The sequence below is a fragment of the Sturnus vulgaris genome, chromosome 4, assembly GCF_052056855.1.
Source record: "Sturnus vulgaris isolate bStuVul1 chromosome 4, bStuVul1.hap1, whole genome shotgun sequence".
Classification (NCBI taxonomy): Eukaryota; Metazoa; Chordata; class Aves; order Passeriformes; family Sturnidae; genus Sturnus; species Sturnus vulgaris.
The window spans coordinates 60,559,746-60,812,751 of record NC_142246.1 but is presented as its reverse complement, the minus strand read 5'-3'; the positions used below and the strand labels follow the sequence as shown (position 1 = coordinate 60,812,751).

General features: G+C 41.0%; 3 protein-coding genes and 1 long non-coding RNA gene across 10 annotated transcripts; 1 reads left to right on the top strand and 3 right to left on the bottom strand.

Moving 5' to 3' along the window:
• The first annotated feature begins 30,487 nt into the window (after positions 1-30,487).
• On the top strand, positions 30,488-129,606 carry ZNF827 (zinc finger protein 827). 5 transcript variants are annotated; one of them, XR_015803347.1, is made up of 15 exons: positions 30,488-30,719; positions 53,928-54,938; positions 58,776-58,948; positions 68,653-69,136; positions 80,617-80,850; positions 91,861-92,109; positions 92,835-92,892; positions 97,381-97,484; positions 115,878-116,015; positions 117,526-117,697; positions 119,152-119,318; positions 122,271-122,462; positions 122,555-122,732; positions 124,019-124,163; positions 125,093-125,662. XR_015803347.1 is itself a non-coding variant. In XM_088164080.1 (14 exons), exons 1-13 carry the CDS (start codon positions 30,677-30,679, stop codon positions 122,734-122,736), a joined length of 3,207 nt encoding a protein of 1,068 aa, XP_088020206.1. In that variant the 5' UTR covers positions 30,488-30,676; the 3' UTR covers positions 122,737-122,741; positions 125,519-125,659. The 5 variants fall into 5 exon arrangements, 3 of the variants coding, with proteins under 3 accessions (XP_088020206.1, XP_088020207.1, XP_088020205.1); XR_015803348.1 differs by having other exon boundaries at positions 125,519-125,656; XM_088164080.1 differs by lacking the exon at positions 124,019-124,163 and having other exon boundaries at positions 122,555-122,741; positions 125,519-125,659.
• On the bottom strand, positions 110,679-115,882 carry LOC148224037 (uncharacterized). Its single transcript, XR_015803349.1, has 3 exons — positions 115,197-115,882; positions 114,893-115,074; positions 110,679-112,194 (listed from the first exon to the last, which is right to left on the bottom strand). It is a non-coding gene; the product is annotated as an uncharacterized LOC148224037 (long non-coding RNA).
• Positions 129,607-148,540: 18,934 nt separating the features above from the next.
• Positions 148,541-155,023, bottom strand: MMAA (metabolism of cobalamin associated A). Of its 2 annotated transcripts, none has more exons than XM_088164078.1 (7): positions 154,566-155,023; positions 153,514-153,987; positions 152,365-152,487; positions 151,122-151,292; positions 150,731-150,816; positions 150,222-150,371; positions 148,541-148,924 (listed from the first exon to the last, which is right to left on the bottom strand). In XM_088164078.1, the coding sequence occupies exons 2-7, from the start codon at positions 153,932-153,934 to the stop codon at positions 148,637-148,639; spliced, it is 1,239 nt and encodes a 412-aa protein (XP_088020204.1). In that variant the 5' UTR covers positions 153,935-153,987; positions 154,566-155,023; the 3' UTR covers positions 148,541-148,636. The 2 variants fall into 2 exon arrangements, with proteins under 2 accessions (XP_088020204.1, XP_088020203.1); XM_088164077.1 differs by having other exon boundaries at positions 154,087-154,566.
• Positions 155,024-171,326: 16,303 nt separating this feature from the next.
• SMAD1 (SMAD family member 1) lies at positions 171,327-214,831 on the bottom strand. Of its 2 annotated transcripts, none has more exons than XM_014880581.2 (7): positions 214,628-214,831; positions 193,755-194,378; positions 182,056-182,313; positions 179,395-179,511; positions 176,340-176,561; positions 174,115-174,371; positions 171,327-172,726 (listed from the first exon to the last, which is right to left on the bottom strand). In XM_014880581.2, exons 2-7 carry the CDS (start codon positions 194,152-194,154, stop codon positions 172,583-172,585), a joined length of 1,398 nt encoding a protein of 465 aa, XP_014736067.1. In that variant the 5' UTR covers positions 194,155-194,378; positions 214,628-214,831; the 3' UTR covers positions 171,327-172,582. The 2 variants fall into 2 exon arrangements, with proteins under 2 accessions (XP_014736067.1, XP_088020202.1); XM_088164076.1 differs by lacking the exon at positions 214,628-214,831 and adding an exon at positions 202,296-202,401.
• Between the last annotated feature and the right edge of the window lie 38,175 nt (positions 214,832-253,006).

The window sequence follows — 253,006 nt, the reverse complement described above, 5'->3', positions numbered from 1 at the left end:
GGACAGAGTGAGGATTTTGAAGAAGCTGAACTTTTGAAGACATTGAAACTCAGCAGCCTGGGACCACCCCTGCTGTAAATGGCAGCATTTGGGAACCAGCAAGCTCATCTAGACACAAAATCAATCTTTAGTTAAAATCCATGGTCTTTCTGCAGGTTTTTAAGGCCAATACAATAATGTGGTCCAAGAACTGGCTCTGAGGGTGCAATGCTTTAATACAGAGGTCCAGTTAAAGTACCCTGGAAGCCTGGCACTGCCTCAAGGAATGGTTAATCCATCTTCCCTCTCTGCCTCTGCTGTTCCTGCACATTTGAACTGTCATATCCTTTCTCCATTATGTAATAGCCTAGAGGTCACACATGTTCCTCTGCTTTGAATAATACATCTCTATGAAGCCTCAGTATCTCTGTTTGAAAATTTATTTCTTTCATTTTAATATTTTATCCATTTTGTCCTAAATGGATGACCTTAACTGGTTGCAGTTCATTTCATTTCTTCTCTGCTTAAATATTTTAAAGGTTCCAAAGTACAAACATCATTCATGTGGTGTGTAACAAAAATGCTCAGCTTGAGCTTTGGATTACTTAATTGTAATTGTCAAGCTATTATTAAAATTGATTTTTTTTTTCTTTTTTTCAATGTGTTCCCCCCTCTCCTTCTCCCATTTCTAAGGTTGTTTGTCACATCCTTTATGTTGGTATTTAACTATACTTCAGGGTTTAATAGAAGAGCTATGCAATGCATTCGGACTGGTATTTGTGGACAACAGACAGGCAAGAGTCAAAATCACCCTGCAACTGGGACAGGCATTGCATTCACAAAATACCTCAGTAACATAATTGATCCAGTACCATATACAGTGTTTGGTGTTAGGTACAAGTTGAGCTTTTTGCCCTATGTTTGGAGAAAAAAGATCCAGAATTATATTTTACAAGCTGGCCATCTTGATGCTGCAACCAATCTGGATTTCATTAAGCTGGAAAGGGGTTTTATTTGAATTGTAAATCATCATAACACACACATATGCACCAGGAAATAAAAGGAGTTAACAAATACCTGGCAGTCCTGGCTCTGAAATGAGTTGTGCTGTTAGAGAGGTGTCATTCTGGGCACATGAGGTTCTTTGTAAGAGTAGCAGTCCTAGCCTTTCTCAAGCCTTTTTAGGTAATTAAATTCAATCTTCATAAATTTTAGTATCATTTGGCTTCCTGTCCTGAGCAGGTTGATGTCACTACAGGCAGCTTCACACTGACTGTTGCTGAGTGCCTGGTTTCACTGACCCTTCTGATGTAAAATGCTTTGGGTTATTTAGATGTGAAAGGCTGTAAAAGCTAGTAAGCACAATTTGATTTAATGATTGTTATTCCACACTTATACAATGAGAAAGCAAAACTAAGATATCTTCACACTGGGGCATTTTGATTAAAAATAGGAATAACAACAATGAAGGAATCTGACTCATGTCCTTGAATGATTTCAAAATAACCATAGCTGTTCTGCATTTGCAAAATATAAAAATCAGTATACAGTCCATTTTTTATATTTAAGACATATGATTATGTGGGACAGGTCTATATTTATGCTGATTATTATCTTTCTCATTTTCTTCTATCTTGCTTTTGTCCAGTACTAGACTTGCCCAGCTGTAGCTGTTGGTAAGATATGGACTCATGTTTCATTTCTGACATCTCTGTGTCATATTATAGTGACATCACCTGCCTTCTGGTTTGGCTATGCAGTAGTCCCCACCAGGAGGACACATTAAATCCTTTGCCTTCCCACTAAAGTCCCTAACTGCCATATTGAGGACAGTATGAAAGAAATGGAGCCACCTCTCTTGCACTGGCTCTAGGGTTTTGGTTTACCTGCTGTCATGTCACCACAACAGATGCCACACAGGTCACTGAAAGCAGGAATCTCTGTGCCTCCATGTGAACAAACAGGGACATCTTGTTTCTAAGTGTGATTCCTGGGCTGTGCACAGAGTGGAAACGAGTGGAAATGAGTGAATGTATAAGCAGATTGCCTCTTGTTTGCTCCTGGGATGGAGATCTGGATCCTTGGATATTAGCCAAAAAGTCCTGTCAGGTATTTTCGTGGTAATCCTGTTTTCCTCCAAACAATAGAGTAGACGTTCTATAACCAGAGCAAATGCTTTGAATAGTTCTTTAAAGGAGACTTGAAACACTTCTTGCATATTTTTCTGCCCTGTACAAACAGCTCTCCTGGTTTCTGAGGGAGCTGCTGAAGGTAACCAGCGTTGCTTCTGTAACTACAGGAATTTCCTAATTCAAGTGGTGTGGCAGGTGAGGTTATCTTGCCTCAACAGGAAGTGTGTTAGTATAATCCTTCAGAAAGTTTTTGCAAACACATCCTCCTCATCCCTAATTATATAATTAAAAAGTATAAGCATTGAAAATCCTTCTAAATACATATTTAAATCCTAAAGGATCTCCTTAGACTGGAGTATTACATGAGATAGAGAGCTTAGCAAGGAGTTGTACTAAGGCCTGATCCATTACAACAATTATGAACATGTTCACTTTATTAACTAAATATCAGTAATTGTGCTGTGAGCGGTGCACCTCATAATTTAATTTCAGCAGCCTTAACGTACTTGTAAACAGTGTTTCTGTGTAAGTCAGACAAAACATGAGGGAAAGGAAGAATGGGGTGTGCAAGGAGAAGACCAGGAGCTGAGGCACAGAGGCAAAAGATACAAAGAGAGTTCAGTCTAATTCCAGTATCTGCTGTTCAGTAGTAGCCAAGCACAGATCCCCAAAATACCGTAAGGAAACCGTGGCATTTCTCCAGAAGCAGATTTCCCTTGGAGATCTGTCACTTTGACCAAAGTGAGCACATGCTGCTGCTCTTTACCTCAACAGGCTGAACATCCTCATGAATAGCAGTATTTTTGTGTGACTACAGCTGCTCTTTTAACTCTCTGCATAAAGACTTGCATTTGGGGAACTAAAGGTTATGAATTCAAATCCCAGTTTCCACTTCCAGATGCATGTATACATTTGGCTGGAAACAATGCTGGCTGCCTGGATGTATACAGCCACGGATCATTGCAGCAGCACAAGTCAATTAGCCTTGGTGACTCTCCAGTGTCCTGTGAAATAATTTTATGGATATTTCAGGGGATGTTGTCAGAAGGACGGCGCTGAGAACTACAGGACACAAGGGGCAAGGCCAGCAAAATAACCACCTTTGGCACAGGTTTCCAAACACCTCTGTGTTTACAGACACCTGAACCTTTCTGCATTTCCTGGGTCTCTCTTGGGAAATACAAAGGATCACAATTAACCTTTCCTTATTACCAAGCACAGGAAGCAATAGGGGAGCCTCTCAGGTGACACATCTCATTTGAGCCTTCCACTGGTGTCTGCAATCATGGACGTGCTGTGGAAGTCAAGGCAGGGAGAGCTGAGCCTCCTAATTACAATGTATATTTACAGGCCCCATTTTTATTTCAAAGGCAATAATACACAGTAGTCTTCATTTGACCTGCAATGAAGGAGTCAGACTGGTATGAGATAAATCTCCAGTCATTCTTCAATACTTCCATTTCACTGGAGGCTACTCTGTGAAACAACCAAAGACAGCAAGTAGTTACTTTATATTAGCAACTAAATATTTTGGGTGTTTGGTTTGGGGGTTTTTGGGGTTTTTGGTTTTTGGTTTTTTTTTTACACTTTTCTAGTTTCATTGCCCCAAAAACTCTAATGAATCTCTCTTAAGAAATGCTGAATTTTTGTAACTTTATTTTTTTCCCTAGATTTAAATTAAAGACACCTCCTGTCTGGCTTTTTGTATCGGGTCGTTAGGGTTTTTTTTACCTTGCCCCTTTTGGAAGAGAAAAGGTATACATGATGAACACCTTTTATTTTGTTTTTAATATGACTTGAAATTTAAAAAAATCCCAGGTTATTAATGTTTAGCTCTAAAATTTGTGATTTTAATTTCTCTCTAATGAAAGCATGAGTTTTTTTAACCTCATGGTTCTGTTTTCTTGGTTTTTCAGCTTTTTCTCCCCAGAAAGTAGAACAAGAAGTATCAAATGGCAGATTTTCTGAATAGAAGTAAGTACAAGTAAAAGAAAGTATCACTTTTTTTTCTTTCAATTGTCCTTCCTGCTCAATTTTGAAGTATAGAAGTAAGTTTTTATTTTACAAAAAATTTAAGGGAAATAATAGTAATTTTTCTTCCTCTCCATCCACTGTAATCTCCTTTCCCTCTCAATGTTTTTCACTGAGGACTCAATCTCTGACATCACACTTTGTTAGGAGCTGAAATTAATGTAGAAATTAAGTGTCAGCCATGTGGGAGACCTAATGGGAGACAATAGCTGATAGTAAAATTAGAAGAAAACAAAATCCTTGATGGAGAGAGCTAAAGATAAAATCGTTTTGTTACTATTAGACAAATCATGGAAAGAAATTGAGAAAAAATATAGGATAGGATAGGATAGGATAGGATAGGATAGGATAGGATAGGATAGGATAGGATAGGATAGGATAGGATAGGATAGGATAGGATAGGATAGGATAGGATAGGATAGGATAAAATTAAATGAAAACAAACAGTAAACCACACCACAGTCCAACCATGAATTAAAAACAAGACATTATCCTTAAAAGCTTAGTATTGTACAAGTTTTGATAATGAATTATATTCAAAGACAAGAAAGGTAATTTTTCTATTTGACAGTGCCATGCAAGCCTCATTTGCAAGGATGTGCTCAGCTGTGGGGCCCAGGTTTGAAAATTACCTCAGTATGTTGGGAACAGTTTAGTTGACAGCAACAAAAATTCCAAAAAGTTGAAAAATTGGGCCTTTGAGGAGAGACTAAGAAATTTTGTCATGGTTCAGCTAGAAAAAGCAAAGCTGAAGTGACACACAATAATTTTAAAAATAACCAAAAAGGTATGTTATAAGGAAAAGAGGACTCAGACTTGCCAATGAAAAAGAAAAGGGCAGTCCAAGCGGTAGATTTAGGTAAAATGTACCTGGCTCCATCTGAGGGTTGTGCCAGGGAAAACCAAGTGGAATGCTGGATGCTGTGGGGAGGGTTTGTGGTGGCAAACAGTCACCTTCTGTCTTTCAACTCAAGCAGGCAAAGGAGAGCACCAGGAGTTCAGCTTGCAGAGCAGGAGGAGAACAGCACTCCTGCTGTGGAATTTTTGTGCTGGTACCCCAAAGTTGTCCCTAGCCAACAAAATCTAATTTCCTTCTTATGAATCCATGGGAGAGCAAGGCAGTTTTCAGCAGACCTGGCAGGTACAGCTTGACTCTGGCCCCACTTTATTTCTGTAGGAGAGGTTGTCAGGGACTGCAGAAATGGCTGTCCTGGTATGGTTGAGCTGAGACTTGGAATCTCTCTGGGAAGAAGGATTTAGACATAATGAAATCAACTGTGTTCCTTGCAGAAGAATGAAAGCAACCTACCAACAATCCTCAGTCTCAGTATTGATTCTGTTCTTATATTTGCAATGCTTTGAAGCTGCTATGGTCTGTTGGTTCATTAAGTTACATTTACAAGTTGTCCCTAAACACTGGCTTTTACATAGTCTGCATTTTAACACTCTTTAAGTGCATATTGATATGTTCTGTCCTCTGTGCAAACCACAGTCAAAGAAATCCCTTTTCTGGAATGGCTAATGAGGTACCAAAGTGGTAAAATAAACAGAAGGAGGAATTACACAGACTCAGGAAGCTCGACCAAAGAAATGTCACCTTCACAGAACCAGCAATGAAAAATGACCTTTCACTTTATTACAGTGTGCCAAATTTTGTTGGGTTTAGACAAGAACCTACAATTACTGAATATTTAAAAGTGCACATTCTTACTCACAGAGAAGTCAAATAGAGTTGGGGGGACTTACGTCACAGAAGTTCCTGTGATGAAAGATGGGTTTGACACACTGACAAATACCATGACTGAGATTACAGCTGAATTATGCAATTAGGTTTTATTAACTATACATATTATTAAGGACTTTTCATAACAGAGGAAAGGATGTCAGGTCCTAGTGATTGTACTGACCTCTTATGCCACTGGGAAAGATGCAGAAAGGCTTTCAAAAGAGCAATATAGTCCCTATTTAATCTTTAAATAAGAAAGAAAGGTCAAGGAGCCATTGCTGCTACTTTATTTCTCTCAAGTCTTCACCAAGGAGACATCCCATTTTAATGTGCCTTGCCTTAGATTTATACATGTTAGTAAAAAATGCATCACTGAAACATTACATACTTCTGAATGCATTGAATTCATAGAAGAGCTTACAAATTATAGCATGCGCATGTGTATGAATCCTCGAAATTATGTAACTAACCTCTGGAGGTTTCTCACTTTAATTCATTTCTGACACAAAAATAAAAAGAAAAAAGAAAACTCTCCAACAGATTACTTAACATCTCTGTAAAAATGTCATATCCACACAGATATTCACTTACCATGCCAAAGAAAGAGAAAAAAAGAGTGGTAATTTATATTCATAATGTAGTTTAACTTTAAAATTATATTAATAATTAAAGATAAGTAAATGAAGGTGACAACCAACTCAAGACAGGTAGGGAAAAAAGCCCCAAACAAAATTGCAAGCACCAGTGTAATTACAGGGAATTCTTTAAGTCTGCTGGTTATGCTCCAGTTTTGATAGGAAGCCTAATTGTTCCTTGAACTTTTACTTCCCTTCCTAATTGGGAGTGAGACTTTCAGAGTAGGTGCAGCCCAGTTCTTTCAATGGCACATGCAAGAGCAGTCCCTCACCCCCAGACTGGCCTGGCTCCTTTTGGCAGGTACAGCAGGACAATCACTCCATCTGCTCCACACAGAGCTGTGTGAACAGCATGTCCCATCAGGGAATGGAATGGAGCCTTCAGGACTGGGAAGTGCCAGTGTCAGTGCTGCAGTGCACCCTTATCTCAGTCCTTTGGGAATGTCTGCCTTATGGTAATCTTCCATTTTGTGATTGTTGGTTTTTGTAGTGGGATGCAGCAGTTTGTCTGCCTCCTTTCAGAGTCTGCCCCAACCTTCCCTCATATTTCACATCCAGGCATATTTCTCCCAATCCATTCCCCATCTTTCTTCAGATGTAGTTTTTGCTCTGTGTTTTAACTGGATGGCTTTCTCTCCTCTGCTGCATGGATCCCTAGAAGTCACTGATTCATCCAGGACCCTTTTTCACTCCTAGTGTCCAGCAAGCTGAAAGTGACCATTATAAAGAATGTCTTTTTGAGCTGTCAGAGGTGTTAGGGCTGCACTGTGATTATGTATTCAATAGTATGAGTTGTCTCGTCTAAGGTTGGAATTTTCTGAGGTTTTATATATTTCAGTTCTAACAGTTCTCCCTTGCAAATAATCAAAACCAAGAAATCTAAAAGAAACTAAAGGCTGTTAAAAGTTCTGTTAGATGCATAGGTCAAAATTGTGCCACAATTCAAAAAGAAAACAAGGCAGTCCAAAAATCCCCTGCATGGCGGAATGAGAAAATAATGTAGTCCATTAAAAGAAAAAAAGGATTTTAAGAAATTGAATGTTTGCTCAAATGAGAATAGGAAAAGCCATAAAAGTGGCAGGCCAATTTCAAATGAGAAATTAAGAAAGTTAAAAATAATGTGAGAGGAGCCTTGCGAAGAATGCTGTAGCTGAGAGTAGAGAAAACTGTAAATACACCAGAAGCAGGAAGCCAGTTGATGATTAGTGGGACCAAACAATGATCAAGGTGTAGAAGGGGCTGCAGCAGATTAAGGAACCTCAGTGTGAACCCTTTCAGTTGTTTTTTACAGCAGAAGCTGTCTCATTCCCAATTCTGATGCATTCTTTGTAGCAGGCAAGTCAGAAAAATAGATCAATTTGAAGTAAATACATGGGATGTGTTTATCCAAATAGACAAGTCAGAGGTCAGTAAGTCATCAGGACAAGACAACATCCACCCAGGAGTCCTGGAGGAACTCAAATATGGAACTGCTGGCCGTGATGTGGAATACAAGAACAAAGAGCCACTGTATTGGAGGGTGGGTTTAAAGCCATCTGCTAAATTGCCAACTTCCATCTACCAGAAGGCTCTGGATGGACCCTGAGAGCTACAGGAAGGTGAGCCTTAGCCTCATTCCTAGCATAATGGTGGAGTACCATCTCTAGTAGTAGTAGTAATAATAGTGTTAATAAATAAGATTAGTGAGCATATGGATAAATTTGACTTGTTGAGAAAGGATCAGGTTGGCCTCTGTAAGGGGAAATACAGCTTCACTAAGCTGAATTTCTTTGATGGTGACAGTAAAAACATGGACAAAGAGGACTGATTGGACATACTTGGGTTTTCCCAATGCCTTTGCCAAGGTTCCAAAGGATAGGATAGGATAGGATAGGATAGGATAGGATAGGATAGGATAGAATAGAATAGAATAGAATAGAATAGAATAGAATAGAATAGAATAGAATAGAATAGAATAGAATAGAATAGAATATTTCTCATTGGAAAGGAACCTACATCATCTAAGTCCAGCTGTCTAAGGTTTTTCCAGAAAGTAAAGTTAGACTTGAAGAAAAGTTCTTGTATGGACTGAAAACTGGGCAGAGGAAAGAGTATGGATTAATGGGTGTTTTTCAGGATGGAAAAGAATTGGCAGTAAGGAATTGGTCCTGAGACCAATTTCATTCAGTATTTCATCAAAGAGCTAGAGAAGAGAATGAACAGTGGAATTTTTGGGTTTGAAGGTGGTATTAACGGATTTTGGATCACAAGTTTTATTGTAGGTAAGTGTGATCTTATGAAAAATAATCTAATCCCTACCTACATGATGTAGAACTCAGAACTGAAGTGCTGAACTCTTAAATTCAGGAAGAGATCTTGGAGTGATTGCTCTCAATTCTCTGAAATCATGAGTCCCTGGTGCTACGGCAGCAAAAAAACCTCAAAAACCCAACCCAAGCAAAAAACAAACACAAGGAAAATACTGAGTACAAATGAGAGGTAACGTTCTGTCACCATACAAAGCTGTGGTGCACCCTCTATTTGGTGCTGCCAGTTCTGTTTTCCACCTCCCAAGAAGGAGGCAGTAGAAGCAAAGAAGATACAGGTAGGTCCAGTCAAAAATCTTGTGATGATGTAGCAACAGCCTTGTGAGGAGATAAAAAAGCTGATATCCTTCGTTTTGCAGAGAAGGTAGGGGGAGATGTGATAAAGGTTTACAAAATCACAGATGTAATGGATTAGCTAAATCTTCCTAGTATCAGAAAGCTCAGAAAGGAATTAGTCAGCTTCGTGGATGTGCATGAAGGGATGCTGGGATGATTATGCAGGAATGTAACCTCTAAAATCTCTACAGCAACAGTGGACACTGGAGCAGTAGAAGAGGAATACATTGCCAATAGTTGCCAAAGTCACATGCCCTCCTGGAACAGCTTTTCCTTTTGTTGTTATCCCTCTGCCTTCTCTATTGTGGGCCAGGCATTGGCCACCACCATCCCACCCCCACAAACTTCCCAGGGGGAAAGATCTAAGTTCAAAAATAAAAAAGGAAAAACCCTACTGTTTGAGGTGCAATAACAGCTGCAGGTGCAATATCTTTAAAAAAAGGGGAAGGGGTACAAGAGTCAGAATATAAATAATATATAGAGAGAGAAGTGGAGGGAAACAGGAAAAAAGAGCACCCAGGTGTGCCTATTACTCTCTGTGGACCTCCAGGGATGGAAAAATGAAAACAGTTGCCAGAACACCCCCTCCTCCTCATTTTTTTCCCTGCTGTCAGAGACACAATACCAGACTGAATGGATCCATTGGTCTTACCCCAGAGAATGTTTCTTATGTTTGAATGGTCTTTTATTGGAGGCAGTCTTGGCCATCCTGGAATTCAAGGAAAGTGTTGCGACAGGTTGTAGAGACTTACTGCATAATTTGCTTCTCTGTTAAAAACAAAACAAAACAACAAAACTTTAAAGTATGGTATCAGTTCCCAACTGAAATAGAAAACTATAGGATAGAAGTCAAGTAAGACATAGAAGAAACTGTTAAGGGAAATATTTAGTATGGATATAAGATGTAAAACTGTATCTCACATAAATCAGTGGGTTTTAATTCTTTTTGACTTCCAGTATAGGTGTGTGGCAAATTTAACCTACTTAGAATAAATTTGCTTCTTTGAATTTCCCTTTATATTTCCCTTAGTTCTCTCTGAGTTTTGCAGACCACAGGTTGATAAGTATTATAGAAAATATACCATCTTGAAAATTAACTATTTCTAGATTCCTTCTGCAAAGTGAGAGCACATCTGCATGGACATTGACCAGATTATAATACAAACGGTGACACTGTAGTGACATTTCTTTTGCAGAGTTGAGTATTGTGCAATATTGTAGCTGACTTTGGGGCTTAGGTTTTTTGGCAGATGCTCATCTGTTTAGAAAAGCAAAGGGAAGGCTCCAAATCTTACATATCATCTCCCCCCCCATAGTGCATCTATTCAACTCAGACTTGCAAGACACTAGGTTTCATTTGTGAAAGTGGGTCACGAACCCAAACAAAAAATACAAAATAATAACTCCACCTATTTCCCTGTGTGTGATACCAATCAAATTGTGAAACAGATCTTCAGCTACAATAAATCAATAGGTCCATTAGGACAATTTCATCTACAGGGAGTGAGAATTTGATGCTGTACTTGGTATGTGAGAAAAAAATGCACTTGAAAAAATAAATAAAAATTTAAAGGAAAAAACAATCCTGTATCTTTTGCTATGCAACAATTATGCAAATATTTTTAATAGAATAATAGAATACTGCTGGAGAGCATTTGGCAAAGAGAGGAATTAGATAATAATTTGACTGCAAAACTAAATTATATAAAGACATGCCACACATTAATTATTTTACATCACCCACTTTCCCCAGACTAGAGTACATAGGTCTGACTGTGAAAGTACTAACAGAGTCCCAGCAGTCCTATTAAGAGACAAAGAAAGAGAGATCTGGTTAGGCTATTTTTTCATCTTAATACCACTGCCTTATCGCTTTATAATTTTGAAAATAAAACCCTTTAAGCAAAACAATACCACACTGCTAGAATAAAGATTTCCAAAACTTCATGATCCTGATTCCCATCTGCTTCATAGCCTCTGTAGTAATTTTGACCTGCAAAAGTTTATTATATTAATCTGGTAGATTGTTATCCCTTCTTTGTATAAACATTAGCTTATGATAAGATGAGATAAGATGGTAAAAGTGGATCCAGGGGCCTATTTGTTTCTATTGTACATTGGAAAGTGTGTGTGTGCCTGTAACTTTTGAATACTGAAATGGACATTGTAAACTGGGGGAGAATTCTGCCCTTTTTTCTTCTATCCTTGCCACTCCAACTCCTCTCTGAGTTCTTCTGTTTACTTTCTTTCCATGGCTTTTATTTTTATTCTCTATTCTTATTTTTCTCTTCCTATTTCTTTCTCCATAGCCATCCTACTCTTATCATTTAATACTGCAGTACAGAGTTATTTTGAAACTGGACAATATACTCAGTCTTACATCTCAATTTGATTTAGGACCCAACTGTGATCAACACTGAACCTGAACACTCCCTTGCCTTTCACGGGCTGAGGAATACAGCCCAACTCTGCACAACCAAAGGTATTGCAATATGGACCTTTGTGTTTAAGCAATTTTTTTTTTTAAGATGAATTCATAATTTGAATTGTAGTTTGTGTGAGAAATTTTATGGGCTGAAAATGGGCAGAACACAAAGGATAACTGCTTCAGAGGACTGATTGCTCACAGTCCTCACCTCTGTTTCATACATCAGCACACACCTTTTGTAATCAAATATGTGAGATTCCTTTGAAGTATATCCCTGAACTGGTAAGATAACCCGGGGCTTCTAAAATCCAGAAAGGTGGGAAGGCTTGAGGCAGGCTGATACAGAGGCTGGGACAAAACTGACCAGCCTGTGCCTCAAGCTGCATGTGGCTCTCTAAGTATTTAAATATAACTCCTGTGCTGGCTGGCATGGGGGCTGTGGCATAATCACTGCCTCCAGAAGCAGTGACTCAGCAAGAGCTTCCAAGGCCAATTTTAGGGATTTCCTTGGCCTGTGCCTGTTTATCTAGCAGAGCCCCATTCCTCAGGCAAACTCTGCAAGGCCATTTTATCACCAGCTGCCCTGAACCATTCCCATAGCCTCATTGCTCCAGAACAGGATAGGTGTCTTGAGGCCTTTAACACAGGGAGGATTCTGATGAGATGTTTGAAGAGCTGAGGAGATCAGACATTATGGGAAAGAACTGTGAAATAGTCTGATAGGTTATGTTTTTAAATTACATCTTTTCCTCATCCACAGTAAATTTTTTCCAAGCCATATGATCCTCAAATTACCAATACAAATGGGAATACAATTAATAGCAGTGCCATATCTTTATAGGGAGCATCACATTTTTTTTGTGCCAGGAAGGCATGCCTTTTATTCTATTAAACTGAACAAAAGTCTTCTCCTGGGCCTCGTCTCCTCTGCATGGTGCCATCCTTTCAGGAATACATCATCATCAGAGTGCTTTGTCCCAGTGATGTATTACACTAATACATCTGTTGCTTTAATGATATATTAGTGTAATACCTTATCAGAGTGATGCATACCAATGATCTATTGCTCAAAAGGTGGTGCCATTCAGGAATGAAAGAATTCATGGACACAGTCAGTGTAATTACACAGATAAAAGCTGACATAGATTATGCTGGAAGCTGCTTTCATGGAACCAAGAGCACCAGTACTATGCCAGCCTGTTTGGTGCCATTTTCTAGTGCCGTTGCACAGGATTTGTAATGCTGAGGTTGTTACATCTATTTTAAACCTTTTAAATATACTAAGAGCAACTACCATTAACCTTGGGTCACTGTGAAGCAGAATGTATCCAGTTACATTCTTTTTACTGTATGGTAGTACAGTACTTACTTACCCGTAACCACATGAAACCAAGTAACATTAACCTCCAAATAGCCTGAAGAACACACCATATCTCATTATAATAATCTGGGCTTCATCCTTTGCCTGACTTTAATTATTGTCCATTCTCAAATATTTTTGATTACATGACAGTTGAACTACTTCAGCCTGTCATTAACTGTAGGCCTCTTTAATCTCAACCTTCATTTTCTTTTCCGTTACTTTTATTTTCATTACTTTATCCACTGAAAAACAGGTGAAGTCAGTCTCATTGACATTGTTTTGTGTAGCATTTTAATTAAACATTTCAAAGCATCATCCAGAGATTGTGGGGAAAAAAAAGCCAAGTTCTGTTTTCTATTTTTTAAACTTTTGCTGTAAAGAAGTGGAGAAAATGGTGGGTTGATAATATAAAAAACCCTCAAAACTCAGATCTTTTTCCCCTCTGCCTTAACTCCCTCGCTAATTGGGTCCAAGCTTCCTCACTAATTGGGTTTCCAAAGAGAAAGACAATCAGAACCACGTTTTGCTTGTGGTAATTTAACTGAGGTATAAAGTATTGATTAGCTTATTTACATTTCCTCTAAATATGCTTTACACCAAAGTGTGAAGAATGTTGCAGAGGAGAAAATAAAGGCATCCAACTTGTTTCAGTTCATCAGAACAGGGAAAGGTGTATGTGTAACACGAGAATTTTTGCCAAATACTCCAGCACAAAACAATCAGTAACACAAATGAGGGGGAAAAGGACAGGCAAAGTATTTATAGAATGTAAATACAGGGATTTTTCTTTCCTCTTCACTTTCTTTTCTGTTATCTTCAGCTTCACTGCTAGTTACAAGTATCATTTTAATTCGCAGGGAGGGTTGCTAAAGCAACTTTCAGGAACGTGTTTAATCCTGTGGCAAAGTGAATTCACAGAAGCTGTAATAGGGATACAGTGTGGTGGATGCAGGATATCCTATTTGTTACATTCCTAATCCTCCAAGGTCACTGAGCTGATGTGTGACCTTCCAGTTTAGAAACTGCTGACCCAGATCTTTCTCCTGCCCCACGGGAGGATGATATAATCTCGGAGCTCATGGGTGGGGCTGTGCTACCTGATCTCTGGCAGAGGTGGAAGCAGCCTGCTAGGATGGCAATGCAGAAAGTATGGCTGCAGTGAAAGGAAGTTCCTTCAGCAAGAATCGCTGACAGATTTATTCAGATCAGAAAACCTGCAGGTTGCTCAGTTGCATCTTGGCAGGGTGGAGGGGGAAAGACATCCTCTTTACCTGGCCTGAGAAACCATAAACCCCAGTAGGACTGACCTCCAAGACCAGGCTATTCAATATTTTACCTGAAAATATAATTGCTCAAGTCCCTGTAGGAGGATGTTTGGAAACTTCCCTGCACTTCTCAGAGGAAACTGGTTACTTCAATGAATCTTTAGTAGGATTTATCAGTCCTGAAAAATCTGCAGTTCCTGCAGTGCTGGCCTCCTGATCATGGTGGGTCTAGTGTGCTTCTTGTGGAAGTCGGAGCTGTGACAAAAGCCTTCCAAAGGGTGATTAGCAAACACAGTAGCAGCTAATTCTGATAAACTGCGGGTGAGCAAATAGACCTTTGTGTAACTTGCCTTGTGTGCTGAGCAATTGGAAGGGACAGATTTGGGATGGGGAGAGAGAGACTTAGCAGGTGGGCATCTGACACTGTTGCTCTGCCCGTGTACATCCTAAACAAGCTTCAGCTCATGAGACATCATGTTTTCATGATCAAAACAGTCACTAAGGTAGGGGGTGTATTAGTCTTTTCTTAAGAGATGGGCATCTGCATGGAGAGAGAGAATAGAGTGAAATGCTTAACAGTGTACAACAGCCCAGGGGACTGCAAGCAAAGTGTGTGGTCTCAGCCAGCATGGCTCTAATGGCCATTCAGTCATAGGCAGTCCTTATTTTCTGCTTTGGAGGGGCAGTTTGTAGGGTCTTTGGGAACCCATCTGAATGGTGAGTGACTCCAAGTTTTTGTTTTCCTGAGTTAATTTTAGTAACATCTGTTTTCCAGTCTTGTTCACGGTGTGCTACACAAATGTTTTTGCTAGTGTGGTGCAGAAAAGGAGGAATGATGGACAAGGTGGGTGGCTATTGCTTAGATTTGTTCTCTCTTTACTGCAACTGAATGTCAAACCACACCATGTTACTGGGCTGTGTCAGATTATATGTGGACACAGCATTCCTGTTAGTTAAATACCATCCATTTTAGCCAAATGGCATTCCTTTTAGTTAAATAAATAATAATTTAGTTTTAAAAGATGGAGTTTGCCCTTAAGCTAGGTTTAGGAACCTAAACATTTGTTGTTTTGAGCTGAACCAGTCTTTCAGTTCCCTTTGCAGTCCATGGAGAAAGCAAGGCTTCCCCAGAGAAATTCATCCTAACTTCCACAGGATGGAGAACAATTGCTTAACTCTCTCTTTTGACAGCAGGTAACCTAGAAATCTAGGTTCAATTAAATGACTCTCTCTCTCTATCATACTTATGATTAGCAGAATTTGCATTTGTTGTCTGCTGCTTAGAACTCCCCAAGCCTGGTATCTTCCACTAATTCCAAAGAGTTTTGGAACAAAACCCGACACTGCTGCATGTCTGACACTCTGGTAACAGCAAAGTGACTCGATTAAGTGGAATTGGTTTGGGAGGGGCGAACTGTGAAGTGGCACTCAAGTTTTGGCAGGTTACCTGTGTTCCTCTGGCACAATCCCCAGCAGAAGCTTAGTGTACCACCCTAAGTTTTATGTTCTTAAAGTAGAAAAAAACCCAACCTTAAAACAACAAGATTTGAAATCTGAACTGGAAAATGGTAATGCAGAAAGTGAAATCAACAGAGCAGAAAGAGGAGGAGGGGATGCCAGGGCATCAGAAATGGGCCAGCAGGCATTTCATCTGGATCAGCTGAGTTTGCCTGGCAGCGTCTTAACACCTGGACTGCAAAATGCAGTGGCAAAGGTGAAGGTTTATGATAAATTCTGCTGACTGTTACGGGAAAATGGATTTCTGGCAAAGGGGTGGAAAGTGCAGTTGGGGGCAGTAAAGTGGCTCAAACCTTGGAACAATTTGCTTTCATGCAAGAGACCTGGAATCATCAGCCTCTATGAGCAAGACCCTGACTATGAGAAGAGCAGTGAAGATTTGGTCATTGATTGAATCGGGACCAGGATTTCACTAATTCATGACTAATTGGTAATCACAGTAAGTAATTACTAATTATGGCAAATGTGAAACAGTTGTGTTGGTGCCTGGAGCCGAACTGTTTACATCAGGGTTGGGGTTTTTTTTTGTGTTTCAGCATGGCTTATACATATCCCTGTGTTACACACAAAAAGTAGGATTTGGCTGAAAAAAACGGCTGCATGGAAGGACCATTCAAGTCAATGAAGAGTGAGTTCTGTCCTCTTCAGGCTCTGAGACACTGCTTGCTGGCCTAAGTGTACTAAATAACTGAATAAAATATTTATTGACCTGTACTCAGGTATGGTAAAAAAAGCTGATTAAAAAAAAAAAACAAAAAAACAGTAGAAAAGGATTTTTCCATGAAACGCTGGCATTATGTTGGCAGTAAATACAAGCATTCTCATCTCATGTTGATGTGATAGCCATTTCTGTTTATAGATATCTCTTGAGGAGATTCTTTCTTTCAGAATAGATGTGTTCTGTCCCCAGTTACAGTGGTTTCTAAAGAGCTGTGATAGAGAAAGATGTATGAGCCTAGAAAACAAACTGACAGAGCTGGTGGCTTTATCAGGACAGTTGAAAAGAAACTTAAATTTTACATGTATGCCTATTAAGAAGTCTGGGAAAAATCTTGTTTTCATTCAAAAAAAATACTGTAGAACAGAAAGGTACTTGGTGGGACAGACTGCCAGGGAGGTAGCTGAAGGCTAAGAGCAAAATCTGGTTATTTTCACTCCTTAACACTTGTTCTATACCTTTACAGCCTGTTTCCATCAACACTCATGAAAGGTTATTACTATTTCTCTTCTACAAAAATAAACTGAGCTGTTGAATGTGGTGGAGAGGAAGATGCAAGGAGTTGCCTCATACTTCTGCTTGCCCAAACTGTGTTCAGAGGCTAGTGTTCAACAGATTAAATAAAAAAAAAAAAGCCAAAACTCAAACTTACCCAGCCTCCTTCCCCCATACTAAACCTTACCTACACCTGTGACTGCTATTAAGAGTAAAAAGCCTCAGCTGCTGTTTGGCTCTGGAAACATCTGCACTTAACTTACATTGTTAAAAGTTCTCTGAATTCCTCCTGAGACTGAACCACATAACACACAGTTTGGACAGTGAAAGTTGCTACTCCTTTCTTCCAGATCAAAGAAGCAGAGGAGAAGGGAAGAAGTGAAAAGAAAGGTTGATGGCACACAGACCTTTGTACTGGAGACCACCACTTAGAGAGCCCCAGGATACAGGTAAGCTAAGCTCAATTTCTTTCTTGAAGGAAAATGTGCAGGTATTACCTGATGTTTGGCTATGTCAGAGGGGGAAATTTGTTGAGGAAAAAGCATAAACAACTAGTAAAAGTAATATTCCTTTTCTGCTAGCCCTAGGCAGCTTCTCAGCTGTGTTTGGGTCACAAATATGGTTCTGTGGCACCTGCAGTTTTCAGCTATGTGGGGGTCTCAATAGCCTAACACAATTCTGGATTCTGCCCTAGAGGTGAGACTACAGAAAGACCCATTTTTTTAAACCAATTTCTTCTGTGTTTGTGCCTTGTGTGAAGCTTTCTCTCACATCTAAATATGAGTGCATCAGCAATGCTACTGCTATGACCAACTTAAAATCAAATGTAGAAGTAGAAAGTGCAGACCTGAGGTCAGTGGTAAAAGTACCAGTTTTCTAGATGCTCAGTATGTGGTCATCAAAAATACAATGAAAGTGGTAGAACTAAGACAAGCAAGTAGCAACAACTGAAAACTCAGCTTCTAAATCTAGAATGAATTGACAGTGACTCCTTTATTTCTAGTATATGTTCTCCAATTCAGAGCTCTGAAAACCCACTGGTTTGATTGTACAGACTATCACAGGCTATTGAGTTACAATGGCATAATGAGGCAGCTAACTGCGTGTTTTTCTCCTCTCTGGCACATTTGAAGTGAAAGAAAAGTATTTTAGTGTAACTCATTGTATTTGCCATTACAACAGTTGAAGAGGGTGTGCAAGAACAGTTCGGAAAGCTCAGCCACAATTAAGCTACAACCACATACTAGGTAGGGTCATCTTTATCCTGATTTTTGTCCATAGCTCTTTTTGTGTCTGCTGTGTGTTTCTTTTCACACGTCTGTGGAATGTGTGTATTTTTGCAGCAGTTGTTCTCTGTTCTTTCTTGGTGGAGAAGAACATTCACAAATATTTTGTGAAGAAGGTCTGGGATTGAAATTGCAGTATCAGAAAACTTGTTTTGGCAGCTGAATGGTTAACAGCACCAGCATTTACACATTTGACTAGTTTGAGATTAATGGGTGAAATTCATATCTCCTCCAGAGTCTCATTTATACCTTCTGCATTAATAGTGAGCAGTTCCACAGCTAAACCCCCATGAAAATGGCCCAAGTGAAAGCTGCTGCTCAAGTAGCAGATCTTGTGGGATATTGAACTGGGGAAATGTCAAGGGACAGACAGCAGCTTTGGCTCACCAACCATCTAGTAGAGTATGTAAAGAGACTTTAAAAGTACAGGTGGCTGTGCTGTTCCACTATGTAATTTTCTTTAAAATATTGCTATCCATATTGTAGTTTTAATTAAGCAAAAGGGAAAAGTTGGCTACTAAACATAATATATTTGGGCCAGTGCTCAAGCACAAATTGAGTCATGCAAATACACAGCCAACCAACCTGGTTAGTTCTAAAGTGGCATTGATGAAATCTTCTGGTTTGTTGATGAGATTTTGAGTGTTTCCCTCCCCCAATTCTTTTGTTAGTTTTATTCAAAAGAGGGGAATTCTATATATTAGCTAAAGCCTTGCCTGAAATTTTGCTTAAATCATCTAAGTTTTAGGGATTCAGCATATTGAACTTTGAGGAGTAGAAACAGTAGTGCATGTTTCCAGGGGACTTAGTTGGTTTGGGTTTTTTAATGGTACTTCTAAACACAAAGGAAACAAAGTATTTCCTTGAAGCTGAGCATGGTTTCATCCAAACCATGCTAAGAGCCACTCGGTAAGAATCGGCGATAAGGACAGAAGCGAGGAAAGCTTAAGTTAGGGCTGGAATTGCCCCAGTAGGCGCCAATGTCGCAGCAGAGGGGGCAAACACAGCTTTAAATTCGCTGCCTGTTGTGTGTGACAGCGAGGTGGTTTCGGCCCCTTCCTCCGTCCCCGTCCCGATGCAGGGCGATCCGGGGATGCGCTCCGGGAGCAGCTGGAGCGCGGCTGCCCCCGGCGCTCTCTGCAGCCCGCGGGGAGACACGGGCGCTCGCCGCCGCCCTGCTCGGAACGGCAAAGACTGGAGCTCCCCCCAGACCTCGGGAAAATGATCCGCGGAGCCAGCGAGTGCCTCGGGAGAGCGGCACTGCTCTGGGTGCCCTGTCTCTGCTTGCCGTTTCCTTCTGCTCGGGCTCATCACAGAGATGTAGGGGGGCTCAGCCGTTCTTGGGCCGATGGAATGGCAAGCTTGTCCTTGCTTAGAGAGATGCACAAGTGGCTGAATTCATGCGGGATCTTTTTATTCGTGCACCCATAAATAAGTCACTCTTATCTTCAGTATTGTTAACCTTATCACTAGGAAACAAGCATTGGCCTGTAACATAACCTTTCTGCATTGGTGACTTTGCCATCCTCTGTGTACTTTCATAATGTTTTCCCTCAGCAGACTTTCTCATCTTAGGGAACAGGATTTTGGGTAGAGGTCCTGTCTTAAAGTGCTGGTGAGCAAGGCCTAAAAAGTTGCCTGGCTTTGAGATATGAGCTATGAAAGAAGTACCTTCCTTCCAAGAGCCTGCTGGCATAGGTGCCTCAGCACTTATGGGGTCTGGGCAGGTACAGACCTCCAAAGACCCTTGAAGTTTCTTTACTATTTTTTTTTTCTTTCCCAACCCTATGGCAAAATCATGTGTTCCCACTTTATCTCTAAGAGGGCTTTACTGTGCCAGTAAAACCCTGAGGCTCGGTTGTACAGGAAGCAACTAAAAAGAATATGACACTCAGTAGTATGGGAAGCCTTGCTGGAGAGAGTGTCACTGAGGTAATAGGAGACTTTAACAGGGCCTGGAGAGGAGCAATTTGCCAGAGAAGGTCTGTTTGAAAAGTACAGTCAACCCATTTTGAAAGACACTGGTCAAAAAAAGTCTTTATGCTACAGGAAGTTGCTGAAGGCATGGCAGTTTGGAGGTGGTAAAGATTTTGGTAAGGATAATTGACTTTTAGTAACAAATTAAGCTAGAAGGTTTGAATTAGATAGGATAGTCAATCAGAGGAAGAGTATAAAGCTTAGATGTTCATGTAGGTTAGAAGAATATTCTGGAGTGGGATGAAGGGGAGAGATGTGCCTCAGTTGTAAAGATAAAATGGGAGAAACAGGGAAATGTAAAGAACTGGATGAGGCAACAGTTCAGACGTAACTTAAGGAAGACAGAGGGACTCTAAGCTTAAAATTCTGTATAAATTAGATATTCTCTTTTATTACATGATGGTGTGACAGTTTCCGCCAGCCAAAACATTTGAGCTGTCAAGCTGGAAGTCTTCAGACTTTCCTTGCAACCTAAAACATCTTCATCTTTTTAGCTTTGTTTGGGTGATGTTTTAGTTTTGGGATTTTTTGTTTCCTATTTTGGAACCTGGTGTATCTAGCTCCTGTTAACTTGTTGGACTTAATTACTTTATGCTAACTCAGAGGCACTAAGTGCATAAAGCAGGACCTTTGGTAAAAACCCATGTGTTGTGAAGGTCTCCAATAATGTCAGCAATGGAGGATGGCAGTCTTCACATTTTTCTATTCTCCAGTGAAAAGTGTTAGGAGTTCTCAACATTTTTAATAAGTTGGTTAAGTGTTATGGAAGAGAGAGAAGTAGGTGTGGTGTCAGACTTGACCCAGCTTCCTTGATTAGCATACCCAGCTGGACAGCAGAAGTAATTATGTCTGACATGGTATTGCAGCTATGGGGACTGAAGGTTTGTATGAATCACAGAAGCCTGACAAACTGAATAGGAGAGCTTCTCTACTCCACTGTGCTGACTTTTTCTTTTTTTACACCAGAAGACCAGAAAGATGTTCCACACTGTTTCTGCCTTGTCTTGGCTCCATTGTGGTATCCTCTCCAATGCTGTTTTCTCTTGGAAAGCTGCTCTTGAGTATCTTCTTGGCCCACTTCCCAATTGCTTTGCTACTCAGATGAATTTAAAACCCCCGATTTTGCTTTTTTTCCCCATGTGAATGAAAGCATCACACTGTCTCCCTTCTGAGTGGAAATGACACAGCTCTTGTAGGGTTCATAAGGCAACCAAAATATTTTGTTTCTGATGGACGCTGTTCTTGGCACCTTGAGAGAGAGGCCACCTAACTTAATGGTTATTGAGATCAAGAAGGCTTACTCATTTTCTTATAAGCTGCCATTCAATATATTAGAATGAATAAAACCTCTGAACTTTAATAAATATTTCCAAGAAAACCCAACAGTAACATCTTGAATCTTGCACAAGTCTATGGCCTTGCTGGACACCTTCTTTAAAAGTCAGTCACCTTAACTTTATCCTTTTATCCTCTGCTTGATGAACTTTACAAGACTTAAGTGGGAGATCCATACCTTCTCTGGCTAGGCAGGGAATACTTACTGTTCAGGCTCCTACCTGCTTCCATTGATTCTAGCTTGTGCAAAATCCTCCATGTAGGAAATATGGAAAAAGTACTCCTCCCTTTAAGAAGACTTTATCTTCTCTCTTCCCCTATTTCTTTTTTAATACAAGAAATGTGGACATTTTTTCGGGGGGGAACACGTACAAAGAGAGAGACTAGAAAGTATTTGAGTAAATCTATTTATTCTTCCATTTTCAGACCCTTGATTCTTCATTCATACAGTTGCTTTTTGAGGAGGGAAGAACAGAAAAGGGTAACCCACTGCACCACAACTCCTTCAATTGTTTGTTGCTCGAGTTGGGGGAAAAGAAGTGTGTGAGAGTGTGTTCTCTGGGACCGTGACTCCATCTGCAGGCAGGAGCATGCCACTCTACCGAGAGCCACCACGACCTCCGTGCAGCGTCGAGCCCCTCGGGTCTTGAGTGACACTGCTGAAATCTCCCGGTGTTTCTCAGTGCATAGCAGTTTCTCTGTCACTCCCAAAACCTAAATGAGAATAAGAGTAGTAAGAAGTCAAATTATGTGGGTAGCTCATGAATTTTACTTCCATGATCTGGGTACCTTTAGTGCAAGCAGCCAACATATATATAGGGATTATATGAGTAAATTTGTGTGCTTACTGGTGAAAGGAGAGAATAGCACTAAGGAAGTATGGCTGCAGGTTACAAGAAAAGCAATTAAATCCTGTGGCCATAGCACCTACATGTCAGGGGTGTGTTGATGGTAATGGTTTGCTGGGAACAGCAGCCTTAAAATTCTACATCTAGCTTTGCTGGTGAACTACCCCAGGCAGAGTGCATGTCCCCAACTGAAAGGTGGAGGTAATGATGCTTTGCAAATATCTAAGAAAAAAGGCAACCAACTTCCAGTGCTTGCATTTTAGAGGGATTAAAAATACAGTCATTCTTCTACCTGCCCTGCAGTTATAAGGTCATTTAGTATAATCTTCAAGATACTGAGGGAAGAAGAGTGAGGAAGTAAAACACCAATCATGAGTTTGGATAATTAATCTTTTCCATTAAGTAGCTCATAAACCAGTAGCAATTCTAAGAAAAAGTATTTGGACATTAAAGAGTTCTGGATATCATAAAGGTCTTTTTAGTGAAGAGTCCTAGTAGCTAAAAAAGCCTGGTGGAATATTTGTGTTCTGTAAACTACTCTTATAAAACCAGACACAAATACCATGTTTAGGAAACAGTAAATGCTCATATTACAACACTTTCACTTAGATTGGGAGAGTCCTCTTAAGATCTAGTCCAGCCTCAATGCTCAAACAGGTAAGCTAAGTTGTTCAGGTAACCTCTCTGGTCTACCTGTACCAGTATTTGACTCTTCTAAAGGTAAAAAAAAACAACTCATGTTCTCGTGTTCAGATTGGTGTTGTGTTGTTTGGTTTTGGGGTGTTGCTCTGGTTTTGGTTCTGTTTTTCATTCAGTGCCCCTTGCCTCTTATCCTGGCAATGGACACTGCTGAGAAGTGTCTAACTTCTTCAACCTCCTTCCCATCCATCAGGCATTTGTACAAATGGATGAGATCCTTCTGAGCCTTCCCTTCTCCAGGCTAGATAGTCTCAGTTTTTCAGCCTCTCCTCATACAGTAGCTGCTCCAGTCCCTTAATCATCTTTGTGGCCTTGCACTGGACTCACTCCAGTAAGTCCAGATCTTTCTTGTGCCAGGAAGCCCTGAATGAGATGCAGTATTCCAGAAGCAGCCTCACCAGCACTGAGTAGAGATGCAGGATCACTTCCTTCAGCCTGCTGGCAACTCTCTTGCTCCTGGTGGCCTTCTTGGCTACAAGGGTGCATTGCTGGCTCGTGGTCACCTTCTTGTTACCAGGATCCCAAGGTTCTTCTTGGAAAAGCTGCTTTCCAGCTGGTAGATGCCTAGGATATGCTGGTGCCCAGGGCTATTCCTTTGCATTTCCTCTTTTGAACTTCAGGACATTCCTCTGCCCACTTCTGTTGAGGTAGTACTTGTGAAAGGTGACACAACCATCTGGTATTATAAGCCAGTCCTTCAAGTTTTAAATCATTTGCAAACTTGTTGAGGATGCAATCCGCAGCTTTTTTTTTGTATGGAAATGAAAGCTGCTTCCCTCCAGGTATTAATACTTCTCCTGTTTTCCTACTCATGAAGTTTAGTGCTTTTCTGTGCGATTTTTCACTATTATTAGTCTATTTCTTTTGGACGAGTAATTTGCATCTTAATATAAACTACAGACTTGAAAGAGCATGGGTGGCCTTAGAGCTGCTGAAAATACTAGGACTAGAAAGAGTATTTCCCTCAGTGTTAGAGGGGGGTTGATGAAGCTAGTCTTTATTTCTAACATCTCAAAAGGCAGATAACCTTTTCCTGTGTGTTGTACAGCCCTATGGGGAAATGCCAGTGCAAGGAGAGATTTCCTACAGGCTGCATGCCTTCATGCTCAGCAGGCTGACTTGCAGCCCAAACCCTTCTGCCTGCCAGTAGGTGAGGGCTGATCACTGAGAACATGCAGCATGGTCCAGCATAGCTGAATTCCCTATGAAATTCATCACACCAGGCAGATGAACTCTGCTAGAAGCTTGATCTCTGCACGGCCCTTCCCACCCTTATCCTAATGGATTTCTTTCCTTTGGGAATGTAAAGTCTCATCACCACCATATTTTCTTTTTTTATTTTCTTTTTTTTCATATTTTTTAAATTTTCTTTTTTCCCAAATGCCCTATCTCACCCTTCTTTAAGTATTCCAAAGAGAGCATAGTTGGCATCAGTACCACTGCCATGGCCCTCTGTTCCTGCCTTCCTCCTGCTGTGTCTCTGATAAGGTGCTGTGTCACTTTAGAGGGAGATGAGTTTGGTGAATGCATAGTCCTAGTTGGTAGCTGAGCTCCTTGGGGTCTTGTCAGCTCTCATGTTCCAGTGCAGTCTTGGTATTACTCTAGTGTTTTAACAATAGAAAACTAGCTAGTTAATTGAGAAACCAGAATTGATTTCCCTGAGGAATTTGCCACCTTGCTGGTGCAGCAGAGACTCTGCCTTTCAATGTAAATGTAACAAGGTGTTTAAAAACTTGAACACACTTCCATTTAACAAACAGCTGTGGCTTAAAATGCTGTTGCCTTGCTACTTAACGAAGCTCTAAGACTTCTCACTGAAGTAAACAGGAGGACAAATACATTCTGTTCTGCCAGTTTGGGGGGTGGTTTTTCCAGGAGGAGGTAATGCCTTAAACCATGGCAGGTGTTTAATAATAAGGCTGTGCCTAAATCTTCAGTTAACCAGCAACTAGCAAAGTATGAAGCAGAAGCAAAATCAGAAGCAAAAAAAGGAGTTCTCTGGGTCTCACTCTCATTTACCTTAGATGATTCTTAGGGTGGGGTAAAATAATTGATTTCAATGCACTTAAATGTAGAATATAAAATTATGCAAAAAGGTCAGGATTGGAGCACTTAATTTTTCTTTATTTCCGCATTTGTAACTGCAGTAGCCTTGAGCTAAGTGTTTCAGTCCTCAGTTGACTAAACAAATTCTTTTCATCAGTTCAGAAATTGCTTAGTGTTTTATGTTGTAAAATATTAATTTATTTTTTCTATATTTAATCTGTACTGGGTAAGAGGTTGCTCACTCACACTTGGGGGAGAAGTTCTGTGTTTCAGGTATCTGTAGGCCTAACTCCATTAATACTATGGTCAGGTGAGCTGGTGGTTGTTTTTTGTCTGGGTGTTTGGTTGGTTTGGGGGTTTTTGGTTTTTGCAAAATGGGCTTACAGTAAAGAGATATGAAGGGTGATATGTATTATATATACTTATATGTAATATCATGATGTTATATATATTATGTAATTATGAAATTGAAAAGCCAACTGCAGTTATGGTAAAATAAGAATAATGAAACTCTTTGGTAACTCTGAAAAAGCATCCTATAGTATTTAACTAGCAACAAAATTATGTGGACACTAATATGTGGTCCTTCGTCAGACCCTATAGATAGACAATGTATTTCTGGCCTGTGAAATCTAGGAATTTATATCAGCATGGGTTAAAGGCCACCAGGCTTAAAGTGTTGAATTTTTTTTTTTTAATTAGAATTAGAAGCTATATCATCTTTCCAAGTTAGTGTGCTATTCTAACAGCTGAAAACTATAAACACCATGGTTTTTCTGATGAAGTATTAATGTGTTAAATTTGCACCTCAACTAGAAGCATCTTGTGCTAAAGTTTAATAAAGTGATGATGGCTAGTTAGTTTGCCAGGATTCAGACAAAATTCTGAGAAAACTGGTTGTGTTTTAGCAAAGAGGCATAGGTCATATTGCACTCTTCCTCCTTGATGCCTCTCCATTTGGAGGCTTTCAGATTGTAGTGGTATTCTTGGTCTTCAAGAACATTTGTGACTCAATATGCTCTCTGCAAGAGTTCTTGCCTAGAAGTGGCTGCGAGCCTTTCATTTTAAGAGAGAAGAGGTTAAAAACTTTGCAGAAGGAGAATTTGGTCATGTTCTAAAAAATCTGAAACCTGTGTTTCATTTAGGATCTGCTGGTTATGCAAGTGCATCTCCCTCTTGGTAATTGTTTGTTACCTGTCCTAGGATGATACTCATCAGACAGCAATGGCTTCTGATCATTGCTCATTGGCCTTTGTGGGGTTGGTTGCTGGCCTTGCCAGTCACTAACTTGTCATTATTAATTATTCTTACAAACTCGTTACTAAATGTTATTTGTTTGCAGAGCAATTGCAAACATAGATGATGGTATCCATGAGCACGGATGGATCCTATGGGCTTGTTCCTCCCTTTGTGTTTGCCTTTCAAATGCGTAGGAGCAAAGAGAAGTTTGTAATCAAATGCTGTTTGAAGGACTGTTTCGTAGTTACTGCTGAGCATGGAAATATTGGCATAAATTAAAGCCAGAGGAGCTTATGCTCTTAAGGGTAATGGCCAACACATTTGAGAGATATGGTAATTTCAATTATAACTAGTGGGCCTCATTGTACATATTGAAGATACAGAGGCTATAGAAGGTATTTGCCTATGTTCAACAGGAAATTAATCCAAAGACAAGAGTAACTTTAAAAAAGCCTGTGGAGCCTGAATAACTCTCCACTGCATGCTCAGGGACACACAACTGACTTGGCCTTCCTTTTGGTTGGTTATACTTAAAGCAGAGGTGGCCATAGCTTAGTTTGAGAGGGCCCAGGAACTGGTTAAAATGGTCTCATTTTTCCACTCAGTGCACTTCTTTAAAAAAATCTGACCCTGGGAGCAGAACTCTTTAAAGTTTCAAAGAATAAAGCAAGGATGCTAGCTAATTTTTAAGTTTCTGTTTAGTAACCTTTTCAAGCATTTGGTACATTGCATAAAGACAGTTTCGATGCTAGATACACTGCAAAGGTTTTAGGAATGTTACATCATTTATTACTGTTTAAAACCTTATTTACTCAATTTGTTTCATTTTTCTCATGTGTAAGCGAAGAAAATATTTACTTTGTTCAAAAGTGGTTTCTGGAGCTGAACTTAATTCATATGTGTAACTAGATTTGGTGTTTGGAAGGTGCCATACAATCATTACTTATTAATAGCAGGACCTGCAGAAGCAATGCATTATTTATCTTATGTTATCTGTGGAAGACTTGCAACTATTTTCTTGTGTTTGGACTAAAAATGTTCAAATGTGTTGTCAGCTGACTTAATTTTTTCTGTGCTATACCACCAAATACATAATGGGAGATTATTTTTAAAATGGCATTATGCCCTTAGTCACCTTCCTTAAACCAATGTGTAAAATAGTGGGAAGTGAGGACTGATGTGCCTCTGGTTTCAGTGGGAGGGCTGCATACTATCTATTGACTAGGACAAGATGTGGAGTAATGCGCTTAGCCAGGATAGAGATGAAAAAACCAAGTTGTTCCCAGAGAGAGTATCTCCAGGTGTGGGGCTAGAAACTCTTCAAAGCTAGAATATATAAAGTTTTTCCCTGATAATTCATTCAAGCATTGGGATTTCTTTCACTGCAGAACAAGCTTAAGGCTTGGCCCACTAAACTCCTAGGAAAACTGTTAGGATGGCTATGGAAGCCAAGGTCACCCTCAGAGAGATTTAATGCTGCTCTGCTGTGTGCCAGTCCCCATGGCCCTTTCAAAGAGCTGTGTTCCCGTGGTGCCTTTTTGCTGCAGCCACCTCAACTCCCCTAAAGGGGGTTTCAAATGATGGAGGGGAAAAAAACCTGCACAGCACACTGTAAATTAATGCTGACAATGTCAACATTAATTTATGCCAGAAACGCATGAGGGATAGAGGGTGGAAAGAGTGATAGCGAAGAACACACAGTATTTCCTGTGTCCTGCTCTCCTAGAGCACCTGGGGAAGGGCTGCCACAGCAGTGGTGGATCACAGCACAGAGCCAGTACTCTTTCCCTCTCTGAAATGCTTACTTTGTGGCCTCCTGCACAGACAGGATCACTGGGTCACTGCTCACAAAGATGGCTCAGTTCAACACAGTTGCCATTAGAATGTATTGAAAAAAATAAGTACGTGGCTCTAGCATTGCAACTCCTACAGTGAACAAAGTTCTGTTGCTAGTCCCAGGCATGTCGAAATTGAGGTTTGTCAGCAACAGTGAAGAAGGCCTCTGATATTTTTGGATCACTACTAACACGGTAAGAATCTCCAAAACCAGTATAAACTGGAGAACTAAGGGAAAAGACAGGACCTAAACATACTGAGGGAATTCTGTCTCTGGTACTCTTGCTCATGAGTAAGTGTAAGGCATTCATCAAAGTGTTTAGACTCATCCCTACCCCCAGAAATCTCCAGTACTGACAGTTACACACTTTGGTTTTACCTCTGGATTAAAAATTAATCTCTCAGAAAATTAAGTATTTTAGCTGTATTGTGAAATGACAAACCAGCTGAAGCCAGGAGGAATTTGTTTTGTCTCAGTAGATGTGTACCCTGTACATGTGGTTTCAAAATTCAGATTTGCACAGGCATGGTAGTGAACCTGAGATTGTCATATGTGTAATCTTTTAAATACTATTTGGATTTTTTTTTCCTTCTGAAAGGCTCATTGTGGCTATAAAATGGGTATAAGATTATGAGAAACTATTCTAAGTTGAGGTGGTCAAGAGTTTCAATTTGCTGTTTAAAAATATTTAGGTTGTAGATTTGGTGTTTTGTGTTTTCCTAGGCAGCTGTTTATTTTTTAAAAATTGAAGTTAGGATGAAAAATAGTGTGATAAAATGATGAGTCAGGTTGTCAAAAGCCAAAAAATTCTAACAGGTATATATGCTAGAATAATGCGTATTTTTATTTTTGCAACATCTGACTCATGATTATGTATTCTGCTAAGTTCAAAGTTTTCTTACACAAAGAGAGAGCTATATGAAACAACTATTCTTCAAATAATTTTACTTCAATTGTAGTAACAGGTTTTGGAGTTTAAATCATTAACAACCTCTGTGTGAACTTTTATCCAAATGACTGCAAGTCACAAAGAGAGCACTTCTCTTTCACGGAGTACCTTTTGTGCTTTAGTGAGACCCAATCCCTCTTCTATTTTTTTTTCCCCACCTTCATGTCTGTCTTTGAAGAAAGATGTGTGATTTGTGAAGTAATGAGAGTATGTATCAGTTAATGAAAGCTGCTATCCTGGCTTCATAATGCACACTGGAATTGCTTCAGGATAAAGCTGCCTATACCTGCATTACAGCAGGAAAAAAAAAAAGTAAATTTCAGAAGTCCAGATTGCTGTGTGCACTGTAGAGGTATCATGTAGCAGTTAAATCAACCATTAGGGGTGACCTAATCTTGATTTCCTCCCCCCTCCACACACACACTCTCAAGGAGTTGTGATTACCATTCTGCTTGTATTCTTTCCACTTTTTAAAACCTGTACTAGAAATTGTCAGAATACCAACTTGCCCACCTTTCTTTCTGGCTTATTTTGGGTGCTTGTTTTGGCCTGGAGGGAGTTGTGTATAAAGCAGCGTCTCCCTCCCACACTGAATTCGGCCCCTGTGCTTTGTGAAGGGTTAGCTGAGCCCATCCAAGTGAATCTATGGGGTTAGCTGTGTACACCACCACAATTTTGCTTTTCTAACACAGGAAGACAAAACGCCTTGATTAAAAAAAAATAGATTAAAAGGTTGATATTATTATTTTCACTCCCACCACAAACGAAAAGATTACAGTGCGAATGGTCGAGACCCACAAATTCACACACGCACCTTTTTTTTTAAATTTTTAAATTTTTTTTTTAATTTTTTTTTTTTTTTTTTTTTTAAAGAGCGGATTAGCAGCGGGTGCAGGACCGGGGCAGCGCATCCTCCGCCGCCGCGCAGCGCCGCGCCCGGAGCCCGCGGGGAGCGAGGGCACCGTCCCCTGTGCTCCAGCGGGGCGCGCGTGTGTCTGTGCGTGTGTCTGTGCGTGTGCCCGCCCGCCGGGGCTGTGCGGGGGTGTGTGCGGTGTCCCTGCCCGCCCGCGGGCGCGCCGGGAGCGCCGCCGCCGCCGCTGCCCTTTGATCCCGGCGTTAGTGTTAGTTAGGGGCCGGGAGGAGCGCGGGGCGCAGCCCTCGGCACCGCCGCGCCAGCCCTCGCCCCGGCACGGCGCCCGGCGCCCGCCCGCCCGCCGGGAACACATCCCCGGCCGCTGAGGGATACTGCGACCGGGGACAAGCCAGGTGCACGACCGGGTTGCGGGGGGGTGGGGGGGTGGGGGGTGGGGGGGAGAGGAAAAGAAAGAGAGAGGGGGAGAGGGAGCCCTTCGCGGTGGCTCCGAGAAAACCGGCTTCAAGCCCCCTTTCCCCCGGCGAAGAGGGGAAAACCCGCCCCGGTTAGCAGCTCCCCCGGGGGCCCCGGCTTTGTGCCTGTCCGTGCCCCCCCCTCCCAGTCTTATTTGATCTCCCGTTAAACCAAGGAGGAGAATGTGAAAAAAGGGGGAAAATGCCCAGGAGGAAGCAGGAGCAGCCCAAGCGCCTCTCTTCACGTAAGTGCCCCCTCTTTTTGCCATTTTCTCCTTCCTCCTCTCCCCGTCTCCTTCCCCTCTGCAGCCGCCTCCGTCGTTTCGTGCATTAGTTTAGGGTTACAGAGGTGAAACTGACAAAGACACAGCCTGGGTTATTCCTCTTTTAGGTCTGAGCTAAGGCAGCCATGTTGGTGATGAACAGCCTTGTGCCCTTTTAATTTTTCCTCTCTCTCCTTTCCCCCCTTCTTTCTTCGCGTCTCTCGCCCTTTCCTCCCTCTCCCTCCCCTCGCCCGTGATTGTGCATTTGTGCTAAGGGGGGGGTGGAAGGGGGGGGCGGTGTGGGTTTCTCTTTGGGGCCAGAGGGAGGGGGGTCTGTTTTATTGGGGTGGGGAGGGGGGCTAAGCACGGGAGGGGAGGGCGGCGAGAGGGGAAGCGGCTGCTGGCGTCTTGTGCGGAACCAGCCGAGAGGTCTGTCCCCGGCTAAAGGTTGCGGCGGGGCTGGGCGGCCCGGGAGCCGGGGGTAGGCGGGCAGCGGCAGCGGAGGGGGCCGGCGGGGCACCCCACACCGACCCCAGGGCCACCCCGGAGGGGGCCGGGGCCGCCGCCGGCGGCGTGGGAGGGGGCGGCGGGGAGGCAGACCGTGGCAGGCGAGGTCCCTGCAGAGCAGGGAGAGGAGGCGGCGGCGGGCTCCGGGCTCCTCCTGGCCGCAGTGAAATGAAGGGTCAGGCGAGCCAGGCGAGACTCAGGCTTCGGCGGCGCTGCCCTAGACGAGAGCAGCAGAGCACAGGGCTAAAGTGCATCCGATCCTCCGCCCGCGGGCACCCACTGCGCTCGCACACTCACGCACACACACACACACACACATCCCCTGACACGGCTCACCCTGCCCTGCTCCTGATCGCTCCCTCCCCCCTCCCTGCCTGTTTTCTTCCCTCTTTGCAAAACAGTTAACTTTTCTCCCGCTCCCTCTCCCCCCTCTCCTTGTATTCAGCGCTCGGCAGCTATTGAGAGGGAGGCGGAGAGGAGGGGAAGGGACCTAAAAATACCCTGCCCCTGCATGGCCCCAGGGCTGGTTTAAGGAGAGCGTGGGGTGGATGGAGGGGTCATTTGTCTGTCCCCGACACATCTGCTCGGAGCGTGCCTGCAGCCTCTCCGCGCCGAGCTCGGGGCAGGGCGAGAGCTCAGCCGCCGGAGCCGGGCTCGGTCACCGGGAGTTCACCGGGGCGGCTCCTGCCCCTGCCCGCGGGGCGCCGCTGCGGGCGGAGCGCGGCCCGGCCCCCGCTCCGCTCTGCGGGCGGAGGGGCTGGGGCAGCGCTCCCCGCGCCCTTCTCGCACCGGCACACGGCCCGGGATGGGGGATGTGGGCACTGGGGGCGAGGGGGGAGCACTTGCAGCTCCGCAAAGATTTGTCTCCCCTTTTCTTTTCCTGTCGACTCGAGGCAAGGGCTCGAGTTGTGGTGGGCTTCGGTTCGGGGGGGGCTGATGTTTGAGGTTGGTTTTGGGGTTTTTCCCCATCCCCTTCCCTTCTTCTTGCCGTTTGCCCCCGCATAGCCCTTTGGCGGTCCGCCCGCCGGGGGAGCCGAGCCGGCAGCTCCGGTTCCTCCCGCAGAGCGTGGCCGGGCTCGGCTCGGGGGGGCGGCGGGATCGCGGCGCCCGCCTCTGCAGCGCCCCGGCGGGCGGGCGGGGGCAGGGGCCAAGCCCGGGCGCGCAGGGGCGTTTCGGGGGGCGGCCGTGGGGGGGCCCGGCTCGGCAGGAGCCCCGCGGGGCTCCCGGGGCGGGCGGAGGCGGCGGGGCCGCGCCGAGCTGGCGGCTGACCTTGCCCTCGCCCCCGCCCCGGCGCGCTGCCCTCCGCCCGCCCCTGGGGCTGACATCAAACCTGGGCTCCATCTTAGCTCGGCCGGGCGCTGCCGAGCGCGGCGGCGGGGGCTCGGCTCTGCGCGGCTCCGCCGGGCCCGGCCCTGCGCTGCCCCCGCCTCCGGGTTGCGGCTGAGGCCGCCCGCGGCCCCGACCTCCTGACCGCCGCACCGGGGGAAGTCACGGCTTTTTCTGGGCCGAGGAACAATTGCCTTCATTGTGCAGATAGGGTTCGGCGTGTGTTAGTTATTATTTTGATTTTTTTTTTAATTTTTTTTTTTTTAATAGGCGGCCTAATTTGTACTTCTTGGAGATTAATTTTTTAGTTCAGTTCATAGGAGGAGGGTTTTTTTTTACTGGTGTGTGAAAGGCGCACCAGCCATATGTCCCACACGAATGTTACCTTTCAGTGGGATTTCTTTATTTTAATTTCTTTTGCAACTGGATTGCACTGGATCAAAAGCTTTTACGTGACAATAGTAATACTGCTTTGGATTACTCATATTAGAATTCTAGATTAAGAAAATACCTTGGAATTCGGTGTCCAGATGATGTAAATAGTGATTTGGTTTGGGTGGGTTTTTTGTTGTCTTTTTTTTTAAGCAACGTGTTGCTTTAATGGGTACTCAGTGTAAAATACGTTTTTATTCTCCGATTCTCGCTGGTTTTAGCTATACATCTCTTAGCGGGACAGAGGGTGTGTTTCATTTTGAGGTATGAATGGTGGCAGAAGAAGGTAAAGTTCCCCACGCGCATCCTAAAAGAAGCTGTCAGCTGCAGTGCTCAACCTTGACTCTACCCCAGGGTTCTCTGTTCTCAGGGTTTCTAGGCCTTAATTAATTCATCATAAGTGGTTAGCTACCTGTCAGAGCACCTGGGGCTTGCTGTCACTGCTGACTAGCACCCTGATTTTATACTTCTGCCCACTGACTCCACTGGACGGCCCTCACCTACATTTGCAGATAGTTTCACTTGGGAAGGCTGCACTGCCAAAAAGCATGCAATGGTGAAGTTCTCTGTACAAGGCTTTGCTGGAGGGGTACCAGGCTGCCGTGAGAGTTCAGTTCCTAGGGAGCTGCTTGATACTGATGCCTCAATGTTTGTGGAAAGAGAAGGATTAATATTATTAGACGCAATAATAGCGTGTTTGGGTGGCATCTGCTTAGAATGGCAGAGTTAAGGTTGAGCTTTCAGTCACTGGAGTTGTTTACAGCATAATTTAGTTTGGACTTTGGAGGTCGTCTGGCCTGCTACCCTGCTCAAAGCAGGATGAGCTTCAGCGTTCAGTCAGATGGATGGGCCCTTTGAGACTCCAGTATTTACATATATTGTAAAGTGGAGTTTTTGTGTCCAAATAAGTCAGGTGTGGGGAACTGTTTAGTCACAGATGCTAGCAGAATGTCTTTAATCACATTCTCTGAAACACAAAAGAAGGTGCATCCGTCATAATACAGGATACAAATGAATGAGGAAAGGATTTTAGAAGTTCTTGGACAGATAATGGATCGTCCATACCCAAGCGAAATACTGCAGCAGTGTGAACTTGTTTTACAATGGCAGAATTAAGTCTACAACTTAAAATTTTGCCCAGCACATGTGTGTCTTGTGGTTACATTTGGATGTGGCTAACTTGGACAAGTCGATTCATTTTCACTGGAATGTTTTAAGGAATTTTGCTCATTCTTGTGTGTGTGTTAGGAGTTTTTTTTTCCCTTTCAGCTGTTTTAGCAGTTAGATATTTTTCATTTACTCAGCATAGGACTCTTTAAAAATATATGTATAAACACAGCCCTGTTTTTCTTCTCCTTGTTGCCTCGCTTTCTATTCTACCTCAGGCTATTTTCTTTACTGAGGATTCCTGAAAGTCTGTTACCTCTGAACTGCTCGATGTGACTCGGAAGAGCTCAGCCTGAAAAGTAAAAGTTTTGGGAAGTCTTCAGGCACTCGAGTAAATGTTTAAGATCTAGAGCACTACATTGCTTTAAGTGCAGCAATCGATACTCCTTGGGGTTTGGTTCTGTCTCAGAGGCTTGTCAGCAATGCACTTTGCAAATGAATGCCACAATTCCATTTATTCAAAGCTTGCATTTATTACAGTGAAGGCAGAATTAAATGCTACATTGAGAAGTTTGAACTGCTGCTAGTTTCTGAGGAATGTTTTCAATGCAGGACAAACTGTAGTGGCAGTTTCTGTTGGATTTGTTTTGTTAAAGGAGATATGGAATTGATACAATATTAGTTTCCATATCAAAAGGTGGATATCTGACTATGAGCGGGTGTAACTCTTCTTCCTTTCATGGTCAGGTACAGTGTTGGATGTTCCAGATACTATGTTGAAGTGTTCAGTTATTTCTATACAGTAAAAAAACACTTGAACTCTGTGAAGCTTTTTATTATATTGTGTCTTTATTGCTCGATTTTATCATCAGAGGAAAAAAATGCTGTCAAACAAGTAAATTAACAGTGATTTAGAGCTTCCTTCATTTTTTATTTCTGCAGCTCGCTTCATCTGATACTTTCTGATAGCAAGAGAGGATGCATTGGATGGGTTTTTCAAAGGTCTTCCCAATGTCAGGAATGCTTTTGCTGTTATTTGGTATATAAGAGTTGCCTCCAAGAGAAAACACTTGCCAGGAACGGGAATCTTTCTCTTTCAGATGAGTTTATTGCTTTACTAGCACACATGGCATGAGTAAGGGGAAGGTTTTATTTATTCTTCTAACATGTTTTACTCGTTCTTCTAACATGTTTAATATTTTTTAACTCTTACCACTGTGGTGATCTTGATATAGTGCATAGTCCACAAGAGGATCCACATAGGAAAAATTACTATTCTTGGTATGATAATGTTAATCATTTCAATGCTCTCATTATGGTTGTTCTGGTGGTGCTATAATGCACCTCTGAAACATCAGCCTTTTGGTGGATTGAGTAACAACCCCAGTACTCCATCTGAAAACACTTCTCATTTTGTCTCTCTTGTATTAGTGAAGTCCTCACAAACTTCTAAAAAATACCTTCTCCCTATATGGGGACCCTTTCTGACATGTAGAGTCTGTCTTTTTAAATTTGTGTGCTGATTTTTAAATTTTTTTTGTTATGCAAACTAAGTCACTTTTACAAGATCATTCAGTGATAAATGTATAAAGCACATCAGTGATAGGCTATGTCTTAGTGTTGTCTGATGGTACAAAATATGGATAAATCACACTGGAGTATAGATTGGGCTACCAAAGAGTCAGTGTTGTGCTCATTAGGATCTTATGAGTGAGATTTTATAGGGTTAAGGGTGACAAAGATTTAGAACAAAACTGCAAACTTTATAGTTGGCCAAATAGGAAAACCTGCAGGGAGAGCAGTGGACTGGGAAATGTGAGAGAATGTGGACAGAACCCATTTTTACTTTTAAAATTGGTGAAGAATGAGTATGACTTAATCTTTATAGCAGAGAGTGATTGTTGTCTTTTTCATATGTAAGAAGGCAGGAGTAGGAGGAATTAGGTTTAGAAAAAAAAAAGGAAGAAGAGGAGCCAGGAGGAGCTGGCTGTTCAAAGTGAAGTATTAGTAATTTCCTATAATTTAATCAGACCAGATCCCAGAGCAAGATAATGAGAGCATGACCTACAAAAGAGGACTTTTTGGAAGTTAAAAGGGTTTCTAACATGAAGCTTCACAAGGCATGTGATTTGTCATGAAGCACTGTATAGAGGACTTTTTTTTTCCCTTCTATGTTGCAAAGAAATAATAATATAGACATGAGTTCAGATGGTTAGGGAGAGCTGATAGGGATTGTGTCTGGAATCCTTTTATTATTGTAACTTATCAAGCATGACTCTGGAGTTAAGAGTATATCTTCTAAATAACAATTTGAGTCTTTTTCCTAGTTTTTTGTTGCCTAGTTTACTATTCATGGTACGTGATATGTATCATTTGGGTTTACACATACAAATCCCTGCAGGATTTTTGGAGGCTAAAGTATCATATGCCTTTCAAAAATAATAATATGCTGAATACCTGGACTGCAAGGTAGCTAGCAGTATGTAGTAGAATCCAGTTTTCATGGGGATGGGGGGAATTTTCGTCCTCTTTTTGTCCCCCAAAATAAAACTTTTTTTTGTTCTGCCTGAAATGTTTTCTCTGAACAGTGCATGCTATGTATTGATATAGGCATGAAGAATAATAAATTATATTGGGATACAGGAAAAAACCGCCAGACCTTCAAAAACGTGGATAATATCCCTTTCTTCAGGGATTTTTCTTTTTTAAATGTAGTTAAATGATAAAACTCAGACCCATACTTCGTTTGAAGGGATACATTCTCTAGGGTACAGACAGCATCAGTGCTGCACGCTGCGTTGTGGCAAATGCAGTGAAGGATTCAGCAACTTGTACCCATAAGCTCACTTGAAAGCTTGTGTTTCAGGTTTTCTTTTTTGCAGACTTACAGTCAACTTTATGGTAATGTTACGCTCCCAAAGACTGTTTCTCTTTTCTTTGCTTGGTATCCTTCTTGGTCTAGACATTAAATATTTTGAATGTCCTGTCTAAATCTGACAGCTTATGAGTTACCTCTATTCCTTGAAATTTCTCCTGTCTTTCAAGGGATTTCCTTGTTTGTGGTGTAATTGTACAGAGTATTGGGGTTCCCAGTTAAGCCTAACACTGAGGTAAGGCTGTTCCGTTTTGCATGCTAAGAATTCACACAGAGTCAGAAGAAAGTTCCCCAGAGTTTGGGAAATTTGGAATGACACAAGTCACGTTTGGGGTATTTTTCTGAGAAACATTCAGTAAAGAGAGGAAAAACTGGGCTGCATAAATAGTCCTTCCCATCATTCTTTTCAGTGCTTAGACAACAGGATTTGGAGCAGAGGGGAAAGAGTGGCTAGTGCTGATAGCACAGGACCAGGAGAGAGAAGGTTGCATGCGAGACTGATGATTTAGTTGCTGTTTAGAATAAATTCAATGAAAAATTAAAGGTTATCAAGTGGTAGTGGTCTTGTAATGAGTGGTATAATCAGCAGTATCAGCAGATGAAATTAGGTTCCAAACATCTGCACTGTTTTGTTTCTTTTATTTGGGGTGCTCCCACTAGGGTAGAAATAACATTTTTGAAGCGAGTCAAAGCCAGGCTACTGTTATCATCCCTTAGAATTCTGCGTGGCCCTACTCTAAGGGTTCCCTTCCTCAAGAAGGTTTATATCTCTGCTGCCCCTCATCTGGGGTTTGCAGCTTGGATGTGGTTCTCCTCTGTTGTGATGCTTTCTATGCAGGTGCAAAGAATTCCTTCCTGCATGGTCTCGAGCTTTATCTGAAAGTTTCTGAAAGGGAAAAAATTCATCACAAGCTTGCTTTAAAATTTCAACTGCTTATTTTGACTGAATGTTTTGGACATGTCCTGAATCTTGCTGCTTGTTAGATTTTGTATCAGGGCAAGTAACTTTTAGAAAAATGCCTTAAAAGAGCTGCTGGTTTTACTAAGTGTGTATTTAGCTTAATGAATAATCCCCATGTGTAACTTTAATGAACACAAATTCTTTGCAAGCTTCTAGACTTCACTTTGATTTGTGTGGTAGGACAAATAATTACTCATCTCAGAAATTAAAATACGAACAGATCTTCCTCAACTAGATGATCATTATCTGGAGTGCAAAGTAAGGAACAGAGAGGGTGGCAGACAAGTGTATTTAGACAGCAGCTGGTGGTGTAGCTGTGTTTGCGTGCTTTCCTGAAGCACAGCCAGCGTCTCTCCCTTTATAAACTACTGTGCCAAATCTAGACCTGGCAACTAATGACTGAGGACCCATTTCTTTATGTGTTTGGAGCAGAACTTCCTCTTATCTACCTCGGTGTTTCTGGCACTTCGAGCCCACGAGGAGTCCTTCTCAGGCACCAGAGTAAGCATAACAGCCTAGAGCTGCTCCAATTTCTGCTGCCCCCAGGCTCTCACCCTGCTCCTCGTTCTGGAAAGGAAAGGCTGACATAATCCTTTTGTCAATTCTGCGTTGCCAAAGGGAGTTCTTTGCACAGCGAATAACTCTGAAGGGAGCTCTTCTTCCCACCTTGAGGTACTTGAACATTGCCCGTAAGACCTAAATATGCTTCATCATAATTGTTTATATTGTCTTCCTGCACAGTGCTGTGCCACACTGAGATAACAAAGCAAGCTCTAAATAAGCTGCCTTGTGTACGGGAGGCCGTTATCACAGCGGTGTGCCCAGGTTAATTCAGCTCTACTACTTGTGGGTATATTCCAGCTGGCTCAGACATCACCACATAGCTCTGTGTTATTTAGTATGGACACACTCTCAGGAGAATCAAAGTTGTTGTGTTTGAAGGCTTTTACCAGCCTTCATAAAGGTTGTTGGTAAAGCCCACAGAGTTCTCAGCTGAGAAACGTACTTTGGAAAAATAAAATAAAATAAAATTCCACTACCACTGTCACACCTGTGTGTTTGTTCAGCAGAAAAAGCTGGGAATTGATTGGACATGAACATGAAACGTCCTCTTCACTTCTAGGTATTTCCCGTTTTCTAAATTTTAGGTGGATTTTTATGCAGAATGTCAAAACAGGTTGCTGTCATTTCTGCTGTGTCTGTGCCCTAAGTAGCCATAGCAGTAGTTGTACTGGGAGCTTGGCACAGAATCCAAAATTTCTTCAAAGTAAGATAAGGTTTGAGGAATGTCCGCTTCTAATTGAGTGCTTGCACATTCATTATGTGACCGCAGAATTAAGGTTGAAAGCTGAGGTGTAGTGTGTAAAACCATGTGTCTGGGAGTGAGCAATGCCTATTCCACACGGTCTGCTGCTGTGTGCTCTCCTACCACTATGAGTAGCTTCCTAATCCTCTCTTACTTGGCACTGCTTGTTAACCCCAAGCAATCCTCTCTGAGCTAGAGAAAGCAGCTGCCTTTGGTTGCAAACACAGCACGGCAAAACAAACACTTCTTGAAACTTCTCTTAGATGCTTTACCATAACATCATCCTTGTGGGAGGAATTAGAAACTCAGGGAATATAATTTACAGTGTTTTAATCTGACTTTGGGAGAGAAGAAAAGGTTAAATTGTAGGCAACTAGACTCCTGTGACATGTACAGGAGGGGATAATTTCAGTATCTGACATCTAAACTTTCTGAATCAGATGGAAGGCTAATGAGAACAAAAAACACCTCAGGTGAGTAATGGGGCAGAGTAAAATAGTAAATGAGGAGCCCGTTATTTACCAGACATGGAGCATGAGAAGTTGCCTATAGCAAAAATAAACAGAAACTAGTTAAAATGAAAATGGATTTTTGTTAAAATAGCTACTCTGGTTGTTGTCACCTGCTGTGGTTGAATATTGCCATCCACACAGTTCGTGAGCTCCTCCCTTTGCTTTGTGACCCCTTGATAGGGGTTGTGAGCACAGTAGGGATAATTACAGGCACTGTAGCACCTTGATCTGAGGCTTCCCATGTTCTGTTTATTGCCACCTGAATATTAAGATGACAGGGATTTCTGCGTGACTTTGTTGTTTCTTTTACTTTATTGATCCCTGGAAAATCTTTAATAAATGTGTTCTAAAGCAACAATTTCATGTATTTTAAAAGTCCTTTTCTGAGAATCAGTGTTTTGGGTGCTTAATGTGGGTTTTTCTCTTTCTGTGTCTTAGGAAAAGGGGAAGAAAGTTCACAATATTTATTGTTGCTACCTTTCTGACTTCTTTGCGGCCTTCTTCTGATCTCCCTTGTAGTGCTAGGGTGATGCAAGTGTTATTGAAGTTGCCTTGGTCCCCAGATGGGGATTCATATTGCACAGGGATGTTTCTAGGAGAGGAATAATCCTATTATTTCATACATCTTCATATCACTGCAGCTTGGAATAGTCTTTGAATCAGAGATGGGAAGGGTTAGAGATGAAACCACAGCTGGAACACATTCTGATCTACTTAGTGCTAGTTAAGAGCCATTTCCAGCTGCTGCTGCTAAGCTGATCTCCAGGCTGAGGCTGGGTTAGAAAACACAGAGTTTGTGCTGCGTTCCTCCTTTGCCAAATACCCACGAATCTCACAGGAGAGAACCTGGCCCTGTGTGTGAATTGGACAGAAGTGTTGGGATTATTGAATATGTAGTGGTAACTATTCTTCTGAATTGAGTGGAATGAACTGCTTTTGCCAGGATGCCACAGGGATTGCTGGGAAATTGAGATATCTTATTCATGCTCAGAGAAGGAAATAATGAACTAACCAAAAAAGTCAAAGTAGGCATAGGTCAGGATGTACAATAGCACATCAAGGTAGGTAAACACAACCAGTTTTTCAAACTCCAGTATGTCCTCTTTATGAAGAGCAGCAAGCCAGACAGTGCAGCAATAAAAAGACAGATGGAGAGGTTATGTTCTTCTGTCTTACCCAGAATCTACTTGTTTGGGTTAACATTGTGCCTTGGAGATGAAAACCTCCCTTCAGCAAGCAAGATATTTTCTTTTGCTATTTTACTGGTGCTGTATGCTGTGACTGTGTTCCTTAAACAGTTTGGGGTCCAAGAGTTGTAGATTGCAATGACAGAGCTGTTGGGGTATATGATGGTTGTGGGGATGTTTGGAGGCTCAGCAGGATAGTATACAGACATTAGAGTTCTCTTTTTGAGTGCTTGTTTGGTTGGGTTTGGTTTGGTTTTTCCTTGTGGCTCAACAGGAAGTTTTCTTTAGAGAATCTTCACACCTATTGGCAGAGCTTCAAACACTGCTTTTTTCAGCTTTAATCCTTGTATAGTAATAGTGCATTGAGGAGATCAATTTCTCTTTTTTTCCTCTTTCTTCAGAAACACTTGTGGTGTAATCACTGCTTTTATCACTGATAATTTATCTCTTTTTCACCCTTATTCTGTCGGTATTTATGATAAGCTTTCTATGCCAGCTGAAGAAGATTGGTCAGGAAAAGGTAGGAAAGTAGAGAAAGAAAGAGCTATTTTTCATTTTGGCGATAGCAGTACTTTATCAGTGTCACACCCCCAGTGCTATTGGTGGTTTCAGAAGTTATTAGAAAGAGAAGTTATTTGGAAATGGTTCAAGAGAAGATACAACATGCCTTTAAGCATTGGAGAGGAGAGGAAAAGTAAAGGTTTCCATTTGTATCATCTCTGACATTTTTGGCCTGGCTTAGGAAATTAGAGGAAGTAGTTGTGGAGAAGTCAGATCAGAAGTACCATGTTCTTCCATAGGACTTCTGATTACTCTTATGTCTCCTGAATTTCTTTTTACTATGGTGCAGTAAGACATCAGAAAGTGCTCTCAAACATTACCTTGTGCATGAGATACAAGGAAATTTTGTTTCTTCCACCTTTGTTGGTTACATACAGTGCATAGGAGTACAAGCCAGGGAGTTAACCTGCTGTCCTAGGCACATATGACCAAACAGAAAAATAGTTTCAGCCTAAAAGAGAGCCTGTTTTCTAGTTAGGTCCTGTAGGAAAGATACACTTAGTAGTTCCTTGGGGAAGCTGAGGTAAGTCGTTGAGGTTGTGTATCTGTAGAGTAGTTGTCCCTCGGAGGAGCAAGGTCAGTGGGGAAAAACTTGGAAAACATGCTCCTATAAATGACTCGATGTGTTCTGAATGCTGCTGTGTGTTTTGCAGCGCTGCTGCAACTTGTAACAGAGCTTTCCTCAAACCCTGGTCACAATTTGTCACCTCTCAATTTCAAATCTTGACCATACCTTTGAAGAGATACAGGAGACCAGTTCTGTTGCACAGTCTGTGTTTAATAACTTCTGTGTATAGAGGAAGAAGGATAATAAGTATAATTATTCTTTTAGTGTCAGCATCTGTGCATTAGCTATTTTCTGTTCTCTTGTTCTGGGAATCTCTTGCTTTTGCCAGTGAGAGAGGGGGTATGGAAAGGGAAAATTTCCCTGAGATCATGTGCATCTACCTTGCCATAGGTTTAACATTCCATTTTTAGCTCAAATCAGCTCACTGGCAAGGACCATGGCCTGTAGATTTTTGACACTCTTCTGCCACCTGTGAGAATTGGACTGTTCTTTAGATTCCCACCAGGGGCACTGAAGCAGCTCTGCCTTGAAGATGAAATCAGTAATTGCAGTGCTTCAGTAGTATTTGCTTGTTTTTACCTTCCTCTGTATGTTAAAGACTTCTCCCTATTTTATAGACATGAGGGAAGGGCATGGCTTGGGGAGGAAGGTGGCTGAGACCTCATAGGAGGAGTTGGGGAGAATGGGAACCTCCTGCTCTGTATTTATGCTCAGCCATGCAAGGAGTAGTGATGGAGAGACAGCAGCTGCTCTTGCTGTGGTGTTCAGGTGGGCTCAGGGAGCTCTGAGGGTCTTACACAGAGCCAGAGTTAATGTGGAGCTAGCAGCCTCAAATAATGACAGCAAGGGAGCTTTATTTTCTGGAGCTATCACTTTGATATTTAGAAACCTTTTTTAAACAAGCCTGTTGTAATCTTGTTTATAGTAATTAAGGATTTGCTAGTAATTCAAATAGTTGGTTTTGGCAATGTGCAGGTCATCTTCTTATAGGTATTGCTAATGTCAAGTAGAAAACATTTACAGAAGAATAAAAGTCAAGGAAGCAGGTAATTGACTGATTTATCAACCTTAGCAGACAATTTTTTCTGATACATCGTGGTGGCTATGGTAAATTTACTCTGGATTGCTTAAGGGCATGATCCTATATGGTGTGTACAACACATGAGGGCAACTCCTTGGGATGCATGGGTGAAGGAGCAGGTAATCAGCCAGCCTGGTTTTGGTACCTCAATTAGCCTTTTGGTCAATGGCTTGTCTCCTAGGAAAGTTGGGAATTGCTATGCACAGCAGAGCTCAGAACATAGGTGATTTGCAACTTTTTTTGTGGAGATTTTAGATCAGTTTTAGTCTTTTAGGTAATGTGAGAACTTTTGTAAACTTATGGCCATTCCCAGGCCATAATGCTAAATTGCAGTTGTGATTGGGGAATTATTTATTTTCATTGCCAATTGTCTGTATGCAACAAAGTGGTATGTTTGAACACTTTTCTCACTTCTTTTGCCAGCTGCATTGATGCTTGCAACTTCTCTGCTTCCTTCCCACCTGTAAGGGTAACTAAAATCGTGTTGCTGTGGTGACCCTGTCAGTTTTAGATGACAAGCCACACTAAAGTGAGTCACAGCTATTGAGGGTTAATCATCAGTGCAATAATACGTAGCACAAATGGATCACTTTGTTCTTGGCTGCTCTAAATTGCAAGGAATATCTGAGAATTCCTGTGTCTCCTTTTCTTTACTGTTGGGGTTGTGACTGCTGAGGTTTGCAGTGCATTTCAGGCAATGAAGATGCATTTTGTTGCAGTAAAGAGTTGAGACAGCTATCACTGCAGCCAAGTTCTAGGGAGGTGGCAGGTCAGGGGCAGGCCTTAATTAAGATGAATTGTTGGCTGATGAAGGCACTCAGTAAGAGCAGGCAGTTTACAGATGTAGCTCAAGACCAGAGAACACAGGTATGCAAAATACAGCAGACCATCAATTTTATTTGTTAGAAGGTTAAATTGAGATTAGAAAGCAAAGCTTTCCCATGTTTTGTTTTTGTTTTTGGCACCTAGAGGATACAAAATGTGACCTAAGAAACTGTAGTATTCATAATTACTTCTGTTTTGGTATGGAGGCTTCTGTGACCAAGAACTGAACTAGCAGAAGGCACGTAGCCATTTGGAAATGAGTAACTGAGCCTCTGCTTTGCACCTAGACTATGTTTAAGATAAGGTAGTTTTGTGTTTCTGCTTAGAATTTCCTAATAGAGACACCAGCTCTGCATTCCACAAGCAACTACTTAAAGAAGGTTTCATTAATGACCTGCCAAGGGATATAAAATCTTATTCATGAAGTTAGCTGTTATTGAAGGATGGCTTTAAAATATTATGGACTACTATATTGAATATTTGGCATTCATGGGATTCTCCCACAATAATTTGATCTAGGGTGGAAACTAAAATTCCTCCTTTAGGGACTTTTCTGGTTGTAGCCAGCTTTTACAAATCGTTTGCTGGAATTGTTTGAGGCTTCATTTTCATTCAAGGCCCGTGTTATGAAATTTTAGAATATTTTCCCTCCTTTATGAGGTAGGCTGACATGATAGGTCTTGTCTCTGTATGCTAAGGATAAGAGAAATCTTGAGAATAATCTTTAGCTCTTCTTATTTTGGAAGTGCCGACTTCCCTGTTATCGTTTGGTAGTTGATATTCTCTCACTGCAGCAGCCTTTTGAGTTGGATGTCTATCTAGAGCAAAACGAATGAGCAATCAAAGTAAATTTTGGCTAACTAGAAACAATTCTATGGATTTTTTAAGCTTCTTTATAACTAACAAAAGACAGATTTTTTAAATTGCTGTGCTGAACTTTACATGTAGGTGGCAAATGTTCACTGATGTCAAGGATACAGTGCCATTCCAGGTGGAGGGAATCTCTCTGGATAGACTTGCACATGAGCCATTTGAACCACCACAGATTGTTTCCCATTTCCAGCAGAGCTGTGGGAATAACAGTGCACTTACAGTCCTGCACATACAGTTTTTCCTCACTTTATTATAATCTCTCAGAGTCAAAAATTGATATCATAGCTGGTATAAAAAGACACAGGGAAGCCCAAAATTCCTGATAAGGGACTTTATTCTGGCTCAGAAGTTGCTGCCTAAAAATTGTTTGGTTTTATAGAAAATGGTTTATCATCTTCTCTGTTTACATCAGGAAGAAGAGGTGTATTCCTTTGATATGTTAATGTACCAACTGCATTGTTTTCAGTTGGTCATATTCCTGTAGTGTATAAGTCAGTCTGATCAGTATCTTGTGCTTTATGAAATGTGTGCCCAGCTTCAACTATAGGTTATTATAGGATGCTTGTAAGGGCCTGTGGAAGAAACTTTCAGTAAGTCTGGCTGTGGTATTTTGCTCAGCCTCCATAAAACTGTTGCAGGAACATTGGTAACATAAAATAGCTTTTGCAAGGAACATGACTCTCTATTGTTTTACTGACACTTCATGTGTTTTATGAACCTGTCTTGGGGCTACTAGGCAGCCTTTGCAGTGTAAGTTGACCTCAGAAATATTTGTTTCTTCTGAAAGCCTCCATCATAAAAACGAACTGTCTTTGTATACCTTCTCTCCAGTTACTCTGTGTTAATCACTGAATAGGTCAGGTTGGAGGGGACCACACTGGGTCACCTGGTCCAACCTCCCTGCTCAACCAGGGTCACCCCAGAGCACATGGCACTGGATTGTGTCCAGATGGTTCTTGAATATCTCCAGCAGAGGAGACTCCACACCCTGTGGCCAATCTGTTCCAGTGTGTGGTCACTGCACAGTAAAGAAGTTCTTCCTCATATTCAGGTGGAACTTCCTGTGTATCAGTTTCTGCCCATTGCTTCTGATTCTACTGCCCAGCACCACCAAGCAGAGCCTGGTCCATTCTCTTGACACCTCCTGCTTTGGACACTTTTGTACACTGATGGTCACTTCTCAGTTGTCTCTACTCAAGGCTGAATGGGTCCAAGTTTCTTGGCCAGTTCTTGTAAGAAAGATCCTCCAGTCCCTTAAACGTCTTTGTAGCTGAGACAGAGCCCCATGTCTCTCTTGTACTGAGGAGCCCAGAACTGGATGCAGCCTTCCAGATGTGCCTCACTAGGGCTGAGTAGAGAAGCCAGGATCACCTCCCTGGTGATCAAGTTGGATCAAGTCAGCTGATGGAAGCCTTTTGTGCAGGCTGTTCTTTTGTGGCGCACCTCTTGAGAGATGGTCTTCAAAAACATTCCCCTCCTCTAAGGATGTGTGTGTTCTCTTCTGTTTCACATGCACATCTCCAGTTCTTCTGCTCACTGGGCTTTAAATACTGACAAAATCCAGCTAGAATCAACTAATTCTAAATTATAGTAAGCAAAAATTATTATACAGGTGTACTATTTATATGTAATGTTATTTATTACATTATAAGATATACTACTCTGCCCTCCTACTTTCATAGTTGCCGATTAATGTGCCTCACTGTTAAGATATTATTTCTGGGTCTTTAGGACTCTTCTTCTCTCAGAAAGATGCTACCTACCAGTTCTAGAGAAGAGGGTTTTTAAAATTAGGATCAGAGTATATGGGGACCAAGTCAGCTACAGATGTCCCAGATTAGGTTTCTAAAGAAGTCTACACGATATTGACTGCTGTGGCTGTCCCGAATGCACAGGCCAGCTCTTCCCTGAGAAGTGTAGTATGTTGTTGAGGTTTGGGATGGGAGAGAGAATCCTCAGTTGTTTTTTCACTGACAAGACATGATGGACTTTGCACCCCACAAGGCTAGAGGAGATAGGTGGCTCAGATTGTTGATTCCACCTGTTTTCTCGTGCCTTGTCGTTTGCAACAGCTCTTTTTCCAGTTTCTTGACAGAGTGAGTAGAAATTGGCTCATGAAGCAGTCAAACAACAGAGCAAATATAAGGGAGGGCACAGGACCACCACTTCCGTTGGTTTTGAGCTTTTGTCACCTCGCTGCACTGTAAGGTGATGCCTCTTCCTTTGTAGCTTAAAATACCCGAGTCCCAGTGGAAGCAACCCTCCTCAAACACTAATCCCACAGCTGTGAACTATAACCTCCTGCCTAGAACGGAAGAATAGCTGATCTTTTTTGGAGGAAAGATGTCAAAGATCCATCATTCTAGGAGTTCTCTTTTGAACTTGCTTTTGAGGGAGATCAGACTTGTCTTTGTAAGGTCCTGTCTTGTGGTCTGTCAACCAACCCTGAGAGCCTTCAACAAGTAGTGACAGCTCTCCTCAGGAGAAACCATGTGTTTCTGTCCCCTTCCGTGGATGCTTGGAGTAAAAGATGGATCTTTTTGGCAGCTCATGAAACCCACTTGGCACATTTATTCTGGAGCTTGTGGCTGGAAGTAGAAGGCCACTGCCTGTTTCCCTTCTACCACAACTTACCTTCTCCTTTGAGGGACATGAAATAAAGGCAGTTTTATGTTGTACATGAATTTTGATCATCTGTGGCTGTCTAGCAGTTTGCAAACCTGAATGTGTAATATTTGGGCACATTCAGTTGTTTGTGTGTAGAGGCAAAGCATCTTGAAGTTACTGCAAAATAATTAACATTCTTAAATATTTTTTTGGCTCGGAGTCCTTTTTCAAAGAAGCAGTACTAGAGAAATTTTTAGGTGAATATTCTGGGGTTTTCTTGTATGTTGATTTTTTCAAAGTCACTTAAAGTCAGGGATGAAAGTAGGGAATGTATGCCCTGTCTTTAAAAGCTGTGCCTTCCTTTTCCCCTCTCCTCCTTCCCTCCAGTTAGGAAAATCATTATCTTGGAAGATGTGGAGATGAAATAGAGAGTCCTACCTAGGGCTTCGTTCCCTGTCTAATTGTGTGAGTATTTTCACATAACCTAAACACAGGGGAGAAGGACAGAACAGAAAAGCTGTGGCTTTTTGGCAGATTCCTCTTGCAGCTGTGCTGCTCTCTTTAGGTCAGCCTACAGTAGAGAAATTTGGTTCAAGCACCAGCAACACTACTAAACCATTTTGTGAGGAGGTCAAGAGTTGAATAATCATCCCATTGATAAGGAGCGAGCCAGAAATTCCATTCAAAGAGGACAGTGACTTCCTGTGCTGCTTACCTATTATAGGTCACAAAAATCATGAAGGGAAATGGGGGACCAAGGGCATTCCAGCACATGACTATTTATGTAACTGTGACTTTTAAGTCTTATTTGCTGCTGTAGATATATTAAAAGGTGTTAAGGCAGGCCTTTGTGTTTTTATTAAAATAATGACTTTCTAGCAAGCATCACTATGGGAAAATCAACAGAGCTGCTGCTCTGGATATACAGCCTCATCAGATGGTGCTGTAAATGCTTTTTAGAGGTGGAGACTGTGGGGTGTTGGTGCCCAGTGTGCCCAGCTTCTTGGAGAGATAGTCTTACAGCACACACATCTGCATGATTCAGTGAGTGTGTAAACCCATAAAAGTTGTTCAGCCCAAAGATATTACATTCACAGTTTTTTTATTTGAAATGCTTAAAAAGCAGCTTGAATACCAAAAGGGTATTTTGTAGGCAGGCTCAGCTAGACTGAGCAATTTATGTAGGATACCACAGAATAAACTCTCCAGGTATGACTGTCATTTTTAGGTCTGTGCCATCTGGTTTCTGTAGTACCTGATTGTGAAATCAGCAAGGACTTGTGTAGCTGACACCCAGAGAAAATGTAAATTAGAAAGTGATGTGATATTAGCAAGTGGTCTCTTGTAATTATTCTTTACCCTTGCTAAAGTGATGCACTTACATGGTTTGCATAGTTTCCCTAAAGGTATCAGTTGTATTTGGTCCTCAGCTCCTTCATTCTCTGTATTATCTGGTCTGCAGAGGTAAGCTGGGGACAAGGGGAGCCTGTGCTGATCTTGAATTAACAGCCACCATGTGATGGGAAAAACTTGTCTTACTTGGATATGATGGTAATGACAAGCTATGATGGTGCCTGGGTTACAGCAGGAGAGGGTATCCTGAACTGGACTGTCGGGACAGTGAGTTCTGGCCTGTGGCCTGATTGCCTAGTCCTCATTTGAGGGTTCTAAGAAAACAGCCAGGAAGGAATAGAACAAGAGAATCCATCCTGGAGGCCAGATATGAGCATTGCAGTTCACTCTGTGTCTCACCTGTCCTTGGCTGTGACTGGTTAAAAGCCTTTACAGTTGTCCTTGCCTTCTTGGTTGTTGATTGTTTCTTCTCTTCACTCATGCCACTTTTCTTGCTATCACTGATAAAAGTCACCCAAGGCTAAGTCCTAGCTTGCTCAGGTATTGTCTCTGCCTTATTTTTTATGCATCTGCCTATTTACTTGGCCTTAAACTAATTGCTCAACCGAGCCAGTCAGTGTTTCTGCAGAACTCCTCTTGGATGGCTTCCTGCTTCATTTAAGTTTAATGCATTCTTTTAAATTCTTTAGGTATCTTTGCAGAGCTCCACAGTTCCCTAGTGTAAAGCTATCACTTAATCCCAGCTCTTTCAGTAGGCCTAGGTACAGTGTTCAGTGTAAAATAATCCAAAGGATGGTTTATGGTAGGTGCTAGAGATGAAATGATAGAGTTGTTGGGACAGCAAATTAGGAAGATGATCTGGGTGTCAAATGGACAACAAATATAATTGCAACTTTATTTAGATTGGCACAAACTTGAATGATCATATTTGAAATCCTTAGGCAAATGAGGTTAATTGCTATCAAAATCAAGATGAGGTCTGGTTCTCCTATGTTGAAATCTTGGTTCTGTTGGTTCACAGTTTTTCCTTGAAATGCAAGTGCTAAAAAAAGGGCAATTTTGACTAATTTATCTCATCAGCAATTTTCCTCTGTGCATTTCTTTGAAATTATTTGACTTCTACCTACTTTTACATTTGCTTTAATTTTCATTCTTTAATCCCATCATTACAATTTCCATATGTTTCATATCACTGTAGCATATGGATTTCTGTATTGAAGTTCTGTAATTTACTCATTACAGGGAATGATTAAAGCAGAATTTTGTCCTGCTTAACATGAAAAATCAGTCTCTGGGGTGGGTTCCTTAGCTGTAGCCTCTTCTCAGATAATTTCTAGTGTTTCAAATGGTGTTCTTTCCATCATGTTTTCACTGCCCATGTCTGTTCCTCGGTAGCACAACTTTGAAACTATTTTCTTTCCTGGAGATCTAACTCACTGCATTGATGTTTCTCCCTTCCAAGTCCTACAAAGTGAAGCTGTGGATCATCTCACACTTGCCACTTTCAGGAATGGCACGTGTACGTTGCACTGGGTGCAGTTAAAGTTTCCAGCATTTGAATGGAGTGCCTCAGTGTATAAATCAACAAACATGTTTGTCTTCTTCAGTTTTCAGATATAAGTAGTTTGTGCAAGTTAATATTTACATTTCTATTGGCACCAGGGTCAGATTCTAATCAGCACTCTAAATAAAAGGGCAGATGGTCACAAAGTGAAATAACACACTTTGGGATCAATAAGATTTGTCTGTCAAACTGATCTCTTGAAGAGGAAAATGAACTTCTCTGTATTTGAAAACAAGCAGATGAGTTGGCGACCGAGGGAAACTGGCACTTCTTCAAACAGTGCTTTCTGCACACATTTGTGGCTTTGCCAGAGATGGATACATGGGCTACATCAGTGGCAGCAGTCGCCCAGCAGTACTTTGGTGCCTTTTGTCATTGCTGACAGGAGTGGAAAATACTTTTTGAGGCTTCTGGGTGCTGTGATAGTCGTGAAACATGCTGACTTGTCTGTAATTTCCAACTAGCCTCTACCAGTGACAAAAGGCTTGGGAAGCAGTTCTTGTTCAGGCTTTCTCTGGAAATCAGGAAGAAGCAGTATTGACAGGTCTTGACTCTTGAATCATGATGAGAAGAGCTCCGTAACTTTGTTGTGAGAGAAGGGCAAAACATGCCATGCAGATTTCTGCCACAGATGTGAAATACAGCTGAAATTTCTTGACAGTCACGTGGAGGTCTAGGTGACCCATGGACCCCCTGAGTTGTGAAGGAAGGTTTTATATAATTTGAAATCATAAAGAAGTTGTTGGATTGGGTTGATTGCTCCTGGAGTTCTCAAGCTTGTTCAAACTCACAGGCTTGCAAACCAATGTGAATTAAAATTCTGCCCTGAAGGCCTTGAAAGGCAACTTTGCTTAGAATTGAAATTGCCAGGCTTCACTGTTCTGCTTCTAAACCAATTCACTGGTGTTTAAAGGGAGGCTTGACTGACCTCATGATAAGACACTGATGCTGGCTTTTTCAGCATTAACCTTACAGCCTTCAAATACAGTGGGCTTGATGCTGCAGCAACTGGGAATTACTGAGAAGAGGAAAATTAGAACAGTGTCAGCAGTTAAAGGTCTGATTTCTGGCTACAGAAAGAAACTGCACTGGTGGAAAAAAAAGTATCCTGCTGGCGTTTGGGATAGTGAGGCTGCAGAGGAAAATTGCCCTTTATTACAGAAACTGCATGGAGCTTTGAGAGGCCTTGAGTGGTCACAGGTAGATTAGCAACAGGAGAGGGAGCTCTCAGTGCGTTACCTAAAGAGGGAAATCCTGGGCTTGGGAGCAAGCCTTCTAATGAAGAATCCTACTCTCCTGCTGCTCCCTGTCAGTAACATGGTGGTGGCTACCCTGTCATATAGGCAAGACCAATGGGGAATGTGCATGTCTGGAAAAAGAAAGAAATTGAGGTACACGGCAAGGAACAGAGTAGTTTGGGGGTTTAGTAAGCTGTAGATTTCTCTAAAACAAAAGTCCACTTCTTCTTGGATCCATTTACACTTAAATATGCCTCAGACTGTAATGTTTGAGTGGCTTTCTGGCTGAAGGGAAATGCAATTTTCCCTCTCTATCAATGAATGTGAAGTACAGAGATAGAGTGAGTGGGGTTTGCAGGGGAGAGGAGAGATTGTTTCAACAGCCAGATGTACGTGGTAGGAAGCAGGATAGCTCCGGCTCCAGGGTTGTGTAGTGATGTCAGCTTCAGGCTGTGTCCCAGAGGATGCGCCCTGCACTTGGTGTATCAGTTCAAAGTGCCAGTAAGATGCCTCTTTGGCTTCCAATCCAGAACTTGCTTGCATCTGGGATGAGTGAATGGATCTCTCATGTGAGTGCACCCAGCTGTACAGACATGCTCAAGTTACTTTTTAATGTTCACAGGGTGAAAAGGGAATACATTCAGTTCTCCTTTAACCTGCATAAGTGCTGGTTCAACTGATTAGCATCTACCTCCTTTATTTGAATGTGCATGGTACTGGCCTTTATGCAGTTGTTATTGCTGAGCCTGTGTTGTTAACTTAGATAATACCAAAATAATTCTAGCTAAGAGCTTGCATGTTTGTTTGGCTTGTGTTTGTTTTGAAAAGGGAATATGCTTGAATTACAAGCCTAAGGTAACTGACTTTATTGCCAGCTTCTAAAATATTGGTGAATTTTTTTCCAAAGGGTTTTGAGTAAAAGAAACTTTCTGTGAGAGACTGTGCCTCATATTCTGTGTAACATAAAAAACTCTCAAAACTTTGCTTTCAAAGTGTACATTTGTATCTCTATACTCACGATACATTTGTCTGAGGTTTTCCTCCTTAAATTCTTTGGATCAAAGCAATAATAGAAATCTAAGTTTTTAGTCATTATCTTCTCTCCAAGTTTTGTAATTTGCTGGAATTAAATTGGGAATCTGGGAATAATACATGATCATAGACACAATGCATATACTGCAGGCTTATTTCCAGAATGTCAGTGGAGGGTTATATTGAATACTTTTGTCCTGCTGTTGGTGTGATTATAAAGATGCTTGTGCAACTTGGGAAATTGGGTCTAAAAGCAAGAAATGTGAGATATGTCTGGCAAGAGGAGATAATATGAATTTAATTGTAGCATTGCTGTTGTTCTTTACTATGTTGTGATTGGGCAGGAAGATCTGCCCAAAAAAAAAGTTTTGGTCACAGCTGTATGACTTTTAATACCTGCCAGGAAGATAAGCAATCCAGGGTCACAGTGCTTTAAACACTGGCAGGTCTCAGGAGAGACTCAGGTGTTTTGCAGTTACCAGAGAGGAGAAAACATAACTGCAGTCAAAACAAAACTTTTATTTTTTTTTTCTTTTCGGCTAAACTAAGTTTAGCTGATCTTTTGATCTTTAGATGACGTTTAAAGCTTTATTACACAGTGACAAATAAATAAGAACAACTAGAGTCTGTATGAGATAGCACTGTACATATGATATTCCTTTCCTAAGTAGTTGGAGAGATGAGAGCTTTAGCCTGCATTCATGTATTAATCAGTGCAGCTATTCAGGATTGAATTGTGAATTATCAGTACAAACTTACTTTATTTTATTTTAGATAGGGGTCACTGCAGGATTGGTCTGAGATTTGAGTAGCTACACACCTGATATGCCTTTGAAAGCACACCTGTGCTGGCTGTACAAATACACAAGTATCCAGTAATTTCTGATCTTTCAAATCCCTGCCTTATACCAGAGAGTTCATAATATTTTGCAGGATGTAGAGTCTATGGTAATAAAGAATTGTTTGCAATATATGAATAGATATTACGTTTTGTATATATTATGTATATGTATTGTTGCAGTTTTAGCTGCTTTAGTTATGCAGACTGAAAGATGACAGGTTTGTCATCATTTTGTCTTCTAAGAAAGATTTATTCGTTTTGAAAAGCTCTTGTTTCTGGTCACTGAATCCAGGCTGGTTCTAAGCCCTTGCACTTTAGGGGCGTGTTCTAGGGGGCTGTTCAGGAGGGTCATGCAGAGGTCAGGCACGTTTCATGCTAAGAAACTGCTTTACACAGATTTGGGAATAATGCTGTTGTTCATGGTTTCCACACAGATGGTACCAGACAGGAAGAAGTGGAAGGTGAGCTCAGTGAAGAAGAGCGCTGGTTTGGGAATTCTTCAGAAACTCCTTCGGAAGCATCATATGGAGAAGTCCAGGAGAACTTTAAGTTGTCTCTTGAGGACAGAATTCAAGAGCAGTCCACCTCCCCTGATACCTCTTTGGGAAGTGCAACGCCGAGCAGCAATACAGCGGAGCTGGGATCCATTGAAAATGAGGCACTAAGAGACACACTACAGAGCAAGGAGCACCTTTCTCCAGATGTGCCCTCTCTGGGTGAGGAGGAACCTCCTGGACCAAACAAGCCGCTGAGCAGTAACCTGAGGCGGCTCCTGGAAGCTGGCTCCCTCAAGCTGGATGCTGCTGTTACAGTCAATGGCGGGGTTGAGTCCCCTGTAAACCTTGGCTCAAACATCTCTTTCTCTCCACCTGCTCACCATGCCCAGCAGCTAAGTGTGCTTGCCAGAAAGCTTGCTGAGAAACAGGAACAAAGTGACCAATACAATGCAGGCAGTCACTTTATATGGAATCAAGGTAAGTGGTTGCCAAACTCAACCACCACCTGTGGTTTGTCCCCTGATTCAGCTATCCTGAAGCTGAAAGCTGCAGCCAATGCCGTTCTGCAGGACAAATCTTTTTCCAGGACTGAGGACAGGATAAGCTTTGAATCCTTTTCCTCACCTTTTAGCTCTCAGTCAGCCAGCTCCACGTTAGCAGCTTTGTCTAAGAAAGTGAGTGAAAGAAGCATGACTCCCGGGCAGGAGCACCCGCCTCCAGCCAGCTCTTTCCTTTCCTTGGCTTCCATGACCTCTTCAGCTGCCCTTCTCAAGGAGGTTGCTGCAAGGGCTGCAGGCACCCTCCTGGCTGAGAAGAAGAAATCACTGGTTCCTGAGGATCCCTTGCAGCTTTCAGAGATGAAACAAGAGAAAGCAACTCCACCACAGTCTTTGGAATTACTGCTACTACCGGTCCCAAAGGGAAGAGCATCCAAACCCACCAGTACAGGTACGGATAAAACTTGAACCACTGAGTAGAATGTATTTGTTTTGCTATAGGCTTATATAACATCTCTTTAGTGCGTCTGGATTTGGTTTGATTGCATGTCTTATGAAAATAAGAAATAGATACTTTAGGTGAACAATAGAAAAGCTTTTTGAAGTACCAGTTTGAGACCAAACTGTCATAAATGTTTCCCTATTTTAAAGGTATGAGTGTACAGTTCGGTACATTTTTTTTTCCCCTTTTTATTCCATACAATAGTATTTTCCTCTCTTACCAAGTTTAGAATGTGTCCACAAAAATATTTAATGGAGAAGATCAAAGAATCCCTGTGAGGGAGTTCACAGTATCAGAGAGCATGTACAAAACTAGTGCTTTTGAAATATTGGACAAGGGAGAATTCTCCCTCCTGCTGTCTCTGTCACAAATGGACTTTTGTGTAATCGCTTACTACCCTGTCCTAATTTACCAGAGTATATTATTGTGTTGCCACTTTTCATTAAAATTTTTTTACAATCCTTTGTTGTTAACAAAAAAAAAATCCAACTAAACTGCATTTCTCTAATTTGCTCAACGAGAACCATTTTACACATCTGACTTTTCTCCATCAGTTCCAGCTGTTGACAGTCAAGGAATCAGGGTTATAGGGAAGAAAAAACTGGGTAACAAAAGCTTTAAAGAACTGACGAGCCATGCAGGACCATTTAAATGATCCATCTTTAAGCTAAGGAAAAATAATTTTTCTCATCTGTTTTTATAAAAAGTTCACATCACGGACACCTGGCTTCAGGTGTTGCCAGTGTTCTGCTGCAGAGGAAAAGGAAGCATGGCAGGTATCTTCACAAGGTGCACAAAGTGGTTTAGTATATTCCACCTTTATCAGGCTGGGTTTTATCAGGAATACTGGCCTGGCTGCACAAGTGTAGCAAGCCAGTGTACAGATATGAAGCCTGACATGGATGTTGCGTAATTGCCCTGCTGTTTTTCGGGCCTAACCTCTTTGTTTAGGGGTATCGTGAGGCCTGATCTGTCCCTGTGAAGCCCTTGGTCATTGCTCATAGGTTAGAAGCTATTGTATGGACAGCAATGGTAATCCCTCTCTTGGAAGAGGAGGGAGAGGGATGCAGTGAGTTACAGCCAGTACCAGGTTTTGCTCTGTGTTATACATGTGTTCTATAAATGCTTAACTGCTGTGTTTTGCCAAGGCAATTAAAGTGGCAAACTATTCTTGGCATGGGCCTAAGGTTTTCATTAGTCTAGATGAAGTCCTCCTTGGAGTGACATAAGGTAAAAGCTGAATGTGTACATTTGCCATGAAAATAAATGTTACACATTCCTGATTCCTTTTGCTCAGAGAACCTTATGGCACTAAAAGATTATTTTTTTTAAATGTATATAATTATATAATGCTTTATCTTGTTGTCTGTCTAGTTGTTCCTTGAGACTTTTTTTTTGTCTTGTTCCCAGAGAGAAGTATCTTTTCCCAGTAGGTATAGTTTGAGAGGCCTTTTCCCTCTGCTCTCATACTTTGAACTTTTAATTCACTGATGAGTTCGCTTTGCTGTTACGAATCTGATTTACTTCCCCACCAGCAACATGTAGCTTTGGTTATGAGATCAATGCTCAGGGAGATTAATTAGATGTAAGTAAGGAGCAGCAAAGATGGAGGCTATTTAAAGAGGACTAAGTTAAGAACAAGAGTGTGCTTGCTGCTCTTTTGTCCACCACGTTGAGTTATTTGCTCAGAACTATTTCAGGCAAGAAGCTGGAGCCATGGCTTATCAGAATGTAGTTGCCTCAGAAATGGCATGTCAAATTTGGTCAACCTAATCATTACTTGCATTTTTATTATAGTAAATTGGTACAGAGGAGACTAACTTTTCTATCAATCTGTTAATATTGCCAGTTTTGTAAACTACTCACATTTGGGTTGATGTTGAAAAGGAAACCTGGAGTATCTATTAAGTTCTGATTGTTTTGGAAGACTGTGGGTGACAGACCTTTCTTTTACTGACTGAATACTTATTTGGTGTAACTTAATGCCTGTGATAGATGCAACTTTGTTCCCAAAACTTCTTTGGGAAGCACTGGCTGATTCTCTCCTCACTGGAGTAACACTGTGATATAAAATAGACATCAATATAAATGAAGGAAAGCTGAAACCCCTGATTTTCTTATTCTGAGCTTCATGCAGTATAGAGTTAACATGGTTCAGCTTTGGAGTATAGTTGCAAAATTCTTGAGTAACACTAATTGTCGCTGTTATTGGTGAAGTCACACGCATTCATCCCACTTGTTTGTATATTTTATAATGTGCTAAATCATCGTTGATTCTTGGTTGTAGATTTATTTTTAATGGGGTCAAAACCAGGTAATATCTTGTTACACATTTCTCTTCTGGGTCATAACCAAAGGCTGAAGAAAAGATGTGATAGAAGGAAAAGACAAGATAGGTAAAAAAGCTACCCATGTATTTTTTTCTGTTGTCTCTCTCCTGCCTTTTGTGAAGAAAAAAGTAAAAATATTTTAAAACAAACATAAGCCGTTATGACACTGGTTTTGGCCTACTCTTTAGAGATGCAGAGAGGGGGAAAATTTTATATTTAAATGTGATAGAATATTTTACAAGGAGAATTTCTGAACTTGCAATAATACATGCTTTGACATTGTGTCCCTTTCTGTACTTACATAATGACTACCTAATCAGTTGAATTTCGGTGGTTTTGTTTCCCGCTTAATAGCAAGAATTGTATTTTGGGATGTGACAGATCTTTCTGGAAGTTTTTATCACTTAGTTCCTCATCAAGGGAATTTGATGTTTGCTATATTCTTATCAGTGATAGTAATGAGATTAAATAGTCTGAGAGAACTTTTGAATAGCAAGATGCACATTGCTGAGCTCTGGATATTTGAAAATAGTCTTGTCTTTTACAGTGAGGCAAAGGACATCCAGTTCCACTGTAATAGTCAGCCTTTCTTTATAATAATGAGAGGAAGTTGTGAGAGGTTGGATGGATGGAGGGTTAGTTGTGCAAAGTCAGCAGCAATGAATTTCTCTTTTCTTCAACCTTGTGATGGTTCTGCACTTGGAAGTCTAACCATATTTTCCTGATCAATGCCACCAAATCCTTTTTTTAGGTGAATTGGGCAGTAGAGCAGAGTGCAGATATTTAGGAAGGCAGTAGATTTAAAGCCCTGGCAATTAGAGGAGCAGAAGGAAACCTATGATGAAGACCTTTGATGGCTGATGCTGCAGCAGGATCTGCTTGAGACATAACTAAACAATTTCAACAGCAGGACTTCTGAAGTCATTCAGTTCTGGTGTTAAATGTAACTGTCATGCAATACCAGCATGCTTCTCAGGTAGAGTTGTGGGTTCTTCTGTGCTTTATATCCTGCTTCCCTGTTGGCTGACCATCAGATGTAGAAATTGATCATTTTTTTAACAGTTATGCATATTTTCCATGCTCTGCTACAACCAGCCTTTGATAGGAAATGAAGCTGAAAAGTGATGATTATGAGAGGCATTCATCTCAGAAGTGAAATTATAAGGAACATTAGGACCCAGGTGAGAGAGAGTAGCATCCTCTGCTGATTAGTGAAAGGAAGTTAGGGGCATTAACATTTATAAATTATGGTGACCTTTCTCAGAGGGGTAATAACTAGATCCAGGGGAAAAGATATATGTGGGAGGGGATGGAAACTTCTGGTATCTGTTGTTGTTTAACTGATGTCTCTTTACAGATGAAACTAGCATTGAGAAATGATATCTTGAGTGTGTTTACAAGGGGAAAATATTTGACAAGTGGCTGTAAAGGATCCTCTCTTTTTCTTCCTGCTAAGCCTCAGAAGAAGAAGGGGGAAAACCTTTCCAGTGTCCCATCTGTGGTTTGGTAATCAAGAGGAAGAGTTACTGGAAACGGCACATGGTGATTCACACAGGTTTGAAGAGCCATCAGTGCCCGCTCTGTCCTTTCCGCTGTGCACGCAAGGACAATCTCAAATCACACATGAAGGTAAGGGGGAATCTTTGCTGACAATCAAAGTACTCAAATCATCAACCAAAAACTGATAGTGTAAAAAAGCTATTTCATTTGCATTTGCAAGAATAAATTTTCCATAGTTGTACTACAGATGATGCCTGTACTTAAGTAAAGAGGCTATAAAAAGAAAGAAATAACTTTTATTCCATTGCTTGCCTTTCCATTTTATGCAATGTGGAAACTGCCTTGGGTTATGTCAGTTGGGTGCAGCACAAGCTGTCTGTAACTTACTCAGTTCCAGACCTGGAACTATCAGAAGCAGGGATGTTGGTTGGGATGTGACACCACACAAACCTATCCGTGCTGCTCTCAGGATGCCAGCTAATAGCTCTGCATGCCAGTGTCTCACTCTAAGTGGGCAAACCAACTTGGCCAGCTCTAGCAGGGATGTCTCCATTGCTTTCTACAGGCAGGCCTGCAGTTTTAACTTTTTTATTGCTGTAGCTTTTAACTGTGGATATTTCAGCAGTGAATCATCCAAACCAAAATACATGACAGATTATACTGTAATATTTTGTTTTCATGTTTAAAGTGTGTTTTTAACTCAGCCTAAGTTTTGGGCTCAAGTTGAAGATGACCTTCTGAAGGAAGCAACATCTGTGTTGATACAGAAAAATATAAAAATGTGAAGAAACTGATTGTCTGCTTTGCTGAAGTACTATGTGGTAGCAACACAAATTGCCAAGTCTTGCAAGCTGTAGAATGTTCTTGAGGAAGTTAAAATGGTACCTGTCCTTGTAGCCCTTTTATTAATAAAAGCTGAAGTAATAACATTTCCCTTGTTAATGCATTTAACTATTATTATAAAACTAATAATGAAATGTTTTACTGTAGTTACTATTTTGTTTGTTTTAGGTGAATGTGTGTAACAGGGTATCAGACTGGTGTGAGGGGGCCAGAGATGCCTGTTCAGGTTTCATGTATGCTATTGCAGAATCTGGGCTGAATGAACAAGAGTATGGCCTTGCTTACACTCAAGAAACTGTTCCCTTCTGTGTAAATTACTCAGATTCCTATGGTCACAACATCAGATCTTCCTATGGTTTAAGCTGTTACTAGGTCTTAAGTCATCTCCCTATAGTCTGAAGGCTCATTCCTTAATACTTCTACTGTAGATTAGTGCACTATTCCCAGGCATCCTCCGTGTATCATGTTAATCCTTATCAAGTAAGCTCAGTGTTTATGGCTCTCTCTTCTAGGACTTGCTGTTCCGTGTTGACTAGAGGGCACAGATGGCCAATCTAATCAGAGGATGAATAGATGGGATGGGAACACAGCATGGAAAGAAAGTGTGGGGTTTTTTTGTTTGTTTGTTTTCAGCTGTTGACAACCTGCACAGAAGCGTGTATCACCTAGAAGCTTACTGCTCCCTGGCAGAGACCTGTTGTTGTCCTCTGCTTTGTAAAGGACATCCCTATTGTTCCCTGCAGAGATAATTGTTCTCTGCATGTTTTGCCTTAGTGACAAAAAATGTTGCCTGAAGGTTGAGGGTCTATCCCTTCCTTTTTGGCATAGTGTTTTCTGCAGGTGGTCACAGGATGTTGGGCAAAATCAGGGACTTTTTCACTGTCTTTGTGTGTTCTCAAAGTGATGGCTTTCTGAGGTCCTTGTGCTCTTTTCTGCCCCCCTCCTAGCATTAAAGCTTTCATTAATGAGCCTGCATCTGCTTAAAACATACCTCCTTGTACAATCATGTAGCATGTAGTGTTAATTATTTGATAAAATTGTGATTATGACTGGGTAATGCTCAGTTAAAAATCCCTAAGGTCAGAGTCAGGCCTGCTTGATTCATGTAAGAGACTGCAAGCCACCTTCAGCTTTACTGTGGAGGCCAGGTCTGAAGTCTCCTCCATCACTGCAGTCCAGTCATAAAGGTCATGATGGACTTGAGCATCTTTGCAGGCAAAACTGTCAGTATTTGAGGTGAAAGCAATTTTCTTACAAAACTGGGTGGTTTGCATTTTTTTTTTTGGTCTTACAGATAGTTGTAAAGAATCACAAGGACAACAATTTGGAAGATAAAGTTTTACCTCAGTTTCGTACACTATTCTCAAATGACTAATAATTAATAGAATTGTTTTCTATCACATCAGAACTGGAGCAGGTGAATGAGGAAGGGGCATGTTGGTCTTGTGTCCAGAAGTGTCACGCATAATGTGAATTCCTTTTGGTGGAAGTATAAATTGATAACAAGATTAAAAATAAAAAAAATGCCAGATTTATTTTCTCATTATAAACAATGTTCCCTTTAAATCTATATGTATATGATATTATAAAAACTGGCACATATATAAGCTAACAGCATTCAAAATGGACTGAATACACACCAGAAATGGTACTGGGAGCTACTTAGGATGCAGTGTTCTGGTTATGCCGGTTGGGTATGTTGGTTATCTTATTGTCTTAGTATCATTTGGGAGCTACCTAGCCTTATCTCCTTTCTGGCAGGTAAGAGCAGAAGGTAAGAAGCAGGTAAGAGCTGCTTCTGCCTCTCCACCCATTTCTCCCCGTGTGCCAGCTATGGCTACAGGTGAAGGCACATTTTTCAAAACCAAAAGAGCCACTCAGAACTAAGGGACTGGGCTGGTGTTAGTCATTACAAGCCAACTTTTATTCCAGGATGCTGTAACAAACTAAGCTTTTTTCCTTTATGCTGCTCTTTGTTTTTCAGGTTTGTTTTTTTTCTCTACTGATAAGGTTAACAGGCAAAATGTGTTTTGTTCAGCTGCAGTCCTCAAAATCTGATTATTTTCCTCCTAGGCAACATGAGCTTGAACTGCCTTATTTTTTCTTTTTTTTTCCTGGGTACTTGTAGGCATTCTCTACTGAAACTGGTTTTTCCATGAGTGGTCTGTGTGTGTGTCCATCTGGGCCTTCTTTACTGTGTCTTTGGGCTAATGACCAATAAATATATAATATATATAACTGTGTAATTTTATGATAATTATAACATGTCTAAGTGACTGACCCAGAACACAACATAGCCAACATTTTTGGTGTCCTGTTCTCTGCCATGGAGCAAATCTTAATAGAGAGCTGGAATGATTCCAGCCCTGACCCGTATTCAGATCTGCATGTGCTACCCACCACATGGATGAAGCTTTCTTCCACTAAGGGCACTCTGCCAGGGCCAACTCACAACTGGAGGCGAGGAAGTGAAAGACACAAGAAGGGAAACAGAAGGAAAGTTTCCACACAGACACACAACAAACAAGGGGGGCTGAGTAGCTTGCCTTTTAAGGCACAGAGTGTTAACTATATTGTTGTATTGTGTTTAGATTCCACAGCGATAGGCACCTTAGAAAAATCCTAAAATAGACACAGTACAGAATTTTATTAGGGTTTTGAGTTTTTTTTGGAGGCAGATTGTAGTGCATGCATAACCACAAGTTTGGGCTCTTATTCCCAGGAATATGAGGGGAACATCTCAGCAGCTGATTCTGGTATTATAGCATGGTTTCCAGGGATGCTGAGAGTACTGAACTGAAAATGAAGCTGGACAAGATGAATGGGTAACTGAGAGAAGTCCAAGCAGGCAGCAAGTATTATGCTCGAGTCCTTCTCTCTGTTTATCAAAATATATGTTCAGTTGGAATTTGTTTTCTGCTTGAGACAGTATCCTGTGTATTTCTTCTGCAGAAAGCAATGGAAAGTTGTGGTGTAATTCAGCAAGATGTAGTCAGGGTTTTCTGTTTTTCCTGGTAGAGATTACATTTTCCTCAGAGCAATACCACAAGCATCAGTCAGACTTTGGCCAATTGGTACCTTTGGATCATGCACATATCTTTCTCAGCAATTGGTGGACAGATAGGCTGTGAGATCATACAGATATGTTCCAAGAAAGCAACAGGATATTAGCTGAGCACTTGGAAGGGGGAGTGAGGAAGAGGAGCATGTGGCCAAAAGCAGTATCTATAAATGTTCCTTGTGCTGCTATATGGCACAAGGCAGAAATGGGTGAGCTATCTGTTGTAGCAGTGGAAAAGAAGTTTGGCATTGTGAGCATGTGCTGAAACATGAGGGTTTGACAGCAAATGAGGGAAGGGAAGACGAAACTTAACAGGAAAGTTCGGTGCAGTGGTAGGCAAGTCATGTGATGCTCAACCACAGGATTTTCCTGCTTATGAAAAGCAACCATCTCAGTGAGCTCCAAATTAATGTTCTTGTCTAATGCAAAGAGGGTTATAATCAGGCTTGCAGTTAGGGAGCCTGTTAATTATAAGATAGTGGGAATCAGGAAAGGTCCTGAGGAATGAGGTCAGGTGCTCAGTGCCTCTTGGTTATTTACTTTTCCCTCTTTGTTCCTCAGCTAGTGTCAGACAACTGAATAAGCTTTTCTAATCCATTTTGGTGAAGTGTAGGACTGGTTCTTTTGAAAACGTCTTCACCTTCTTGGGAGAGGGAAGTTGAATGTATTCTATGGGAGGGTTTTTGGTTTTTTTTATTTTTGAGTTAAACTTTAAGATCCCTGGTGGGCACCTGTGATTCCGTGACCTCCCCATCAGCTGAGGGGAGCTAATGCAAACTTGCACATCTTTTTAACTCAAAATCTGTGCCCAGAGTCTCAGACAGGTACCACAAATGACTTCACACATCTCCCTTTTAATCTCGCTTTTTGCATATGAGACAAGGATAAGACAGGACTTAAATCTTCTCAAAAAATAATTTTTTTAACACCTAATCCAGTCCAGCACTGTAGAGAGGCCTTTTTACCCCCTTGTTTTCAAGCAAAGCAAGGAAATACTTTAAAAAAGAAAATGCTATATAAATAACATGTGTCTTGAGGAGAAGGATCAGATCAAAACTAGCACCACAGCACTCAGCTTTTGAAAATGCAGTATTTTAAAAATTAGGGATTTTTTTGGAAAAGAGCATGAAATTAAAAAGCAGAGGACACATGATAGATATTAAAGTGGAAAGTGTACTCAATTTTTAAAGTAATCCCACAAAAGAAATGCGAATGCCTGTGTCCCATAACCAGAAAGGAGATTCTGTGCAAAGCATTACCCAGCTTTAGGGAAGGGGAAGGGGAAAGATCAACCTCAGCAGTACCCTGAGGTTAAAGGATGTGCCTGTGTTACCTTTTCCTCACCCCTACTCCTGTTTTACCCCGTTTTACTGTTTTACACAGTTACAAATGTGTATTTGTAACTGTGGCACATCTGTGTGTCTGGGTAAATCAGCAGGGATGTTACTTTTAAGTATGAAAAGATGACTTAAGAAGTGGTTTATGATACCAGGAGAGTTACAATGTCCACAAAAAAAAAAAAAGTAACAGAAAAACCAGCACATTGATACAAATGATGTGATAGGATAGGAACATGTGGTTTCTGTAAAAGAAAATAATCTGTTCCTCTACTCAGATGTTTTGAGCATGTCAGGAAAATCACGGACTTTAAAATCAGTTGAAATTTATTTGGTCTATAAAAAAAGCCCTTGGCAAAGCTTCTCACAGAGAAGCTGCCAAATAAATTAAGCAATGTGATGTACTGTGGCAAATTAGAAATTCACCAAGAGACAGTAAAACAAAGGGTAGGAAGGAATTAGCAATTTTAAGCATGACAAAAGGCTAACAGAGGGGTGTTCCATTACTAAAAGTGGAATTGTGCATATTTTAGCAAATGTGATCTACACAGAGTGATGACTGTGGGTTAGAGAATTATAGATGGTACAACCTTATGTGCATGAATCGAGATTAAAAAAGGCAAAGCTTGAAAGGGAACAAAAAGAGGCTGGCTGCCTGATAAACAAGGGGGCAAATGAAGTTATTGTTGACAAATAGAAGGTACTGTACCTTGGAAACCAGAGTCTAATAATGTACCTGGCTGTTGGATATAATGAACTGTAACTGCTCAGAAAAAATATCTGGATATTGTTGTAGACAGTTCAATGAAAACCTTTTCTTGGCATGCACAGCGGTGGTTAAAAAGAACATTAGGTATTTGAGTGTCTGGAGAATAAAACAGAAATAACACTGAAAATGTAACAATGTTACTATTAGCATATGGTATGCTGCCACTTCTGGTCACTGCATGAGAAAAGACATGAGAAATAGAAGGGATTTTAAAAGCTGGCAGTGAAAATTGTTAGTGGGATGGCAAGAAAGGACTGCCTTTGAAGAAAGAAGCTGAAAAGAATGGGACTGCTGGGAGGGTGAGAGAGGTGTGATCAGAATAATGCTTGATAGAGAAGATGAACTGAATGGCCTGTTTTTTTCTTTCTTGTAATGTGAGAATGAGGAGGCAGCATGAGAAACTGAGAGAAACAAAAATTTAAAATTCTAACCAATATGTAACTTGAACCCAAGTCCTCCAACAAGGCCTGAAGTTGTAAGGAAACTGTAATTCTGTTGAAAATTAGTGCATGTGTCATAGCAGGCACACACTGAAAAAACTGCAGAACCACAAAATATCATTTGAGACTGGGCTGGCTGTAGGGTTAGAATAAAGATGATACTAGTCCTTTGCCCAGTCAAGGAGAACATCCTTGGTTAAAGGAAATAAACTCTGAAGCCAGGAGCCCTTAAGTGGTTCTGGCATAAGTCAAACAGTAGTTTTATGGGATTTTGAAAGAAGCATTGTGTATGAGCAGGTTGTGCACTGTGGTTTGTTGCAGTGTAATTCAGAGAGATCCAAATCTGGCAGCAGCTGGGCTCAGACTGGCACTTTGGGGAAAACCTGCCAGCTGCACTCTTGTCTCCTCTGCCTGTGGCTCTTGCAGGAAGAGCCTGTTTGAGTCTAAAGAAGACATCTGATGGTTTGGGTAGCATTAGCACAGTATAGGAGCCCTTCTCTGCCTCATGGAGGAAGCAGCTTTTTGGGCTGTAATATTGCGTGGCCTAAATCACCCCTGTGGCTTTCTCTGTAGCTCTACAGGGTTTCTTGTTTCTTATTCTGCAGTAAGAAGCTGCTGCCTTGACTTTTCCCCCCAAATGGCAAAGAATGGCAATTCTTGGCTCTTTTAGCTGCTGTTGAATGAGAAAATAAGGGATAGTTTTTCCTTTAGAGGGATTTTAGCTTAGCTTTAGTGTTCAAATTTTGAAATTAATGTTACTTATTTTTGAAAATAAAATAAAAGCTAAAATCTGGTGGGAATTGACTGTGGACATTGGGGGCTAAATCTTTGGCTTGATGGTTTTTGTTTTTTTTTTCTAGGTCTAAAATATTTCCTTTCAATACTCAAAATATTTGGGTTTGAACTCTGTCATTCTTTGGTTGCGAGTTAGAAACATTCTTTATTTTATGAGATACCCATTGGTGACGAAGTGACTGTCTTTGGGCAGGAGAAGAAATTTCAAATCAAATTAATCAGTGGCTCCTATTTTCATCCATTCTCAAAAGATATTGCAGGGGTGGCATGCCATACTCCCGGGGAGAGGAGGTGGGCTCCCACCCAGGCTCTGTCACCTGCCTGCAGCAGTGACAGCCTTCTGAAGGCATCCTATTGATGGTTGTGATAAGGGCCTCTGGAAGACGTGGTTAAACACATAGGCAGGGAAGTGCTGATTGAAGGGGATCCTGGAGAGAAGCCCTGGCACACAGAATCTGTGGGTGTAAGAGATAAAGTTGCCATGGTGAGGGTGCTTGCTGCCCTGAGTACATCTCAGTGTTCTCTGTGAGGAGTGCTCACACACTGCTGTGCTCACAGACCATCCTGCTCCCAGTAGTGTAGACAAGCAATCTGGTTGGCATTTTCATTGTAACCTGCTAATATTTAGAATTTATTGTGATGCTATTCTTCTGCAAGGTTGCTTAAAATATGTTAGGTTAGCACTAGCTAATTTCTTTTTTTTTGTCATTGTCAGGTGCAATTATAAGATTCCAGAATTGCTTTGTCTGTAAATGTCATGCTTAGACAGTATTGAGAATGTCATTCTGGCCAAGAGAAATTTTCTCTTGCTATCTTGTCTAACACTCCAGAGCCACCAAAGAACCACTGAATGAAAAGTTACCGAGCACTGGTGAAATGTGTCTTCACTGAATGCAAAAAGTACAAAAAGAGGGACATCCCCCAGCTTCACATTTCAGCAGGCCTGAGTCAAGGGTTGTGTAGAACTGGAAATCCTGGATCTGAGCTTGTGACTAAGTTCCTCTTACAATATAGGAAATCAATCAGGCCAGGTCTACAACCATGGAAAACTCCAGCCCGAATCCTGATAGAGCCTTGTTAGGGAAATGCTGCTGTTACCCTGGAGCTCTGCAGTCTCTGCACCAGGACCTCAGGATCTAGATCTCAGCTCTGCAGGAGCTGAAAGCCTTAGCTAAAGCTACATTTTCCAAGCTCCCTGGTGTAAATCTGCAGCCCTCAGGGTTTTTGGACTCCCAGGCAGTAGCAGCAAGCCTTAGATCCCTGGCACAGCTGGCTACTTCTGAGTCAAGCCCAGGGAGCAGGGGGAAGGAGGAGTGCCACTCAGTAGGGTTGGAGAATCACACCTTGTTTGCCAAGAGTTCATCAAACCTCTCCATGTTTCAGGTGAAATATTTTGCATTCAACAAATTGCCATTTTCCAACAAAAATCTGTCTCACTGAAATGTTTCCAACCAACTTGACTCACAAGTGAAAGCGAATGTGTGGAGCTCAGCTGGTGCCAGTGTGCCCTGATCACATGTTCATCCATTAGTAAGGAACAAATGTATGTATTTGCCAGCCTTTTTGCAGGGAGTAGCCTGGAGTGCTGCTGTCAGGATATAAAATTTATTTGCGAAGCCATAGCAAAAAGATTTTTCAACAGCCCTGCTGCTATTATGCTGGGCTCAGTTGTTCCTTCTCTTTAATGAGGACTGTATGAAGCAAGAAATTGTATAATTATATGTATGTAGCTTATATAGTTTAATGAGTGTGTCTGTTCATATAATACGTGAGCCATTACATACGGGTGGATGGAGTTCCCTCTAAAAGGTAATCGGGATGGAGCCTGAGGATAGCAGGCATTGTATTCATACTGGGGCATGCAGGCTCTGTGACAAAGAGCCTGCAGTCAAAATATGAGGACGGTAAGATTTACTGTGATCTTTAATTGACTGATAAACTACAATAAATGGCAGACACCATTTCTCGTGTTTCTATTGTATCATAAAAGAGCTGTTTATTTTCTGGGAGAATTAATTTGCAGCAAACTGTTTCAATAGCTCCTCGGTATTGCCAGGTGCTATGTTTTGACTCTAATGATACATAAATCAATGATGGACATTGCTGTGCTGGTTGGGTTGTTGTTTGTTTGTTGTTTTTTGGGGTTTTTTTGCTGGGTTGCTCTGAAGAATTTTTATTAGTTAGGTTGCACAGAGTTATGTTTCTTTTTAATTAAGAAATCTATTAGTTATAGTTTGGAAGTCTTTATGCACTGACAGGTCATCAGGATCTGATTGTAAGGACTGTTTGATCTAAAGCAGACTTCATAATTTCCAAGCTGCAGAAACAGATGTTCTTGGTTTTTTTATTATTTTTTTGTTTGTTTTCACTTGAGTCTGATGTTTACATTCTTTGACTTGTGTGAAAGAATCCTACTGTTCTTAGGGTCTGAGCACTTTCCAAGTGATTAGAATGAAGAGTTCACTCATTAGTTAATATTTTCTTTTGGTTTTTTTTTCAAACAGTGAGAAAATGCAGACTTGAAATTTCTGCAATTCTGTTAATTGCTTGGCTTAATACATGCTTTTATCTTTCACCTCTTGAACCAGGTTCATCAGCACCAAGACAGGGGTGAGACCTTCCAATGCCAGCTGTGCCCTTTTACCTCCTCCCGCCACTTCAGCCTGAAACTCCACATGCGCTGCCATCAACATTTCCTCAGGACAGAGTCTAAAGTGAAGGAGGAAATGCCAGAAACTGAGGTGAAGGGCTCACCACAGCTAAACAGTGACTCCTGCCCAGGACCACAGAGGGAAGGAGCAGGGCCTGACCTCACAGGATCAGCATCTGTATCCAAAACCCCCGATGTTGCTGGGCAGCCTGGTGGGGCGGTTCCACCTTTGCTGGTGAAAGAAGAGCCCAAAGACGACACTGGCGCCTCAGCTGCACCTTTTGTGCTTAGCACTGTCGACAGAGCCCCAAACAACACAAAGCTGAAAGACTCCCCTGACTTCGTGGCTAATACAGCATCAGCACTATTCAGCCAAGACATCTCTGTCAAGATGGCATCAGATTTTCTTATGAAGCTATCAGGTAACTGAGCAGCAGCATTGGCTGCTCCTTTGTGGGCTAGGAGACACTTTGTCTTGGTATTGCTAGGAGCAAAACATTGTAGATTCTGAACTTACAATTTCTTGTTTCTCTTGATAGCACAGGTGTATGGTGGAGGGCAGAGGGGAAGCGGTGAGAGGAGGAAGGGATTTTGCTGTTTAATTGCTGGGATTAAGAGTGAGAACTGTTTATCCAGGCTTTCCCATTCATTAGTATTTACCTTGGCAAATCTCTTTGTGGTGCATTTTCCAGGCATGCTGAATACCTGTAGTTCTAGTTTGAAATCACTGAGGGTCACCCAAGTGTCCAGGGTATTCAAATATTCAGTTCTTAAGCTCTCTGCCTTTACCCACCTCTTAAAAAGGACCAATAAAGTATTCACCTTCCTTTCCAAGTAGTATTTGATGCCTGTGTAGTAAATGCATGTGAAGTGTGAGTGTTACTGCATTTGGGTTCTGTTGCTAACACTTTTAAAAGAAGAGCAATCCTAGAGATTCATGTACAGCTTTTAAAAATTATTATTATTATTGTAATTGAAATTCATATCTAATGCCAAACATGTTTAGTGTTTTTTCACTGTCAGATTATTGCTGTAAGAATTATAGTCATATGTGAGACTGAAGTGTAGGATGTGTTTAGGGTGTATCTGTTATATTTTATGTGCTCTTTATTGATTTGACTGAATACTTCAGAACAGTTGATATGCTGGGGGTGTGTTCTATGCCAAATGTTTTTGAAATTGGCCTTGAATTTTTGAAGAGAAACAAGTCAGGAAAAATGTCACTCAAGGAGCTTCTGTTTTACAAGGAGGTCTGTCCCTTTGGGAAGTTTTAGGTTTTGGAGATAATCATTACAACAGAAAATAGTCAGCTTTCTCCTTTAAATGGAAAGTAAGTTGTATTTGAGCAAATTTTATTGTCAGATGAACTAAGGAATTAGCTCTGTCTTAATGCCCAGCCTTGGTGAAACCACAGCCATTTGTTTAGGAAAACCTTCCTCTCCTCATCTTCCCAGATCTTTGTACCTCTGGGGTCACAGTTCAGTGAGGAAATGAGGAGAATGGGTTAATACAAGACATCAACACTGAGGCTTCATGGAGCCAGCCAGGAAAAGAGAAAACAGCTGGGGGCAAGCAGGAGCTGAATTGGGCTGGCACAAATGGTTTGCTGTGTTGGTTGGAAGAAGCCACAGGACCTCCCTCTGAAAAAAATATTAAATATCTGTCAATATAAATTATTATAAATTATTACTCTGACTGACAAAAAGCGGGCAGGATGAGTCTGTTTGGATTTGCTTCTCCATTGCTTTACTTGAGTTTCAAATTTGGACTCGGTATGAAATCCATCTTACCCTGTCCAGCAGCTGTCCCACACATGTTGTTGCTCCAATGTCCATCTTAAATTCGGGTTGCTGTGCACGAAGAGGCTCTGCACATCAGCAGGGCTGGCCTGGGGAGGGTGTTCCTTGTGATGGCTGCATGGAGCAGGAATGAGAGCAGCGTGCAGGATGGGGGGGAAAGCCTGAAAGCTGACAGAACGTGCAGCAATTTGGCGTGTGGCTTTTCATGTAAGCAGTTGATGGGAAGCTGTTCACAGTTTGGCAGACGGTCATGTTTTCAGTGTGTGCTCTATTGGCATCAGAGAAAGGATACAAATGTACATTATTCATGCAAAAGGCCTATGCAGTTATTTTATGGTGACTTACTAAAGGTCTTGAAACCTGACTTGTATGCACTGTTACCTAGCAACATGTTATAAAGTCGCTGGGGGAGCAAGATGTATCTGTAATTTTGTATGTGCGCATATTTGGATTAAAATGTACTGCCAGTCACGAAGTTTGCTGCACAGGAAGAGCAATGTCAGAAGGAAGGGAATTTCTTTACTTCTGAGATTTATATTGTGTTACATAGATTTGGTTCATGCTTTCCTCTATGCAGAGTGCATAAATTTAAGAGTAAAAGTAATTCTCTTTTAGCAAGTTGGCTGAGTATTACCTGCAGTTTTGATGGTTCAGCTCTGCTGAGCAAAGTTCCTTTGAGTGATTTCTTTATTACGACAGTCTTGTTAGACCCATCAGAACTTCAATTATTTGCCCTACCTTTCCAATGATATAAATCTTTTGACATCTCAAATTATATATGCCAATTGAAACAGCCAACACAGATTTTTCGAGACCAAATTATGTCAAAACAATCTAATTTTCTTCTCTGACAGGCCTTGTGGCTAGGAAAGAAGCAGTAGATAGATATATACACTTTTAGAATTTGGCATTCATTCCTATTCATGACTATTGATGTTCTAAAGGAATATTTATTTTTGCTCGTGTTTATTGCTTTGTGTATTTTTGCCAGTGTTTATTGCACCTCTTCTTGCTTGGTGTCAGTCTGTATACCTCCAGTTTCATGGGAAACCTGCTGAAGTCCACCCATCATATCCATGTCTCTCCAGTTTAGAGACAAGGGTGTCACATATGACAGTGTCAAATGCTTGGCAAAGCCTGCTCTGCCCCTGTCCACCAGTGCTGTAGCCCCACTATAAAAAGCCACCAAATTTGTCAGGGACGATTTGCCCTGGTGAAGCTGTGTTGGCTGTCAGCAGCCACCTCTTTGTTTTCTGTGTGCCTTAGCAAAGTTTCCAGGAGAACAGAGATTATAGTATATAATCATAAAATCAATGTAATCAGGACAAAAAGTAAGGATTGTATCGCTGTATTAGGAGAATCATTCCCAAGCTGAGGGTATTTATGCCTCTAGGATAGTTTGGCTGGAGAGATTGTGGCATCTCCACCACTGTGGAAGTGTAAAAACAGCTGCCTGTCAGATATGGCTGGTCACATATTAAGCAGTAAGATGGACTCTCAATCAGTGGACCATAGGATGTCATAAGCAGTGGCAAGAAATGTTATCCAAACAAAAACAAGCAGCAAGCTGTAGAGATGCAGATTGGGGGAAAATTTACAGATGTTCAAAGTTAGACCTGATTTGGAGCAGGTCAGAGATGAATTATGGTGACACTGCTCAAAACACCCATTCGGTTTTTTTTCAGAAAGGCTCAGGGAAGGCTTTAGGTTTAAAGAGTTTGAGAAATACTGGTGTGGGTGACCTTTTCAAGACCACTTCATGCCCAATTCTGTGCCATTGCTTGCCAGAAAGATCTTTACTTATGTGTTTTATGAAATAAGGCATAACACAAATCACCAAATATAAATCTTAAGAATTAGAACAAATCTTGATTTTTAAAAAATTTTTTCCAGATTCAATTCTTAAGGTCCTGGTTTAAGGTAGGAGAGGATTTTAAATTCACAAGAAATTTAAAAGAGTTCTCTGAAACTTTATTCAGATTTTTTTGTAAAGACAATTAGCAGGTGACTCAACAGATAAAGAGAATATTTAAGCATGGGCACGTTTTTACCTTCAAATCTTGCTCCTCTGATTTCAGTAGGTCTGCTTTAAATTTTTCCAGTACCAGTGCTTTGTCAGAATGTTTTCCTCCCCCAGTCCATTAATTCCATTTTGAAACTTTATAACAGCATCATATCTTGATTCAAAGAGTATTTGATTTTTGTACACCTCTCTTTAAATACTAGTGTCCTTCTACCCACTTTTCAGACTTGGGTGTTCTGGAGGGGTTTTTTTGGTTGGATTTTTTTGTTGTTGTTGTTGGGGTGGTTTTTTTTTTTTTTTTTTAATAAAAAATTCTTTCACAATGATCCAAACCACAATGGCCAGTGTACCCTAGTGATGTTATTACTGTGCCTACGTTATGTGCTGCAGTAACTTTTAACATTCGGAAATAAATGAATCCCAACAAAATGAATGGGATTCTTGCACTATTGCTCTCCATGGGATTCTGTGTAGAAACAGTAATTGGTACACATCCTTCATTGCTGGCCTCTCTCCCCCACCTCTCTGGGTTTAAACAAGTGCATTGCTCCAGCAAGCAGGTCTCTTCATCTTGTGGAGTGGTATCAAGTATGCCCTGCCTCTGCTGTTCTTTTTATGTGCCCCAAGTTACTTTCATGGAAAAACTTTAAAAAAAGACAGGAGGAAGGAGCTAAAATGCTGAGGGTTTGGGGCTGGCCATGTTAAACCAATTAAAAACTGCTTTCTCTCGGTTTGTCATATCTGTTGTCACTGTCATGTGAGGAGTCAGGTCTTTATTTTGGGAAATAAAGCCACCATGAGACTTTGGTGACTGTCCAAAATATTTGGGCTTTTCATTTGTGTTTTATTAGCTGATTCCATTAATGGAATAATGAGAGAGTAAATCATCAGACAGCTACATACAGCACTTTAGTAGAAAAGCTAAGTAATCACTTAGATTATTTGTTCTGTTTGGCTCTTGAAAATTACTGTGGTCCTTAAAGGTAACAGAAGTAATTTGAAATGTTTTATCATTTGCCATTGACTGTACCAAACTGGTTGGCTTGAACTCTTCAAACAGCTATTTTTAATAAAATAAAAGCATATCCAATTAAATTGCCATAATTGATGTATTTGAGTAGCAAGTTCCAAAGAAAAAAACGTGCTGTCTATATTTGGGATTCATAGTTTATGTCAGAATGTAAAATTTCAATTAGAATATGTAAGTGTGCAGGACTGGCAATTATTGAGCCATGTCCTTGATTTAAAAATACTGTGAATTCCATAATGCTGCTGTCAGTGTAAATACCCCTGATGTCATCAAGTTCTCTCTTTGAAGTCTCTCCAGACTTCATTTTCATAGCTTCCATATAGACCTTTAGTTTAAAGTAAAATTCTGGTGTGCAATAGCACATCTACTTAAAACTTGGGCAAATAAAATCTTGTTCTAATCTTTGCTAGTGATACATCGTCACCTTTATAATCTCTTTTCAGCAATTTCTAGTCTTGTATCCACAATTTCCCAGCATCCATAAAATCACATTGTTGCATTTTACATCTTGAAGGAACATGTAGAATTTAGCAAGATAAAGTCCTAATCCACCAATTTAAAATGCAGAATAACAAACTCCTTTTTTTTTGTGTACTCAGTCCAATACAACTTAAAAGAAGCCAACAATATGATTCTGGACTAGGTCTGTGCTTAGAATTTAGTTTTAATGTCTACACAAACCCTTGCATTTGGAGTATAGGACTGGACTAGGCTGATGGCTCTTTTGTTTCCCTGAATACACTATTACTCTGGGCAGAAGTCCGAGCTCATGAGCCTTTCTCTCTCATCTATCCAAAATGGGATTTGAAAACACTGTTAGTTCAATCATCTCTGTTTGTTTTGTTTTTTGTTTTGTTAAGCAAATATAAAGGCTGGTCTGGTCATATTTCTTTTCCCTGTTTCTGCTTCTTTGTAGAGAGAAGACATTCCCATATTGCAAGTAATTCTTTCTCATCAGCAGTAAATTCCTTCTTGTTCCTTTCACTGCTCTCTCTCTTTTCTCCAGTGTCCTCACAATCTTACCTTTTCTGCTGTGGTTTTGGTTTTCACCTGGAAAGGAGGAAATGGTCTTGGCAGATGCTGCAACCTTGTTTTTAGTCTGTGGGGCTTTGGCTGCATAGCAGACACCTTGGGATGTTGGGAGGGATGTGTGGTTCTGCACCTGCCTTAGCAATTTGCCTGATTCTTCCATTCCAATTGGACTAGAGCATGGGGAAATTTTGAGGGCACAATAGCAGGACTGGTCATTCTCCTTTGCTATATCTCATTGTGCTTGACTCCAGCTTTCTATACACAGAGCAGCTTTAAGGAAGATCAGTTTAGTTAGCTAGCCTTTCTTAACCTGTGCTCACAGTTTTTAATGTACTTAAGTAATATGATTTGGAAGACCTCATATTTTAAGTGGAATCCTGAAGCCCAGGGGTGTCAAGTCATGGCATCATCATATTTGTGATTGTTTATTCTGCTATTGCACTGCTTTGATAAAAAGAAACATGATTGTGAGCACCCTTGAGTCACAAGTAGCTTTTTCCTTGATAATGCCTTTTCTGTCCCTTATAGCCCTATAGATTTGTTTATTTGGCCAAGGGCAGAGTAGAGGGCTTTAAAATTCGGGTGTAATTGACTGAGAATTCCTAGAAAGGTTAGGTAGCATGAAGTGCCTTGGGTCTTACTAATACTCCAGGGCAAGAGGCACTAAAAGAAAATGATAGACCAGCTAGACTGTCGTGCCAGAAGAACAGTATTTCTCCTTTTGGGCCACTCAGAGTGTATGCAGCCTCTGTGTTTAATAAGATGAACATAATTTATCAGCCCAATTGAATTTTAGTCTGGAGATTCTCCAACAGGTTCCAATTCCATAGATTTTTCTTGCAAAGCAGTCAGCTCACTGAGGGCTGCTTCTGCAATGCTTGTGCCCCTTTCCCAGTTCTTGAATGTCATCAAATACAAGCCATGGTCTCCATACAGAATATCAGTTCCTTCCTGGATATCTCAATTGCTAGAGAATAAAATAGTAGGTGACCCAAGTCACACCCTTTATTGGCCACAGGGGCCTTCAGGGTGATGTGATGCTCACTGTCATGGGACTGTGTCCTCCAAATACTGCAGAACTGATCTGTCAAAGGCCCTTGGTTCATTTTAATCACCACAGCTCAGAGCTTACCATCTGGGATGGAAGGCTCATCATAGTTCCATTCAACACAGACTCTATGGATGCTTTTTCTCATGGTCTTTTTTTATGGCAGAATTTTTGTTGTAGATTCTGATTTTTTGCTTGTTTTTCCTCTCAGACAGATGGAGCAGTGACCAGCTTCTTGCTGATTGTAACTTGTAACATTGAGCTTGGCTTGGAAGTAATCAGCCCATTTTTTCTCTTTCAGTTATAAACATTTTGAGCATTTAGAAATCCTCTTAAGTGGACTGATGGAGTTAGCAGCTTCTATCAGAGTGTTTCAGATTAGTGGCAGATGCCCAAGGCTTTTCTTGTGGCATTTGGCAGTTTCAGGAAAGTGTTATAACTTTCGTCATCTACTTTTGCCAAATGGCTCAAATGGTTCCAGTTGCCAGGAAGATAAAAATCAGCAGTCTGGAATATTCTTTGATCTGTGTTTTTTCTGGATATGGAATGGAACAAATGGAGCATTATCCACTGTGCTTGAGAGATTCCTGCCTGTTGGTTTCATTTTCTACGTGGGTTTGTTTTGTTTCCTCGCTGTGTATTTCAAAATTAAATTGCTGGGGTTTTTTTTGCTCAGTCTGCAGACAACACATCATTCTGTTCTCACTGCTGTTCAGAATGAATGTAAATTAAATACAAATTAGGATATGTGTGTGTATCTATTCTTCTATGTAGATAGAAGATAGTCTCCTTTCTGGGGAGTAATAATGTTGTCATTCAAATATACTTTAATAATCTTCAACATACTCTTTTTAATTCTTGTCTAGTTCTGATTTTTTTTAGGGATTCCTCAGTCATGGGATTTTAAAAAACTAGTCGTAGTAGACTTTTATTTCCCTGATTTGTTACACTTTTTCTTACATCTGTTTATTGTTTTCCCTAAATTGACTAGTGGATGCATCACACTTGCTATTTCCCATGTGTTACCAATTTTTTCCATAGTTGTGGATCCAAGATGGGACAAGAGTGGTGGGGACTTTTGTTGTTTAAGGGGTCTTTTTTGTGTTGTGGGGTTTTTCCCCCTCTAGATTTAATGTATGCATCTGATAAATGAGACAACCTGCCCTTTTTTATTTGTCCTTCTGTTTTAGGCTTCATTTACATTAGAATCTGCTTTAGTATATTTCAAGGAGTAAAAACCCTATTAGTTGTAGCAACTGGCTTGAAACTGACCCAGTAGTTGTCTGATTTTATTTTTATTTTCTGGGGGAAGAAAAATGAGGCAAATAACTCTTCTATTTTTGTGATTTATCTACAGTTTAAATGTTTGGTTTTTAGAAAACATCATCAGTTTAAGGAATGTGCTGCCAGTTAGGAAAGAAGTAGAGTCTTATTTCTTTAATTAATTTATGAATTCCAAAGCAGCTAGAGTAGGCAGAATCAGTGACATTGGTAAGAGCAGCAGTCTGGGATTCTTTGCCTTCTTGTAACACTGCCAAAGACACACCTTCAGGGCGTCCTCTGGGTTGGGGGACCCTGGCTATGTTTTATTGGTGAAGTATTGTGAACACACAGAGTGTACATATCTCATGAAGAGCTCATTTAGATTATGTCTGATGCTGTGCTGGTAGATTTGTTACCAACATGGTTTTGTTTGTCATTGTTACCCTGAATGATGGCTCAGAAGTGTGAGGTGGCAGTGGCTCTGTCACTGCAGGAGGGATCACGAGTGGGCTAGGGACAGAAAGGGAAAGATGTACAGAGGAAAGGAGGGAAACCTGGTTCGTTTGGGATCTATCACTTCATGGGATCAGTCAGGTTGGGAAAGACCTCTGAGATCCTTGAGTCCAGTCCATGACCAAACATCCCCTTGTCAACCAGACCACAGCACTGTGTGCCCCATCCAGTCTTTCCTTAAGCACCTCCAGGGACAGTGATTCCACCACCTCCCTGGGCAGCCCATTCCAATGTCTAATCACTAATCCAATGTCTAATCACTCTTTCTGGAAGCAGTTCTTCCTGACGTCCAACTTAAACCTCCCTTGGTGCAGCTTGGGACTATTTCCTCTTGCCCTGTCACTGGCTGTCTGGGACAAGAGGCTGACCTCCACATGGCTACAGCCTCCTTTCAGAGAATTGTAGGGTAATAGTGACCCCTGAGCCTCCTTTTCTCCAGGCTAAACATCCCCAGCTTCTTCAGCCACTTCTCATAAAACTTGTGCTCCAGACACTTCACCAGCTCTGTTGGCTTTCTCTGGACTCAGTCCAGCACCTCAGTGTTCTTCCTGAATTGAGGGGCCAAGAACTGGACTATCACTAAACTATTTAAACTCTGATGTGTTCTGCCTTGAATTTTGAGCTGTTAGAACTTGTCTTCATCTTAGTAGGGTTTGAAGAAACCCTGGGATGAAGAGCATAGAGGCACCACCTTACACCTGCCCTCAGACTGGGTCACATTGGCTGCTGGCTTTTGCCTTGGTGATAAGAGGGTTTTTAAAAATGCTAATTTCTTCCAAAAGCCTTCCTTTTGATCCTTTTTCTTGTTGTAGGATAATGCAATAAGCGTCTGCCACTGCCTACTATAGCACCTAACTCTTGTAATAAGTTCCTTGCTTAAGTCTGTGATATTACATGAATTCTGTTACATTCTGTTTGTTTATGGGTGTTTTTGCCATGGTGTATGATTGCAAACTTACACCGATCTATGCAAGTTTAATATCACCTCTATTTTAAATGGTAGAAGAGTATAGGCTCACCCAACCTGTAGTGCTTGCTCTACCTGGCTCAGTTTCTGCCCTGGTTCGTGGCAGAGACAAGGCTGGGTCCACAGGTTAATGGCTGTTCTCAGTGGGTTGTCTTTACCTCTTCACTCGGGCTCATGCTTCCTTTATTTTCTGGGACAGATTTGAATTAATACCTTTTTGAAATGAATAAATTCAAAAGACCTTTTCTTTCCCTAATGTTCTCTGAAAGTTCAGGCAGACTGCTCTCTCTCGGTTGCACTCAGATCCTGGTGGAGGCATTTCTCATATCAGCATAGCAGCTGGAATGGCAGGTTTTAAAAGCAAAGGACAGCAGAAGGTAATTCATCAGAGAAAGTTTGGGTCTCTTTTTTTTTTTTTTGTGACCATTCATCACTCCAGGTCAAACCCCAGAATAGACTGAGGCCAGGATCAAGAAGATAGATGGAATTTTTGTGTTAGTACCTCAGTAAAGTTAAGGTTGGCTTGGGTTGGCTAACTTGTATTTTTATGGGTTAAAACATGTTTTAGTGTTTCATATTTCTGCCTTTGCTCTTCTTTAAAAAATAAAAAATGCAAAAGCAATTCCTACTGCTGGTAAAAGTGCCTATGGGTCATGTTAAAAATTCCAGATATAAGGTAATTCAGAATTTCTGAAGTGAATAGAGCTAATGTGTATGTGCACATTGCTTATGTGTGCACTCTTTATACCACTTGTCTTAATCCTGTTCTTTGGTAGTGGCTTGCCAACCAACAAGGAGGAAAACCAAACAACTCTGAAATATAAATTGGAAAGATATGTTGTGTTGCAACTTAATGCAGTAGCATTAAATTCATTAGGACACCCCCAAAGACAAACACAAAAAATTGAACTGTGTGGAAATGAGCAAAGACTCAAAGTAGCAAATGTCAGTGTCTAATTCTGATAAAAATGACAATTTTACCTCATATTTTGGAGTTTGGGTCTCTGGGAGATGGCAAGCACTTCATGGTAGGATGCAGGAATTTGGGCTTTCTTAAAGTTTTGGGGGAGTTGCTGAGAAGGAGTGTGTGTGAGGAAATAAAAAAGTGAGGAGACTGAGAAAAGGTACAAAGCTGTGAATTGGAGAAAGTAGACCAAAGGTTTAATAAAGCAGGTAAATGTAGCCAGATTTTGTCAGGCTCAATGCTGTGACTTCCGTGTTTATGGAGACACAAGTTTAGAGGTGGGAAAAATACAAACTTGCCAAAGTTAAAGGTACTCAGTGAATCATCTGCTGTGTATTACTGGGAATTTAAAGTGATATTTTGGCCAAGAATAGGTGATGAAGAGACAGGAAAAGAAGTATCTCTTCATAGTTAAAGATAAAAATATATATATATATTTACGTGAAAAATAGTGTAACTTCTTTAGCTTTCTGCTTGTCATGCCTCTGCCCATGAATTTGTGTTGGCTGGGCTTGGAAGTATTGTTTAAGAGCTGTTCTGGTTTTATCCTTTTAATCAAACATTGTGCAAAGGTACTGCTGCTGTCAGGGGGTATCAGAAAGACCCTTCAAGAATGGCATTGCTCAGTGTGTAGATCTTAAGCAGCTCCCCAAAGTCTCCTTACCCTCCTGTGAGGCTGTACAGCTGCTTAGGAGGAGTATTTGAAAGGAATATTTTTAACTTATTCTCTTTCTTGGATATAGAGCTTGGAACAGTGCAGAGCTCTCTTCTGGAAATCTCTTAGTTCTCTTCTTAATATAGCAGCTTTTAGGACCTAAGAATTTGCTATCTTTTCCCTTTTACTCCCCTCTTAGGTTTTCTGTCTTCCTACTCTTCATCTCTTGCCTCTTTTCCATGCTTTAAAACCTTAGCATGTCATACACATAGGCTTTGCCAAATTTGCCCTTACATGAAATGATGTTTTAAACTTCTTACCAAGCCTGTAGAAAACCCAAAAACCAATGATGAGGGAAGAGCTTTTAGGAGAAGTAGGGGGAAAATAGTGAGAGGATGTTCTTCTGAGCTTTGGTACATGCAGTTGTTGTGTTTCAAAACTGCTCCTTTGTAGAAACGATGTAGAAGTTTGTTTGTCCCTTGAAGCATCTTTGAGCAGAGTTGGATGTGTCTGCTTCCATTACCTGCTTTAGCATTTCTTAGGTTATGGTTTCTTCCTGTTACTAGCAGTTCCAGGATTACACTAAGTCTCACTTCTTTCCTTCTCAGCTGCAAATCAAAAAGAGCCCTTGACTCCGAATTTTAAGGTGAAAGAGGAGCCTAAGGATGAAGAAGCTGGAAGTTCAGCTGTGTCTCAGCCCAGCTATGTGTTCAGCCAAGAGCCTGAAGCCCCAGCTCCAAGCGTCCCTGAAGAGAAACTCAAGCCACAAGAAGCACAGGCAAACGTGATGAGGCAGGACATGTCAGTCAAGGCAGCATCTGAGCTCCTCATGAAGCTCTCAGGTACATATTTCATTTAATAATATTGAATTTCTGGATTGTTTTTTTTCTTTGTGTATGCTAGCAAGGTTACCTTGCAAGAAGGTAGGTTCAGCTTTAGTAGCAAGCCAAGGAACGATTGAAAAGTCCTGTCTGCAAAGTGTCATGTACATGAAACATCTCAGTTTGGTCTGTAACCACACTATCTAATTATCTCTGCTCTGATTTTTCAAATTAATCATTATGGAATAAGTCAAAAGAAATGATGCCTTAAAGCTTTTAGGTACTGTAATTTTTAAAATGTATGAAACTATGTTAATAACAATTTATTCACATGTGTCACTTCATTAACATCATAAGAACGTTTCTGTACTTTACTGTACCTGACATAGCTTTATAAAACATGACTTTTAAAGCTTTTATGTTTTTCTGATGATACATTGTACTCAAAAATTACAAGATACATTGTTTAAAAAAAATTGTGTAAACCGAGCCTGCTTTCTGCATTCAGCAAGACCACTTGAACTTGCTTCCATTGCCTCAGTGATAGATTCTTCTGCCAGACAAGTAGGCAGTGTACACATATAGATAAAGCTGGAGGGAGTCAAATAAAAATGTATGTTCTGCTAATTATAATTTCTCTACCTGTCAGAATCAAGGTTTAAGAGAAAGTAAAAGGGTTGAATTCTTTCTGCTAGGATCAGATTAAGTGAATGATGAAAAGGCTTTGAACTTCTAACAGATGAATTTTTAGGACCAAGCCATGAAAGTCAGTCTGGCAGGCTGGGTTTTGTGCTTCTGCACCTGAATTGGATCTGATAGATTTTAGGTCTTCTCCAAAACTGGACAAGATTTTTTTTTTAATTATACCAAAGTCATGCAAGAAGTGCTGGTGGGAATACTTTGTAGGTTTAGTAACTTCTGAAATCCCTGTTAACCCTACCTTAAATCAGGTGTCTTGATTGGACACTATCAGCCATGAATTTGAGCTCAAACTTGTATCTGAAAGACTTGAGCTGAGTAGGATCTCCCCCATAAAACATGTAATTAATTCACTCCTGTTTAAGCTTCCACACTTTAATTTGCAGAAGAATTTGAATCACTGATTTGCGAGACTTCCATGTTAATGGCAATGGGCCATTAATTAATTAATTGTTAATGGCAAAAAGATTTTCCCAAGTACAAAAGCCAACCAGAGCACCAGTTTCCAGATTTTTTTTTTCTCAGACTCCCAAATACGAAACACTTGGTTATTGGTGTAATTCACAGTTGCTGCTGGTAACTGGTTTGACTGCAGTGTTTTGGTAACAAAACTTTGCAGCCTCATGAATGCTATGGTGCATATAAATTTATGTAACTATTTTTATAAAGAAAGAGCTCAGTAATTTAATGTTTTGTCAGGTACTTCAGAAACACAGGGGTTCTGGATTGTCAGTCTGGAGTCCAGCATGAGCAGGCTATGTTTAAATAGCTCCATTGCTGCCTGGTATATTTTTGCTTTAAATACCTGTTTATGTGAGAGAAATCCAGCGTGTATTAAATCTTGGTCAGGTCTTCAGCTTGTGTTGGGACCTCCCAGGCTTTAAAGGCTGTAGTAAGAAATACACCAGGGTAACATTTCTCTTACAAGCTCTTAGGGACCGAGCAGTTTTTGCTGACAGTGGTTTTTTTGGCTAATCCATAGATTAGGTTGTGTGAAGAGTGACTTGGATTTATGGAGTCGGTGTTGCTGCCATCGTTATTCCCACATCAGCCAGGGGTGGAGTTACACCCGGTTTGTTACAGACACTTTTCAACTTGCACTTCCTTGAATTACCATCTAAGGCAGAAGCTAGAGAGGAAAACACTGAGATACAGTTTAATGTGGGACAGCTACAAGAAGAAAGTCTTAAGATGATCAGCCTCTTTTGTTGTTTATTTTGGGTTTTTTTGAGTCTTTATCTGGTAGAATATTCCTATATCACTGTTGACTTTGCAACCTACTGTAAGCAATTTTGCAGCCTGGTTTTGGTGACTTAGGATTTACTTAAACAATTAAGCCACTTATTCATAGAATCATAGAAGATGATGCCTTAAGTTTTAGCTTTCAGTCATTTCTTGAGCACCTCTGTGGTTGGTGACTTCACCACCTCCCTGGGCAGCTCATTCCAATGCTTAGCAGCCCTTTCTGTGAAATAATTATTCCTGATGCCCAGCTTGAACCTCCCCTGGTGCAGCTTGAGGCCGTTTCCTCTTGTCCTGTTGCTGTCTGCTTGGGAGAAGAGGCTTCCCCAGCTACAATCTCCTTTCAGGGTGCTGTAGAGAGCAATCATCTGCTTCCAACCCCTCTGCCATGGGCAGGGACATCTTCCACTAGACGATATTGCCCAGGCTTGAACACTTCTAGGGATCAGACATCCACATTTCTTCCTGAGCCACATCTTGAGATTAAAGGGAAATCAAGAACAAGCTTCCTCCTTTTTCATGGTACTGGAAAGAAAAAAGAAAACTGGAACAAGTATATCTTGATGTTTTACTCTCTGTGGGAAATCCTCATTCAAGTGCCCTTGTTAGATTTGATATATTTTATAATTGGGTTTAAGTCAAGTCCTTCCAGATTCTCTATATGCTTGGTAAGGACTGAATGGATTGTGTTCTTGCTTTGTTATTTTCACTTTCTTCTGTGTAATACTAATCACCAAAACCTGCATCACATACTAATTCAGGAAGGAATTTCCAACATAAGTGTTGTGATTCTTGCATTCCTGGCATGCATGCTGCTGTTATCCTCTGAGCAAGAGTACTTCAGCCTTATGGGCAGGAGCCACGTGGGATTTGGGCATAGACTTTGATATCTCCTTCCATGTGAAGGATGAACTGGTTTGTATTTTTCACAGGGAAGTCTCTTTTCCCAATCAGAGGTGCTATGTTGCCAGCTCTTAGCTGTACAGGGCAGTGGAAGGCCTGTCCAGCTCTGGAGCCTGGTTTGGTCTGGTGCATACTTGTAGGTTAGATTTACTCCAAATCACCAGCCCTTTGTCAGCCACTCAGAAATTACTCCAGAGCTAGGAAAAATTATAAGAATAAACATCTCTTCCTGTAGTAGAGCATTAACAGAACATTTGTTAGCTGCCATTGCTGAAGCAGATGGAAAGAAATGAGAGAAAATCACACACAGCTGTTTGAGTTCTACAAGACAAGACTCTCAAGCTGAAGGGCTCTTCAGACACTTGCTTCTAGCAACATGACCAGAGTTTTGGGATCAGGCCCCACACATTAGTTTGGTGGAATTGGACCTTTTACACCAGTCCTTTCTCTCCCATGTTCCCTTGGGATTCGGGTCTTCTACCCCACAGTTCATAGACTTGATACCTACTCATACCTGTTCCAAAGGATTGTCCAAGCTCAGAGGGCTCATGTCTCGGGCATGTCTGAGCAGAACTCACTTCCACCCAAACAGCCAGGATAGAACTTCCTAACAATCAAGCTGCTATTTCAGAATAAATAATTTTGAAAGAAATGGTGTTTAGAAGTTAACAGCAAAGTTTGAGCAAATTTTCGACCTCCGTTTTACAGAAGAAAATAAAATTACCACCATGATATGTATGAGTTCACATAGGTGAGCTGGGAATTCTGTCCATTGCTAAGTCTTGACTGAGGCTAGATCCAGTGGTAAGCAAACAGATTTGATGAGGTAGTGGAGTGGGGCAAATTGCTCTCATCTCCGTTTGGAAGGATGCCATCCCTGCAAGATTTTAAATTCCCATAAAATATTACATAAAATCAGTTAGAAGAAATGGGAGTAATGTGTTTCAAATACACCTGTTTTTTACATTTTTACCAGTTCTCTTTCATAGAAAAACTAATTTATTTCTCAGAATGTTTAATTAAGTGGTGCCCTCAATGATTCCTGGTCAATTTTATACACTTAGTCTTGTAAATTGAAAGGTAGGTTTCAGAGGAGACTGAAATTAAAAATAAATATTTGCATTTACATGCCAGTGTTAGAGCTGAAAAACTCATTTTCTGCTGAAATAGTCATGCTGCTGGTATGTTTAGGGTATGCATTAGCTTTTAGAAGCATACAGTGTTTTGGCTTCTTGTCCAAAAATGAGTGTATAGGTGGAGGAGTATAAAATCTATCCTATTAGCACTTTTTAAGTAATGTTTTACTGAGGGACATTAGTATGTCCTTGTCTTTCCTAGAAATGTTGTCTGAATCACATTTGCCTTTATTTCAGCTGTATCCTATATTTTGAATGTGTGCATTTTGCATGTAACTCAGGTTGTTTTTCTCCTCTCTTTTTTCTGTAAGTCAATTCCCCATGTATTGCACATCTCCTTGTTAGCCCAAGCAAGTGCATGACATCTGTACTATTTAGTTCCTTTGGAGTTTTTGTTCTTTAATCCTCAGGTCACACAGTGTTTTCTTGTAATACACCAGTACCATCAAAGTATCTTAATTTTGGGTTATCAGCACATGCAATTAGTGCAGACTTACTTTATGACCTCAGCACACAGTGTGAGATGCTGCCTACAATTGAGTCCAAAAGCATTCCTGATCAACTCCATTTATTGTCACCTAATTACATGATAGTTCTTCTTTTGGAACAACTGGTTATTACAGGGGAGGGGTGTGATGGGTTTTTTGGCTTTTTTTGATTAAGCCTTTATCCACTTAAAAAGGTTTATGATAATTTTGTATTTCATGCCCTGTAGTTAATTTTTTTGACACTGTATCATACATTTAATTGAGATCACATGGATTAGAACAACTATTTAACAAGTGTTAAACAAGGAGAAAAGAATGATAGTACAATTCTAGTATAAGGTAAAGGTCAGAACTAATCTTGCTGCTTATTTCTTTTCTGTAACATTGTGAGCTGCTCTGGGAAGTGCCTGTGTGGAGTCAGGCTGCTCTCTTTGGACATCCCTCACAGAGTCCCTGCACCTGGATTGATTGCAGGAGAGCTGCCAAGGCTTTCATCCCTGCTTAGAAAGCCTTGATAACAGGCAGAGAAGAGAAAATATAGGGAGGTCTTTTGTTCCTTGGGGCTTCTGTAGGAGCCCAGAACACAAGAGGGGAAGTGCATGATCTGAAATAAGATTTAACTCTTTGTGGGAAGTAAAGAAATGGCAAAGCATGGCAAGTCACATTACCAGATTAAACCCTGCTACTAGCCAAGTGGGTTTTGTTGGGGCTTTTTCTGGTTTTGGTTTTTTATTTTAACCAGGTTCTTCAAGTAAGGTCTTGCAGGTAAGCACCATCATCCTACCACTTAAATGGAAGGGGCAGCAGATGTCTATCACAGCTCTAATTAGTCTGCGGCTTTAATTTGCTCAATTTTTTTCCCTTGGATCACATTTCTGTGAAGCAGCTTGTAGTTGCAAAATTCTGTAACATGGGAGTTCAGAGGTTCCACTTTAATAAATATGAGCCATTTCATGAGGTTTTTTTAACTGCAGGATCCTGTTACATTGATTCATTGACATTGTCTTATATAAAACAGCAGTTTGAAAAAAATGCTAGCAAAAAAAAGTATCAAGCACAGTGCCCCAGAGAGCGTCAGATGTTCCTTGTTCTGTCTCTGTAGCAGAACCTTCAGGGCTCACCAACTGTTCCCTACCTCTGAGGTTTTATTTAAGCTGTTTTAGGGCATGTTTATTTCTAGCAAATCAGAACAATTAGCATAACAAAACGCCTGATTCTCCCTGCTGAAAGCTTTTGAAGTTGGTGCAAGTTGGCCCACTAGTTACCCCTGTCTGCTTCATTGTGGAGACTGGTACATGAGTCCAATTTATGAGACATATGGGAAAGGCTTTCTTCTCTTAAGTTGATTCCTAAAGTTGATTTGTAAAGCTGATGGGCATTTCAGCAAATATCAGCAACTTAGAATTTTAGGCGCATGCTGAAGTTTTAAATAAAGTGGTGGGAAGAAACAGGAATGATTTAACAAATATTCATTTGGTTTTAGCAATGCAAGGTTATTGGACAGCTGTTGTGTCAGCCAAAGGAATATTTACTGCATGGCTTATGTTTTTAATGAAATCTGTCCTTTACCTTTGACTTTTATCTCAAATAACAGGAAAAGCATTAGGAAGGGTACGGCACGTTCAGTGTCCCCTTCAGAGCATGTGAGTGCTGCATGGAATCACAGAATGGTCTGGGATGGAAGGGACCTTAAAGGTCATCCAGTCCAACCCCTCAGCAATAAGCAGGGACATCTTCATCAAGATCAGGTTGCTCAGAGCCCTGTCCTACCTGACCTTGAATAGTTCCAGGGATGTTGCATTTACCACCTCTCTGGGCAACCTGTTCCCCATGTTTCAACACTCATATTGTAAAAACTTCTTCCCTTATATATAGTCTGAATCTACCCTCTTTTGGGTTAAAGCCACTGCCCCTTATCCTATCACAACAGGCTAAACAGTCTGTCCTTACCTCTCCTGTAAGCCTGCTTTAAGGACGGAAAGGCTGCTGTAAGGTATCCCTGGAGCCTGCCCTTCTCCAGGCTCAACAATCCCAGCTCTCTCAGCCTGTCTCCACAGGGAAAAGTGTTCCAACCTTCTGATCAGGTCATGGCTTCCTTGTGCTTTGGGGGAACTGAACCTGTTCAGTCTGGCACAGGGGAACTAAAGGCCAAACTAATGGCAGCCTGCACCTACTTGAAGGAAACTTGGAAAGGTGGTGGATCTAAATTCTTGTCCCTGCTGGCAGATGGTAAAAGAAGGGGTAACAGCTGCCAGCTGCAGTTTGGGAGGTTCATAGTGGACATGAAAAGAAATTTCTAGTGCTGCATTAAAACAAGTGTCATCTTCCTTCTGAAAGTTCTGCAAGATGAACCTACAGCTGACCAAGTGCTGGAGGTCCATGAAATAACTTTGTATGGAGGTCCAGGGTCATCTATTCCAGACCTTTGCCCAGAGCAGGTCAAGCCAGGCAGGCTGCTGAGGGTCTTATTAAGTTTAGAATGTGTTCAGATATGGAGAACCCAACCTCTCTCAGCAATGTGTGTCAGTATTTCCCCATCCTCATGGGAGTTCTTTTTCCTGTATGCGTAAACAGAATTCCCCATGTTCCAGCTTGTCTGTTGACTCAAATGATCACTGTGCACTGTCTGACTTTAGCTTCTCTACACCTTCCCTTTATTCCTTAGAGAGCTGTTGACAGCAATAAAGTGTCCCCTTAGTGTTTTCTTGAGGCTGAACAACCCAGTTCTCACAGCTGTTCTCCTCTTCTGTCTTGCAGCAGCCCTCTGACAACCTTGGTTGCCTTGCACTGAACGTGTTCTGGAGATGTCAGTGTCTGTCCTGTGCTGGGGGAGCCCCAGATAGGCCACAATACCCTAAATGCAGCCTCATAAGTGCAGAACAGAGGGTAAGAATCTCCTCCCTCTGCCTGATGGCTGCAGATCTGATAATAGGGCCCAAAATAGGGTTGGCCTTGGGAGTTACAAGGGCACTTTGCTGACTTGTGCTCAATTGGAGCTGGATTGTGATAGTCCCAACTCTCAGAGAGATTGAATAAAGTCTTTCTAGAACTTGCTGGCCTCTGTTCTAGGCTGTAGAGTGATGGTGTCTGAGAATTTCAGAAGTGCTCTTACTGCTACACCTTATAGAGGTGACACTCTCAGACTTTCAGGGATAAATGTTGTGCCCTGGGCTTTTAGGTAGCACAAGTATTGTTCTACATTTCTGCTGTTCTAGGTTTGAAGAGTTTTTTTTAGCAGATATCACTACTTTGTGATTCCTTGCAGTTGTGAATGCCAGAGAACCTGAGAACTGTGGAAGATATTGCTTCCTCCTGGAACAAGCCTGTCCAGTACTCTGTTTTTCATATCTGATGTGGAAAATTGTCTCAGTGTGCCTAGGACGACATTCATTAAGGCTTTTGTAGATAAGATGATTAAAAGTTACTCTCCTCTGTAAAGAAACAGCATCTCTGTGGCTTGATAAAGTACATCCCTGTATAAAATAGTTTTCTCTTATTTTGTTAAGGTGTTTCTGTATCACAAAGTTAATAGCAGAAAAAGACCTGTCGGGTGATTTAGTTCATCTTTTGCCCTATGAAGTGTCTCAGCACTGCTGTGCTGTTATTCTGAGCCTCACCCAGGTTAGCCTTGGATGAATAGCAGACTCTGTTTTGGAGATCATGGTCTGGATACTTCTGAGCTATTTGAGTCTTTTTAGCCCACAGATTTTGCTGTTCTATTGTAGAAATCTGACCTGTTGGAAAAAACCTGACTCTGATATACTAACTTCATATTCTGATCCATTGCTGATTATTTAACCAGCTTGTCTACTAGGTCTGCTATAAAAGTCAAAGATAAAATGATTTCGTTATTTAAGGCAGGAAACCTTTTTTGTACCTGTATTTGACTTGAAGAACTTTAGCTGCACTATAACCATGTGAGATACCTATGTAAAGAAATGAGGGCTATCACTGTACTCCACAATGAACAGCACAGAAGGGAAAATAATCCTCAAGAAGCTGGAGTTTGACTGCCTATATGGTGAGACAGGTATGGGCATAACCTTAATTACAGTATCTTTGCCAGCACAAGATCTAGCACAGCACGGTTTTATGCCTGTGATTGCTGCTTGTGGGACAGACTGACTGTGTTTCCCTTTCATTAGCTCTTGTAAAATTATCAGAAGCCCTCCTTCAGTCTTGTCTTTGTGTGTTTGCTTTGGGGATTTAGAGTATGACAGAATTCATATTTGGCAGGGACATTCTGTCAGATCAAAAGAGTGCAGCTGGGAAGATAAAGGTCAAAGGAAATGATCAAATATGTAGATTTAGTTAGGGCAATTGCAGTGCTCGCTGATGGTGAGGGAGAGAAGGTCACTGGCATTGCTTGACTCTTGCCTTAGTTGGGGTCCTATCAGTTGGTCTGATACAAAAGCATTCGCAGGACAGGGAATTAAACTGTGTGGAGCAGCAACAGAAATAGAAATAATATTTTAAAAGCAGAGAGGGCAGCAAAGGTCAGCTTGACTCTGCACCTAAATTTGGCAGCTGGATGCAGAGCTCAGTCTGTCAGACATCTGAAGAACTCATTTGTTTGTGGAGTTACCTGAGCTTTTGATTGGCACTGTTACCTGATGCGTTCTTTTGCTGCTCTCTGTTCACTTTCAATGTCCAGCATGCTATTTTTATGCTTAAACAGAGATGCAAGGTTCTGTGATTTAAGAGAGTAATGGAAGCTTTAAGCAAAATTTTTAAAAAAGAGAAAAATCTTAACAGGACAAAAAAAAGGCTTTATGATATTTCTAACCAGTCGTCAACTGAGAACTCACTATAAAAATTTCTGGAGTCTGAGATGTATCTGTGGTTAGTAGATGGTAAAGATTTTTATCAATGTTTATATGTATCTTTTAAAGGTCAAGAAATGTCATAAGAAAAGATTGAAAGCACTTCATGTAAATTGTTCCTGGAGTATATCCAAGTGGCTTTTATGTCCTGGCTTCAATTTATTATTTTTTTTTAAGAGCTGTAGGAAGTAAAGCCACTTTTTCTCTACTCCAGGAATGTGGAGAGAGGCAAAAACCAAGGTAATGAAAAAGAACTTGGTGATACATACCAGTTTAATTTTAGGTAGAATGCTTATGCCTTCTTGATCAAAGGATTCTGTCCATCCTTTGCTGAGGCAACAGCATGACACCAACCAGCTGAGGAAGTTGGAAACACTTTTGGGGATAACCAAACCATGTTTTGGTGCCTCTGAGATCCATTGTAATATTGGGTAATTGAAAATGAACAGCCTGAATCTTTCACACTTGGAATAAAACCTGTGAAGCTGATGTACTCACACGTGACTTAGAGAGGATGGGAAAAACAGAGCAAACAAATTTTGTTGAAATTATTCCTTACCTGGGTGTCCCTTCTGGTATTTAATTCTGTTCATGCATGTATTTATGTTCTTGGTTCTCCACGCATATTGCCTTTTTTATGCTGTCTTTGGAATTTCTGGTCAGCATCCAGCCAGCAGAAGCAACACCTCATTGGGGAGTTCTGCCATGATACCAATGCCCTTTCAGGAGTGCTCTGAAGGAAAACCATTAAGGAAAAAAAAATCATCCTCTTTCTCTGAAACTAAATTGAGAATAAATTCTATAAGTCTTCAACTTCTCTTTTCACAGCAGAAAGTCTGAATCAAAAGGGCTGTATAGGTGTTTGGGGTGTAGTAAACAAATTACTTTGGAGCCTTGATTTTGAGATTTCAGGGCTTTTATTCTGAATAAAAAATTATCACTTACCTTGCAGCCAAACCAAAGCATTCAGCAACAAGGAATCCCAGGTGTAGAAAGTGAACTAGAAATTGGCTTCTAGACTATGGTTTTGTTTGCTAGACCTTGTTTGCTGGAGAGGGAGGCAAGGAGGGGAGGGTATGGACTTAAGAAAACTGTTCATTAAGATGAATGGACCTTGTAATTTATGAGGGAGTATCTGTCAGCCTTGAGAAAAGCATGAGCCCCAGAGTACTCCTCTCATCTACAAAGCCTGTGCAGGTGTAACAAACAGGTTCTTCACATGGTTGTTTGGAATTTTCCGTGAAAGAGAGTGGAAGAGGAGAAGATGAGGTTTCCTCCTCTGCCCCATCTCCCATACGGGTACTGCCGGCTGTCGGTGCTGGTGCTTCTGCTGATACAGAGTAATTTGGGGTTTGTGAGAGGCCTTCAGTGCCCACCTTAGGAGAGCTGATGTGGAGCTGCAACTTCATTTAATAAATAGAAACAAAACTTCACTAACAAGTGTGTCATCACACATGCAGTATTCATAGAAAGTGATGTAACTCTCATATTTGCAAATATGCAACTGTTTTCTGCTTTCTAGCCTGCAAAATTATTTTCAAGAGCTTGCTTCTATTTATAACAGCCAGAAGAATACTGAGGCTGTCAGCTGCTTGCTTCCCTTCCCATTTGCAGGGATGCAGTACGCAAATTACAACTCGGTAATTGTGATTTCTGCTTTGAGCACTCTGAAAAATTACAGCCTAATTAAATAATTACGGCGGTTGTTTATTTTTATTTTTTTTTAATACATATTTGCAGCCGAGAGTTTCAAGGAGGCCCAGACGGTGAAGATAAAGGAAGAGCCAATGGAAGTTGACATCCAGGACTCACAGGCTTCGGTGTCACCCAGCCAACCCGGCCAAAACGTTGGCTACAGCACTTTACTGGGGCGAGACATCAGCGAGCGCATCCAGAAGGCGCCCGAAGGCCGTGTGCTCCCAGAGAGAAATCTCTTCAGCCAGGACATATCGGTGAAGATGGCCTCTGAGCTGCTCTTCCAGCTATCAGGTAAATCCAGGGCAACTGCTTAATAGCTGGAGTTAAAGAACAAAGTGAGATTTCCTTTTTTTTTTTTTTTTTTTTTTTTTTGTGTAACCCCAAAGTTCTATGCAACTGTGAGATCACCGGTGCTGAAAACTAACAGGAGTTAAAACCTTCCTACCCTCACACTTGAAACGCAGAGGCCTTGCCAAATGTCCTCCATAGTTTGCATATGCTTTAAAGCATTGTGGCAGCCAGGTCAGGCTCACAGTATTTCAACTGAGTTGGAAAAGCCAGAGTTCAGCTCCTCTATATTTGAAAGCTAATTAAATAATTTGTGATGACTACTTTGATCCCTGTAGAGGGAAATCTGCAGATGGCAGTTCCTGGCCTAAGTGGCCAGTGGCTGCAGGATGCAGCACTCCTGGGGCTGCCACTGCCCACTTCCCTTGGCAAAGAAGGTGAACCTCCTGCATCACACAAAGGCAGTGGGACCAGCACTGTGTTCAGTGAACACTTGCATTGCACACTCTGCATGGGGCTCTAACACTCACGTGTGGAGCTGAAAAAACTTGTCGGGTGTTAATTTAAAAAAAGTCATGCCCATTCTCTAATCATGCTGGAACCATTTACCCTAAATTACCCTGAGTTATGCTGTTAGCCAAAAGCATTAAAATAGTTCTGCTGAATAAAATCTGATAGAGAACATATGACATATGCTAATCACAAAACTCATGTGTGTCCCTCTGCAGAAAAGGTGAGCAAAGAGCACAACCACAATAAAGATAACACCATCAGAACTACAGCCAGGTGAGTACAGCCCATGGTTATCTGCAAAGCTGCACAGTAAATAGCATTGCCTCCTTTTGCCCTGTGAACTCAAACCTGTCTCCTGCAAATGTGACCTGATAGTACAAATGTAAGATATTTCCATGAGTAATAGAACCCATATCTGAAAAGCTACAACTATAGATCTGATTGCTTAGGGTTCATAAGTCAAAAAGGCCTAAAGGGCTTTTGTCTGTTCTCCTCTGATCAAGTATTCACACATCATTTTAAGAATTATTTGTTCTATTTTTTTTCAACAAAAATTGAGACTGCATGGTATATGCAGTGCTTGAGGGAAGACCGTGCTGACAGATGGATTTTAAGACATGGACCAATGTAAGAAGTGATTTTGATTGTCTTCTGTCTAGCTAGATTTCTTTAGAAAAATTTCTGTTTAGTATTTCTGTCATCTCAATACATTCTAGAGATGAATTTTTAAAAGTCAGACTGTAAGACAACGCTAACAAAACATGTGTTAAAGATTACAGTTACATTATTACAATAAATTAATCAGGACTTAAAAACATGATCCTATTGTGGCCTGTGCTGTTAAAGAAATGTGCACTTTACAGTACCGTGTCTGGGAACAAGCCCAAAAGGTGTTTCCATATCCACAAGCAGCAAGGTGAGGTGTCTCTATGGGAAGATTTAAAGCTCTTATGCAATAAGTGGTAGCTGGAATTGGTAAAGACTTAGGAGCCCTTAGTAGGGTGGGAGGAGTAGGCAGGAATTGGCAAGGATATATTTATTTCCTACCTGAAAGTTCCCTAATTGTTGTGGATGGGTTGGAGACTGAGCACACTGAAGTGATGAAGAATTCATTCAAAGAGTTAAGAGCTTCTTACCTCTGCAACCCCTTTACAGAAGTTCTCAGTGCCAACTTATAACAACCTTACCCAGACAGAATAGAAAAGCATTTCAGCTGCAAAGAAAAGATCTCTGAAATACATTGTACTTAAATTTCTAGGCCTATATCCAATTCATTCATTTTAGCTGCAATAAATAACTTGTTTTTAATAAACTGACCAGCTCAGTAAATGTACATTAGGGACTTTTTGATGTTACAAGTTGAAAGATAATTCAATTGAGCTTTTGGCTTCTGGTTACAATGAATGCTTCCCATATTTGCTAGTGTGGGAATTTGTTGGATATGCAGCCTGCACAGCCTTTCTGTGCCACTTAAAAAGCATAAACCTGAGATACAAACAAAGAGAAATGCACATATTGTCCAACTACTCATTAACCATCCAGGATGTGCTGTGGGGATGGGCTGACAAATAGTTGAAAATAGATTTCAGTGTCTCATGATGTTACCAGCAGGACTGGTGTGAGAATCCAGAGCTACTTTTGGATCTATCAAAGATAATTCCAATTGGAAAGGTTGAGGACAGTTCAAAGATAACTTGCCCTTCTTCTAGCTGCCAACTTTTAAGAGGGTAGCACAGTTGGCTGTTGTCAAACTTGTGTTGAGCTTTACTGAGATGTCCTTAGAGTGACTGCTACCCGTCAGGGCATGAAATGCTGAGTGCCTGGTTCAGTTTCTCCGGGTGCTTTTCTTATCTTGCCTATTTATCAGCAGAAGACATGCATAAGGAGAGCTTCTTAAGAGGGGAAGTGAGTCAGTCTACTAAATTCTGCAAGTTCAAACAGATTGACTTGAAATACCTTGCCAAAAAAAAAAAAAAACAAACCAATCCCCCCCAAACCAAATAAACAGCTGGAAGTCTTTACTGGTATATGACGCCTTCTCAAAAATAGAATATGATGGAGCAGCCAGTGGAGGATAGAGGCAGTTGGACTGCATTAAGAAAACATGTGGTGTTGCAGTTTGGCTCACTAACCCACATCTGGAGTAATGACAGAAAGGCATTTGGATCACAATTCCTGTGTGAAATGTGCTGACAGCTGCAGAGAGCCAAGGTGAGGTCAGTATTGTCCACCTGTGAGTAGCTGGGAAGCACAGAGATTTAGCTGTGTCACTGGTGAGGCTTAAATCAGCAAACCCCAGCAAGATGGGGTACACAGGCACTTTTTGCTCTCTTATTCCTTATTAACATTTCTAACTGTCACCTATCTGTTGCTGTTCCTCCTGTGAGTATTCCTCGACTTTGCCAGCATATACTTCCATATGACTTTGCTTAAGCAGCCAGAATTGGCAAGGATTCCTCATAGTTCAGTGGCTGAGTGAGATGGTAGAGCCTGCCATCTGTGATGAGAAGACACAAAGTGGAGAAGCGAGTGATCCGGAAGTGAGTACGCCAGCGTAAGATGCCAAGATGAGTTTCTTTCATCTAGAGAACTGTGTAGCCATGAAACTGGAAAAGTGCAGCCAGAGGGGGAAAAAAATACCCTAAAGCTTAACCTTCGTCAGAAAGGACTTTGCCCAGTGATTGAGGACAATGTGTGTAATTCCTTGCTATGAAGCAGGAGCTCCTCCCTCCATACTTTGCACTGGGAGTTGGAGGACATATCTGCTGAAATAGAAGTGTAATAGGGCCACTACTGAAGAGACTCAGCTGCCATTCTAGAGGAAGGCAGAAAAGAGCTATCCAAGGATGGTTCTGTAATTCACCAGAGGCCAATGGAGGAGAGGGAAATCCTTGGGATATGACACGATGTGGCCTTCAACAGCACCTGCTCACATCTGTGGCCTAACCTGAAAGAGATAAGCCCTGCACCATCTATTTTGCTTAGAGCCAGCAGTGAGCAGTGTCCCAGAAAGTGAATCTAAGGCATAAGCAGCAAGGCTAACATGGAAACCTGAGCGGATTACAAGATTTTGAAGAGTTACAATAATAATAAAACATGTTTTATTGCTGTTTTTCTTTCAAATCGTTATTAAACCAGTGAGAGGAATGTTGCAATAAATCATGGTGTATTTTTATACAGTGTCAGTCTGTTTGGTATTATGTCACCCCTGAGTGGGAGTGTGAGTCTTGGAAGAAGTTAAGTTTTGCACATGTGTGTTGGAGCTGTTTTGGTTTCTCCTGGTCACTTGTTTTTTGGAGTATCCTGCATTGTTCAGCTATTGGCATTCACCAAACTGTTCAGGTTTGGGGCAACTTCATGCCTTCCACTTCAGCACAGCCTAATGTTGACTGCTTATGGATGTGTTCAAACTTTTGCAGAAATACCAAAATATCCCATTAACTGTCACATATGGAACAGCACAAAATAAATAATGTCCAAAAAACTTAATAGGAAAGTAAAACAACGTGGTTGCCAAAAGTGTTTCACAATCAAGTCAACTAGCTATCAACAAGTTTCCCTGAGGCAGAAGAGATCTAAGAATACAAGTGACTTGGTGGAGACACCTTGTTCACTCTCTGCAGAAAAAGTGCATGAGGGAAAACACAGGCAAGTGATGCCTTTTGGACAAAAACTTTGGATATCTGGACTGGTGAGGTCAGCTTGGTGCAGCTGGCACGTACTTTGAGTCTGGACTACCCACTGTGCAACACCTTGTAAGACCTCATAGAAGGTCCTTTATCCTGAAAAGATTCTTGGATTTTATTCCTGGGTAAGAAAAGGCTGCAGAAATGGTCTGGCCTCCTTTCCTGCACCTTTGAAACACCCACTACACACCAGACTGTAAAGGATTCTCAGTCTGGGAGAGATCAGATTTAAAGTGATTCTCACTTTGCTTAGAAGAAACTGATAGTTTGCATGCAGGTGGAATACATTCTCTTAGAAAGCATTTTTCCAAGAAAGATTGTAGTTTTCCATTCTGAATCTTTTTATTTACCTCTTGCTGATGTCTGTCGGTACTGCAGACAAGGAATTATTGTTTCTGTTATGATCTTTAATTGAGCAGAAAACAAATACTTTGACAAAGATGCCATTTCATTGTTGAAATTAACTTTTTTTTCTGCCTGTTAATTAAAACTAAAGCAGAATATTGTTTTTGGAATCGTGTAGCTGGTAATTTTTGTGCTTTATACTCTTTGGGATGCACCCATTCAGTTTAGGAATTGCTTCTTGCTTTAAAAAATGAAATTCATGGAGGCAGTTTCATTCATGGAAGGCCATGTCAGAATAGAACTATTCAGCATCTTAACCTAATATTTGAAAAGTTCTGTTTTAAAGATAACTACTGTATGCTTCAGATTATTAAATAATATTTTTTTCCTTTCCTGATTGCCCTCTCCAGATATGACAATGGAATGCAAATTCTTGAAGTGTTAATTTAAATGATCTGTATTGTATTGTGATATAGCAAATGTGAGATGTTGAAATGTAGCTATAAGCCTTTTGTGTGATCTTCAGTTTTTCACTCTGAAATGCAGTTTTACCAAAGCATGCTGCCTTGTGGTCTGCCTATTTTTCAGCATGAATTCTGTAAGTGAAACAGTTTTTTAACGAGATGGTATTTCTTACAATATTAAGATGTTGAGGTCAAAATTCATATTTGCTACTTCTTCTGTTAACTGCTGTTTTCTTTTTAAAAAGGCATCTCGTTTTTTCCTGTAGCCCTTTCTTTTCTGAAGACACATTTAGACAATCACCATTCACTTCCAACTCAAAAGATCTCCTGCCCAATGAAACTACTCTTCATGGAAGGACGTCTGCACCAGGTCAGATATCTTTTTCTTTCATTACTTCCAGTTAACAATTTAAATTTCTAAAATTTTCTTACTGTCAACTCTACCACCTGACCAATGCTTTTAAAATATGGTTTGCTTTGTCAAAAGGCAGCTATTTCTCCATTATAGTAAGTGCTTATTATTTAGAAGAATAAGAGAGAAGATAAATATTGTTGGAGCATTTGTGTTAATAGTCTTTAGGCTGCTGTTTCTATGAATTGTGCAATAGTCTACAGCAGATTAAATTTAGCAATATCAAGAGAAGTGAGGGGGATTTTTGTGTGTGTGTTTGTCTGCCACTGTACTGATGCTGAATTACTGCCTGCTATTTTCCTGTTCCTGGCCATTTCTATCTCCATTTCTGGAGTGCAGACAAAATGTTTGCAGGACATGTACCGGGGTGGCTGAGCTTGGCAATACAATTTTCCTGTCTTTAACAGTAATTTAGAACCTTTCTGGAAGGATGTGGAGTTCTTCAAATGCACTGAAAGGCCACAGTGTCTGTGGGTGCCTTCCCACTCATTTTCTGAACTAGCTGACAGGCATCTTATGTCCAGATATAGCTTGGGTTATATTCTGCATGAAAATGGAAAATATGGGCATGTAATAATACTATTCAAGGTCGCACTGAACACATGCAAAAACTTGATATGTGCCTTCGCTGTCCTGCCACAAAATAACTCGTTTGCTAGTTCACTGCTATCTGTTCTTAAATTAATAGCTCTGGGGTTCTAAAGGTCAGTAATTACAGAGTCAGCTATAGGGGGGGTTATTCACCTTTTCTTAGCAATCAATAAACTTTTGGGCACGTTACTGCTAATTTTCGGCTATAGACTGTCATTTAATTTACAACTTAACAGACCCTTCATTTTTTTTAATGCTTGAATAGTCATTTGACAGCTTGTGAAGTGGCAGATGAGGGTGAGAGCTAGATGCTGTATAAGGGTAAATATGCATAGCAAGAAGGAAAAAATTGTAGGATAAGGACAAGGGTCTCTAGGCTGTGCACAGACACGCTTGTGCAAGGAAGCAGTGGATTCTGTACCTCTGAGTCAGGACAACCAGATCAGGTGTGGTGCTTTAAAGTATTAAAATGTAAACCAGGTTAGCACTTTCAACCCTGGCTTTTGACCTTGGTATAACATGGAATATTCATATGCCCAGATGAAAGATGAGAATTCACAGACTCCTCAGGCAGGGCTCAATACCTCAGAGGACATGGCCTCTAGCAGCAAGGCTCTTACATCATACCAAGATAAATGCAGAAGAATTTTAATTCTCTCTAAGACTTCACTTTCAGTGAGGCCACTAGAAGCATGGGTGGATTTTGGTGACATATTTGATCTTCTGCTTAAAAGATGTAAAGTGTCTTGTTGGTTAGGTCATCCCAGAGTGTTAAATTGACTTCTGAGGAACTGGCTTTTTATATGTTTGTGCTGCTCCATAATCTGTTTCGTGGAGCCTTGATAGGTCTGTGTATTATAATACATATTGCTCTGTGGTTATAAGACTCTGATATGTAATAGTAGCAAGTGTGCTGAAAATTTTAAAATGCCAGTTTCTGCTATGTTTTTATTTTTGGAACAACTCTTATAATTCCAAATATGTTGTTTTTTCTCAGCTTCACAACAGATTATTGGGCCTGAAGAGCAACTTCACAGTTAGCACCAAAAGTGTGATTTTAAATTTGTTATTGATAACAAATGCTATATTCATGTAAAAGAGCAGCAGAATACCCACAGGTAAAATTCCTGTTCATTTCAGCCTTGCAAGAAGAAATAGTCTATGTAGTACAATGGATAGCTCTGAAAACATTTTATCCCTTCAAAGAGCAGCATTAAAGAACAGAAAAAAAAACATTGTGAAAGACCTACAGAAAGTGTTATAGAAAATATTGTGGAAGTGTGTATGTGGTCTCCTACATAAAAATGCTTTCACTTGAGATTTGTTTTGGGGTTACTCCATCCCTGAAACAGAACAGTAAGTACTAGAAAAGTGCAGCATAAGAAAATGATGGGAAATTCCCAGTCCAGTGCCCTGGTGGAACCCCATGTGCGCCTCTTCTCAAGTGAGCACCAAAATGTGTGGCTGCATCCCCAGATTCATGCCAGCTTTCTGTCTGCAGACTTTTTGGCACCCTAGCTGCAGAGGAATTGGGAAAAGTGACGGGAACATAGGATATTTCATGTGTCAAATTCAGTTCTTTTCTGTACTAGGTAACATTATGCAATCTTATTCATTACTAAGCTCCATCTTAAAACCCATCATCCTTATTATTTTTATGAGGATGCTGTTTCAGAAGCTCATCCCTTTGAAGAATTGGGACCACTCTCTTTCCAGCTTGAATTTGTTCACAGCAAGTTCTACTTTTGTTATTGCACCAGTGCTGTCCTTCAACTTTGATAATTCTTCCTTGTAATGTTCACCATCTGATGTGCCATATTATATTCCTCTAATCCTGCCTTGATTTTGGGAGAGTGAGCCAGCCAGTATCTTTTTAGTCTCTTTTAGCATGATAGTGTTTCCATTTCCTATCCCATTTCTGCCTCTGTTTAGGGGCATTAATTTCTGCAAATACAAGTAGTCAGAGCTGTATGTGCTCTTTCACAGGAGGTTTTACCCCTGACTTTTTCAGCAGCCTGCAATCTTCTGAGTGCATATTGGAAATGCCTCTCCTGATTAACCACAGCCTTTGTAACTAGAACATGCTGGTGTCTCTCTTGCTGGTCAAATAGTAATGTGTTTTTCTTTTCCTTTATAATTTCAGCTGATGATTTCAGCATGCAGCAGAAATTCTTGTTCCTACACTCTTAGGCATCTGACCTTGTAATTTGAATTGTTTCACTTGTTATTCTAGCTCTCGAGATTATTTCTTCAGTACTCTGAAATTTCTGCATATGGCTATTGCTTTCATTAATGCAGTTCTGGTTTGTTTGAGGGTTTTTGTGTGTGTGTGTGTTGAAACTATTAAAGAGGATTTTTAAGTACATTGGGTCCAAAGTTCAGTCCTTGAGACTTAAGCTTAGTGGCCCCCTCAGCGCAAACCACTTCACTTTATTGTCAGTTTATAAGAAAATTGCAAATTCGTATATTTAAGTGGCAGAGCTTTCTTTGTAGGGCATTGAGTAGATAAGATCCCCCAAGGAGCATGAAATGATTAGGAAAGAATATTAAAAGATGTTTGAACACAATGCACAGATCAGGGCATTTAGTGGAGAGGAAAAGAAATCCTAAATAAATAATGATACTTGACCTGAAAAAAGGGTGGGGTATTCCTAATCAGCAGCAGTGTCACAGGCAGGAGAATTGATTGTATTTCAGGTATCCAAGGAAATAACAATGAACTCTCCAACAGCTGTCAGAAAGGGACTCATCAGACCCACAGAAGTCATGGTATCTCCCAGATAATCTATGGTGAATTCCTAATACTCTGAGGAGACAAAGTTTCCTAGGGTGTATATAGTTCAAATTTACTGATTAGATTTGGGAAATTGCTTCTCTCAGTTTTTAAGGTATTTTCTATGTTAATAACTATATTATATTGCACTTTTCTGTATTAGTCTTACTGTCCAAAATAACTTTATTTTTACTCAAAAATGGAAATAAGGTAGTTTTGCTATCTACATAAACCAAACACACTTTGCGCAAAAATTACCATAGTATCAAAGTAATATCTAATACAAAGTCATATCCAAACCAATTCAATAATTTCAGCTGCTCCCTATAAGAATGTGCCCTCTTTTAATCTAGCAGAAGGTAGGGAGAAGAAATTAAAATTTTTATTTCAAACAGTCACTTTAAAAAAGGACATTTTCATCTTCTGTTTTATAAGATTCTTCTTTTGACAGAATAATTTTATGTCAGACTATATAGTTCAGTTCAGATCACTGGATAAATTAAAAACTTGATCTTATGCTGCTGTTCCTGACCCTAAGTCAGTCTTTAATGTACTTTAATAGTTTTCCACCATCTCATTGACTCGTTCTGTAAATCAAACCTGCCTTCATGGAAGCCAGATGAGTGATACTCACTATTCCTTTTCTGGATGGTTCATTAATATTGGTGAAAACCTCAGCCATGGCTTTTTGGGGTTCTTTTCTCCATGTATATCTATCTGTGTGTAGTATAATAATATTTCATTATTTTCTCTCCTGTTTACCAAGGACCTGGTATTCTCCTTCATCTGCATTGAAAGTGCCAAATATTGAAACAATCCCATCTGTAGTAGATTAATTTTTTTTTTAAATTCATCTTCTTGTGAGAATTTAGTACTTCTTGCTGCACTGTAATTTTGATGGTGGTAAATTAATTTTACATGGCTAAAATAAACTTTTGGAACTGGAGGATGTAGGTCTTAAGGAGTTGTAGTCCAGGAACAGCCCTCTCTTTTTAAATTTTGCCACAGTTTAATTTACTGGTTGTTGGTTTGTTTCAGTGAAATAAAGCCAGTAAAGCTTCTGTGCTCCAGTACTGTTTTGAAATGCATCAGAGCCTCCTCTGCCATGTGTGTCCACACTTTGCACTGACCTGTAAGACTAAAGAAAGGCTGTGCTTCCTCTTCAGGATTGTCCAGAATCAGTAGCACGGTGCTTAGTTCAGTAGAAATTTGGAAACGTAGTGCAAAAATTTTGCATTTTGGCAGTGTCAGTTGTTCTTTTATTGATGATGTAATGATTGGGATCAGCCCATTTTTATGTTTATTGAGCTAAGGTAATATATGTAACAAAGATTCTAGTATGGAGCTCCAGGACTATTCTGCAAACAGGTTTCTCCTGTTACTGTTCATACTCACACTGTCATTTTCTCTAGAGCAGTAATTCCACGGTAACTTCAATAATATTAAAAGGTGAAAACCTGCCTGCTCCCAGGGCCTCATCTTTGCACATTCTGCTCCCAGCAGTACCAACACCTGTGTGGCCACATCAGGGAAGTAATGAACTAATCTCCTTTTTTTTACTAATAGTTTTTGGGAATGTTGGGATGTGAGCAGAGTGAAGGGAGGCTGTATCCTTCAACCGTGTGAAATTTCAGCATTTGTGTGAGACTGGCATGCCCATGAGCACACTTAATCTTGTTTATTTTTCTCTGTTACTGTAGCTGGAAAATACCTCCTGCGGGTTTAGAATTTTAGCTTGAATATGACAAATAATCATATTTGTGTGGTGGTGTTGTGCAGATATTACATTCTTTAGTGTGAATTTGCATGTATCTTCCTGCCTAATTCCTTTTTGCAGATGCTTTTAGGTCAGTATAGCTCTTGATGTTGTAATTTTCCGTGACTCCAGGCATCTAGAAAGTAGATAGCAAGAGTTCTTTTGGTCTGTCCACCAGAGGTGCTCATATCCACTATTTTCTGGCAGTATTTGTGCTCTGTTCTGGTTTCCTGTGCTCTGCAGCAAAATAAACTTCTGCAATCTTCTACAGCAACCTGCTCTGAATTTTGGGTCATCACCATGAGACCACTGTAAGCACACTGAGAAATGGACACCTTGAGGGTTTGATTTGTGTGTGTGGGATCACTGCCATTTCTGTCACCCTGGAAAATACCCTTAGGCCTTAGGGAACTATGAAACACACAAACCCTGTGAATTTTCATTGAAGTGACCAGCAGTGAAATGCTGGCATTTAAATTGCCCTCGTGTAGCTTCCCTGCTATGTACCCATGGAGTTAATTAGAATGATTCACACCTTCTTACAGTTGTTTGCTTACATCTGCCAAAAAGCCTCTAACTCCACATTGTGGGTAATCCTATTTAATGTAGGAAGGCTTTCTTAAAATGTTCAAATGTTAGAAATTGTAAATGAAAGCCAGGGCTTAAGAGCATGATTACAAGCAATCGATTCTGAATTCATTCAGGACAGCAGAACCTGTGGATTATTACTTTTGAGAGAATCACAGAATGGCTGAGATATGAAGTCTAGTTCCAGTCCCTTCCTCAGAGCAGAGTCATCTTACTGCTCAAGGCTATGTCCAATCAGGTTCTGAATATGTCCAGGAATGGAGACTCTGGGCAGTCTCTGAACCAACTGTGCCAATGTTTGTCCTTGATTACCATAAGAAAAATTGTTTTCTTATGTTTAAATGGATTTTCCTGTGTTTTAATTTGTGCCCCTGCCTTTTCTCCACTGTAATCACTTAGAAGAACCTGACTTCATCTTATTTGCCCCTATCAGGTATTTATGCAGGTTGGAAAGTCACCTTTTTTCCAAGCTGAGCAGTCCTAGTTCTCTCAGGCTCTCCTTGTATGACAGCTGCTCCATTCCCTTAATCATGCTTGCTGGACTTCAGACTTTTTTGAAAGCCTAAAAGAATATTTCAAGACCCTGGCAGCTGTTTCCGTCCCTGTGACGGAACAGCAATTTTTATTGCCAGTGTAATTGCAGAGAGGGAGTGCATGTGCATGTGAATTGACTTATGTAGTGCTTTTCCCCCCCTTGCTTTATCCCATTATTAGTGCTTATGATCATTTTTATCTGCTTTCAGTTTTGCTCTGAATTATGAGCTCTGCCTATCCAAGACATTGGATACCCCCTTCAGTTTCCTGCTGATGAGAGTCCCTGACCCCTGTTGGCTTCCTGTCAGGGTGGAAAAGTGAGAGTGGCACTTAATTCACTACCAGGAAGGCATGTTCCATCAGGCACTTGGTCCTGCTGTTCATTTCTGTCTTAGGATTTCTGTGAAATGTGCTTGAGGAAAGTGGGGCTGGAAGCAGATGCCACACAGTCATGTGCAGGGCAAAACTGTAGGTACTCCCTAAGCTGTGCAAAGTCTGCCTCTCTCAGACCTCAAAAGCACCCTTTTAATTTTATTTTTCTTCTGGTACTTGTCTGGGAGTAAGATTCAACCAAATACTCTTCTTTGTTTGTATGTATGTGTACACATGGGTGTAAATGTGTATGGCTGTGTAAAAATCCATGCAGGTGCATGAGAGAGGATACTGGAGGGATGTCCCTCTGACAAATCCAACCTGTGTGACAGCTTCATAGATGGTAGAAAAGCTTTTCTTGTGACAGAATGGCTGATGGATTTTAGTAACTGATTTGAGTTCTTCTCTCCAACATGGTAATTTTTCCCACAAAGAGAGTGTCTTGTGGGTACAAGTGACTGGTGTGAGCTCTCTGGAAGGCCTGGGACTGCCAGCCACTGAGGTGGCTCTCTGCAGTCTGATAGCAGGACACAGATAGCTGGCAACTTGTGGAAACTCATTCTAGGAAAGTGAGATAGTTGAACTGCTGTAGAAGTGGGCTGTACTTAGCATAGTTCTCCAAAGCAAGACAGATTTTGCAGAATTTGTTCAACATAATTCAGTGCTAAACTGCCTGATAGTGGCTCTGGCACGTTTTCCATCTACTGCATCCTGTCTTCAGATTCCCATGACCGTCTGCCTGCGTGCAGCCTTCTCTCCCTGTGCACTCAGCTGCCTTGACAACCACTTTGCACCCAGCCGTCCATCGAGCACAGGAGTGAACCTTTCTGGTTCATTCCATGGGATTGTAACCAAGGTGGCCTCGACTGACTACAGAGTTTTCTGGATGTGCTCCCAAGCAGGTTTACATCTTCTGCACTTGTGGTGCAGAAATAGAGGCTGTGTCCTGAGCAGCCACACAGTTTTCATAAGTAGCAGAGTCCCTTTCAGAGCTGAAAATACCATTTATTATGCAGAACAAACCATTTCAAATCAGCAAATGGCCTCTTGCTCAAGCATTTGTAAGGTGTGTTCTCTGGCTAAAGCAGGACAAGTGAAATGTGCAGCACGTGCATCATTGTACATGTCTTAGTTTTTCTTAACCATCAGTTTTTACTGGGCAGGGAATGTGATCGTATCCTTCTGAGCATCCCATGAAACTCCTGGTGAATTGGCCAGCCTCTCAATACAGGCTAAATAGCAGGACTTGGCACAAATTGATGTGACCACATAGATTTCACTTCTTTTCCCTGGGAAGTCACTGCACTGATTATTTTGCCAATTGTTTACAGGACCTTCAAGGTGAAAGGTGTTAATTAAAACAAGCAGAAAGAGTTCAGGTCCATGACTAATGGCTGTCTTGAAAGTTACTTGACATCTATCTGAAAACTTGTGTTTCTTGTTTTACTGTGGGCTGCCTTTATACAGGGTAAATTTTATTTTCCAATACCATGCAGTGTTCTCATACAGGCAAAAATACTCATTGACATCTCTTACTATTTTGGAAACTCTTATTATTTAACTTACCATAATAAGTTTGCTGAGTAATATTTACTCAACAGCAAGTGATTTTTGAAAAAGTAAAATCATTGTTGCCATAAATATTCTTAACCAGATTATAGCAGTGGAGGTCAAATTTGAGAACGATTTTTTGAGCAGCTACAATCATTGGAAGTACTTAGTGAGAAATGTGGGACTTTATCTACCATACATTATTCTGGCAAGTGAATTTGGAACACATGGCTGCCCAGCAAGGTCTTGGGAGCTGTCTTTTGATGCAGGTGATAGAAGACAGCTTGGAGGAGAATGACACAAAGTTGTAGAACTGGTTTTGGGAAAGGAAGAAGGGAAAACAGCAAAGTAAAGCCTGGACAGCTGGAACCAGCTTGGAGATACATATGGAAAAAAGCCTATCAATAGTTAATGACCTCTGGGCTTGAGTGAAGCTTCCCACAAAATGCCCGTAGTGAGCAGGGAAACCCAGGGTAGGTGCAGCTCTAATTAATGGTGAAATGTAGCTGTCAAAGCCCAGGGACCAGGTGAGGTCTGCAAGAGGCTGTGCTTGCTCTGGCATTCATTCATTTTATTAACGTTGTGGATGATGGAGGAGAAAGGGTGTTTATTAAATGCCTGGGGCACACCTTGCAAGGAGGTGCTATAAGCATTTCAGAGGACAGAACTAGAGTTCAGACTTACCTTGAGGAACTGAAGAAACTGTGAAAAATAGCAGCCAGTGCAATGAGATCAAAGTTCTGTGCCTGGGGGAATGGTGAGTGCCATGAAGAAAGGGGAGGGAAGAATGCCCAGGCAGGGATCCGGATTAGTGTTGGTCAGACACTGTGTTTAGAGCTGGCATTGCAGAAAGGACAAACATCTGGCTCAGGTGTTGGGAATGTTGTCTGTAGGGCACGTGGTAGTTCTGCTCTGCAGCTGGAGCCCTGAGTTCAGTTTTGGGCTCTGTAATCCAAGAACAATGTGGAGGAGACAACAGTGGTCAGAGGCTTAAAACACATGAGCTGTGCATGAAGGTTGAAGAATTTTACCAGTTTGTTTAGTCTGGAGAAGAAAAGAGGAGAGATAAGATAATGGCATTCAGATATGTAAAATGACAGCTTTGAGAGGAAAATAATAAGCCTTGCCTGTGTTCATATGAGTCAAATAAGGAATAACAGGCTTAAATGACAGCAGAGGAGATTGCAGCTAAACCCCAAGTGAAACTTTCTAGCAGTGGGGGATGTGGAGCTAAACACCAAGTGAAATTTTCTAGCAGTGGAGTCTTTTTGCACTGGCACAACTGTCAAAGGAGCCTCTGGAGCCGCTGTCACAGGAGGGTTTTTCAAAAAGAAAGAGTAAGAAAAGCACCTGTTGGGACTCATGGTAAGTTTGGTGCGTGACTGATGTGCCTGTGGGTGAGGGAGAGACAAGCTGGCCTCCTGGGGTCCCTTCCAGCTCTAATTCTGGGATATAAATTCAGTAACAAAGCTACAGTGGTGATTGAACAGCCTGCTGAAAGAGATTGGATAGATGAGGCATTTGGCTTACAGATACTCAGCATGCTGTGCTTTAAAATCTGCATCTCGTTCAAACCTATCTCTGGTTTCATATTCTCTTTTGTCTTTCCTCATATCAGAATCTTTTGTAAACGTAAGCATCAGCACTGAGTCACATTGTTTCCCAAAGATGAAACTTTTCCAAATACCAGCTCAGCATGAAATAGAAAAAGAGGTCTTAAAATTACTTTTCTAGCTCTGCAAAAGGAATTGGAACACATCATTCCTGACACTTCTTTTTAGAGTTACCTTGAGACTCTTCAATTCTCACCTATCTTACCTGGTACAAGTTTGTCTTCCATAGCATTTGTCTGCCTAAGAGTAATTTAAATGTAAAATTCATCAGCTGTTTGGACAGATGGATAGATAGACATAAAGAGTATTGTTTAAAAATAATCTAAGCAAAGCTGAAGAGAAGCTGGGGGGTTTTTTTCTTCTGCAGCCTGATTTCAGTCTGAGTACAAATTTGTCCTGATTTGTTGCTGTGTGTTTTACTTGAGTTTGGGGTAATTGTGGTGCTCACTGGTGCCTTGCAAAAGCAGAAGGCAGATGGGAGATTTATGCAGAAGGAGGGATGGTTTACAGGTAGATGCTTGTGGTGGTGATAGGAGAGAGAGCAAGGAGAGACATTAATATCTTTAAATGAGTGAGTTAAAGGCCTCAAGGAAATGGCAGATTCAGTCTTTATCACTTGGAGAATCTGCAATAAAAGCAGCAAAAACGTTTTCTTTCACAGGAGCAATCACAAGCACCTTGGGAAAGGTAGCTCTGGCCAAATGTTTGTAGTTGCTTTTTCATCCAATGTTGATTATTTTGTGTTAATTCACTCAGCTCAGGAACTCATCCAGCATTTGGTGCTTTATTTTGTATTCCCCCACTGAGGTTTCTGGTCACCAGCTTCTTCCAAGTACAGAAGATTTTGCTTCACCCAAAAAGAGGCAGAAAGCTGAAAAGAAAAACTATAATCTAATGTCCAATTTATCTTTATTTGGACATGAATGCTGGATGGGGAACTACTAGTGTTAGCCTCTGCAAAATGCCCTAGGTGTGTTTGTTTTCTTCTCTTTAGAAAAGAACAACCTGTATTTCCCGTGGACTTGCAAGCAGAAGTTGTTACATTGATAAAAACAAAAGCAAAAAAGGAAAATTTGTATGCCCCATAATGGTCCTAATGTGCACAAATGTTCGAGTGATTTTTGGAAGTGTTTCTTGGAAGTGTCTTAAGCAGAATTGTAGGGAAAAAAGTTAAAAAGGTAGAAACCTGTTGACATTATGGAAGTGAATTAACTTTGGTTTAAAAATAACAACAGGAGCAAATTATACTTTGATAAGTTCATAGGAATTCAGTGCTGTAGCAGCCAAAGTAAGTGTTACAAGCAGTGTAGTGCTTGACATAGATGTGAGGGCCACCTGCTTGGGAGTGAGTTAGAGGAAAGTTATGTAAGTTTATTATGGCACATCTAACTGTTGTCATGAAGATATTTTTTGGAAGGAAATTAAATTAAATATATTATGCAAAGATAAGAGAGCACTTTACCAGGTTTTTCTCTGACAATAGATGCAGGATTTGACTTCAGCTGTTATTTCTAAACAAGAAAGAAAAGTAGTAATGGTGATAGAGCCTTTACTACTTAAAGGCTTAGCTGTTCTTGGGCAACAATGATCAGGTAAAGCTTTGAAAAGCACTTTTTGGGGAGCAGATTTGTTGGTGCTTCCTTTGCCTTTCTTGAAATGTCTCAGCACCTTCAGTGAAAAAAAAAAAAAAGAGCCATTTTTCCTTTGGGCCATATTGTATTACTTCATCTGCAGGCACGAAACCCAGCTGATGTTCCCTGTGATAACTGTGAGCAATGGAAGAGCTCTTGGAGCCCTGCAGTGAGAGAAAGGGACTCTTCCAGGACTGCTGCTTCTCAGCCAGCAAATTCACAGCTTGGGGGAGGGCCTGATTTTGCATCTGTTGTGAATATTACATTGTTCTATTCTTCCTTGTTGTGTAAGGGATGCAAGTTGCCACAAGACAGTCCTGTTTATGCTTTGTGCCAAAGCAAGGCAGTAGTAATACAAGCTGGGGGAAATAGAAGCTGCTGCCCAGCATTATCCTCAAATTCATGCCATGATGTACATGTTGTAAAAGTAGCTTTCAAGTAATGATTGCAACATTATTGTAGCTTTAGGGTTCCTTAAAAATCTGCAACTTCAGCCACCTTGCATAGAATTTACTGGATTTTCTCCTCTTTTCTTGGCTGTTTCTTGAGTTCAATGCAGAGAATAAAAGCAAATCCCAGAGCTTTGTAATGCAGATGAAGGTTATCACAAGATATCTCATGGTTTGCTCAGAAGTCTTCTGTTGTAAAAGAGAAATGAAAACAGGTGTGATTTGATGCAAAGGTAGAAGGTGGGAGTGGCTTTGTGTTTTAAAGTCGGTTGTCCCAATGTTTTCTTTGCCCTGACTTTCTCCTCTGCTTCTCATTGTCCCTTTTTGAGCAATGGGCTCAGTCTTAGCAGTGAAGGGGGCTTCACTTTTTTTCCATGCTTCTCTATGGAAGCAACTTTAAAGTTAATCTTTTACCTGTTTTTATTCTTTTCCCAAGCCCTGACATCTTTATTATTTCTCAGTGACCTTTTCAAGTGCTGCTGTCTGTTGTTGTGCACTTGGACTACTTCTGTGCACAATACTAATGTTTCTTTTGGTGGGCTGTGCAAGCACTTTACTGAAGTATTTCCAACTTTGATGGTTGCTGTTTTCAGAAAGGGCAGTTTAAGTACTGTGCTACTGATACATAAAATCACTTGGGTTCTACTTTCTTCCATATCAAGGATTTTAAATTATCATAATATTACTGCTTTTTATCAAGCTCCATAGTAACATTATACATTTGCAAAGCTTTTGAGGGGAAAAAAATAAGAGTATTAATTGGTATGTTTTTTTAATTGTAAAGTAGATTTTTTCAATTTCCTCTGTGCATTTGTTTCTGTCGTTGATTATGTGCAGATTTTTGAGGCTTATGAAACAAAAAAGACGTGACTCCCTCACACGTGGAACTAGAATTTTCTATCTTCTTTGTATTTTTGTGGGGAATATAGAAAATTTTTATGCCTAGAAAGCAACTGCTTATCTCAGTTAACAGTGGATGAGTCTGCTCACAGTAAAAGATACACCCTGAACCAAGACCAGACAGGATGCAGAGATGCAGGGGGTGACAAATGAAGGCTGCAGGGCCTGTCAGGATCTCTGATACCTTAGATAAGTTGAGAGATATCTTACTCAGGAACTACAGTACCTGGAAAGATTCCACTGTGTATTTTAACTGACTTACTAGAAAAAACGATTCTGGCCCTACAAATAAAGCCTTTGTTGAAGCAAGTTGGAAAGGGAGTAAGATATATAGTATTTGGAGCACAGCAATTCTGTATAGTCAATATATTTTTGAGCTTGGGAACCTTTCACAGGCTTTTGGCAAACAAGCTTGCAACAGAGCCATAATTACATATTTCATAAAAGGAGTTCTCAATTTTTAAATACAGTGTGCTTGCCAGAGGTGATGGATGAACATGTAAGGGGAAGACTCCAAAGCAATAAAATGCATCTTTGATGATAGGAACACTGCAGAAATAGGAAGACTGTATAATAAGATAGATAAATACAGACAGAAGGAAAGAAGATTTCTTTGAGTAAATAAATGTTTTTAAAGCAATGTTTGCATGATTATCTGACCTTAATATCTTGTTTCTGAATAAATAATTTCTTGAAGTTTTTGTCTTTTAGACATAACCAAACAGAAATAACCTTACAAATGGAGCCAGCTTTTGTGACATTCCTGTAGAGCTGCCTGCAGTGTATTTACCTCTTGAGTAAATGTGGGGTACTTGACAGATCTCAAAGGAAAGAGCAGCAATTCACCTCAGGCTGGGAGCAGCCTAAAGTTACCTGTTTGATGACTGTTTAATGTCCCAGGTGTTTCTGAGCAAAGTGAGATGCCTTGCTGAGCAAAGTGTTGCCTTGGACATCTGCACAGGAGTGTTCATCCCCTTGCCATGAGCTCACAGAACCCCAGTTACCTTGTCCACTGTTTCTTAGTATATTAATTTTCTGGTTTGGTGGCTTGCAAGCAGCATTTATTGAAAACACTCTAACCACCACTCTCTATTTTCACAGGATTTCTGTTTTAATTTAATATTCAAAATTACTTACCTGGTTTCTCCTTGACCATTTGTGTGGTGTCAAACTGTCTGAATAACCCAAAATATAACTCTGACATACACTTCCAGAAGAATGAAGAGAAAATTAATTTTGACCTTCCATGATAAGCTCATCAGCACCTCTCAATCCTATCTCTGTAAGGAATACTTACTGCAAAGAACAATCTATTTAATTGATATCCATGGGATTCCATCCGGCCATAAGGATCTGCCCTTGTGGATTTGGTTGCTTCTGAGGTCTATGGAGGTGCAAAGATAAAACAGAGAAGCAGCTGTTTAAGTGAGTTACAGGATGTGAGAGCAGAGAGTAAACCAGCAAAGGTTATAAACATGAATTTATCTTCTTTGAATGATACATCAGCACACTTTTTGTTTGTCTTCTTAGGCTTGTCTTTTTCACTTAAATAGTGCTTTCATTCTTTCCATTGTTTGTATAAAGGTATAAAGTTGGGCATGGCATTGGACAGCATATTAAAACATGATGTAGCATAAAACACTGTGAAGCAGAAGTAATTGACATACATCAAAGTAAAAGAAAATAAATAAAGTATCAGAGTCCAAAGCCAGTCCCTGGGGAGTTCTTGTCCTGAGAGCCAGCAGCAGTCACAAGGCTGATTGGGTGACTCCAGACAGTCACTTTTGTATTCAGGTCATGCCTTGTCCTCTTCTTCAGTTACAGCTTCCACCAGATACAGTGTCCTCTCCCCAAGCATATCCTGACAAAAGTCAGGGTAAAGACTTTTCAGAAGGGGTGGTTAATGCACTCTGTATTGATATCACCAGTTGGAGAGGAAGAGGAAAAGATTAATCACTAAATGTGAAAACTGAAAATACATACGTGTTCAGAATTATGCCCAACACCTCAGGAAAAGGGTTGACTCTTTCAAGCTGCAGTGCTTTGTTTGCCAGGAATTAAATCTATTTGGAGGGGGAAGAGGAGGCACAGAACAATGTTTCTGCAGTCGATGTCATCTCAGAGAAAATACAGGTGGTGGCAGTTCCTAACCCCTTCTTGGATGATCAGCTACTCATTATGAAGTTGACTTGTGGCTAGAGGGGGAGTGATACCAGGTGATGCAGGAGGGCAGGAAAGGTGTCCATAAAGATGTATTCCACTATATTTAATGAAGTCTTGCCTTTACATAAGATTCTTAGCTCTTAAGGGTTCTATGCAAAATTATTTCAAAATAATTTTATCATTAGCTTTGTAATATCCCGACTCTTAATTCTTCTGTTTCTTTTTAATGTTGTACTGGAGAACTTTGAGGCCTTTCATTTTACTGAGCATATTTTGTTTTAAACTCAAAAACTCAAACAGTAATTACTGTATTAGTTAAATAATTTCAATATCATTTTTCTTGTATAATTTTCTGACATAGGAGTTTTGGAATTTGCTGTGGACATTTAAAGCAGAAATCTTGCATCAAGTCCTTTATTTTTCTCTTTTTGTTTTCCTTTTCATTTTAGTATAGGGTATGTCATGGTGAATGAATGATGGGTTTCTGTGAGACATCTTTCACAACAGTGATTTATTATTTAACATTACTTGGTCTCAGTCCATCTTCTTCCTGGCCACTGTGTAAGGTGTTCTTTAAGGCCAGCAGTACTGACTGCCTTGGAACAGGGCTTAGGGCTGCAGTGAGAACACTATGCACAGCCCAGTGTTGTGGTCTTGTACTCACTTCCCAGAAAACACCATTCCCTGGCACTAGTTAGAGCCAGAGCCCAAGGAATGAGTGTGGAAGTTGACTCACATGACTCTCCAGGTCACTGGCAAGGTCAGGTGCCAGGCATGTTCTGGGAAGATTTCTGGACCAGTGCATGGACACAGAGCTCCAGTTTCCAGGATGCAGTCAAAACTTGCCTGGAGGGTAGGAGGGCTGGAAATAGGTGCTTTTAGGTGGAGCTGAGAAATCTTTCACAAAGTGCTGAGGCTCCTGTTACAAGAGACCAGCTCTGGTTTGCCATGAGCAAGCTAAGAAGCTGCTGAATAGAAATAGCACTTTGCTGCAGAGAGAAGATTCAGTCAAAAGAGAATGAAGGAGCACTGTAGCTAGGACTCCAGGAATACATCTTTAAGGTAAACAGAAATACTTTCAAAACACTTCAGTGTCCTCTTTTGCATCAATGAAAAATATGCAACTGCTTTGGAAGGAACTAGCTGTCACCAGCTTGAGATAATCAGAAAACTGCTATTTTTCCAGCTTCCCATGAGCTTCCCAGGACAATCCCTCATAGGAAAGAGGATATTATATTTCTTTTTCTTAAGAGATAAAAGAGGGCTGATGACTAATACTGAAGTGAATTGTTGAGAGACTTATTTACTTAATTGAGCCTGGTTGTTTGGTATGTGTCCCAATTAATTCATTTTTGTTGTGACCATATTGAAGCAACCTACACCCTTGTGACCTTCTCTTATAATTATTACTATTTTCCTCATTTGAAGCACTGTTTTGATTATGTACTCAAAAAGCTCTGCTGAAACATCTGTAGCACTACCACAGAGTCAGATTTTTCCATTGTTTGGAACTCAAGGATAGCAATAAAAAGAATCCTTCTTTATTGAAGTTCTTAGAGGTTATGGGTCACTTACAGCCCTTAGGGGATGGGGGGTGTCTTCCTTTTTAATTTCACAAAATGAGTATTTTGAATAGGCAGAACTTGTTTTCTAACTAGATGTTCTTTTAAGAAAAATATGTTGGATGGTAGCACTCAGAGGTGGCTCAGAATTCCTCTGGTGTGAATATTGTACCTATTACAGGGTCACAGGAGAAAGAAACAACAGGGAGGAAGGGGTTGGCAACTATGGCCAGCCCTAAATTTGCTGAGATTGCTATGTGGACTCTCTGCCCCAAATGAGGCATTGTTTTTATTATTGCTTAAATTAAATACAGTATTTGACAGCTCTTAGCCTAAACCACAGTGGAGTTGTGTGAGAAGCTCTCTGAAGGAGAGACTCTCTCAGCCATGGTAGTCACATCTGCAGTGGTAGCTGACAGTCAGTACAAGGGGGGGTGTTTATTCCTCAGTGCTTCATGGGATGAAGATTTTCCTGTTTGTGCCAAGCTCCATTATGCTTATGCTCATTACAATGTTTTTGAACTCCTGTGCACAGCTCCTTTCCCCCCATTTACCTGGAAATCCCAGCCAAGTGGTTTTGCTCCATCAGGGCATGTTCACATGCACTGGTGGAGCTTGTTCTGGGCAGCAATTCCCAGGTTTAGGGAATGGTGCCCTGCCAGTGGCATCTTTCCTTCCAGTGGAACTAGAAGAATTACACCAAGCCCCTCACTGCTGGCTGCTGTGTTTAAAAAGTACCCGTGTAGTTCTGTGCACCTCTTAAAACAGCAGTCCCTTCTCCTCAGGCAACAGAACCCTTGCACAGGGTATTTTTTCACTCAAGACTTGCTGATGCTCTTTCTTTTATTGTTTTAAGTAGTACACTGCTTTCCTCAGTCTTTACCTGCTTTTTGCTCCATTCTGTCCGAATCAAAACTGGCCATGCTTTCAACTTCTAGAAGCATTGTGTAACCTTTTTCCCTCTTCTTCATTCCCAGTCCCTTTCTCTCGACTTCCTTACAAAGTGCCTTCATCTCTGTGCTCGGTGGGGTTTCTTTTTTTCTGTATTGCAGACTCTCTCTGTTCCTGAAACAATTAAAACCACTTATTAAAAGATAATAGCTCTCTCTAGGTCACAGTTTTTCAATAGCCCTCTGAGCTGCTGGGGATTTTGATGCCAGAGGAGAGCAGTGCTGGGTAGAGCTTACCTTGGAGGCCAGCCATATACTGGGGTGCTGTGTCCTTTGGTTTTAATGTTTGCCTGAGCAATCTTCTGGTCTTCAGAGTCAAGACTACTCGTGTGTGTGTGAAGATGTGGCACTTTAGAACATAGCTTTAGTGATGGACCTGGCAGTGTTAAGTTAATGGGTGGACTTGATCTTAATGGTCTTTTCCAACCTAAACGGTTCTACGATTCTATGTAGGAAACATTCCTGCCTCAGTAGAAAAGAAACGATCTGAAAATCTTCATTCAGCCATGAATAATAATCCAGTGTTAGACAGACCATTTCAGACCAGGCTTCTTCATGCACCAGGCAAAGGTGAGTGACTGAAAAAGCCAAAGGAGTGGTTGTTCCACAATACCATAATTAGAGGTTAATGCTTGCCCTGCTCACTCTTGATCTTCTCTCAGTACATAACCTGGTTTAACTCTTTGGCTGTGCCAATGTCCAGATCACTTTGGGTCAATATTCTGCTTTAGAAAGATGCTGTATGAAAGATTAATTTCCTTTCCAGCACTGGGAGTTTCCTTTCTGAATGAACTCATGTTCCAGATCACACAGTGTGCTGCCGAAGTGCTGCATTTTATATGACGCCTACAGGGCTCTACTGAATGAAATCTGCAAGTCTTCAGAGTTCTTAAGATGACTTTGTGTTTTTTGGCATAGAAGCAGAAAAGCTGGGGCTGGAGGTGGGAAATGGATTGCCATCTTGGAAATTTAACGACCAGCTGTTTCCCTGTGATGTGTGTGGAAAAGTGTTTGGTCGCCAGCAGACTCTGTCCCGGCATCTCTCACTGCACACAGGTAAGGCAGGGCTTACCTGTGGTTGTTACAGCACTCAGGAATTCCATGGGGTTTGTTTCAGGGAGGAGAAGGATGGTGAGGAGAGGAGTGTGTGAGCCATCCTCAGCCCACCTGGAGCAGAGCCAAGCACAAGAACAGGACACAACGTCAGAGTGGGCTTAGAGAGTGAACATTTTATTTCTTTGCAGCCTATGTGAAATTTCTCCTTACAGAACCTGCCCAGTTTGTCCAGGTTCCAGCACATCAGATTGTAGACACCAACTGGTAACCAAGCCTGATAATGGAGTTCTAAAGAGAAGGCACAGCCTTTTTTTTTGGACAATTTGGGGTTTTTTTGGATACAAATATCATTCACCTGATTAACTTTTTAAGTATCTCTGAACAACTAAAGACTTGGCCTTGGTGTTTTAGATCTGAAAGGATTGAATAACTCATCCATCTTGGCTCTCATCATACAGTTCTGAGAGGAACAGAGACTATTCTACCCCATTTCAACTTTCTTGAAGTGAATCTGCTTCAAATCAGCTGAGACAAACAGAGTTTTTAATGGAACATGCACTCTGTCAGCCCGGTGAGGTGCACTGCACAAAATAACACTCGGAAGCAAGAGATTCCCATGTAGTGCTGAGAAATCCTGTTGCTATAATGCCAGTATATGTTGTGCCATCCTGAAAAGGCTCAGATGCTCCATGGTCTAGTGGGGTTTCCTTAGTCCTAAGCTGCTTTATGGAATGCCTTTCCCCTCACACTTGTAGCATTGTATTTCAATTTTAGAGGAACAGACCCTCAAAGGAAAAGGTTGTAAAAGCTGACATAATGTTTGGTTATTTTAATCAACCCTTTGCAAAATGCAGCCTGGTGCATGCACAAAAACTGTGCTACCAGGATCTAGAAATTATTAATTTAAAATAAAAAAGAGGAGTATTTTAAATTGTGAAGCATCAGAAACGCACGAGGAATTAGTTGGGGTTTTTTTGACTGTTCTTTGAGTGACCTTATTCATTAGTTTATTTTTGGAACTGGACTGATGATTAGTGTTCCCCTTCCTCCTGCCCTCAGATTTTAATACAAAATCATCAACTATTAGCTCTCTGCAAGTGATCACATGGGCAACCTCAACAATAACTAAGTCCAAAAATCAAATAAAAGATGCTGGGTAAAGGAAGTAGTTGTAGACTATCGACCTGTTTCTCCACTGGCTTTGCTGCAGCTCCCGGAACAGCAGTTGTCCCAGTTTTCCAGTTTATAAAGTTTTATATTATCCGACACAAATGGTAGAGCAAATTAAAAAAGTTTTGCCCTAAACTACCTTCAAATTAGTTGGATTTTTTTTTCTGAGTAATTGCTGTGAACTCCTATAAACTTCTAAAATGTCGAGCTTCCAAAGCCGCTCACCCTGAAAGCCGCTTGGAGAAACCCAAAGGAATGCACGTTTGGTTACTGGCAGCTTTCAAAGCAGCTGGCTTCAGAACCGAGGTATGCACTCACATCTTCCTGCTCCTTTTTTCAGAAGAGAGAAAATACAAATGCCACTTGTGCCCCTATGCTGCTAAGTGCCGTGCTAACCTGAACCAGCACCTGACTGTGCACTCGGTGAAGCTGGTGAGCACCGACACCGAGGACATCGTCAGCGCCGTCACGGCCGAGGGCAGCGACGGAAAGAAGCACCCTTATTACTACAGGTGAGCGCCCCAACGAGGGCTGTGCACCCCATGTGCCTGCTGAGGGACATGTGACAGGGCCACCCTTGTGGTGCTGCGGGGTTGGAGCCATGACTGAAGTATTTGTCTTGCCCATGTCTGGCTTAGGATGAGCAGCGAACCCCGGCTGGCTGCTTCGTGCTGTTTGACTTGGCTGGCCGTGGGAAGGACTCGGGGGTTTGATTTTTTTTAAGTGGCTTTGTGAGGTAGCTGGGCTCTTAGAAATCTCTCTAACTTTTTAAGCAGTGTTCTTTTAAGTTTTGTGTTTGGAGACATCCCGTCATATATATGGATTCAGAGCGAATCGCCCAGTGCTTCCAGTTGCCTCTGATTGTTCCCTTGTCTTCGGCCAAATTTATGAAATCAAATAACTTAAAAGTGTTATCAAGAGTTGTTATATCAATCTACACATTTCCTCTGTTTGCTAGAAGTACATACATTCTGTGACAAACATGGTGAAAGAAAGAAAACCTTCAGGAGAATTTGCCTGAAAAATTGAAAGGAATTGCCCAGATAAAATGGATATTTAGACATTCTTCTTGTTGTATGCACTGTTGTGCACTCTGCAAACTGTGATGTGCACTCTAGTGGCCAAGCAGATTACCAAATCACTCTTACTTTTAGTCAAAGTGCCAAGAGCAGATTTAATTACAAAATCATAGAAGTAAGAAATAAATGAGACCTGCTGGATTAGATTATCTAGTACTTCCCCTTGGGAAAGCAAAATAATGCCCTGGAGTATATGCTTTTTCCAATCTTTCTGGCTTGTTTTAAATGTTAATGGCCTAATCAAAACAAGAGGAGGACTCTGCAAAGAAAGTTAAATTAAAGAGTCCTTTCCACTGCTTCTCAGTATCACTCTGTTTATGTGCTGGCTGCAAAATCTGTATCCCTACTAATTATTCTCATAGCTAAAGACTGCTGTTTTCCAGTCAAGCATAAGAAATGTTTGAACCCATTTCTACTTGCTTTCACTGAAACTGCCAGGCAGTTTTGCACAAGATCCCAGTTTGGCATGGGAACCATTCCAGGGCTCAAAAATCACTCCTGGAGTGTGCAGCAAGCTCTCTGTTTGTCAGTGTATCAGCTGTACTAAACATCTTGGCAAAGCTGCAGTGCCTCTTATTGCCCAAAGGAATCGGTTAGGTGATGCACAGCATCTGGAATCTGTAGTTTTTAATTAACTTTATGATTATTTAGCATCATTATAGCATGTACAGGATTGTTGCATTGTGCCTGCCCTTAATCACACTGGCATGGCCATCAGTTCAAAGGCAGTTCAGCAGACAAAAGAATTTTGCAGTGAACACTGAGCAGCGAGGAAGAGCAGAAAACTGTGCTGTTTCCTCTTGCAAATCTGGGTAAAGGCGATAGTCTTCTGTGTGTTGTTTGGTTTTTAATGTTTCTTTCACTCTTGAATTCTTTTCTGCCTGCAGCTGCCATGTGTGTGGGTTTGAGACAGAGATGAATGTCCAGTTTGTCAGTCATATGTCCCTCCACGTGGATAAGGAGCAGTGGATGTTCTCCATTTGCTGCACGGCGTGTGATTTTGTCACTATGGAAGAGGCAGATATGAAGGCTCATGTCAACAACAAGCACACAGGTGATGATCCCTCTCTCCCAGCTGCAGTGATCTCTGTCTTCCTTGCTTTTTAGGTGCAACCTTCACACTTCCCATTAGCACTCTGCATTCACTGAAATGCTTGCTAATTAAGGCCTGATCTCTCAAAGTTGAAGTGAATTGGACTCCAGCCAGGCAAATAATCTGGTACTACAGATCAATTTTCAAGCTTAGTGAAATAAATGAAGGACTACTTAGCCCTTCTTCTTCCTATTCCCCTTATCCCCCAAATCCCCTCCCTTGCTGGAGTCAGTCAAATATTTCATTTGTTTTTCTGGTTTACTATTTCATCAAAATCCTGCTTTGACTTCAGCGATCATAAGGTGACTTTGAGGGCTAATTGTGTGTACCTGGCCCTAAGTCTGAAATGAACATTTTGTTGAGCTTTGCTCCTCGCTGTGTTTGCCCCTACAGTCCATCAGTTTGGAATTTCACACTGATGTTTAGTTGACACTGTGATACAGCAATACCATAAATATACTTTATATTAAATAGCAGAAGAAGTTGTGCTTGCTCCTTGGTCCTGCTCACTTAATAGCCAAGGATAAGAGCAATAGCAGTTTTCAAACAAGCTCCATATGCTTAGTCCAACTAATGAAGTCTGGAATAATTTAAGGAGAAGAAAATTGGAATCCTTTTAATTAATTTCTCTTATAAGACCAGGCAGAAGCATTTTTGGTGCCACAAACTACTTACAACTACAGTTGTAACTACTACTAACTACTTACAGTTGTATTTACAATACGGAACCTGATTGCATCCAGCACAACTTTCCCATTGCTAAATTGCTTTTCTTGTCCTACCAGGAATAAAATTGGGAAAACAGGAGGGATGAAGAAGAAGGGAGAGAAGAATACAATTGGTTGTGTTCACAGATACATAAGTTAAATGGAACTACAGAAATATGAACTACTGGAAAGCTCTCAAGGGATTTTATGCCAGCATAGCTTTCAGCACTACTTCACTTCATAAAGAGGAGTTCAAGACAAATGAGAAACACCACCCATAGCTATGTGAAAAGTCTCAGAGCTCAAAAGTGAGCTGTGCTCTGCTGTATTTTTCTATTGTGGCTAAAAGATTGAAACTGCTGCTTGTCTTTTGAAGATAGGCAAAACCCCCTTGTTCTTCCTTCACCCTGCCTAACTGAGCCCCTCAGCTGGTGACGCAGCCAAATGCTCCCACATATGGCAAATAGAGAGTAAAAAATAGAATGGGTTTTCTGGGTCACTTGACTCCAGTTCCTTATCCTGTGATATTACAAGGTCATAAAGGGACTGTTTGTGAGGATAGGGCATATGCCTTCAAAGAAGTATCATTGTTTTAAACAAACTGTTTCAAGAGACAGGCAGCTGTAGATTTTCTTGCATTAAAGATTAGGGACCTTTTTAAAATTTCGTGGTGTTACAGTGTGTCGTGGTGATAATCAGAATACACATACATTGTTCTTGTCCAGAACTGCCCTCTATCTGAAACAGCAGTCTGCATTTTTGTCCCTCCACCTTTCATCCCTCCTTCCACAGCATTTATTTCCTTCGTACATTTCTGGAGAACAATGCTCTCCCCTCCAAATGTACACTGAGTCTTTTCCTATATGGAACACAGTTTTCCTGCTGTACCAATCCCTCACTGCCTATGTTCTTGTTGGAATCCCTGCTTTGGACATATGCAATCACAGCTGTACATGCTGAAATGAAATAAGCAGTGGTGGCAGTGCAAACCAGCAGCAGCTACTGGGAATAGGTCACACAATAACATTCCGTGATCACATTTACCTTCCTTGAAGGCTCCCCAACACTGATTGCTCATATTCATCCTTTGTTCTGCTCGAATTCTACTTTTGTTTTCCTTGACTGTTTCCAACCTAAGCATTCTCATTTGTTGCAAAAATTCTTGTTACTGGCCCTTCAGGTCATAACCTTGTTCTCTGTGCTATTAAATTTCATTCCATTTGTGTTACTCTTGTCCCCAAGGTCAGTGAATCTTTCTGTATGAAATCCAGTCATCCTCCCTACTGGCAGCTTGGGTCATCAGATTTCATTAGTGCATTCCTACGTTTTTATCTTAAAGGTGCCACTCATCAGTTTGAAGTTAAGCACACAGGTGCTGGTGTTTGCAGAGCTCTTGATCAAGGAATTGCATCACATGGAGAATTTGAAATTTTAGGGAAGTCTCCTTTTAACACAGTTGTCATCGAACCAGGACAAGGGTGGGAGGGAATAATTTCCCCATCCTTGCCTTGTTGGCTCATGGCAGTTCTCAAATGGGAACTCTCCCTCTTGTCCAGTTGTAGTGTGTGATAGGGTTTGGAGTTTGGATTTCATACACTTACTGCACAGTTAAGGAAGCTCTGCTTTCTTTCTTTCATGAAGAAGCTTTATCTCTAGGTCCAGTGAAAAAACATGCTTTTCAATTATCTTTGAAAGGAGATTCTAATAAAAGCATATAAATCTTGAGATCACTCTGTTACCTCTGTTACTGAGGATGCTCTTCAGTACAATGAGGGAAATTATTCTCCTTTACCCTTCATCCCAAATTTACTCACTGGACCCACATAAATGGAAAGGTGGGGGAAGTTTAGCTTGGACCAGTAGGTACTTTTGGTTTCTGCCCCTCTAAGCTATAGAAATTTTGTTTCCTTTCTGAGTGACAAGCTTTTGAACTCGAGGGGTTCTCTTGGGATTTTTTTCAGTAACAAGGTAGAATTGCATGATCCCTTTCACTGCCATCACAGAAACACTCAATGGCAGGATAAACTGAGAGATGTACTGTGGTTAAACACTAATAAAAAGGAAGGAGATCCAACGGTTTTTTTAATCAGCTCAATTAATTTCAGAGTTGTTTTGAATTAACTTTAAATATAAGTACTTCCTGAATTTTAAAACAGAATCATGGAGGCTCCATCTAATCTGATGAACTATTGTTCTTTGTTTTCAGCTGAAGAGAGAAAGACACCCAGTGAATCTAACAGTCCGTCTTCATCTTCGCTGTCAGCACTAAGTGACTCTGCCAACAGCAAAGAAGATGCAGATATAACCCCAAAAAACAAGGGGTCAAACAACCTGCTGGTCATTTCTGTAGTGCCTGGTAGTCAGACCTCAGTGAACACTGAAGAGAAGTCAGAGAAAGGTAAAAAAATTGTTTAACAAATACAAACTCTGACTCTATGCAGTCAATCTGGCCACAGTGTAAGGACCATGTTTTCCTGTTCTATTTTTCAGGCTTTGAATGTGTTTTCTGTAACTTTGTCTGCAAAACAAAAAATATGTTTGAGCGTCACCTGCAGATCCACCTGATCACACGGATGTTCGAGTGTGACGTGTGCCACAAGTTCATGAAGACACCTGAGCAATTACTGGAGCACAAGAAATGCCACACTGTCCCCACCGGTGGGCTCAAGTAAGGAAAGCAAGTACACAAACTTTTACTGTGTTAAGCACCTTAATACTGTGGGGATTGGACAAAAGGAAGTCAGTCAGAAGGGGTTGGTTAACTAATAATCCGGATTTGGGGCTTCCTTGTATTTACATGACCCAAGGCCTGTCCTTCAGGCTTGCATCATTACAGCAGATTGGTGACCTAGCAGCAGAGGAGTGTAACAAACTGTGGTCCTTTCCCCGTTCAAGTTAAAGAGGAGACAATATGTGATGGGTCCTACAGAGAATGAGGCAGTACTGCAAAGAGCTTTTGGCAGAATTAGGGTTTGTTTCCAAGACATCAGAGCAAAAAGAAGCGCCCAGCACAGGCTCTGTTTTGCACCTAGTTCAAAGAAACTAAATCCTGTACAGCCTCTGCAACTAGGTATGAAATTACAACCTTAAAGGTTTTAGCCCCTGTATACTCAAATCCAAAGTAATTTCTCTCCAAGAATGATTAACTTGGATGCTTTCTGCTTTGTTTGTATGCCCCACAACAATCACTGTTGTATAAATTGATGTGTAATGAGTAATACAGTCTTTTAAGATAAAAGCCCTTTGGTTTTGGCTGTGGTGGTGTCCTTTAAGGTCTCCTGGTGCAGAGCAGTGTTTCTGGAGAATGAGTGTGCCCTTATGTCAAAGTCAGACCCCAGAGGGAAGGAGGGGCTGCTGGGGCCATATGCTTGCTCTCTGGGCAGGCAGTGAAAAATGCACATCCCTGGTCTCTGTCTGGTCCAGCTGCTGCAGGAGAAAAGGCTGGAACCACTTGGAGCCCAGGTAGGATGGAGCACAGAGCTCCCAGCTTCTGCTGCTGTTGCAGAGCAGACTGATGTTCTCCGTGCGCTGTGGCTGGGATGTGAGGAGCGCCCCACGTCCAGCATTGCCACGTGCAGCTCCCTCGGTTTGTGCTGCAGCTTTGGAAAACTGGTCCTGTTTGCCAGGCAGCCTCTGGTCTCCAGCTCAGTAATTCCACAGACTGGGATCTGTGGTCACTTGAGATGAGATGACTGAATCTGGGAAGAAGACCAGATTGAGAAACAAGCAGTGTGTCAGAAAGACGGGATGTCTGCCTTGGACATACAGGGTGCACATTTGGTTTAAGCTGCGTAAAATCTGTTCTATTTACCAAGGAAGAAACATGACAATAATATGACTCAAGTCTTCCCGACAGAGTGGGTTTCTCAGTCTATATTCCTGCCCAACTCAAGTAATAGTTAGGTATCTTGAAAGCTGCATCTAAGAAAAAGCTCTGATTTATTTTTTTTTAAGGCATCCAGAAGAGCCTGAAGAGATCTAAGTAAATTGTATTTTTCTGTCTCCTGTTTGCTGTGGGGGAAGAGAAAAAAAACATGATTCTTCCAGCTCCAGGTCAAAATCTGAGATTCTGATCCAGAGAGCACCCAGCCCAGGAGAGGTATGTGTGCATTGACAGCCAAGTCCTCTGGTGAAAGAGATAATCACATTAGAAGCCTCAGTGACAGGCTCCCTCTCTGGATCAGAGTACTTGATGTGCATCAGGAAATGTGTCCAGGTGTTTTAGTATCTCTGTCCTCCTGTTACTACTCACTTTCCTCCAAAATCTCTTGATTAACTTGTAGAGTAATATTATACCTGTATTTGCAACCAAATGTAGCAAGGAAAACACGCATAGGGAGAGAGAGAATCTCAGCTTAGAAATTATCCAGAATGCCAGAACACGACTAGCAGACCTGCTAGACAGTGAATGCAGATGTGTGGCACCTAGGGATGTTGGAAGACAGTAGCCAGCTCCCTTAGCTGTAAGTTTTTATCCAGCCCTCCTCTCTGAGCTCACCAGTTCCATGTGGAAGGTGCGTGTTTGGTTCAGTACAGAGATCCCTGGCAGGGAGCTCTCCCCACCAACTTCCTCTCAGCTGCACCAAGCAACAGTGGGTGTGCTTTGGGTTTGGTGGGTGGCCAGGCTTGTTCAGTGTGCATCTCAGGCTTCTTTCCAAACTTTCCTGATTCCCTTCTCGGCCCCTCCTGGCTCAGGAGCTGGGGTGAGGCCCTTTGCCATGTCCACCCCAGGCCAGATGCTTGCTGCTGTGAGTAAGCAGAACCCACATCCTGTTCCTACACAGGAGCAATTCCTGCCATGTGGCAGAGGCGGCTGTAGGCAAACACTGCCAAGCACAGGCCCCTTTCAGCATGGCTAACTCATCTCCCAGAAATGGGAGTCCCTACAAATCATCCTAACAGCCTGGCTTTCAGCTGCTCCTAGCAGGATACCCAGCAAGCTTATTGTTCAAGGTCACATAAAAGGGAATTCCTAAGCTTTTGCTTTACGTGTGGTATTACAAGTTTATTCCATCTTTACTTAAACAGCTGTTTTCATACTCATCTGTAAACATTCACTTTAAACCACTTCTTAATGGAAAAAATGGCCAAAGTGACTTCGTGCAAACACTAGGAATCGTTACACAAAGTACCTGTGCATCAGTCACCCACCCTGTACTTCCCGGCCTGCTTTGGGGGAAGACCCCATCAAGGTAAGCCAGAAGATTAAAGGGATGCTCCTTCAGAGTGAATCAGTGTTTTCCTAGGAATGCCATTAAATGGGCAAACCTCCTATAAGTAGAGATGTGTCAAGGTGAACCAAGTATTGGAAAGAGGTTTCACAGGGAGAACTGAGTGCATTTTTCTCCTCAGTAGGTCAGAAAGGGGCTGAGCACCAGGGTTGAAGCAGGAAAGCAGGTCTGCCACCTGAGTGACTCTTTTCTTTGTCCCTGCCCTTCCTTGCTGTGTTGCCAGGTGCCCATTCTGCATCTACTCCACGAACCGCCCTGCAGCCATGGAGTGCCACCTGAAGACTCACTACAAGATGGAGTACAAGTGTCGGATCTGCCAGACGGTGAAAGCCAACCAGCTGGAGCTGGAGATGCACATCCGAGAGCACCGCCTTGGCAACCATTACAAGTGTGACCAGTGTGGCTACCTGTCCAAGACGGCCAACAAGCTGATCGAGCACGTGCGTGTCCACACCGGCGAGCGCCCTTTTCACTGTGACCAGTGCAGCTACAGCTGCAAACGCAAAGACAATCTCAACTTGCACAAGAAACTGAAGCACGCTCCACGCCAGACCTTCAGCTGCGACGAGTGCCTGTTCAAGACTACCCACCCTTTTGTCTTCAGCCGCCACGTGAAGAAGCACCAGAGTGGGGACTGCTCCGAAGAGGAGAAGAAGAGCCAGTATTCAACCTCCAAGGAAGCCAGTCCGCTCCTACCAGTGAACAGCTCCAGGAACCTTCTGTCACCCCTCTCAGTTATGTCTGCCTCCCAGGCTCTGCAGACAGTAGCTATGTCAGCTGCACACGGCAGCGGGGCAGAGCCAAACTTGGCAGTGAAAGCCTTGGCCGTCAACGGCACTTCCCTGTGCTTTGATAAATACTGGAACTCAGAGTTTGCCCACCTTATTCCTTTAACAATGTTTTTCCCCAAAAACCACTACGATCTCACATTCCATCCACCCAGACCTCAGACTGCACCGGGAGGTGCCTCTTCACCTAAACACTCCTTCCTTGCCTACCTTGGACTAACAGAAAGGGCAGAAACTGTCTGAGGGCAGTTGCATTCTGTACCAAAAATCCCCCAACAAACCCAGCAGGTTATACATGGCTGCAAAACGTAGCCCCAAGAGGTAACGAACACTTGTACTATATCATTAGTAAGGTTTAGCAAATGGCTCTGTGTGTATACTTATTGCATTGACATGAAAGCTGCTTTATTAAATCTCCAAGAGGTGACCTACTGCATACTTCTACCTTCAGAGGCATGTTCCCAGTACTCTTATCTAAGAAACTATTTTGTCTTGTTAAGCTGAAAAAAAAAAGAGTGTCCTTATTGGCAATCAGCACTTGTAAGATGACATATTGATGCATTTTATTTTTGGGCTTTGTGTGCGTGCGGGTGTGTGGAAGAGAGGCTGCCTGTAGTGTGCCATGACATTGCTTTTGCACATCCCTTGGATTGGCTTATTTAATCATCCTTCTTCTCCCCTTTTCACACACTCTCTCCCTGCCTTCCCCCTGCCTCCCCCTGAACTGTGGAGCTGTAGAAGGAGCAATGTTTGGGGTGGGGCAGGGGGAGAACCAGTGTGTTATTTCAATGCTGTTTGCAGCTTCCTTTAGTTGTTTGACGCCTTGTATTCATTTGTCAAGGTTTGAGGATTTGGGGTGGAACTGATGAGGAAAAAAGTTGCTTTCAGCACTGCAGGATGAGAGCAATGAAAAGAGTATGTATGTCCACACATACACATGCAGTGTGTGCAGCCACACAGCAGGTCCAATTCTCAGCTCTTACACAGGTGTGACAAACACCTGCCTCTGGGCCACAATGTACATCTTTTGTTTTAAAAGGGCATATAAATATTATATATATATACTGTGTTATGCAGTGGTTACCTTTTAGTTTGCAGGAACAACTTGTATAACTAGAATTCTATGGTGGAAAAAAAAATCCAACAAGGGGATTTAAAAAAAGGGTATGGTAAATTCTGGGTATAAATACTCAGACTAAAAAAAAAAGGCAGTTTTGCACAGTGCTTTAGTCTTGCACTAGTTTGTTTCTCACTTGCAAAAAAAAAAAAGAAAAAAAAACAAATTGTGGGCTGAAGTTATAAGACTGTTTATTTGAAAAGGTACCAGTAACTTCTTTGAAATATAAAGCTATAAAAAGATGCTTTTGGAACCATAAAGTTCTCTTTTATACCCTCACTATTTCAATTGTACTTGCAAATTTGACAGTCCTCTCGCTCCCCTCCATGTCATCAGTAATACTTTATTCCTTTCTGTTGATGGCAGATAGAGTGTGTCCTGCTAGGAAGCTAACTTTGTACTTATTTAATGCTCCTACTTGTGGTCATTAAAATGACATGTTATATGTAGCACTTTATTGCAGGAAGAAGCAAATGCAGATCGGTTGTATAACCTTTGTTAATCTCAAAATGCCAAGAGTGATATTAATGCAAGAGAAGCTAACTGACTGTTAATTGATTTCTGTTCCTTAGACAATTTAATATGTGGGAAGAAAGATTGGGATTAAAAGCACTCTGTTTTACAATTGGAAGTATAAAATGTGAAGCAATTTAAAATGATCATGTGACATACAGGAATGCCTTCATACTGAATTCTTGTTTTCCATGGTGTCTCTTGGATTTGGATCTGGCTATCTTTTACCAGCTATTAGAAGTGTCTGACTTAGCTTTTGCCACAGTCCTTTCCTGTCCCTTGGCCAAGCCACTGTAGGAGGTGCCCCGAGTCACATCTCTCATGCTGTCTACCCACCCTCGTGCTGTCCTGAAGGAACTTCCTCTGCAGGTTGTTGTGGGATGGAGAGATCCAACCAGCCCTTGTTCATGACAGCAGGAAAGCAACGACCCAGTTCAGGAAGGCATTTCTTGTCCACAAGGGCTCTTAGCCATATGGACAAGTAGAAATGTAACTCGATCTTCATTAGTTCTTAAATGAAGCTTATGTAGAAAGACTTTCTGGATGCAAAACTTGCATCACTTTAACCTATTTGCAAGATTCCTACATTTGTTTTGTACTGAGATGGCCAAACTGTCATGACCAAATTCTTCCTGTTTGTGGAGGACATCCTAATCTGCGCACTCCTGTTACCACACTGGAAGCTAGTTACAAGGGGAAAATATCCAAAATCATAGCAGGTTATTATTTGGCATTATTAATTACAGGACAGAGAAGTCTCACCATTTGTTTACATTCCAGCAGACAGTTTTGGTTCTAAAGAGCACTTGGCGGTTCTGTCTATGCAGCGAAGAAAACCCATCGGCTCCAAACTGCATGTAAACCTTTGTGAACAGCTTACCTAACTCAGGGCCCTGCTCACCAGGCTTTACTCCATCAGAGTTCCTGCTCACACCTCCCTGGGAGTACAGACAAAATAGAAAACACTGGGTTGGTAAGTACTCAGAGCATACAATAGTTACTATCGTGACAGCATGAAATTTGCAATGTGTATCCAGCAGCTCTGCCAGTTCTGTAAAACACACTCCACACGCATCTCTGACCACAGCACAGAAAACCAAACACTCCCAAATCAAAAAGCTTGTTTTTCACACCAACTACAAGTAAAGTACAGGAGGAAGAAGGAGGAATGTTGTAATAATAGGCCACTGTATCCAAACCAAATGGCAGTTTAAATGGGGCTGGGAACTTCCAAGAATGAGCTGCCCACATGTGACCGCCATGTGTTTTGACCACGTTCCACTGCACCAGTATCTGACCTGGCAATGTTTAGTGTACCTGGGAAATTTGTCTAGCACTTTGGAAAGGATAAATTCATTCTTTCTGGCAAGTTGTAGAAGTTTTCTCTGTAAGGAAAAGTGTGTTAGGAGGTTTTTATTTTTTTAAGAAAAAAAAAATACACTATTTATCAGAGCTCTTGCATACTAAAATAATTTGTTTGCAGTTCAAGACTAAAGACAGGAATGATCTCCAGAGGTTCCCCCTACTGATCAATGACCAACAGTTCTGATAAATTCCCCCACCATAAAGGCAATTTCATACTGGTTTTCACTATGCATTCTTTAACGAAAGCTGGCGTGTTTTTTTCCATTCAGTAATTCAGTTGAAGTTCTCAGCACTTTTTTCTTTCTTCCTTTTTTTTTTTACTTGTTGTATTATGTTCAAGTATCATTGTATCAAGGTTTGTGTACATTAATAAAAATTTGTATTGTATAAAGCTTTTTGCATTATAAGGCTGTACAGGGTCATTTTGACAGTAACTGGTATATTTCTTTGCATCTTATGTTGCATTGCCAATTTCTAGTGTATCCAGTTTGGAAGTACAATATACTCTAATTAAAAAGGTTGGCTATATATTCTGGTTTCTTTTGGTTCTTCCTTCCTCTCTTTTTTTCACCTTAACTATATTTAAAGTTGATTTTGAGGGAGGGGAAGAGGATTCTCCTACAAGACAAGAAGATAATACCTGCCTTTTTTTTTCTTCTTATCAATGATATTAATCTTCAATTTTGAGATTGAAAAGGAAAGCTCTGGCTCTCCCTTCTGATGGAGAAATACAGCAAATAGTCCTAGGAAAGCTCCAGGATTTCACTCTTGTAACTTGTACATGTTGCTGGGTGTTAGCATTCTCCTTCCTTGCTCCTCTTCTGCAGCTGCATCCTTAGCTGAAAGAAGAGCTTTGACATAGAGCTGGTAAGTCATGGTGTCTCTCAAGAAGATGTGGTGTCTCTCTCTCTTCCCACCCCCACTTATCTGTAATAGAAAATATACAGTGATACTCTCTGTGGAGATTTTTGCACTAGACATAAATAGTTATCCTAGAAATTACAAGGCAATCATGCAAATCATGCCCAGAGCAGCTGTGGATGCCCCATCCCTGTAAATGTTCAAGGCCAGCCTGGAGGGGACTCTGAGCAATCCAGAGTCCAATCCAGTGGAAGGTGTCCCTGTCCATGGCAGGAGGGTTGGAACTGGTTTGCAGTCCTTCCACTGCAAACCATTCTGTGATTCTATGAAGATGTGCCTTAATTGTTTAAGTAAGTTCTAAATCACCAAAACCAGACTGCAGAATTACTTAACTCAGCCCCCTCTCAGCTTATTTTATCTTACTGAATTACCCTGACTGCCTAAATGGTCAGCTAGCAGTTAAGTGCAAGTCTTATAGAAACTCCAGCCCTAGAGTAATTTATAATAAGCTTTTGTTTAAAAGATCAGACCCAGACTCAACCAAGACATAAACTGCCTGCAAGCAGCCCCTGAAGCTTTAGTCTGACAGAAAACCCCTGTGTTCACCCAAATAGGGGTATTAGTGTGACGTGCTGAGATGTGTAAGTAACCCCTGCCCTTTGCAGCAGTGGCTGTAACAGCCTCGCAGACCTGCATGATTTTAATCAATTAACTTTCTCTAGTCTGTGTTTTCTGATAATATTCCAATATTCATGTCTGATTACAGAAAACAGCTCCAGTTGTTTACTGACTCTTTCAGGAAAACAAGAAGTGCTCTGTTTTCATTCTGACTCTATGTACATTTTAAATCTATATTTTAAAAAATGTAATTGCCATTTTTTCATTGATATTTCTTACAAATCCTACACGTGCCATAGTCATCATGAGCCTAGCAGAACAAGGCTTTAAGAGAGAATTTGCAGGGAGGAAAAAAGGCAAACCAAACTAAAACAACAAACTTACAATTTTCTGTAACGCTTCACTGTCAGGAGAGCTTCTCTACAGTGGAGGGGATGGCATCATTTATGCAGAGCCGTGTTTTAAGATCCTTGTTGAGTTAAAAATACATCGGTTATGCCCCTAACAGACAGACATCTGCATTATATCATCCACCATCTTATTTGCTGCTAATTGGCCTCCTTGTTGACAAGTCTCAGCAGCAAGGTTAAGTGCTGGCTGTAAAAGCAATGTAGCCTCTTGCCCGAGGGGTCAGAGCTCAGGCAGACCGTGCTGGAGCCTGCATGGCCTCTCTCCCTGCTATATATTTTCTGGGAGCTAATAAAACACCAGGGCAATCACTCCTGCCTGGAGTCTGCCAGCCACCACAGTGTCTGTGGAGCTGCAGCAAATGGAACTTCATCTTCCCAGCACAGAGCACTCAAGGAGTCTGCAAAGGAAAAAGGCATCTTCCCTTGCACCAAAGTTCTAAAAACTCCCTGAGCTGCAATGAAAAAATCCCTGAACTGACAGCTAACCTTGAACATGGGGCAGCCAATGCAGTGTCCAGCAGAGCCCTTGGAAAAGGGATGGGGGGCACACCTTGACTGAATTCACAGGTTCCATTTGAACCAAAGACTCGGATTTTACTTGGCTGCTGGGGACTGCTGCTCTTGGGAACATATCCTAGAAAGCCATCCAGGTGGATGCCAGGCAGGAATGCAGCTGTTGGGCTTCCACATGGGCACAACACCTGCCCTTGACCAACCTGGCAGGGGTTTGATTTACATATATGACAGGGAAAGGGAAGCAAACTTAGAGCTGGAACTGAGCATAAGGGAACACACTTATTGGAAATGTTTCATTTAGTGTAAAAAAAAAAATAAAACGAAAAGAAATCCCCCCCAAAACACAACAACTGTACAGAAGAGCAGAGCATCAAGTGTGATACTATGGCACTATTTTTGCAGCCTGTGGCAGCCTCTTTTCCTATTTAAAATGGGGAAAGACTTTCCATGCTTGGTTTTGCTTTGCTTTGGTTTTCTTTATAATTGTTTCATTTCCCTCCACTTTAACCATGATTAAAATCGACATATGGCACAACCCTAAAAAAAAGTCAACCCCTTCCCCCATTTTTTTCCAGTTTAGGCTATAGTTAATAAGAAAAGACTTCAAGTAGTAGAATTTCCTCTTCTGTTGCATTTAGTTCTGCTCTACTTTACTTTTCTGACCTCTACTTTCTATCACATACCTTTCTTTTTCTAGCACTTCTCAGACAGCATTTCACTGGAAGTGTAAACTTTGGATTGTTACCCTTCTGGGAATGTGCCTGTTTAAATAAAGAGGAGAAAAATGTTCTCTTGCTGAGCCCCTAGACCTTCATGCCAATGTTTGCAGCACAGCCTAAAGTGACCAAAACCAAAAATAGGCCCTGCTTCCTGGCTGGTCAACAAAGCATCAAATACTTTCTCGATTCTTTCCCTGCTATTTAAGCCTGGAATGTTCATTCACACGCCAGGCTGAAGAATTTTTTTTTAAGAGATTTACCAAGAAGCCAGTTGGGAAGATCAGAGCCCTAACTAAGGTGCTCACACATGGGTGCTGCAAGGCTGCATCGCTGAAGAGGGGCAGGTTTCTCCCAGTTTGCTCTCAATGCCTTGAGTAGCCACAAATTACCACATGAGCCTGGTCTAGGCCCTGCTCGGGGCTTGAACCAGCAAAATAAATTAAGACAAACTATCCATGTCTGGTATTCCTCAACTGCAGGGATTAACACTTCCCTGGTATCCAGACTTCCAGTACATAGTGTGCAATTGCATTCCACCACAGTTAGCAGCAGTGCTTGTTTTAGCAATAAAAATCACTAGATCTTTCTTTCCTGAAACTGAGAAAAACATTTTAACTGGGATGGGAATGTAAGTAAAGATAAATAGCTGCAGGAAAGCTCCTTCCATCAGCAGGATTCTGAAATAATATGAATACATTGGTGGCTGTCACTCATGCAAGTGACACTTTTTAAATGTACCAGAATAGCTCTATTCACAGGTGTTACCAGAGCAATGCCCACTTGCACACTGAATATTTAGTAAGCAAGCATTAAGACTTCATGTTTTTATACTTAGCTCCCTATTTTTAATGGGACTGCATACCCAGAACTTAATGAAAAGATCTAAATATAATGTCAGTGTGATTTAAAAATACGCACTGCATCTTTTAAGTTGACATTTCAATTAAAAATAAATAAGATCCATTTATATAGTGATACTGTGATAAGATTGCATCAGTCAAGTTTCATTCCTACTCAAAGTGACAGATTTCTCTAAGCCAGAGCCAGGAAATTCAGTTCTCCAGCAACTCCAACCAGGAAAATATAACTAAGGGTGAATTTAAGCACTTGACAAAAATTGAGATATCATGTTTCAAGGATAAATGTATTTCACAAAATCCTATAATCATTAAGGTTGGGAAAAACCTCCAAAGCCCTCCTTTTGTTATTAATGAATTTATTAAGACACGTTTTTATTATCTTTCACGGGAAGGGCCAGATTGACTTGCTGCTGAGCTTTCACCTTTCTGATTTTCTCTCTATATGACCTAATGACATCCTTGTACTTTTCCTCAGTTTCCTGCCCCTTCTCCCAAAGGTCATAAATTCTTTTGCTTCCCTGAGTTCACCAAAAGCTCCCTGTTCAGCCAGGCCCGTCTCCTTCCCCATTTTCACACTGTTACTATCCTGTGGCTAGTCTGTTAAAACTAATAACTGCACTTAACTTTTTTATTTGCCATTCAGCCCAAGTCACATGAGTGTTGTCATTAATTTTTTCTGTCACCTAATCAATAGCTTGTCAAAATCCAGGCTTTTATTTGGTGGTCAAGACTTTAAGAATCCTCCACATTTAGACAGCCAAAAGAGAATGGATGGGGTATGGTTTTGCACTGTTCAGAAAATCTGTTTCCCACTGAACATTTTTAGTTTCTTGGGCTAGTCTAAGAGAGGAGCTGAGACAACTCAATAGTAGTGACCAGATATAAATAAAAAGATCACCCAAATCTGTCACTGGCAGCCGAGAGGTCAGGACTCTGAAATGTCTTGTGGGAATGTTTCCTAACTGGCCAGAAGCTTGCATGGTTCAAAGCTTGCTCTTGGCACTGCCAAATGACCAGGGACTACCTCCTCCCATGTCATCTGCCAGTTCATGACAGGCCAAAAACTCAGAAGAAATCCCTTAGCTCTGCAACTCTTCCTAGAAACCTCAGAAAGCCAGGCTATTTACCTGTGCCTCCTGTGAGATCTGCTGTCTGTACCCGTGTTGACATTGAATTCACTGTGCAAACACTGAAAGCCAGAGAACTTCCACCCCAGCAGAAGAGCACATACCTGCTTTCCTCTTGCTCTACTTCTGCACAGGGCAGACTGCTTGTTGTAACAAGGTGCAGTGTCATATCAAACTCAAATCAATTATCTTGCTTCCAATGTAAGACTGCCAAGTCCCTCACATCATCTCATCACAAGCTTTCTGAAAGGGACTTTCTGAAGACTCTTTTCTTGCAAACAAAAAGGAAAAAGCACTTACCCAAGAACACAGTTGATATCGTCAGTCAAGCCAAGAGAAATCTGACATCTTACACCATCCCAAGGATGCATTCAACTTGAATTCTGTTGCTATCCTTGTTTACTCTTTCCTTCCTGGCTATAAAGGGGACAGCCAGCAAAGAAAGCTACCCTCAAGGAAAGGAAGCCTCCCACCTTTTTCAAATGTCTTTGAAGATCTCCCAGCAAGGTGAGAGAACACAGGGCAAACTTGCAGCCACAGACAGAGACTGCTGCTAAGTGGAGGGGAGAAGTCTCACCCTCTCTCACTCTGACTCCAGCAGGCAATCTGGGGCACTGGGCAGAGGCAAGAGAAGCCAGCAGCCTATCCTCACACCATCCATCTGCCCAGCCCAATATATCTTGTGGAGTTCTTGGCATTTAGCACAGTTTCTCTTGCTAATGGAAAATAAAACATGTTCCAAAGCCCATCCAGTCTACAGCTCATTAGAGAGAAAACCTGAGATTGGCAATAAAACTCTCCAGGAATGGAGAGGCAGGAGTTTGAGACTCTAATCAAGGACCTGTTGGAGGGTCCTGAAACCAACTCTTTCTTACCAGCAAGCTCAGTATGGCTGTGCCCTGACAAAGCCTGCAGGTTGTTTTGGACATGAGAGGTGTCAGAAAACAGATTAATGCATCCTCTCTATCTCAAAGACTGGCTAGCAAAAAAGCAACTGTTTTTTTTCTTAATTTATAAGGCAGGGGAGTTAACCTCGAGGTACTTCAGTTGAAAATGTGATTCGTTTTTCCTGATAATGATCAAACAGAACACTAATTCAAACCCACATCCCAAAAAGGTGAGCAGCAGCCAGCTATACCAACTGCTCAGGGCACCTGCTGCCAATGATCTACCCTCTCCCTTGCACAAATAATGTCAGAAGATGACCTTCTTTAGGTAATTTCCCTCCCTCATCCCCTGCCTGCACATCTTGGTTTGTCTGTGCTCATATCACATACACCTTCAACTATTCAGGATCTCTTTAATTCAAAACATGAATTTACATAATTACACTACATACCACAGTGCAGCAACTTTTTAAACACGTAAAAAAAATTTTCATTTTTTGCAGGAAAAAAACTGTAGACAACTCATGTCAGCAGCCAGATTAAAACAAACCAGACTTTCTGAACAAAAGGTGCTCTTTCTAAAGAGTTGGGCTCATTCATTACCTTCAGATTTAATGGACTGCAGATTCCTCAGCTTTTGGGAAATACAATTTGACAGTTTGTAGAGGAAGATTGATTTTATTTATAAACATCTATAAATAAAGGCTTCATACTGTGGCATCAGCCAGTCAGATGCATGATATAACTTCAGCATCTCTTGAAGAGAAACAGCCAGGATTTTGGGCAAGTGACTACAGTGTGGATTTTCTAACTCCAGATGAAAAATGCATTTCCCCTCATCTAGCACTGGTGAAGAGGGCTGCACCTGTGAGGTCCCTCTGCCAGCACTGCCCTATCAGGCTAAAAAGGAGTCTGTCAGCCTTTGCCAAACAAGCCCCAAGACAGGGATGCAAAGGCACAGAGTGAAAAGAAATGAAAGAGAAGCGCTTTGCAAAAGTGGGACTTTGCCCTTAGTAATTAAAGGTAGCATGGATTTCACCCCAGCTCTCGCAGCTCTCCATCTACAGGGAGAAATAAGAAAAAGGAGAACAATACACAGTACAATTCACTGTGTGATTATACAATACACCTTCATAAGAATCTGAAAGTGTGAGCAGAAGGCAGCTTTGAGGAATAGATAGTTTTAGCAAGGCCATACTACATAAACAAAAGATACCTAGGGGAAAAAAAAGTGTTTGAGATGATCCAAATGAATTTTAATCTCTTTGGGCTATAGAAAACAAGTTTCCTGACTAAGATAATGCCCTGAACGACTTAACCACAAACAGGCCTCTTCAAAAAAGTTATGCCCTTAAAGCTATTTACACAACAGCTGGGACTCCTCATTTTCCCAGCCCTGCTTCTTCTCCGGCAACAAAACTTTTTATAACCTCAGTAGCTCTTGCCCATTGCAAAGCAGTGAAAAAATCCCTGCCAAAAAGAGTCAGAAATGCAGAACCCTGAAGGAAATGAGACCTGAGACAATTGATTCAGGACTTTGCTCACCATTTTTTTTTCCCCCTGGTTCTGAGTAGCCCAATACGCTTCCGAAGGACCATGGAGCAGTTTGAGACATTGAGAAAGGGGAAAAAAAAGATGGTAACAAGTGGTTGTTCTTTTTACCTCAGCTGTAAATCTGAGCACAACACCCAGGGCACAGCATCAATTCCAAACAAGTGCAGGCAGATATACAATGTGCTGCTTGCCCTGATCAAGCCACAGAGCAGCACAAAAAAAAAAATAAGGCTCTCTAGCAAGACATAAAAATACTCAAATCCATTGTAAGCAGGAGTATCAGTTTTAAGGAGGTCTAAACTCTCCTAACTCCAGAAAAATAACACTGCTACCTAGACAGAGTAAGCCCACTCATAGTCTCAAACAGAATTCTTACAGCAGATGCAAATTTCAGATGGCAATGTGAGCATTTTTAAGTGTGGTGCAAGAAGGCTAAAGACTGGGGAAAACATATTTAAATCAGCTAAAACAGAATCTTTGATAGGGGCAACATGACAGTTATATCCTGGTGAGTTTTTAGGGAGGAATAAAGAGGAAGCACAATTATCCCCATGTGAACCATCTAGGAATTTTATGATAGGCAATCTAATCACCAGTGCCATGATTGCTTTGCTCTAGTCCAGCCAATCCAGTGATGAGCCACAAAATCTATGGGTTGCTTCATGCCATGCTTGGTGCTTTAATCCTGTATGTTTTGACAGGTTTGTACAAGGAAAGTTGAGGACTAACAGCAACTCCCCGAGCTCCTGGAAAGGATTCATACCATGAAGAGCCACAAAACCATCTGATGCCAGAAAATACAAACCACACAGACCTTGAAACCTCCCTTTCTGCCACAAGAACTCAAGCATGCTCCAGACCAGGAGCATGAACTAACACACTCTAGAGAGATTATTTGTCTCTTTTTTATAGGATGTTTCAGTCGGGTCTCTCTTGAGTTCCCTAGTAGGGAAGGCAGATGTAGTCAATGCTGAAACTATGTCTCCATTAGCATTTGCCATAAATCATTTGGCCTCAATCACAAGAAGGGCTTTTTGTCTCTCCCAGAAAGTGTACTCTTTTTCCTATGTGGCACTGCTTTACTACATCAGGCTGACTTCATCATCTGGAAGAATGAAAGCAGGATGCCCAGTCAAGTACCAAACATCACTCCAAACCACTGACATTTACAATTCAATCTCTGATCAACGACTTTCAGTTGTGAAAACTCAACTGTGGTTCAAAAAAACCAAACCAAAACACACACACACACAGAGGGGAAAAAAAAAAGTCAACCAAACTTCAAAAACTCTGAATCTACCAGAAGATAGTTAAAGAGATGAATTAACAAAACAAGAACAAAACAAAACACTCCATAATTCAGCACAAACAACAAACTAGCCAAAGGCAGGGAACAGGGACATTGCTTTTTCAAAGCAGTGACTATTATGACTGGTACCTCTGAGAATGAAACAGAGCAAGCTCTCCAGTGTTTTGACCTCCACAAGGTCATGTGCACAAGTCAGTGACTGTAAGAGTCAAGCTGGCATTCCCAATGCCCACAACAATAGATCCAATTACTTCAACCAACAAGCATTAAAAAGCAAATGCAGCACATAAAGCTCACATTGCTCTGTTAATTCAAATACACATATCCATAGATATGAAGATGAGAGAACAGCACCATTGCCATCTCTGGATGCTTTACATGCTCTCCTTAACTTTCCTTACACATTTTGGCTTCCACATTTCTTTCCCTGGTATTTCCCTGTTTGGAGACTCTTCACCCAAACTCAAACCATAATGAGATGGAATAAATGGATTCAATACCTATTTGCTTTGTGAATGTCATTCTTCCCACCATTATTCAGTGCAATTCATCAGACTTGCTAAGGCAAAATACCATTTTGTTCTTCTTTTAATTGCAGATGCATAGATCTGGGTGCTTAGTGAAAAAATAAATTTGTTTCCTAGATAGTACTTTTGAATTTGCTGAAAAACCTAGCAGGTCAAATAATTCATTTTGAGAAGAAACAAAATCGTTCAGTAAGTACACTGCTGAAGTAAAAGAGTTCAAAGGGGATCAACAGCATTTTACAAAAGGCAAATTGAAATAAAAATCTACGAGATCCAACAATAGCTACCAAATACCCCATCCCCAAGGTCATTTGAGGAACACCTGGGACCAAATCTCAACAAAAACCCCTTCACAAGTATCAGCACCCTCTACCCTGTCCCACTGGGTGGGGATGGGGTTTGCTTGCCTCCCTGGGAGGCCTAAGGCCATCACCAAACCTGGCAGCCTTGTGGGCTCCCATCCTTGTACCCCAGCTCCTGCACTGCCAGGTATGACTGCCACCAAAATCCTCCATCACCTCTCTGTTCTCCTCAGGCAGACAGAGCTCTGCTCAGTGGCTTCCAAGGGGCAGAGGAGCTGTGCTGACCTGAAAGGTGAGCTGGATATTGCAGTTTAATGTGGCTGCTAATCAGGAGGCTTTTCATGCCTACTTAGTAAATGTCCCTATTTACTTTAAATAAAACTGTTTGAAGAGCCAAAACAAAAATACCTATTCAGAGTATAGCAGACAAACCTAACTGTGAAAGTGATACTGCTGCAGAAAAATATGATGCAGCCCATTTTGCAAGGTTGCTAAATTATGTATTAGTAAGGGTGGCACACAGTGGCCTATTAATACATCTAGAGCCCTTTGTTGCCGTATTATCAATAACAAACCTTCTGCACTATTTTGGGAAATGACCTTTCTCCACAGCATGGTGTAGCACGAGCCAGGAACCTCCTGAGCTGTAATTCCAGCTGCACCATTGACTTGCTGCATGGTGAAGGAAAGTTGCTTTAACCTCCCAGGTGCTGTTTCTTTTTCTGTAAGGCTGTAGAGACACTGGCCTCCCTCTCAGCTCAGTGGAGTGCCTCACTAAGTTCAAATATTTAAGCAGAACTTTGGGGATGCAAAATGCCAGAGCAGTGTGACACATTGCTGTAGCTGCTTAAGGATATTAACAGAGCAGAAATTCAGCTGCAGCTGGACCAACATATTGTGCAGAGCTACAAGATTCTCTTTTCACAGGTGAGAATTTATAGCCACCAGCTTTAGGCTACAAATCACCACCCAGTAACTTGTCAGTGTTTTCAAGCCAGAGTTTCTTTCTCAACTCACAAGAAAGAAGATCTCAGTGCTTGGTCCCACCTACACGGCAGCAGAATTCAGGGTAATGTTAACAACCCGCAGAATGGTAAAGGATACACCTAAAATAACAACATACAGAGACCACAGGATAAGAATTACTGGGACGAGAGGAACACGCAGCAGATACTCAGTTTAGGCAGCCTGGGACATTTCAAATGTCAAAAAAAAAAAAAAAAAAGGTTGGGTTATAGGAAGTTTCAGAGATTAAAAAAAGAGAGCAGAGAGAGCAGAGACTGTAACAACACCAGCTCTTTCTCTCTCTAAATAAATAAAAGTCATGACTAAATGAAGTCATTCTGAAAACATGAACTATTTCATGTGCATATTTCATTTGCTTTGGCAGAATATTCCAAGGATTAACCCCCTCAAGCTGCAGGAACAGGTGGAAAACACAAAATACAGGAATGTGCATAACCACCCAGTAAAACTATAGGAAAGCTGTATTCCCAACTTAGAAAGAAACAGTCACATAACTCTTTTCCAAGGGGCAGAGATCAATTTGTTTCCAACACTTCACTTCTCTCCTGTGTTATTACAAAAGATACCATCAGTATTTGAGAGTTGTCTAATAACTCTCTTTAATATTTTAACCAACAGTTTCCAAATAAAATTTACTTTGTGTTCTTGAAACCCATCCTGCTAGAGGAAATTCCATTTCAATCCTATTGTAATAGACAGCACAACTCAAATTCCTGAATCTGCATCCCTAGTTCTTCAGAAATGAAGAGAGTTTGACAGCCTGGAAGATTCAACCTGAAAGCCACACCACCACACCCATATTTACATGAGGAAGTTCCCAGGGTGAGCACTATTCTTTCATCAGGATGATCCTCAAATGCCCTTTAAAAACTCCTTAACTATTATTTAAAAGCCCTTAGTTTTACAGACAGAGAGAAATAAGTTTGGCATGGAAGTTTAAGCATGACACGATTCAAGTTTATAAGGATTAAATTACAGGAGCTATTGAAATCCATGTTTGAATTTAATATGTCTCTACTGACAGATTTCATTTATTCATCCTAATTAACAGTGCCCAGAGACTGCTTTTTCACCTCCTTTGGACTGAATACGGCCAAATGTCAGCCCTGAGGTGGGGCACAGGCATCCCTGAGGCAGCGGAGGTGCCGAGCGCTGCCATACAGCACCATCTAAGGGCTCTCCATAAGTACTGCCGAGGGGACGGATGGAATGAGTCAAACCTATGGATTGGCTCCTGGATGTTCCCAGCCAGCTGCCAGGCTCCCAGGCACACACCGGGGTCACCGCAGCAAAACTCTCTGAGCAACTGCTTCCTCTCCAAGTCCACGGATTCATCAGGAATCATCTGGAAAACAAAGTTACCAAGAAGCTGCCCGAGGAATGATTTTCAGAATAACAAGATTTACCTCTGTCATTAGCAGCAATTTGTTTCTCTCTGTGGCAATCTCTTGGCATGCAGGCAAGGTGGTTTATTACAAACACTCCAGATTAAGCACAGAAGAAAATGTTATGGCTTCTAGATTTAGAAATGGAAAAATAAGAGTAGCTTTAATTCTATCCAGCTTGTATAGTATTTAAATCTCTATTTCATTTTTCTTCATAATTTATAAAAATCTTGCTCATGAAAATATCTTCTTCTGGAGTGGTTTTGTGATGTAATCTACATAAGGAAATACACACTAACCTGAGGATCCACTTATCCAGCCTTAATATCAAGGAACACTCAATAAAGAAAAAAAAATTATGAAAGCAAAAGTATTCAAACTGTCCCACAGAAATGCCCTTGCATGTTAGATGATCACTAAGGTTCAGTGTTCAAAAATGTTACATGAGAGCTATTCAGACTAGACTAATTTACAGGATCTGTGCCTGTCTCCACAGCAATGTTTTCTGAGATGAAAGAATTGGCAGTGGGCCAAACAAGATTATTTTAATTATCCCAGTTTCCCTCTGAAATTTCCTGTCTCACTGCATCTGAAGTTTACCACCCCCAAAATGGAAAGCTGACCTGCCTAGCAGGACAAACCTCAGGCAGCCTTTATTCTAGGCCCTTACTCCATCACGTGTAGGCACATGCTTCACTGCTGACCTCTCCTGACCTCAGGGTGTGGAGAAGCAGCAGCATTTCTAACACGGAAGGAATTGTGTGTGGTGAAAATGAGTCTGGAGCAGTGTCTCCAGCTAAACTGAAAGACATGTGCATCGTGCAAGACGTGAAACTGGGACTTTCAACACATCATAATTCAAAATAACTGTTAAATGTCAGTACAGAAATAAAGCATTCAGTGGCTTTTAGTCATAATAGTGCTGTACAGTGGCCATGCTCTGCTCCATTGCTGCAGGTGTGGAAATGACAGTACTAAAGAGTCCCACATTAAAGACTCCTTCATTTCTAAGAATGTCATATTCTAATGGACAGTCAAAAGGAAAAGTGAAGGACAACAATATTTGAAGTGAAGTCTGAAACATTAACTTTCAAATCTAATCAGTTTCTATTGGCATTGCACACAAAAAGAACCAGTCAGGTTTTAAGTGCTGCATCGTAGCACTCAAACAACAAAAAAGGGTTTTTTTACTTTTACTGAAACTGTTTCTAAAAGCTTATTGATCTTGACCTATTTCTAGTTCCCTACTTCTCCTGTAAATCAGAAGTTAAGAACACGAGTTCAGCCTCTTGTTTTGAGTCCTGCAGATATCAGATATTAGCAGCTGTTGTTCAGTGAAGACAGACAAATTATAATCACAGCTCAAAATAAGAAATCCTGTTTGGGTGAACACAATTTGCTCTGTTCATCAAGCAAGGGCATGAAATGTCATTCCTCTCAGCCTCAGATAGCAGTCAGGATTTCCAGGTAGATAATTTTGTTAAGATTCATGCAATATAAAAAAAAAAAAAGAACAATATTTTCAACATAATTTCCATTCCCATTTGCTAATTATTTTTCTTGATTGAGCTCTGCCAGACACCATGCACTTGCCGTGCTTTTGACATGGCATGTAGGGCAGAAGCCAGTTTCTTATGCAGCTGTCTGTTCTGGAATGAATATCTGATCTATCTGATCTCAATTATGCAATTACAGCAATATTAGTCCTCTCCATTAATTTTACAAGATTGGAACAGCAGAGTTTCTCTTTAAACTTCAGAAGAGGAGGGACACCAGAGCATAACAGGCTTGTGAAACACATGCTGACCTTTTAACACATTGACCTGTAGTGCTCTGAAAAGCTACCAATGAATAGAGGGGAGAAGTCAGTGCTGGAGGGTGACAGGGGGGAAAGGAGAAAACCACCACACCGACAAGGCATTATTTTCCACCTAGTCTCCACGAGCATAAAGGTGTCTCAGGATAACATTTCTGGCAGAAAAAGTATACAAATAGCTGTTTTTCACTCAGATCTAGGTGTAAAAGACAAGCATTTGAGCAACAGTAAAAGCTCCAGGTCTAAGCCTCTGATGTTGTACAGCACAACAATTGTTGCAGCTTCTGGTGTCACTAAAGAGCCTTTGTCCAGTCAGGATAACAATTTACAGTTTAGAGTTAAGGTGAAACAAGCAACTTACTCCTTGCTCTTATTTTGCAGGCTTTGCCAGATTTGATCAGATAAAGGCACGCTTTCAGTGCAGACCCTCAATCATTTTCAACCACGTTCAATACCCCTTCTGGTTCAGTTTGTGAAATCCCTTCTAAAAGATGTAAACCAGGAAATTCTTAGTGCCCTGATTTCCTCTATGGATTATTTTGCCTATTTTGAAATACTAGGAAAGCTTCTCTAAATAAGAATAGACCTTACTGTGATGGCTGAAGTCTTTCTCCTTCCATGAGAGGAGGGTCTGACATCACAGTCTGGGAACCAGCTTTGATCCTTTTCCTGAAAAGAGGCAGGATACATCTTAGTATAGTTACTTGTCCCTGTATTTCCCATCCTCCACATCTTCCTAGGATAGTGCCTGCTTTCTTCTAAGACTTGATGAGAGAAAAGAGGAGTAAAGGGCAAAGGTAACCAAGAGGTCAAGAAGAGATGCTTTCCCTCCGACGCTGCTAACAAGGCACAGCACAGGAGTTTCACACGGCTTCAGAAACCCTTGTTCTCCGCTGGTGAGCTCCGTCCAAGCCCGGGTTCACCGAGGTTACAGCAAAAGAAAAGGTTGTACTTTTGTTGATCAACGCTGCTAAGCAACAAGTCATAAAAACCAACATCACCCTTGTCTTCTGCTGGTTGCAATTAGAGAACTACAAACAGGATCACAGATTCAGGGCCGGGAGAAAACCTTTAGCAGTGTGAGTGTGCACTGCTCCCAGCCACACAGCTCATGCAGCAACTTCTCATTAGACACACATTCTGCATCCCCAGCCATTGCAGCCTGCACAGGGCAGGTCAGCCCAGGCCTCTGAAGCTGTAATAGCCTTTGGCTTCTCGTAGGTTGTAATCTCGAGGTTGTAGTGGTCACTTTCAATTGAAGAAATAAAGCAGAAGTGTTGTCAGTCCCCGATTAACTCCATGAATATCTGAGTCATGTTAAAAGGTGCATAACTAAAGCTTTTATAGGCACTCTACCAGTGGAAGAGAGGTAAGAGGAAATTAAGACATAGTAACACAGAGCAGGAACTCACTTTGTCACGGTATTTTCAGGAAAAATACAGGAATTTTATAATACATTCTGAACGGTGACGCTTTTAACTTGTTACAAGTAACTTATTACAATTTTTTACTCACACTACAAGAACTTCTAACTATTCTCCACTTAGAGCACAATTACAAACAAACCCACCTAGTGCCAAAGGACAAGTGTCACATGGTCCCATGCAACAAACAAATCCGAAAGACAGGAACAGGAGTTGAATTTATGATTTTTGTAAGCCTCACACAGCAAACAGTGGCAGTCACATCAGTTTCTGTGGCTTCACAGTGAATTATCCAAGATAATTCTTATGCTCCTACAGGAGGAAAAATAGAGAAAAACAGGCATTCTTCTTGCTGCTCCATAATGTGCCTTCTCCATACATTGTCATGAATGCCAGCTCCTCTTTTCCTTCCTTGTTCGTCAGCTGTCCTTAATATGACAGGAGGGAACAGAGTATGCCTGTCATCCTTCCATTCTAAGTATGTACTCCAATTGCTTATGAGTTTTCAATTTTGAAACTTTTATTCTCAATTTAAAAATGCTGGCAATGTTCCATTCTGAGGTGGGTAGGTTACTTTTAAATAAACTGTAAGAAATATGACTGTGGAGTAGCTGAACTTTTTGGAAGAGGAATCCTGTTGCTAGTCAGTCTGTGATTGTCCAGCTCTTCAGGGGAACACACTAATGTTTCCTAAATACATTCTTTATCAACTTTTGTTCAATCTTTCATTAAATTATAAATGTTTTAGAACAGTCCAGCAGGAATAGTTACAGAAGCACTAAGCTCTGTGAAAATGTTTTTCTCATTTTAAGTCTTGGAGTATGTTACTTATTGACTGTGCATCCAAGGGGGAGCAACAGAGCACCATGAGAAAGGAAAATAAAGGGGAAATAAAGATGTTTGCACCAGTACAGAGCAAGCCAGTAATTGAATATTGCCACATTACAAAAGAAAACTTTAGAAAGGGAACTGTGTATAGTTAAAAAAAAAAAACCTTTGTATTCTTTAGTTTTACTCAACTCCCATGCCCCAAAATCTCAAATAGCCAACACATTTCAGATTCGCAAATGAGCAATATATGTGAGGAGAACATAAAGGCTGAAGCAGTATGCACAACAGGAAGTAATGCATTTACAGAAGGCAGACTAGGTATCAAAGGAAAGTTTTTTATTACTTAAAGCAGGACATTACAACAGAACAGTAGTCAAGAAGGGGTCACTGGGTCCTGTCACTGAAAACAGAGAGATTAGATATGAAAGGAATAAGTCACACGAAGAGCATGAACTTGCTAAGAGCATTTTTTCCACCTTAAGTAACGTGGCTGTAAATATATGTGGGGCTCAGAGTAAAGACTATTGAACTGTAACCCCTACACTCTCTGACCTGTTTCAGAGTCCTGGGTAAATCACTTGATCTCACCACACTTATTTTTTTCCACCAGCAATATCTATTACACAGGGACCTGGGGAAAAGTTTCACACTTACAGACAACTGCAAGACTTTGTAGGAAACGTCTTTGTGTATCTAAACCTTACCTCCCATATTCATTTGTCTAACAGTTTGTCATACCTCCAGCTACCAATTTCATCTTGCTATTGGCTTCTCATGAAGTTATATTATTGTCTCAAACTATTCTGCAATAGCTGTGGGTTTAAGTGTTAACATGAGAGCAGCTTGACAACTCCAGAAACTAAGAATATGTCAACATCCTACTCAACAGATTTGTTTACTATCTTTCTTCAGAAGCCTGTTTACTCGAATAACAGTATTTTAATGCATTTTAGTCAAGTTAATCCCACAGAGATAAAAATGATGAGCTGGAAACGTTCTTCCCTATCTTGGGACATAGTGGGTTGTTTACAGAGTTGTAGCCAACCAGCTGAAGCTCTACAGTCCTTCTGAAGACAATGCATCAGCCCAGCCCACGAGAACACTGCACAATTAATTGAACAGCAGGTGACTCCAAAATGTATCACAGAAACATTCTACAGGCTGTAAAACAAACTATTTCATTACAACGTGAAAGGCTCAGTTCACAGTTTGCACAGGGCAGCTTTTCAGTTTGGTAGGGGAATCACTGAAAAACAAAACAGGGACCCTCATTTACTGTTTCATTTTCAAAGACTCCTCTCAATATAAGGATATTTCTCCATCTACTGAAGCATGAGGCATGACTGAACACATAAAGAAGGCAAATCAGATTTTCACTTAACATTCTGCTTTAAGAGGAAAATGCCTGCTTAAGCCATTGCACTTCTGCTAAGAGTTCATTTGTAGATTAACAAAACTGTAAAAGAAGCAACAAAATGAGAAAATGACAGCCCATAGCTTGAGTGGATCAGCAGACCTGCATCCAGAAAACAAATACTGAAGAAGCTGTAAAACATATTCTGCTTGAGAAGGTGTCATTTAAACAAAGCTGCAGGCTCTGTTTTACTTGCTTGGCAGCTCCTGTATAAGAGACAAGGAAAAAAGCAGTCCCTGACAGAAGTAATGACCATAATAAAAGCTTGATCTAACAGATAAACACAAATGGGGTCACCTCAAAAACTGCCACCCAAAACAAAGGTGTTCTCAAAAAGTTGAGAACTCACTAGTTAAAATGCTGCTGCTCTCATTAATTAATTTCCCACCTGACTGTCATTTCTTCTACAAGGTACCATGAAATACAGTCAGTACTTAAAGCTGAAAGGACTCAAAGAACACAAGACGTTGCTTTTGGTTTGGGGCACTCTGTCATGTTCAATAGAGGTTGTTTAAATAAAAATTCAGCGTGGCTATAACAAAGTTACTGTGCTTCTGCCACTCCATACATTCCTTCAGCTTCTTTGTAACTGCAGCAATCCCAAAGCAGTGATTAAGAAACAGGAGGAAGCAGTCAGAGCTCAGAAGTTCTGACAATTTAGGAGGTGGAAACCACTAACACCAACTACCCTGGTGTAAACTTTCTTACCAAAGAAATGCCTCAGCTGTATGGCCCCCAAAACACCAAAACGCCCTTCCTTAGTGTTTCACTGCAAACAGTGCCTAGTAGGCAAAATTAGGAACATGATATAACAACTGGGACAAGGGGAAAGAAGAGAAAAAAATATTTTGAGAGGAAAAAAACCCAAATGAAAACAAACAACATGAAGGTAAAAAGAAGATTTAAGCAACAGAATTCACTGCTATACTGAAATTGGTTTGCCAGATGCCAAACAGGTGAAATTTAGCTAAAGTCACCATACTTTTTATGTACATGTCTAGAAAATCAAAACTGTGAAAATTATCACTTCCAATATATTTCTCTAAAAATTAATCTATCTAAGCACCAACAGGCTCACAAATTCTCCTGTTTAATTGGTTTTACTGTCAGGTCTCCAAAAATTAGCACTTTTCCACCTTATCCTTCACATTTAGTGGGTACCAAATGAGCTCTGCTTTCTAGATCATGGATCAGGAAAATGTTTCCTCCAGATTTTTCTCGAGGGAAAATAAAAAAATAAAAGTGCTTTTGGTTGGAAGCAGTCTTGTCTTCTGCAGGAGATAAAAAAAACCACCAAACACAACTGGCATTTTGCTCGAATCCAAAAAACATAAGTCAGATTAGAAAACTATAAAACATTATTTTTAGAGATAAATTATTCTAGTATAAAGACATCTGCTATTAAAACATCACGGGTAACATTTGTTCCATCTGATGTCTGCATGTAAAAAAAAGTCTAACTACATTTTGTTTCTAGATAAAACATCTATTTTGAAACTGAGATGGTTATAATTCCCTTCTCCTACTGTACAGTGTGTAATAACTAACTACAGCTTCCACAGAGGGACCAAACACCACTATGTTCTATTTATATGCATACAATTTATTTAAAACTAAGGCTGTGGTCTGGTGCTGTCAGGCAGTCCAATGCTCTTGCTGTCACTCAAGGTGAGGAAAGAAAATGCAATCCATTCTGGCAACAGCTGCTGCTATATTAGAATGGAAAGCTGCAGAGTCAACTGCTCTGAGATGACCCCACAACCAGAATCAAACCCACAAATGCACCACCACAAATCTCACTCTCCTGCCCTCCCAAACCCAATCATTTTACATGGGCATCCAGTTTTTATCAACAGATCTACGGCATGTACAAATAGAAGATTCAGAGATTTATTTTTTTCCAATACAGTGCGTAATAATCTCTTAGTGTTCATGTTTACATAAAGCACTTATCAAGAACAGAGTACAATGCTTAGAGACCATCTTTGAATGCCTTCAGCAGCAGGTCTGCTGCCAGTCCAGGAGACAAGACTCCTCTAAGAACTTTCTCTTCCAGAAGTGGGATCTTATCCTTGACTGCCACGTGATTCCGGAAGTGCTCCAGCATGTTTTCCTGGATGAGGTTCCACATCCACACTTTCTGCTGTTTCCGTCGTTTGGCAAGCAGCTCGCCACTTGTGAGCATGAGGTCACGGAACTCGGTCATTTTATCCCACATATCCGAGATCCCCTCCCCGGTTTTGGCAGAGATGCGCATTACCTGTTGGATCCAGAGGAATTGTTAAAGCCAGGTTAGCTGCTGGCCTTGAGGCTTCCATTACTGGATCACGTACGTTGCATGGAAATTAAGAAATGTGTGATGGAAGCTTCCTTCAGTACTCGCTTCATGAGGCTCTATGCATTTCTGCACCTTCCTCCCCAGCTCCATCCCCCCCCCAAAAAAAACCCTGGGATTCTACTAACTAGAAGTAGACCCTGAGATCCAAACTATTTGGGATATTTGTCCAGCTGCTTGCTATCAGAATAATTTTTACTAAGTCCTTCAGATAAAAGGTACATTATTGATCGTTTACTTAAATGTAGAGTTAAGTGCATGTTCTGGTAGCTAATCTTTTGCACTTAAAATACACCGGAAACAAGGTATTTTGACTAATTTTTTTTGCCTTTGCTTTCAAGACCAGGAATGAATTTTACCATTAATATTTCAGACATCCAGCAAAGTCTTTCAAATTGAACAGCCTGTTTTTTTAAAAAAAAACTTTCACTCCTTTTCCACATTTACAAAAGAAAGGCTAATCCCCAAGCAGCCCAGCTGATATAAACTCAGCTTAATGGGTCAATTTCCATAGCAGGGTAGAACAAACCTCCTTTACAGATAGTTTATTTATAAAGGAAGTGAGTGCGTGTGTGCTTATTCTATATACACATATTAAAAATTAGTACTGAATCTTCTCCTTAAAACTCCTCCAAAACCTTTTAGTAGATAAAATACAGCATTAAAACCAAAGACCCACAGGATGAGAATTCCAATTATCTAGCCATTTTCATTATGTGAGAAACTAAAAAGATTAAAGCAATAAAGGAAAGAGATGAACTAGTGGAAGGAAAAAGATAATCACAGGCTTCAGAGTTACAATGGAGGGAGAAGTAGATTCAGGGACATTTTTAGATATGCAGAGTTTACAAAAAGCAAGTAAAGTTTGCACCACTCCTGATGTCAGTAATAGCTCTGCTAGCACAGAGATTGTAGCTCAGGGCAGAAGTCCTGGTGAGCAGGAGTGGCTTTGCAGTGTTTCCTGTGGCACACCTTGAGATCCGAGGTGAAGCACAGACAGCAGCAACCACCTCTGCAGCACACTGAGCCTAAACAACCAACTGCAATTTTTAAAAAGAGCCCAGGGAGACCAGGACAGCTAGATGAGAAGATACCAATCTTAACTCATTCAGCACTTTTTCTGGGGGGAGGAATACAAAAAAACCCCAAACACATCACCAAAACCCAAACAAAACCAAACCAGACCCAAACAGACCCACAAAAGACAGGTAACTCCACAAACCTTTGGCCTCCAAACCTTTGAACGCTTGCGAAGCAGCTTCATGGCACTGACGTACTCAGCCTGGATTCTCCGGGCAGGCACAACTAAATCACCATCAGCCTTATTGATGGCAACCAGATCTGCCATCTCAATGATGCCCCGTTTGATGCCCTAAATGCAACAGGGACACAAATCAGGAGTACCCACAGGGGCTGTGACACACTGATTCACCACAAAAAGCAGGTCAAAATGATTTGGTCGTTTCTAGTTTTCTCCCCAAAAATATAAATATAAGTAGTAAACATGTCAAAGTTAAGCCATGGTGTATCAAAAGTTTACATGCCAATATTTTTGAAATCAAAAAGGGAGCTTAACTGTGCAGTAAGTGGATGACACTGAAAATACTTAATAATGATGGTACAATGGACAAAACACTATTGATGTAGACTTTCTGAATAGATACTACATGCTGAATTTAAGTTTCTCTTTCTAGTCCCAGGTAGTAACCAATAAGAGAAACTGAAAAATACCTGTAGTTCATCTCCACCCGCAGGTGGTAGCAGTAATATAAACATATCAACCATATCAGCCACAGCAAATTCTGACTGGCCCACACCTAAAAAAATTAAATTCAGAATTTACCATTTACTAAAAACTTTCAGTCACATTAATGAAAGGAATTAGGACAGATCCCAGCACTGCCCCACGAACAAATCCCACTACCAAAACAAAGACAACAGGAAACACACCAGTTTAGTAAAAGACCTATAAGACTAGAAAATAAGACAGAATGAGCATTTATGTTCAACCAGTGACCATGCAGGAAAACATGGGCAAAATCAAGGCAGGAAGTATGCAATTATTAGCACACCCTATTTTCATATCACAACAGGATAGTCAAAGCAAACCGTAAGCACATACCTACTGTTTCCACAAGAACAACATCATAGCCTCCTCCTTCACAGAGTAGAATGGCTTCATTTGTGGTCCTTGTGACACCTCCCAGTGTCCCACTGGTTGGAGATGGCCTGATGTATGCATTCATGTCTCTTGACAACTCAGTCATCCGTGTTTTATCACCCAGTAGGGAACCTAATGTTAAATTATTTCAAGAGTGCAACATAGACAAACTCCCCCTTCTCCCCCCACCCCGCCAATACATGAGTGAGGAGACAGATCTCTTGTACAAAGTCAGTCAAATAAGACTATCCTAGCCTTATTTATAGCTGCTCAAGACTTAGCTGAGGACTAGGAAGCTACTGCCTGGTTCTTCTACTTCTCAGAAGCTGGAAAGGCCTGACAGGCAGACTTTATTGCTACTAAACACAAAGAATTTGTGCTAGGTCAGAATGAATTCTTCAACTCCTGAATGGCTTTTTGAAGCCTATACACATCAGGCCACGCAGCCAATTCTTGTCTGTTCCTGTCCAAAGGGACAAATCTCTGCCTCATGATTCATCATGCTTTGATGCTGGATGTTTTGTTTTAAGAGAGCTGACACATGTCCCTGCTTTCCTTCTACTCAAACAAACTGCAAATCAGATTCAGCGAGATCTACACACTCGATGTGCACTCCAAAAGATGAGAGATGCTCAGTTCTTTCAACTGGTGCAGTCTTGCTGTCACATTTTGCTATTCTGCTGATGCCTCCTGAAGGCATGCATTCAAGAACACAGTCTTCTTAGCTCCAAGTCATTGCAATGCTCCAGTTATTTCCTTTATAAATAGTTGCACACCTCCAACAGCACAGAAGATGGAAAAATTAATGGTGCTGCCTGGCAGCTGCCCCTTATGAAAAGATCAAAATCAAGATTGTATTATTTGTATCAGAGATACCACAAATCAAGCATGGTCAGCTTGTAATTTCCCTACAATTTTTTTGGAGAGTTACAGATCACAGCCTGTCATCACTAATTCTACATAACTTCAAAAAATTCAAATTTAGAAAAGAAAAATTGTAAGGTGACATTTGAACACTGGAAAAGAGGAAATCTTAAACTGGTAGCTGTTTCCCGATTTTGTATCACACAGGAAAAAAAAATGAAAACTTGAGTTATTTTATATTCTACTGTTATAGGCACCAAGTTTTCTTCTACTTGGCCCAATGAGATACTTCTGTAGTTGTTGTATTAGAAACTTGACTCAAACTTTAATTCACACTCACCACCACTTGTACTAGAGGAAGGGTCTACAGCCAACACAGCCACTTTGTGTTTTCTTTCTGTAAGCATTTTCCCAAAGCATTCTATGAAGGTCGATTTTCCAGCACCAGGAGGACCAGACAACCCTAAATAATCACATTGGGAAGAAAAAAACATTTTGCTAGTCAAATAAATAATACATCTCGTGAATACCATCAACACCTAAGTTAATAATAATTCATACTTTAACACAGCATCACAACAAAAGCAAATAAAAGCTATACCAAAACAAAATAGGAGTTTGGCAACGCAGCAGCACTTCACCATCCCTCATCCTACTGACACTAACATAACATTGGGTTTATCCACATCTATTTCCTCCCCTCCAAATAAAATTACTTATACTGTGTGACTTATCCTTCAGAACTTTCAAAATGTTATATATTAGAACTGGATTTTTCAGATTTACTACAAAAGAAACATTCCAAAATGAAAAGCAAGCCCTTACCTTGAAGAGCTGCTCTTTCAAAAAAAAAAAAAAAGAGGCCATTAATTTGCATGTCAAAGCTCACAAACTAAGATAAGCACCAAACTTTTCTCACTCCCATGTCCCAGTTCTTGTTCTTGCTACCTTTGTACAGACAGGAGAGATGACAGATGGGCATGACACATGTCAACAGTCCATCTCTTTGTAAGGGAAAAATATTTTACAGCTTCCAAGAGAAGCAGGTTCAAGTCTCCTTCAGCTGTAAAGCTGCTTAACAGAGGGCCATAAAACAAGAAGGTGCATATTTTTACTTCTGTAGACTAAAAAAGGGATTCAGGAAATGTTCAAGAAAACACCTTCTTTGGGAAAAGACCAGGTTTGCTTGACTACATTTTTCCGTAAGCATAGATAACATCGCATCAATCTGCAAACTAACTAATGTTTAACCTTATAATGGTTACAAAGCCCACCCTGAAAAACACACTCCCAAGAAGCAATGATAATTTCTAAAGCGTTTTGCATCTCAAGCCATAATTCCACTGGACAACAGAAGCAATCTAGAGTGGTTATAAACCACAAAAAAAATAACAATCCAAGACTACAGACCGCAAACAAGAGGGATAATAAAAGGTGAGGACAGTAATTACATGTAACCAACTACTAGGCAAGACATAAAAGGACTAACCCACTCTAAAGGCAAGTGGCTTTCCTTGATTTAACTTTTCTTGTTCCCTGTGGTAGGATAATACCTTCTGAAGCAGCACCTGGGCTACTTTCTTCTTCCTACTCTGAGTTGATTCTATAAGTGTAATGGCTTCAGCTAAACAGGCTCTGTGGCCCTGGATTAGCCCATGATAAAGTCTGTCTACAAGTCTGTGCTCCCGGTCAGAAAGTCCCTCTACTTGCTGCTCAGGGGCTGCTTGCTGGCACAGCTCTCTCCTCAAACCATTTGATGAACAAATCCATTTTGAAAGACAGCGGTGTGCTGGCACAAGAGATTCGACGCCTAGGAAATCTGCTTGGGGAGGGAAGCGAAAGTTCACGAAGTAAGTTCTTCTGGAGAAATAACAACGAGGGAACCTCAGCAGCAGAGAGGGGATCTTCATCTTGTCTGGATAAAAGTATCAGAGTTGTCAGCTCACTTCTGTTTGCAGATACCCTAAAGAGAAGGAAAATCGTTTTTACTTTCTTCAGTGCACTTACGAGAACTCAAATTAAATTTACATACACCCGTCACCATCCGGTATTTTATCTGTACCTGATGCCTTGAATTAAAAAATGTCCGTCCCCTTTTAAACAGACACAATAAAAACAAGCTGTAGAATCAAAACACAGCATCTCTTTATTATCATACTTCATTATTAAAATGATCCAAAAAAGTACTTTCAAAAAAGCCTCTGAGAGCACACACAGCGCACTACAAATCCAGGAATGGCGCTTATGGGAATGGCGGTATATTCTAGTTTGACGGGCTAATTTGGGGGCTGTTTCTAACAATTATTCGGGATGAGGGCATATGTGCACTTATTTCATTCAGAAAGAGGTAAAAAGGGAGGGCGAGCGTAGATTAGACACATTAGAGAATATTTGGAAGTGAAGAGGAGGAGCTGCAGCCTCCCCGAGCGCCCGGGCGGCCTCGGCCCCGCTCCCGCCGCCTCAGCCCTGAGGGGATGAGGGCCCGGCCAAAGCCGCCACCGCCCGCCATTCCCGGCCGCGGCCCCCATTCCCGGCACCTACCGGAGCCGCCCCGCTCCGCCCCGGGAAGTGACGCCCTCAGGCTGAGCCGGAACCCGGTGTCCCGCAGGAAAAGGGGCGAGCAGGGCCGGGATAAGGGTGCCGATGGGCGAGGAGCGGCCCCGCCATTGCCCGGGCCCCTCAGAGCGGGGGGACAAGGCCTCAAGGCTCAGGTGTGGCCGTTCCGTGAGCACGCAAACTTCCAGGGCCATGGGGTCACAGTCTCCCTGCCCTGGCCTCACAGTGAAGTGGTTCAAATAATTTCTCTCCTGATTTAGAAATGTCCACTCTGAATCCGTGCACGGCCATTTACTAGTCCTCCCACTTCGTTTCATACACCAAGAAAGGAAAAGAAATGCTTAAATCTCCACACGTGCTAATTAAATCACGTTTATTTTCAGCCTTATTAATCCTTCTCTTTAAAGTTTCCTGTCGCGGAATGTTGGTTTATTGTGAGGCGGGGTTTGGTTTACTTCCTTTTTCTCCCCCCCCCCCCCCAGTAATTTCTTATTCCTCCAGTCATCATCGTCTCACCACCCTTTTTCTGCCCGTCCTCTCGTTAAAGTACACAGTTCTATTTCCAATTCTATTTCCAATAAGTGTAAAGGCACAGAATCCACTGGCTGAGCTGTTCCCAGTGCCTCGCACTGTCCTGCAAAGACTTTTTCACTCTGTCATCACATGGGCAGTGAAAATGACAGACTATTTAATAGCAAAAGTTTTGCTCCGAATTACTGAATGCACGATTTAATCTCACTACTCTTACTCCAGTCCAGAAGATGATGATACACAGAGAATGGAACACTTCAGGGTTAAGAAAATACACAATTTTGTGTCTCTGTCAGCATGGGATGAAACCATGGCAGAAAGAGACAAGAAATTCCATTTCAAAATAGCCTTGTGAGGTCTTTCTGTTTAACCGAGTCTTTATTCACCAGTTAGTATGGATCACTATAATGTCTTCATTAAAAAGCTTTCTAAGGCTCTCTGTTTCAAGTGCTGTGCTTACACCGAGGTAGCACACCCCCACTATTATTTTAATAACAGCAGAAACAACAAAAAAAAATTTGCTACTGCTTAATTGATCCTTCAGATTATGCCCTTTTATGCTCTCCCAGCTTGAATACTTTTGTCAGTGACCTTGATGAACAGGCATGCAAAATTGCACATTTCATCAACGCTGAAGAGGAGAGGGGATTGTTCGGTTCTCTATGATAACCTTGTGGACCGGAATAACAGGAGTGAGATTAAAGTGTGCACTCAGCAGTTCAGAACAAAACCGCTGCTCTTTTATGCAGCCCATCAGCTGTACTGCCACTCTGATATGGCTACAAACAGGCATGAATGTGCTTTAGAGTCATCTTCCTGCAAGAACTGTTCTCTAGACTTTGCACACTGGTGAGGTCTGGAACTCCAAACTGCTCAAGTCATCTTCTTTTTTTGTTCCACTTTCCCCCCAACTTTGTTATTCAGCAAGTTTGCTTTTCACCAGTCAGAGACTACAGTTTCCAAATGCCAGATATGAGAGGAAGACTTCCTATTGCCTTGTCAATTATATACACCCTTTCTTTCAATAGTCTTTCATATACCAGAGATTATACAGGTCTCCAGAACTATGTGCTCTTCCACCACCTCTGATTTTCTTTAACTTCATCCAAAATAGGCAAAATACTCCCTTAGAGGCTGGGTCCTATCTAGAGTCTTCTTAATCTACAACCTGCCATACTATACACTGTTCTTGTGTTTCTCCTATGATCTTTTAACATATGCAACTGAAGAGGGGGGTTTTTGGTCGTTATTATACACAGCCCAATAAATTTTGGTCAGACTCACTGTATTTGTGCTTTCTGATCTCCAACGTACAGATTTCTCTTGGATTCTGTATTCTTTATCCATTCATAATTAATTTATTTAACATTGTTGCTGAGCTATTCAAGAAGGTAATTCAGTAGCTTTCCATACCAGGCTCTGTTTCTCCTTTTTTCAAAAAATTATAATCTTTCAAATTTGGGGTGGGAGGAGTGCATTTGTGGATTTGGGGGTTTTTTATTTCAAACTCAACTCATATTCTGTGTTCTCTTTGCTTCTTTTTCCCAAGGGTGGTAGAAGAATAAAAATGCACACCATGTAGTTATTCTATCAGTCTGCAAACTTGTCCAAGATTTAAGAAAATTATCTGTTTTAACCTCCTTGCTGCGAATTTATCCCAGTGTTAAAGAAAAGGGTACTGCTGGTAACTCATGAAATAGCAGTCTTCCTTCTGAGCCAATATTAAATCAAACATCCTATAAAGTGTTATATATATTGTGCCACGAGCTAAAGGTGCAGGGAAGCACAGATATTCAGGCAAAATGTGCAACCGAATCCAGATCATTACAAAAGAATAGAAAAAGACCCTTCTGTAACTTCTCACAGCATGAATAGTATTAACATTAGAAAGTGCCAAATTCAACCATGCAAATTTACATTTTGTCTAACTGGCTTCCCCTTGCAGTTTTAGTTGGATTCGTTCATCATTTCTTTCTCTGACAACACTGATTTCCTTGCTCTGTTCACCTCCTCCTTAAGAAACCCCAAAGTAATCTTTGGTGCACATAATTAATACAAGGATATTTAATATTTCTTTACAGAAATGTGATGTAAAGGCCAATATAAAACCCTAGTCCCTGCCATGGTACAAACTGAAACTACAGTGGTGACTGAATGACCATTTGCCCTTTATTCAGAAGGCATGCCTCAATTAATTTCAGTTTTCACAGAAGCAGAGAAGTTTGATCCAACCTCCTCTTTACAGCAAAACACAAACCAAGGTAACTGATTACAGCCTTCCTTTCAAGAAGAAAGGCTAAGCCTTTCAAGGACATTCTTAACTCTATAGACAAAATATACCTTCTGCCTTATCTTAAAAGATAATTGGACACCTGAAATAAAGTCACTAGAAAGCATATTCACAGCTGAAAGTTTGCCTGTTGAAATGCAACTTGAGCCCAGGCCTCGGATCTGCAGTCACGATTCAGGCAAGGAAATATCAGAAAAAAAGTCCATCTCCCCAAAAGCTCTGCCACTGCTACACCAAAAGGTGCCAGGTTTGCTGACTGTGAGCATCCCAAGGTTTTTGTACAAAGGCCAGGACAGAGCAGGAGGACAGCTGCCTGGCTAGGTGTGGAGAAAACAACCTTTCTAGAGCTCCCCAGGGTCAGCCACCTATACAGAGGGGACAACTCCATGGCTGAGCAGATTCTCTGTACCTGTGCTGGTGATGAGCCATAAGTTTGTCAGGGCTGCTGGAGCTCAAAAGCCTGGAAGAAGAAATTTGCTCTTTGAGCTTTGGCTGAGACCTACAAGAGAGCATCTGAAAACATGACCTTAAATAACTATGGTATTTGTGCAATGTTTTTATAAACAAGGGAGCTGAAGTTTCTTCACAAAACCTTACAGCAGTGACTTCAACATTTCCTTGTTGGTATGAACTGAGCAGTGATTGCACATTAATGAGAAATGACATCAGCCATTACAGGAAAGTTTTCTACTGCTTATGCACAAGTTTTTTTTATTGTTAATGACGAACTGCCTAATGTGAAATTATTTCTAAAGGGGACACATAAAACCATCTTTTCTTATAAAAGCAACTACATTTTCTGTAAAAAAAGGAAAGAGAGTAATTTACTATATAGGTAAGACCTCTAAACATTATTCATGTACTACTACTGGTTGTAAAAGCCACTTAAATAATGTTCTTCAAGACTGATTCATTGTTAAAATTATAAACCTGGAAGAGCAAGTCACTTGCCAGTAAAATATTACTTCTTTTTCTTTCAATTAAAAAAAGTATTTAAAAGCCTGGCTTAAAGAGTATGTTTTTCTCCATGGCCACCAATGACTCATGACATCAAAATATTTCTCATGTAGTTCATTATTGCAGAGCTGAAAAGGAAATCATTAATTGCCTCCTGTTTTTTTTCAATACAGCAATGAAACCATAGCAAGCGTATTAGTAAACATAAAAAATATAATACAATCTAACACCTGACTTTGCTGAGACTCCTTCATTCCCAGATACTTTTTGCTTAAGGCAAGATCTGATTGGCTGCAGTTTTTAAGTTCTGCTGTTGCCAAAATCTTAGTCCTGAGCAGAGGACTGAGCCTTTCAAGTGACTAAATATAATCCTCCTTCCCTCCAGCCCAGGGTGCTAAAGGTTTATTAAGTCAGTTTGAAATGAGCACAGTCTTATACACCAAAAAGTGAATACTGTAGTTCACAAGGTGAAGCATCCATTGGAGCAAGGAGTCAATGATGAATGCATAACTCAGTTTACCATTGAAGAAAATTTGAACATTGAGAGTGAAAGCATAAGTCTCTCATACATTCAGGTGTTTTCCCCTGCATAGCCAACAGCATTGATGCTCAGAGTTCTTTGTCCCACGCTAAGTGCCTCACTAGCACATGAAAACCACAACTGGTAGAAGTGACACAGTGGGGAGAATTATCCATAGGAACATAAGCATGTCACAACATTCTCTGTTCCAAGACGACACAGCCACGATGAAGATGAAGACCAAGGCCCTGGTAAATCTGATAGTCAGGATTCAAGACTGAGATGTAGGAAAACCTAAGTGTTTCCAGCTGGGACCAAACCTGTGAACAGGGAAGGCTGTTTCTGGCCGGCCACCCAAGTGTCTCATACACGAGGTACTGTTTATCATGCTGCAAGTCTCTGCTGTGCAGGTATTTGCTTGTTTACTCTGCAACATGCCCACAAAAGCAAGACTTTGGTCTTACAATCCAAAAGCTAAATATCCCATTTTTCCGGGCAGCTGTAGCAGATGAGTGTGACAAGGACAAAAAGGGAAGATTCTGCTAAGATTCAATGTTGTGTGATCAAGCCATCCAGAAATACAGCATAACAGCATTCTAAAAGGCTCACTGACTCAGAAAGGGCTTGTTAAAAAGCCTGTTGGATCATACTGTGTGCCATTGCTTTACACCACAAAGTAAACAAACACCTTCATGTAAGTACACCCTACATTTACAAAGCTTAGCCTAATGATACAAAATATTGTACCACAGAATTAAGATGAAAGAAGAAGCCTTAAATAAGACAAAAAGGGAAGCTAAAAACTCCCATGTCCAAACAACAAACCCCACTGCAATTGTAACTGATGCAGTTGCAGGGAGAAAATGGAAAGAAGTAAAATATTTGTTTTGAGGACCAGTTAATAGAGGTCCGTAAGAGAAATTAGGAATCTTTTTGTTCAGAAGTTGGTATTTTCATCTAATTGCTTTCCTGACTAGGTCCATGTTTAGAAAAGAATTTTACATTTCAAGTGGCAACCTCATCTCAATATATCATTGTATTATGTTGCAAGAATCAAATATGTTTCACCTGCACTTCCCCCCACTGGAAGTTAGCCCTTAATTTGTTATCTGAAAATTTGTGTTTAGTGCAGAGGAATAAAATTGAGAAATAACTCCCGTGACTCTCGCCATGAAGCTTCCCTTACTTCTTTTGGCCAGAAGGGGAAGCCAGCGCTCTGTGGTTGAGTCACACAGCCTGGATGGATTCTGAACACACGAGAATTCAGTTCACCATCGTAAATCTGCCCTTTTTGGCCACGGCAGAGTTAAATTTAAGTTCCTTAACTGAGGAACTTAAGTACACTGAACATTTATTGAGAGTGCGTTCAGGAGGCGTCAGAGTGTAAAATACAAAAGCCTCTCTGCAAGCGTGGGTTCCAGCTCGGTTTGGTTTGGAGAATTTCTCACAGAAAACCAGCAGCAAGTGGCTGTAACCCTGTTTAGGAGTCCCTTAACAGCGAGTTTCTGACTTCCCAGCAGGATTTTGCTGTTGCCCTATCCATGGTCACTGCAGCAAGTCAGAGATCTCTGTATAACATAAGGTTTACATAGAAATGTCATCCTATTTCCCCACCTAAACCAGAAACAAAATACAAAGCATACATTTTCACCAGAATTCTGCTGCTGTGTTAAGGTACCTGCTCAGAGTATCAGTGTGGGAAACAAACAGAAAACTTTCTAGGAAACATATGAATAGTTGTCTTTTTGCATTAATATTAAAATATTTTGTTTTATTGTTTAGAAAGACATGAAATCTGCAGTACTCACAGCTCAGATGGCTTGTGGTTATCAGCATCCTTCATCATTTTTAGAGAAGATTCAACTGCATTTATTTGATATCTTGCAGTTTTAGTATGGAAGGGGATAGAGTGAGGAGTTTTTTCCCTGATCAGCTATTCCATTTCAATTTCTCAGCATCAAAAACACAGCTTTTTATTTGACTTAAGCTAATCTATCAGACATGTTAGATGGCCCTTCCCACAGTGCTGTGGAAAAAAAACAGCAGCAGTCAGATGCCAAAAATCATATCTAGGTCTGTCCAAAACTTCTAGTTTTGTATCTGTCTGCATGTCTGTAGTCTGGCCTAGACTCAGGCTTTCTGCCATTTCTGGAAGGAAACTTCCAGGAATACTTCACTTCTAGGAACTTCCAGGAATGCTCTCTCTTGCTCAGCCAGAGGCAGACTATTCAAATTCTCAGTGGATGAAACATTAAAAAAATGAACATAGGAACTCTTGAATATAAGTCTGTGTCACACACACACACCATCGTGTGTAACACAAATGTTTGCCATTTATTCCAAGAGAACATATCCCTGGTGCTACTTTCTTCTCATGAAGCAAAACTGATACTAGAACAGATGCTGAGTATGTCAATGAGTGCAGTCACCAGTAGTGGAGGTCTGACAGAAAGCCTTACAAGCCCATTAGTTTTAAAAAATAATCTAAAAGATAGGAATAAACAAAAATTGACAGCGTGCATCAAAAGTATTATAGAAGGCCTCCCGTGTTGCAGTCTCTCCTCATCCTTTTCTGCTGCTGACTTCTTGTATGTACTTAGTCTAAAAAAGACAGAATGAGTGGAGACTCAACAGATTAAAACAGCAATTACTTGCAGAATTAGATGTTTCTTGAGGGGAAGGGATATTGATTTTGTCTCCTCATATTTTATACCAAACACTGAGCTATAAAAAAATTTTTGCTAACACCAAATTAAAAAAAAAAAAAGCAAGAAAAGTAGAGATCAAGTCAGAACTATCTGCTCTTACTCCACGTTTCAGAATCACATGTCAATGACATTTCACCTTCTCAGTGCTCCTGTTCCAGTGAAGGAAAAGTATGCAGTCATTCAAATCCATACTTCCTTTAGCTGGTGTTCTGAAAAAACAACATTTCATATGTTAAAACCTCATGATCTACCCATCTAGTTGTGGAAAGCATAAAAATTCTGGTATCGTGTCCTTAGAGTGAATCCATTCTTGTAACTAAGCCTATGAAAAGAGTAAAGGTGGCATCAACAATCTGTTTTAATGACAGTGTTTGTATCATTTTCAATTACACATGTAACACTTCTCCAAAGTCATTAGTGCCCGGCTATTATAGCTGTCACTGCTTCTTCAGTCTTGCTGCTCTGAGAGCAAAGACTCTGTAGGTTCCTGTTAGGAATATTGATAAGCTTCAGGAAAAGCTCTTTTACAGATGGTCTTGTATGAGGCATTTGTACTCCAGCTTTCCCAATGACTGTTACATGCTCGTACAGAACACACTCCTGGGCAGAAAGTGAGGTTTGTTACTAGGAGAGCTGTGCAAATCAATACATTTTTTTAGCTGCAACTCATCTTTAACTACACAGGCATATGGAACAAGAAGAGGGGGAAAACAGCTTTGCCTGCTTTGTGTTAAATCACTATGGCTCAGTAGGTATGAAAATATGTTCAGGTGACAAAGACATCCTCAACATCTCTGACAGAATTCGGCTCTTCAAAGTCCAGACTGAGCCCTAAGCACTCACTGCACACAGCAGGAAAACATCCAAGCATCAAGAAGACCTTTGCTGTTCCCAATATGCATTTTTCTAATCTGTCATTGACAATCTCCAATGACCAACTCTCCAAAACCTATTCAGATAACTTTTTAGAGTTTAGTATCTTAACTGACACAAATTTCTTCCCCCTGGCCCCAGTATTAGACTCAATTTTATTCTCTGCAGTTTAAGCTTGCTGTTTCTTGTCCTATTTCCGGCAAAGCAGAGAAAAGGAGTTGAACTCCTCTTCCTCCGAGTAGCTACCTACACATGCTTCAAAACCTCCAAGTTTGACCCTTTCAGTTAATTTTAAAGCACATTTTATTTACCATGAAGTTTTAAAACAAAACTTAGTGAGCAGGCAGTCTCCTCACTTGATTGTGCCACCATGCACACAAACACTCCTGCATTAGTTACTGATGACTGCAGTGTCTCAGAGGCTCAGACAGCAGGGCAGCAAGTAATTCAGCAAAGGTTACTTCTGAAAACCCCTTGGTCAGCGACATGACTACAAATACAGACCTAATGCTAGTTATCTAACCACATGCTTTCTTAATTAATGCATTCTAAATAACAAAGACCACATTTTAAAGTCTGACCTGTAAAAGAAAACACTTCTTGTTCCCTGTGATCTAAGAAAAAGATGACAGCACATGCATTTTTTTCCACTGAAATACGACAAAATGAAAAAACCACCCAACTTTTGCCTCCTCACTTCAGGACAGTTTTTTAAGACAGTAACTCTCAGATGCTTCTTGGATAAATGTTTTAACTCTTATTTAAAAAAGAACAGTGAATACTTAGCAAACAAACAACACTTTTAGGAATTTTAGTGTTAAAAGGTATCAGAGAAACAGTCAAAAAAAGAAAGGGCAAGAACAAAAAAAATTAGATTAATCCAAGGGGGTAATCTTTGTCAATTAGTTTAATCTTTTCTGAGCACTAATCTGGACAATCCACATGATCAATTTCCAGCAGATATAAAATTTAAAAATTTTAGCTCAATTATGTAAGGGACCTGAGATTAGGCCAACTTTTTCATAGAATCATTGCTCATTCTCATAAGAGCCTTATGAAAGCATCATGAAATTAATGCCTCGGAATTCCCAGGAAAACATGATGGAAACCCACTGCATTTCTAGTGGAGTGACAATCACTAAAGGCAAGTGCAAAAGAAAGAATACATAGATATAATATCTATATATATAATTATATATAATATAATAAGATAATGATTATGTATAATTGTAGTTATATATATAGATATATAATATCTATATATATATTATAATATATATAAAATACATAGATATAATACATAACTATAAAGCAAACCAATTTTGTAGAAAGGTGAATTTTAACCAAACAGTAGAAGAAACATTCTAACTACAAAAGTGATTAGTAAGTGGAACAGGGTATGTAGGGAAGCTGCAAAATACCTTCTAAATTTTACTTTAATTCTACACAAAGCCCTTCTGACCATCCCATACACCACTGAAAGGATGCACGATGCAGCCAGCCCCTCACCTGACCAGCATTTACTGCACTTCTGCATGAGCATAACATGTACAAGGCTCAAATACACTTCCAATACAGAATTCCTGGAAGAATTTCTGGCAAATCTTTATGCACACAAAGTGATGTTTTAGTTTTTCAAAGTTATTTTCCCTCCCCTCATAGCCCTCCGGCTTTTAGACTGATCTTTTCAGAGGCTGAAATTCATAATTCATCTGAAGAACACAGCATCTGTTCCGTTGTGAGATCTCTCCTTGTGGCTGGGTCAGCTTTAGCCAGAGGGAAACCACATGGAGCAAGTCCCTCCAGATTTTTCCCTTTCCTCCCACAAAACTACAGAAGAATAATTCATTTTGGGGAGGTGGCAGGGAAGAAAGTGAAGCTGATCCCTGTACTCCCCCTCTGCAAGAATGAGGACTTAAATTTCTCACCTGTTTTCATCCAGCTTTCCAGGAAAAACAAAACACAAAAACCCAGCCAAAAGTATTTGTTAAAAGTAGGAATATTATCTTAGAGAATTTGCCTTCTCTAAGTTAGGGAATTTAAAATTATTTCCAATTCTATAATGTGTACCTTAGTAACAAACCAGCAATACCAGGTGTTTACCAGACACTAGGTAAACTATCTCAGACTTGTAGTCTGGAAGCCACATTTCTAAAAACCCACAAAAAATAAACAGGACACTTCAAAAATGCCCAACAACAGAAATTAAAATACCCCCCCCACACCTGTTTCTTTTCTTAGGTATACACTAAGTATCTTCTCATGGTATCACATGATCTCATTCTCCACTCTTCTCAGTAACCAGCCCTTTTCCTGTGCTCTCCAAACTTCTGAAAGCACAGAGGAAGAAAGGTTGTGGAAAGAGGGAACAGGCTACAAGTACTGAGAGCAGGAACTTCACAAGGAGCCTTCTGGTTCTGCATTTGAAAAACTAAAACCAGACACAGGATATAATCCATACCCCATACATTTGAAAATATGGAAATTAAGAGTGCCTAATTATTACATATGCCCAAAGAGGATATCATCAGTCTGTTGTTACATTCCATGGTGTTCTTTTTGAGGAAATGAGGCCAGCTTTCACAGACATACTAGCCAGCACTTAGAAGTACACTGCATTCCACCTCTGACAATTGAGTATTTAATTTGCTACCTCTCTGGGTTTTACTGCTTACTGCCATCAGAAACTTCAGATACGAGAGAAACCTCGACCCTGCTTTCAGTGGTGCAGGTCCAGCCCTGGTCCTGTGCAAACACCAAAACCTTCACATGTGCAGGCTTTCACCCCACAAGTGCTGCACATAGAACATTTGCGTCTCGGATGGAATTTAGAGAAAAAGAGTTGAATGTGTAAGGCAACATCTGGTACCCACCATTCATGGTGCATGTGGAAGCCAGTCACAACCACGCTTTCCAAACTTGTGTGGCACTGAAAGGTTCCCAGATGGAGATGACTAACAGTGTTATTTGGGTTAGGCTTTCAGCTACACTCAGTCCCTTACAAGGGCTGTTTCTTGTTTATGTGACAGGCCATGTAACATTTTTCAGGCATTCCAGATACGGTTGTAGAGAGAATGAATTTTGACTGGGCTTCTTGTATACCCCACCTGTGTCAGGCCATGGTAATTCCCAATACTAGGAGACACAGTCATGTTTTACAAAACACAAGAGGTGACCAGAACATGGAGAAAAACAAGAGGAAAGCCCACGTATTCTACATATCCTTTCGTCCACCTTACTATCAAAGGAACAACAGTGCAAGAACACCCAGACAACTCTGAAGCAACAGTGAAATAAAAACCAAATACAACAAGATTACTCATAGTGTGGTCAGGTGATCCTTTCCCCCTGATTTATCCAACAAAATGCTCACATGCAAGACCAGCCTCCATGCACATTCACCCGTGAAATTCCAGGTCTGACCACGCTTGGGATTGTTCCGTGTAATGTGGCACATGTGGCACTGCCACACCCCTGTCACCCACCCACTGCTCTGGCACAGAAACGGACATTTCCTGTACTTTCTCAAGTGATGGTAAGAAAATCTGGCTGTGAACCTTCCCTTGCCACTGTACACACATGGATATTTTCCCATTGTTTCTGTTGATTACTCACAATATGGATTCATCTGGGGCTTGTACAGTGCCAACAGATCCTGTGAGGGAATGGATGGCCCCTTACTCAAAGTATGTGCTGCTGAATCAGGGCCCCCAGATTCAAGGTTCCTACCTTGAGGTGACAGCTCAAACATGTGCCCTTGCCAACATTAAGAAATCACAGTGCTTTCCTAGGAATCTTTTTCAGGATGGTCAATTTCTAGAGAGTTTAGTAGTTTAATATTTTGATTGTAAGCTGCTTTCTATCAATAAGAGCAAATTCAACCAAAGATTTACCACTTTATCTGTTCAAACTTGCTCCTGTGACCTGGGGAAATCACAGGGACACCTGAGGCAATGACCTGATTCCTGAAAGACCAAGGGCAACACAGTAGGTCAGAAAACTGAATGGCCCCAGTGCCCAGAACTATTCCAAATTAGAGCCATCTCTAGCAGTAGGGGTACTAAGAAACCCCACACCGCAATTGAAAGTTACCCCATGAAAGAGTATTTACAGAACTGCTCTCTTAGCACAGGGTAAAAACCCAATTCCTGGACTTTTGAGTCTCCAGAGTATGCAGACCAAGGTAGCTTCTTTCTGTGCTGCTGGAGAAAACAGCATGGCCCAAATCCAGCAGACACAGGGATCAAGCTGTGTTTGAGAGGCTCGAAAAGCGTTTGTAGTCAAACCATCGGCCGAATCACGTTCAAAATAAAGCCATGCTTGGATCCAGTTTCTAAACAGTGCTGTTGCCAACACTATGGCCTATGGTGATTTTGACTTGAGAAGACTGGTCCACAAACTTGGATAAATATCTGATGGGACAGCAGCCATCTTTCAGTCTCCACACGTATATCTGAAAACACTCAGGATTACCAATCCCTAAAGTATCAACAGAAGGCAGAAGCGAAGGGCTCAAAGATGAGACAGACCTTGCTATCCTGCCAAGAGCCAAGTGCTCCAAAAAAATAGTGAAGTGTTACTGCAGCATTACACACATCAAATCTCATTCTCCTTGTTCTAAGCTCAGTTCAGTAATCTAAAGGAACAACAGACCAAGAAGTTGAAAGTTATATTAGGTGAAAGGGGAAGGGAAAGCTATGCATACCATTTTTCTTTATAGAAAAGAATATGTTTACACATTACAGGGACACTGGGGAAGGCTGCAACAGGAAAATCAGAATATGTTTTACAAAGGAAACTGCTCTTCCCAGCACATCTAAGCAAGTGACCGCTCCACATAAACCAAACTCTTTGAACAAAGAAAGCCTGTAATATAATTATAGCTCATTTTCTATTTACTATAGTACACAACTGTAAGTGGCAGGTTTTTAATCACTGCTATGAGATATCCTAACTCCTGCCTACAATCTGCAGCAAGTCATGGTGCTTACTTCTTTAAAATAAAGCTAGAGCAGCCTCCTCTGAGCTTTACAGATTGAGAGTCTCAGATGAGCTGGCAGGATCATGAAGACAACATTCCGATTTTTCAATTCATGCCTTAGCGGCAGGATGAAAAGGGGAAATCATAAACCAACTCTTAAGAAAAAAAAATGATCAATCTGCACACATTAGAATAAAAAAGTCTTAGCATTCCTTAAAGATGATTGAATCAAATTCCAGACTTTCAGACTGTTTGTAAAATTTGGGGGTTTGTTTGACATTGCTTTTGAGTACTTCAGTCACACAAGATCAATTAACAACATACACTGAGGATCATTTTTAACTGCAAGGCATTCATCAGACCTGCATAAAAACTGTACCCATTTGGTCCATTCCCTGCAATGGACCTGCTCAGCTCTGTAACCACATCAAGCCCAGTGGATGCTTATATTGTCAATCGTATTGGGGTCACTTTTGTGTTTGCACAGGCTTTGATCAGGAGGCTGCCCTCTCCATCACACCTGCTTCATGAAAAACAGCTCAGCACACACCCCAGGAAACACAGCCCTCCCAGCTGAAGGGACCATCAGCTCCTACAGGTGGGGGTGAATGAAACAGGAACCACCTTTCAGCCACCTCAAACTGAAGAAAAGTGGGGAAACAAAGCCCTCTGCCTCAGCAGCTCCCGAAACATGAAGACAGACACATGGTGCACGGTGGCACAGGGACAGAACCTCCTGAGGATGACAAAAAGCAATTTGCAGAGTTCAAAAAAATCAAGAAAAGTCATCCAGAATATAGATGTGAGAAACAGAGAAGAGAGAACATCCCCTGAAGGACAACAGGGCAATGGTGTCTCTCTCTTCACTGAATTAAGTCAAGGACAGAGAGGAAGAGGAAAGTAAGAACTATTTTCCATTCCCTCCTGCACAGAATCACAAATGTATTTAAGAAAATGAACTGTGAGATGATGCATGTAAAAAATATACTGTTCCACCACGGCTGGTGATGGTAGAGTTATGCTGTATACTTAGGCAAGCATCCAGAAAAAGGTGACTGCCAGTTCATGGCCATGAATCACGAATCTCAAGAGTACACTAAGAGGCTACAGTGTGCTTCACAGAACAAATCAGCAGTAATTACTAAAGAGAGCACCAAAACACAGCTAACTTCCAAGATGTCCATTAAAGGTTGAGTGGGACAAGAAAAGGAAAAATCAAGGAGATGAGCTCACCAAGAAAGGTTCATTTCAATTTCAGACACCTCTACACTGATTTATTGTCTTCAAACAACAATACTCATGCCTGTATTGTTTAGAGGGTAAAAAAGACAACTATGGTTGTCTTAAGACAATCAAGGACAATAGCTACACTAGCAAGAGGAGTGATTTAGCAGCAAATGGCTTTAACAAAGTAGACAGCCATACCAGGTTAGCAAGCATTAAAAGATCAGGCCCATTATTATGATACAGGATATGATAAAACATGTATTATTTTTACCATACCTTCCTACACCCATACACCCAGTCAGGTAAGCATGACTACCTTTCTTAGCTTTCAACAAATCTTTTAAACATTCACCAGTTCCTCTTAAATGATTAAAAAGTCATCTCCACTCCGGGAGAATTATTTGATTTCCAGTACTTAAAAGCCAAAGCAGAGATTTCAAAACACATTCAGCTCCATGGAATTATTTGTGTCCACATATACTGCTTTTCCTCAATGCAGATATAACTGTCTTTTCAGTTTCTCCTCACAGGGACTTGGCTTTTAAGTAGCAACTTCTGTGTTTAACTCTTTCATTGAGAAGAATAAATGGAGGAAACTATCAGGAAATAAAACCAAATAAGCGGCAAGAACTTACCTGGTTACAGAGCTGACACCATAGTCTCTGTCCACGTTTTTAGTTATCAACATTCTCTGTTTTGTGAGAGGTTAGCAAGAAACTCTTTTCCTTTCTTTCTTGTTCTTTGGCTTTTCCAGCTTTCTGACTCCAACTCTCCAAAGCAGAGCAAATCACTAGAAAGATTTCTTCAAAATGCTCCAACAATTTTCACAGCAGCCTGAAGTCAGCAGTTGCTTCCTGCCAGGTGATTTCTGTCCTACCTCCTGTGTTTCTGGCTGTTAGTCTGCTGTGGTTCAACCCCAGCTGGTAACTAATCACCACTCAGAGGCTGCTCCTTCACTCACCCCAGGTGGGATGGAGGAGAAAATTGAAAGGGTGAAAGTAAGAACACTTGTGGGTTGAGATAAAGACAATTTAATAAGTAAAGCAAAAGTTGTACACACAGGCAAAGCAAAACAAGAAATTCCTTCACCACTTCCCATGGGCAGGCAGGTGTTCAGACATCTCCAGAAAATCTGGGCACCAACACACATAACTGTAACTCAGGAAGACAAACTCTGTCACTCCAAACATCCCTCCTTCCTTCCTTCTTCCCAATTTGCATGCTGACCGTGACTCCATAGGATATATGTTGGGTCAGCTGGGGTTGGCTGTCCCAGCTGTGTCCCATCACAACTCCTTGTGCACCCCCAGTCTCTTCACTGGTGGGGTGGGAGGCAGAAAAAGCCTTGGATCTGTGCAAACCCTGCTCAACAGTAAGGAAAACATCCCTGTGTTATCAGCACTATCTCCAGCACAAATCCAAAACAGTCCCATACGAGTACTGTGAAAAAGAATTAGTCCAGACAAAACCACCTGAGTGTCTCAGGTGCTGCTCCAATCCACTCATCTTATTTAATAAAGTACAGCTGAGATACTCTCTGCCATCAGATGAAGGTACACTTTTTCCTTGTACCTCATGTCTCCACACCACAAGCAAAAAGCTGGATAACAGATAATGAAAATATTATGTACCCAGCACTTCGACAGTCTTATAGAAAAATTGACAACAGAAGCAACTTGGAAAAACTGGGATCCTGCACATCCCACTTAATTCAGATTACCGCTGAAAGTTTCTGAGCCACTGCAGAGCTACTATTTTCTAATTTTTCATATCCCTATTTAGGAAAATCAGGGAGGCATTACAGCCCAATACATAAAAGACAGCAACATTCAAAGCAGTCACAACATAAAACTGTCTTTTCTTACTCCAACGCCTTTTTCAAAGTTTTGATAAACTTGCACAGGATCATCCAAATACGAAAACATCCAAGTAGAAACACTCCTTAAGACTTGCATGATGGATGGCTACAGCACTAATTAAAAAAGAAGCCACTGCCTCACAGCTGCATTCCATAAAAAGCAATGAAACTGTTGGGAACAGCTGGGAGTTTATGTAGCAGGGGCTGAAGATACCAAAACTGAAGACAGTGCCCCAGCAGCAAGCAGCATTCTTCCACTTTTTGGTCATCTCTAAATTGTATTTATTTTAAAGACTTACATTTGTGCTACGACCACTTCTTTATGAAAAACATATGTCAAACTGAATCTGAAAAGAAACCAAAAAACCCTGTTCTTGGAATGTAAAAGTAGCAGGTTCTTCTCAATAGGAAACTTGTACATTATGGATTTTTTTTTTCCTCCAATCAAGGGGAAAAAGTTTAAATTAAAAATGTATGCTGAGTCAAGTAGTGGAATTATCTTTAACAAAAAACAAAACCAAACTCAAAAAAAATAAAAGAAAAAAAAGGTAGGATTGACTCATACTCCAGAAGTGGCTATTTCTCATTACAGGGACAGACAGATGCATTCTGTGTCTGGCTGAACACACACTGCACTCTGCTGCTCAGCCTCCCCTTGCTCCTGAGTTTAGCAGGGCTACTAACCTGTGCTCATCACTACATCTAAGCTCAGCATATCTTCATTTTTAGTTGTTCCTCCTCCAAGACCACACACCTTTATCTGGTTTGTTAAGAGTCTGCTAAGAAGTGGACAAGACAAGGTTTTAATAAAATGTAAGCAGTAACAACAGGTTTTATTCAAAATTTCCAGTAAAGAGAACCCACTAGTTTTGGAATAAAAGTACTTGAAAGTACTACAGCTTACATGAATATAAAAGAGCAAACAGAAAAAAATAAACCAAGCAGGAAAAAAAAATTAAAAATATATATAATTTTTTAAAGTTTGAAATAGACCCCCACAGGGATACTGAAGTCCTCCAAACAATTAACAGTTACTAGGTTTGGCAAAACAAGATTCTCTCACAAAATTAAAAGCATACTTTTGTTACATAAACTGTATAAAACTGCTCAATAGTTAAAGAGCACTCTGTACAAATTTGTCATGAAATACATAGAGCTGCAGCCTTCAAACTGCAGTAATTAATCATTTTGTCCTCTTCATGGGTAAAAGAAGCTGCACAATTGCTTTGGGGGAAAAGGAAGAGGCAAAATTAGTCAGAACTAACAAGATGAAGCCCACTATGAAAACAAAATACACAACAAAATTCAGACCTCAGTTTAAACTAACACGCTATGTTTACAATATATTCTACATTTCAGTTGTCATTGTCCCCTCCCACTCCCACCTCCCCCCATTCAAATATTCCTAATTCCTTTATGGTCTAAATCTAATTAATTTCTAAACTTTCAAATACACCATACATACATTTAGCAAAAGAACATACCTAACATTCTTACAGCAGTATGGTCAGGACACAATTTCAGAGATAGCACACAGTTATTGAGATTAAACCTTATGCTTTCTTTTACTTTTAGAGAGAACAGCAACCATCAATGTAATGTTTCTAAGAAGTACTGGAGAGAGGCTGCAAAAAGCAGACTTGGCCAACATCCACTGTTAGCTCCAGAGGACATGGGGAAACCAGTGAGTGCTGAATGTAAGGAAGGAGAACCTTAAGAATGCCGGCTGCAGAAAAATCCTTCGGGAACTCGGTCCAGCACACTGAGTTTGGCTTTGGCTCTGTCGTCCCTCTTGTACTAAGCCCTGTAAATCAACTCCACAATAGTACATTACAATGTAAACTAAAATTCTTTATACCAACAGTATGTCAAAGGGGTTTATTTATCTTTGTTTTCTGAATCCAACAGTTGGTCACAGAAGTCAAGTGTTTTCATGGCTCTTTTTCAGCTGCTGCCAGTTGAGCGGGGGGGGGAAATAAAAACGTGTGTCTGACTCATACATCTTTCAAGTACATGCAAGGCTCAACTGTTTCCAAAATGCAGGAGCTTGGGACCTTTTAAGACACTGAAGAAATAGGATTATGAGGAGAGCCCATCTGAGTAAGTACTTTATCCAGCCACTGAAGGGGACCATGGAGATGTATCTCTATCCAGCATGGAGTGCTTGTTACATCCTGGCGATGATATTCAGCTCCCCAACCCTAGATATCGAATCATAAGCAGGGAAAGAAAAAAACAAATCACCTTACATTATAATACTAAATATCTGAAAGGCATACTTCTTACTAAAATAGTTTTCAATGGTCATTATTCAGCAGGGTGACACAGCACCCACAGCACCCAGTAACTACTATCAAAGTTCAACAAACAAATCAGAAGCTAAAAAAATAATAAATGTGGAAAAAGCATAATTTCAGATCTCTTGGAATGGAAATCTTTAAATAAATAATCTGTAGCAGTGCAAAATCTCCCCATATATCACTGCCAGCTGCCTGAGGTCCTTATAAAGCCTCTGAAGAGGCAGATATTCAAATCTTCTCTGCCAAGACTGAAAATAGAACAAATTGGGTGGAAATGCTGCCAAATAGATCAAAAAATTAAAAGATGAGGTGATAAGACTGATGTGGAAATGGAGGTGAGGCATCTGTCTGACAAGAAACAAAGCATCATTCTCAGGATGGGAATGATGAATTGAGCAGTAAGTCAGAAGCATTCCTCCTTGGAGAAAGAGGGCATGGTCATCCTCCATCAGGCTGTTTCTCAACTTAAGACAGGTTTTGTTTCAGCTCATACCTGATTCTGTTACAGTAATTACCAAAGATATACAGAGATATTTAAAAGCATTCAAAATGGTTTTGTAAGTGAACCATTTTTGGGGCAGGTCTGAAGACTATAACATCTGCAGGTACACTTTGCTCTGCTCTGTATTAATCCCTAATGAAGGGATTTCCCAGCTCCTAGCACAGCTGGCAGCAGCTCTGAACACTGTGCAGTGCAACTTGCAATATACAAGAGGTCCTGTTTTACTGTTTAGGCAATACTACCACACAACTCTGTAGGATGAAGAGCTGTAAACAGCCCATTCCATTTTAGGAACCCCTGTCTTAACATATCTGAAAGTTCTCATCCTCCCATCATGGAGAGGACTGCAGCATATCACCATCTTCATTTGATTACTTTCATTTAAGGACCAGCCCTTTCATATCAGTACCTATGTTGACACTCACACAACAGCCATATCACAAATCCTGACCTTGTATGCCTTCCTAGAATAGAAAGGTATGCATATTATTCTAAATAATGACTGCAGCTCCTAATTTGGGAGTTGCTGGTCAAGATTTAGAGGACTTATGTGAAGAAACATCTTCTGCAAGTCACCTCAAGCTTTCTAAGCACGTGGGTCAGATGGTTTTCTGTCCACAAATACTTCATTTCACTACGATCTGTCTTAGACTTAACGAGTATTCCATCCTTAAAATTCAACAACCATTAACAGCTGATGAAGGGAGTTACTGGACCATTCAAAATCACTACATTAAAAAATAAATTACTTTGCTTACAAAATAATCTCAAGCAAATGCCCACATACCTTTACAAAACTCATCCGGAGAGTGCACATCTTAGTAAGCTCATACACTGTCTCAAAGCCATGGTTCACAGACTGAGCCAGGAGCTGAGCAAACTCTTGATTATTGAAAATCTTCAGGCTGCAGCCACTGGGGATTTTGCAGACCGTGGTGGGATGGAACCCGTGGTGGTAGTTGCAGTTCCGACTTTGCACAAAGATGCTGCTGTCGCTCAGACACTCAGCGTACACCTCCCCGCCAACGTAGTAGAGATGGACACCTGCGAGGAGAAGGTTGGCAAATTCACACTCTGTGTCTGTTTTCATGCTCTGTCTCCACAGAGATAGGCTTCTGTTCAAAGAGATAAACCTTAATTACATATCAGAGTATCATCTGTCTTCATTTTTACTTTTCTCTTTCATCAGCAGGCGATCTGAAAGGTTATGTATGTATGTATATATGTATGTATGTATGTGTGTAGAATCAACATGTTGTATATTCAACAACACCAAACTAGCAAGCACAGTGGTTTTGATGCTTTCCATTGGACAACCTGACCACTTGAACTTTTTCTCATTATATTCAAGTAAAGCAGTAATTGGGAATGAAAGCAGAGAGAGCAGAAACCTGCTGCATAATTTGTAGATGCTGAAGTGGCCCCAAGCCCGATTCTCTGGAAAAGTCTTGAATGCTAATTTGGGTAGAATAAGTTTTGTCAGCTAGCTTTAATTCCAGAAAGCTAGATGGGGAAAAAAAGACCCTTATATTCCTCAGACCTATCTGCCAGATGAGGGTACACACCAATTTTACAGTCCTTTCCCCTGCTACTGTCTGCTCCTTCACCTGTCATCCAGCAGCAAAGCCCCAGAAAAGAAACAGAGAACTTTTGTGTCAATAAGAGTCAATTCTAAAGGTTTTGAGAAAGCAAGAAAATTTACCTTCTATGTTTAAAAATGGTTTATTTGCTACTTAAAGCTTTCACCTCCTACAATGTCACAAATCACAGAGGTGAACACGGAGAATTAGAAAACTTGACTGCAGTCCCGTAAGAAAGCCTTGACTGTGCTCTGTCATGTAAGATTTTGCCACTGACTGTGGGGGTATATACATACTCTCACCTGATCTGCAAAAACATTTATGGTTATGTCTTCAAGTTTGGGATTTACTCCTTCTTTCTCAAAGACTAACATCACCATGACTTGTACACATTTACTCATTCAACTGCATCCTTGTCTCTCCCACGCTCTGCTTTGGTACACACGCAGTTAAGTGCTTCAGCAGAACTCTGCCTGCAGCTGGGCTACTCCTAACAGGAAAAATGAATGAGGTGTTAAATAAATATCCTGATACTTGGGAAGATGGATGGGGAGGAAAAGAAGGAAGAAGTATCAGCACTCGAGTGGCATAACACAGGTGTGGTGCACTACTGAGAGCTGCACAAGTTCTCATGAAGAGAAAAGCTCTCCAGACTGGGGGCTCAGACTCCAGGACCTGACAGTTCTCTTCAGCTTCAGTTCTTTCCTCCTCTTCATGAATTGGCACTTCTACCCCAGTGCTTAGGCATGCTGAATCCTCGACCGTCTCAGAAAATTTACAGCTTACTAAAAATGTAAATACCTAAAAAACGTGCTTTGCAGGAATGGCCCATTGCAGGGGGCAGTGTCAGCTTTGCCTGCCATTTGCATTACAGGTGACTTGTCAGAAAAGAGGACTGTATTAGTCAGGCATAAAGGTGAAAATTTTCTCTTTTGCAAGACTGTCACAGACACAGAAGGGGAGCACAAAATTCCCACTGAATGAACCACCAGGCTGTAAAAAATCCAATTGGAATAGACTGTTTTAGCAGGTTATCTCCCAAAATACATGTTAGGGTAGCTAATTTATGTTAGAACTAAGGCTAGCTAAAACATTTGGTGCCAAGAACCACAATTTGGATTTCCATATACAGCAATAATCAAGATAAATCAAGACATTTCATTAGACAAACTGCCTTAACCTCTAATTTAGATTTCAATAGCCTTCAGGCAACTAAAAATTGATTAAGGGTAAAAGCTTCCTGTAATTACATACCAGGTAAGAACAACATTTTGTTTATAAGACTAGGCCAGAAAATTATATGTTTACCAACACAAGCACTTCTCCCACATGCTAGGGAAGAGCAGTTTACTCTTGAGGGAAGCTGCCCAGGTTGTCACGTCTCGGGAAACACCACCCCCATCCAAAATGCACGGCCAGATCCCAAACTCACCTTTGCCAATGTGCCGCCTCGTGTTCTCGATGGTGGAGTTGCGGTTGACGTTGGAGAGCAGCCCCAGGCAGAACCTGTTCTTGTTGTTGGAGGGGTCAGTGAAGCCATCCACCAGGATGCTGGTGGAGGACGCGTGGAACGCCTCCCCGACGCGGTTGTTCAGCTCGTAGTAGACGATGGAGCACCAGTGCTTCGGCTCTTCGTATGCAACTGCCTGGACATCTGGAAAGCCACAATGGAAACCTTACAGCCTAACAGTGCTGGAACACAGGCTGCAGGAGTAAAGAGGTGTAACCCTGCTGATCTGGGCTCCATAGGGTAAAATCATTTCAACTCAAGACTCAGAAGAAACAAAGGCTGGCATTAGGTATGAGCAGAAAGGTATAGAAAGCTCCTGGGCACATCCCAAGCAGTGCCCGAATATCTCTGCCCCATTTTCTTACAACATGCAACAGTGCAGGACCAGATAGCAGAGAAATGCTGTGACTGTACAACTCAGCTTTCTTTCCTATTCAGTAGATGGATTTCTACTTCAGTTCATTTTACTAACAAACAATCTCCAAGTCACCTGTTTGCTTACTGCAAAGTTGTATAGCAACAGGAAGGAACAGCATCACACAACTGCATCAAAGACCATTTCTCACTTTACAAAGAAGTGCAGCAAGGCAGTTTAAATATACAGTCTGTATATCAATCTTTTAGCATTCAGAGCATGACCAAATCTTTCTCCTGGGTTTTTTGGGAGACGGTAGGAGACTTCAAAAAACCTGAGAGAGACTGACATTTGTCTGCAGAACACGAATGAAGCGCATCCTCAAATAAAGGGAGGCTACTAAGGGGCTGTGGTTGCTTTATGTGTACCTTCTTTTTAATGAAGGATGCTATTTCACTACTAAGACTAGAAAAGTTGTACTTGCTGCTGAAACACCAACTTTGCAGATCCCACCTACAGGGCAAAGCGCTAAAATGAAAATCAGACTGGTATTATGAGAAAACTTGTTTTTTCTGGCCAGAAGTTTCCTTCTCCCAGCACTAAGTTTTCACTGAGATCAATCAACTAAGATTTGTGTTCATATTTTCCTCTGTTCACAGATCACAACACTACAAGTTTTTGTTATAAAAACAAAAAACCAAAAGTCCCCCTCAAACCAGCAGTACACAATAGATATGAAAGGTGGAAAATAATCAAGAGCAGGATAACACATCCTACATTACTATGGCAAAACTTCTGAGCATAGTGTTTATGGTTAATAACTTGCTTAAAAACACTGGTAAAAAGCTGATCCTTCCTGATACTGGCACTTTCTATCCCTTCACTTTCTATCCCTTCACATCAGTGCTGAAAAGGAAAAAAAAAAAAAAAAGAAGAAAAAACAGTCTTTAATTATTAGTAAGAGGTTACTACATTTTTAATTCCCATAAAGATGCCAGCAATTATCAAAGCTGCAGCTTTGCCCCAGTTCTCAAAGTCAGGAAGAAATCTTGCCAGCTGGCCATTCTTACAGAATTAATCATATCTCTCTCACACAGATTTCATACTGACTTCCTTACATTTGCTTTAAGTCATGCAGAGCAGGTGTGTTTAGTCTCTCCATTCCCAGCATGGGCCAACAATGGAAATTACCCAACTTCATTGACAGGATGCAGCTTGTTAAATCAAATCTCTTAAGACTAACAAATCACCATGAAGAACACGCTTCTACAAAGTTTGCAACAAAAAATGGTGCAGTAAGTTCACAGAAAAACTTTTCTTCTACAACCTGCAGCAGATTTTCTTTTAAGAAGTGCAATCACAGCACACATATATGAATAATAAACATGTGAAGACACCCAAAAGTCTTTATTTTTAATGAAGGGCTAGAAAGGAAAATCCATTGTACTGAACTACTAGAAAGGAAAAACATCAATAGACAATTTTTATTTTGAAATGGCTGAATGATAAAGAGCAAGAAGAAAAATGTAAACCCTCTTTTCTTTATCATCTCTCATGCATTAGAGGAATTCTGTAATACTCACACATTTTGGGAGAGGGACACACATGCAGAGGTCTGCAGTTAGGCATAAAGTTTGATAAAAGTATTTTTGGGCAGTAAATTCCTGGCACAAAATTCCTGCAAACTACTCATACACACGAAGTGTAGTCTGTGTGATCAGCAAAAAGCAGAAGCGCTACAGATGGGGTTGATCACACACAAAAGTCATTCCAAGCAGAGAGTAAACAGGCGAACACAAAAGCATCCAAATTGTTCTAAGAGGGCAGATATACTTCCTGAAACCAAACATTGAGCTTAGCAGCAAAACAAGTAAGAAAAAAACCAAAAACCAAACTCCACAAACCCAAAAAAACCCACCAACACCAAAAAATCCAAACCACAACAGTTAAATAGTTCATATGCTTGGGATTTTGATAGTCATTCTGGCACAGCATTCAGCTTGCTGCTCTTTCTTGGCATGGGCCACAGCTGTGTAAGCTGAAGTGTTCTCTGAAGGGGCCATTTCTCACAATGTGATGATGAATGCACCAAATCCTTTACTCAGCAGCCACGGCTGCTGCTGCAGCTTTGACAAGCAATGTGTAAAAAGATGTCTGTGTCACACCACATAAAGCAATAGGCCTTTATTTCATACAGAATTTTACAGTCTGCAGCAATGCTACACTTCAGGCAGATGACTCTGTATTCTGCAGCCTCATAGGAGCTCTTTCCATTCAGAGATTAGTGGAAGTTCCCAATAGAAAACATGAAATTACTTTGGTCTTTGAGTTAGTTGGGAGTAAGAAAGTAATAAACCCCATATATTTTACATTTTTAAAGAATCATGGGATAGATTCCTGTCTTATATAAATATTTACATTTATAAATAATCTCCAGCTTTACTATTTAATCCCTTACAACAACAGAAGAAAAATTACATGGCTGCTTTTTTTCTTTTCTGCAGACAAAAAATTTTCATGAACAACATCCATCCAAAATTAAAACTCGGTTATTACTCGTAAGTTCTGGAGGATCTTTACTCTTAAGAAACAAAGCAGAAAAACCAAAGGAAGTGTTCTTACCTCCTCTGTGCACATCAGGGGGAATTGCAGGTGCCATCATGTTGGTATCCATGGGCTGGGAGGTATCGTGTGTCATCGGATCTTCCGGAGGCAGGTAAGTGGGCGGGGGAGTATCAGCTAAATATAGAAAAGGCACAGATACACGAGTCCTTTCCTCTCCTTAAAGCACATCTACACATCCACATAAACAGTTTGAGCCTGGAAATGCTTCCAGCCTGACTCAGCTATAAACTTCCACCCACCAGAAATCTGAAAAAGCAATCATGGACCTCGAATAGGGAAAGCAAAGAATTACTGTGCATATTAAGCACAACTGCAATAAAAACAAGTCACATCACCCCCACATAAAGCCACAAAAGAAAGCTCAGCTGTGTTTCCAACCCACAGTTCTGCAGGCTGAAGGTGCCATACAAACATCAGGGCACAAAGATGTCTCAGGGCCCAGCCAGCAGTAGATACTGAATATGTCAAAAGTGAACAGAAGCTGGAGCAGCAAACTTTCAGTTCCAGCTTTTCTGGTTCCGACACAATTCTACCAGCAAATCATTTGAACATCCCAGCTATATCCAGGGCCTTATCATTGGCAGTGCAAATACTAGCTCTGTTTCCCTAGACTGGGAACAGTAGGAAGTGTTCAGGAACCCAAATTCTACAGAAGTGGCCTTGTGGGTCTGGAATTTCTCCGTCAGTGTCTCTGTCCTGTCCCATTCAGGGCTGCACCACCAGCACAGGAGCCCGTGCAGAATGACCACACTCATTAACATACGGCTTTCAGCCCTGTTTGAAGTGTCCCAGCTAGCACTGCCCTTCAGATGCCTATTCCTCTCCTGGGAAAGCTTGCCAAAAGATTTCTTAGAAGCTGCAGGAGTTGCCAATGTCACCATTTCCCAATACACCAGAGGACACTCTCCTCCAGATCAATTGCACAGAGGTACATCCAAGAATGAGACACCCTTGCCTGATCCCTGCAAGCTTTTGCTGCAAGAGCTGGGATTAGATTACCTCTGTGCTGTCTCTGCTGCTGCTCATCCCACATTTATTTCCATTACTGAGAGCATGGATTGCAAACTACCACAGCAAATAATCACAGGGCATTCCAAAACTCTGAAAACCAAATTAGCATCAACAAAAGGCAGGAGAGTGCTCTGTAAGTTTGGTTTTTTTGGTGGAGTGATGGTTTTGTTTGGATTGTTTTTTAATGTACCTTTTAAGAAAACACATGTTCATGAAATTTATCAACTAACTTATTGTTTACCAGGTATTTTGTTGAGAGCTTTACATCTAACGCTGTCAGGTGCCTGGATAATTCCCTTACCAGAACACATTTCTGATGAGAAAGCAGCAGAGAAAGACAGAGAGAGCAACCCGATTGCATTAAAAGCTTAACAAACTGCACTGGATTTTGAGTCTCATGTTTTACTAAGCCTTAAATGCTTATGTATGTGCAAACATGATGTTGGTCATGCACAAGATTCCAAGGCCATGGGCAACAAATTAACCAGTATCTAGAAAGTTTTCAAGGCTAGCTGCTTTTCTCCTTTATTTTTGTATTTTCCAGATGTCAGCCTCTTTCCCCATTAGTGCAAGATGGACAACTGTCCAGGGCTAAGCATCAAGGACATCAGTATCCTGACCTCCCCCCTAACTCAATTTCTTCACTGCAGCTGCCAACATTAAGGGCATGTGGACAGAACAGACCTTCAAAGATCAAGTGAACTTCCACAAGCCAGCATTCAGGAAGACCTTGTTAGGTCTTTATCTCTGTTGGAAGAGCCCCAACTACAGCAATCATGTTAAAAAAAAAAAAAAAAGACAGCTGGTTTCACTGCAAATTCTCACATTTTTTAGAAAAGCCAATAGAAACTCTTTCCTTCCTTCCAGAAAATTCAGTAGTCTTCACTCATAAGAGAAAAATTTGCAACAATTAGCAAGAGAAGAAATCTATGGATATTAATTTCATGTAATAGGAAACAGATTTTCACAAAGCTGCTGCTTTGTTTACACATACCCTCCCCTCAGCCCCTGAAGGAAACAGACAAACAACATCAGTGAGCATTTGTACTGCATCCTTCTCCCAGCATTTAGATCAAGAAATTCACCACAGATTGCAGTAGTTTTATCCAGCCACATGCAAAGACCAAAAACAAGGCAGCTTCATGGAATTTTCTATGGACACCAGTCAACAAAGAAAGGCTCTTCTCTGACTGTAGGTAATAAAACAGCCTGAAGAGTTATTTTAAGGGACTGTTTTTCAGTTGAAGTATATTGGCTACTTGGAATTACACCACTATGAGAAGAAATTGTTTATCAAGTAACGATAACGTGATCACCTTGAGAAATACCCTTTTCCTGCAGAGCTGAAGCCTTGTGCTGAACTTATGATCATAAGCAAGGATGATCTCTAGCATCACACTTCTGGTGCATTGAACATTACACTTTGTGGGCTAAACTGCTGAACTGGTCCTCAAAACATTCTGGATCCCTCCCCACACCTCACAAGAGTTCTACCGTAATGTTTTAACTGTGTTTGAAAGAGGCACAATATTAAAGCCTTCAATGTTACCAGACAAAGAGATTCTATACTCTTTATTGCCTTACATCTCTTAGCTTGCTATTGAACGTTAAGTATTCTTCTCCCTTCTCAAGGAAAGCTGACTGTACCTGGCATCTGGAAAGGACTTCCTGGGTCTGAGCTGGCTGGAGAATGTGGGTAGGTGCTACTGCTGCTTCCAGGTGAGTTTGGGTAGCTGCTGTTGGGCGAGTGGGGGAACGGGTGACTGTTGGGCTGCTGGAAGGAGTCCGGGAAAGTCGCGTTGTGCGGCATGTGGGGCTCGTTCTGTCCCAGGTTGCGGAACTGCGCCAGGAGGCTGTGCTGGGGGTTGTACTCGCTGTGCCTCGGAACCAGCACTGGAGGAAGAACTGGAAAGGGAGAAAGAGAGAAAAGCCACAGCGTTAGAGACTCGGTTCTGAAAGTGCACAGGGGAAAATCCCCCACGTTCTTCCTCCCCCCCGGCATATCCGCATCTGCCTCAAAAACAAGGCAGTCAGACCTAGGAGCACATGTCCAAGCAAGAACTCCTTCCTGACATCCGGTTACTGCACAGCTCGAACCCACAGCTCCCTGCTTTGCCAGATGGGAGCTTGTTTTCACAGAGGGCCAGTGAAGAAGAGCCAAGAACCAACCACAGCTCTGTGTTTCAGTCTTACTCGCACGAAAAGATGCTGGGAAGAGCCTGACAATGCTGACATGCAGTTCCTCCTTGTCATCCAACTAATCACCTAACCCAAACCCTTGCTAATAAGAACAGATTTTTTTTTTTTAAGACAGTACTAATAAGCCTTGAACTCAGTCTGGTCCCAACAGTTGTAATTTTATTTTTAACCTGGGCTATGTTCTTACAAGTTACTATTAAAACAGTTATTAACTCTTCAAGTCAGTTTACAAAATGTGCAATTTAAACAAAATTATGTAGTTCAAAAAAACCAACTGAGCAGCAATTGAGCTGCAACTATGTGCTACTATGGGATCAGAGAAACATCAGAAACGATGAGTCTCACCACACTTCTGAAGCCTTCTCAGCAGCAAAACAAAGGTCTCTTTCAAACTGGGAATATGAACATGATACCAGATACACTAAGATAAAAGAATCAAGTCTTTTTCTAGTTCTATCTTTGAATGCCTCACAGCAAAGTCTAAGATAACCATAGTATTAAAAGCTCTTCTTTACACAGAAATTTTTGGGTGACGGATAGAAGAGGAGAGGGAAGGTCCGGGAGAGGGAGGTCCATGCACAAAGTAGTGGAAGAGAAATAAAAAAGCAAGTCCTCTCCTTGTCTTCCCCCTTTGGAATCTCAGTTTCCCAACTCCATGTCTGATCAGGACTGGAAAAAACTCCCCCGGATAGTATGTCTTCAAGAGAGGGTGTCAAAAATCCAACAAAACACAGGAAAAATCTGCCAAGACTACTGTCCCCTCTCCTTGAGACTCCTGCTCTGGTGTCAACACCTGGGCACACAGAAAAGGGTCAGGAGGATGTGCTGTCAACAAGCCCATACAGACATAGCTGTCATTCAGATTAAGAAAGGTGTTTTGGAGACAGCTGCTTTATTAAAAGCCTGAATTACAAACTAATTGCCAAAAAAAGAAAAAAAAATCAACTCCTAAACACAACAACATTTTCTTCATATGGCAAACAGGTTCTTCCAGGACACTGGGTCATCTTTACTCTTCCAGCACTTTGCTATTACAGAAGCAGCACATGGGTATTAACTTTAGTGTCCTGGAGTCCAAGAGTACCAGGGTAACAACCTGATACATAGACCAGGTCTGAGGTCTAGGTTCATGCTTAAAAGGGATATAAATGAATGCCACACTAAAAACTCACTCTATTCCTAAAGTTACAGACTAACTAAAAAGAAAAGGTTTCCCTTCCTCAGATTTTTTTTTTGGCGTATGCCTAAGAGAGAAATTAAGCTCCCATTTTTGCCTGCTAGTGGCATTAATGCAGGAGCAGTCTGATCCCAGAAATCTTCATTGAACATACACTGAAAAAACCCCAAACCCTCATTATTGAAATTAAGGCTGCCCAAGTCAGAAGCCGGTTTTAAGCATTTAATCGGATCTCTCAGTTTCTTAGAGCAATTTCACTGTGATTCCAACAGATCTCAAATATTCAAGGCAGATGTCACCCCTAAGTAGATTTGTTTAGATGTCAAAAAACCCAATTACACTTTACAAGGCACAGATAAAGTTCCTAATTACGGTGTTTTCTGAAACAAAGCACATCCATCTGTCATTCTATGGAAGTTCTCAATTGCAAAACACCCCAGGAGAAGCTGCATCTCGTTTCTTGCTCCAGCACAACCACTCTGACATGCCACTGGGAAAGGCTGTTAACAAAAAGTTACTCAGCATTCAAGTGGACATCACAAATCCCCTCATCCTCAACACGTTGGAGCCAAGCTCTCAGAATATTAAGGTTTCTCAGAATTAAGCTTGTTCTGTTAAACCAAGCAGTCTTTTTGCAGCTAGGTCAAGTACTATTTAATTGTCATAGTCACCATTTGCTGGGCTAATAAATTACCAGTGAAAAAATTAACAATGAGATCATGTGTTAAAATGTATTTTCCCTTTCCTGTCTTTATGATTCTTCCTTACTTTTCTAAGCATTAAAAACACAGCTTTCCTATCTCTTCCCTTCCTATGGGTGAAGGTCAAACCATTAACTTTTATGGAGTTAATTTGTGCAGAAAGTACATCACCTACCTTTCCCATCCCCTACCTCACATTAAACAATGACACACATGACATCAGAGGAAGCCACATGATTTACAGCATTTTAAAATAGCAGGAGAACAGGATATTTTCTGTATGTTTTCTCTAATTAAATTAATGCAGTGCCAGATTTTCCCAAGGTATATATACATGTTTTCTCCTGTTGGGCAGAACCACTGGCAAAGTTTAGAAGGACTTGAGATAAAAACAAGTCTCCTTTTCCCAGGTGTCCTTCATGCCAACCCACGCTTTTTGTCCAACTCCGCCAACCTCAAGTGATTAAATGCCAACTTCTTCACACACGGAAAAGGGAGAAAAAGAATACAACTGGTATTGCTACCACACAGTCTCAAAAATATCACTGCAGTATTTACTTTAAGTGCTGCCCCTGATTCACATCCTCCCTGCATTCACAAAACCTTGGATGAGGAGGAAAAGCCCTGAAAGGCCACATCGGGTGGGACAGAGACTGCAGTGCTCCAATTAGTCCAGCTCCAAGTCTCACACTGCCATAACCCGATCTCTCTGCAGCTCCCGGCTTTTTCGCAGGGAAGCTGCTCCTGGTAGAGCCACAGAGGAGTTAATTTGAGTGCTGCTCACTCAGGAATAAAGACATGAGCAGGGGCTGGGCCCTTTGGAGCATGGAAGGCTGCCAGGAGTTCAAACCATCAAGGGGGATGCACACCCTTCGTGCTCCCTTCGCCCCTGTGCAAGGCGCTGAGCTTCTGGTCAGCTCGCAGACCTCAGCCACATGGAATAACAAATTACTGAGGCTCAGTCCAGCAGGGGAGGAGGCTGATCACTGCTGCAGCTGCCAGCTCCAGGAAGAGGTGTAATTGAAGGGGAGAGAGCATGAGAGAGTTATTCAGTGCTAAGCCAGCACACCTGTTGCTATGAAATAATGAAGCAGTGCACATCTTTGCTGGGCAGAGCGCTGCAGGATGTGGCTCTAACCATTTGCAAACACAATTCCTCCCTTCCTCTTCAGCGGAAGGGAACACTGATATAATAAAAAATTAATTTTCTTTTTTTTTTTTTTTTTTAATTTAACATCAGTATCATCAGCATATATTTAAAGGAAACATAATATTGAATACACTGTTGTGTTAAAAAGCTGCTGCAACAGATTTGCCAACTCAACCTCATTAAAGTTAATGGAGTAGAACCACAATTCATCCGACAGCTTGATTTCTGTAATTCTTCAAACACTGGATTAAAAGGCTTTATGTGCTATACTGTGGCTAAATTTTGCTCCCAAGTTTTTCTATCGATGTGGACCTGCAGTTAAGAGTTAGTACAGGACTACTACCAGTAATGTTACTAGTAAGGAAGAGGGGGATAAATCCCCAGGAAGCAGGCTAGGTATGTTTATGGAACTGTAGCTGAGATCCCGTGTCTGTCAAGACAGCCTGGGAATTGGGGAGCTTGTTTTTACCATGCAAACAAGACCAAGTATGCCTGCACCAAACAAGAGGAGCTGTATTAAAGAAATTAGAGCTACAGGGCAATTTAACCCACAGGGCTATTTCATCTAGGAGCCAAGAATGCCAAAAATACAGAAGATAGACCAAAGGCAACCTGGCTGTTCAGATAAATGCTCTGACTAACCACACCAAGGAAGAAATGCTTTTATGAAAATGTAATAGTGGCCTTTGAAGAAACTAAATGATCTCTACTCTTTTTATCTCCAGCATGTCACCCTGTTCTTCTTCAGAAAACTAACAGCTGTGCTATCCTAAATAAAGATCTCCTTGCTTTTCTTTTTTGTTCTATTTCACATTCCAGAGATAATGATTTTAGCAAACACAGAAAGTCTCCAATTTATGAACATAGCTTCTTTTTTTTTTAAGTTTCTCTAAGAAAAACCCCAAACTAATCCAATCCAAAGGACCTGCTGTACTTTCAAAGAAGCATATTTTCTATCCAGATGGGTTTTGATTATCTTACACAAGCCCAGATGACAGCTAGCTTCCCTCAAGGGCTCATTTTTTCCACATCCTTTGCATGTTATGTGAAAATTTGGGTAGGTATCTCTCTTTCCACGTATGGAAATTGAAAGACCATGTAATGAAATACAAGGGGCCACATGTAAGAAAGCAGACACTGATCCACTTTCCTTGCCAAAGCAGATTCTACTTATTCTGTAAAAAAATTATTCATAAGATAAATGAAAAAAGAAAAATATAAGCAATTTGTGCTGCACATTTTGCTCTTAAAAAACATGACTTGGTTGACATATGTTCTGTGAAATGGTTTGTACCACAACAGGGCCCTTGGTGCTAATGAAGACCTGACAATACTATCATTAGACAGAACACTTTAATTTCCAAGTTTTACATAGCTGCATTTTCATCTGAATTTATGCAAAGCCACATATGTTTTGCCAGAAAAACAGAACTGCAGGTTGGGAAGGAGGAAAATCCTAGAACAAAAATTCATGCTATCTGGAAATAGGAAAATCCTGCAAAGACTAAATTGTAACAAAAAGGAAGAGTTAGGAGAAGGGAAAAAAAAAATTCAAAAGACAGGAGCAGTGTTAAACTAACACATTTGAAACCTCTTGAAGACTCCCAGCTTCATTTCCTGCCTTTGAGGTCACAGCAGCTGAAGCTGTGGCATCCTGATGAGCACTCCAGTCCCACGGTGGGAACAGAGCAGGTACCAACACATGCTCGGCTGAACGTGCTGCTCTCTGCAGCACCAGGGAGTCACTGAAGCATTCTGCCAAGATCCTGCCTGTCAGCAGTAAAATACTGTGCAGAGAGAAAACTTTTTTATGTGATTAGGTTTTCACATCTTGCCTGAGTTACTCTTGGTTAAAAATGTAAAATTAATAAGCATTGTGTCAAAAGCAATCTCTGAGGATCGAACTACTTAAAGCTCTTCCAATAACCCTTGGCTGTGGTACCACAGCTTTGTTTTGTTGGTTTCTCAAAAGGAGAAATTTCAGTCTTTGAGACTTTTACTCCAAACCTCTCTTCTAGTAATCGTAGCTATTCAGCAACCTGAATAGCTTTCTGTCACCTTTTGGGTGACAGAAAGACAGAGTTTCTACTCCAGGAGGAAGCTGACAGCTGTCTTGTTTTCTCAACACTTAATTTTATTTTGCAGTTTTGGGAGACCCCACAGCTTGATTTGGCATTTTGCGTAGTTACAACTGAAGACTCTATTAAAAAAAAAAAAAAAAAAAAAAAAGGTAAAACAGTTGTTACTTTACTGACTTTGCTTTTACATCAGACATCTGGTGTAAATGCATTTGACAAGTAATATTAGGACATTTCCTGCATTACAATATTCAGCTAACATTAGATTTTATTTGCGGATGCTCTGATAAGCTGACATTCTGATTAAACTGACATTTGTCAAGGTCAATTTCAGAATTTAGTACTAATTTGTATGCACATTAGTGAGGGAGTCCTTGTAAGCAGATTTGGTGGAGGAGCAGTCCTGATGCAGGAGGAAGTCACAGTGATAGTGTGTATTAACTCAGACATTTATACAGACCAGAGTTCAAATTACCTGTACAAAAGCCACAGCCACCATCCTACTGAGTAGGTTAAAACTTGGAGGTCTGGTCTTTCAAATCAAAAGAAACATCTGTATCTGGTTAATTTTGAAGAAAGAAAACACACAAAATAAGACAGAAACATATCTTTCTTGACAACTGTTATCCCTTTATTGCAGTTTCTTTTTCTGACACGTGGTAAGGCTAGACAAGGAAAGCTCTGCTCTTAGACCATTCCCTCCTTCCACCTCCTCATTTCAATTCCTCTCCCCCAGGTTGGCTCTGGTGAGGAATTTTAGAACTGAATTCTGCAAAGCCAAAATGAAGGAAGTTTTATTCCGCTTGCCAAGCAAACTGACAGTTGCTTTTGCTATTTTGGGGAACCATCCTATAATTGTGCCCACCTGTTGTAGCAATGCTATTTTTAAAGTCACACCCAAGTGCACACATGGCTGCACAGCAAAACTTCTCAGGGATGACACTCTGCTCCTTCACCCCCAGCCTGCAGAGGTACAGAAATCCTGCTATGGGAAATCATACAGGAACAAGCATTTTTGTAACTTGGCCCTACCTGTTAACTCTGAAGGGATGGAGCAATTTTGCCCTCCCTGACACCCCAGAAGCAGCTTCCCATTCACCTTTTCCTTCCCCTCCCACCCCTCCCCTTCTCCCAGATGCCAGGCACTGCTGGTATTATCCTCCACCAGGCCTGGTTCTGTGGGAGCCTGCAGTAGGTGTGTTGCCTTACAGAGCCTCACTGAGAGCAAAATGCAGAGGAGATCAAAGACAAATATGAAAATGATCAGGTTAAAGGCATAGGCAGAGAGTCCACACCAAGACAAAACCAGCATGACACACCTACCGCTCTCCTCAGAGCCTGGGGACCTGGCCTGTTCTTGTGGCAAAAAGCAGCTGTACATACAGGTAAAATGTTTCTGGCCAGCAACAAGCTTGCTGAAGCAGACACACACCTTGAATTCATGGCTATAATTGAAAGGAACATCACATTTTCAGGCAGGATTGAAAATTCAACTGTTATGACACCGTATTTGGCCGCATCACCAAAAAGTGACCGCTGCTTGCCCCCAGTTTGGCTGGAACATTGGCACCATCAGCTTTGTAAATCCCCTTGATATAGAGCAGCCAGGTCCCTGAAGAAGAGAAGCTTAACAGAGGAAAACCATTCAGCCTTTTTATCTATGTTTTATAGGTAATTGCAAAAAAATGGGGGATAGCCATTTACAGACACAGTGCACCTTCAACCACTTCCATACGTAAAACATGGAAATTTCTCTTTTGCCTCCTTTGTAACATATTTTAAAGCCAGAACCTAGCAGGATGATGGGCAAGGACACTTAGTAGAGGCAAACACAATTTAGCATCAGAAGGGAGAACAGCTAGTATTCACAAGCACTTCAAGAAAATTAAATATTCAGTTTCTTCATCTTCCTTCCTTCCCTTTAGCTAAGGCAAAAGAACTGAACCTCCTCCCCTAAAGCCACATTAGAGGTGTGACTTATTATTATTATTATTTTAATAGCAGTGTTGTCAATTTAAGCACCTCTTCATCCTCTCTGTTCCCTATTCCATTCTTTTTGTTTTGCTGTTAGAGCAAACAGGATCCAGGCCTTTTTTTCCCCCTTAAATTCTGGATGAGAGCTTTCATCTGGTCCCATTGACATAACTGAGGGCAGAGGCAAGCAGCAGAGGCTGTATCTCCACAGAAACCTATGGAACAAAAGGTGGGAAGGAAGTGTCTCAGGAGGGACTTTATACATTTTCCAGCAAAACGTGAGAGGTCATTTTCAGAGAGATAAGAAACATGGTGTCAGGTTTTTCCTCATAGCCTCTGCATATACAAGACACCTCATTATTTAGCAAGTCTTGATCATACTTAAGGATAATCCCAACAGGTATCTCTAAACCAAAAAGTAAAACTGAGAAGAAGCAGATTCAGCCAAGCAAGCACACCAGTTCAGCTAAGCATGCCAATTTTTAAAAGGCATCAAATTCAGACCTTGCCCTCCTTAATTAAAAGCTTTGTTTGCCAAGGGAGAAATCTGACAGCCATTAACTATCCTGCTCCAGAAATAATTCTGCACACAACAGACCTAGGGAACAGCAGCAGTGAGCTACTTTAACCCATCCCAAGAAGATATTTCCTCCTGGCACTAAAGTGCAAGGCTGCATTCCCACTCCCAGCAACAAGTCTCTACTTTCTCCTCTCAGGTCCCTCCACCTCCACTCCTTCCCAGATGTCCTCCACAGGGCCATGCTGGTACAGATGTTCCTGCAGCCAGAACAAAAGCCCCTGTGCTGCCCTGATCAGCCTGAAAGGTAACACAGCAGGGCAGAGTGGCTGTGATCTGCTTGAGCACAAGGTCACGGGAACAGCTGTGCTGGCACAACAGGAGCAGGAGCAGTCCATGCACCCTGCCATGGAGCACAGCTCCATCAGCTCGCTGGTTCCAGGCTGGAAGAGTGTCACAGTGTCACAGGAGTGCCACCCTCCCTCATCTCCACCCTGGGCCCCACTCTGCTGTGCCTCCATCTGGTTCCACGTGAGCTTGCCAAGTTAACTGTGCCAAAAAGCAGTTTTCTGTGAGTTCAGCTTTCCTGACTGACACACCACAGGATCAGACAGGCCCCTGTGCCTGTGCAGAGCCTCCTGGTCAGGTCAGGCTTGAGCATGGTCCTATCATGTCACACCCATGTGCCTGCCAGATGCCACGCTCCCCTCCGTGTGCAGGGACACTGGGAGATTCCCTCTTTGAGACTGCTGATAGTTTTCTGCCTCCTCTCACTGTTTACAACCTGTTCCTATTCAGGCTGGCTAACAGGAAAATCTCATTGGATTCAGGTACAGCTTTGTAGCTGGCAGACACACAGAGAGTGCCAGTTCCCATGCTTTCCCAGCTCATCTTCACAAGCTAAACAGTGAGGATGGAAAAAGGTGTCAAGGTAGAAAATCCATTCATGCCTCTGGCACTGTGGAAACTGAGATGTATCCACAGCACTGATTTCCCAACAAAGAGCATTACTTTACTTTACATATTTGAGGATTTACCACTAATCCGTTCCTCAAACCTTACACAAGACTGAAACAAATCACACAACAATCAGCAGAAGAATGAAGGGATAGATGCCATCTCATGCTTGGATCATACCCTTCAGACCTCCACTAACTGGTTCTGCACAAAACCAGTTAACAAAACAGTTAAACAGAGACCACGCTGTCAAGCAGAGCCAGAACTTCATGATGTACCTTGCACAACAAACATGAACCATACACAATCTGAGTTTCCAGTTTTGCTTTGTCAAGAGAAAGCTCATTTCTAAGCCTTCTGGGAAACACAAACCTTGATATCTGCTTGAGTCCATAGATTGTTGTAAATGGTGACTCATGCATGAATTCCCATTACCCATTAATCTCAAAGTGTAAGCACTTATGTGGCAATAATGGTGTTTTAATGTCCTGGCAAAAATGGGAAAAAACGGTAAGCAGAATTTGGGAGTGACTGTCAGGAAACGAAGATAAAGACCATGCTTGGAGGACAGCAAGAACAAGGAAGGGACAGGAAAAAAGAAGTCAGAAGTTACAGAGCACAGCTCTCTAAGCCAAATGGAAGTTCAGCTGCCACCTGGTTCCAAAAGCTGTCTTCCCACTCAGCTCCATGCAATATCCCTCAAAACAATCTGTGGCTGACTAAACACAAACCCCTCCTATATTACATATCCAGCCTAAAATGCACATTTTAGTTAGACATATTTTCAAAGTTTTATTCTATCTTGCATAACTCATTGATGTGAACACAGAATATGGACAGAGTCCCAAGCTGCACCAGGGGAGGTTTAGGTTGGACATGAGGAGGAATTTCTTCACAGGAAAGTTGATCAGGCATTGAAATGGGCTGCTCAGGGAGGTGGTGGAGTCACCATCCCTGAAGGTGTTTAAGGAAAGACCGGATGTGGCATTCAATGCCATGGTCTGGTTGACATGGTCGTGTCTGGTGAAAATTTGGACTCAATGATCTCAGAGGTCTTTCTCAACCTAAGTGGTTCTGTGATTCTGTGAAGTGACAGGATATTTACAAATACCTGGTTTTTTAAATATTACATAAATGGTCCATATGAGAATGTTCTCAAACTCAGTCATTGCTATTAATACTAAAGCAAAATGAGTTAGAACATGTAATCTGGCATTACAATAAGAGCCCAACTGTTGCTCAGTCTGATAGAAAGAGAGGTGTTTCAGGAATCTTAATTTTCAGTATTTTGGAATACTGAATGCAAGCAACCAACCCAGACATATGCACACAGTTAGCAGTACAAGTACATTACTATTTTATTATCCCTCTTTTACTTAACATTAAATTGTTGAGATTTTTTTTTAATTTTCAGTTTTTTCAGAAGTGTTTTTCCAAAGCTGAGTTCCTTTGTTCAAGCTGCTGCTGTGTAAATGCATACATTATGGGTATTACATCTGCCATTCACATGATTTCCAAGTTAATACTAGCACAGCAAAGGGAAATATTTAACATCAAGATATGCATTGTGCATTGCAGATCCAAACAAATGCAATTTCCATCCACAGCAAAACAATATCCCCTCATTTCCATCATGGTTCTGTGTATCCTTGCCACTCTACAGACAGCTGCAGAATTTATGAACTGGCTATCACTGATGGACTTCCCACATTTAAACCAGGGAAGTCCACCCATGCCTGCAGTGCATTTCTGCAGCTGTCCCTGTACAGCCTCACAAACAGCTGGAGAACAGTGATGACATATCCAAGCACAGCTCATCTTAGTCCCTGGAAGTATAATAAACTTGCATGAGTGAAATTAAGCACAGAGTCATCAAAAAGAGGTTTGGCCCTTGAAGAGGAGACTGAAGAGAGAATGGGTGGCACCTTCACAAAAGAAGTGAGGCAGTGGGTAACAGGTAAGCAAACTGTTTGCAGAACAGCTGACAGGAGAACTTCACATACAATCAAACAGTGCTATCGAAGTTCAAACTGAGGTGATTATAATCTGCTGTCTAAACTCAAAGTCTTTTTAAAAGGCAACAATTCTGAGAGATACTAAAAACAATATTATTTTCTGTAGAATGAAGAAACAAGTGATAAAGTGAAATAATAATTTGAAAATACTACTGCTACTAATAAATACTATATTACTACTGCTGTGTGTCAGAATGGTTTTCAAGCACAGATAATGCAAATAAATCCTTTATGTTAGCCTGCAATGTTTCATACAAAATCACAGATCTGCACAGTTGATAACAAATTAACCGAGGGATAGTGGGTACCAACATTCCCAGATGATACCAAGCCCAGCAGCCTGAGGCACATACTAAAACCACCTCTGTGCAGTGATAAAACATTTACACAAGTGAAGCATTCACTCTGTGGAAGGGAGAACTGCTAATTAATGCCTACATCCAGATAAAGTGCAGAGGAAGAATCTGACATGTGCAAACAGCCACTTTTGCTTATTTAAGCCAATGAGTCACATGATTAATTGCCACACTTTGCATTGTTCAGATAAGGTGTAAAGGCACAAACAAGGAAGAACCTACCAGGACTTTCCACCCGCTTGTAGTGGTAGGGATTGATGCAAACCTCCTTCTGTTTCGAACCAAAGGGGAACTCGCAGCATTCCAGAGGTTTCAGTTCGTGATGGCTCTGCAGGTCCGGCCAGCGCCACACTCTGCAGTAAATGACGTGTGGGAGCCCTTTCCGGTGTGACACCTGCAGCCGGCCATCCAAGGAACGAGGAATTGTCACACAGTTGCTGGGCTGACCAGGACAGCTTAGTGCTTTTTCCAGCTCCTCCATAGCACCTTTTTTCTTCTTCAGCTTTTTCACTAATGCGTCAACAGCTTTCTCTGCCCATTTCTCTTCTTCATCCCCTTGCTTCCACCCCAACAGCCTCTTCACTGCTGGGCTGGTGAAGGAGAATAAACTTGTGACATTCATGGTGGCCCTGCTGCGGTGATACCACAGAAGCAATCAGGAATGACTGCCCTGCTCTTCCACCACCACCAGGGTTCAGCAGCTTGCGTCAGCAGTCAAAAGCAGCCTGGATCAAACAGTTCTGGTCCTTTCTCCTTTTCAATCCTCCAGTCCCAGGAAGGCAGCGCTGACATCCCCCCTTGATGGTCACAGCCTTCTCATTATTCTAAATCCTTCTGGTTGACAACCTAAAGGATAGTATCAGAGAAAGAGAAAAAAAAGGATTTTATCTTTCAAGTTAACATACAACAGTTAAAAATATCCCCCCACCTTAACCCAGAAGAGTGGTGTGATGGAAAAACAGCCAACAACAAAGCAACAACAAACACTGACAACCTCCAGGACTGGACTCAAGGAGCACCTGATGAAAACTTAAGCAGCAGGACCTGCTGATGAATCCAGTACATTAAAAACGCAGTTCACATCGAATCTAGCCTAAAACAGTCCCTCAATTTTAAACTTTTCACTATTTAGTGTGAGGAGTGCTACAATCTGCCTGTCAGCTGTTGCAACCTTGAACAGCAAAACATCCCAAGGAAACAGTGCAGGATCACTAGTGCTTTTTTTATCATTTATTTTAGAGAGCAGCTGGAAGCAATACTCCTCAACAGCAATGTGCTGCCCAGCTCTCTCCAAACTTCCAGCATGAAGTTCAAAAATCACTGCACTAGACCTGAGCATAATTCAATCTGAAAAAAAGAAAAAAGAAAAACCAAAAAACAGTTCCATTTTACCTCCTACTTACTTTGAGGAACAAAGGGAAAAAAAAAACAACAAAAAAAACCAAACCAACCAAACAAACAAAAGACCCAAACAACAACAAAAAAAACGAACACGGAAAAAAGTGAAGATCTTAGCCCTCACTCATTCATATGAGAAAGAAAACTGCATCTGCCCACCCCACCCAAGAGCCTTCAGAGCTTCTAAGCAGCCTGTGAGGGAAAGCTATGGTGAACTTCACCAATTATCCACTGAGCCTTCGTGCTGCAATGTCTGCCTGATATACTCAAGGACTTATGAAGGAGTGGGAAGGACAAGGAAGTCCAGATAAGAGGATTTTAGACAGAACAGTAGTCCTCAAGCTGGGAGACAAGGAATGGGACTGAAGCAACGGGTCAAGAGGGGGAAGAATGCCACATTTGAAGGGGTCCCAGCTGTGAGCAGCAAGTTTTGTCCTTGTCCAGGCTGGGAGCAGGCAAAAGGCTCTGGCAAGGGAAAGAGAAGAGACCAGGACTGGCAGGGAGGAGAAAATGAGACAAAGAGCACCACACCACTGATTTTCAAATAGACAGACAAGACAGGAAACATATCCTGGACTGGATACCAACAGGTTGCAGAGGAAGGGGGAAGGGGAAAAGGATATGAATGTTGTTGTAGCCATCAGAACAACACAAAAAACACCCAACCAACCAGCAATCCATACACACAGAGAATAGAAGGTGTCAGCACACCCACGTCAGACAGGATTTCACAGCTATATCAAGAAAAGATTGCAGACTTTAAAATTGCAAATGCTATGGCATACTTATTCTCTTGACTGTCATACACTGCAATGGTTGCACAGCATATCACTATATTTGAAGAGCTTTAAGCTGAAAGCCATCAACTTTATTCAAATTAACTTGTCACTGTAAGAGTTATCTAATTGCAGAGGTTCAGTTTCATTAGGCTCAATGCGTAAACTACATTTATGTGAATAATGATTATGGACTAAGACACAGGCCATATTTACCTACACTTCAAACTGGTACATCCCATTTCTTTTATGCTAAAAACAGTATTTGAAATAATAATGTTAATGCAAGGGAAGATTTGCATGAGCCTGTGGTAAATTTAAGAATTTGTTTTGTTATGTGGGCATGTGCTATACTGTTAAATGAAATGAAACTCCATTATTGTCAGTGACTGTACTCCAGGTATACTTTATCCTTACATGCACTGTAAAGTGCTCTATTAAAATGGTGGGCTAATTTAAGAGCTGAATTACCAGAACTCTAGTGCTTGTGCTTTAAATATATTTGTAACTGAGTTATTCTCAATTCATATATAGTCTGTATCTCAATCAATATTCTAAGTATCTTTTTTCTGCACTTCTCAAACAAAAGATTCAAGTTCCACACACAAAAGTTACAAGTTCCAGTAGTATATCAAGTAAAGCCTTCTCTTTCACTTCCATTTGAGCTAAACAAAAAAGAATTAAAAGGCTTGAGTTGAAGCTCTGATAAAGGAGGAAGTACAAAGTCTACATTTCAACCCGAGCTTCATTCAACATTGGTAATATTTGCAGATGTGGTTCTACCTAGGCCAGACCCATTTTTCACCAAGCTACTTGCTGTGAAAAAGGAAAAGTCCTGTCTGCTAAGACTGTATGTTTCTATCAGTGCCTGAAAATACAGCCCTACCGTGGGCTAGCACATGAGCTCTGCACAGACTAAGACGATGCTCAGATGCAGCCCCAAGCAGTCAGACCAAAGGAAAAGATTCTCTCAAGTTTTTGGATCAAATCCTGCAGCACACACACATCCCACTCCCACAACCATGCACTCCGAAACATCAAAGCCATGGTGGCATCTCTGTGGCAGCAGCTGCTGGGAGCAGGTTGAACAGCATCAGGCACAGTGCTCGGAGGCGAGCTTGGAAGTAAAGCAGCTCAGCAGGACCCAGCTGGGCACCAGCCTCCAGCCAGGGATTCCTGCTGAAGCCCTGCCTCCAAAACAAAGCCTAAGCATACCCCAAACCCTGAACAAGCAGCACGATAAGGGAAGGGGGACAAAACTCACAGACTGCTGTACACTAGTTTCTCTAAGCTCCAAAACCAATATTAAGCTAAAAAAAACCAAAAAACAAACAAATAGACAAAGGAAAAAAAGCCAATAACAAAACCAAACAAATAAAACCCAAACCACAATGTATGTGGAGATTTTCATTTCCAAGAAGCAGAGAGCTTGTCTGCAGGGCTGAGCCCTTGCCAGTACATTCCATTTCCCTTTCTGCCACTCTTGGTTTCTGTACTGCATCATTTCCTGTATTACTCCTGCACAAAGTGGTCTTATCAGCTGGAAGTGCAAAATAAAGATTAAACCAAGAGTCAGCAGATGACACAGTCTGCATCTTTCTTCCCCAAATCCACGTGCCCTTCTGGGAAAGTGGGAGTTAGAATTTCCAACAGTTAAGTGACCACCAGCCCTTGAAGGGTCTGTTTATTCACAAGGTGGGGATGAAACAGAAACCTAGGCCAAACAAGAGAACACTCTCCAAAAGGCAGTCTGGCAACAGTTTAAAGGAAATTGAGTTGTTACCCACTTATCAGACACTCTCTACATCCAAGCCCATGCACTTTTTATTATGTATTCTATCTGCTGATGGATGTGTTGGAATCAACAAACTTCTTTTAAATCCTGGTGTTGTTTTATTTGTCTTCCTTCACTGCTGTTGTCTTTTTTGCAATCTTCAGATTAATACACAAACCTGTATGCAGCCTATAAAAAAATCAGTCAGCATTACATTTTTATATATGTATCTGTTTAGCCAGACTTGTATTTAAACAAATATATTTAGGCAAAATGCCTAAGAGTGAAGTCCTATTTTTCTAGCCCTCAAACAAAAAATAGTTACTCTGTCAGCAACATGAAGCAGACAGTAAAATATTCAATGAGACTGCTTTCAGATTCCCACAGGAGATCCCATAGGAAACTGTCCCACTTTGCATAAATGACTGTTTTTGATGGGTGGAGAAAGGGTTTGGACAATTAGATGATCCTCTCCCAGAGGGGTGGATGGGGGAACAAAACAACTTCTAGCCCGAGTTTCAGGCAAACAAGAAGTGACTCTAACTCTCCCACTAATTTCATTATTTGTATTACAGCTCAGTGATGCAAGCAAAAAGGATCCTATTAAATATTTTTAATACATGCTTAGCACAGTTAGACATAAAAATGGGCAGGAATCACAGTGAGGATAATTGTTAATAGAGAAAACTGTCTAGTCTATGACTACATTTTAAAAATTCAGTTTTTCTTAGTCAACATACCTCTTCTCAGCATCCATTACTTAGCAATACTATAAAGAAATAACAAGCAGAGAGATTTTAATTTGCTTCTTTAAAAATATTTAGTCATATACCCTCTCTGAGAGACACATATTTTCAGCAACTCATGTAATCAGTACAATATTTAGACCTTTAAAAAAAAAAAAAAAAAAAAAACAGAAAAAAACCAAACAGATTTTGGCATAGAAGCCAGGGAGCTGTCTATTCCAGCAGGAACTATCTCCATGTACAATTTTCATGTATTACTAAAAGGCATGAAGTCCAAGCAGCTGCAATGCTAGAATGTGTAACAACATATTGTGCACTAACTTAATCTAGCTCCCTATTCTTGGGGCAAGCAGCAAAACGTTTCGATTTCTTTCTTCAAGTAATGTGATTTGTGAAACACAAAGTCCAGAGTCTTCTGCTGAATTACACTGCTTTTAGTCAACAAATTCTTTCTTTGCACCTTCCTATGGCAGAAGAACAGATTTTGCTCAGCTTGGAAAAATGCACTAAACCTGGCAGAAACCTCAGTAACATTACAACACACATGCAGAAGAAAGCACATTTCACATCAGAGTGCTGCAGGACTCGTTAGAGAGCCTGTACAGAACCTGACTTGGCTTCCTTTGTAAGTTTGGAAAACGACAAGAAGAAAAAAAATTTAACTCTTTTATGTTCTCTTGGCATGATAGAAAGAATTCAAAAAAACACTGAAATATGCAATCCTGTGTTCTGATACACAACACATCGTTGGAGGAAAGAGGAACACACTGGTGTTGAAAATACCTCACCATACCTGACAGAGGAGGCAGGGCTTTTCCTGACCCTGCATTAGACTCCCTTCCTTACTTGGACACAGCAAGGGTCAGGAGGATGGAGAATCACCAGCCTGTTCTGTTACAGCCCCAAAATACCCAGTCTGTCAAAACTCCTCTAGGGCCATCCCTCATGATATCTGGCTGAGCGACTGCCCTTCCAAGAAAATCTCCTGTGTATCACTGTGCAGCCCACAGGGAAAATCCTGTCCGATATCCACAAGCAACCTTTAGTTCAGCAGGTGGGGGGAGAGTAAAATGAAACCGCAGGGGCAATGTAGGATTTACCATTGGAGGGGAGGAGGGCAACAAAAACGCAGGAAGCTCATTGCTCTGTTAGTCCAGAGCATGAAGGGATAACCTTACACTATGAGGATCTGCCAGCTCCTTCCCAGAGCTCCCCACAGCTCAAACCAAGAACACAGTGTTCGGCCAGTTCCTACAGTGAACCACAGCTTTTCTTCCACCCGCCTCCCCACTTGGCTTCTGGCAGACAAGGCACTGCTCCTTGCCCTTGAAGTCTCAACTATCATGATTGCAAGAGTAAAAAAATAGCAAATTCGTACAGGTTTTCTGGATTTGAAGGTACCAGATTTGACAGATTTATGGTAACTTCACTGTTGCTTCTCCAGAAAAAATACCCGCTTTCCACACACATTAGAAACCGAATCCCGTGTTACAATACAACTAAAATGGCACAGAAGTATTTCTAAACAAGTATATAATTGTGAGAAAATATCATGGCAAAGGTTCTTTCCCAGTTTTAACAGACATGCATTAACAATTAGATCTGCCCTTGCCCTGGTTGAGAACACTACTTCCCAATACCTTTGCAACTGTTTTGACCTACTGAAAACCACAGTCCTGAAAACAAATTTAAACACCCCATCCTTCACTGAGTTTTATCTCCACCACGTTTACAAAAAACACGAGCACTATACAGCCTGTTAAGTGAACACCAGATCCTCAAATCCTGCCTTTTTCACCAGAGATGAAAAACAAACTGCTGAATTTTACTCATTCTTGCACTCAGATGCGAGATAGCACAAAGTCACAGAACACCAGCTCTTCCTTTACCGCCTGCCCGTCTCCCCGCAGTGCTTATTTTATATATATTTTCTATTGCCAAGACTACAGGAAAAAGCCAAAACCAGGTTTGCTAAGATAGTTGGTCAGGAAGCTGGGTAAGCCTGGTGCACAGCAGGGCTAGTACAAATAGGACAGATCAAAACATCCACGCAGGTGTGCAGAAATCCCTTCTGGTGTCGGCGAGCAGCCGGACTGAATCGGATGTGCTTTCAAAGATTATCTCTAAAACCGCAGCCTCGTACTTTAACCAAGGTCAGGAAGGAACTGTAACTTGATGATTCAGTCAAAACTCTGGCACAGATGGGATTGCAAAAGATGAACTTCACTAAAATAACCTATAAGATGAATACAAGGCTGTGAATCACAAAACTTGCCAGAACAGTGTACCTAAGGTGTTGGTTTCTTTTTAATGCTATGTGGAAAGAGACTCTTCATTCTTCACTCTCTCCAAGCTAAAGGCCTCTTAAAGAAATCCTCAAACTATGACAAGACATTCAAAAGAAAAACATAGCCAAAGAAACAGTTTTCAAGAGACATTATAAATTACCAGCCATCACAGTGGGTATTTCACTGTGCACCTTTGGGGCAGGTTTACCCACTTCATTTGTGCTGTGGTGTACTTAAACTCCACACATTGTCCCATAAGGACACTAAGAGCACTCAGGAGCACCCAAGGATTTCAGTCAGCATTGTTAGATGACACAGACCAAGTCCTGAAAAACGCAGTAGAACCTCTAAGACAAGTCTGGAGCACTGGCCATGGCTTTCTGAACATCCACAAAGATGCCAGGACTAGCCTAGCTATCAAAGTAAATTAGAAGTCCTATTCTCAAAGCTGAAAAATCTGGGGAAAACAGATTTTTTTTTTCCTCCTTTCATCATAAAACTCCTGTATAACTCCCTTTTTCCACAAAGACCATTCCCTTTCCTGACTTTTTGAACTGTCTTTAGAAAACAGGTGTTGTTTACAACAAAAACAAACACACATCTGTGTGGGTGTGTTAATGCACACAAAGGCAGGATAACTGAAACCTCTTCCTATATTTAGATCTGTCTGGTCAGCTCTAATTGCATAATTTAATCAAAACCCTCTCCAAGGGAAACACATCCATATTCATCACAGGCATCAAAGGAAACATCTTTACAAACTATATCCTTTTACAAACCAACACATGGTCCCACATCACTTGTCCAATTGTTGAATTCCTCCTTTGGGAAGGGCATGGAATTTTATTTCTTTTTATCAGCTGAAAAAAGCATTTCCCTCCAATTCATCAGCACTGGGCGGGAGGAACTTCCTTCACAGGTGAGACTGGGAAAATTTACTGACATGTCACTTTCAGGGTTTTTTTTAGGCAGTTAAAACATACATCTGCAGCATACAGAAAAACCTTTAAAACAGAAAAGAAAGAAAAATGCCCATCACCACTCAGGCATCAAAATTTTTGAGTGAAGCTCATAAAATGCAAGATGTGTTTTGTCTTCAGAGAACAGCACAGTCTAGCACAGACTGCATGAATTTAAAAAGGGGTTTGTCAGCCCCAGCCAGAGCAGTGCTCCAACAGTGTATGTTTTAAGGAGGGGAACCCCACCAAATGCACTCCAGTTATGCTCAGCTGAGGCAAGTCACTGCTCCTACAAATGATTCATTTCACCAAGAGCATGCACCAATACAGTTACATCAGCTGCATTAAACCACTTCTAAAGACTGTGACCCAGACCTCATTTATCAGAGATTAAGTAAAGATGTTAAATTACAGCTCAAGATCCCCAGCTTTAAAGCAGAATCTTCACCAAATCAAAAGATGACAAAAACTGAGAAGAAAAAGTACTTATTCACTAATAAAAGAGTTATTGGGTCAAGCCTCAGCAAAGCAGAAAAAACTGATGAAAATTAAACCAAAAAAGTAATGCTGTTAAATTAAATAAATCTGTCCACAAATTAGTCCTCCACCCACCTTTTATACACCTGAAACAAGAATAGTCAGTTTGCCAAAGCTAAAGACATTTCAGTGCATTTCATGAGATGCTTGCTTTACTTTTTGTAAAACAAAATTCCTCCAGCTTTCCTTGTTTTAAGGATTCTGCCAGCTCTCCTGGCTTCTTCCTTATCTCTAAAAACCAAGGAGCTATTTTTCTGCCTTTAAACAACTTTTAAAACACTGTACCTTCTTCATGTCTTTAAAATGTCCATGCTGAGTTTCATCAAGTGCCCTGCAATTCACAACTACCATTCTGGACAGGGAAAGTGTTTAAAGATGACACAGCTTTCCAAGCCATGTTTATACAACTCAGACACAAACACCAATATTTGCCAGACTTCCACCGTCCAATGAAACATTATTTAGTTACAGCATACCATGAGTGGCCCTCTGAAAACTGGGACTGGACTTGAGATGACACAAAGCCCAGTGTGCTCCAGGTCCTCAGGACAGTGAGGAGCAGCTGCACAACCCCATCACAGCACATATTCCCTGGCAGTTCCTTGGTATTTATCAAGCCATCCTAAGTCACAGACCCTTTACAAATGGAAGATCACAGTGTTTATAGATGCCCCTTCAGCTTCCACACAAGACAATTAAATTCTTTAAAGTTTACAATTTACAGGCAAGTATAAATCAGGGATCCTCCTGAGACCAAGTCAAGGACACTTTGGGTTAAAATTTAAAATACATCCACAAACACATACAAAGGGTTGATTGCAGCCTTTACCAGTAGTTGAGGTACAACTCTTGAGCGTGCCTACACTAAAAACAGACACAGAAATCACAGACACACCTTTTCCCTTCCAAAAGGGCAAAACAAGGGTGCAGACATACATGAGGAGTCAGAAAGATGCAAAAAACTGTGGGATGAGTCAAAAGCAGCTGTCATAGCCCTGTGCCAGAACATCTGCAGAATCTCACGTCAGATTGTTTTCTCATATTCCTGAGATCAAGGCTTTGGAGAGTTCTGTACAAAGGCTTCAACCCACAGATAGGAACTGATAGTTAATAAAGCAGTTGGGAACAGCATAGCTTGAAAGGAAGTGGGAGATATCCTCCTACATTGCTTACTGGGAATACGGAGGTTTTACAACAGGAGAAAAGGGCTGTAATCTGTCTGTCTGATTCCCTGGTTATCTGTAAGCTTTTCATGACTTTTGGAAGAGGAACCAAGCCACATAAAGAATTACTCAGTACCCTTCCCTTATCTGCAAGCTTTTCTTCTTAACAGAGCCTGTATGACTCTGCATATGGCAGTAAGACAACCTATTAATCACTCCACCGTAATTTTTTGAGACCAGTTTGAAGTTTCAAAAGTCAGGTTTTGAAAAGTTGCAAGTCTCTTACAGCCAAGACACCAAAACACAGCATTTTCCAAACACCCCATGCTCTGCAAGGTCAGCAGCAGGCCAGCTTAAAACAGTCATAATGTTTCCAAATTTTCCACTGCTGCCTGCTACTGAAAAAACAGTCACAGCTGGCCTGGTACTGAGGATGGACAGAAGAACTTCAAGTTCCAAAGTCGCTTGCCAAGACTACTGACTTCCAGGCTACAAGCTAGTGCACAGAAAGAACACACAAAGATTTCAGACTCCTTGCCTTTTGGCTATTACAAAGATGTCTTTAATTCTGGGACTGAAACCAGCACTCCCCAGTTCCCAAGATACGAAGGCTCAAACAACCCTGACTGCTGGCTAGCCTGGAAGATTGAGAGTCCTCATGTCCCAAATTAGTGAAAGCAAGAACGTAGGCAAAGGTGTGATGGAAAAAAATCAGGAATATCAGACTTGAGCCAAAGCAGGCTGCCACCAGCACTGCCAGTTCTCAGCTGCTCCCCATTCACAAAGCACAGCAGATGCATTGGGGTTGACCATGAGCAAGAGTCATTCCTGATAAACTGGTGGGAGAAGGGCAAAGGGAACAGTTATCCAGTCAACTGCAGTAAATAGCCCTGGAGCATTTATGCCAGTCATGCTGATATTTTCTGCAAAGAAGCCTCTAGCCAAGCCAGAGATAAAAATGAAAAAGATGTTCCAGTCAGATTCCCATGTTTTGGAGAGTTTCTCAGCACAGCAGAAGGCAGCAGGGGAATTCAGTGAGTACCTCGTTCCAGCACTAGGAAAAGTAGTAGCTCCTGCTACTAGGGAAACACCTACAGCTTGTATTTTAAATTTGTAGATAGTCTGATTCCTAAAGTTAGGAAATATATTACAAACATGCAAGATACAGAAGTAAGGGCTTTTAAACACATTTACTATATAGCACCGAAATAAATGCTTTGTAAATTTCTTTTGAGAAAAGTGGATGGAAAGCCAAAAATGTGAAAGTGATTTATGCAGTGGTTCAGAATCCAGGAAAGTTACAAACAGTGCACTGGCTCACAGCACAGATCAGCTTCAGGTGTCTTAAATGTCATCACTGGCAGTGATTTCTGGTAACACCAATCTGCTTTTACAGAAGGGTTTTTAGTGGATTTAGTATTTGCCTTTTCTCTGATTTCTTGATAATGCTGCTAACTGTACCCAGTTTGCCAATTGCTTCAAATTATTTCATCCCCTAAAGAGGTTTCTACTATCAAGAAGCTAAACTTGGACATTCTTTTCCTTCTGAGGGAAAACACTTGTTCTGTCTCCCACAGGACATGCACTAAATGTGTTCTGCTCATGCAGTTGTACTAAACTAGAAAAACATCTCTCAGACAGCTTGCAGTTTATACCAGCAGAACAACACTTGACCAGGACAGCTTGTTTAAGTGTTGCTCTGCATCCGTCCTCCCTCACCCCCCATAAAAGATACTGCACCATTAATCACTGTCCTTGTGCTGCCAATAGAGCTACACTGGGGCTTTGTGGCTGACGTAACTGTTGGCAGTCAGTCTCTCCCTGCTAATCACCAACATAAGTATCTGGGAAAAGAACCCTGTAAATTAGACCTTTCCTTGGCAAGCACTTTAAGGAAGTCTTCATCTGGGAGTGCTACAGCGCTCCTCTGTGCCTGGCTATCTCCAGCAGCAGCCTTGGGCCAGCAAGGTCACAGGTCCACAAGCCAATGAGCAGCCCTAAGGCTCACTCCCACCCAGAGAGAAAAGGTTTCCCTTTACTCCCTTGTGCCAGCCTTGGTACTGCAACATAACTTCCCCTCTACCTGTCAGTCAGTTCACCTTCCTAACCTGGCAGAACCAACATAGACCAAAAAACACCTTCTGCGGGGTCAGCTCAGAACACCGAAGTCACCCAGCCAGCCTAGGCAAAGAAATCCATTGCTGGGACTGTGAGAAACCCAGCTCTAAAGAGTCCTTTCCATCTCAGGGAGCTGCCACCCTTAAATTTTAAGTGATATCCAGGTCAAAGATTAGCTCACACTCAGACACGAGTACTTCAGCTGATTTGCAAAACCTGCTCTCACCCCCAGAGCAAGGAGCCCTGCCTTGGCTAGTTATGAATAACCAAACACTCCAACAAGCAATTCAACTCCTCTCTACTGCCACTGCCTTCTGCTCCAGTAACCAGACAGCAAACCTGGGGGGAAAAAAGAGAGATTTCATATCCATCTATCCAAAAATACCACACACTGCAGAGTTTTAAGCTGAGAGCATTTATAAAATATTTTCCATATGAAATATAATACCACATATTACAGAAACTATAATTGCATTATCCTAAGTTTTTAAGCTAATAAAGACAAAGACTTTTCCTTTGGCTACCACCAAGAGAATGCACTTAACACTGACACTAGCTAGCATGGATAAGAAAGGGCCTGTTATTAATATGCCAGACTGTAAAGCCAGCAGCAGGCAAAAATGCAGAATAGGAAACTGCAATAGTCAAGATGGCAACCTATATGTAAGTCAGCTTTTCCAAGACATTCAGCAAGGTCAAAGATTACTTTTAACATTAGTATAGTTCATCACTGCATTAATGAGATAATAAGCAGAAGATTATGATATAATCAAGGTCTGTTCTATCTATCTATCTATCTATCTATCTATCTATCTATCTATCTATCTTCTTAGGGATAAAAAGGAAAAGAAGTGTCTGACAAGAGCAAAGGGCAAGGGACTGTGTGAAGGGAGATGAACTTCTGGTCTTGACTGTTGGAGACTCATGGTAAGACCTCAGTAAAGCCACTCAAGTTGGGTCTCTGGCCCTCCCATCTCCCTCTTCCCTCCCTGTACAGGGAAGCACATGCTTTAGATATGTTTGGGATTCCTGAAACACTACCACACATTTGAAATTAACCAGTGTAAGGGCATTATGCATGTAGCAACCCCTGAAGCCATCATGCACATGTTGGCAGGTCTTTGAGGTTCAAATAAATTTAAAATCTACCTTATTCACTGTTGGGACAAAATAATAGAGCAGTTGTCACACAACTGGAAAAACAGAAGTTATGCAAATATGGTCCTGGGCAACCTTTATGGCCATGATTGAGCAGGGGGCTGGGTAAGACGACCTCCAGAGGCCCCTTCCAGTCTCAGCCATACTGGGATTCTGTGAAGTTCTCAAAACAACTACCTGCCAATTAATTTGGTCACACATCCAAAAAAGCAGCTGGTTCAAGAAAACTGGACACAACTCTGCCTGCCTTGGCACAACTACAACATTGCATCAAGTGCTGCTACACTGAGGTAGGGACTGAGCTCTGTTTGCTGTGCACAGGCAGAGGCACAAGAGAGCTGCTTTCTCCCTGATTTTGACCACTTCAGAGAATCCAGAAGCCTTCTGAGTTGCCTCACTCTTCTTCCCTTCGTGCTTGTATCCTTGAAGTTTGGCTTCATGTATGGGTCTGTTCCATTAAAACCAAGTCCTCATCACAGTCACCTTGCTTCACATACAGCCCAGGTAAGAAGCCACTTTTCCACCCCATTTTTCACTGGTTGTGAGCTACTGGAAGATTCTGATCCACAGAGGTTCCCATCCCACAGCCATCACTATAGCACCATATACCTCAAGCAACCATGACTAAGCCCTGTCATTTTCACATCCTGTTTGTCTCCCAACCTATCTGCAAAGGCAGGATGGATTATTTTATTACACATGGAATAAAGTCAACAGAAAAAAAAGTCACCTTGCAGTTTGTAGTTTTACTTACCTGACTAAAGCCCTTCCTGTATTAAAATAAATCCAAACCCACCTTCCCCAAAGTATATTTCAGCCCAGAAACCGTAACAGTGGTAAAAATATGTCAAATTTCCCACCCGAGCGTTTAGATACCAAAAGAAAATCCTTCATCAAACACGACTTTGTTTTATTGATGAGCCAGTTTTAGTAACTTCTCAAGACCTGGGAGCAGAATCTACACTCCTAAGCAGGTGGTAGTGTGTGGCCTAAGTTGAAAGTAAATTTCTTGCTTCATGTCAGACAGCTCAGAAACCCTTGAAAGAAAGAAAACTGGCCAACAGTGAGAAAGCGTGTTCTGCCAACTATTTTGTCCTACCAAAACACTAGCAGAGTTTGTTTTACAACATCTTGGGAGGGCTAGAAAGAAAAGGACAAGGAGTTAAAAAACAACAGAGAACAAAAAAACCCCAACCCATACATTTTTTTGCTATTCATCAGGATATAATTCCAGATAAATTACAGGGACACTCCAGATAATTAACCCATCAACTGCAAGAGCAGGAGATGTCAGCTCCACAACACCTTCTGCCCTCTCTCTTACACATACCACCATGTTTACCTTGAGAAAATGATGGGACCCCTCTCTCCCCTGCCACAGAAAATATATCCAGTTGCAAGCTACATATTTTTCCTTCAACCTATCAGCTGAATCAAAGTCCTTACTAGTAAGACAACAAGGGCGCTTGATTAATTCCTCCCACATCAATATTCAAATGAAACCTAACAGATACAAAGGTGAAATACACTGGCAGAATGAAGTCAAATATGCAGCTCATTAACAGCATCTGACCAAACAGCAGATGTTTCCTCCTCCTATCACCCTTAGAACACATTTAAGGGAAAGCCACAATTTGTTGCAACATGATTCTCCAGTTATTCACTTCATCTTTAACCAAAACTGATTTTAAGCTTTTAAGCATTTAAACGGCATTTAAGTATCTATATATAAATAGTTAGATAAATAATAAATAGACCTTGATAAATTTATAGGCTCTTCTCAACTATATATAGGTGTAGCCTACCTTTATCTGATCCAAACAATTTAACTTTCAACAGCAGTGACTATTATTTTAGGTATTCATATGTCCACACACACATACAGCATACCTATCCACTTGAAGAATCCTATATACACACCATTGTAAGAATAAAACATCTTTGAGAGTCTCATGCCCTGGTTTCAACATGCTACACTATTCAGAATGCTGAAACTATTTTCAATGCCTTAAAATGCTTGAAATCAGAAGTCTGAAATTCTTTACAAGAAAAATATCTCAGTAATTTAATCTTTCATGTAAACACAGAAGAATGAAATACCAGTTTGCAGCGTTGAACAAAGTGAGAAAAAAAAAAACAAGTAAAGGTATCTTCAACTACAGTCACTGCATGCACCAATCAACCTGAACATACAAGGTTTTATGAACTCATGGAAGACTTCTCAACCTGCTCTGGAAGTGTCAAGTGTGTGCACATATGCTTTTTTTGCTTTCATCTACTTAAGTACGCCCTTAAACACGTACATCAGTCTTGCCACCTCTGTAGAAGAAACTCTGTAATGCTTCAAACTCTGAAATCCAAGTTCTAGTCATGGATTAAATCTGTATTGAGAGGATGTATTTTCAGCTTCTCCTCAAACAAGTTCCAAGTACTGAAGGAAGCAAGGTCCATCAGTCAAAACTGGAGGGCAGATGTGATTCTTACACCCATGCTGAGGACAGACATGAGAAGACAGCAAAAACTCTCATTATTCTGTCTATAATCACTTCAGTACTGCAAAATTTTTAATGGGTATCTTATTTTCAAGTTACCCAATATTGGATTGATAGTCCATGGATCACTTTCATGTGGATTGGCATTTTAGTAGTTTTAATGACAAAAACATGCAAGTGATATACTTCTGAATACCATTAAGTGCTATAATTCAGACTGTCTACACTGGCTTAGACAGTCTCATCTGCTGCCATGTTGGGAAGAGTGTTCCCTTTATGAGTACAGAAATATGAAATAATGCTTCAGAAATCACTGGTGAACCACATTAATGATTTGCTTACATGCCAACTCAACATAATAGTTGGGTTTGGATGATACTGCTTTGAACAGTGCCTAAATATAATGACTTATATAAAGGCATGTTTAAAAATAATTTGTTTTCCTCCTTGTACTCTAGACTTCGCCTGTGCTTGCTGGAGAAAGGGTGGGGAAAGAACCAAATGGGAGAGACTGGTGACATCTGTTCTAATATCACTCTCCTGAGTGGATAACACATATTGGAATAAAAGTGACCAGAACAATTACAGAGTTATGTTAGAACAACCAAACTGTGCAAGTGTGTCCAGAATAGCTCTACTGGTCAGCTTCCCTACTCTGGCAAGTCTAGAGACAGGAAGAAAAATGATTCAACCACTCATCTAAACTCAGCTTCTACACAGTCTCCAAGCCAGCAATGACCAGAAGAGCACAACTGAGCAAAGCAATCCGTGCTTGCAGAAAACCCTTTGGAATCCCACGACGGCTCAGCCCAGCTGCTGTGTGGCACTATGGCCCCACAACCCTTCCACCAGAGCAATCCCACTGCCACGGTTCCTGACACATCCTTCCTCCTTTCCCACACTCAAAAAATAATACAAATGGACCCATCTCCACAGCTCAACAGAGTTCAGCATTTCATGCATGCAAACTTGACCTCGCATAGTCCAATGAGGAATACTGGGCTCAACCTTTGTTCCTATTAAACTGGGAGGAACTTCCAGTGCCAACACATGCAGGTGACAAATGGATGCAGAGAGACAATCCTGTATGATATGGGCTCGTTCTAGAAAATGTTTTCATTCCTTGAAATCAGCCCATTTTATGAAATGTTTGCCTTCTCTATCCCGTTAAAAAACACAGGCATCCCCCACTCAAATACACAGCAACCCGAAAAGCTTCTGTAATGCAAATTACCATTTGTCTGAGGAGGAGGATAGGGATCTTTGTGGCAGCCATTATCCAAGGGTGTCCTCATCCCTGAATCCTCCTCTGTAAAGCCCTCCACAAAAGACCCAATCAAACATTTTCTCTGGTTATTTCAAACCTTGAAGAGTAGTGATATTCTAATGGAAATACCCCAGACTGCAGGGATACAACACCAAAACTTTCAAAGTATCAATTTAAAATAACTTCCTTCCCATCCCAAGTAAAATCCTCCATTCTAACATAAAAATTCTCTCTGCTGTTCTAAAGCTTGAGCAAAATAGCTTGAGAATTGCAAGATGCCTGAGTAGATGAGCCTGTAAGTCACCAGTATTTTAAACCTCGCTTGCCAAGCTGGGGTTTATATTTTAAATTTTTCCACTCAGCGCATTTCAAAGGAAAACTTCTAGGAACTGCGTATCATCTTTTAATTATTAAGACAGGTATGCATTCAGTTTTTTGCTATACACAGAAGAAAGGCCAGTGGAAGAACATTAGTCTGCTGGTACTACAGGGAAAAACAGTGAAGCTTTTATGAGCAGAACAGACCTTTCCTAACTCTGAAAGCAAAGCTGAGTAAGTTTGTCATGAAAATCTAAACTAGAAATTTAAAAATTAAAAAACACAAACAAAATCAACAAAAAACAAAACCCCCACACATCGGTAGGATCACTTCACTGACCATAAAGCAATTTGTGCAATCTGACTTTCATTTTCACAGATTTTATGGCTCTCTCTCCAATACAGTAGTTTCTCCATCTGCACTGACACAGCAGTGTCACAGCTCCATAGTCACATTTTAAAAGCCACTGCACTCCAAAGTGAGCTTTAATTCCTTTATCTGCCACTCAAAAAGCACCTCAGCTAAAGCACATGCTGTTGAGGTGCAAGTGAACCTGGAGACTAATAAATCTCTTACCACTAGTGACCATTTATTTTGTCTGCTTCACTTGCATGTCTCAAAATTATTTTTTTACTTATATTTATGATTAAAAATAAGGAACACTTCTTTCTGGGCTGGGAGAACCACAGGAGATTAAAAATTCACACCAATTCAGGTATGTGGAGCTGGTTTAAACACTAACAAATGCAAAACTCTCAAATCCCCAAGCAGCACACTGACTAGCAGAAAGAAGAAAAAAGAAGTCGTTTCTGCAGGATTTTTCCCAAAACACATCATAGTGATTTTACCAGCAGAAACAGCGAGACCTAAGATGCTGAGTATTTAGCAAACATTTTACTACCCATGGCATGCTCTTTTTTAGGGCTGAAAAAAAATCTGAAGCCACAGTTGTCTTCACTAAGAAAAGTGAGCCATGCCAACTGATAGTCAAAATTACAGTCTCTTCTAGAAGAAGTTTGGCCATATAGTTCAAGATCTGCAGGAATGTTTCAACAGGCAGTTACAAACTTCAGTAGGATAGAAATACTAGGGGGGAAAAAAGCCAAAAAATGTGCCTGTTTGCCTGTTTGTTCCCTTGGTATCAGTCTGCAGGTAAAGTCTAGCTGATCCTTGAGAAAGGATGTATAAATTTCAGAGATTCACTCACAATCACTTCCCCACACATACATCCCAAAGCTGCACATGCCTTCTTCATCTATTTCAGCTCCTAAACACTGCAAGGAAGAGGCTGAGAGTCAACCTAAATTGGTTCAGCTTTTGGTCTTCACAGAGACACAAACTTTTATTTCAACTACTCATTGCATAAGTTAAATAATACACACGGTGCTCTCTTTATTTGATTCTTAAACCAGCTGTATCTGAAGCACAATGGGACATGTCACAGACACTTGCTTCGCTGCCCTCATAATATGGTTTAATTATGATGACTGAACTAACAGGCTCACATCATACACTTTTACAGGTTGACCCTGTGTCATCCTGATGTATCATTTTGCACCAGTTCAGTGTTGTAAATCAATTTAAGATCTCCAGCAGGTTGAAAAGGCTGGTAATGATGCTTTCTCTGCAGTCTCTGGGGACTCCACATTATACACAACGTACATTATTTATAAAGCTGAGATGATGCCTCCATTAGGCCTGTAAGACTACTCAAATGATATTTTACACACACAACTTGGGCTGCACAGAGCAGAACACTGGCAATATGTAATATCCAGTGCATTCATGCTTTAATTAAAAAAAAAATAATTCATAACCTCTTCATTTTTAAGATTTAAATCTTTATAGCAAACAAAGAAATTAATACTTTAATCTGAATAATTTTCCAGAACTCAGAAACATGAGTAGCACTTTTATTAACCTTTGTATTGTTTTTCTTCACGTTCAACTCTTTACTTCTGTTTTCAAACTACAGAGGAAAAGCAAACACCGAACTCATCAGTTTTCAAATATTTGATTTGATAGTTAATATTTATACCAAAACAGAAAGATCTCCATCTGTTTACTCAGTCACTTCTCTCAAATGTATCAGATCATCACATCTTCAAGGGTACACAAAAAAGCAAGTTGAACAGAACAGAGTAGGAAAAAAATGTATTTGATTACATACCCAATGGTAATGGGGTCAAAACAAATGCAAGGACAAATCCCTACCCTTAGGGTAACCTGATCATGCCTTGAACTGATCATTTCTCATAGCTGTGGAAGCCTTCTGGCTTCTAAATCACCCAAATCAAGGGAAATTTCTCTCAAGTGCCTACTTACAGTCTGAAGTAAATTGCAAGGCTTCATCCCTAAGACCACAGCAAGAACTCCGAAAAGGGCCAGATCTCTCTCATTTTCATGCTGATGTTCTTCCAGTCACAACAGAGTAGTAAGCACTCAAAACCTGCACTACAATCCAACAAGAATCTTGAAAAAGCTTCATAGCATTGCTCCTTGGTTCATGGGGGAAATTAAGTATTAATCAGCTGCAACTAAAAAACTCACATCACATAATTCAGCCAAGTCATTACTCACAAGTAAAAGAAAAAAATAAGCCAAACTTAGGTTCCCTCACATGATTTGCTCCTATTGTTTGACACGACAAGGTGCATACAGTCAGCCCCATGAAGAATTACAGACACACACCTGCACAGAGAAGTGTTCTCCGTGGGCTGGGTAAGCTATAGTTTTTATTCTTACTCCTGAGTGCTGCTTAAAAACACATGTAACTATTGGAAGAAAAAAATATTAAACAAGTTTTCTTTTTCTGACTTCCCCTCTGTCTGCAAAAGATTTAAACTATCAGTTATGACAGCTCTTTCCTAAGAAGCATGTTAGTTTTAAGGAGCAGTATCTTTGCACGCTGACATCCATTAAACACTGACATGTTTCAGGCAATGATCTTTTCCATTTGCCTGTATCTGAAATACACATCTACTTCTACTCCTCCCCATCTGGCTCTAACAACGCTGGTTTTATTAACCTCTGTTAAAAATACTTTCCCAAATAAAACCGTAGACATGCAGCGAGCATCATTTTATCCTAAAATACACAAACATAACGATCAATTTTCAGAATAAAAGTATTTTTTCAGAACAAGCTGTTGTTATCCAAATACTGTAAAAGCAAACTGTAAGGTTGGACCACGTACCTTCTTTAGATTGATCTACTAACAAAAGAGCAATCACAGCAACCCTGCCTCGGTCAGAACTGCCTCTGACTTCAGTTTATATTTAAAAAAAAAAAAAAAAAGTCAGTATTTGGCCCAGATCCTTTCGAACGCATGACTGAATATTTCCACGCCAGTAAATTTTAATAAGCTTTAAAGATCTATATTCAGGATAAGATTATTTGGCTGCACGAGTATATGAAGCAACTATACTGAGGAGGGGGAAAATCTCAAGCATCCAAACCCTCTAACAGGGAAAAGAAAAAAAAAAAAGTGAACTTTCCTTGACCTCTAAGCACAGATTTGTCATTAAAGAAGAAAGAAGGGGAGGGGAGGGGGGAAAAGAAAAAACAAACCAGGAGGGGAAGGGGCTGCGGAAAGAAAGGAAAGAAAGGAAGGGGGGGAAAAGAAGAAAGAAGATAAATTAGAGGGAGAGGGACGCGGCTGGGCCGAGGCGGGAGGCGAAGGGCTCTTCCCGCACACACAAAGGCGGCCCCTGCCCCGGCCGGCCGGGCTCCGCCGCGTCCCCGCGGGCCACGATGGGGCCGGGGCCGGGGAGGAGCCGCAGGCCGGCGGCTTCCCGGCGGGGAAGGGCTCGGCCGCCCGCCGGGCCCGGCGCGGCACCTACCCAACCAACTTGGAGCCGGGAGCGGTCCCCGCCGGGCCGCCGCAGGGACGCCATCATGCCGGGGAGCAGAGCGGCAGCGCAGCGCTGCCCGGAGCCGCTGCCGCCCGGCCCGCGGCCGGAGAGCACCGCGGCAGCGCCGGGCAAGGACCGCGGCGGGAAGGAGGAGGACGAGGAGGAGGAGGAGGAGGATGTGCGGGCACAGCCGCCCGGCCGCGGGCAGTGAGCGGGGAGAGGCGCGGGGGGACGCGAAGTTGTTACCGGCGGGCGGGCGGTGACGGGCGGCCAGCAGGCAGCTCCTCCGCGCCGGGATCGGGATCCAAGATCGGGACCGGGATCGGGATGGATGTGGCCCGGCTGGCGTCAGGCGGCCGGAGCCGCCCCGCGCCGCTCACCGGCACACTCACACACACACACACACACTCACATACACACACGCACCGGCCCGGCCAGGGATCCTCCCCAAATTCCCGCCCCCGCCGCCGCGCCGCCGGGTCCCGCTGGGAGCGCTGCGCCCGCCGGAGAGCGGCCCCGGCACGGCACGGCACGGCACGGCACGGCACGGCACGGCACGGCACGGCACGGCACGGCACGGCACGGCCGCTGTGTGCCCCAACCCACACCCGCCCTGGCTGTGAGCCCCCTCCCACACCCTCACTGCGGCTCCAAAGGCGTTTCTGTCCCGCCGGAGCGGCTGGGGAGCTCCGCCAGCGGGGCTTCGGAGACAGCGGTGGATGCTGTCGGACGTGGAGTTAAAGTCAATTCCTGATCGAACAGGATTATGTCCTGCCGCTTGCCACAGGTGATTCAGCCTTAACTTGGTCTAGTCTTAATGCTGAAGTAATTGCTGTAATCGGTCCCAATGACAGAGCACTCTGTATCCCCAGGTGTTTTACACGTGGGCATCCTCCTGCCCATAGGTTTTGCCGCACTTACTCCTCATTCATGTGAGTAAACCCATTACAGTGCGTGGGGCTTCTTGTGCACTCAGACCCACGGTAACGAAGCCTCACGCCACTGTCCCTCTGAAATGAACTCCATTTGGATCTGTAAGTGTCAGCTCCAAAGTGGAAGTGGCTGGAAGTTTGGAGCCCACATGTGGAACAGTGAGCCTCTCCTGCCTGCTGTGTTTACAGGGATCTTTACAGTAGTCAGGTGAGTGTTGTGCAAACAAGATTGAACTGAAACTGATTCTTTAGCAAATACTTTGGCTTTTACCCAGTCATCGTTCCTGGAAGGAGATATGGAGCAACAAGTGCAAGATGTTTCTACATGGCAAAATATTCTGATACGCCTATACTGGCATAATTATATCCCTATACTTAGGCCAGTAAATTTTCACATGTATAGGCAGTTTTGGCTGTGACTTTAACCTCATTTTAAAGTCCAGCAACACCGAGGCCCAGAGGACTTAAGGCCCTGAGAGTTTTGCCAGATGAACAGTGGTCCTGCCCACCCAGGTGCATTGTGAGTCTGAAGACACAGAACTTGAATGGTTACAGCAGGAGAATGACAGCAGCAATAAAAAGCGCCCGGGTTTATGCCTGTGAGGGTATCAGCGCTTCTTTCTAACTTCATAATCTAAAATTCATCCATTTCTTTGCCACATAAATACCACATAAATTACAAACAGGTGAATTGTACTATGTTGTTAGGTATTATGTTACAATAATAGTAGAGGAACTTCCACACAGGATGATGCCATAATATTCATGGGGAAAGCCTGGAATAAAATTACTCTTTTACTGCTTAAATTTTGAACATTAAATGATTCAAGATGAGTGAACTTCAGTAATCAGCTTTAATGTGTATTTTGTGCTTGAAATGTACACAACTATAGTTAGCAAGTAAACTTTTCTTTTTATGTGCAATCACAGATACAGTGTAGCACTGGACTGCAGATACAACTGGTAAAGTTTATCTCAAGACAAACTGAAAAGTCTTTAAATTTTGTCAGTGTAATGAAGACATTTGCAAGCAAAGTACAGAAGAAATATGAAACTGATACTGGTTTTTGTACTGTAGTGCTTAATCTGGGTCCAGGTGTCCTGGATCAAGAGTAGTGGATGCAGCAGTAGTATCTGCCCCAAGAGCTTGGCAGTCTCGGTGACCTGGTCTCACACAGAAAAAATACATGGAAAAGGCCTTAAATGTGCCTGAGCTCTGCTCTGCACACTGACTTGGCAGGCACAAGCTCCATCCACTGGATCCTGGTTGCTCAAGTATCAATTCATGATTCACACTAAACAGATATGACAAGGAGATAATTAGGGAAGCACTGCAGTTTGTCAGGTGTCTTGTTAAAACCACGTTTTTACTGCTTTTGTTGTTGTTAGGGTTGACTGGTAGGTTGGCTTTGGCATGAGAGAATTAAATTATTCTCTGCTTACGTTGAGGCTTGGGGAGGATCACATTAATATGCTACTTTCCCTAAAAAGGGCTATAAAACAGCCTAGAAGAACATTTTGCTGATGTTTAGTAACCAGAGTGGTTGTCCTGGAGAGGCCTGGGTAGACCTGGCTTTAGACACAGCAGTGGTGTGAGAAGGCCAGGGGACAAGGCAGAAACAGTGTGCCCTGCTCAGATCTGCCTCGAGGCTTCCCTGGCTGGGCTGTTCTGTCACACAGCAGAGTCAAAACTTCAAGTTCTGCCCCCTGCTCTAGCATGTGCAGTCAGAGCAGGCTGCCTGTACCCATCACTCCATGGTTGAGTAGGATCAGCAGTGTCTTACTGCGCATTCACCACTTCTAACTCCATTGGTACTTTAATATCCTGAATCATTAACTTATTCCTGGCTTTTCTGAATAACATTAGAAAACTGAAAAAAGGGGATCAAAGGGGTATGAGCACCTAGGTGTCAACCTTGATGTTCCTCTGCACTGAGCTGAATAACTATGCTAGGCAGTTTTTTCTCTGTTTTTTTTCTGTTTGCTCTGCAACTACATGATCATTCAGACTGATGCAAGGAAAACAGGCCATGAGTCTGGGGCAATGAAGAAAGAGAAGAACCATTCCTTCTGTAAACAGCCTGCCTTTTCATCAGATTAGGTGCACAATCTGATGACACCATCAGTCATAAAGCCTGTGAACCTGAATTTTAATGGAGTTGGGGCACTTACACAGATTAACTAATATGATTCTCAAAGGAAACTTTAATCTCATAGACACTTTCTAGCATCTCACCAAGCACCTGCCCAATCATCTTTAAAATCTGTGTCTCAGAAACCGATTGTCAGAAGGCTGAGTGCTAAAAGACATTCATGCTGCATATTTTATACTATTATATTATGTAACAAGTATTTAAGAAATACTACTATTACTACTACTAATACTGCGGCTACAACAACTATTAGCTTTCAATCTTCCTCTAAAATCCAAGTTCGTATGGAGGTTATGATTTGGTATTTCTTGTTAACTCCAGCCAGGCTTCATCTGGCTTAATCAAGAGGTTCCAGGGATGGAGAGTGTCTTCTGGAGACAGTTTAGCTCCAAGGTCAGTAGCTTTGCTTCACCTTCATGTACACCACGTTTCTACCAGAAATTAAGAGTTTCATGGATAATTAAATAATTAAATTATATCAAACACACAACTTATTATTTACATTAAAATCACTGAACTAATTTTCTTTTCAGCCATTACACTCTTGTCCTAGCGTGGGAAAATGCCAACAATATTTTCTGAAAGAACAGGCAGTTCTCTCAAGAAGAATGATAGGTTTCTGAGAATACTGAATTTCATTATTTCCTTGTTTCTTGGGCTGGCTGATAAAATTTATCACCCTCTATCCTTCACGGCTTGTCTGCTTCGTCTTTGAGTAGGTGAGGTATTAAACAAGCCTCCCACCTCAGCATTATTAGCATAGGATATGCAGACTACACAGATCTGTTTGGGAAAGGTGCCTCAGGCAGAAGACAGCATGTGGGAGAAGGTAAGGAGCATTTTTGGGAGGTCATCATAACTGTGCAGAGCTGCATATGGTTTTCCAGGCCCATCTGGTTACACCATGCGAGCACAGGAAAAAAGGAACTAAGTTGTGAAAGGCCCTGAAGGCAGAAATTGTGACATTCAGGCTCTCTATAGTCCTGCTTTGGGGTGTCTGGCCATTTTCTAGAATGAGCCCTGGATGAGTTTGACTCTATAGAGGAAAATATCTTCTTGGGACCTGCCTTATTGTTCTGGCTCACTGTCATAGGCAAAAGAATGAAGAATCCATTTCACTCTCAGAAGTTCTTCCTAAACTAGCTCACCATGATTAAGTGGGATTCATATAGAATAAATGTGGAACTTGATAATTTTACAAGGTTATTATGTGTGTACCTCTGTTATATTAAATAAGACTTCTGCCATAAATCTATCTGCAGATACCAGAAAGGTCTTTGATCAGATTGAGTAGTCATTCATCTTTTCCACCACTGGGATGATGGGAATCAGACCTAAATTCATTACTTTCTTAAGATTAATGTGCCCAGCTAAAGCTGCCAAGATTCTTATTAAAAGTTACAATTCCAAAAGGTTTGGGCTGAAACAAAGTATTAAGCAGGGCACTCCCTTATCTCCTTTATTGGTTGTTTTCTCATGAGACTCTGATGTAAGGACTTTGCTCCAGCAGTGTTACATTTCCAGTAAAGAAGGGAGGTCGCCCTGTGTTCTGACAGCTCATCACGTGCTTCCACAAAGCGCAGTATTCCTGCCCACTGCACCAGTACTGTACTTTCTAGAGAATGGAATTCTCCCTTTGGATCTTGCCTGAATCCATGTAGAAGCTTTTGAAGGTGGTTTCACTTTCTCCTGGCTATCACCTCAGCAAGGGATAATGGACTCGGTGTAGTCAAACATTATTGGTTCTTTGAAAACTAAATTTCTCTTCAGTCATTCAGCTTAAAAAGATTTACATAACTGGAATAACCTAGCTCTATTGCTGGTTTCTTGGAAGACACCGCTAAGATTAATCTTATCTCCCACTTTAATTACTGTTTTCAAGTTCTTACAGTCCTTGTCCCAGTTACATCTTGTTGCGAAAACCACCAGAGAATGATATATTAAAATTTATTCTGACAGGTGGCAGAGACAAAATTAAAGCTAATAACTCTTTGAGAAAAGAAATCAAAGGTGGTTTGGCAATCCTGAGGTGTTATTTCTTGGTCCCTCGGTTGCAGTGGCTGCACAAGCAGTGCCCAAATGCCTGGGCTGTGCAAGTGGCTGTGTGCCAGAGCTTGCTGTGCAGGACTCAGGACTGCTATGGTCACACAGCTGCACTAGCATCCATGGGATAAGGAGCCTTGGAGCAGGACTGCTTGTGGCAATGTGGGAAGGCTGGAAAAACCATGGTAATTGTCTCAATAGAGGATTCTGTCTCATTGGAAGTCTAACAAAATGACACGTACTGCATCTAAATGCATTCCTTTACTTCCATGTTGCGTTGATATTCTGTGACAAAATGCTCAGCCCATTTTATATAATGATTAAAAACATAAAAAGGAAAATGCTCTGGATTCTAAGTCAGGTTGCCTGAGCCCAGTGTCACTCTTGGCTGAACAAGTCAGTAGTGAAACAGTCCCACCCTCCCTCCTCCACAAGGGCTGCTCAGCCCTAACCCCGTGTCACCCACCCGCTCCGTGCTGGCACAGTTGTTGTGCAGCTGCGAGCTGAACAGGCCCAGGGAACTCAGATGGCTGGGGAGAGCAAATGTTTCAGGGGCCAAGCTCATTTTTAATTTGGATCAGTTTCCTGATCTGTCTCGTTGTGTGGTTGTCCAAATCCTTGTATATTGTACAGAGGCAGGACTGAGGTAGGAGGAAGGGTGAAACTTATCTTTTTGATTGTGTTGTTGACCTCAGCCAGTTTAAGGTGGTTGTGAAACTTAGTGATAGACTAAGCAAGCTTTTTGGGTTTTTTTTAAACCAAGGTAAAATAATTCAATTTTGAGCACAACTGCAAAGTTGGTTTTAGAACTGCACTAACCATACAAACAGGGCTCACTGGTGAATAACAGAAGACAAGGAGAATGTGTGACTGGACTGAGAAATTCAGTGAACTGCTGTGATCACTGAGTATTAGAAAAGGCAGCTGTTGGACATTGCACTACATGGTATAAAGAAAAAAAACCTGTTGGTCTTTTGCTGTTTGTGAACCAAGCAGAGGCCAAAGAATTGCAAAAATCCCACCAAAATTATTAATTGTCTCTTCGAAAGACAGAGTTATTCTCAGCTGGCCTAAAAGAAGCCGGCAGCTCAGCACTGGGTATGCCTGCATTCCCATGGGGTTTTTTTCCCGTATTCTCGATTATTCCTTTGCTCTTTGCTTAAGGCGTGGAAGAAACTGAACTTTGGAGAGTAAGTAAATCAGATTTAATTAGTCATCGCAAGGCAATGGGCTCTTAGTGAGTTCTCAATAGCAGACAGCCCTGACAATGAATGTATGTGTATTACATTAGTTTCCGTTTGCACTTTGAGGAGGAAATTACCTTGCAGGTTTCAGACAGCCTGGCAGTCCCACAAAGTGTTGGAAAAGGTTGCCCACATGGCAAAAGCTTTTAGACCAATTTTGAATGCCACTATTTTCTTGCTTGACCCAAAACAGTCAAATTTTTGACAAACAGGTTTGAGCAGCTTATAAATAAAAACCCTCCACAGTTCATAAAATGCTACACAAGTCACATTGGTAAATCCTCTGTATAAGTAAAAAAATTTAAAAAAATTAAGTTAAACACTTGAAAGTTGCAACCAATCAAAATTAACACTGCTAGTATAATCTCAGTTAAGCATTCAGTTTGAGTGCATCCTGGTACCTGTCTTTAACTGAGTGCTCATTTATGTTCCTTCCTAAAGACCCTGTCTTATTCAGTGAACAGAACAAATAGTGGTCAAATAATGGGGAGTTATTTTGTTTTCTCCCCAGGTTCATGCTGGAGCTAGCCATTATGAATACTGGTTTTGCAACATTTAGTTGCAAAACTAAGACTGCATTGCAACTCACAGCTTATCCCTCAACACAGCTCAACCCTCATCTTCCCTTTTCCTGCCAAATTTAAGCTCTCTTCTTGTGTGAGCAGAGGCACTAGAGCTTCTAAAAAATTCTCTAGTATTTTCAGCACTGAAAAATAAATGCATTATTTTTTATTATCTTCTCCGTGAAACTTAAGCTGTTTCACTGACATTTTCTATATATACTCTGTCCAGAGCACACACCAAGGACATCAATGTTTGATGATGTTCTAAACACATAAAATCAATATAGTCGCAATGGGGGAAGCACTGGGCCACCTCAATTACAAGTGATGATCTCAGTCCACGAATAATATAGTTTAAAGGACCAAAGCACCCTATGCACATCCAGAAATCCTGCTGGTGTTGGAGGTGTCAGAGAGAAGGGAAAGGACTACATGGCTTTAAATACCACAGTCGGTGGCTCTTTAGAAAGCAGGAGACAGTGAAGAAAAAGTAATTAAGGTGCACATTTGCCTCTTCAGACAACTAGTATGCTTTTATCTGGTTGTCTAAAAGTATCATATTTACAGATAAGGATCAAATGTTCAATATGTATATCACCACTGTGAAGAAAACTGCACATAGCAAGGGATAGCAATGGTGCCTTTTTCTGTCTGAAAACAGTCAGAGAGGCCTCACAGTCAGTGCACAGCTGGTCCAGCTGTTAGGATGTCCATTTGCACAGGACATGACCCCTACATCTTGAGGGACCCTACAGCTACTGCACTCTGCTCGTGTGCCCAAGCCTGCAGCACCTGGGAGCCAGCACTGATGGACCACGTTCACTTGTCAGAGAGCAACCAGATGGAGGATTGCAATTTATGGCCTGCAGTTAGGCAGGCTTGCACTGTGATCTAATCAAATCTCGCACAAAATAGGTCAAGGTTGGTCAGTGCTCAGATGAGATACACTCTAGGGAAAACATGAATACTGTAAGAAACAGTTTAGGATTTGGATTTAGGATTCATCTGACAGAGCTCCCAAGCACAGTCCCGATTTTAGGCTAGATTCCCAGACGTCTGAGGTACTCAAACAGGTCCCTGGTCTGTTATGCAGAAGGGGCACTGTACTGCTGGAACCACATTTCTCATTTTTCAGACGAGAAATAAAATTACAGTCATGCCTTGTGATTAATTAAATAAATCATGCTTGTCTTTGCTTGTGGACATGACATTTTCAGAGGCAACATAAATGGAGAAAAGGAGCTTGTTTGGTTTCTATGATCCTAGTACAACCTGCTAGCCTTCTCTCTGCAAAATCCCATTTTAAAGCTTTTCAATACTGGGGCACGAGACCCAAGAAATTTAAATTTCTCTAAGACTGCAAACACCATGAGAACTTTTGAGCAAGAGACATGCAAAATAAAGCAAATTATATAATCTGTTGCTTTGCAGATACATTCTTTTTCCTTTACATTCACATTTCCCATCCATTCACACTCACACTCCCACCTCAAAATCTTTACCTCAACTCGTTTCCCCAGACGCTGGTTTAATGTGTTTTCATTTTTTATAATTTTTTCAGCTCCTTGGTTTCAATTTTGTATCTTTTTCTTTGCCTGAAAAAATGTAGTATTATAGTAGAATTTTATGGATAACATTCTCAAAAAACATGCAAGTTCTTATCTCCAAATAATCAAAGATGATGACAAGTATGTTACTTGGGAAATTAAGTAGTCAGAATGTAACAAATCAAACTGAAATTTATCCAGGACACTGAAATTACATGATGGACTAAACAGAAATATGATCCTCATGGATTTTGGTAATTTCAAGTGGTCAGGACTCACTCTGCTGTCCAATTGCCCTCTCAGCAGAACACCTCCTGCATGCTGTGTGGTGTGGGATGCTGCAGAGTGAATGCTAAGGCCAAAATGAATTTATAAAGCTTGCATTCTCTCTATGATTGCATTGCTCAGATGTATCAGTTAATCAGTCTACAAAAAGAATTAATTTCTCGATTTTTTTAGTCTGCAAAACATCCCCATATTATGTGCTGTGTTTTGACTCTTGTTTTTCTTTGCCTTATGGCCATTCATCTTCGCTGAAAGTGAATCAGAGGAGCAATGCCTGCCTTATCGTTGGTTTGTGGTGTATAATCACGTTAAGGACAGATCACTGGTCTCCTCCTTACTCCGGTGCCATTTATAACAGACAATTACCCCTGCATGGTGCAGTTGTCAGGATCTCAGCGTTGTAAATGCTCATTATCAGTACGGAGACAGCTGAATGCAGTGTGTTTCTCTTTAAAGCTGATTGGATTTTCCAGGGCTGTCTGTCATTCTGGAAGGCTTTCCTAGCCTTCAGAAAACAGCTCAGTTTTCCATCTACAGCCAGGTAAGGTCCTTTTGATGTGAACCATGAGGGGCAAAATCTGGGTACTTCTCCCTCCTATTCCAGGGAATGACTACAGTCCAGAGGAAAGAACAGCAGTGTGTCTGCACTGGGGCATCTCCAGCCAGTGTGTTGTGTTTAAAGAAGCCCTACTAATGACAGTGACCATGTGCAAATGCCAAAATAAAGTGTGGAGGGGTGTTTGAATACAGTGGCATTGCCTACAAGAAGGAACGAAAGCACTCTAGTTGATTTTAAAATTAGGTGGGAAAGATTCAAGGAGTTCTAAGTCTTAATGACCTCAGTTCTGCAATTTGCCACTAATTAGTTCTACAATGAGTAACTGGGAACGAAACAAGGAGTGACAGACTAGGTCAGCCAGTGGTTTGCCAACCCCTCTTCTTGTATTTCCTACTGGGGCTTTTATGTGATAATTCTTGATTGTGTATACACTGTCTTTTACTAGTAATCAGGAGTGAAATTGCATGTGTTATACATTATACAAACATGCACTGAAACACAGTACTTGCTCTTTGGTCCTGGAGAGCATGGCTGATATTTGTGCAGCTCTTTCTGGTGGGCATGCACATTGATTTTTTTCCCTGCCAACCATCTCCCTGACTCCTGTTGTCCTAACCCAGTAAGGCCCACATTTCTTTCTTCTATGTCTCTTTCTGCAGTTTACATTGTGTTTATGCTCTGGAACTATATTTCTCTGTGTATTTACCTCCCTGATCTCACCTTAACATTTTATTCTTTCTCTCCCTCCTTCCCACACAATGAAGACTTTATTAATTCTGTCAAAAGATTATCTTATTTACTCCATTTACTTTTTTCCTGCAAGTTAGCTATTTCTTCTCAGAGTTATGCACATATATGCAGTGTGCTGAAGAAAGATTTCTGGAAGCCTCGAATATTCTATCACTCCTCAATGCTTCATTCCTCCTTAAAATCCATCAGGCTTCCTCAGACCACATAGGATCTGTACTTTGAGGATTCTTGGATATGTTATGCATTTCTGTATCCAGAGCAATTGCACATATCCCAGTTCAGCTTAACATATGTCATAAGCAGTCAGTCAACACTGAGAAACTGAAACACTATTGGTTTGATGAGAAAACTGTGGTGCACAGCTCCCACATCATCTGGAATTGTTTTGTATTCTGCTTGCTAGGATTTGCCATTTGAGTTTATCTTGGAGGGAGGTGTCTTTGTGTGCCTTTTTTCCTTTTAAAAATCATCAGCTCAATGGCTACCAAGAACACAAATGCTGTAAAAAGGATATTAGGAGCACTGTGTGTTATTACATCGCCGGGGATCTGGCAGATGCTACCTCAGCGTCCTTACTTTAATAGGCTGGAGAGAGAAACATCCCAAACCTAGACCACTCCACCACCAGGTATTATTAAGGTGTACAAGCTATCAAGAAGACAGTACCCTGCAGGTATGCAGGTGTTGCTTATGCAGGGGTGGGGCATAGCTCAGCAACAGCCTTTAGAAAAGGAGGCCAAGGATTTTAAAGGGACCATGCTCCTCTCACCAGTGAAACAGCAAAACCCATTTGTTAATCAGTCTTTTTTTTTGTCCATTAAAGAGATTTCCATAGGCAGGATTGCTGTACTTCTCTTCACACCATTAGTCTTTACTTCGCTTTTGAGAAGTGCTTTAATCAGCAGATACCTGTTTACCAAGCAGGAAGTAGCTGGGAAGACTTCAGCCCTTTCATCCGCCTGGGCCAGCAGAGAGGATATTCCATAGCTCTCCTTCCATCTCTGTGGGGATTAGTCCCGTGTTGCCCCCCACCACATACACATTTTAGTAAGGTTAGAAAAAAATGCCAGCTTCATTCTCACCTGCTGGCCGTGCCTACAGAGGCACACATGCAGCACACACCCTGCTGACAGAACTTTTTTCCCCCTTTTTGGGAGGAAAGCAGTGGTAACCTTCGAGCATCAACCTGTAGGAAAGTAGACTCGGTTACACACTCCAGCCAGCAAGCTTGTGAACCCAGAGCCTTGCTTTCAGCAAGACAGGCACGATAAAATCTTCCCTCTTTCTTCAATAACATGACTAATAAGTGTAGAAATTCCTTTCTCCTCTCTCCCTTTGCCAATATCTGTCTTATCTCCGGTTCTTCCTTAGACATAATTTCAAACATGAAAGACATGTCTATACTACGAACAGGCAACCTTGATTCTGGCATGAGATCCATGGCACGCTGCAGATTAGTGCTGGAGAGCTGAAGCTTAGCATCTGGCATCTGCAAAACCTGGTAACTGGAATTTCTGCTGCCTGGTGTGCTCCTGTGCCTGGGGTTAGCCTGCTCTGTCTTGTGAGGGCAGCACCAGGCTCCACTGGAAATTTCTTTCCAAAGCAGGTGCACAGCTGAACAAACATGGCAAACATCTATAAAATGAGCTCGCCATTAAACACCCTATCGAGCAAGTAAAGGGAACCATCATGAAGCCTTCCTGGAATTTTGGCAGCATTTCCGAGAGATCATCTGCAAATTGCTCGAGATGGTTACATGTGTGCTGTGGGCAATAAATAAGAGTGATTTTAAGGGGCAGTGTATATTGACAAAGTAACACCTCTCAGAATAGAGCACAACCACTGGCACAAGCAGTAGAGACACACTAACAAAACCAGGATCTAGGGAGTGTCTTAAATGTGTATCTGATAGCACAAATACCAGATAAACAGCAAAGTCCAAAGAATGCAAAAGGTTACAACCACACTAAACCCACTCAGTTAACATGCTGGTTTATTGTCATTAAAGATCACAGTAACTATACATTAAGCACCCAGAATGCTCCCAAATTCCTGGGTGTGCAAGCCAGCTATGTTACAGCCTTATCTCACAGACAGATATCAGGCTCCCACTTTGCCTTTCACCACAGGGGAAGGAACACAGGCACACTAGCTGAGGGTGAACCATGGCATGTTTTGGCCAGATCCCTGGTCACTGAATTAGAAACAGTAACAGTCTACTCATGTTTTGCCCCTGGATCTTAATTTTGCAAAAATAAGATTTTTGTTTGTTTGTTTGTTTGTTTGTTTTCCTTGATAACATACATTTTTCTTCTGACTTTGTCTTTTCGTTTCCAGTGCAAGTGGCTACAAGGAAGAAAAAAAAATCCTCTGGCACTGCCTTAAATGCAAACACTGAACCTTTGTTACATGTGGAGGAAAACCTGCAGGCAAAATTAGTAAATAGCAAAACAAAGTAGCTGTTTCTATCACCAGGCATGAACACCACAATACTGTGTGTTGTGACACAAGTCATGGAATCACAGAATGGATTGGATTGGAAGGAGTCATTAAAGGTCTCTACTCCAAGGCCCAGCAATGACATCTTCAACCAGATCAGGTTGTACAGAGCCCCATCCAACCTGACCTTGGATGTTTCCAGGGATGGGGCATCCACCACCTCTTTGAGAAACCCTTCCCAGTGTTCTACTGCCCTCATAAAAATGCCTTCCTTATATGTAGTCTGATCCTACCCTCTTTTAGTTCCAGACCTTTGTCCCTTGTCCTATTTCTACAGGTCCTATTAAAAGTCTGCCCCCAGTCATGATCATGGGCCAATACTGAGATTGGTCTGTGAGGAACCTGGTGAGGAAACCTTATACTTATATGCCAGGTGAGGAAAGTTTTAGGGCATATATTACACAGACAGGTATTAATCTCAAGGCACAATTAATTTCTGCATAATAATACCAAGGAAACTATAGCACTGGTACCATTCTTAGCCTGCTCCAGTAGGTTATGACATTTCTTTTGGTACTTTTTTTCAAACCTGAATCAATTCCCTTCCAAATGAATTCTTCTTGCTCTGCTCCCAGAGCCAGTAGATTGTTTACTGGGACACTGACCTAATTTGATAGATCCATTCAACATTGGACAATGTGTGTGGGGTGATCTTTTGTAGAGGCAGCTACACGACCTGTTTTGTGCAGATGAAAATTGCTCCTACTCCATGCTCCCAGCTGAGCTGAAGCCCTTCAGCTTCATGACCATGGTACTGAGCTGGAACTAGTAAGAACTGCTAAAAGTGGTGGGTTAGGGCAGCTCTTTAACTTTGCTGGCTGGTGGACAGCAAAAAGGCAGATGCCTTCCACATTCTGTGCTGTGTTTTAAGCCTTCCCACTGAAGATGGGATGCTTATGCTTTTTCAACACCCAGTGATGTTTTACAGAGGTGGAAAGACTCCTGGTAAACTCAGAAGGATGCCAGAAGGGACTTTAAGATTTTTGAATTACCTTCACTAACATAGAATCTTTTAAAATATACTTTAAAATTTTAAAATTAGATTTTTCTTTTATGGGAAAGGCAGTTGTCCAAGCTAAACAAGATAAGTTGATAGTTTAAAAATAGCTTCAGAAACTGCATGGTTACCCAGCCCACCCCAAATTTTAAATCACTATGCAATCACATTACCCTACTGTGAATGACCACTAGCTAATGCAAATTGACTGCACAGCAGCTCTTTTATTTTGTACTATCTGTTTACATTAAACAGAGTTCAACATTTGGTTCTGCCAAACCTGGGGTCATAGCAGATTGGGAATTTGGTAAGAATTTTAGATGGATCAAAGGGAAGAGAAAAAGAGACATGAGTGTTCAGAATTTGGCCAGTGACAAAAGAAAACTAGAATTTATTTTCTGTTGATTGTTTTGCCCTTCTGAGCAGAAATAACAAGATGAAGGTAGAGAGGAAACTGGCTTTGCAAACCCTCATATATATAAAAGATCATAAAGCCTTGAAATTCTGCTGTCTCAAGACTTTTTTAACCCAGTCTTGCTTTTGTCTGTGAATTAAGACTACTCGCCTTGCCCAGGAAAAGCAACTTTATGCTAGAAGAGGCCACAGATGGGGAAATAGTTTGATCAATGTGGGAGGGATCAGCCCAAAATATCAGTAAGATATATTGTATCATCCAAAAAATGGCATGTCTGGAAGGAAAGTCTTGAGCACAAATTAATATTGACCTCAGCCAGAACAACTTGCTCTCTTCAACATCTGCAGCTGTGTGGTTACTAGGGAGTTATCTGGCATCATATGCTTTTTCACATCTGTCTACTAAATCAGAGATAGAAACACAAAAATCTAACATTATGAGGGACATTATATGGATTTGTGACACTCCCAGAGGGACTTAGACTCTTTAAGCTAACAAAGATATTACAATGGGACACAGGTATAATATTGGACTAACGTTGTGTCTGCTCCACTGTGCAATGGAAAAGCGACATCTCTTTTCCTCTGATGAGCTCTCTGAAACTTCCAAACATGGACAAACATGATCTACAGTATATATGAGACAATAAGTTTGGCATATATACATGAAACTTCATACTTCTGGGATGAGCAAAATGAATAATGTCAATTTATATTAATTACTTTACAACACCATATGTGAGGGAAAGCAACAGTGGGAACAGATTGAGAGGGGACAGAGAGATTCACAGTTTAGTTCATATGGTATTTTCATCATTCTACATCATTTTCAACCTCACTAGCAACTTCCAAGGACCGAGCTGTGAAGCCTTAGTAGAAATGGGTTATTCACAAGGAGTAACAACGTTTTTCAGCATGTTGCATGTGAGTTAGTGAAATGAGTGGTACACTGTATTTTCCCTGCCTGCATCATCTCAGGTTATGTTATGGCCCAGTCTAAATGACAAGGTGATGAAATTGCATAGGTGTAACGTGCCTTTATTTCAGCAGCATGCAGGACACAAAGTACTAAAATCCCTGAAGTATAACGGTCTTGAATAATATGGTTCTAAATTTTCAGGTGTCAGTGGGGTATTTGTATGTTATTGCCCCATGCTTGTAAAATATGGGAGTTGTTCTTAAATTATGTCCTGAACATGTATAAAAAAGCTCAACGAAATAAAAATGCAATAACACTTGCCCTCATTTTAAATAGTGGAACTTTTAATTCATAAAATATTTGTATTCCTTTTTATCTTTATCGTAGTATAAAAACTACATTTAGGTTAAAAAATTTGGTGAAATTTCAAATGGGTGGTGCAAATTGATGCAATTTGAAAGTACTTAAAGATTTGAGAACACAAAGCCATAAGTAGGTAACCAATATCAAACAAATATATGCATGAGCAAACATAAACAACAACAAAAAAGTAATTTTTAATTTGTAGTCATTGGGCAAGATGAAAAAATGCCATGTGACTTCCTTTGGAGAGCCACCAATATAACCTGACCCTTAGAGAAATGGGAAAATAGAATCGTAGCAATCACAGAATCATAGAAAGGCTTGGGTTGGAAGGGACCTTAAAGATCACCCCATTCCAACCCCCAGCCATGGGCAGGGACACCTCCCACTGGATCAGGCTGCTCAGAGCCCCATCCAGCCTGGCCTTGACCCTCCAGGGATGAGATGTCCACAGCTTCTCTGGGCAACCTGTGCCAGTGCCTCACTACCCTCACAGTAAAGAATTTCTTCCAAACACCCAATCCAAATCTCTCCTCTTTTAGTTTGAAACCATTTTCCCTTGTCCAAATAACATTTTCATATAGCAAGAAGAATTGAGAAGGGGTTTATAGACACAAGGTAAACAAAAGTAGTGGTGACAGATGTTAGGAGTAGTAGAGATACTCCTTATGTGGCAGAAAAACTATTGAATTTACTTTCTGCTGGATGAGCATAATGGGGCAGCTCAGTCAGATGTCAGCACTAGTGCAAAAGAAAGGCTACAGCAGCAAGATTGGTTTAGATGACTGAAAAAAGACCTGTTGCTTTGAAGGAGATGCTTTTAAAATAGCTCTAATACCATGAAATATGATGTTCATCATTATCATGAGTAATGTGATATGGGCCTGTCTCTTGATAGTTCTTTCTGGAGTGAAAAAGTTCTCTTCTTGCTTCTTACCACAGAGTGGACTTTGCCCAAATTTGGCCTGCTCCTAAAAGCGTTTTATAGCATGCTAAAAATCTGTGTACATGACCAACCTGGCTCAAGCTGACCCTAAATGGAATGTTCATGGAATGAATATTTTGGATTTGTGTTTACTTGCCCCAAGTTTTGACTGACTTGTAATAGTTTCTTGCATTTGGTGATACCCATGGCTCTGACTGTCATAAAATACATCTTTAATACTCTAATCTCATCTAGTCTGTCATTCTAAGGGTTAATTTGAAAACACACACATTCAATTAATGGAGCAGATTCCATAGAGCAAGGCAACTCAGAAGCGTAATTGCAGTACAAAAAAAAATTATAGATCTAAAGTGAATTCAGATTTTAAAATTAATTTTATACATCCTTTTTCTTGACCTTTCTTTTTTCCCCATGAACACTGAAGTTACCTGTATATACATGTATACAGAGAACAAATTTCAATGTCCTGCAGGAGTTGCAGAAGAAGCTCAATTTACTTTCACATGTAGAAAGAAAATAGATAAAAGAAAATTCCTGCACATTAAAATACCATACCTAGCTAATAACAGCCAGCTAAACACTAGCATAAAACAAATAATAAAGAACTCTTTAAATGTGCAAGCAATGCAGTAAAGATGCTGTAATGTGGAAAAGTGAGGGTTTTTTTCCCCAGTCATAAACAAAAAAGAAGTTGCTCTAAATATATGTAAACAAGGCCACAGCTGGAGGCGAGGTTTCCCTGGGTGGTGGCAGCCTCAGTGCAGCCTCACACCCTCCACATCACCATTATTCCCTCTCACTGCAGCCCACCAACACATTCCCTGCAGCTTACAGCCATACAGATGTTCCTTTCAGGGACCCAGCTGTTGCACCATTCCTCCTCCAAGCCCAGTCAGATGATGAGCATTGTGTGGGACAGCTTATCAGGGCTTTTCTTGAGGAAAAGTGTGATTGTGCATCCAGCCCTGCAGTCAATGTGTGGGCTACACTCACATCGCCAGTCCAGCTTTTCCATTTTTGGCTCTACCCTCCTTAGACTTGTGTAATCTAAAATTCAAGCTTTTAAGCTTCAGCCATTACAGCCAACACTAAAACACATCCAACAACCTCTTAATATCTATGAAGTTCTTTCAAGTAAATCCAACATTTCTTGAGAAGATAAAACTGGTTGTTTTGTGATGATTTGGAAACAAAAACAGACAGCCTGAGTAACTGGAACTTAAAAATGCAAAATCAACAGCGAATCCAGTTTAGCTTTTGGCATTGCATTGTGTTTGTCTCAGCAGTAAGAACAGTTACTATGTTTTAAAACAAATATCTAGCAAACAAACAGTTAAGATGTTGTTCAAAAAGTGAAAGGCGGTGTATTTTTTCCCACTTACTTGACAAGGTGATTAATTTCCACACTCCTTACTAAATCATAGGGTGATTTTAACAGGATGAGAAATCTGGGATTGCCTGAGATGGACTTCTTCCCTCTGTAAGAAGCCAGGGAACAAAACGTGAAAAAAAAGAATCCACTGCCTTCACCCTCAGAACTTCATGCAAATCTGCTCTGGAAACTCGGTTATGTCTCATTTTCTAGGGCTTAACCACAGTAGCAGGCCTGCAGGGATGTACTTTCACCAACACCTTAAGCAGCCTCTGCTGCTGAAATAAAACCCCAGAGTCTTTTCCCTCCACTCCCATGCCCCACTCTTCCTGCCCCCTTGCCATTCATGTGTGAAGCTGATCTTGGTTAGAGCTGAGCAATGGTTTGGCTGGTTTGGCTTTGGAGCATGGCACAGTTCATCAGCTGTGCAAATGTTGGTGCAGGCACAAGGGCAGGGCAGGGGAGAGAAAAAGCCAAGAGCTGTGTGGGACTGCAGCAGGATTAGCTCTGCTTGCAGCTAGAAGAGGCAGCCAAGCTGATTTACTGGCTTGCTGCTGCCAAAAACATCAGTCCCACACCCTCCTTCCCCCTCTCCTCTGCACCTGTTTGCAGCTGTGGAGCCAGGTCTTTCTTGTTTGTGCATCCCTAAAGTCCAAGTGATCTTGCAGTGAGCCAGCTCAGCTCATTAAACCATGGGACAAGTGTTGATGTGCTTGAACTGCACTGGAGCTGGAACGGCTCACTGAAGGAATAGAGGAATACAGAGCCAGAGTAAGAGAAGTGGAAGGAGTGCATGGCCAGCAGTCAGGGAGATAGGCTGGGGAGAAGGACAGAAGAAACTCCCCCTTTCAGCAGCAATGATCTGTTAGTTAGGCTCAACTGGATCTTCTAACTCCACTCTTGAATTGTTTTGGGCAGTAGTGCTGACTTATGTCAGCTAAAAGTATTGTGAAACAAAGTCCTATGTCTCATTTCAGCCATGCAGGTAAACAAGACTTCACATACCTACAGCTAAGAATATGCTGATACACATTTTGCATTAAAGCCCTATCTCAGGAACCACATATACTTTCACAGGAAGCCCAACAAATGGCCTTCAGAGAGGTTTGCTGATCTGCATTTCAAAACTGTGGACCATTATGCCAGTAGTAGCTCTCTCCTGAATGATAGCTTTAAGCACTTGTTATTGATTTAAATTTTGAACTAGTTTGTTTTGATTCAAAACATCATTACACCTACAACTTCATTTGTGCTGAGTTACTGTCCAAGCCTTCACATAAATTACCTCATCAGCTTGCCAGAAGTCCCAAGGCTGTGGTTCCCTGTGCAGACACTGAGGCTGCAGGAACTCCCAGCATCCCCCTTCTGTTTGTCCCAACCTCAAGCTGCTGCATCCTGTTCCTTCAGCTTTGCCACTTTGTGGGACTATGCTGCAAAGTGGATATCCAAACTCAGGCACAATAAAAATATTCCAGCTGCCCCCTTTTATTTTGGAGGGGAGGTAGTGCCTCAGACTGTAGCTTCAGCAGTAATACTGGCTTGTTATGTAGCTGAACAGCATCATTTCCCCCTGCACACAGGCACAGTTTATACCTGTCCAAATTTCACTGACAGCACTCTGTGCACAGTTATGCCTGGGAATGGGAATAAGGGACCTAATCAAGCTGTAAGAAAGAAAAAAGAACTAAAGGCACTTAATTCCCTTCTCTGGTTCACAGCAAAGCTATACAAACAGTGTGATACGCTCATCTGACTGAGGCCATAGTTAAACAGATATTTGCAGATACTTTCCCTACAGAAATCCCCACTGTTCTTTTTGCTTACCCCCCTGGCATATTCCCAGCCTTGAGCTTCTTCCTGCATTGTGCCAGAACCCAGGCAATTTGATTTCTATGTTAAAGTTTGTAAAAGCAGATAGGTCTAAGAAACAGAAATTCTCCATCCACTTCATTATTTATGCAAGCATTTTGTATTTTTAAACAAGCCAAGGTTTAAAACAGTTCCAGAACTCACCAAAACAGTCACAAAACAATCAATGACATCCAAATCTGTAGCAACCTTCTTAAGAAGATCATCCAGCATGGAATAGAAAAGCTACTGAGCAAGAGCAAAGAACCCTGTGCACTACCAACAGGCACAACAGGCTGTCCTGGGTGCCCCAGGCACTATTGGCTTTGGCAGAGCAGACCATGCCAGATCCAAACCAGTTAAACTGGCTCCAGAAGCAGCAGAGGAGCCCAAAGGCAGGTAGCTGTTCACCTGACTGGGATGGATACAGAAGTAAAATAGTGTCAGAGGTTCTTTCCCATTGCTATTGTCAGTTTTGATTACCAGGTTTGCTGGGCTGACAAATATGACTGGAAAGTGTGTGAGCCTTGGAGATGGCAATTCTGCCATGTCCAAACATCCCAGCCCTGGTGGAATCTGCACTGTGGTAGGCAGGTTCTGCCCAGCACTGGTCTATCCACTGAGAGAGCCGTGTCCCCTGACAATGAGTTGGCCAGCAGTGTTTTGGCAGTACGTGTGAGGTGAAGGGATTGCAGTTATCCAAGGAACGCTGCTGGCTATGTTGTGTCTGTGACAGTTTTGGTGCTGATGAAATAGGGTTCCTGGTCTGATAAGGAAGAGGTGGGGCACATAATTAAGCAACCAAGTAGCTGGAAGCAAGTCTTGGGGTGTTTGTGTAATGGTTCCTTGGGTGGACTGTACCTGTTCGGGAGAAACAACTTCTGCTCTTTATTAAACAAACAGTAAAGATAATTTACATGTCAACACCGTTAACTATTTCAGCAGTAGGCAGGAGATAAAGTCACAGACCTGCCCAATTAACTGTGAGCAATGTCTCATTTTGGTGCCACAGTTCAATAATATTTGGAGTTACCTTGATTTCTATCCTTCTGAAGAAACAAGTTCAGTGGAACTCGAAACATATTCAAGCCTAATGAAGATGCCCAGGCAAGCAAAGAAGTAACTCAACCTACTGCCTTTTCATGACCCATGTGAATAGGGTTCAGTTTAGAAGAGGGTCTTGGAGTGGTCAACTCATCCGTGGATTCCACTGCTGTCAGCACATCTTTGCTTTGTTAAACCTTACAAAAAGGTTCAGTTGGTGGAAATGAAATTCATAGCTCACCACTGCTGCTCGCCTGGTCTCCCCACTCTTCTCACAGCAGCATGAGCACTCTGCTTACCAGCTGTGCTCCTCAGAGCTTGTCAGACCCGTTTCCTAGGCCAGTTCAAATCACCAATCGAGCAGAAAATGGATCCAGATAGAAAAAGGAGATGTCTGGATTTTTTCTGGGCAAGTAGTCTGAACAAAGACTGTAACAGCATGAAGCATATAGCAAAAGTGAGTCAAAAGTGAGGGCACAACATTTGAGAGCCATGGAAGTGTGGAGCTAGTTTCCAAAAACTATCTTTCTACTGTCCAGAGCCCATTAAGATGTAGGATTCCCTCTTTTCTTTTTATCACCTGCCCCAAACTAGTCAAGTTTTGCCTTCGGTGCAATAATGGAGTGGTTATTTTTTTTCTTGTTGGTGAGTGAACTCTAACATGGTTTAGATTTCTGATACTGACTGGGCAATTTCATTAGCATGGTCATGGGATTTAGATAATTAGGCTGAAGCTAGCTAACATATTCTCAAAAATTAAGATTTCATCCAAGTCTAGACAAGCACTTTTAAAGAGTGAGGATTCTAGAAGCTCATATGCCGACTTTATCAATAGGCAGGTGATAATGCAATGAGTCATGCTTTTGCATCCTCAGGCATGGTATTAGAAAGTGATCAGTGAAGGTGAGAAAAGTAATTTGCAAATTCAAACTGATGTCAGTAAGAGGGAAGAATTTTGAAGAACTTGCAAATATTCTAACAAAGCCACTGTAGAATAGTAATTTAGGATCCTAAATGATCTAGATTCACAGAACTATGGGGATTTTGCAGAAACATTGACATTAAGTTTTCCTCTGCTCCTGCCACTGACCGTTCCTCTCACACCACAGTAGCCCACTGAGGCAGGTGGGATATTTGATCTAAGTCACAAAAATGCAGATCTTTTTAGGTATTCCAAAAGGCTGCGTTTGTTCACTGAGCTACCTCACAAGAAGAGGGGTCTGTTTCCTAACCACTTCATATCACTAAAAGACAACCTTGCAGTCAAGACAAAGCCATAGCTAATATTGGGCAGCAGGACACATTGCTTACATGAAAGGTTTTATGACTGAGTACTGACAATGACCAGGCATAATTTCTGGAGAAACAAAGACACAGGAAATTCTTCCATCCCTAGCTAGCCAGAGAGATGTTCCACTTTTCACTTAAGGTGGTTTCTTTACCTCCAGCCTTGCTTCCCAAAACAGTCTTCACAAGCTGCTAAAGCAAGAGAAAAAAGTTCAAGGCTGATACAGGTTTAAGTACAACCAGTTTAACTTCCCAGCTTTATGAAGTTTTCCAACTGCTGTTTGTTTTTTAAAAGTATTGTTCTCCTTTTCAGTTCTTTTGTCATCCTTCTTTGTTCCATTCCTGTTTATTCCTATCTTCACTTTCTTGCCTGTCCCAACCCAGGTGCTCCAGTTCTTCAAGCAAAACAGTGCCCACCTTCTGTTCTCCCTGCCCCAAATCTTTGCACGAAAAACTGTACAGCAGTGTGTGTGCAGGCTTTGTCCAGGCAATCCTGCTGCCCATGTTCCAGCAGGAGCCCCCAGCACCTCTAGCTGGTTCTCTGCACTCCTCAGAGCCTCATCAAAGCACTGCCTCCGGGCCCTTCCCTTCATTTCCCTAATACCTGCATCTTCTGCTTGCTAAGGCACCTCCCGACACAACCACCTCTTGCCCTACAGCCCTGCTCTTCAGAGCTGCCTTCCGCAGCTGCCGTGCCCGAACCGGTGAGCCTGGGCTCCGGCAGGAAAGGAAGAACCACCGGGCTGCCCTGGCAGCAGCGGGGCTCAGCCTGGGCCAGCAGAGGGAAGGGCACAGAGGGCGAGAAGGAGGCAGCGTTTTGGATGCTCTTGAAAGCAAAGGCTTTTTTCTGTGAGCCGCGTTATTCCCCAGTTTCAACTTACTCTGCCATCTACTGCCATACGCTCTCCAGCTGCCTTTCCCTCTTCTCTCTTCCCACTTCTCTCCCAGGATATGCATATTATTTTCTCTCCCTTTTTAAAGCTTCTTCAAATATTAGGCAGACCTCCCTAGAGAGGTGATACCCTGGCCCAAAAGAAGTGCAAGACTGAAATACACATCAGTGATCAGCGTCCTGCTGGGAATATGCATTGTTGCCCTGAGCCAGACATTGGCCTGGCACTTATATCTATGAGATTTGTATCATTTTGTCATAATAATTTCCCTTTTATTAGCAGAAGAATATCCTTTTAAAAAGATGCCAGTCAAAATCAGAAAAATGAAATAGGAATATTACTTTCGGTTACTACAGAGTTTTCACTAAGCCAGCAAAATAGTAATTCTGTGCTGGGTTAAGTGAAATGGAAATCACACACCTGGAAAAGGCAATTGCTTCTGAAAACTCAAGAGAAATACTGCTTTTAACAGAAAATGCTATCTACAGAACACATCTTTGTTACAAACTCACTAAATTTACAGGATTCACACTCCTATATTTCTTCATGGGTTGGAGGAGAGATGCTACCAGAAGATTTGAAGCCGTAAAGCTGAATACCAGAAAATGTATCAGTAATTAATCTTCCTTCCTTTTCTCCCACATTGCAATCTCCAGTTCTTCTGTATCAGCTATCTTTGTGATGCTTGCAACAAATTTCTCCCTTGGTTATATTTCTGTGTTTCTGTAGAACATTAACAAAATGTCAAGCTCTTCCTTAGAACACTGTTAACTGTTAATTACTCATGAAAATTACTACCCGGGTGAAGTGTTTGCTTTACTAGGCTTTACAAAGATACATTTTAAATACTTTAGGATAAGCTAGTTGCAAAGAGAAGTTTATTGTTTGTTTGGGGGCTTTTTTTTTCAATGCTACACTTTGGATGCTGTGGAATGCAATTAGGCAGATAGGTTTAGTCTGGTGAACATGGAAAACCTGAACAGACTATTCTCATATCCCCTAGAAATCTATTTTAAAGCAAAGAACTATGGAATGTTATTTCTTGTTAGAAATAATGGATATTAACTTTAAAAAATCAAAAATGTTTGCAGTATATAATGATACTGACTGTAATATCTGTGAGATAAATTTTAACCATTTTTAACATAAGGAACATTCTTGTATTAATAAAAACTCACACACAACCTCATTGGATGTTATTCCCGAGGTGAGATGTTATAGATACAGCAATTGAAGTAGAAAGACCACATGATTTGCCCACAATTATTCATTAAATCAGTTGCAGAGTTGGTATTGGAAAATAAGATTTTCCTGGGTCTCAAAAACATATCCTAATTACAAATCATTATGACCTGCCCATGTTTGTCATGTATGAATGGTATAACCATGCAGATGTAGGAAGTGACTTTGACTGTAAAAGAAATGGAAGCAAACTTTTATTTGGGGAGTTTTCAAATCACCGAAGTTTCTGGGTAAAACTATTAATGCCTCATATTAAACAAAAAACCAAAAAAACAAAAAACCAAAAAAACCCCAACCGTGTATTGCTGTACTATATCAAGATAAAATTAACACAAACTTCATTTTCAATGCAACAGAAATACAGTTAACACAAACCTCAGTCTGGTCACCAGGCTATAAAATGGTGCAATGAAATTAGATCAGATATATTTCCTTTCTGCTTTTTAATTTTTTTTTTTTTAATATATATACATATGCCAGGTATTTGGTTCCCTCTCTAAAAACGTTCTGATCTTTTCAGACTCTTATTCAAAAATCTCTCCATAATAACCTCTTGAATTCAATCTATTTCTGTTATGCTTTGCAAAATAATAAAGGTTTGCAGGAAGAGGTAATGTATTTATTAGAACAAGTGTTGGGGATGGGAAAATCATCCAAGCTTTCAAATATAAAAGACAGGACGTCTTTTTGATGTAGACAGTATTAAAATTGAGCAAAGGCTCCCACGTGAGTATCAATGAGTTAAAGAAGGAATTAAAATACATTTGTTTATTGAGAAGCCTTGAATTACGTTTTATTTTAGAAAGTTTGTATTTAAGTAAGCTTTCACAAAAGCATTAAGTAGTGTGAACTTTACCAACTCTTTTTGTTAAACGCTTAATCCATACCCACATCAAAACAAAGACAGGCGGCTGAGCTCTTTACATATGAGAAGGTGACTTTTCACACATAGCCTTAACAGTAAACCTTTTGCCTTTTTTTCGGGGAAATACAAATCTCTGAGATAATAAAGTTGCCTTAATTTACATTTCTCCCAAGAAGTGGAAATTACAAAACTACAGACAACAAACATTGGCTAATCAGTCTAGGGAAAAAGGTCCAAAGGGAAAACTCAGAAATGGGTTTGTTTAAAAGCTACAAGAGGTAGCAAGGACGTTGAGCTATGAATGCTTTTGTTTTGCTAATCTACCTAATGTTCTATTGAAAAAAAAAAAAAGGAATACTTGAATGAATGATTCCAGCTTTGTTCTAGCGTGAATTGAGTGGCAGTTTCTTTTAAAAATTCCAATACTTAGTTTGTATTTAAACAATTCTTCCTGAAGACCTCTTCTCAAACAGGTCTTTATATGGGAAAAACAACTGTTGATTTTGTAGTCATCATATGAGTAACTTTAATAAAAGTCAGCAGGGCCTTGCCTACTGTGAGATTTTTTTTGAACCTGTAACCCTTAATCAGGATTGCTGTCAGCTGTAGAGCCTGAGGAAGCTGTCATACAGACAATATTCAAATGGAGCTCTGTTTTTCCCACAGTGCTGTTGGAAGGAAACCCTTCTTTGTTAGCAAAGCCTGAGAGACTTCGGGATCCTGAACTGGAAACAGAGCGAAGAAGGGTGTCCCAGCCCAATAAACACTTTCCAAGTGCATGTGTCCCCAGAGCTGGAGCTGCACACCACCAAAGATTTTTAAATATCTTTCCCAAATACAGGTTAGAAGTGCTAAGGATTTGTGGGAAAGTTTTCCTTCGGAGTAGACCACGGTTTAATGTTTATTCATGCACTGCAGTAAGCAAATGAGAAACTAAGCACTTTGTAAATGCTGCATCATTTTGACTGCTTGATCCACTCCACTGACAGAACAGTTTGGTGTAATTGCTGGCATACATAATATTTTCAAATGACAATTCTCCAAACAAGTCAGGGCCTGAGCTAACAGCAGTGAGAGGTGAGGAGATGCTGCCTACATGTTGAGCTGAATTCTAGACTATTAAATGCCACAGATAATTAAGATTTATAGTTGATGTTGTCCACAACATAAATGCATTCCTCTGCCTTCAGTACTTTCAGTTCCACAGCAGGTACTGGTATCTGTCTTCAGCTGTAATTTTACATGTGAAAGCTAATTTCTCTGCTCTACCCTTCCCTTGCCATTTGACCACAGCTGTTTTGAAACAGCCCCCAAACACTTCCAGTGCTGCCTTTGCCAGCAGTTTTGATTTAACATTGGTAGTACCACTCAAGCTGTTGCTTCTGAGTCATGCCAGGAGTGGAGCAGCTTCAGCCCCAGGCTGCTCTGTAAATCAGGCAGGATTACACATGGGGTTGCCTTGCTAATGAGAAAAACACCTAATCAAGAGTGACTGGCAGAAAACAATGGACAGCACTTTAAAGAAATTCAAGAGACAACAAAGTATAGCCAATAATGAAGGTCTAGGGCTTTCAGCAGCTACACTGATGCTAGGACACTGTCATGGGATTAGGATGGAGACTTTGTTTTGGCATCTCGGTGTTTGGCTATCAAATTCCCAACATGTAGCTGCCACCACAATTAAAGAGCATCTTTTGTAGAAGCAGGCAGACGTGCAAAGGTACAGTGACAGCAACAATACTGATGGCAAGAGGGACCCAGAGAGCAGAATGCTGGTCAATACACCTGTAGTGCCTGCAGATACTCTGGCTCAGAAAAATAAAACAAACTACAGCATGTCAGCTAAGAGCAGCTGTGAGCAACCTGTAGTTGCATGAGTAGCAATGTGGAGCCGGTCAGAGTCCCTGCAGGGATGAGTTGCACAGACATGGGAAAGATACCTGTCTGTAAAAAGGAGCCTGCACAGCACAAATGATGAGCTGCTCTTAATGCATTTGCTTATACTTGCCCTCAGAATAAAAGCTTGGTACTGAAAATATTTTCCCTGTTGCCAGAAAGAAGCACTTTTCATTTTTGTCCTAGATCTTCCAAAGGTGTAATGCCTACAGAATTTGCCAATACATAAAACAGGTTCTGAAACCTTATTTTTTTTCTATAGTAGGAGAATATCCAGCTTTCCTATCCTGTAATGCTGTTTGGAACAAGAAAACCTTCTAAGTGGTGATACCATAACACCATAATGCAACACATAATGCAATTTTAAGTCCTTTGAATGCTTGACCTATATTACATAGGCCAGCCAGGTAGTTACTATTAGTGCTCTCTGCTCCACCTGGTCAAACTGCACTTTGTGTTATACTCAGATTATCCTTCCTGAAACCTATTAGAGAGTTTGCCACAGCCTCTTGCTCTGGTGATAACATCACAGATTGCCTTCCCAGCAAACCCTGTTGCATACAGCTATGTTTTTCTCTCCAGACCTATGTTTCTGACAGAGAACCACAAATAACCTATTAAATCTCAGAAAAATCTGTGACCAGTCTTCCACCTGAGTGATTTTTTTTAAATCATGCTATGTTTTCAAGGCACTCTTCACAAGGAGAAAGACCAGAAGTATTTTAAAATCTCTTTCATCTTCCAGGCCTCAAACTGGAAACGATAGGCAGTCACAGGCTTTAGGAATATACAAAATGCTACTCTTTACTTCCAGCTGATATTTTATCTTCTTACTTTGACTACTAGCAAAGGTAATAGCTGTGATGCTAGTGGTAATGATTTTGCTGTCAGACGGAAAAAGCTTCCACAGCAGCACATCTAGTTTGAAGACCAATATGATCTAATCAATAATACATGAAAAAGATGCCTATATGCCTAAAAACAGACTAGGATTGACAGCTTTCTAGAGATGTCTTCCAGACTGTATTTTTTCTTGCCCAAATTACAAATTAAAGTCATGCTATACAGCCATTTCTCTTAAATAAACAGCCACTGACAGTGACACCTTGAAAAGCACTACCAGCACCCCTATATAGAACTCAGAGCATGCACACACCCTCTTTGTTAACAGCACACCCACTGTGACTCTTAGGATTTAAGTACAACAGAGGAATCAATGGGATGCACACGGAGCAAGTGTATTCCAGCTTGCTGGAATCCTGACACCTCCCACCTCAGCAATAATACATCTCTCCTCTCCCTGTGGTTACTAAGCTAAAGGCACAGTCTGAGAGTGGGAGCTCTTTGTTTTAGCACAGTGATGGAATTCTGGTCTCAGGCTGAACCACTCTCCTCACATAAGCTTCAATTATTTTGCAACAAGGCCCATTTCGGAGAAGGTAAAGGACAGGCCTATTGCAATAATACATATGAGATTTTCCCGTTATCATTAGGAGTTTTGGAAAGCTGAAATGTTACTGAACTTCTTAAGAATAACTAATAAAATTTCTCTTTATTTTTTGTCCTGATGGAAACAAAATCATCGTGATCCCACTGTCTCTCTGCACATCTTTCTGTCAACGTGAATACCTTTCACATCCATGCTGCTGCATTTGATAAAGCATAGAGATCTCAAGGTAATCAGATTCCCACAAAGTTTTATGCAGAAAGGGAATGCAAAAAGGACAAAGATTCTGAAAATATTTCTCTGTGTATGCCTATCAGGTATGTGTCAGGGAAAGAAAGAAACATAAAATTATTAAACATCTGGGAATCCACAGAATCTTCTGTTACGGATATTGTCCTGTGACTTTATAAGAAAAAAAACCTCAGTCAGACCTTGCACATTCTTGGACACTCTGTCAAACAACAAGCTACAAACTGACCAGAAAACTGAACACATCCTTAGACCAGCCCATCTCATTCCAGCACCTGGGCTAAATAACAGAGTCCTTGTTTTCCTGGGTTTCGACCTTGAAAAGTCAGGTTTATCTTACTGAGTTCCGTTTGGCCTTGGCACACCAGCTGTCTGAAAGAATTTCCAAATCCAGTATGCAATGACTCTGTTTGTCCTGGCACATCATACCCTGACCTAACACCTGAATGGGGCAACGTGGGTGAGCTGTTTAGAATGCTCTAATACACTGACGCAAGGGTCACCTGGATTTCCAGCTCCTTTTGAACGTGATGGCACACAAGCTCAGAATTAACAAGCAGATAGTACTGTCTGTTGGTTTATTGTCTTTATCCTAAGCATTTCTGACTGCCCACTGCTGCTCCGAAATGGAAGTCAGGCTACACAGATTCATCTGTCTTCATGTGAGCAGTTCTTATCTTCAAGTATTCTAACTGTGTCTTAAATTACTTCCTAGCTCTTCATCAACCTCTAGTTTTAGCAACACTGTCCAGAGTCTGTCATAAGCTGTGGCCAGCTCTGGGTCCCTCAACATCAGAAGGACATGAAACTCTTGGTGTGAGTCCAGAGGAAGATGATGAAGATTATCAAAGGGCTGGAGCACCTCTCCTGTGAAGACAGGCTGAGAGAGCAGGGATTGTTCAGCATGAAGAAGGCTCCAGGGTGACCTCATTGCATCCTTCTAGTATCTAAAAGGGACTTATAAAACAGATGGAGAGCAACTTTTTACATGATAGTGATAGGACAGGGGAATGGTTATACACAAAAAGAGCACAGATTTAGATTGGATGTAGGGGGAAATTCTTTACTCAGAGGGTGCTGTGTCACTGGAACAGGTTGCCCAGAGAATTGTGGATGCCCCATCCCCAGAAGCATTCAGGTGTTGGATGGGGGCCCTGAGAAACCCAATCTAATGGGTGGCCTCTCTGCCCATGACAGGGGTGGGTGGAACTAGAAAATCTTTAGGGTCCCTTCTCCCCAAATCATTCTACATGTAATTGACACATGCTTGATAAAAAATAGTGTCAGTGTGTGTGATGGTGGAGGTGAGAAGCACCTTTCCAGAATGTCACTGTTTTTAATTGATCTAGGCTTTGAGCTAATATTTGTTGCTAGCATAAGGAAACTGGAGGGTTTCTATTAATATCTTTTTCCTTTTAAAATCTAATTTATGCAAGCAAGTAGAAGCTTTTAATCAGGCAAGGCAATAAAACTTAGGCAAAGCATGGACAACACTGCAGAACTGCCCAGGAAAAGTGAATAGTGCACTATTCTGGAATGGCAGTGTCCGCCTGGAATGACTCCCTACTGCGACAAAATCATGGATTTATTTTGGATGACAGTACACATATGCACAATTATTCTAAAGAGCTATTCTGGCCAACAACACTAGGCAAGCAAGCATGAAGCATGATTTTCAGAGCCATAGGCAGTTTTATTGCTGTCTGGGTTACTTCAAAATCTGTGGGAAAATCATGGTTTCAGCCTCTTAAATCCTAACACAAGTTAGAGCAGTATGAAGCATTTTCATTTATGTTAGCTCCTTTAAAAACATAAAAGCCCTTCTTAAAACCTATTCATTTTAAATGCAGACTAAAACCAAGAGAATATAAGATGGGAAACATTCATAATTTTTCCTCTTCATATTTTAACCCGCTAAAGAATTAATAAAACTTTGATAAACTTCTGTTAACATTTTATACTGAAAATAAAAGTGATTGCGTTTGTGCATGTGTAAAAGAGTGCAGCCTTTAATCTTCAGAGTTTTTTAAGCAGGTCTGTGAATAGGCCTAGAACCTTGAACAATTTTCATCTGCTGAGCCACAAAAATGCAGAAACTTGTGGAATTCAAGATGTCTCTGGGTGGCTTCCAGAGGGTCATGGAGAGATAAGGAATTAAAAGCAGCAAATTAAAGTTTGCTGGGCAGATAGCTGAACTGCTATAAGGAACATTTTGTGAATCTGCAGATAGGGAGGCTGATCTAGACTGTTATCAACAATTAAAGAGGAACCATCTGTGCCTGTACAAGGTCCATGTACAGGAATATCTGAAGAAGTTTGTGAAGTCACTGTTGTGTGTTGGCCTTGAATCCTATCCATATCAATTAAAATATCAATGTTGTTAACGACCTTATCCGTACCACAGTTTTAGTTGGGACATAACACAATTTTTTTACTGCTTCTTCAGGAAAATGAACATGTTGGACTTTAACCTACAGGGTTTATTCTTTCTAAGTTCTAACACCATATAGACAGTAAGATTTAAAAGCCACATGATTAAGTTAAGGGTTGAAGAGATAAAATGAACAGAAAAAACCTGTTATAAAGAACCTATATGCTCATGTTGTTCTATATATATTCTTCTCAGAGGCCATAGATGTATTTATACCAGAATTTCTGTGACTATCAATCAAGTCTAATCTCTTTCACAAATATTTGTGTTCATTGGTTTTGAAAAAATGAAATAAAGAGAAAACATAGTAGCAGATGGCAATGCCACAGCTAGGAATATATTCCTTTGTACTTGGGAACATTTTCAAAGGTGCTGAGCTTTAACTTTAAAATACTAGAATGATTATATTGTTTCCATTACCTGCGGCACATAACCAAACCTCAGCAGTAAGGTTAAACCTGTGATAGCCAACCAGACATTCCAATATTTTTAGATGCAAAAATGAAATAAAAATAACCTCAAAAAGCTCTTACAAACAAGAAAAAAAAAAAGAGTTATCAGGAGTGTGAAAGTGGATTTTGCACAGGATTAACTGCTTAGAAAGGCTCAGAGTGAAAAGCATATTAATCCTAATGTAGCTGAGAACTCTGTCTCCTATTGAGCAAATAATTTAAAAAACCTGTCTGAGATCTCCTGGAGCTAATGACATTAGATTTAAAATGCTTAAGTTTATATCAGATTCATATTGTTTTCTGAATTGGCATCATTGATAGCAAGGGAAATTGTTTAAAAGGGAGAGAAATAAACCCTACAATCTTCATGGATGCAACTCCTGTCTGCAGCTTACCAGGTGAGCTGAATAAAATGAAGAATAATCCAATCCTTATTTGTGCAGTTATTGAAAATGAGCAGTGGTATCAGAAACACACATCTAAAGACAAATGGCTATCAAGTCATTTAGCTGTGTCATGCAGAACTCATATACATTTATATATACATATATGTATATGTACATAAATAGCTTTTTTCACACTGATAAGCATTCTTCGAAACTGCTTGTTTGCAGGAAAAGAAGAGACCTTGGCCCTTTTGATTCCAAACAATTTTAAAAGTCACTAGACTTTGTTTCCAGTTTCACGCAGCCACAGGAATAGCAATTGCTAATAATTTTTTATACAAAAATCTTTCTTGCAGCTACTTTGTGGTACTTCAGTCTATGCAAGACACAGATACTTTTTAAAGAAAATTCTTAGCTATTCTGGTTTAAAGAAAATAACCACCATATGAAGCAGAAGTCTGTATTTTTGGTTGTTTCCAGATTTGTCCATGTAGCTCTCTCCTGAGTGTGGTTCTTCTTGTAATAAACACTACAGATTTTTATTTTATGGCAAGTATATTGTTATTCTTAAGCAATGATGTAAAAATTAACATTAAGAAAGGATACTGATAACTGGGAAGCACAACTAAGGAACTGTGTACTACTGCCTCAAGCCATCTTAGGCTGAGCATTGGCTCTAAGTCTCAAAAATTATAATGCCAATGTTAGTATTTTTACAAGATTTGTTGCCCATTGATTATCTGGGTAGAGCTGGAAGCTGAAAGAGGAGCTAGAAAGAAATGTTATTGCATCTTGTGTAAGTCATCAGCCTCCACTTATCCCAGGTTTTTCTTGACATGCAGAACACTGGAAAAGACAGTCCCTTTGAAGAAAACTGAGAACATATTTACATGGCATTGGGGAGCTGACAAGCTGAAGAATGATATATTACTCTATTCACATGGGGAAAAAACCCAAGACATTGTAGTACCTAGACAAAGGAAGTTTTATAACCACAGATAACATACACCCAGATCTATGATACACCTAAATATTTGTTGCAGGTACAACAAACATTATGCTTTCAAGATAGAGAAGCTCCATGGAAAATTTGGTTTCTAAATGATGTAGACTAAGTGCAAAAAAAAAAAAAAAAAAGATATAGAAAAAGTGTAGTTGTATGGAAAAGGTGGTTTTGCTAGCCAAAATGTGTGGGGCTTGTGGTCTCTCTAAGACTTGACACAGCAGCAGTGGGGTTAAGCAGGGAGCTGAGTAAATGCTCTCCCATCACATATAGGTTCCACTCATACTGCCACCAAAGTGACCTGCTCAGAGCTCTGGCTCTCCAGGGACCCAGGGTCTGGGTACCTAACACGGGTATCCCAATGGGATAACCACCCATTTTATATCCCATCCATGGGATATACCACCTTTCTAGGTGTTGTAGAGGCTCAGCTAGGCCTTCATGGCTAAGTAGACATCCTTTAGTACTCAGCAGACTGTTTGACATCAGTTATAAGAAAGGAAGTGTATAGATGCATCTTCTCTGAGTGACTCGAATATACAGCAAATTCTGGCTTAACCCAAGTGCTCCTTCTGTTATAAATTCCAGTTATTTGACTCACTAAAGTAAGCTCTTGATTTCCTTCCCTTAGCCAAAACTGACTTGCAAGATAGTTCCTTTTATCACAGAATTCCTTCAAGATGTATTTCCATAGTCTTTTTTCAGAGTAGCAGCCTACAAAAAGGAATCAGAGAATTTCAGAATCAATTAGGTTGGAAAAGATCTCTGAGATCATCGAGTCCAACCTTTGAATACCACCATGTCAACCAGACTATGGTACTTTTCTTAAACAGCTCCAGGGATGGTGATTGCACCACGTCCCTGGGCAGTTTATTCCAATGTTTAATCACCCTTACTGTGAAGAAACTCCTCCTGATGTCCAACCTGAATCTCCCCTGGTGCAGCTTGAGACTATGTCCTCTCATCCTGAATGAAGTAATCCACACTGGTATATCTAGATTACCAGGCGTGTTATAAGCAATAATAATATACTTGCCAGTTAGCTCAAATATTGTCATTTTCTCAAAGGACAATATGCTCCAAGCACATGAATAAATTTCACCTCTAGCCATGGTCAAATCTCAGTAATTATCACACAAGAAGGGTAAGCAAGGAAATTGTCTCTTTTGTTAAGGACACCTGGAAGGTCTGTCATAAATAAAAAATTAAAAATCAATTTTTGAAGAAAAATACTAGACTGATATCCTTGAGGGGGGCAAATATAGTAAACAACACTACCACGATCTCCTTTCTCCTAATCAGTAGGTGTCAATCATAAAGACTCTTAGACTCCAGCTACATCTCTCTTCTAACATAGTCTGTCCCCTGATGTGAGAAAAAAAATTACCTTGTGCTCATGTGGAAATGGCTCGACTTCCTTAAAACTTAAGCTTCAAGAGATAAGAGATTGTTTCAGAGGTACTTACTGGGCTTCCCTCACAGCAGCAGCTCTGTCCTTCCACCCAAAACTATAAAAAGTGCTGAGACTCGTGTCCTGATGGCTGCTCTGAAAGCAAGGCCAATAAATAGCCGCAGGATTGGGTTCCTGATGAGGTAAACTGCTGACACACAGCAGCCCGCCTCTCCCCACACTGCTGGGACGCACACAGACGGTGAGGCAAAGTGCTTCCAAATAGCAGCTTTACTCTCACGGACTCCCTGCTTTTCAGAATCTATTTTCCATCAAGAATAAGTATTTTTTAAAATACTTGCAGCTTTTCTACTTTAAGGAGAGCATCAAGAAAGCCTGCCAGCAATTCACTGTGAGGACACAGGGGAAGGGAATTTGACTTTTCATAGCAGATTATCACCAGCTATTACACACTTTATGTGACGGCAGGTAGCAGGCTGGAAACAAAATTGTGTTGTTTTATCACAGAGCTCAAACACAATTCCTTAACAATATGGCCACTCTGATGTAGCTGCTGAGTAGAAGACTATGTTTTGGACTGTGCTTATTAGATTTTTATATACAAACAATTCAGGACAATAGGAGCAAAAATCTGCCTTCTGTACAGCAACTTGGTATTAGCTGCATCTATGCTTACAGAAGAGAAAGTAGGCAGAGCAGTAAAAGCATATCTGTGTACATTATTCATGTACGTTTATCTGTCAGCAGATACAGTCAAAATCCTCTCAATAACGACTTTCAATATTGATCAAAATAGTGTGCACGTTTTACCATAACTGGAGACAGTATTTTTATGCATTCAATAAGCAACACTTGATAACTCACCAGTGATACAGAAAAGTTTATTTAAAAGACAGAGAAAAATTTTGGCTTCCTTGAAGTTCCTTTATGAACATCGTAGGAATTTTACTTCTAAACTGTAACTGCCAAGGTGCTGCAACTCTATATTGACAAATGTCCTAATTCAAAGTCACTAGACCGTATTTATTTGGTGTGCTAAAGGAGACTAATGGTTAAAGCACTCACGTCTCATTGTGGCTGAGGGAAAGCATCAGAGCTCTATACTTCACAGATTTCTGGGAAGCTAATAAGATGTGTGGCTGAGGCTGTAAGCCAAGAAGTGGGCAAATGGCAGCAGAAAATCATTTCAAGTTACTTCAGGATCTTTGCTGAGTCATATCAGTTTCAGTGTCTGTGTGAGCAAGTCTGTGTGGATTCCACATCACACTCAAAACTACCAGAAAGGATTTTTTGCCTGCCTTTAATATTTTTATAGCTAATTTACAACACCTGAAAAAACACCACAACAGATTGAAAAATGCAGACTCAGATGGTGTGTTTGAATATCTCATGTAGTCATGATTTGACAGATCCAAATCCAATTGCCTTGCACCATTATTGAAAAGCAGTGTTCTCTTAATAGTCTGTTTGGTAGATGGTGAAATAATCATCAATACAGACAGAACCACTGTAGTATAAAACTTCTACTAATTCCTTTCCATTTTTTGATGGAGCAGTTCATGACTCTGTTATTTGCCTCCATGCCTCACCTCTTTTAGGCCCAGAGAGTGGCTCAAGGCACTTCCCTTCTACAAAGTGGATGGGCAGAGTACAAACTGATTTATTTATCAGACGAAGCACTGAGAGGCACTTTCACACAGAGAAATGAGTTCTGGATCCCATTTTTCCTCCCTGCTCTCTTCACTGCTGCATGAAAGGAAAAGAGACCATGCCTACCAAGCAGCAAATTATAATAACCTTGCTCAGCTCAACAGTGTTTTATCATGGATTTGGTTGATAGATTTGGTCAAAAGGTCAAACTTCTCCCATGGAGAAAGTTGGCAGTCCTGTATTATCTGTGACAGAAAACAGACACAATTCCCACCTTAGCTTTGCCTGCTTCCCGTGGGCCAGCATTGCCCCAGACTTATCTTTAAGAAGCTCTCACCTGTAGCCACCTTAACCAGACAAACTTTTCCTTGGTGTGGAATGGAGAGGGATAAGCCTTGACTTCACTGGCACCTCAAAGCAGACCTGCAACCCACCTTTTTTGCTGCAACCCTTTCAATAAAATCCAGTTTATGCAGTTAATGGATGGACAGAACCAGCTCTGTCATTATTATGACAGAGATGTGTTATGTGGTGTCATTTACAACATCAGTTCTGTAGGGCTTTTTATTTTACTGTGAGCTTTTCTTTTCAAAAAAACCAGTATATTTAAAATTTATGCTTGGAATATAAACCACTTTATGGGATCATAATTTTAACAAAGCTCCAAAATAAAGTTTTGCCAATGGAAAAGAACAAGTCTATCAGGGAGAAATAAACATGTTCTCATGCTCACTGCTACCATTTCTATTGTCAGAGAGCTTCCTGTATCCCTAGATCATAAAGACTTAGAACAATATAGCCTAGGAGTTAGTGGTAAAAAGATTTACTATGTCATCCTACTTACTACAACAGTGTGCTTTGCTCAGTCTAGAGGCTTCTTCCATTCTGCTCAGAATATCATGTGAACTAAAATAACTCAAGAGTCAAGAAAAAATACTAGACTGCATGCTGCAGTTTATCCCATCTGTTTCTAATTTAATCATACTAATTAGCTGAGCTATCATAAATACATTCTCCTTCTGTCATCGCTGTTCACATTCTCCATATTTATCTGCAGATGCCAGGAGCACTTATTTGTTCCTGCTACACGGTAAACATTGTTGTGTCAGGAACCCTGCTGTGATAAAACTTCCCTGACAAACAGCTACCCCCAGGGAAAAAAGCAGTGCCCAGCTCAGTAAAAAGTGGTAACAGGCTATCAGGTGGTGACAAAAACCCCCAAGATTTTACATCTAACAGTTTGTCACCCTTCAGCAGTTCAAAGCAAAGATTTTCAGGAGCCCAGGACTAATCTTAACTATTTTAAAAAATCTTTATTGGCATATTAACCATGCGGTTTAACTCCGTGTTATCTATTACGTGTAGGGAAATAGCAAATGTAAGAGGGAATGTGATTACATATGGTACTATTTTGCAGCCAGGTAGAGGGGAACAGTGCCCCTAAACTCTTGGGATCACAGACAGGAACTGCAGCCAGTAAAAAAAAAAAAAAAAAGAAGAACAAGAGTACTCTTAAAATTTTGACAGCTTGTTTAAAATCACAATTCAGTGCCATTCAGTTTCTACACAATAACATCTCTTAAACATATGATTTGTTTGGATAAAGAAGTCACAAAATTTAGCTTGAGAAAATTCACAGGAAAAAATTATTTTCTATTTCCTGTTTCTCTGCTGATATTTCATGAACTATAAAAATATAAGGTTGTGCTTTTTAAGGATGCCTGTTGTTATAAACAGATAAATAAATAATTTAAATAAAATGTCCAATATCAGATTTTGAGGTTTTAGGCAATCCCACTGTAATCCAGGTCATGGATTTAGAAGATACACTTTTCTAACAAAGAAGTAGATTCTGCATAATTTAGAAGAATTTTACACAGAACTGTATTCTCAGATGGATAAAGATGTGTAAATTCCTCAAAATCAAAGGGAACTGATACCCAGGAGGGCAAAGCAGACAAAACAGCCCATCAGCAACTCAACCACATGAAAGACCACAAAGAAACTCCAAAGCCACCCACGCAGCTGCCTGAGGAGTCTGTCAAGGAATGAGAGGCTCTTGTTCAGCTCATGTTGCTGCTGGAAATGTGTTTGAAGAGTTTGGCAATACATCTGGATTTTACAAGTGGCACACAAAGATGAGAAAAATGAAATCAGATTGAATTATGTGCTGCAATACGCTGGTGGTGTCACATCTCAGCTAACTAGAATGTAATTTAATTTACAAGATAATGGAACGATCTCCTGCATTTGTTACTTCCAGAGGGGTAGCTGACAAACATCCACAGTGTAAGTACAAACTTAGCTAGACACTCACCTAAAAGGCAAAAAGATAGGATCCTTTTTCTAGTATATTAAACTGTATTTATTTTTTATCTATTCTAGATACCTAGAAAGCCTCCATTTCTGAAAAATGAGTACCAGGCCTTGAACATCAGAGATCTATAAAACCAGAATAGGGAGGGTGAAGAATCAATCCCTTTTTTTCTACATCCTTCTGAAACTACCAGCACTTACTGGTAAAGTAAGAGAATAACACAGCTATTGTATCACTTGCTATTGCTTTCTACCTCTTTGGTTTATATAAAGCTGACAGAAATGTCCCATTTTACTGTCTTTCCACCTACAAATCTGGAGATAAGCCTTCTCAACGTTCTGCTTTCCTCAGTAAGGAAGAAAGATGGCAAGAGACCTAAATTTTCAAAATATTTGTCAATAAGCATTCCAAACAACACATTTAAAATTTTGTTCTCTGCTACACTAACATAGCTAGCCACACCGAAATATGAAGAGATATTTTGATGAGAAAGCACTCATTTTAAACAAATTATTTTAGATGCCTTCAGTTTGCTGCAAGGAGTAGAAGGGAGAATGAGGCAAAACCTGGAACACTGAAGGCATTTGTCTTCACCACTTGTTAAACGCTCCTTTGTTT

Coding starts and splice junctions, on each gene's coding strand:
- SMAD1 (XM_014880581.2), bottom strand. CDS start 194,154: ATGAATGTCACAAGTTTATTCTCCTTCACCAGCCCAGCAGTGAAGAGG. Junction 182,314..193,754: donor CAAGCGGGTGGAAAGTCCTG/GTAGGTTCTTCC, acceptor CTCCCTTTCCAG/TTCTTCCTCCAGTGCTGGTT. Junction 172,727..174,114: donor TCCGGATGAGTTTTGTAAAG/GTATGTGGGCAT, acceptor TTCGATATCTAG/GGTTGGGGAGCTGAATATCA.
- MMAA (XM_088164078.1), bottom strand. CDS start 153,934: ATGAAGATCCCCTCTCTGCTGCTGAGGTTCCCTCGTTGTTATTTCTCC. Junction 150,372..150,730: donor CGGGTGGAGATGAACTACAG/GTATTTTTCAGT, acceptor TGTTGCATTTAG/GGCATCAAACGGGGCATCAT. Junction 148,925..150,221: donor CAAAGGTTTGGAGGCCAAAG/GTTTGTGGAGTT, acceptor TGGATCCAACAG/GTAATGCGCATCTCTGCCAA.
- ZNF827 (XM_088164079.1), top strand. CDS start 30,677: ATGCCCAGGAGGAAGCAGGAGCAGCCCAAGCGCCTCTCTTCAC. Junction 54,939..58,775: donor ATCCAAACCCACCAGTACAG/GTACGGATAAAA, acceptor CTTCCTGCTAAG/CCTCAGAAGAAGAAGGGGGA. Junction 117,698..119,151: donor AAGCACCCTTATTACTACAG/GTGAGCGCCCCA, acceptor TTCTGCCTGCAG/CTGCCATGTGTGTGGGTTTG.